The sequence below is a fragment of the Neocloeon triangulifer genome, unplaced genomic scaffold (genome assembly GCF_031216515.1).
Source record: "Neocloeon triangulifer isolate White Clay Creek 2 clone unplaced genomic scaffold, ASM3121651v1 ptg000006l, whole genome shotgun sequence".
In the NCBI taxonomy this organism is placed as follows: domain Eukaryota; kingdom Metazoa; phylum Arthropoda; class Insecta; order Ephemeroptera; family Baetidae; genus Neocloeon; species Neocloeon triangulifer.
Window position 1 is genome coordinate 1,087,844 of NW_026775549.1, and position 288,358 is coordinate 1,376,201.

At 37.7% G+C, this 288,358-nt stretch overlaps 16 protein-coding genes and 2 long non-coding RNA genes across 30 annotated transcripts in view; 10 read left to right on the forward strand and 8 right to left on the reverse strand.

The window, feature by feature from the left end:
- Window positions 1-1,230: 1,230 nt before the first annotated feature.
- On the forward strand, window positions 1,231-52,329 carry LOC132194096 (transcription factor SOX-8). The gene is made up of 4 exons (XM_059615174.1): window positions 1,231-1,547; window positions 11,705-12,186; window positions 48,604-49,494; window positions 50,311-52,329. Coding segments are annotated over exons 1-4 (1,779 nt in total). The 5' UTR covers window positions 1,231-1,545; the 3' UTR covers window positions 50,715-52,329.
- Window positions 52,330-56,080: 3,751 nt separating this feature from the next.
- LOC132194285 (uncharacterized) lies at window positions 56,081-58,066 on the forward strand. The gene is made up of 4 exons (XR_009441526.1): window positions 56,081-56,095; window positions 57,002-57,187; window positions 57,657-57,802; window positions 57,890-58,066. It is a non-coding gene; the product is annotated as an uncharacterized LOC132194285 (long non-coding RNA).
- A 240-nt stretch (window positions 58,067-58,306) lies between these two features.
- LOC132194091 (microtubule-associated protein futsch) lies at window positions 58,307-67,035 on the forward strand. The gene is made up of 10 exons (XM_059615165.1): window positions 58,307-58,419; window positions 59,465-59,526; window positions 59,596-59,723; window positions 59,812-59,978; window positions 60,121-62,461; window positions 62,732-64,296; window positions 64,430-65,084; window positions 65,148-65,304; window positions 65,426-65,775; window positions 65,834-67,035. Exons 3-10 carry the CDS (start codon window positions 59,597-59,599, stop codon window positions 65,839-65,841), a joined length of 5,370 nt encoding a protein of 1,789 aa, XP_059471148.1. The 5' UTR covers window positions 58,307-58,419; window positions 59,465-59,526; window position 59,596; the 3' UTR covers window positions 65,842-67,035.
- Window positions 67,036-67,288: 253 nt separating this feature from the next.
- LOC132194105 (nuclear envelope phosphatase-regulatory subunit 1 homolog) lies at window positions 67,289-68,278 on the reverse strand. Its single transcript, XM_059615190.1, has 3 exons — window positions 68,123-68,278; window positions 67,890-68,064; window positions 67,289-67,811 (listed from the first exon to the last, which is right to left on the reverse strand). The coding sequence occupies exon 3, from the start codon at window positions 67,802-67,804 to the stop codon at window positions 67,427-67,429; it is 378 nt and encodes a 125-aa protein (XP_059471173.1). The 5' UTR covers window positions 67,805-67,811; window positions 67,890-68,064; window positions 68,123-68,278; the 3' UTR covers window positions 67,289-67,426.
- Window positions 68,279-68,326: 48 nt separating this feature from the next.
- LOC132194102 (large ribosomal subunit protein mL40) lies at window positions 68,327-69,448 on the forward strand. Its single transcript, XM_059615186.1, has 5 exons — window positions 68,327-68,566; window positions 68,627-68,722; window positions 68,789-68,959; window positions 69,011-69,209; window positions 69,268-69,448. Exons 1-5 carry the CDS (start codon window positions 68,544-68,546, stop codon window positions 69,394-69,396), a joined length of 618 nt encoding a protein of 205 aa, XP_059471169.1. The 5' UTR covers window positions 68,327-68,543; the 3' UTR covers window positions 69,397-69,448.
- Window positions 69,433-77,850, reverse strand: LOC132194098 (E3 ubiquitin-protein ligase RNF139-like). The gene is made up of 7 exons (XM_059615177.1): window positions 77,689-77,850; window positions 75,759-75,879; window positions 74,026-74,202; window positions 71,212-71,330; window positions 70,690-71,037; window positions 69,972-70,234; window positions 69,433-69,918 (listed from the first exon to the last, which is right to left on the reverse strand). The coding sequence occupies exons 2-7, from the start codon at window positions 75,865-75,867 to the stop codon at window positions 69,741-69,743; spliced, it is 1,194 nt and encodes a 397-aa protein (XP_059471160.1). The 5' UTR covers window positions 75,868-75,879; window positions 77,689-77,850; the 3' UTR covers window positions 69,433-69,740.
- On the forward strand, window positions 73,310-81,113 carry LOC132194103 (neuroparsin-A-like). 3 transcript variants are annotated; one of them, XM_059615187.1, is made up of 5 exons: window positions 73,310-73,379; window positions 79,184-79,303; window positions 79,808-79,922; window positions 80,080-80,151; window positions 80,543-81,113. In XM_059615187.1, the coding sequence occupies exons 2-5, from the start codon at window positions 79,209-79,211 to the stop codon at window positions 80,678-80,680; spliced, it is 420 nt and encodes a 139-aa protein (XP_059471170.1). In that variant the 5' UTR covers window positions 73,310-73,379; window positions 79,184-79,208; the 3' UTR covers window positions 80,681-81,113. The 3 variants fall into 3 exon arrangements, with proteins under 3 accessions (XP_059471170.1, XP_059471172.1, XP_059471171.1); XM_059615188.1 differs by lacking the exon at window positions 73,310-73,379 and adding an exon at window positions 78,168-78,226; XM_059615189.1 differs by lacking the exon at window positions 80,080-80,151.
- Window positions 81,114-81,911: 798 nt separating this feature from the next.
- Window positions 81,912-96,283, reverse strand: LOC132194092 (calponin homology domain-containing protein DDB_G0272472-like). Of its 2 annotated transcripts, XM_059615166.1 has the most exons (4): window positions 96,214-96,283; window positions 94,931-95,098; window positions 84,439-88,103; window positions 81,912-83,517 (listed from the first exon to the last, which is right to left on the reverse strand). In XM_059615166.1, the coding sequence occupies exons 1-4, from the start codon at window positions 96,266-96,268 to the stop codon at window positions 82,336-82,338; spliced, it is 5,070 nt and encodes a 1,689-aa protein (XP_059471149.1). In that variant the 5' UTR covers window positions 96,269-96,283; the 3' UTR covers window positions 81,912-82,335. The 2 variants fall into 2 exon arrangements, with proteins under 2 accessions (XP_059471149.1, XP_059471150.1); XM_059615167.1 differs by lacking the exons at window positions 94,931-95,098; window positions 96,214-96,283 and adding an exon at window positions 92,128-92,374 and having other exon boundaries at window positions 81,913-83,517.
- A 289-nt stretch (window positions 96,284-96,572) lies between these two features.
- Window positions 96,573-100,203, reverse strand: LOC132194099 (zinc transporter 7). Of its 2 annotated transcripts, none has more exons than XM_059615179.1 (4): window positions 100,045-100,203; window positions 99,311-99,696; window positions 98,311-98,820; window positions 96,573-97,847 (listed from the first exon to the last, which is right to left on the reverse strand). In XM_059615179.1, the coding sequence occupies exons 2-4, from the start codon at window positions 99,617-99,619 to the stop codon at window positions 97,590-97,592; spliced, it is 1,077 nt and encodes a 358-aa protein (XP_059471162.1). In that variant the 5' UTR covers window positions 99,620-99,696; window positions 100,045-100,203; the 3' UTR covers window positions 96,573-97,589. The 2 variants fall into 2 exon arrangements, with proteins under 2 accessions (XP_059471162.1, XP_059471161.1); XM_059615178.1 differs by lacking the exon at window positions 100,045-100,203 and adding an exon at window positions 99,755-99,888.
- A 189-nt stretch (window positions 100,204-100,392) lies between these two features.
- Window positions 100,393-101,521, forward strand: LOC132194106 (small ribosomal subunit protein eS25). The gene is made up of 4 exons (XM_059615191.1): window positions 100,393-100,454; window positions 100,880-100,978; window positions 101,124-101,307; window positions 101,374-101,521. The coding sequence occupies exons 1-4, from the start codon at window positions 100,452-100,454 to the stop codon at window positions 101,451-101,453; spliced, it is 366 nt and encodes a 121-aa protein (XP_059471174.1). The 5' UTR covers window positions 100,393-100,451; the 3' UTR covers window positions 101,454-101,521.
- A 298-nt stretch (window positions 101,522-101,819) lies between these two features.
- On the reverse strand, window positions 101,820-192,042 carry LOC132194094 (neurexin-1). Of its 4 annotated transcripts, none has more exons than XM_059615169.1 (25): window positions 191,975-192,042; window positions 177,069-177,987; window positions 172,775-172,831; window positions 155,402-155,537; window positions 130,856-131,005; window positions 129,895-130,055; window positions 127,028-127,054; window positions 125,489-125,647; window positions 121,321-121,473; window positions 116,055-116,162; window positions 112,734-112,926; window positions 109,886-110,077; window positions 109,450-109,593; window positions 108,781-109,001; window positions 108,500-108,608; window positions 107,325-107,515; window positions 106,858-107,272; window positions 106,638-106,796; window positions 106,463-106,582; window positions 106,224-106,402; window positions 105,996-106,167; window positions 105,499-105,876; window positions 105,203-105,370; window positions 104,734-105,153; window positions 101,820-104,375 (listed from the first exon to the last, which is right to left on the reverse strand). In XM_059615169.1, the coding sequence occupies exons 2-25, from the start codon at window positions 177,663-177,665 to the stop codon at window positions 104,098-104,100; spliced, it is 4,887 nt and encodes a 1,628-aa protein (XP_059471152.1). In that variant the 5' UTR covers window positions 177,666-177,987; window positions 191,975-192,042; the 3' UTR covers window positions 101,820-104,097. The 4 variants fall into 4 exon arrangements, with proteins under 4 accessions (XP_059471152.1, XP_059471153.1, XP_059471151.1 ...); XM_059615170.1 differs by lacking the exon at window positions 191,975-192,042 and adding an exon at window positions 188,640-188,864 and having other exon boundaries at window positions 105,505-105,876; XM_059615168.1 differs by lacking the exon at window positions 191,975-192,042 and adding an exon at window positions 188,640-188,864.
- LOC132194107 (uncharacterized) lies at window positions 139,875-140,600 on the forward strand. Its single transcript, XM_059615192.1, has 3 exons — window positions 139,875-140,022; window positions 140,184-140,288; window positions 140,359-140,600. Exons 1-3 carry the CDS (start codon window positions 139,891-139,893, stop codon window positions 140,440-140,442), a joined length of 321 nt encoding a protein of 106 aa, XP_059471175.1. The 5' UTR covers window positions 139,875-139,890; the 3' UTR covers window positions 140,443-140,600.
- Window positions 140,631-141,281, forward strand: LOC132194108 (uncharacterized). Its single transcript, XR_009441515.1, has 3 exons — window positions 140,631-140,839; window positions 140,974-141,054; window positions 141,118-141,281. It is a non-coding gene; the product is annotated as an uncharacterized LOC132194108 (long non-coding RNA).
- Window positions 179,220-188,823, forward strand: LOC132194090 (uncharacterized). 4 transcript variants are annotated; one of them, XM_059615164.1, is made up of 12 exons: window positions 179,850-179,991; window positions 180,531-180,656; window positions 180,714-180,780; window positions 180,829-181,040; window positions 181,195-181,370; window positions 181,900-182,035; window positions 182,098-182,299; window positions 182,366-182,646; window positions 182,706-182,926; window positions 183,294-183,363; window positions 183,419-187,954; window positions 188,012-188,823. In XM_059615164.1, exons 2-11 carry the CDS (start codon window positions 180,587-180,589, stop codon window positions 187,933-187,935), a joined length of 5,952 nt encoding a protein of 1,983 aa, XP_059471147.1. In that variant the 5' UTR covers window positions 179,850-179,991; window positions 180,531-180,586; the 3' UTR covers window positions 187,936-187,954; window positions 188,012-188,823. The 4 variants fall into 4 exon arrangements, with proteins under 4 accessions (XP_059471145.1, XP_059471147.1, XP_059471144.1 ...); XM_059615162.1 differs by lacking the exon at window positions 179,850-179,991 and adding an exon at window positions 179,220-179,331 and having other exon boundaries at window positions 183,419-188,822; XM_059615161.1 differs by having other exon boundaries at window positions 183,419-188,822.
- Window positions 192,043-204,070: 12,028 nt separating the features above from the next.
- LOC132194276 (uncharacterized) lies at window positions 204,071-280,397 on the forward strand. The gene is made up of 7 exons (XM_059615447.1): window positions 204,071-204,257; window positions 218,850-218,894; window positions 249,900-250,173; window positions 251,243-251,270; window positions 269,054-269,162; window positions 272,386-274,586; window positions 279,009-280,397. The coding sequence occupies exons 2-6, from the start codon at window positions 218,852-218,854 to the stop codon at window positions 272,742-272,744; spliced, it is 813 nt and encodes a 270-aa protein (XP_059471430.1). The 5' UTR covers window positions 204,071-204,257; window positions 218,850-218,851; the 3' UTR covers window positions 272,745-274,586; window positions 279,009-280,397.
- A 446-nt stretch (window positions 280,398-280,843) lies between these two features.
- Window positions 280,844-282,221, reverse strand: LOC132194277 (uncharacterized). The gene is made up of 5 exons (XM_059615448.1): window positions 282,021-282,221; window positions 281,683-281,902; window positions 281,480-281,612; window positions 281,180-281,426; window positions 280,844-281,052 (listed from the first exon to the last, which is right to left on the reverse strand). The coding sequence occupies exons 2-5, from the start codon at window positions 281,874-281,876 to the stop codon at window positions 280,895-280,897; spliced, it is 732 nt and encodes a 243-aa protein (XP_059471431.1). The 5' UTR covers window positions 281,877-281,902; window positions 282,021-282,221; the 3' UTR covers window positions 280,844-280,894.
- Window positions 282,222-282,701: 480 nt separating this feature from the next.
- On the reverse strand, window positions 282,702-283,456 carry LOC132194410 (odorant receptor coreceptor-like). Its single transcript, XM_059615666.1, has 4 exons — window positions 283,330-283,456; window positions 283,162-283,264; window positions 282,988-283,098; window positions 282,702-282,919 (listed from the first exon to the last, which is right to left on the reverse strand). Exons 1-4 carry the CDS (start codon window positions 283,449-283,451, stop codon window positions 282,704-282,706), a joined length of 552 nt encoding a protein of 183 aa, XP_059471649.1. The 5' UTR covers window positions 283,452-283,456; the 3' UTR covers window positions 282,702-282,703.
- Window positions 283,457-288,179: 4,723 nt separating this feature from the next.
- LOC132194259 (uncharacterized) overlaps window positions 288,180-288,358 on the reverse strand; it is an 8,404-nt gene continuing 8,225 nt past the window's right edge. For all 3 annotated transcript variants that reach the window (XM_059615427.1, XM_059615426.1, XM_059615428.1), the window contains exon 23: window positions 288,180-288,358. This exon is cut by the window's right edge and continues 238 nt beyond it. The gene's annotated coding sequence lies outside the window, so the exon portion shown is untranslated.

Here is a 288,358-nt window from a genome sequence, read left to right on the forward strand (position 1 = left end):
TCTATCACGTCTACTAAACACAAAGAAAAATTTAATTTTTTTTTTAAATCTATGTAAACTTCTCTTATAGATCAAACCCTTAAATTGGTGTACACTAGCAAAGACATATATTGTAAATTGTAAGACGCAAACCCACAGTATTCTACACACAATTTACAAAACATTTTTGGTGAGTTTATTTCTACATTAATTTATGTACACTAAAGTAAGTGGAGGCAAAATACTAACAATTTTTCAATTTCAGTGGACAAATAATAAAAATATGATTATTATTATTATTGATCATTTATCTAAAATTATTATATCACATTGTTTCCGTTTCATGAATAAAGATGGTATCATTCTTGCAAATTTACAATTAAATTAATTTAGTTTGTGGCATTTAAAAAAAATATATTCAATACAAAATTATGCAATAATTTCATTTAAAACAAAAGTAAAAAATAAAATTAAACACCATGGCAAGCAATTTATTTGGGTATTGTTCAAAAAATATAAATTACTCTAAAAGGAATAGAAATAAAATTTAAAAATAAATATAATATATTATTAAATTTTAATTAAAATGTAATTAAAATTCTATTAATTTTAAAATTAATTATTATAGTTAATTTTATATTTAAATCTGTTTTTATTTCTACAATACACATTTTTTTTGTTAGGCTTATGCTTTGTTGTTCAATAAAGTTTGTGTACACATTTTACTATTTTGTTTTAATTGTATCATAATATTGAGTTCTGTGTTAAAATTACATTCAACGCTTAGTAACTTTTTTAAAATATCCATAGTAGCATAGTACACTAATCTTCTTCTCTTAAGCAGCAAACCAACAAAATATGATCAAAAAATTATCAAAAATCATTTGTTTAGTTAAAGAATATTTTAATAATTATTTTTGCTGACATTTATTTTCCTTATCCTAGTGTTGGTTTTGGTCTCTGTCCGTATAATTGCGGCAGCAACCCAATCTCGCCTCTCTCGCGTGCGATTTGCATATACGGTCTAATGCACCTGTTGAGAGATCGGCGGCGGCGACCAATGGGTGCAGCGCGGCGCAGCATCGCAGCCGGTCATTTTCTCCGGCGAGATTCGCGTCGTAATGAACTGGCCATGCATATCAAATAATCCAATCATCATCCACAAAACTGGGCGGAGCGAGCTGCCGTAATCTACATGGAAAAGACAGAAAACGCTCAGCTAATTTACAGGTAGGGGGGACCGAGCAGGTGGGGCTCAGTCTTTTCTCGGGCCGAGGAGGAGGCGCGGAGATGCACCGCACACCAGTCAAGTGTGCGCCGCCTCAGACACCTACCGTTCGCCGCTCCGAGGAGAGTCATCGTCGCTCGCTGTCCGTCTTTTCTTCACCAAGCCAACCACAGTGTCCAGAGTGCACCAGTGTCCCGGACAATCATGAGGAACTGAACACTCGCAAAAACTCAAATCTCGATTTTCTGGATTTTCGAAAAGTGCTCTGTGTTGTTTTTGGGAAACACTGACTGACTGACTGAAGTTGGTCTGACATACCCACACTGGATCTGGCTCAGATGTAAGTAGTTTTAAATAATTATTTTATATTAATTAGAATATTATTTTATTTCTAATCACACATCGGATGATGTTCCGATTCGTAGCTCTCGAGAGTATAATATTTTGTTCGGGTTTTTATCAGCAGAATTGTGTCGAGGTTTATCGGGACCAGGAGTCAGGGATGCGTCCACCGGGGTCAAGGGTCACAGCCGGCAGCGTGACGTTGAAATTATGTTTTTTTCTCTTGGAGGATCTGACGTATCGGCAGCGCGTCATTAGAGCAAAGATGAAGCGGAGCGCGTGCACTTTTCTTTCTTCGGCTCTTTCCGAGCCCGATTGATGTGTCGGCTCGACCGAGGAGAAATTGAGCGCTGAAATTATCCAGTCGTTACTTTATTATTATGATTACGTGCGGTGCTGTTTGCGGTCTCGGCGGCTCGATCGGCCACGACTCTGTAGCTTTTTATCCCAAAAACGAGCGCGCATCTGTGTAGCTTTTTATAGACTCGGGCTTTCAGGTAAAAGAGCGGAAAATTTGAGCAGCGTAACCAACGAGGTGATTGCTTCTGCTCTCGAACCGCAAAAAATGCCACTTTTTGGAATTCGTCTATATATTGGAGAGTAATTTCTCCGGCAGTCATGATGAGATTTATATGTTATGCTAAACAGTGCTGATAAGAAGGACGATTAATGGCGAAAGAAGTTCAGTGCATTTCCCGAGTGAGAGCAAATGAAAAGAAAATTATGGTGCAATAAATCAAGAGCAAACTAATCAAGATAAAGTGCAGTGCTGAAACATTCCGCGCACTTTGCATTGAATTAAAAATTATTTCCTCGCGCAACTTCGTGTTTCTCTGCGGCATGAAATAATTTGAAAACCGTAGCAGACGAGAGGTGAGAGAAAGAGATGTCTCAACTTCAAACACCTGACACACCAGAGATGCACCTTGTTGCAATTGTTTGCACCCATTGTTTGGAGTCGGCAAGGTGCGAAAAAGTTTTTAATGCGATCATAATTGAAAACTCCAGACTCTTCTAGTATCTTGAATAAAGTTTTAATTTCATAATCTTGTCATTGAATTAAAATCAATGAAATTCGGATGGTACAAAGTATCAATTGAAAACAACTATACTTTGAAGATTATTTCAAGATTGTAATTATTTAAAAACAAATTTCATAAAATTATAATAAATATATTTTTATTCCAATATCTCAAAATATCTCTATCCTTTCAAGTTCGTCATAGTTTGTTTATTAGATTTCTTGAATGTTATTCCTAAGTACAATGACGTTTTCCTTTTCAATTCATTCAAACTTCAAAGTCTTACAGTAAAAAGTATAATTTAAACAATTACACGATAATGTGGCAAATACTAAGAATTTCAACTGTTTCTTTTCCGTCCCCTTAGTTGGTGTTGAAATTGTGATTCAGTGTCGGAAATGGTTTATTTCCTGTTGATATGTTTGACATTTTGACTTTTTTTGAGGGTGTGTGAATGACACTTTGCCAGCGTCGCGAAAATGAAAAAAAAATCCAACACATATCGCGCTGACAGTCGTTATCTTTTAACTGCCTCATTTTTCCACCGAGGTTTTCACGTTGAAAAACTTTCTTTCGTATATACATGTGCGCGAGTGATTTCGAGCACGCATGTCACACACACGGCACGAAGACGAGAGGAGAAAAGTAAAACTTTTGACAATAAAGCTCCCATGCATCACGCTCCTCCAAACGGCAAGAGAGATGAGACGATGAGAAAGTCGCATCTCGCGGAATCGCAGCCGAGAAACGCTAGTAGCTTGTTACTGAAAATTTTATCTAATCTGCAGAGAGAATATATAAATGAGGAGCTCGCCACAAGGACCAGAGCGAAGTTGAATCTCAGCAAAACGATAAATTGTTTTTGTAAACTTTTGCTGAATTCTCCAAATATTTTTATTTAATTGTTACAAAAATGCTCAAAAATCTAAATTCAGCATTTTTTTTTTTTTTTTAATTTGGATTATTTAAAATTCAGCAAAAATAAAATGGTTGCATAACTGTTTCAAAGGTTTTATTTTTCCAATGGGCCATTGAAATTAATTTCAAAGTAATTTATTAAGTTCCAATGTTATTTAAAATATGTTTTTGTATTGCACATTTATATGAGAGAAAAATTATTAAAAATGTGATTTCCATCAATGGATATGTATTTATTTTTTTAACTTGATCTCAATTAAAGAGATCATGAATTAAAAGGTTATCATATACGGAAGCTACATATTTCAGTCGCTGATGGAAGAAAAATACATTTCCACTTTTTTGTAATATGGTCAGCTATCTTGACTATCGAAAAAACTTGAAAAATACATTTTAACATAAAAATCAAAATCTTAATCCAACCTACAGTATTTTATAGCAAACGACCTTTAGCTAGAGACAGATTTAGTTTTGAATAAAAACAATTTTCGCAACGAGGAAAAGCCCGATTTCTTCATTTCCATGAAAATAAAATTTAAAAATTTAAAATAATAAAATTTTATTTTATATTTTGCTTAACATGTTGGAACACCTTAATTTTGTTATTATTAATTTTTTTCACTTCAAATAAACCATTCAGCAATACTTTTGATACCTTTGTTCGGCTGTTGGTTATTTTGAATGAATAGGTTTTAATCCTTTCATAGAGCATTATAAGACCTCATTTTTCACAATCCTAGTTAAATGGTTCATGGGTGGGCACGTCTCAAACTTTGTGGGGGCCGCGAAAACAATTAAACGGGGGTTCGGGGGCCGAATCAATCAGCGCCCACCACAAACCGTTTTCGCGACCGGAGCGTAATTACGCCAAGAATCAATCAGAGCTGGTGGCTCCAGAGGTGTGAGTCGCGACGCCAGGCCTCGTAAATCAATGTGACGTGCTCCTCATCTCTCTCGGCGCGCACGGCCAGCCAGGCAGACACGCAGCAAAGTAAACACAGCACCTTGTTAGCTCACTTGTTAAATGTTTTCAAACCACTGAGCACCGATTTTAGTTAGGCTGAATTTTGATCGCTAAAAGCATGAAGCGAAGCTGCTACCTGCTTTCGCAGCTGACAGCCCCGGCCAGCGTGTCCATCATTATTTTTCAAATAAATTTATTCCGCTGTCGTTTGTTTCCATTTCGCTTCTTCTCGATTTGGTCCGAGAGCGAGGGAGAAAGAAAAATAAATAGAAATAAAATTTCATCTCTGGCCGACGAAAGAAAGAAAAGATGCTGAGCTGCGGCTGGTCAGATCAATCAATCACGGTGATTAATTGATTTTGACACTTGTGGCAATCAAGGGAACGCGTGCTGCTGCCGGGCATAGACGTTTAATGGTCTTCTTTGTTCTTCAAATGATTTGCCAAACGAGCATTTTTTTTATTTATTTAAATAATTTATGGAAAATTCTCGAATTGAAACAGGGCTTTGAATGTCCCCTTAATTTTTTTGGCGACGGGTGTAAAAAAAAAACACAAAAATAGTTTTGTAAATTTTTATATTATATATTTTTTTATTTAACATTTTAAGTTTCTTTGGAAGTGAGGAGAAAAGGCTTTGTCCTTGTTGAAATTTTGTGTTAAGAAGCAAACGTCTTTACCAGCTTTGGTCATGGTCATGAGCAAGACTTAATATCATTCAAAATTGAAAAAAAAATGTATACTTCAAAATTTCCTTGCTCGTGAAATAGAAAATAGCAATTTATTTAATATTTTTCAATCAAAAATATATTTATCCAAGAGGAAAAATCCATTTTTTCACTTCAGAAACGTCTCTCCTCCCCTTAAAAAAAATTGAAATTTATTATTAATCTTTAAAATTCTAGTCGAATCTTCACAGGCATAGCAAGTATAAGCCAGGAGTTTATTTATGTGCGAATAAATGTATAAGCAAACGTCACGGGTCTTCTATCTACTTTACTACCGTGCGTCTGGGCATATATAGATAATAATTCTGCCGAGGTCCACAATTCCGAGAAGGTTGCGTAAGTTCCTTCCTGCTCTTTTGGCGAGAAACGTACACCGACACGGCAAAGTGTACAGAAATTATACAAAACACACGCGCGCAGCCAAATAGGCAGGCCGAAGTGGCGTATTATAAAATAATAAGTGGCAGAGGAGGAGAACGAGCAGCATCAAGAAGCGAAGAATAAAAAAAAAAAAGAAAATAGAGCTGTTGCAGAGCAGAGCATAAGGTGCGCGCCTCGCTCGCTCGAACCATGTTATCAGAATTATAAAAAGGGTACGGTCGGGCAGGCATGACATGCATTAAACCTTGCATATCAAGGCAAGGGGCAGAATGCATGATGATGAGAAGGTTAGGTCACCGGAAACTCAAAAGCACACGGGTGTGGTACGAGATGTGATTTTTAAAAGCAGCACCATGCGCGCACTCGTCGCGTCCAACGAAACGAAAACTCACTCGCCCACCTCTCGAGCTCGACTATTAGCTTTGCCCGCAATAGTTTCTCTACACGAAAGCTTTGTTAATGCCCGCGATACGTATGAAATATTAATTCAAAGTCGTAAATCACACGCAATTTTATCTACGACTGTCCAGCTCTAGGAGGAAAATGAGAGTATTTTTACTATTTCTCACGAACAGAGCTATAGGCAGAGATGCACGGTTTTGCCAAGAAAGTGACGAAAATCGTTCTTGTGAAACCTGAAACATTTGCAACGGTGGGCACAAAATTTTTCAGGGGGAACTGATTGAGGGTCATTTTATATTGCTATTATAAACCAGACCTTTGTCTGGGTGAAGAATATGGAAAATATTTAATTCCTCAATTTTGTTTTGTCATAAATGTTTGAATATTAATTGACTTAAAATCACTTACACCACAATCACAGCTGAGAAGTTCAATTTTTTTCTGTTTACTGTACGTTAGATTGATTTGGGCCAAAACTTATTATTTAAACGATAAAAAATATAAACATTAAAATTTCTTTAGGTATTAAATTATCTTGTATGTTTTTTAATAATCTATTAAATTATAAAAAAATATTTTTATAATTCTAAATTTAAAATTTTGTTAAAAAAAAAATAAATTCTGAAAGTAAATGTGGATAGCATAAATTAATATATTTTTTAAATTTGTCTGTTTTACTTTTATACTTCTTCTAGCTCCTTAAAATCTTGAAAATTCATTTTATGATCTGAAATTCGACAATTTGGATCAGTTCGCTTGGTTTTAGCACATTTTTTTTATTTTAAATAATTATTATATTTTTCAAATAACTAACGATTTTCTGCAAATGGAAATTTTGTAACAAAATTCGTTTGGAGATTTTTTATATATCCGCGCCTCAAATTTTACTGTTTCACTTCTCGTCAACTGCTATCTAGTGTCTCCATTAATGAAGATTAACTCCAAGGCGCTCACCACCCGCTAGTCAAAGAGATCGTGGCAGACTCGTGGCTGCTTTCGGTGGTTACGTATGATTAGGAACGTCGTCGCACCGGCAGCTCTGCGTTTTATCTGCGCGAATAGAGCGCCTATTAATGTGGAAAGCCCCTAACACAACGAGGAGCACATCTCTCTCCTCGACCGCTAATACAATATACACGCGATAACAGAGGCAAACAAAAAAGCATTTAACACCCAACTTGCTACGCTCCAAAATTAAAACAAAAAAATATCACCCCAAGTATGAGGCAGGTATATAAAAATTCCTTTTTATCGCTCGCCAAGATAAAACACATCTCTTTATCGCTGCCGGTGATTTACACGCGTTTAATTGCGCCGCCGGCAGATAAACCCTTTTCTCAGGTGCCACCCTGAAAATAACGCGGTGCGTGCGACAGGGATTAACTTTGTTCTTATACTCTTCTCTCTCGCCTACCTGTTTTGTTTGTCTGGTTTTATATATGTGTGGGGGAGAAAAATGAAATAATAATTATATGAAGAAGCAAGGAGCAGTTAATCCCACGGAATGCGTGTCTCGTTTCCTTTGGTTAAGGGGTTGCTACGTGAAGCACGACAGGTTCTTTATTGTGACAGTTGGTCGAGCTGTTGCGGCCTAATTGATCAGCCAACAACCCTTTAATAGTACCTGTCTTATTTCCTCCCCTGCGTGGCCGCGAATGCGTGACAGGTGCGCATCTCATTTTGTCCGTTGGCCTCTCTCTCACCTGCGCACAGGTGAAATGTATACAAACTTTGGAAATCCTCCTACTATAATATACGCGAGAAGAGGAAATAATTAAAATACGCCCGCGAGCTCTCGGTTTTACTGCCGGCGAGCAAACGTTTTGTGTAAAAACTAATTGGAAAGCTGATTGACTGATGGTGGCAAATCATTTTTCGCGGCCGCATTAGCTTCTACGGGGCGGCGGCTCACGTGGAACTTTGAAAATTTATTGTTTACCATAGCACGAAAGTGAAAGGATCCGTTAATTATCACTTTCAGTTTAAAGTAAAAATGGAACGTTTTTTTCCTTATAAAATTTAAATTAATTCAGGATCATGGAATTTAATTAATAAATCCGGTATCAGAGATTTAGTAAAATGTTGTAAATTGTAAGAGTGCATAAAAATTGAATTATAACAAAAAAATATGTGATGAAATTTAAAATTTTGATAATTTACAAGGTCAATTGATGATCAAGCCTTTTGCAATTAGACGAGAAATCTATCACAGCCATATTGTGTGTCAATTTGTCTAAATTAAGAAATTTTAAATTTTGATTTTCTGAGAGTGGAATATCTGGCAAAAGATTATTATTGCAATCAAATTTTCTTTTTTAATTTTTTCCTATGAAGTAAAAATCAATCTATTTTGCTGGAAAAAGAAAAGTTTTTATTATAAATTAAATTGCACTTCAATACCTGCAATTAATTTTCCTCTAACAAAGCAATTAATTAAGTGCACGGAAAGGTTCAATCTATAGTCCATTGCGAATTGCATCAGGTTTTTTTCATCCGACCTGCAATAACTTTCTAATGGGACCTCTCCCTGGAACAGTTCTATCTTTTTGCATATCCACACTCCTCGCTGCTGCTGCCTGGCTTTATGTTGTGTTACGGCACACATAAAAAGTTTGCGTTGGTGCATAGGAAACTGTGCTCGACGTAATTAGCATGCACACTATACTTTCACTGGGTCACCATTAAGAGCCGCCACCTTTGTGTTTCTCCGAATTCCCATGGGTACCGTGGGATGTTGATTTAGCTATGTTGCGCTGCACTCAATTAATTTATATAGCACCCTCCTTATCTTCCGGAACATTTTTTCTCTGCAAATCTATTTTTTAACATACATCCGCAAATTGCAATTTTCTGCAACTAAACGGTATGAAATGAGTTGCGGATCCGGTGGAGGGCGACGGCGGATGCTGCGGTTATTTAAATCAAATCGAGAGTTGGCCGTGCACCAGAGTTACGGACCCCATGCTGAGGAGAGCGACAGATGCTGCCCCATTTGCTCATCTTAGCTCTCTAAAGTAAAAACCGTTTCGGATTAATTTGTTTGGCAACGGCGGAAAAACGTGGCGAATATATTGAAATGCTCTTAATATGCTTTTGCGGTCAGTGATTTTTGAATAAATATATTCCGGGGAGAGTATTTGCAAGAATTAAACCAATCTCCCAACGGAAACAGAGATTTCACACCAATCTTGTACTGGTAGAAAAAGTCTTTTTGTATATAATTCAGCTTAAAGTTCCTCTCTTAACTTTTATTTATTATTTATTTATAAATGCATCAAAGCATTTAGATTCGAATTAACTTTGAGACCTTTTTGTTGAAAGTGGTTCTTTCATATTTCAAGTCCTGATCAATTTTTGAGCTATTTAATGTAAACAGGATACAATAATAATGACGAAATAATTCATAAAGCAAAAGATATTGCTTTTCTGAAGAATAAGAAATCTGGGAACAAATTTTCATTAAAAGTTTGAATTTCTTAAAATTATTAACATTTTAAAAGCATCTTGCATAATTTTTTTCTTTGCAATCCTAGGCTAAATTACATGGTGAGTTTGAAAGCCCTTAAATTTTTACAAGTCTTTTAAGTGGAAATAAATTTACAGACCTGACGAAATTTGCAACTGTATTTTTATCAAAATGTATAAAGTGAATTTACAGGGGCGGATGAGACGCTCCCATCTCACGTGCAGTGCCTCTCTCTGCAAATCAAAACCTTCTCTCTCTCGGCGACTTCTTTTCCTCGAAGCGAGATTTTGAGCCGAGGCTTTTTTTGCACTCAGAAATGGCGTTGTTGGACAAGAAAATAACCGGCCAGGGCAGCCAGCGCAGCAGCAGTAGCGAGTGACGCACGCGACTCGATCTGGCCGGCTCACAATAAATCTGCCGGTGAAATGCATCACTGGCCGAATGCAGGGTCGGACGTGATCTGCATTGGATTTATTGGCTGCCAGCAGCGTGAGATGCAGTCCATTTGACGTCCGCTGTCACTGGATTCCACTCATTTACTTGACCTGTCCATAAATTAGCTGGCCAAAGTGCGCTCTGATAAATTATTCATTCAGCTCCATCAATCATCGCACTTTCAATACCCACTGTTTATATAATATTCCGAGTTGGCGCGAGCGCCCACAAAAAAAGGCTCAGCCTGGATTATTATATTGATTCCATAGCAAAGCATTTGCAACTTCAAGTTCTTATATATAAAATATATTCCGACAAATGTATTCAACAGGTTTGCAGATTTTGCTGTTAAAGAGCAATGATATAATTTATTTCATTGCCACCGACCGCAACAAAGAGCTGCACGTGGTTTGATGCATTATGCCAATTATGTAGCCTGATAAATCTTTTCCAACAAGTGCAGCAGAATTGAAATATTAATGTATAAATCATATAAGAAAAAAGGTGAATGGCGCAAAAAGCTTATATATGAATGATCGAATGAAGTTGCTTTTAATAATCTCATCGAGCGTATCAACGCGATCGGTCGGTTTAATTGCACACGGATTTTTTTCTCAATCGAAGACGCACACAAAAGAAATCCGTTTTCCAATCTTGAATGTGCTCGAACACTTTTGTCCGAACACTCGCGCTGATTATTATGATGTTTGAAATTCATTCATCGCGATAGCTGCAGGAGAATAATATTGTTAGGCCAGCGTCTCGTTGCCTCGCAGCTTATTTCTTCCTGGCCGCTCTCTCGCGCAGCCAGCCTGGGTACTAACTGTATTTAGAGATGAAACTCGACGTGATGCAATTGTGTATATCGTAAACGATGAATACTGTAAATCAATTACCAATGATGACAAGAAGTGTGCTAGTCGTTTGTTTGAAGGTCTCGCTTCGAGGCGGACTTCCCAAAGACTTCTCAAGAATAATTACATAAAATCACTTTGGCCAAAGTTCAATTCATACAAGATTAAAAAAAGAATATGAACATTTTAAATTGCATGAACAGTTTTACCAATTTTATAATTCATTTTTTCCTGTTCAGTAATCACGATATTTTAAAAATTTCCTGAACATTATTAATTTAGCTCTATAGCAATTGAATTATATTATATAATTACATTCATTGACTTCTGTGAAGAATTTGGTAATTTAAAATATTTAATAAAAAAAGATATATTATTTATAATCCTTTTCTCTCAGACAGGATTATTTCATTATATTTTAAATTTATAATGTGGCCGCATTTTCGCTAGTGGTGGTTAATGATATATGAATATTTCTAATAATCAATTACTAACTATAAATGGAGTATTTGTAGTCTTTCTCGAAATCTGTTGTGTAAATGCAAGCGATATTTGTTTCCTCAATTTGCTGTAGTACACAATTGTACCAAATTTTATTTATTCTTAATAATGTGTACAAAATTAAGCAAAAATTAACTTTGAGGAAGTCTGTAACCCAGAAATCGATGGAAAATTATTTTGATTAATTTACCAATTTAGTTATATAATTATATTTATAGAGATTAAATAAATAAAAAACTTGAAATTGGTAGAATAAAATAATATCTTAAATCTTTTTTAAAATATTTTTAAGATAAATATGGTTTTAATTTATTTTAAACTCAATTTAAGTTTATATCACACTTTTATTACTTAACTGCAGTGTCTTGATTGAAAACAGTAAACAAACAAGTTGGCCACTCGCGCATGTACACTGCAGAAAATGAGTCGTGCTTCGATTTCTCACTGAGGCGATTTATTCATTCCACTCCACTTTTTGTTCGCAGGATGATGGACGAGTACAAACCAGACCTGCTGCTCGGCCACTCGGGCTACCCCCAGCTGCACCTGCCCCCGGCCCCGGAGGGGCCGCAGACGATGAGCGGCAACTCGTTCCACGACTTCGCCGCCTCGCCCTCGGCCTACTACATGCGCTACGCCGACGACCCGAGCGGCCACCTGTTGCAGGGGGTGGTGCGGGGGTCGCCGGCCGCCTCCGAGGAGGCCACCAGCACGTGGATGCCCGGCTTCGGCACGGCGTCGCCGAGTCGCGGCGACGACCGCCAGCAGCACATGATGCAGCCCATGCAGCAGATGCCGCTGGGCGGCGGCGGCCCCGCCGGCCCCAAGGGCCAAATCGGCGCACAGAAGAAGGAGCAGCGCATCCGGCGGCCCATGAACGCCTTCATGGTGTGGGCCAAGGTTGAGAGGAAGAAGCTGGCCGACGAGAACCCGGACCTCCACAACGCAGATCTCAGCAAAATGCTTGGTGAGTGCCAATTTTTATTTTTTCTTCTGCAAATATTTTCATGATAGTTGAGGGCCTGCTTGAAATTTAGGTCATTTTTTATTGAGAGGAAAAAAAATTATTCTGCACAATTAAAAATTAAATTTATTTACCATATAAATCTTTATGTCTGTTTGTATACATTCGATGAAAAATATAATTTATATCTTTTTAATCAAACACATCCCAACTGTTTTTCGTATTACTTTCTGAATAAAAAATAAAATACAATATAATTCTTTAGGCGCGCTACAATCTAACTATTTATTAGTGATTTTGATCTCCAACAGTTACCAACGTATGTTTATCCAGCTTTTTATTAAATATTTTCTAACCCTTTTTTTAATTTTTAATTTTCGCATTAATAAATAAGGAATGCAAATTCAACTTCCTAATTCAACCTTCTGATTGCTTTAAAAAAAAAAAAGAAAAAAATAGTATTCAAAAAGCTTAACTGAGCTTTTGCCAATTTAAAAAAAAGCAGATTTGTTCAGTGTTTTTCTTATAAATTATAAATAATTGCCTGCAAATTTGAAACCGAGACTTTCAGACGCTATAAAAAATTCTGATGAATCCTCCAGCATTCTTATCCTTATCAGTTAAAATCCTCTTATGTTTTTTTGATAAGCAAATTCTCGATTAGCCACAGTGATAATAATTCGTTTAAAGCGTCACGTGTATTTGTCTCTATGCGAGAAGAATTCGCTGAATTCTCCGTTGCATTTAATTTAATCTCTGCAGAAATTTGGCGCGGGTGTTCGTCATATGCATCGCATCGTCTCTTTCTCGCTTTTTGCAAGTGGACGAGCTTACACAATGAAGCGCGGCGGAGAGCCCGTGCGCGCGCGGTGCCACTTTCACTTTTAGCCGATTATATTGTTTTTATTATTATTCAATCGGTGTGCAGTTGAGCAAGTATATTAGCCACTGGTGGACTCTTAAAAGCGCGCGGCAGACGGACCGCGGCATCGCACGCACGCTAATATTCGCTCCGCCAAGGACCCCGAACGCGTCACTGATACGAATTAACGAGGGGAGCCTTTTTAGGCGTGCACATCCTTCGCTCCAATGATAAATATGGTTCCAGTTGCACGCCAAGCTTGTCAGAAATCGCGTTACAAAATTTTATTAGAGATTAAAATATTATAAGTGGCAGATCTTAAAAAAATGTATATGATCTACCACTATCTACTGATTTTTATGAATTATTTGCTATTTTTATAAATCATAATTTATTATTTATTTCTTTTTATTTGGAATAAAGCTTTCTTTATAAAACTTTGTGCCATTTTGAAAAATTTTAATCAAATTTAAACGTTTCAATCTCCTTGTAAATAAAATACTACATACTACAAAGCAAAGTTGCAGGAAAATTTGCTTATTTACGCTAGCTTTTGTATAATATTGTTTTTTAATATTTATTTTTTTTAATTTAATATGAATTATTAATAATTAATAATTGCTCCACTTATTACACACAAATTCTACTTTGAATTTGTTTTCATTTGAAAGAATTTAATTGAAATTCAAAATTTTTTACTGATTTTTGGAGTAAATTATTTCATACAAAATTGATTCAAAAAATGGTAGGATTTTATGGAAATTTTAAGAATTAATAAAACCAAGAATTTGTCCTCCAATCGCTACTTTATAGACTCTGCCATCTCTCTCTATTTAACTTCGCGATATTTTTTTTTTGCGCCGGTTACCTGTTGTTCTTGGACCATTAGACAAGGCCGTAAATTACTTCAAACGGAATGCGCGCCGTGGAATATAGTACTCGTCGATGGTTCCGAGAAAAACACGGCAGTCTCTCTCTCTCTCCTTGCCGAGTTCCAATAATGAGAGAGATAAAATTCGCCGGCGCGATGATAGATTCTTGGCTGATATACGCGTTGTCTGCTAACTCATCTCTCTGCGGCCGATCCACCTGTTGTTCGCGGAGGCCACAGGTGATATAAAATGTAAAGTAAATACAAACGCACGAGCCGCCGCATACATTTGATATAAATTGAATAAAGGAGAGTTCCTCGCCACCTGCTCCACCCCCTACAGCTCTCGGCAGGCTTCGCATCTGCCCTTTAAATAAAAATTCACGTTAATTTACATGCAGAAGTTGTGAAATTCGGCTGCTTCTCTCTCTCTCTCTCTCTCTCTCTCGAAGCGTGAAAAATAATTGCTTGAGTTTTTCGCGTGATTTGGCCTGCTGCTCGGGCTAACTGCTCCTCCGATTAAAACGCAAACTTCGCCACCGCCCCGGATGTTATTGCTCGACACAGCGACGCAGCCGAGCAGAAAGTCAAGAGGAATCAGGGTAGTTTGCGCGCTTTGATGCAACAAAAACGCTCGCGCGCAACGGCTTATTCGTCCTCCGCGAGCAAAAACTGGTGAACTGAGAAAAAAATGCAAACAAAAGAGCAGAGTGAGGCAGCGTCGAACTGTTGTCGCACATGGCTTGAAAAATTGGTAATTGCTTTCGGAGTGAATAAGAAAGCAGCTTAACATATCCACTTGAATACTTTTTTCAATCGAAAAAAATTTTAATTCACAACCGCAATTTTGAAATTACTAAGGAACGGTTTAAGTTTTTGTTACCGTAAAAGCTTTTAATATTTTTGTAATTAAAATCATCCTGAATAAAGATCATCCTGAATAAAGAAGGTTGTACAAAATTTCAAATTAAATGGATTATGTTCAATGCAGCCTTTTGGAGTGGAAAATTAATTCAAAAGTGATTTCCATTATGAGGTTTTTTTTCATAAAATTATAAATTTTAATCTTTGATTTTTTTATTGATTTAAAAATCCGAAATATGTAAGAAAATTAGAAGTATATTCTTTTGCCTAATAATTTAATAGTCATCATAAAATTAAATGATCATTTATGAATGCATTTTTTTATGTATTAAAAGTAACGACGAAATCTAGAATACACAAATTATAAGTAATTTATTAGTACAGAGATATTAATTTCTTGATTTTTGTCTTATTTAAACCCTGTGATTCTTCTTATTTATTTTCCACTTTGTTTTCTCATTGGACTTGCATGTTCCAAAAAAATTTTGAACACAAAATCTTCTTTGAAATTCCTGAAGCGACCCCAATTAAAATGACAATCTCTATTCATGCCGACTGACCAGTTTGTCAAGAGGCGAATCAAAGACTAAAGAGGCTGCCATTCACAATTAAACGGCGCATGTACTTTTGCGTGTAGACTTTTGTGATTGCGAGAGACACATACGTTCATTCCAAATGATAAAGTGCTCGGCATTTTTCATCGAAATTCCACTCGAAAAGCTCTCGGCATAGAAGATTTATGTGACATCGGCGGGCAGTGCATTGAGCAAAATAAATGTGATGATGGATAAAGCGGCGCGCAGGTAAATTTCGCGTCATTTGCATAGACTGCACATAAATATAAGAGCGAAAGAAAGAGCACACACACTCCACACAGGTGCTCTATATCTCAAAATCTCGACTGCCTCATGCCGCGACTCCGGCCTGAATTTTAAAACTAGCTGCAGCTGATTTTCAACTCGGAGAAATACATAAATATATCTCAAGAGAGAAGGAAAATGTTCCGCTGGCTGCATAACAATCAGTAGCCGATATGGAAATTCGTTTGAAAAATTAAGAATAAAATCCGTTGGCCAGTCTTGTGCGGCAGGTGCAATTATTATTCGAGGGGCCATCTTCTCGCTCCTCTCTGGCTGCGTGTTTGTATAATCGCCCGACTGGTGGGTGGAAGAAGACCGGAAGTCATTTGGTCTGCGATGTGCGTGCTGGCCCTTTCCTCTTCGGAAACACTCCGAGAATTTCTTCACTTGAACGCTCCGTGTGTGTGTTTTTTTCCACTTTTTATATCGACCTTCCAACTACAACGGTGGAAAATTAAATAAAGAGGCGCGCAATTGTTAGTCTGGTAAAAAAAAAGGTTTTCTTTCTTAGTTCGCTCGCTCCAAGACACATTCCGAAAATGGATGGAATTAATTTTTTTTTCAATCTATGGTTCAAAATGTGTGATTCTAGACGCCTTTTTGGGCCTTTTGCTTTTTCATTTTTTTCTCAAATATTGTTACAAATAGAAACTTATGGTGATTTTTTTTTTTAAATTGACATTTGAATAATTCAAAAAAATCTATGCCTTCATTAATTTAAAACTAACATACAATTTTTCATATTTCCAATCTTCTATCTTTTCGAATTGGAAAAAAAATGAATTGAAAAAAATAATGTATGGGGCTTAATTAAAAATTGCTCTATGAGAGAATTATTAACCATTTTTGTTTTTTAAATAAAGAGACGCGCAATTACTTAATTGCGTTTAATTTAAATTTTTCCGGCGCGTTTGACTCGGCTTTGTGTCACAGATATACGAAAGCCCTGACCTGGTTATTACGGTGCAACAATCCGATTCGAGTCGATTGTTGGCGCGCGCACCCTCCTCTCTCGTCACAGAGAGATGCGTCATTAATCACGGCTTTGAATTCATAATCACACGCAGCACACATTCCCAATCCGTATAGCTTTGTTTCGTCCGTTTCAACCAACACGTTCTTCTCAATAAATCAAAATCTCCACAATGCCGGATGATAAATTTAGAAATTTTACTCCTCTACGCGAGCGCGCGCGCGCCCAGATTAATTAATATTCACAGTCGAGAGCGTCGTAAAAAGAATTAACCGTCGGTGACAACTGCGGACACATAATGCATCCTAGAAATCTTTCTCCTCTCATAATATTCTTAACGAGCCCACCGCTCTAATTAATGACGAATCTCTTTCTTTCATTTTTTAACCCAGCATCGTCCACCGACTGCATCTGTGGAATGAAAATAATGCGCGCGACTTTTTTACCCACGGACAGCGTGTCTCACTCTGTTAAATTCAATTATTAATTGCGTCGAGTGCTCGGCGAAAATAAGTACACGCCGGTGACGATAATTGTTTCCAGAGTGAGCAGTTCCTTACTTTTTTTCTCTTTCTCTCGCGGGAGGAGTGAAGTATAAAAAGTGCAATAATAAAATGAGACAGCACTTCTCGCTAAATGCAAGAGGTGTGCGAAACTCACCCAATTAGTGTGGCCGTTCATTCAGCGGGAGACTAAATAAGGAGAAGTGCACAAAAATTTCACTGCCAGAGAGGAAACACCGTTCTCGCTTAATTCTGAATGCACAGTTATAAATCTGGAACGCGAAAAAATGAAGTACAAAAACTTGCTATTAGGGCCACTTAAAGTTTTTAAAGTAAGTTAGTTATTATTAAAATTTTATTAAATTTATATTTCTTTTTTTATTATTTATTTTTAAATTATTTTAAATATTTATTAAATTTTAATTTTAATTTTCATACAATGTAAGTTTTTAAGTATTAATAATACTTGATGCAAACTTAAAATTTTGATATAATGGATTTAAAATAAATTCAGAAATTAATTTATTTAAATATATTTAAAATAGCAATTTCTCTTGATGGGTGTGAAAAATACTCAACGGTAGCTTCAAATGTTCCATTATTTGCGGCCAAAACTTTAACTTAAGAATTATGGCTTCACTTTAATCTTATTATTGAGTCTCATTAATCAAAAGATGAGTTTTTGAAATTCACAATTTTAATACTTTATTTTCGTTAATTATAAGAGGCCCTTTTATCCTTGATTTGTTTTCCTTGAATCGAGTATTTAAGTTGTCCCATTAGCAATGTGCTTTACATCATATTATCCAGTGCACACGTGTCCACCCATTACATTACGGACGAGAGGCGCAACAGGTGTTTGCGCCTTTTGACCCGTGGCTGCTGCGGTGATAGCGCCAAAAATAAATCGTAAATAAAATAACCAGAGTCGCCGCGTGTGTCTCTCATTTTGAGAGACACACTCGCCTTGTATGACTAAAACCGTTCATGCATTTTAATTAAAAAAATTAAAACTCTTCCTTCCGTCCTTCTTCCTTTTCCTGCTGGATGCTTCTCGATTAAAACACGCGACTTGTGTGTCCTCCGCGCGAATTTAAAAAAAAAAAAGAAAAAGCCGAGAGGGAGCGAAGTAATATCAACTTCCGTCCATCAAGCTCGACTCCCTCCACGGTTTATTGCATTAATGGCGTGATTCTCTTTCTCTCTCCGCCGACTTTAATTGCGCAACGGCCGCCGTCCATTAATAAATTATTCAGAATTCCAACGCGTATTTTATACAGCCATGCCTCTCTGATCGATCGTCCGCGCCGCCGTGATCAACTGTTGTGTGTATATAAAACTTTGTGTCTCTCTGCAGTTGTAAAAATGTCGCAAGATTTCGCTTGCTTAAGGTGACCCCGAGACGTCTGGAAACACTTTTGCCAACTTGCACGCATGTATGCACGAAAAAATTAATATTATTTCAAGCCGCCGAAAGTTTAAGAGGAAGTCAAACAAAAAATTGTTGCAAAATTTTTGTGTGCTCGTCTCTCGCGGCAGACGAATATTGTTATCTCTATTCGATATACTCAGCCCACGAAAAAAATTTATCAACTATTAGATTTTAGAGTTCATTAACTTGATAGTGACAATGGCCGCTAAAACGCGGTGAAAACACAGAGAGAAAAGATAAAAAAAAAAGAAGGAAAACGCCGCCGAGTGAGAGAGAAAGAGAGCAGGAGATGGTGCAATGTTGGATTAAAAGGAGGCGCGTCACGCGAGCAAGTAGAACCTCCAAATCAAAGTGCGAGCGAGTTACATAATAATTTGTATTATTTATTTGCGCCGAGGACAATAGCCCCATAAGGTGCAGGCAGAGAGAGAAATTAAGGGTCACGTTCGGCGGCCGACGCGATTGCGAGTCGCGACACGTCGCTCTCGCGAGGATGCTTTTAGTAATGGCTCATCCATTGCGCCACTCTTGCGCCCGGTGCATCTGCATGCTAATGAGAGACTTCTTTTTTTTTCATATTGCATCTTTCTTTCTCGGCGGGTGAATAAATAAAAATGCAGGTGCATCGAAACTGCTGCTGAGGACGCGTGCACCACGCCCGCGTGCCGCCACTTTTTGTCGTCGATCGCGTTGTGACTCAACGATTCTCTATATCAATCTAGAGCAAAAAGGGACACGGGAAAAATTGGACTACATATCCGCGCATTGTTTTCGCCTCTGTTATTGACGCCGCGTGATTTCGGTAAACACAAAAAGCTAATAGTAAAAGGCCGAGACCGAATTGGGAGCATTGCATAAAAATCATCCATCGGAGCACCTAGAGGTGTGTGCACTGTTTTGCAACTCTCTTTTGAGGACACTGCACACTTTAAGCGGGAAATATGATCGACGTTGATTCACTCCTTATTATTTTCGAAGAAGTTACTTAAGTAGAAGAGTTAAAAATGGAAAAAAAATAATAAAAAATATAATTATGTATATGATTATATTATTTACATTATAATATTTAAAAGCAAATTAAATTATTGTTTAAATGAAGTTAAATAACAATTCTTCTTTAGTGAATTATAAATCAACGCATTTTTCATAATGTTAATATATTTTATTTAAATATTTTATTTTTAACTGAATAAAATCTCTAATGTGATGCTATTAATATTTTTTTTTAGTTTTGTAATTTGATTTTAGAGTCATTTTTTTACTATAACTATATTTATGTTTCACTGATTTAAGAGTTTATTGAATGCTCTTGATTAATATCTTGTAAGATGCTCGTGGTATACGTTTCACTGAAATTTCATACATTCATGAGATTATAGTTATTTATTCTTCTGTTTTTGAACAATACGGAAATTCTACATTGGAAATAAAAGACATCAACTACCAGATGTCTGCTAAAACGCCCAAAATCGAAAGAGACTCAGCCGTTGCAGTAATCCCATTAAGAATATTAAGTAAAATTTATAATTTCTTCAATGTTTCAACCATCTTAAGTTAATATTAGGAGCTTTGTTATAGTTAATGAAACAATTATATGAAGATTCTAGATCATTTATTGCTTATAAGAAACATTCCTATAATTAATTAATTTAAAAAATAAAAATAAAAAATCTACATAATTAATCCATTTAAAAACAAATTAAAGAAAAACCGCCTTTTTCTGTATATAGTTAATTTATTTCAATATTGCTCTACTATTTCAAATAGAGCCGGACAAATTTAAATACTTGTTTAAAACTTGAAAATTTTCAAGATTAATTTCTTTTTTCTCTTTTTACATCTATCTATAAACTTTCCTTCTGCAAGAGTACTAAAAATAGTTTCTGATTTGGTTTATGGTTCCTCCGAGTATTGATTTAATGTCATGTCGAGCTGATTTTAAACATTTTATGACGCACGATCAACTTTGCTCTAGAAAAACGGAGACGTGTGCTGCGATGTGCTCGCCCCGAGTCAATAATCTTATCTGCGTAGGCGTATCGGTCCTAATATTTATAATACATGAGGCACAGGACTAATTATCATGAGCTCGTCTTATCTGTCGAGATCGTCTTTGACGCGGGGCCAGGGTCAAGGACTTCCTGCGATGATGCGTCGGATTGATCGAATTATTTGGTGAAGCGAGGAAAAAAACGAGCGACGTGCACGCTCCTCTTTTAATGAACAGAAAATCGTTCAGCCCGCAGATTGGTTGCACCCTTTTTTGTGATGGCTGCAGAATAAAAAATGTATGCCTCGAAATATGAAGTGGAAATTAAAGCGGCCCGCTGCTTTTTTCATCTGGAAAGAGTGCAGCATCATGCTCGCTGGAAATCGGACGGTCGCCAAAGGGGGCAGCAGAACTAACTCGGCATCATTAAAGGCAGGCAGCGTGTCCGAAAATTTTCTGCTTTAAATCGGATTGCACGATTCGGACTGGAGAATGCCTCTCTATTTATTTGCTCTCTTGCGTAATTTTGCGCCTCTTTTCTTATCAGTTAGTCACCTGAACGCTCGCGCTTGGTGGTGGCTCGCGAGCGTGCGCCTTTATCAGCCAGAAAGGCCGCAATCAATTAGTCTCCCGCCTGCATGCGCTGCTCGATTTCTTGTGAAATTTGCCTTTTCCCGTGCGAATTTTATATACATTCAACTGCGCTTTAATTTGTCCTAATTAAGACGTGTCTCTTGCAACAACTTTATTACTCTTTGTAAATTAAAAAGTAGGATGGAAAAATCTTATCAAGACGCGATACATAAGTTGATTGTTGTATACAAATTTCAAAACTTTTATAAATGAAGCAATTCGAAATTTCTGCAAAACCAATCAGACGTTTGATAAAGAAATTCTCGGCAGTTAATTATGTCGGCGTTTGGAAAAGAGAAATTTCAAATTTCCGACTAGATAATTATATACGCCTTTGAAATTCGAGCACCTGTCCGTCCACGCCGCTCCAGAGCGATTTGCATTCAATTTTCGGCACACAATGCAGACTTCATTGAGCCACGCCGCTATATCTAGAGAGAAGTAAAGCAAAGGTGACGAGAGAAAACACAAAGTATATATCTAACTGGGACGGTGAACTCTTGACGAGAGGAGAGAGACGCATGCAGCCTCCTCTGGACCGTAATTTGGCGTTGCAGCAGTGGTTTACCTGTGCAGGAAAAAGAACCAACAGAGCGGAGAGAAGCGCTTGCTGACCATCTCATGCACTCGACAAAATGATCCGTGAGCATTATTGGAAAAGGAAATGAATATAAATGCAAAGCTTGACTTGATTAATGGTGCATTGTGGCCCAGGAAATGAGCTACGGCCACTTCTTGGAAAATCTGCAGTACCGCACCTGACAGGTGAAGATAATTAATGGATTTTTGCGAGCAAATAAAACGAATTTAGGAGAGACCAATCTTCAATTGGTTTTTGCTCAACTTGCAATTCTAATTTTGCTAGATCGATTTGCAAAGCACATTATCAGGTGAATCAGGTTAAGTTCGTGGAATAATTTTACAGAATTTAATTTGTAAAATTTCGGGATAATTTGCAATTCAATTGAAATAGCAGAAAACATAATTAAATCCATACAAACTTGTAGATATCAAGAAGACCTTCTTTGCTAATACATTATATTAATTATTTTTTTAATTGAATCTTAAATTTGTTATTATTTAAATTTAATTCTTAAATTAAATCGCAAAATTTTAAAACTGGATACAAGTTTTGTTAGTTTTATCCATATCCATCTTTCAAAGTTTTTCTTTTTATTCGGATTGATCAAAGCAACAAAAAAACTGTTTTGCGATTATCTTAAAATTTTTCTTCATCATGGAAACAATAATTGCGTGCTTCTCTTTTGAGTTTGATTATTTGGGCTTTTTGGACGAAAACGAGTCCATCGAGCGCTTTCTTTCTTTCTTTCTTCCTCGTGCCTTGACCCGCAGACAGTCTAACCATTTTTCAGCGCCGCTCTCCTTTGCGGGCCGGACTAGCTCTGTCGAGAGCCGCGGAAAAATAAATGAATGGTCAGGCCGATCACGACATACGCGAGAAGTGAAGAAACAGAGCGGGATCCAAAAGTCCGCGGATTGTGTTTAGTCACCGTGATCAACCTTGAGGTTCCACTAATTGCTATCTAATGCAATAAGTGGGCCGTGTTTTGCTGAAAGATGATGCCCTCCCGCTGGGGGAGAGTCCTGCAGCTGGACCAACGCGACGTGCACTCGAGCAAAACGCCGCCGCAATTAGGAAAGCAGCGGCGAGTAGCTGTTTTATTCTCATTAGAGCTATTCAATTTTTCAGCCTTTCTCAGCGTAAAAAAGCTCTCTGCGCGCTCTCGAGTAAACAGATACATTAGGAGGGCGCACCGAGGGAGATTAATTCCACTGTAAAAAGCACAGAGAGCTGTAATGACAAAACCTCCTTTCAAACTAAATTTTCCTCAATTCACCTTGTTTAAAAGTCGAACGGGAGCAGCTTCTTTTTTTTTTTAATAAAAATCCAGCATTCAAGTCTCCGAGACAAACACAAAGAGGGGAGGGGTGTTTTATTTTTATATAAACAAAAAAATTTACATTTTAATTTAATTCACCTGCAGCTTCTGCTTTATCTGTTGGTGCGATCTCGGCGCTCGGAGATAATCCAGCGAATCCGAAATTACAAATCAGCATCGCGTTGTTAATTAATCTGTTTGTTTATCGGGCGTGCTGTTGTATAAAAAAAAGCTGCACGCCGGTGTCGTTTGCTCAATTTTTGCCGTCGCTGATTTTGTCGCGCTGCTTTTTTCTCTCGTCGGCCAATTAAGATCTCTCTCTTCGGCTTAATGAAATTAATTTCAGTAAAAAGTAAACAATTTCGTGACTCCTTTAATGAGTCGTGACTGCGGGGAATGAAGAAAGAAGACCATTTATCTCTGATTGTTGATCCCAATGTTGCAAGCGACCGTTCCACATTTCACTGCACAGCAGCAGCGTGATATCCACGTTTTCGCAGTCTGCACTTTTCTCTCTCTTCCGCGGGCTTTCAATTAAAAAAGTTGCAAAATATTTCAGGCGATTAATATTGCAGCGCTCGCTAACGACGCCTACAATCAATCATAAACTTCAGAAAAGAGCAATTATAAATCTTGTGGAAATTAATCTATTTTCCCCTTTTTAAAACGTAATTCGGTAATTTTACCAGAGCTAATCAAACGCACCGTGGAACAATTTTTATCCACTTTGGAAGTAGTGGCTGCGTCCGATTCGTTTCGCTCCTCCCACTTTAATCAACACCTTCAGTTACACACGTCAACCCATCAAATTTTTCAGCTCGTGAGGAAGGAATTTTTAAAACGGTGGGAAAATCCCCAAGCATAGCATACAAATACGAAGCAGGGACTTTTTAATTTTTATAGCTCCTATAATAATTCTGACAATCGTTGCTCAACAAATACAACACACAGACACTTTGATCAGATCGACAAAATCCGAGATAAAATCAGCTGCCAAATTCAATTACCTCGCAATTGGCAAAATGAATCGATAGTGCGGTTTTGAAATTGGGCCACGAGGTATTTTGATCTCCGTCATGAATTTAGGAAGAGCTTGGCGCGAGATTCTTTATCGCGGGTGCACCATTAATATGTGTATAGAGAGTTGGCTACAGCCCGAGGAGATCGGGGATAAGCCCCAAATTATTACCTTGCACAAGTTTGTTTACTTTTACCCAACCAATAGTGCACTCTCGCCAAACCGGCGGGTTTAGATATATTAAAATATTATTAATTCACGAAGGGAGATTTGGTTTTTTTTTTCATATACACTCATTTTATGGTTGATGTGCGAGATAAATCACAGACCGTGCCTGCCTATTATTAAACGATCATTATTAAATTATTATACGCGCCGAACCCCACATATTTATGAAGATATGATGAGCTCTCATCTCTCTCTCGTCCTCTCCTCTCGCAATTGATTTTTTCCACCCGCGTGAAAAATAAACATATCAAAACGAAACGAGTTCTCTCTTGAGAGAGTTGAAGGAGAGATTAGAAAAAAAAATATGAGAGCGCAGGTACACATTCGTGGAAAACGTGATCGAGGCGCGGTGTAAAAAATCTGCTCATGAGAGCTCTCGGATGCGGAATACAGCGAGTTTGTGAAAAGCATGAAATGCTTGTAATGTGCTATTAATTAAGTTAACGAAGAGTAAATTTCAATTAGTGACGAGGAAACTCCAATTATTGATTTTATGAGATGAAAACTTCATAAATATCAAAATTCTTCAAAAGTTAAATTTTGTTAAACATTTCTATGATAAAAAAAATACAGACTATAAATATAACATTATTATTTATATATATTGTATGGATTAAAAATGTACACAATTATAATTACAAATTTTAAAACTTAATATTATTATTTTTTTTATAATATAAAATATATGATTTTTGTTTATTTTTTTAAAAGATTTCTAATAAACACCAATGTGAAAAAACAAGACATATTTTTATAAACAAAATAATATAATAAAGTTGATTACAACAGCATCACTTATCATGAGAGGTCACAAAGATAAATTATTATTTGGTATGGTATGGTATAGTAGTTTTTCATTTATAATTTTTGAATATTTGGATGATGTATCTCGAGAGGCAGAGATTGCCTTGTGGCACACCAATAAACTTAATTTGCAACTAATATGTCGTTTGTTGTATAGTGATCCTAGTAATGTTTATGATAAATATATTTTTCAACAAGTGGAGAATACTTATATTTAATTCTATAGCTAGTCAAAAATCGAATTGTGTGACTTGACGAGACGGTGAATAATCTCACACCTCAAAGAAAATGAGAACCGCATATTACAATTGTCTGTGGCGCGGTGTCGGAGGTGTCATTCTCGCGCAAAATGATAAATTGACCTCGCACCACCTGAGAGCCGCGCGCGTTGTGCGCCCACGACAATTCGCGAATTATAAAACACCTCGATTAGATCGTTTTGAAATATGAATGGCGCTGAGAAATGAATAAAGAGCTGCATCTCCTCAGACACAGAGATGCGATGATTTGAAATTCGTAAGCAATATGTATGAAGGCGAAATAATACACATAATTTAATAAGCCCCTCGCGCCGTTTAATTTTGATAAATCACTCTGTCTAGCGCCGCGCGCTGTCAGGAGGCATTATTTCATTCAACATTTCAATCAAGTGCGTGGGCACCGCGTGTTGCTTGTCATTTCACTCTGACGAATACACCATGCACCTCTCGACGCCTCGCTCCAGGTCACCACTTTTCTCCCAAATATGACCTATTGTGCCCACGCCCCATTATTTCTCATCTCCCTCTACGTGTCATTATTCTGCCGCATCTCTTTCTCTCGCAGCTAATTTCAGATTGAAAATTATATTATTTCTCATATCTGCTGCGGTGACACTCGACTCTGTCATTAGCCACGGGTGGAGTCTCTGCTCCGGCATTATCATATATATATTTTATTTTTTCGTAATTTTGTACCATTTTGGTTGTCGACCGAGAAGATGTGTGCTCGGGATGCAACGCCCTTAAAGTAAATAGGAAACATTATTATTTTCGGCGTATGGTAATCCGTGGCGCGTGAGTAACATGATTCGATCGCCAGGGCTGCTTGTTGTTTCGTTTGTTTGTTTTCCTTTATTCGAACACGGAACATTTGCTCTGATTGAGTTACATGCTGCATTACACACCTCACTCACTCACAGAGTCGCAGGGAAAACCTTTAGCCTTGACCTTTCTACTGATTGTGCGCCACTGAACGAAAATTGGGATCTTGATCTTTGATAAAATGTAGCTCAAAAGAGAGAAAATTGTTTATGAATATTCGGGGCGGTCCTTCGAGTACAAAGAAATTGAATCCGACGAGTGAGAAGTTTCTCTTTTTTCACACTGACGAATAAAAAGCAGAACTAATTTGAAAGAGGATTTAAATTTCGGAGAAGTCGATGAGCATTAAAAATAATTTCTGAAAATTTCTATATTCGCTTGTGGGATGCAAAAAAAAAACGACTGGTTCTTCTCCGAGTTTTTTTCTGTACATTTCAAAAGGCGTTCTGCGAATCGTCGGAATGTGTCAGCGTCGTCATCAGAGAGCTGAGACGAAAAGCTGCAAGGTGCGAAAGCACGTTTATTCCAAAGGTGCATCTCTCTTCGGCGAGATGGAAGAGGAGAGAGAGAAGACACGGCGGCGGCTCACAAACTCTCTCCTTGCGGCGCATTGATTGCCTGAAATTGGTATTTCTGATGCCCAAAAAATAACAACAACGAAGCATGCCTAATTAACGTACCGTAAAGGGGAGAAAAATAACGTGAGAGGTGTTAAAGTGTTGAATGATTTTAATAGCATAAAATTATAAGCATGAGGCGGCAAAAGTGCATAGAGAGAGAGAGCGCGCGCGGCAAAACTTGAAAAGTGTCAGAGGAGTTATTACACGGCACCGTTACTTTTAATACGATGTTATTGTTGTGGAGAAGGAGGCGCGCGATCGGTGTGTCATTCCACTTTGGCCGAATCATTGTTTCTCGCGTCGATTAATTGCTAAATTAATTAGCGGCCCCTCTAAGAGGGATCGACGCGCGCGATTTCGGACCGGACACTTCTCTTCTTCTCCGACCGATGGACCGAAAAAGTGCACAGTCACGTATCTTGATCGTTTAACACCTCCGAAATGAATTTTACGCCACGATTTATAATTCGGTATTTGGCATGCCCTTCATATATAATTTTAATGGAATTAAAATCGAGACGAACGGCTTTTCGTTTTGTGTGTGAGCAGCAGCTGTGAAAGATTGGCCCGTCAATTTTCTTTTCACGCCAGATCGAAAGAGAGCTGAAGGGTTCGAAAAATTATATATTAATGTGCCCTATCATGTGAGAATGTGAAGCGTGTTTTCTCATTAAAAAAAGAGCAGAAGATTCATGCAGTTTGATATATTTTGTACAAAGTGTTTCCTTTTTCAAATCAATACAAATTAACACGCCCTTTGTCAAATTCTGTCGGGAGAATGTCTTTTTATTACAATATTGAGAAGACAAAAGGCGCAATTTATGTCGGAGAGGCAACATTTTATGCACGAAAGAGACGCTTTTGCAAAAATATGAATCACCGGTACATAAAGTTCTTTGTAAATAAACGCGGCGATAATGAAAAAAAATTATTATGCTGGCCGTAAAACTGCGAATTCGTATTGTTAGCTCATTAAACCTCTGTGGCGGATGATTCGGGTTTTCTTTCGCACTTTGCAGCACAAGAAGGAGGTTATAAATGTCACTGTAAATCATACTCATGTTTTTAATGAGTTTCTGAATATTTAATAAGATAGAGAGCCTGTTTGCTTGTTATGCGCGCACTCGGCGCGAGATTGATTGTGTGTCACCCAAGGTGTGTCTGCCGAGAGCTGCTGAAGGACAACTCGCTCGCTCCCAGTTTCGCTCTCGCTTTAATACAATCGTACATATTCAGCTCCTTATTTCCAACACGCTCGAAAAAATGTGACCCGCCAAAGATTCATCAGAGCAGATTTTATATAATCTATTATTATGACACTTTTCTTCGCGAGAGCACGGCGCTCATGTGATCTGAAAGGTGCGAATTCTCGCACGGCTTATTATGACTAATGTGAATTAAATTTAAGCCTCGTGAGCTGAAAGAATCATTAATTTTAAATTACATAATCAAAATTTAAAAATGGAACAATGTATTTGATACAACAAAAATTAGAGAAAAATAAATTAAACCGCTGATTCATTTTTCAACAGTCTGAGAATTTTGCAGTAATTTCAATTTTATTTTATATTTAAAGAATCGAAACTCAATTGTTTAACAAGGTGTGAGGATCACAAAAGTATTTTGCAGTTCATTAAAAAATTCATTTATTCCAAGTATGTTTGCTTCATATACAAGTTTGTAAAACAATTTTAAGAAATTGAGACACACACAGCTGCATTGCTCTGGGTTTGCTGTTTAAAAAGTTTGATTGACTTCGGAGATTTTTAAAATTTTGTTATTAAATTAAAGGAAAAATTCAAGCAGTTCTTAAATAATTCTGATTTTTTTATACATTTAAGACAAATTATCTGAAATTTTAATAATTCATCTTCCACTGCAAATTACACACTTCACTTTTTCAATTTGCACAAATTATATCTCAAATTGTGTATTATTTACGGCCAGAGTTGATCGTCCGTGCTGAATCGCGGTGAGCAAATAACCCGGGGGTCTATCATTAACGAAATACATAAAGGTTCTGTTTCACTCCTCACCGCACACACAGACCGGCCGGGCAGTTTTACTCGGAAGAGTAAAATGATTTCACAGGCGAGCGGCGCGATTACTCAATTCGCGACGCATCCTTAAAAATTCATAATAATAATAAGAGATGCAATTTTGCATCTCCGGCCAAGTGATCTGTTCCCATGCATGCGACCTAATGGCCATGTAATTGCACGCGGCGGCGACGGCGACGCTCACACGCAGGGGACACAACGCGCGGCTCAAATTCGGCGTGACCTCCGGCAGGTCCACCCTGCCATTAGAGCACCACCTTCATGTAGGTCTTAATCCTGATTTTCACGCACTATCCCATCGGCGCGCCGCGACCAGAAGAGTTTCTCACGCCACCTCTCATTCAAACAATCGACATTTCCTCACAAGTCGGAGCACACATGAATTATTTTTCGACCTGGACGCTCTGATTCCACAAAATGAGTGGTAAAATTTACATAGCTTGAACCTTTTACAAGCTCTTTTAAATGTTTTAAAATAATATACAATTATTATATTTTTATTCTCTACGTTAACAATTTAAATAATTTTTTAAATTTATTTATTAATGCTATTATTAAAATTTTTATTTTATTATTATGTTTCTTATATTTATTGAATTTTGAGTATTGTATTAAAAAACAAGGATGTAAAATATTGACGGAAATAACCTATATACAGAAAATTTTTATTTTTGTATCAATCGCCACTATTTAATTACTTGTATGAAATATATTATTGATTGTAATTTTGTGGATGAATTTAACTGCTTACTTGAAAATTGGATCAAATTGAAATGTTAATTATAAACTATATCAACCACACTTTGCACGGAGAGTGTTGAATGCCAAAATAAAAACTATTCACTTGCGTTGAAATGAAGGTGTTGTTCTGCGAGCACACGCCACAACATAAATTCTCAATTTCGATGCTCGGCAGCTCTGCCCGCTCTCCCAAAATGATGAGTGACTCCGATTGTTTCTCTTCTCAACAAACAAAAACGATTATTTTTTGCGAAGCCGAAAACCGATCTGAACCGCCAACGCACACCTTGTGCAAAAAAAAAAATAAGTGTGGGCATCTGCGAGAGAAACGCAATAATTAAGCGCCGACAGCAATTAGGCATTTGACCCTGCGTGTCAGGTGGTGACGAAAAGAGGCCCGCGCGCAGTCAGGTGCCTGTGCAAGGATGGTGACTTGACACGTAGCTTACCCTGGCGGCGAACGCCGAGCGAGCGCCGCCGCCCACCGAGGAAGGGTGGAGTAGTGGTGAACGCCTGTCGCGCGCATTATGCAGCCTACCTGCCGCGAGATCTCGTCGTTTTCAGGTCACCCCACTATTATATATGCTCACTCGCAGACGACTTCTCTCTCACTCGGTGCGAGATCGGGCCCCGGCAATTACGCAGAAAATAATTACGCATGCAAGCAAATGGTAATTATCCCCAGCGAACTTTGCCTGCCTCGTCTCGTGCGGTTATTAATTATGCCTATGAGAGAAGAACAAGTGGAAATGGAGGTGAAAAGTTTCTTTATCTCGAGGCGGCGAAATTCACGCCTCTGCGCCAACGACTCATTAATAATAAAATTAAAAATGAATATCACTCGCCTCTTTAATTAGGTACATACACTGTTAAAAGAGGCAGCGAATTAAACGTGGTTTTGCACATAATTAGTTTAATTCCTGATTTCCTCTTTACCGCTTGAGTGGGAATATTTATAATTCAATTTAAATTAAAATTTAAAACTGTCTTTATATTCTTGAGATAGAAATTGACACTACATTTTATTTTTTGAGCATTCACAGTAAAGTTATAATAATATACATTTAATGAAGTGACATTAAAAAACCATGTATTAAGAGCTGTCATTCTAATATATATAATAGTTCGAAATTTAAAATGGAGATATGAAGTAAAAAAAAGCATTTTTTTTTGTTATTGTTTTGTATGCAATTTTCGGTACTACTTAAAAATCTTACTACTGCAAATGTTTATCAAAAATAAATTAATAAAAAATATAATATAACATAAGTTAAAACTAGATAATATATAGTAAACTTTAAACAAAAATTACAATCAATTATTATAATAAAATATGGAATATTTATGTACTTTTGTTTTTAAGTAATATTTTTAAATTATTAAGTTTTATATTTATTTCTATTTTTTGCTTTTAAATAGAACTAAAAATCAGACACAGATTTAGATATTCAATTAATATGGATTGTGGTACAAAACGAAAAAATTTATATTGACATGAACATCATTAGACAGTATAATAGTGATTGAAATTAAATTCGTTTGGGCTTGAGTTTGGTTTTATTGTAATAACTAATGTCAATTGATGAGAATTATTACTATTATCTATTCTTCTTACTTAGACGACATAAAAGGTTTCGTAAAAATTTGTAAATTAAAGCTATAAAATATATTTATATTTTAGTCCCAAATCCTGCCCTGAACACCGCTAAATACTATTAATTATTATTTTGTGTGTGGAACAAACCCCATAGCTTTAAATTTTATTATAATAAAATACAATATGATTTTTAAATACATAAAGACTGAAATCTAAAAATATAAATTAAAATTAACCAATCCTTTTCACTTGCGGGTCTTTCAAAACGGCTCAATACAATTGCAGATTGAACATGCAGTCCCATCCAGATTGCGGGCAGCGTTTTATTTGAAACAATTTCCGATTAAATCTGCAAAGGCAGCTAATTATCGCAGCAAGTCTTGGCGCTGTGTTCAATTCTCTCCTCTTTTGGCGATCTCGGTGCTCGCCTGCAAGGAGCCGAATCAAAGGGTCCCGGTCGTGCCTGCCGGGGTCAGGTCTGCCTTGGGAATGCTCTCTCGGGCTGGACGAGACACAATCACCCGGCCATTGTCTGGCGCAATTAGCCGCCGACGTGTATGTGTCATCCGAGCGAGGCTGATTCAGCCAAAAATCAGCCGCAAATCAGCTGCTGCCGATCATGCAAACATTGTTCGCAGCGCAATTACACAGTTTCTCATCCAAAATAAAAGCGCCCTTTTATGATTTATATATTGATTGGAAAGTCGGAACTTTTTGCTGCACTTTGCTGATTGACAGACCGCGTGCTGGTTCGTTAGCTCTGTTCGCGGAAATTTTATGATATTGATGTTTCAACTAACTGCTGAATTCAGAGACCGAGTTATAGTAGTTGTTCCTATGCGACAAAAAGTGCAGATCTGATGGTCGTGCCGATAAGATAAAATTAGATTAGAAACACGTTATGCTAATTTTTCCTCACTATAAGATTGAATTCCAGAAGGAACGATCGGCGTTCACGTTTTCAGTCGCAAAAGCGTTTAACAAGACAATTTTCCAGTTAGACAACTGTGTAGGCTAATGCATTTTTCATGTGCATAATTAATAGTGCGGCACTTTTTGCTCTCGATAAGGACACACGACTGAGAGCGAATAAGTTTCTGTTAGCCTTGCAATCATTCACTTCTTTTGCAATAAATATTTAGGACTAATCAAACAAATACATTAAGTAGGCCGGGGTCAATTAATAACGTTTTATTGATTAGTGATTTTATAATGAATTAATTCAATTGAAATTCGACTTATATGTAGATTACAGTGAGGAATGAAAACGAAGGAATTGTTAATTCTCTAATAATTATAAAATAACTTACTCCTGCGGAATTTATTTCTATAAAATTTAAACCAAATAAAACCTAAAAAATATTTGTGCAGTTATCAATCAAAGCTGACTTTTGAAAACATATTACCAGAATATTTAATTAATTGTAATAATTTACATTTTTTTTTAAATAACTGCTAAAATTGAAAATTATTTACAAAAGTAAGCAAAAATTTTATTTTTAAAATTTATGATTTACATAAATAATTATTATTTTTTTTTAAATATTCCTTAATTCTCTGTGTAACCCTTTCCAAATAATATGTCATTTATTTAAAATTTTATTTGAAGTTTCTATTATAATCCTTTTGAATATAAAGTAGCTTAAAATTACTGCGAAAATTTTAGACTTTTCACAAATGTCTAGACGGCGAGCTCCGATTCTATTTTTTACGCGGGCTCCTCTCAGGTTCCAAAACGAGTGATGTAAGAATCTGGTTGCTGGTCATTTGGAGCACATGCAGGAACAAAGTCCGGGGGAAAAGCAGTGGGAGACACAAGAATAGCCTCTAATGAGATGTCAAACAGCAAAGGAGCATGATGCCAACTGACACGGGCACCGCAGAGACCACCAACCTCTCTCTTTATGCTCCTTTTGGCTTCTTTCCTGCCAGACCGCGCAGACTCATTTGCATTTCCCTTTTGTACTGCATCGCCGATGGTCACTTAGGCAACTTTGAAAAAAGTGTCTAATCATTTTCACATAATGACTCAACTGCTGTTTATTATTTCAATCTCGATTTTGTATTTTTTTCTCCTTCTCTTATATTAACAATCCGACCGCGTTTCCTCCCATCCTGCACCCGGTGAGTTATTTTGCACAAGGACACACGAGGCCTTAAACGCTCTCGCGTGTGTTATTTATCTCAGCGCGTCGATTATCAGATTGCGTTTTAATCGTCGTTCCATCTTCGGGTATTTTATTCAAAGCGCGGCGACTTTTCACTTTCCGTCGAGTTTATTTTATACATTTTCGCCGAGGACTTTTGCGAAATGTGTCCGTGCGTGTCTCTCTCTCTCTCTGTTTGGCCGTTCTCCAAACATGGTCATGCGGACGGGAAAATGAGCAGCATGTGCGTCGGCCGTTCTTTTTTTGCGGCGCAAATTCAAGTTCACGCTAAATTCAATAAAAAACGAAAGCAGGGTGATCAGTATTCCGACTTCAATGTAGCCGGTTCTTGTGCTACTCGAAATGGCAGCAGCTTAAAGAATCGGCCGGTGGTTATCTTTAGCCAATATTTTATTATAGGACAAGATTGCCTGGCTGCACATTCCTGCCGCCGACTTTTTTCTCCTCTGCGTCCTCAAGTGCCGCCGCCGCGCCGAGTGCTTTTGCTTTTGTACTTGTGTATTTATGTGTCGAGCGCCTGGGACACGCTCTCGATTTATGATCCCTCCATTTTGCTGCCATTGAATTTTTAATTTCAAACGCGACCCGTGACCCGCGGTGAACACCAAAGCCGGAAAATATCAATACGAAATGCGACCGCGACAATCACGAATATTTTCTCCCGCTGGGAATAAATTTTTCAATTTCGATGACAGCAAAAAATAATAGTTTCATTCAAATTGAAAAAAAAAAAATAATAAAATCATAAACAAATTTCTAATCTTCAGACGACTAAATATGTAAGTATGCAACCGTTGTGTCTCTCACGAAAGAGGGTTGCATACCCTTTTTTTCCATATGACTCATGACATACTAAGCAAACTTTTGATAGAGAATCTTATTTATTTATTTATTCTTCATTCAAATTCACTGAAACTCGCAATACAAGTCAATACACAAAAATCAAGTAATACAACACTAAAAATACATTTTGATACATTTTGATAGAGAAAGTTTTGATAAAAATCATTCCATATATGTATAGATTTTTATTTCTACTCTAAAATTCAAATGAAAAAATCCATTTCTGACAATGAGATGGAAATCGTAAACCAAAAATTCGCACTCCTTTTAGTTTTTCAACCTTCCAAATGCATTGAATTGTGAGAAAAGTTGATTTCAATGACTGAACCTTACTTATTTGGTTGAATTTAGTGTTTTAGCAACCAAAACAGCTCCAAAAGGTGAAATTTCAATTTAAATCTTTTGGAGTGCAGATTCTTAAATCTCTATTTTGATTTCAATCATCGAATTTTGTGGTTTATCTCAAATCAAGAAAACTCAATAGTAGAGAGGATCTTTAACATTTCTTAATAGCTTGCAATCCTTTTTTACGAATTAACAACCAGTTTGCATCGTCGTGGGTCTTCCCACTATTTGAAGCCAGCCTTGAATGCGTTTTTTCCATTAAAAAAACATTCAGGTATACATTTGACGTGTCAAGAAAGAGACGATCCACTAACGTCCAATAAAGGCGTAATGTAATAATGTGCGAGGAGAATGCATCAGCTGAACGTGTCCAATTTCGGACAATTACTTCTGCGAGTACGTTGATCGCTAAACGTGTATTCAACAAACAGATGCGAGCGAGGTGGTGTTCAAATATAATAGATGAGGATATTGTGGTCCACTAGAAATCAATAGAAGACGGGCACAAAAGAGATGAGCCAAAACCAACCGAGTGATGCTGAGAAAAAAGAAAGAAATATCCAAACAAACGATGGTAAAAAATAAAAAGGAGAATTTCGCAACCCAATTTAGCGTCTTTACGACTATTCATATACCGATCAAAAAGGATAATCCGTTGGTTTTTATTTGAAAATATATTTGCACCGTCGTAAAATTCGGCATTCGCGGTAATAGAAAGGCGTGGAAAGTTAGAAGGTTTCACCCACGAGTACTTTTTTTTTCCATCGGTCATTTGAAACAAAAGATTCGCAAAAGGGACCACGGGCGATTTGGATTTGTGGAATTCCTCTTCGGGAGAAAGAATCGCTTTTTAACGAGAGCGGCAGCTAGCAGGGGGCAATCGCACGAAGAAAATAATCACACACGTACATAAGAAAAAAAAATATAATAATTGGTTTAGAGAGTAGTGGCGGCAACAGTGGCGGATCTTTTGCAATATTCTGTTATAATTAATATTAAGATATCAACAGGAAGCTGTTTTACTGTTGGAGAAAGAAGGCGCACGTTCCCATCCATTGTTTTCTCGGCTGGGATATGGAGAGCGCGGGAAAAAAGCAGCCGCGGCGGCACAGGAAAATATTTTAGCATAATAAAAAGTTGCAGCGGGTGCCACAAGTGTGTGCGGCTCTAATGAGCGCCGCGGGTCAAACGGGTTCACTGGCCCAAAGAGTGCACGCAGATTCGCCCCATTTGCATATCGGTCGGCTCGGATTTTCTTCGTCTTTGAAAATCGAATGCTTTTTCTGCTGCTTATTCGGGGAGGCGTGTTCTCGGCGAGAGCAGGCGGTGCAGGAGGCGGATCTTGAATATACACATTTGAATTTCCATGTGAAATGAGATGCCTGCCTGCTTCGGAGCAGCATCCCGCGGCCAGGACCGGTTTCTCGCGCGCCGCGCACTCTCTGCAGAGAGGCTCCTCCGTGCGTGCATATTAATTCTGCAATGGCCACGGCTGCACCGCGCTTTCCGAGAAAACGCCAGCCACACACACGCCGGTCCTGATTAATATTTCCTTGCGCCGCTCGCGATCGAAATGCTGTCGCTGCGTGAAGGACACACATTCTCATAACGATTTATTGGCATTTCATCGTCAACTTAAAAGCAAACCTCAATCCAAATGTACTTTTTGTGGAGAGAGAGACTATAAAATTTCATTGCAAATTCTATACTTCCAGAGTAAAATTTTTGTTTATTATTATACAACTTTTTTTGGAATTGCGTCTACACTACATTTATTTTCTTAGGTACTTATGACGAAGCGAATTTTAAACTATAAACACTGTATTGTTAATACAAATAATATTAATTAAATATAATTAATTATTCATATTATTAGATATATAAATATTTTCATATTTAAAAAAAAATTTAATTATGATTTTTATTTTAGATTAATATTTGTTTTTTTAAGATTTTTTAAACATTCTGATAAAGATTATGTTGCTAATATTTTTCCAACCAAATTTTATAATTTGAGATAAAACAATTTCAAATATATTTATTTATTGTTGAAAGCCTCTAATTACCTAACTATGTTGGTGTAAATATCACAATGAATGAGTTATTGTCTTCTCTATTGTCTTATTTTACTTTATTGATATTAATTATAGTCAATTACCAAAAAATATGAAAAGTCAGTAACATATGTAATGGAGAGATCTCAAACTGATGGAATAATTACAGAAGTGTAAATAGACACAAAATTTTTAACTTCTAAAATTTGTTGAGAAATTTAAATTGATTGTGATTTGTGTTTGATAAACGATTTGAAGAATTTCAACATTAAATAATTTAAGCAACCCAAAAAGTAAATTCCTTGTACGCTAGCAGTTCAAAACTTTCTCCTTTCAAGCGGCAAAATCTTGTAGTTTATGACAATTCTATTAATTGTTATGGTCATGGCAAAGTAGAACGCGGACGACAGATTAAGAGTATATTATTTTTATTCGAGAGCCACAAAGAATTTAAGCACGCCTGCCAAATAAGCAAATGATAATGAACTCCTAGTCCTTGTATATCAAAAAAGAAAGACAAACAAGAACAACTGCTCGCGTTGCAAATCGCGAAATTTTCCTTCTGGAAGAGCCACACTCGCAGCGAGCAGTCCATAAATATTGTGCTTTTTTCGAGTGCAGCAGCAGCAGCGAGTGAGATGAAGCATGAAGGCACGCATTGCTCATTGTTCTCTTGGCTCTGTTGACAAATGTATAAATACGCGGCACGGACCTCTCCTGCGCCAACAACAGTTATTCTTTTCACAGATGCCTCGTCGTCTCGCGGCTGTCAAAATGCGATTTGATTGCAATAAGGCGGCGAATCGTGCGCTGCATCATTTCGCGAAAGCAAAAGAATCGAGAGCAAACACCGCGATCATTTTTCACCGGAATCTCATTCTCGCGCCCCCCGGCTCGAAATAAATCCTTTTTTTCGGTCGTGCTGCCCAAGTGCATGAGTATGTAAAAGTCATTGCGATTCACAGAAACGGTCTTTGGTGGGCACCGCGTGTGTCACGTGCTCATTTTTTCCTCCACTTTTTGGCACACAACCATGTGTGATGCCTGCCAAAGGAGACGAATTTTATCGACAATACAGAGACGCAACTGACGCACTTGGAAATTTGCTAATTTTTTAATTTGAGAGCTTCAATTTCCTTCGTTATTCCCACAGTAAGCATTTCCTTGTAATTAAAAATTCAAGACAGAATGCGATGCTATAGAATGTACAAAAATTAACAAAAAGCAATCCCATCTATATGAAAACTTATGAAATATACACCATGTAACTTTCTGAATTGGCTATTGAACTTAATTTAATTTACATGTATATAAAAAGTGGTAAGAATTAGGCAAAGAAAAATGGTTTTTCCATGTAAAATTTTGCCCACTTATTTTCACTTCTCCTGCATATTAAATTAAGATTTAAAAATAAGTTTTATTTTAATTGATGGAGAAAATATTTTAGCCGCTTCAACGCAGGAATAAGTCGGAAAATTAATGTCTGAAAACAGATTTTTATCATTTTTGGAGATAGTTCGCCTCTGATATATCAATAAATATTATTTGCAACTAATTTAGTCGAACATTTCATTTTTAAATCTGAAATGTCTGAAAATTTAGCAATTAAATTTGTTTCCTCGCTCAGTTTAAAAATTCCAGCACATTAAATTTCTCTTTGAAAACTTTCTTCAAAAGCATATAATTATTAAAACTTAAAAGTTTCAGACGAAATTCACCTCTTTGGTAAAAAGAGGCTCTCAATATCGCACACCACCGATCGTTTTTAGTAATTTTGTGAAAACTGATCCCGCCCTGTAAGTGCTTTTGGAGCAGCAATTGACCTGCATAACCCTTGGCTTAGGCGATGGGCATGGAAATATTATTTTGTGCACGGATCATTTCTCGACGAGCCAAGCTTGTGTGTGCGCTGCGCCATGCTCTCTTGGCCGATAAAATCTCTGATGTGTTTCCTTTGGCTCGTCAGAAGGAGAATAATTACATGTTTATAGAGTCACGGCCTTCCGCTTCTTAATTCTAGTGTCCAAAAATGCAGACGGCGGAAATTTTAACGCCTGCACATGGAAATCAGAGAGTATTCTTCTGAGAGAGAGAAAATTGTTTTCGCCGCTCCACCCCCGCGAATTAATTTCAGTTGCCTTTCGTCAAGTTCCTAGCTCAGTAAACACCACACAAATTTATAAAAATAAAAAAAAATTTTAAAAAGTTTGGACAGTTTTTATTTTGTAATCGCTGAAATTTTCTGGTCTGGTGCCTGACATAATGTGAAAATTTTTTAAAGGAGCTGTCAGGAAAATGTGATGCATTGCGCTCTTTTAGATTTATCTCGGATTTCCTTCGTCCATAATCATCAGTGTAGGTATTCACACCTGCTCTCCAGACATTTTGCTTTTTCACTTTTTGTGAAAATTTTCAAAATTCTTCTTCTGATGGGACCAATTAAATTATATTTTTAACCGGTGGAGACGCTTTTTAATTAAAAAAACGCAAGCCGTCGTGCCGGCGGTTGATATATCAGAGAAAATCCAAGCTGTTAGCAACTTCCTCGCCGGCTGAGCACCTTGCCTTGAAAATATTTTTAATAGTTAGCGGAAGTACGTCACCCTTGTTCCCATCCGTACGTGTGCATTCTCCTTCGTTGTGACCTCCAGTCAGACCTGCGCTGGCTTTCATAAATTATATCTTTTATACGACGACTTTTGCGTGTGTGCAGCGCTCAATTCGTTTTATTTTTATCTCTCTCGCTATTTGCGAAATTAAGCCGCCTGCTGCGCTTTTTGCTTCGTAATTATTCTTCCACCGCGCGATTGCCAACGGAAAACTTCTTCATATTTTGATTTGACCCTTTGAATACTTTTCTGTGTTTGGTCGCGCTCGGATAGCATCTCGTGTTTGTTATTATTTTCGCCTCCCGCCGTCGCGCATTATCTTGTTACACATCTGAGTCATTACATACACGAGTGAAGTTATTTGCATTGAATGCAACACTTCGCTCTCTGATACAGTTTTGCAAGACACCGCACTCGGTGCGGCAATTTAACTGTAAAATTAGGCAATTCATGCATGCACAAACAGCACATTTCTCTCTCTCCGGCGCGAGGAGCAACAGAAACGCACCGTTTAATCTGAGAGACCTTTCTGAATTAATATAAGCTTTTCTTATCAGGCAATAGTTTACAGAAAATTTAAAAAGCTCTTGCTACAACTTGTAATCAGAATCAATGTATATTTAAAACATAAAGAATTATTTTAAATTTATTATTTATTTGTTAATTTTTTTCTATAAGTTATTATTTTTTTTCATAATTAAACATGTATTATTATAAATTATTTGTTAATTTTATGGTAAAAACCTCAGACCTTTAGAAAATGAGTAAAGTTTTAAAATTATAATTTACAGTTTTTTTATGTACATAATTTTAAAAATATATTTTATCTTGCATCTCAAGCTTAATACTTAAATTATGACTTAAGAGTACACCACAAAAAATTTTAGGGGTTTGGTTATAATTTTATTAATATTATAATGTTGAATGCTTAATTGAAAATAATAATAATTCTTGATAATTGACAAGATATTCAATAAAAACCAGATGTACTAATTATTTCAAATTATTTTAACTAAAGAATTCATCAAGCCCCGATTATTAAAATAACAATTGTGGCGCCTGAGCAGTACCCACTCTATTCTTACAAGTCATAAACATGCCGTCAACTACGCAAAATAATACCAATGGATACAAATGAAGTGAAAAAGTTGTCACCGCTGAAAGTGGCTCTCTGTGTAAAGGCTAAACTCCCCCAACGACAACTACATAATATAATACCGCTTGACGCAGCTCTTTTTTATTATTACATGTTTATAAATATTGAGAGTAAAAAAAGTATTGTATAATAATTTAAGCGCACGCTACTCCACCTATAAAAGCTGATACTAAAGGGCGGATGCTCAATTATAAAGGAGTTACAGACCACCAAGACAAGTGTGCGCTGCATGAAAATTATATTCGCGCAGCGATACGTCCTGTTATTATATATTGGATTTTGCGCTGCGCTCTCGCTACTTCTTGCACCGCGAGGAAATCGCGAAACGAGAGACTCCCAAAATCGAAGTGGGATCAAAAGGACCACCCAGGGCAAATCGCGCTCCTTCACTTCGCTTGATCGCGGCGCAGGAGGAACAGGAAAGAGAGATACGGACAGACCACCCTCTTGTAAGCTATCGGCTCAAAGACTTAGAGTCCGTTCGAAATCGGTTTGGAAATCAGAAACCGCTGCACGGAAGCTACTTTGACTAACAGAGATTAGAAGGGAGATTTGAAAGTTGGGAGTCAAAATATCAGCCTAGCCAGTCAGGAAAAGAAAGAGGACAGAGAAATGTTTTTTTCTTCTAACAAAAACGTTGTAATTAAATCTTGATTTCTGAAAACAGAAAATAATGAAGAGCTTTCATGTTTGGTTTTCAGCAGCGTAAAATTCAAAAATTAATTTAAAAAAGTTTTAAATTGTTTTGATATTTACTGAAAAAAAAACTTATTTCAAGAAACGTTGCGTTAAATCAGATATCTGTTTTATGGGAAAATAAGGAATTTTCTCCTTAGGTTTTCATTGCAAGTCAGTGGAGTTGAGCAGAAAAGCTGTCAGAGTGCAACTTTCGAAGTGTGCGCCTCATATAGATATTACGACGGCTGTGGGAAAATTTGCTGCTGATGATCATACGCATGGGAATCGTAGAAAATGGCTGTTTGACGAGTTTCACTCGAATTGGGGCAAAGTTTGCGTGTAACTGGCCGAGGTGTCCGGGACTGTGCGGGCACGCGGCTCTTCTTGGTTAATGATGTGCTCGCTCGCTGCTCACCGGTCGGCGTGCGTGGGAGTGCATTTGAGAATCGGCCAGCTCTTTAATATAATCATGCTCGGCTCGTTCGTTCGTTCGTTCGGTGGGTTTGGTTTTTTAAGGCTCAACTGATTTGCTGATATGACCGCTATAATAATAATAACAATATCTGAAAGACTCTCTCACATAATGAATGTGTAGAAATAAATAATATTTGTGCCGCTCGGGGCTGTGCATGTGATATGGGAGGAATATAAAATACAGACGAAACGAAGGAAAGAAAAGCTTTTTATTCGTGCAGCAGCGGACCTCACAGCAGCATCGCCTCTGATTCAATTATGGCCAGCAGAGATTGTGATAATATGCGCTCGGTTAATATTTAAAATAAATAATAATACTGCACGTTATTTCTATTTGCGCTCTGAGATCAAGTTTCGACTTTGTGCTGAAACAAAAGTTGGCCTCCCCCGTTGAAAACTATACACACACAAATTTACATGTCTTCATTTTTCTCTCCTTGGCCGAGCAAGGCCCAGCCTTAAGCTAATTTCATAGCAGCAGGATAATGACTCGTGTAATTTGAGAGATCTCGTTGTGATATTTTAATTCGGCTCGCGGAGACTCCCATTTATTCACCAAGCAGTACTTATACTTCTTAACTTGACCGAAGAATAAATTTCCAAAGTGCATCCGACTGTGGCAATTATATTCAAATCGCTTTTTGCATAAAACCACTCCGAGGTCCCGTTAGAGACTCTCTTTGCTGCTGCTCGGAGAAGCACTACTTTAATTTCGACCTAGACGGGCCGATGATTTATGAGCCGGGGAAGTGCACCGCACTCCTCTCACACAAAAAGAAGTTTCGCCACACACCGTGCATAATTTTAATTTAATCAACTGCTCGTCAGCCACCGCGGCTCTCTGCTCAACTGAGTAAATCGGCGTTTTGCGAAATTCTGTATGCCATGCAACCGGCACCTCTCATTTGCAAATAATATATATTTATTGCTCAAATAATGATCTTTCATTTATGCTAATTCCAATCGTGTGGCGCTCGTCGCGAATCGAGGAAATAATAACATTTATTTGCTTGGCAACTCGAGCCGGCAGCTCAATCACCCCCGCAAAATTTCACAACGTTCCGTGTATTTATAAGGCTGAATAATTTTTATTGCAGAGAGTGTAAGAAGTGCGCCGTTCTCATTTGCCTGCATATCAAGTATCAACTATTTATATCCATCACTTGTCAAAGCTCAACATGGGAGGAATGGAATTTTGTTCTGTTGTGTGCTTGCTATGAGATCAGCGAAGGAAAAAGTAAATTTGTTTTGGGATTTTCCTGTAAAGAAATGTTTTTCCTGAATAAAACCACACACACGGACTGTGACCTGGCCCATGAATCAAGAAGCTTGTTATTCAAAAGCCTCTGAATTTTCAACAAAACTTCAATTAGGAAACAAAATTTAAAGTCATAATTAAGTTTATCCAAAAAGAAATCCTGTTATACATTTTTCTTTTATTTCTACAGCAAGATATATGTATATAGAATGGGCATCTCGGCTTATTTGTTTAACTTGGAAATTTGACAGCTCTAAATTTTTTGGAATAGCAGGTTAAAAAAAGCCAATAAATAATTCATAAATTGCAGCGTTACAATTAAAATTAAACGAATGAATTTAGGCTGTGGTAGTGTTTTCCTTTTTATGTTTCTCAACAAGTGAAATTACAAGGATGACAAGCAATTTTCTCTATTTTCTCCATAATCATTTTTATGATTATCTACATAAAAAAGTGGATTAATGTCAATTTTGCAAGATATAAATTTGGTTTTAAAAGAAAATACAATTTTTTTTTTAATTTTTCCTTTTTATTTATATTGCTTTTTACCCATATATAATCATACTTTCATTTAAATTTTATTAATTCCTTAATGCAAAAGTAAAAAGTCTTTTTATTTTATATACAGACTCCTGTTCTGGCAAATTACCTTGCCTCGAGTGTTATCCCGAGGTGTTAGAAAGGTGATCTGCAAGCGCCGCGGCAGCGCAACAGCAGCACCGCGGATAATTAGCCCCGGTGTCAGAAGCAGCAGGTGTTCCGTCACCTCAATCATCAGTCAGCATGTGCGAGCGATTTCTTATTTGCAGCCCTCGTCTCGTGTCTGTATATATACATGTGTGTGTGTTCGTATATACAATAACCATTAAGCCAACACACGGCGGGCAGATCCGCCAAAAGATCATTACTATCAAATTCGTTTGTTTACCCACGGTGTAATTAAGCCTCCGACTTGGAGGAAAATCTTTTTCCATGCAGCTCTCGTCGGCTAAAAGTTAATAAAAAAAAATCGGAGATAGATATATATTCGCCATCTAGCAAATTCGCTCGCGGGCTCGAAACTTATTTTCATGTTAGTTAGCGGTGGGTGTAGATCGTGATTAACCGATTATGCCGCGCATATACATTCGACGTGTGTGTGTGCGCGCCCGATAAATTATTATTGCAATGTGCCCATGATTTATCAGACGTCGTGCAAATATCGCAATGCATGTAATGAGAGCTGCGGAGAGTGAAAAGGGTCGGGGATCATTATGAGCAGAGAGAACTAGCCCGGCAATTACTGCAGCTCTGACGGCGGCAGGTGATTGTCCAGAGCGAAAAGTGCACTTTGATAAGCAGTCAGTTTTCAACGGCACAAAGACTTTCTAGTTATACTCTTACTTCTCAGGTCAGGAAGATTTAAACTAAAGATTTAATTTGCTAGAGAAAAAGGAAATACATAAAGTTAATCTGTGATAATCATTTATATTAATTTAAGCAAAAGAAGGCACAAGAGATGAACAAAAGAATTTTTTTTCTATATTTACATCTCATATATGTGTATACACAATTTATTCTAACACTTATAAATATATAAAATATCTTACTTTATGCGCGTTAACTCCATCAACAAAAATATAGTAACATTATTCATGTTTTAATTTTGTTAAGAAATATACAAATAATTAGTTTTATTATTAATTAGTTAAAAAAAAAGAAAAAATATAAAATTTAATTTTAACTCCTTTTTAGAATGTAAAATTATAATTAACATTATTAATATAATACAATTCATGATAAAACTTTAAAGACAATATTTCTTGCATAAAAAAACATTCATGTTAAAAAAATCAGCCCGTATGAAGTCTGTCGGCGGCGTTTGTGGTGATTACAGAGAAAAAAGTTTGCGGGGTGGATGCTTCTTTCTTAGCCTGCATACTAATCAGCCGACAGACTGAAGCGTCTCTTCATAGAGAGAGAAAATAAGGATTACAGCAATCATTAGCGGCGACAATGAAGCCTGTTGGAGGGTGTGTTCGTTTTTTTCTTTTCGGACGATCGGTTAGGCTTTGAAATCGCCTTCAACACCTAAATTTCGGCCGCGGCTGACTAGTTAACAATGATGGAATAACGGCAGCAGTGAAAAGAGAAGATGAAAAAGAAGTTGATGGGCGCGAACAATAATAAATATCAAACGGCGTTCGCGAAACGAGTGGGTGGAAGGTGGAAGAGCTTTGTAAGTGTGCGGCGTCGTTATGAAGTTTTCACTTTTATTATGTATAGAGTTTTCCAAACGTAGAAATCGAAAATAAATATCAGAGGTTCAAAGTAAAAAAGTTAATTTATAATTTCTAGCATTTCAATTATCTAAATTAAATTAATTTCACATTATTTGAAGAACGAAAATCTTTTAAATCCAGCATCATAAGGATGTATCAAAAATTAATTTTTGGCAATTCATTCTCTAAAATAATAAAAAAAAAAATTTGAAAACGATTGAAGAAATTGGCACTCGAGGATCATGAAAGTGAAGAAATATCTTATGAATAATAGTTTAGTATTAAATTTAAAATTGGGACATCAAACCATCAATTCTAATCTCCATGCAAAGGTTAATTATTTACACACATGAATCACTTTGTTATATATTAATTTAATTTCGTTTTTTGTTTAAATATCTAAAGACACCACAAATCCAAGGTTGGAACACTCTATAATGTCTATAATGACGTATTGGCTCGGTTTATTTACTGAGTCGAGTGGAGCTTCTGTCGCTCTTTTGCGAAATTTCATTTCTCCGCCGCAGCTATTAAGTCTGTGCACTTAAAAAGGCGTGATAAAAAGCTCCGAGGGGAACAATTACTAGCCGGAGCGTAATCAGCGCGAACCACTCAATTCAGTGGAAAAGCACCTAACCGTAAAATTGCACGCAGTAACGACGCGACCATAAAGCTCTCGTGTCCACGCACGGCAGAAGACAAAAGGTGCGCGCGGCGTTTAGTTGTTTGCGGAGGCTCCTCTCTCCCCGCAACAGCATCTTTCTTCGCGGCGGCGGCGGCGGCCGGGGGACATCCAGTTTGCTTTGCACCGAGAGAGATGATTCCACGAATCGCGCTGGAACAGGATTTGATCTTTTGACTTTTAAATGCTCTGCTGCTGTGTGCAGTAGCGAAATTGCGCGCGGCACATTACATAAATAAAGAGAGAGAGAGAAAGAAAGACCGGCCGGCCGGCGGCCGAGTGAGAGAGAGAACGAGATTTATAAAATTTATTTTATATATATCTGTTTAATAACAACCGAGAAGAGCTCCCACGCCGCACATATTATTTCAATAAAGAGCAGACCACCCTCCACGAGAGTTGGGTTCGACCTATTAGAAAATCATTTATGCGCGCACCGATCTCATCATAATTTAATATCGCACCAAATATTAAAATATGAGAGAGAAAAAATCGGCGGTGTGTGCACCGATTGGGCGTGTGTAGACGTGTGTGGCGTGTATAGAGAAAACAAATAATCATCGTTCTCACCACACACCCTCGCCTCCCTGGGTGAGAGATTAGAACATCAGGCCGCCCCTGCACACTGCCCTGGCGAACAATGGAGAACGCGCGAGACAATGCGTGAATGCGTGGGCGGAGGTGAGGATTAGAGGTTTGTCTCCTCCGAGAAGAGCAGCGTGTGACTCACAGCTGCACTTCTTCATGGGATTCACCTCCTGCGTACGTACGAGACGGTGAAGGTCCTCTTCACACGTGCTCGGCCAAATTTGGCCCGCCTGCGGCTGCCACCAAATTCAAATCGGAAAACCCACTCGCTATTTTTGAAACTGTGTCATTTTTCGGCTTTGTTTGTTTGCCGACGTAAATGGTCAGCGTGCAATAAATCTGTCACACGCCGACTTTTGTTTTTGCGCGGCCTTATCGGGCTCTTCCGAACGACAAGGTCCGCGAGTTAAATTATTTATAATACAATTTCGAAACAGCCGCGAGTACGTGATAAGACACGATTAAACCAGAAGCTTTTATTTATCCTTCTGCCGAGTCGGTGTAAATGCGTGAATTTTTTTGCTTTCAAATGCCGAACCCTTTCCAATCTCTAACAATGTACACAAACAGGTGCGCTTTTTGTGTTGTTTTTAAAAATGATCACTCTCCCGAGCGGTCCGACGCACCACAAAACACTTCTTTATTCACGTGATTAATCGCTTTTCTAATGAATTCCGTTTTCCGTTCCACTTGCCGGCTGATGATGATGATGAGGCATTTCAGATTTTCTGCCTTAATGAACTAATTTAGGCGCGAGAACGAGAACGTGCTCCTGTAACGAGAAGCGCCAGGATTGAAAAATTTAATTTCAGATTTCCCTCGGTGTGATTTCTATAGCGTTCTGGGCCTGCCCGTTTTTTTCATAACTCGCCTGTCTGCCTTATTAATGATAGTTTAAACCCACACCTCTTCTCTCTGCCGCGGTACGAAAATATTGTTCGGCGAGCACCGGCCGCAGGGACCGCAAGGCGTCTCTTTTAATTTGAATTATCCGTCCAACGCACACCGACGCCAGCAGCTTTTTCGCTCATTTCGGTCTCTTCTCTCATTTCGCGACGGCTACCGGGCTTGCCGTTTATCAGTTAATTGAAATTGCGCACCAGACATCAGATATATATATAATAATATGTGGTGCGAATCAGCCTTCGGCTCTCGCGCACCCATACCCACCAGAGGGGCCACACCTAATTTAATATATTTCACGTTTTGCTCCATTATGTCGCCAAAACTGCCCTTCTTAATGATGACAACGTGAAAAAGGTCTCTTGGGTGCGGTCATTGTTGCTCCGAGTAGCGCATAAATAGATCACCCGGCTGTGATTTTGGCCAACCTTTCAATCATTCGTCGTCCGCTACAACTGCCAGCCGAAAATGTTTTATTAATAAAATAAGACGCTCTCAATAATCCGTATCAACCAACATCCAGTTTGAGCGTGTCAGCTCAAATGTCTATGCTGATGTTCAAATCGCCCGGTTCGGTGTGAGCGACACTCCAAAAAAGAACTAACATCTCGCTGCGCGGTGAAAAGAAATCCTTGTGGTCTATCGAAACAGGACCAGCAACAACAAGGATTGTTCATGCTTGATGCCACTCAATTATATTGCTCGCTCCTGAATTATATTAAAAGTGTGAAAAAGCTACACGTGCACAATTTATGTAATTTATTTAATTTTACTAAATTTTGCTAGTTAAGCTTGAAATTAAGCAATTTAACATAAGAATAAGTAAAAATTGAAACCAAAATTTTTAAACAAATAATACCCTTAGACGTATTCTTAAAAATTAATTTAAAAAAAAATCATTGCTCAGCTAATTTAGGTTAACACCTGCAGACTTATCCCATCGTCCCATGGAAGGATAAAATTTAACAAAAAACAATTTTCAACAAGGATCTTCTTTCTTCGTGATTAACTCTTAAATTCTCTTAAATGATAAAATCGGATAAAATATTAAAATCAGAACAAAAAAAGCAAGGTTAGGCATTCCTGCGCCCTCGCGGGCTCAACCTGCAACCAAAATTATCGCATAGTAGCGCAATTACAATTTAAATGCCAAGACCTCTCTCTTTAATTCGCCGCGCGCAATAATCAAGCAGGCCCTTAATGATTTCATTCCTTTTCCGCGCAAACAGTGATGAATCACTTGCGCGGCGTCATTAAATCCACTGCCCTCTCTCGCGCAGCAATCCCGCTGCAAAAATCCAAAAAATCCTTCATCAGCCACGCTCATTAATCACGTGCGTCGTTTTTTTTTCTGATTCGCAGGCAAAAAGTGGAAGAGCCTCACTCCGCAGGACCGTCGCCCGTACGTTGAAGAGGCCGAGCATCTGCGCGTCATCCACATGCAGGAACACCCAGACTACAAGTACCGACCGCGGCGCCGCAAGCACAACAAGCGCGGCGCCGCAGCCGGCAATGCAGTCGGAAACGGCGCTGCCACGCCGAACAACCGCGGCCGCTCCGAGTCGACGCGTTCGCCGGGCGGATCTCTGCTGCACCAGCACTTGTACCAACAACCGCGGGTGGCGGCGTCGCCGGCGGCGCCGACGTCTCCGTTCCGCCACCTCAGCAACTACGCCAGCTCGTCCAGCCCGGCCAGTTATTACAACTCGTCGCCGATGCTGCACACTCCGGACTCATCGCCGACCGGCAGTCCCGAGCCTGGCGCCGACTCGATGCGGACAATGCCCAAGAGGACTTCGCCCGAGTCGCGCGAGGTCAGCACACTGCCCACACCCGAGATGTCGCCCATGGAGCAGGACAAGGACACGTTCCAGTTCCAGCAGCAGGAGCAGGACAAGTTCAAGGCCTTCAGACAGCAGCAGCAGCGATTCTTCAACGGTGGCGGCGCCGCCCCGGCGCACCACTTCCAGCTGCCGACCGGCGGCGCCATCGTGATGGGCCGCGGCGCCACCAGTCAGCCCTATCAGGGCCGAACGCACTTTGAAAGTGTCACCAGCACGTTCTACCCGCCGGTGGTGATTCCTCCCTCCTCGGCGGCCAACAGCGCCGCCACGGCCAGTCCACCCCCGGCAGCCTCGGTGCACTCGATGTACAACGGCGCCGCCAACGCTTCTTCCTACCTCGGATACAGCATGCATTGCTCGCCCTCGGGCTATCAGCAGCCTCTGCCAGGAGCCAGGGACGCGTGTCAAGGTGAGAGAGAAAAATTATTTCCTACCAACACACTCCGTTGATGAGCAATTAAAAAGCTCGCGTTTGATTAGTTCTTTGGATTAAGTTTGGGGTTTGATGATGTCGATTAGCTTTAGCAATCAAAGGTGTTTCAGAATTCCTATGATAATTAATCTGATAGGGTCATTAGCCTCCTTAAATTTTCTTACCTAAAGGGGTTTTTGGGAATTTTTCATTCATTTTTATTCCTAAATCTAGTTAGAAGGAAACTTTAATAAAAATTTGGAGTAAAAAACATTATTAAAATATATTTCAATATATTAATTTACATTAATTAATCAATTTAATTGGATAAAATTTGTCTTTAAATGTGTTGTAGATTTACTTTTTTTTAATTAATTATTTGATAATAAGTAAATTAAATTCAAGCAATATTATTTTAGGAGTCATAGCTTATGACGTGAAAAAAGCAGTGTCAGATTAAATTATATTGAAATTTATACTAGACAAAGATGGTTAATATTGTTAATCTTTCATTTAAAAATTATTTGATAACCGAATTAAGGTAGTGTTAATTTTTTGTTTAATTTTTTTATAATTATTTTCATTTAAGTAATGTAATACATGCATTATATAGATAAAATTCAATTCTATTCACTTAAAACAAGTCAAATAATGGAAATACATAGAGAGAGAATTGGCAGCCAGTTCTAGAAAACAACTTTTACTAAAACCATCATTATGTTAATATTAAATTACATTTAAAAATCAAGCATGAAAACAAAAGAAGATTTAATTATTTTTTACTGACGCGTATTTCCCGTCGTATTTTTCCAGGTTCTTCAAACATGTCAGAGGACTTATCGGGCGCCTCCGGCACGTGCCGCTCTAGCTATGCGGGCGGCCACCACCACCATCAGTTCCAAGTGTCCGCCTCTGATGAACTGCTGATGGACGCGGGCCAGCTGGACACGCACGAATTCGACCGTTACCTCAACAAGAGCCAGCAACACGACCTGGACTCGAACCACAATTATCAGCACCAAATCCAGCAGCAGCACCACCACCAGGCCATCCACATGGGCTACTACCAGCAGCACCAGGCGACGGCCGCGGAGGCGCTGAAAGGTGAGGCCGAGTACGGCGCCGCCGACCTGCCGATGGAGCAGCAGATTAAGAGCGAGGACGACTTCAGCCTCATTTTGGCGGACGTGCGCAAAACCTGCTACAACAGCTCGTAGTGAAATTTAATTTAAATAAAATGAAAAAAGATTTGTGAAACAACAGTCTGTGAGAGAGGAGTGCCTTTTGAGATTTTGATTCGGAGATGGACCGAGTTTAAAATGCTTTATGAATGTAGCAGTGTTTGTTGGCTTTGTTTGTAACGTGTAAATAAGACATACGCACAATAAGCCTCGTTTTTGAGGCAGTTATCATTTTATTTGATCGCTGTTTGAACGACGAACATTCCTCAAGAGCAGTACTTAAGGACTTTAAACTTGTAGCTTCCTTCGTTGATTCTGTCTTTTAATTAATTTGACTCTCTTGGCCAGAGTGGCCAGGGTTGCCCTTGTGAAAATAATTTCCCGCAAGTGCTGCAGATTTTAAACCTATTTAAGTATAGTTTAGTAAAATTCTAAATTAGAAAAAAATATTTAACCGAAAACTCAGGTTGAACTCCCAGCAGAGTCATTTATTTTCCCGTTCAAATTGGAGCCCATTTTATGCCACGCAGCCAATGACAATAAAGAGCGGCTGATTAATGGTAATTTATTCCGGTCATTAATATTCAAAACATCTCGTCCAATATTTATACATTTCATCAACCCCGCGATTTATTTATGCGTGCGCGGCGGCTGGGTGGGAAGTATATAAAAGTGCTCAAGCCTTTGTCCTTTGGAAAATATATGAATTCGCCGCCGCCGTCGCTGTATTTAAAAAATCCACGACGCAGGTGTGATGGAATTCTACTACCTTTCATATCAAGATTCTAACTTCCAACAATAATTATAATTCACGGTGTCTTCATAAAAATTTTCATTTAAATGGAAGAAAATTATAATTTTTAAATTTTAAACTTTTCGGAAACCAAGCGAACAATAAACAATGTGCCTTTGGAGATTTTGAAACTTTTTATATAAAATAAGAAACGCCGACACGCCAGAGGTAAATTACTGCTTTGAGCAGTCTGGAGGTCATGCTTATTGATAATTAGCATTTTCGCCTCTCGAGGACAATTGACCTTCCCACTACTCTCCGTCTAGTGCATCTCTCTTATGTGTGCCTTACATTTATTTTTTTTTCTACAAGCAGCACGCGCTGGTCGTCCTGTGGCGAGAGGCGAAACGGTTCCACGCACAAAAACACACACAATAATTACGTGAGATAATAACGATGTAGGAGACGCAAAAATTTCATAACTCACCGCTCCTTCTTCCTCCATGCAGCATCCACACAAACAACAACTTTTTTTATAATCGTCCAACTTCTCTTTTTATACACCGAGAGCTAGTGCGTTATTATGTAATGTGGTAATAATTTTGTACGGCAAATATTTCTAGTTGTTAAGGCAGCAGTATATAAATAATAACGTAATTTTTTTTTTTACTATTTCAATGTTGGCTATTTTCTATTGAACTTATTTTAGTTATTTTATCGATAATTATTTTTTTTGTACAGAAAATTGAATGTCAATTTGACGACGAGTATCTCATCATGCAATGTTGGAATATTTTTTTGTGAAATTAAAATAATAAAAACACGATAACGACATTACAAGAGAAAATTTGTAGATATTGGAATTTTTGTCAATATGTTAAAAAGCAATCAATAAATTGTTTTAATCCTATATGCAATAAAAAAGTTTGTTTCAATTCTCTGTGTTAACCCTGTGAGAAGGTATGCAGCGACATTTTTATATTAATTGGCTCATTCACTTAGCTGTCGCACGCTTTTCTATCAGAAAAGTATACACCAGCGCACGGTTTGAATATCTCGCACGTCCAAGACTCTCGAACGGTGTGACACTCAGACAAAAGGGTCAATTTCCTCGAGGATCGAGAGGCATGCGAGTTATTTAAAAGAGTGTCAGTGAGCGAGATAATCAAAAATGAAATCAGCCCCTTCGCAGCTTGACCGTGCGCACATGAAAAGAGCCGCTCTCTTCTGATGCCTCTCGTATCTCGGACGCAGCATCAACCGCCTATTCGCTCGCCGGTAATGAGCCGGGCCGCGTTTCTTCTCTTGCTCGCCTCCAGTGTGAATCCGCAGAGAAAATTATGATTTCCACTCACAAATAAATTGACTAAGTGCCTAATCAGCTACATTTAGATTTGATTTAAGATGTATAACATATAAAATAAGACCAAATTATATATAAATTAATTTGTGGTGACCTAAATATACATACTATAATAATTTTATGTTCAGATAATGAACCAATTTTGCCGTAATAAGCTCTCCGTATTTGATAAGCCCTGGAGATTAAATTTCTGAATGGCAAACAACCCGCCCATTGTTTGGGTTCTGTTTATTAACGGAGTTTGTAATAGCCAATAAAAGTAATTAAAAGGCAGCTTTGTATGGGCCATCACTGCCGTGTTACACACCTTAGCTGATTATGGTCTGGCTTGTGACGCGCCATCCTCGTCAGGAGCAAAAGCACAACTTGGAATGCCTCATTTATTAACGTCGCTCGGCCAAAAATTCACCTCGGGCGATTTCTGAAATAAATGTTCTTTGCTGTAACAGGAGGAGAGCACTGAAGCATAAAATATAGAAAATTATATCAGGAAATTTTCATGTTTTATTTGGCTTATTTGAATTCCAGGTAAATCAAGAGCGAGCGAAGGGAATAAATAACAAATGGTGGTGCAGATTATCGTGGGGCATTATGTCACTGAGAGGCAATATGAGAGGCGAGCCTTGTAATTAAAAATACCGCCCCTCAATAAATTACCGGCGAGGAGGATGCACGATCTCTCTGTGAGCGCCGTGTGATCGTATCACCGCAATATTTTGATTTAGGACCACTCTCGCGGCTCACCGACTGATTCCAAAAGGACGACAAACAACTCTATTCTGGAATCAAATACAATTTATTCAAAGAGCATCGCCAGAGAGAAGTTTAGACATATTTTGGATATTTATACGCTCCTGCCTGTGAGGAAAATTGTGGTTCTCGTAAATTCACATATTCTTTTTATGTCGAATATAGTTTAATAAATTTAAAATCTTTTGAAAAAAGAAACTTTAATCTTAACTCGTTAAATTTTGTAACAGTATCGAAGGTTTAATCATTAAAACATTTGCATAGTTCTGTGATTTTCTCACTAGACGATTAATTGCCTTTCACAGCCTCTCGCGATGATTGTGTGATTCCCTGGCGAGAATCCTTGGCCCTTCTTTTATAATACGCCGAGAGAGACGTGCATAAGTACAACTTCTCTGCTAATGGCAAAAATTTATTTATTCGCTCGCAGTACATTAAAGAGAGTGGATTGCATTTAATTTGGTTTCAGGTGCGCGACATAAACGGAGCAGCTTCTGGATATATTGCCTTTGGATGATTCTTGGAAGTATCAGCGTTAATAGCCTGCTTTGTGGCTGTGAAATGCATTAAGGCGGTCGATTAATTCAGTGTAGGATAATTTACAAACTGCGTCGATCGTAATTTAACATTAATTTGTTATTTGTTACGATTTTTTTAAAGAGAAATTTAAGTTAACTGTGAGGTGAAGTGAAGGTAAAATACAAAATCAAACTCAATATTTGTATGCATCTTTGTCTCAATTAATTATTGAACTGTTATAAATTAGTATGATTAAATTTTTTTATATAAAGATTCATTTCAGATCATGGGAATATAACTTTTTATGTTGTCCAAAGTTTAAAAAATTTAAAAAATTTTAGTGAAAATTTAAAATTAAACACTTGATCAATATTTTCTATTCAAAATTTCAAACGTGCTGCAGATTTTGTAAAAAAATTATAGATTCATGAAAAGTAAATTATAAAAAAAATTTTAATATTCATGCAAACTCTATCAAATCGCGCATAAAATGTTTTTCTAACTAGAAACTACATAAATAGATTTAATTAATTACTTTTTATTTAAAGATATACGCAAAAGCTTTTTTTGCGCTGTAAAAAAATCTTCTTGCTTTTTATGATTACTGGGACTTCCCTCCTCTGCACCTTTTTTCATCGCAGTGACATCAACGCGCCGTTTCGCTCTCTGTTCATAAGTCGCTATATGATTATATAGCTTCTTGGCTGATTGGTTTTTCATCTAATCGCTTTGCTCCGAGATGATGAAACTGCAGCACCTCACAGGAGAGACGAAGTGTGAGTCAGGAAAATATATAACTTGACGATTGCTTTTATTATTTTTGCAGAGCGTGCACGCAGGCGAGCGGTAATCAGCGGCAAAAATGGAGAAAAGAAAAGCGACGAGAAAGACGGCCGGTGCAAATTTTGATTTATGATCCGCTTGAATTACATGCTGATACGGCGGCGTGACAGGATTATTTTCCATCATAAAAGCCGGCAATAACAAGAGTCGAATTTGAATAATGAAATTATGACAGCTGCTTACACTCTTGAGAGATACACACGCCGAGAGATCTGGGCGTGATAATTTTCGCGCAGTCGACAAGCAGGGCCGTTCTTGCCTTTCTGATAAAGATAATGCCAATTGCTGTGACTTTTGATAGGATAAGTGGCCGTTCAACGCGCTCATAGAAATCTATCTTATTCAATTAAACGTGAAGATATAACGGAACAATCAAATGAAAATTAAACATGGAATCCTGGAAATCTGCGAATGAATGTGAAATTATTAAATCTAATCTAAATTTTTATTAGAAATCTGAATTAGTCTATAAAAGGACATTTTCGTGTTGATTTTTTTTTTAATTGAAAATAAAGAAATTATATTAAGTTTGTTCTACAACACGGGTTATTCTTTCTAAATTTTAAATCTTTGTGCATTTTTTTTATTTTTGAAAAGGAAAACTGAAAAAAAATAATGCGATTAATTGAAAAAAAAAATTATTGATTTGGAATTTTGGAATAGTGGGAATAATTTAACTTTTTATAATAGTAAAAACACATCTAAATTTGATACATTCAATTAATTTCAAATGCTTTGTTTAAATTTTTATCTTATAGTCATATGTTTGAAAATTTTCCTCATGAGGTAAAACCAGGTAAAACGATGTTTTTCAAAGCTCCGAGTGCTATGCGTTTTCCGGCTAATTAAATTGTCAACCTTTGTTGAGCCCCCCTAGTCTCATCTTGATTACACGATTTTTATTAAACCTGACCTTGCAGTGCGGGGTATACCAAGGGAGATGCAAAGCATAGGATATATTTATTTCCCTTATGTAAGAAAGGAAGTGTTGATTCGCGCTTCACGAAACACATGCAGCAAAGAAGAGAAGTAGAAGCGACTTGCGCTTTTTTTCTCGGCTGCCTTTCTGATGAATTACTCGCACACGTCCAGACACCACCAGACCTCGAGACTGCCTAATCACTATTCACGAGCCTCGTATCCGAGCGCACCATTAGAGGAATGAGGAAGGAAACATTGCAGTGCGCCCATCACAAATTGTGTCAACCCGTCAGTACCTCTTGAGTATACTTACAATTAGTAATACATGATTAGGGGCTCAGAGAGTGAAAGAAATTTAATCGTTTTGTGGATGACAAAAATACAATTATTGCTTCATTACCTTTCCTAAATTATTATGCAAAAATTTATCAAATATTTTTTTTAAATTTAAATTTAAAAAAGTTCCTCCTTCAAGTATAAATTAAATAAAATTATTTATCCATATCATTTCTTAATTAATCTTGCTATTTAATTTAGGCCAAAGAAAAAAAAGAAACAAAATATAACGCAATATAGTCTAGGCTTAAATCTTTGGCCCTATATAATCCCTAATCTTCTACAATTTTAAAATAAAGCAAGGGCTAATCATTTTAAATTGACCCAAAGAGAAAATTAATTTACACTGTTTAATCTGATTTAATGTTAAACCGTGTTATAGGTGGTTCTAAAATACTTTTTACATAATTAATCTTGTAAGCTTGTAAAAATTATAAAGAAGAATTTTAATTATAAATTGATGCGTCTTCAAATTACGATTTTTATTTTCATCTGTAAAATTGAAAGGACCAAAATTATGGCTATAAGTGCGTAATCGCATCCGAACATCATCTATTTTAGCGATCTTTATGGTCTAATGTCTAATCACTCCAAATTTAATCTCTAATCTATTCTGCTATTGCGACTAATTTAATAGTATAACAATCAGAAGATGCATCAAAATCACGCAATCTACAGATTGAAGAAATAAACTTGTTTTGATTTGATAAGCACTTCTCTTGAAATTATGCATGTCTTGGAGAACCATCTCTCATCTCCCTCCACTATTATTAATTTACGCGTTCATATATCCACGCTCATTTAGCGCCGTTTAGTTATGCAACGTGTACAGATTTTGATTGCTACCTTCGCCGACAGGTCGCAGCACGCATCAGCTTGCGAAAAACGAGGAGTGCCGCAAGGAGCTCTGTGCTGTAGCAAGGAGCTTTTTTCGAGTTTCGAGGTGACCCGCCGATCGATGTCGGTAAAAGTCGGCAACACCCGAAGCTGAGGCCATCTTGACCATACGAAACCTCAACAAGAACTGAAGAGAACATCAAATTTGTAAGTTTTACACTTTTTCTTGCTCAGAAAGTCAAAATCACAGTCAGAAAGGGGTACCTTAGACTTTTTGTCGCATCTTTCTCTGTAGACTTGAACCTTTTGTTGATGTTTTCGAAGAAAAGAAACGATATGTAAGCAGAAGATTTGCTTTGCATTTAAACACCTGATTCGATCTTTGCCGAATTAAATTTTTTTTGTTTTTCTGCACAATAATTAGAGCTTTTCAAGTACTGCTATTATATTCTCAATATTTACACACGATTGATAGAGCTTATTAAAAATAATGCGAATTCATGAAAGATGATAAATTTGATACATAGAGAATTTATTTTCAAAAAATTAAATTACGGCTATTTATGTATGTAAATAATATCAATAGAATTTTTTCTTAGTGATGAAAATCTTAAGTTGTATCCTAATTTTTTATTCAAATGTACGGAAAGGTTTCCTAATAATTTATCTTTTGCAGAAAATGGCCCCTGTTATGAGGAGGTTGCTTCAAACCAACATCAAGAAACATCTGGTCATCGCCAGTGTTCTCTGCGGCATTTCCGTCGTCGTCACCGAGAATGTCCTGAACAAGCCTAGGAAAGCGAAATACGCTGAATTCTATAAGTATGTTTAAATTTAAAATAAAGAGCTAAAGTCTATAAATCAATTTTAAATACATAGTTATTACATCTTTTTTTTTTATTTCCGAAGGACCTACGATGCCGAGCAAGACTTCCAGAGGATGGTTAAATGCGGAGTTTTCCAGTCTGTGAAGCCCTGAACTTGCAGCCAATAGTTCCAGCAAATAGATAAAAAAAATGTCATTATTCAATTAAAAAGATATGTAAATAAATGTAATAGACTCCTGTCAAGTTGTTTTTCCAAAAATGTATTTCATCGACAAAGTCCTATTTTTAAATCACTTTAAATTTCATCGCACAGGAACTTAATATTTAAATTTATCAACAAGTTTGAATTGGTTTTAATTACTCGAAAGCCAGGTCGGTTTTTTTAAGTCTTATGCAAATTAGTTCCTGTGAATCCCAATTAGCAAGTCGACCAATGGGAGGGCCGGATTTCAAATGCTGGCTTCCAACATGGCTGTGGCGGGAAGCATACAAGCAATCGTCCTGATTGATTTGCGCATGTCAGTTGGGAACTTTGCAAATGGCGTCACTTGTTATTGTTCCATGGCGTTTGTGAAATCGTCCAAATTATGACAGTTTTTCCCTTGTACAAAGGTAAGCGGTGACCCGCGAGTGATCTATTTGCGGTCTTTAGCGCACCTCGGACGACTTGGAGTGTCGCGACACCGGCTGGACAGTGTTTTAGTGTGAGAAATATCGCGACGAAAAGCTGCAAGAAATTAATTTTCTCGTTCACGGGTTCACTTTTGGCCGCACTCGGCGTCACCTTTGTGCAGTGCGCGCTCGCACGGTGGCCGGACTGGCCGATTCGGACATCAGCCCAGCCGGATTGGCGGTCGGGACGCGACCGAGTGCCACTTTGGGCTTCGAAGGGTGCACTTTGGAGTGCGAGTTTGAAGCATGCCTTTGCCGTGTTCCACTCCCCCAAGTCACAAAATGGAGGTCGGAATCCTCTTGAATATTTTCATTTGGAAGGCCAAGAAAGCGGCCGCCGCCACCCTTTCCACGACCTTTGACCCTGAAAACGGTTTTATCCGCCGCCTGCGGCGTGACGGCGCCGCTCTGGCCGCACTCGACGCCGCGGGCGTGTCTGCGGCGCCCAAATTGGGCCAAGAAAACAAGCCCATTGCCACCATTGACGGTGTCCATAACAAGCCGAGGCCACCCTACGGCCAAATGACAAGCCGTATTTATTTTGATGTCCCGTGGCCTCCGAAGTGGGCTCTCCGTGCCCCCGTGACTTCCCCACGCGTTTTCGGCGCCTAAGACCACGTTTCCGCGACACATTTTGCCGTTTCGCTTTGTTTTCGGCAAGTTCAACAATCGCGTGAAATTCACGTTCTCCGCCAATAATAATCGAAAGTAAATCGGCGGCCGTCTCCACGAACGCTCCAACGTCGATCTGCCTGAACCCTTTTCTCTCGCGCGTCAATGAACTTTTGAAGTTTAATCTCGCGATTCCATCCATTTACTTCGTTAATTGAATTTAAATTACTTTTACTCTTATCAAATCAATTATTTTCACTCTCCGAAATCAGGTCCGTGGTGCGTTGAAACCGTTTGTTACTTCAAATTGTTGTTAAAATGTTGTTGATTAATTTGTTGAATTTTTCATCATCTGTACATTTATTTGTTTCAGGCAGTTCAACTGTTCATAAGGGTAACACATTGGTGTGATTTTTCATGCATTCGTTAGAGCTTGTAAGTTTTTTTTTTTAATTTGTTAACTTTGAATATTGATTGTCTAAAATTACATTTGTTTTTTTTTAGAATGGCCGCAGATAGTGATGGCGATGTCATTGAAACTGTGGTCACTTGCAAAGGAAATTTAGAAGATCCTGACTTTCAAGAAAAGTTCGACGGGTTTATCTCCAATCTTGGAGATCTGCTATGTTCCAGTGAGTTTTTAATTCTAAACAAATAATTCTGTTATTATTTTCTACTGCAGTCATTAAATTTTATAAAGTAATTTTTTTTTTAATTTAGGTGAGAGTGGTTCTCTAAAAGTCAATAAAGTGGAGCCATGGAATTCTGTGCGTGTAACACTTTCCATCCCCCGTGATGCTGCTCACCGGCTGCGTCTCTTGGCTCAACAAGGTCATCAGGCCCTTCGCTCTCTGGGAATTCTCTCTGTGCAAGTGGAAGGTGATCAGGTATGTGAAGATAAATATATTCTCACTATTTTAATTCATTAAGAATCTTTGAAAAAATTTCTTTTCAATCTGGTTTGTACAAATCAAATCAATACTGCACATATCATTTTATAGAACAAAATCTAAACTTAATCTTTTTCAGATCATTTCTCTCACCATCGTGGGTCGAAATGACGAGCCCCAAGAGATCAGTCTGCAGCCAGCAACACCCGTGGCTTCGGTGCCTGCGGCCAACGAGTTGCCTGCTCCAGTCAGTTCCGTGGTCAACCATCGACCAGCAGCATTTCCAGCGGCTGAAGCTGCACCACCGCCCACCCAGGTCACAGCAACAGCAACACCCAGCGTGCCTGTTGCCACCTTCACAGCAGCTGTGACCAACAATGTTGCTCCGAACGTGGTTGCTCCTGTCAACGAGCCAATCCCGTTCTCCCCTAAAACGGCCGCCCGACCGCCAGGCAGCTACGGCCCATTTCCCTTTGCCAGCATGACGCATGCGGCGACGGCCATGCAGAATCGAGAGTCTCAGCACGGAACGGCCACTCGCTTCCCGTTCAACCCACCTCCGCCCTACCCTGGCAGCAACGCGCAGCCCCCGGTGCCGGCAGTCCAACCGGCCGCCGTCCCAGCGTCTTCTCAGCCTTCACCGGTGGTCAACCACTTCCAACAGAATGCGCAAAAGGTTGCTTCAAGCATTGCCAACCACGTGGCCAAGGCCGCTTCGGCCACCAACAACTGTGTTGCTTCATCGGCAAGTGCCGCCAACGTAGCCCTTTCTAGCCCCCTGCTGGTAAACCTTTTGCAAAACGACGCCCCGACGCCTTCGAAAATGCTTCCGCCACAGGCAGACAAGAAGAAGGCGGCCGCCACCAAGAAGGTGAAGAGAAAAGAGGGCGACGGTGCTTCGCCGCCAGCGTCTCCCTTGCAGCAGCCACCTGACCAGCCACAGTTCAGTATTTCAATGCCTTCACTACCAAACATCCCCAACCTGAATTTATCTCCGCCCCCTGCGGCGGCGGCGACTGTGTCCGAGACGCGTCAGGCCGCTCCTCTCCGACCGTCACCTCCACCCCCATACGCGGCCCCAAGCCGCCGAGTCCCAGCCCCTGTTGTAAATCAAGTTGTGCCTTCATCCCCCACGTCAGATTCCTCATCGACCTGGACTCCTAGTCAGAAGGAAGCGAGTCCGCCGCCCATCACCTCCCGCGGCAAGCGGCGTCAGTTTCTGATAAACCCGCTCACTGGACATCTCGAGCCCATGCCCAGTGACAGCAGCTCCGAGAGCGAGCACGACGAGCCGCCCTTGGAGCCCTTCTCGTTTGTCGACCGCTCCAACTCGGGTTTCTCGGATGAGGACGAGTCCAACGTGAGCACAGTGTCACGCAAGGAAACGGACCAGTCTGACTCGGAGGCCAAGTCGAACGCCAGCACCGACTCAACGAGCAAGAAACTGCTTCGGGACACGCTGCAGGCGTTGCCTGAGTTTGGCGAGAAGATCAAACTGCGCCTCAAGTTGGAGAAGAGCGAGCCCGTGACGCCAGCTTACAAAGTAGACGTGTCTTATGTAAATGTTCCCCCCGTGAAAAAGGTCGTTGAGAGACCCCTGCCCCAAAATAGCAGACTGTTCGCTGGTCTTACGGCCACGGCCGGCGCCCCTGCGGCCCCCAACCCACCCAGTTCGCCACTTGGCGAGCAGCCCCGCGTACCTCCGCTGCACATATCGCTGCGAGGACGAAACGCGGCCGTCGTCGTCAACAGTCGCAGTGATAGCAAAGAACAATCGTCGCCGTCGCCCAAGAAGTTGGGCAGTGGTGGTGGTGTTAGTGGTGCCGCCGTGGGCGGATTGACTGCGAGTGAAGCTGAAAGGACAGCCAAGCGCAAGGTGAACCGCACCAAAGTGAAAGACGGTGAAATCAGAAGTCTGTCGACCAACCTGCTGACGGCGGCGGTTGGTCAAGAAATACAACCAATTGTGGTCAAGAAAAAACAGTCGAGAACGAACAGCAAAAGTGGCGTCGACGCGGAAAAGGTCGGTGTCGCGCTCACGGTGCCTCCTAAGGGCCCCGGAAGGCCCGACGTCAAGTTGGAGCAGAACGAAACTCCTGCTTTGGAGGTGCCCGAGGCAAAGGTTGAGGAAATCAAAGAGGCTGACAAGCAGGCCAAGATCAAAAAGGTCAGGCGGAAGTCGTCGTGTGGCGGCGAGCAGCGTGAGCAGAACCTGCTTTCCGGCGGCGGAATTGTCGGCGATGAGCCCATTGACGAGGAGACCAGGGCTAAGATGCTGCTGGCGCGAAAATCGAGACGCTCGGCTGACGGCAAGTTGATCAGCAGCAGCCCCAAGGAAAGTAATGCTCCAGCGCCGCCAGAGCCTTCTGTGGAGAATGGTGTCGCAAGAAGCAAAGGGTTTCTCGAGGGCGACTCTCACCTGGAAAGGAGGGATAGCCTAGAGGAGGAAAAACCTATTGTTAAGGATCTCAGATTAACAGGTAAATAGCCTGCAGTTTGATTTTTATTGTCTATGTAGTGAAAAACTAATTTAATCTTATTCAAGTGGTTTTCCATTAAAATTTATCTTGAAAAATTTTTTTGTTTAAAAAAAATAGTTTACCCTACACAAATTAATAAAGCAAATGCACAGAAAGTGCAGGTTGAATTAAAAAAAAAACATTTTAAAGTCCCTTATATTTGTATATTTGGTAAACGAATATCCGTTCTTAGTAAGATTTTAATTATAATATTTTCCTTATTTGTTGCAGCTCCAATTTCTGTGAAAGTTTTGTCACGGAGTAACCCCCAAGAATCGGGCCTAAGCCTTTCGTCCTCTCTCACTCAGGAACTCGACCCCGGCCTCCTACCCCTGTCGCCCTCTTCCTCCTACAATCTAAAGCATAGCGACACTTCTGTGATATTAACCGAAAAGAGCCAGCCGCCAAAGGGTGGCAAGGAAGAAAAACCCATGAAACACCACTTAAACCTACCCAACACAATCACAGCCATCGCAAAGCCCTCTCCGAACTGCAACAAGGTGAAGCAGAGTGGCGTCAGCGGTGGCGAACCGTCGGCCAAGTACAGGAAGGTTGACGCGCACCCCTTGGACACGGACCTAGTGGTCAATGACAGAAAAGTCTCCCTGGCAAATTTGAAGAAGATGGCGTCAAAACCTCAGAACGCCTCGGAAAGCAGCTACTCAAAGTTGACGAGAATCGCGGAAAGCCTTAAGGACAACAAGGAATCAAGCGGCGTGACCCTTCCACTCCCATCTATTGACATATCCGTCATGAATTCGAAGATCTCGGCCGCTGTGAAAGATGAGAAGTATTTAATCAAGAGGGAAACGCCTGTCACTAGTCTAGAGGCTGATAAGCCTGCACCTCAGCAGGCTAAGACTTCGGAGCGCGTTGAGAGTCCCAGCAATGGAGGCAACGGCGCTCATGAGTCTGGAAACACTCAGGGCGAGGATTCTGGGATTGAGTCGATGGACGCGCTGTCAGAGAAAAGTCCAAACCAAGGGGAGAGTCCGCTACGTAAAGAGGAGAAGGACGAGCCTCCTGTTGCCGAGGAGAAAAGCAGCAGCGAAACCACGGTGCCTTCAGTCGAAGAAGCCAAACCTGAGCCCAAATGCCCAGAACCCAAGGCTGTGACCAAGGAAGGGCCTGAGCCGGCAGAGGTCAAACCGGAAGCCAAGGATCTTCGTTCTTTGGCCGCCAACTCAAAGCTGGCGGCCGCTCTAAGTGACATGCCGGCTGTGTTTTTGCAGTCTGCGCCTCGAACGGCAGAAGGGGCGGCTGCCTTCAACATGAGGTCGCCCAAGTTGATGCCCATCAAACTCGTGAAGCTGCCTTCTAACGCCACTTCCGGTCAAGCCTTACTGGAGCTAAGCATCCCCAAGTCAGAAGCCTCCTCGTCGACGGCCAGTCCGGTCAAAATCTTGGTGCCCAAGATGTCTCCCATGAAGACACCGACGATGACCGCGGTTGTGGTCAAATCTGTAGTGGTGACCTCGGCGTCCAACATGATCAACATGGTGCGCACGGCCTCGGTACAGAACGAGTCCAAGGATGACGGGCAAATAAGGTGGATCCCCACAAGCACCGTCAGCAGCGTCCTCCCTCCACCCCCACCTCCAACCACCTCATCAGCCTCTTCAATGTTGACACCACTAGCTGATGATTCACTAGAAGATGATCTTCAACCCTTCAGAGTCACTCCTGCCCTTTACACATACTCAAATACAGAGAAGCACAGAGATAGCCCTTCCCCACCTGCTGATGAGATGAGCAAAGCAGACGAGTCAACTGTTTCCGAGTCTACCCTTGAGGAGGTTTGTTATAAGTCAAGATATATTCTAACAAAAACTAGTGACAAACCTATTTTAATTTAAACTTAAATTAATTTGGCTATTTTATGTTTTGAAAACATTGAATTTCAACATCTAATGTTATTTTCCTTTCCAGGAGAAAAAGTCACCTGTGCCACCCAAGGAAAGTATTCTCAAAGCAGAGCTAACTGGTGAAGATCTGTCCACCCTCCACCCAAACTACCACCATTCAAAAGATGCATCTGATGAACACAACTATGTAGCACGGAGCAAAGTGAAAGACAAACGACTCGGAGAGCAGCTGAGGATAGAAATTCCGATGGAGCCCCACGAATCTGAAGACAAGAAGCCAGTAAGGAACACGAGATCCTCATCACGACTGATCAGCCCAGACCTGGCCAAGTTAGAGCAGCGGACGCCGGCAGTCAGTCCTGCTGACGACGACATGATCAAGGGCCCGTTGTCCTCAAGTTCGTCAACATCCTCCAAACTCAGCCCAAACACAATCACCCCCAGGGCTGGCTTGAAGAGAAGGAGACAGGAGTCTGAAAGCAGTGCCGCCTCTAGCATAAGAGACGACCAGGACGAAAGCAGTCCACCCTTGTCGGACAGACCTGGGAAAAGAAAATGCTCTGAAAACGCTGCAGAACTGATAAAGGCTTGCATGGGAGTGGATGACACGCCCATCAAGAAGCTGCTTACAACGGCACATTCTGTTAAAGAGGAGAAAAGGAGTCCTTCATCTTGTAGTGATGCTAGTGAGAAGAGGGCAGCTATGAGAACCAGACGAGGTACTTTTTTTATTCATTTTGAATCAATTTAAACATACTAATGAAATATTATCGTTGAATCAGGTGGCTCGTTGGCAGCAGGAGAGTCATCGGATGACGACCAATACTTACCAGATGTGCCAAACAAGGGTAGGCAAAGCAGGCAGATAAACAAAGAAGACAGGACAGGTGCCAAAACGCCCCTAAGAACTCCCAGATCAGCAAGTAGAGACGAGGAAAAGTAAGAGCTCATTTTTTAATTACCAATTAAATATAGCTATGTGGACTATTTGTTCAATATCTATAATCTGTTATTCAATTTGTGTACTCTTTCTTTTTTAATAAGTCATGACCGTTTGCAGAGTTGGAAGATTGAATCACAGAACAGCTGCAGTCAAGGTGGTCAGCGTATCAGGCACCACCGCACAAGGAACCTTACTCACCACTCAGCCACCTGAAAAGCGATCCAGGGTCGATACACCTCCGCCTGGGTCATCTGAAACTCCAACCAGACGATCCAACAGACAGCAAGCAGCCGCAGCGACCACAGTCAAAGCAGTGATACAACAGCAGCAAGTAGAGCCCTTGGCCAAGTCTAGGGAAACGAGGGGTGCCTTAAGAACAGTGCGGGATGAAAAAACAACAGCGCCCAGCCCAACCCCAACAGAGTCTGCAAACACGAGAAGGAAAACGCGGAGTGCTAAGGCTGCAGGTATGGTTTTTGACCCAATGTGTTTACTTGAGTCATTAATTGTATGCTAATTGATTAGGTTACTGAAAGTCTCTTGTTGAGTGGAGCAGTGCAACACATTCCATCTAAACGAAAAAGAGGAGCTCTACACGAAGCAAGTAGAATGAGCTGAAGGGATTTCACTTCATTTTCTTTTCAAAAGTACAAATCAGTCCACAGTATGTTAAATTTGTGGGTAGGAGGGAGCGCTGTATAGAGAGAATTGAATGACTTTTTGTTATGTAATTTATATTTGATTAACAACTTCATTTTTGTGTACAGCTTTGATAATTTATACGTGGTCCATAGAAGAGTATGTAAAAATAATGGTCGTGTGAATATCAGAAACAAAGTGGATAAGAAGAAGAAAACAGATGTAATAACACAAGAGAGACAGAAAAATACCTAGTGGCGGTAGAAAAATTTAATACAGTTGTTCTTTTACATTGTAACAATAATACAGGGGAGGCGTTTTTTTTTCATTTGGAGTCTGTTATTAGTTGATGGCTTCAGTGTTTCTGCTATAAATGAAAATTGAGAAATCTCATTCGAGAGATATTTTGCCTTTCTACCTTGCCATTTACGAAATGAGGGAAAGCTGCTCTGTTAATATAAAAATTGGCTTTTTAAGTGTAAGTTGTTACCAACATGCATAATAACACATAGTTAATGTCCAGTTGTTATCATAAATATATTCTATTAAATACGAAACACGACTCAGTGTTGGTCGGCAAGTGTGCGTGTGGTGGTGAGATCCAAGTTCCGGCCCTTATTGCCCTCACTCACGGGTCTCGCAAAACAAAAGTCATTCAAACGCATGTTTAGTTTTCGACAAGTGCAATCAAATTGCTCTTTTGGTTTTCTTTTTTGTTCGTGTAAGCGAGTCGACAGAGTCCCTTTGGAGGGCTGCTGGGGACAGGGCCTGGCTTTTATTTTGAATGATGGGCACACTCAACAAAATTCGAGTGGCTGCTGAACAACTGATGAGAATGGACATCGTCTTGGAAATGAATCCACTATTTTATGTTTGTGCAAAACATACACACTACATGGCAAACTGATATGTAGTAGAGTGATTGTGTCTTTTGAGTGGAAAAAATACACACACGCATTGTTGTTTTTAATTAGTGGGTTATTATACTTCATGCGTAAAAAAATTATAAATACGAATTATTATCATCACTGTTGTCCTAATTATGTAAATAATTAATATGATATGTAAATATATCTCATTTTTCTAGATTCACGGCTCTTCTTTGATTCTTTTACCCTACTTTTTATGATGTTGATTGAACTTTCTTTTAAAACGAAAGTATCAAACAAAAGATTATTTTATTAAATTGAAGAATATTAAATCTTCAAAATTATTATTGAAGAAATTAATTTCACTTATTCTTGGGTTTTATATTCCTACAAATTTTGAAACCTCAGAGCTCTTCATTATTTTTGAAATATATTTCTCCATGAGCCCTAAAACTTAGCAAATAAAGCGTAATTGAATGTAATCAAATTTTTATTTAATGCCAACAAAAGTTCATTTTAGTTTGCTTAAAATAAAACAGAACTTTACATTTCATCAAATGATATATAAAATAATGACAAAATTTACAAAAAAGATATGCACACAAATTGCTTAGGTCACTGAACGAGGTCTGAGGATAAGTTTCCCAGTGTCATCACAGGACATGTGATAGTCAGACAAGACCTCTCTAGTCCGAGACATAAGAACCGAAGGGGCGACCATCTTCCGGTGCGCCCCACTCAGCATTAGAATGATAATTGCGAGGCTGGAAAGGGTGAAGAACGGGTGGTTGCAGAGAGACTGGTAGAGGGGCACCATATTGGTCAGCGGGTCGGAGAGCCAGTAGTAAGCGGTCACGGCTAGGCAAACGGAGACGATGGCCAAAATAACACGCCACCGATAAGCGCCAGGCTGCGAGCAGGCCACGATTTCTGTTAGTCGTCGCTCAAACGCCTTCAAATCCTCACACGCGTTTCTCTCCAGAGACATTATATTTCTAAAAATTTAAATACACAAATTAAATTGAAAAATATCTGAAAAAAAAAACTAAAAATATTAGTTTTTAGCCCATTACTTTAAAATTATTCCTTGAAACGGCAATATATGAGTTACGGCTAAATCGTCTCGTTATAATCTTGCTCTGTTTGAAAATTTAAATAGTGAATTTTTAGAATCGGCTCAATCGGCTGAAAACCCCGTCAATCCGTTTTCTGCGGCCAGTGCCCTTTCTCCGGTTTCCTCTCCAAGCTCTGTAGGAGAAAAAATTATTTTTTTAGCAGAAAGGCTTAACATAAACAAGCTTTTTACCTTCAGGTTTTCAGGGTCAGGGTCCAGCAGTGGTCATCCAGACGGCTTGGAGAGAATTTCATTTGGCAGAATTCTCTATGTACAGCAAATTCAAGCTCAAAAAGACTCCTTGAACTCCTTCAGCTCAAAGCAGCTCAAAGAAAAGAAGAACAATAAAAACAAAACAGGAGTTGCCAAAACTTGCTCCAGGTGGCACTGCTGTCAATAACATCTGATTGAAAAAAGCAGATCTTGTTGGTGTTGGTGTGGGCCTGGGGGCTGGAAAAATTTGGATTTTCTTGATCCCTTGTGATTAATTTTGAGTATTTTTAAATTCCAATAACGCCATAAATAATTTCGTGTCTCTTTTATCATTCCTGATACAAAAACACCGCCATAGATAATTGATATCTCCTAAAATTGTATCTCGAACTCCGGCACAATGTTGTGCGCCGCCCTAGCAAGGTTTGCCGAGATGAATGAAAAAACTTTTATCAAGTTGTTAAATAATGTTTCTTTTTGCAGACTCCAGCTCAATCCTGCAGGGCTGATGACTCTTCAAAGCAGGACTATTTTTGTCCAGAGCAACCCAAACTTATTCAGAATCACACCGTGCCTTTTGTATGTTTGCTATTATATTTTGGAAAGATTTTTAACACAGCTAATTTTTTTTTATTATTCAAACAGGGCTGAGCCGATGAAGAAGAAGAAAAGGATCGATCCAGCTGTTACCCGAGCAAGAGAGGAAAGGAGAAAAAAGAAGATCGAGAAAGCTATTCGGAAACTGGAGAAAAACGCACGGCAGCTGAAACCTATTGACGAGTTGGAAATTCCCCCAGAAGTTTATGACACCTTGAAGTAATATTTAAAAATTTTCTTATGTAAATATTTTCTAATCCATTTCAACAGGCAGCGCATTCGAAAGCGAGGAGTTTTGAGTCACGAAGAAATGGAGGAGAGAGCACTTCTCCTAAAAGAATGGTCTAAATACAAAATGAAACTAAAATTGCTGGACATTCAACTTTTGGACAGAGCAATAATGTCCCAACAAAAAGCACTAGACGAGCTCAGACTGGAATCAGAAGAACTTTATCAAGAAGCTGTTCAAGTGAAACAAAATTTAATTTGAAATATTCCTTTCTAAAGCAATGAAAATAATTTTACAGATGGATTTGAATGTCATGCCATTCACAATTAAGGGCCCAACTCACACCCCTGCAATCAAAGACTACGATTCTCCAGACGGTGAATACACTGATATTTCGAAAGATTGGTATCAGTCATTTTTGGTGTAAAACAAAGAGGGTCTGTAGCAAAATAAAATTTCAACGTTTCATTACAACTAATTTTATTGTTTTGAAAGCTCTTTAATCTTTTGATCAATTAATTCACTCCAGGGATAGATTGCAAAGCAAATTTTGAAAAATTTATAAATATATACAATACTGACCATTTAAAATTAATAAGCCGATGGAAAAATCACAAGATACTTTTTTAGCCTAGGTACTACAAGCGTACATAAAAATAGACAACAACAAGTGTATTTTGTGAACATATGACAATATTTACAGCTGCTGAAATCATAAATGCAGAGTCATTGAGTAGGAGATAAGCTCTTTTGTATGTTTTTTCTTTTTTGTCAGTCGAATCTGATTTCTTTCTTACAAATCGCGCAGTTGTCGGAGTATTTCAGACACATTCGCAAACAATCTCCGTGGAAAATGTGGTGGCAGGGTGTGATCCTGGCCTTCTTGATCGGGCTAAGACAAATTGCACAAACGTCGTCCCACTCTCCAATTTCTTCCTTGGTGGCCGACCTGAAGATTCGTGTAAAGTTTTTTCAAAAATTTTAAATCTGTCCATTTGTTACCTGAATTTTTTGAGCACATTTCGTTCCTTGAGAAGCGGCCTGAGACAGTTTTCTGACATTTCTCTGCATCGTAGATAAACATTGAAGTACATTGCGACGAAAAATAATTTGTAGTGGCCCCAGATAAGCAGTGGAATTGCCATGATAAAAGACATAGAGGCCGCAAACGCTTTGAGGATAACAGGAGCGTACAGAAGCTCGAGTGAATCAAGTCGTTCAATCTGCAGTCGCAGCAGAAGTCCAGGGAACAAATCTGTGAAAACCTGCAAATATTCAAATTAAATTTTTTAAATCAATTTATATAATTTAATCAAACATAGTTAAAAAAGAGGTTCAAGTCTCCCATTGGGAGTAAATAAAATTTTAATGAAAAAAAGGTACGAACTTATACGAAATATATTTTCAAGTTTGTGTGGTTGCAAAATAAATATTTAAGAAAAAAAAGTAGAAGTTAAAATAAATATCAATTAAATTTGGGAATGTAAATCCATAACAAATTAAGCCGCCCTCTTTAATTTTCGACACATTTTTAAGCGAATTTCATAATATGAATGAATTAAAAGGCTCCTAGAAGTTTTTGTATTATAACAAATTAATAAGAAAAATCTTGATTTCCTATGTATGCAATCCGATACACTGATAAGTCGTGCAAGTTGCCTATGTACTACAAAGAGGTGGGGGGAGTAGATTTATATTTTCTCGTTCCGGATTAGCAAACCTTTTCTGTCGCCATGTAATAAAGCCAGGTGATAATTGTGTACACGACGGTGGGCTGATAGTGCTGCAGTCCCTGTTCCAATCCGAACAGCAACAACATGAAGACGACCGTGATGATGAAGGTGACCGCTTTGGTCCACTCCAGGACGACTTTGGTCGTTGACATGGCCAAGTGGTGGATGTTGGAGGTCTTGGTGATGTTGATCCACGGCGACCAGTCTTCCTTTTCGATCAACTCGTGCAGGTAGGAGACACAGTAGGCGATCACATTGTAGAACATGACCGAGTACAACGCGGTGACCCTCTGCTTTTCCACGAGAACGCGGTCGCACAGCATGAAGAATAGAACCTGCGTTAAAAATAAAGTTAAATTAAAAAACGACAAAGTCTGAAATCTCTTACTTTGAAGCCATTATTATTATATTTATTATCTTTGAATAAAAAAAAGAGACTGACTAATGAGTCGCAGTGCAAAAGAGGCACTAAAAATGCAGCCTTACAAAAATCGTTTCGAAAGGCTCACCTGGCTCATTAAAGCTGCAATGTTTGTCATTTTAATGTACGCTTGCTCAGCACGGTCAACTGGGCGGTACATGCCGCGCACAATGTAGACAAACGGGCTGGCGACTGCCATGATGCATTCTGTAAATTTAAAATTCCAAACAATCAAATATTATTATTTATTTAAATAACAATATATCAAATAGAGGCACTCTATTTTTATTAGTGGAGTGGACAAGAAAAATGGTCAAATAATTATCACAAAATTAACGTGTTTAAGCTTTTCTTATTTGTTGAAAGTCAGTATTATGATGTTTTCTTCTAGAGTCTCTCAAAATAATCGGAAAAATAAAATATTGTAGAAGGATAAAGATTTCATTCATCGCCTGACATCAAAAGAGACGGCTGCAGAGTTTTTCTCAGGAGGATAGTTTTATAGAATTTGGCTGATTCACTATATATGAATCTATTACGCTGCGAAAAAATCTTTGAATCCGGTCTAGCAAACAGTTTTCTAGATAAGCAACAAAAATGTGAGTTTTTTACATGCTTCCATGATTTAGTAATAATGAACTGATAACGCAATATTACAAGTAAATAGCTGCTGATATTAATTATTTATCAATTTAATTTTAAAAAAAATCAACTATTCATCCAGATTTGTTATGTTAAAGCGTTAATACTTACATTGCAGATTTTTTTTTTTAAATATTTTAAATTATTTTGAAAATAAAAATTAGGGATTTGTTATGTGCTGCGTTGTGCTTGGAATGAATTGCTTTGGTTGACGGTTTCTAGAAACTTCCCCTTAAAACCTAAAACCTATTATGGCTATTAGGCTATTATATAACCTGAAGACAATTAACTGAACTTTACTCTGGCCGACAATTTGTATTTGAGTATACGTGAGTGAGAGGGACGCCAACAATGGCTACCCTTGTTGTGGTCACGAATGAAATATGCCACTCGCATCAATATTTTCTTAAGAAAATAGAATCAATAGTAAATAACGCTTGCTTGTGAACCTTGGTACTTGACAAGAATAGAGATCAATTAATCGTTAGTTATGCGGTTATATTCTTTCTCAAATTATCGGAGGCAAGTGCTCTGCTGGAATTCATTTTCCAGTTATATATCTTTAGTTTACTTCAGAAATAATTATCTCATTATACTTATACTTCTATTAAAAAGGATTGTGCTGAACACTTTTCTTCATTCTCCATGTTATAATAAGAACCCATGCTAATTAATAATAAGAAAAAATGTTAAAAAAAATATCGAAACCTCGGAAAACTCTTGAATTTAATTCTAGAACACATCAGGAGGCCAGAAGGGACAAGCTTATTTACGCAAATAAGCTAACAACAACAGAAAATTCAATTTTTATTAGTTTGAGATTGTGTATGGGTTCTGCTTTACTTGAACCCGACCAACAATCTCAAGACGAAATTTAAGACTCATTTGTTGTTGAAAATATGTGATGGGTGTAAATTTTGAATAAGTTCAGGAGCAAAGTTAAAGTAAGTTTGTGGCTATTTTGTTATAAATAATATTCATAGACAGAGTCTATTATGTATTATGTATTTTTTTGAGAAAATCTTCAAGTAGAGTGGAATTTGAAGCTGGTTTGGAAAAAAATACTTGTCAATTGTTGGAAATAAGATTTAGAATGAATCCTCAATTCCAGAAAACAAAAAAATTGGCCTCAAATTTATTAAAACTTGAAGCAGTAGAAAAAAATATATTTATCAAGACTATTTATTTAAAATATCAATTATTTACGGCTTCATAACTCTTTTTGGAAAAAGTGGCGCAATGTCAACGAAATGGAAATCAGTTTTGCAGAATACAAATTAATTAAAAGCGGCCTTTTTGCCCAACGGGCCGGAAAGTTTGTCAGCACGAATCGATCAGCGATTCTTTGGCGAAAATTAGTGATTAACGCGAATACTGCGAGAGGCGGCTGTTTTTCTGCGGCGAGCGTGTTTTGTCTGAGAGCGTGTCTCATTAACATTTTTCCAATAAAAAAATTGTCTTCGCCGATTAAGCTCAACGGGCAGAGTCGCGGTTGACAAATATGACGTCAGGATTCGCCTCCCTATATTAACCCTTGAGGGCCTGGAGAAGGCCTCGCTTTTTACCAGCAGCACTCGCCCTTGCAGCACCGTCGAGCACCGCATAGTACCACAGGTAAAAAAACCACATACCTTTTCTTTATTGAGAATTACAAAATAATCTAAATTTTTGTATCAGATACAGCAGGAAAATATTTTAGACTTTTGTTGGCCTACTTTAATTTTGAGGAAAACAAATTATTCCATATTTGGCCAAATTTTATATTATTTTTTCGTGACAGTAGACAGATTTCTTATTTTTAAGTGTATAACAGTTAATACTTGACAAAATTTTCTGAAATATTGAACTTTATTTTAGCCAAATATTCTTAACATTTTTTTTTTAATGTAATTTTTTTAATCCAAATTATTTTTTAATAATTATGCATTTTCAATCATTTTTTTTAGTCAATCTAAGAAAGCTCATCATGATTAATCTGAGAAAAAATAATTATGTTCATTAAGCAGATTTAGTAATTTTGTATAAAGTATATAACAAATTAAGCGAATGCAGCCAAAACTCCAATATTTGTGTTTCCAAAATTAAAAAAAAAATCTAATCCTGTTCCAAATAGGAAATAATATTCTTCAAAAATAAGAAGCCCGTCTGCCTTAAATCAACTTTTTTCAGCTTCTTCAGTTATATTTTTAAACCCTTTTCCTAGCCGTAATTAAATTTTTTTATTTAATATATATAAATTAAAGTTTGATTTTTAACAAACCTTTGATGGTTCCAAAAACCGATCCAAGTCCGCTAAGGGGGTATTTGTAATGAGCCGAGACGACGATGGGTAGAACGAGGCACGAGTAAACTAAATTGGTCGCTGTGCTGACCAGCAGGGAGGAAGCGTGGCTCCGGACCAAATACGGAAGCAGCAGAATCACAGAGAGCAAACAGACTGAAACAGGATTAACACAAAAGGGTTACACAGTTCAACTCTCAAAAAAGGTCCATAAAAAACATTTTTTCTTTATTTTCAACATAAGTTCCGTATGATAACCAGAACAAACTAGCTTGTTCATCTTGTTTGCCTGAACTTCTGTCTCTCTTTCAATAATAATAACTCAAGGAAGCTTATTTAGATCTCATATGCTAGACAAAGCAAACAGGAGTTGTGCTTCCAAAAGTCGTGTTTTTGATCTCATTATAAGAACATCCTTTGGAAGTTGTACACGCGTATGGAACAGAGTTAGAGAAAAAGTTATTTGCGATCGGTCTCACTGGGACAGCACGTGGGTGGCTAATTATTGTAAAAATTGGACCTCGCACCGCTTTTCTTGTTTTCGCAGACTTGTTGACTCTACAGTAGTAAGCGCAGGGGTCCGCGAGCGCAGAACAAGGGGTCACTCGATGGGAGGTTGAGGGCGCGAGAAGGGGTGCCCTTTAACCCCAACGACCGAGACATCTTGTAAACAACCACGCGTCTCTCGTTAATTGCCACAAAAACACGCACTACTCGCCTGCTATTCACTCAATGATTGCATTTTTGCAACGAGGCTCTCCCCTTACTTAAAATGAAAAATTAAATCCATTGAATTTCCCGTACTGATAATTTATATTCAATTGGATGATTAATATGGATGTAAGAAGTTATTAAGTTCAAATAGGATAAGGCGCGCGAAATACATTTTAATGTCAAGGTTAGAGGAAAGTGAACTGTCAAACTGTCAAAGCTTAATCAGCGAACTATAGCCTTAGGAAGACGAAAAAAATATATAGACCAAGGTGATTATTTGTGTTATGTCAAAGGATCTAAAAAAAGGATGCAATAAGCAATATACTGATTGGCTTTCGACTTCTTTTAATCTGGGGGAATTAATCAATCGTATATTCTTATTTATTTGCTGACAATTTTTGCGATGGTAAACTGTAGAGGTAAATTTTTAAGGAAGATCCATGCAAAAAAAGTCTGCAAAATAGACAAATTTAGAGGTAAATTGTAAAATATAATTATGTATTTTAAATTTTTAGTTTCCTAAATAATTTCTAATTGCGTGAAAATATAATTACGTTATTAATAATAAAATATTGCGTAACTGGGAACATAAATAATCACTCTAATTTATTCTTAATCACAAAAGGTCAAATTATTGAGCTGATTAAAACCCCCAGAAATTTCGATGAACTTGTTCACCTCAACCATTCAATTCAAATGCCCATTTATAAAGGGGGGTTTCTTTGCTTGCAAGCGAGCAGACATTATATTTGTTTGACCCACGCCGCACTGTCATGCAAATATGAATAAGAGCTCGCTCACAACAAAGGCATCCAAACACACCGATCAAAATTATCGCCGTTGTATGTCTCGCCAAGTTTGTCGCGTCTGGGAATTTATTTACGCGTTTCATCGCGCTTGCAAACGGGGAAAACAGATGATGAATGGAGCTAAAAGATGATAAATGAGTAAAATGAGAACGATTCAAAATAAAAACGACGCTTACGAAATTGACTCACCACTTTGCGCATTTCGCTCATCTCGAAGGCGCGCGTCGTCTTTGCCGTTGCACGAGTTGACAGCGCTCAAGCTCCGCAAGCGGGCCCGAACCCTACTGATCATTCCCATCAAAAAGTTCAACTGAAAAAAAAAGAATTAAATTTCATTATGGGTAACAACAATTTTTAAATAAAATTTTTATCCTTAGAAGTCACGATTAAATTAGTAAAAAAAAAGATGATGTAAATAAATAATGAGTGATTTTTTAAAATATTTTCTCAAATTTTGTATTTTTCTCATATGGGGCTATATTAAATTTATTGAAAATAAAATATTTTTATTGAAGATTATAAACGGTTGATTGGAAAGTCTAAATTTGAACCGCAAACTGCGCACCAGCAGCTCCTCTCTTAAGCTGAAGTGCGCTGGCCAGTCCGCTTTTAGCCCTCGTTATCCCATCTCAGCTGCAAAAATATTTCCAAGAGACATGTGCAAACAAACTTGGAAACTGCAACGACGTCTTTGCTTTATGGGGTTTGCCGAGAGCAATGTCCGACCAAACGTGTCGCCAAAAAGAGCAACGCTCTATTTAGAAAATCTTCCGGGAAGCTCGAAGGCCGCCAGGGCTAATATGTGGCGAACAAAATAAACGAAAGTAGTTCCTAATTGCAGGATCGTTATTTCACCAAAGGCCCTTGAAGTGTAATAAACATCGTTCCGTGGTCATTGAGAACACAAACTGCGCCTCCTGGCAACACGTCCAATGTCAAGACGGCGTGTCCCGATGACGCGCTCGTCTTGAGGCTCGTCTGACCGAAATTCAGCCAAGTGAGAAGCGCAATTCCGCCTCCTCTGCTTTTTTAATTCAAATTAAATAGTAAACGTCAAAGGCCTCCATCTCGTGCATGATTTCAAAGGAAGAGAAAATTTGGAAGGGTTCTATTTTTGTCATTCGCGCAAATGCTTATTTTAATTCGTAAAATTGAAGCGTTCCTAAAACTGAGAAGCCGCTCTTCAGCTTAATTTCCTCAATTATTTTTAACTGCCGCACGAAAGCCCTCAAATTAATTCCTTGAAAAGCTCGCCACTGAAGCATTAATAATAAATTTAACAAAATTAATGTATTACAAAAAAAAAAAAATATCGTCATTTAAACCTATGCACAATTTTTGAAATTTTGTTACTTTTGAAGTGGAAATGCAATAAATTTATCTGTAAATTAAAGAGCAAACATTAATTACGCCTCGCTTGCTATTTCTCTAGACAATTTGTGCAAATTTGCTTGTTTTTGTGCCAAATCTCGTAACTTTCGACACGCTTTTGAGATGATTTTTGGCCGTGTCTCTGTGCGTTTCGTCAGAGGAAGTGGCGGATGCGAGTTGATGAGCGTGTGTCGTTGGTTTTGTTTGTGTCGTAAAATTATTTTGGGTCCTGGACCAAACTCTTAAGGTCAGATGTGGGTGACGGCCACACACGTTTCACTAGCATTCCTAAAAATCAAGTTTATCCTTTTGGTAGAATGAATGAAAAGCAAAAACTCTATCTGGAATTTTGCAAGAGATTATCGGACTATTTTTGACGGAAGCGCGATAAAATCTTGCAAGAGTCAAAGTGCAATGCATTTATCTCTTTCCCAAATGATCTGTATTCGCCCTTGAGGAGGAAATTCCTACGCACATTTTGCAACAAATAAGATAAAAATTAATTTAATTAATTATAATTTTTAGTGCAATATTAAATAAAATTTTCAGAATTTTCAAAAGTCAATTAATATCTTGAAAAACATTCGAACTTTGACTCGTAGATCATTAGAAATTAAGTCACACGTTACAAAGCATCTTGTGCAACCGCAGCCGTACTTATGCGATCAAAGCAGTTTATAAATAGCCGCGCCGAAAATTTTGCATCCGGGGGAAACGTTAGATTTGCTGTGACTGATGAAAATCTCACCTGTTTCGCAGCGAGCGGAAGACGATGAACCGCAATTAAAATATCCGGTGGTAGCGTCGACGTATCTCGAAAATCCGAGAAAAACAAGTAGCAGGGTGGTGTGTTTTGTACCGAGTCCAAAGTGCGAATGAGCTTTGTGGATGTGTCTCGCTCGGGATGAGCACCGACCGCGCTTCGTCGTCCACTCGCCCGCTCGCTCTCAGGGTAGGCACGCTGCCAATTTCGGCCGGCAAGGGTCACGCGCACCGCCTGCGTCCACCGTCGCAAGCAAAACGAATGCGATGCAAATTTAGCGAATTATGATTCACGGCGCTAATTGCCTATTTGTGATGCACTCTGCGCTAAAAGTTGTGAGATTTGCTTGCACACCAAACTGCTGCACGCGCCAGATCGCGTTACGGAAATATCAAGTTATTTTTTCTGCTTTTCGATTGTATTTTTTCCCTCTAGGATTGAGGTTATGGGGAATATGAGTTTGCTTGCTTCTTTTCTTCGGCGGCTAGCTTGGTGACACATTCTTCTTCACCGTTCACACGTGGTGAGAAGTTAAAATTTTCAATTTAAAGAGGTATTTTATTATTTTTATTGATTGATATTCATTCATCCATTATTATTTATTTGTCGTAAATATACTCTTAAGCACCTGCTACTGGTTGTTGTTAATTCAATAACTCCGTTAGGATAGGGGGAGCAAACAAACTCTTGTTTCAATCAGTCCTTTGTTACACAACCGTTATACAATCGTTTTTCAAATGTTTGAACATTGTGATGAGATTCAAGCAAGGAAATCTAAACAAAGACGCGTGCCTTCAACTCTTAATTTAGACCTCTGAACTAACAGTATACACTATAACACCGTCAAGGAAGCATAATAAATTTGAATTTGTGTATCAGTTTCCATTCATTCAGTTCATTTAGATGAACTTAATTCCATGATAACGAGATGAGTACTCAATGGGGTATTTAGAGCTACAGAGTAGAATCTTCAATGATCTTTAAAATATAAATAGAATTTTGATACAAATTTTTAGTGAAAGGAAAAGCTGAAACCTAGCCAATCGTGTAATATTTGTGGCTAATTCCTAAATTTTATTACATACAGGACAAAAAAAATTACATTTAATTTTTTTTGTCATTCCTAACGCTTTTATTTGGCTGAACTAAATAAAAATTTTTATTTTTCTCTGACAAAATTGTCTTCTCTTGCCTGACGACTCAGCTGCATTGTGTTTGATCGGGTGACTGTAAGTCCATAGATCTCCAAACTACCCGGCGTTTGTCGCGGCTCTGATAAAAGTTGGCGGCGGGAGGGGGGCCGCGGTCTTAATAAAAGGCAGAGATTTATAATTTTCCGGATACCCACGATGCGTTCCTTGCATGGAGCATCGTGCATGGCCCTGTTAAGAAGACTTGCCCGATTTTTTCTTTAAAAACGCAGCTCTCAGTCTCAACTTGTTGTTCAACCCGTTGGCGGTGTTTGTATCTTGTGTTGCAGTTAACAAAGACTACTTGTCGACGCAATGCAAGTCTCTCTGTACAAATACTCTGCCATCAGCCTGGCCTCTACTTTACTAGGACTTATTGTGATTGCATCAATCATCACTACTGCACACAGGTAGGACGCCCTCTGATTACTTTGTTTTTCTGTCCACTTTATCTTCGGAGGTGCCCTGCTGACCACTAAAGCTGATAATAATGGCTGGTGTAACTTAAAAAAAAAACTAATTTTATTTTTTTTTTCCAAAAAGAAAGTTTTGAGAGAAATAAGAAAAATTTATTAAAACATAGTCCCCCAAGAGCGCATGCTTAATAAAAAAAAAAGAAAATTAAAAACAGTTTAAAATTTAATAAATGGATATTACCAATATAGTATAATTTTTGTAATTTTAATAGCTTGGATTTATTAATATTATTGCCATTTACCATTAAATAACGATTAAATTAATAATCGCTTATTTTCTCTCTTTAATCTCGTCTTACTTTTATCATATTGGAATGAGATAAAGAGCCGACCTTTTGATAAAAAGACATAAGTTCATTGCCAGAGTTGTTATTGATAAATTATTCCGACCACTTAATCTGTAAAATATTCTAATAAAAAAATTAATTATGCTTTCAGCGGTTCTCCTTTCCCTCGCTGTGGTCCCTGTTTGCAGGGAATGTGTGTTAATTCACCTGATGAGTGTCGCTATGGCTACTTCCACGATAGCTGCGGTCGCATTGTCTGCACCAAGGTAAAAACTTCAAAACTTTTGCTTTGTTCACTCCTTCGCTACTTCCCTCATTTATTAATTATTTTATTTAGGGTGGAAATTTCATATCTCATTTCAAATTTTGGATATCGTTGCTATTCTTCACCTTGAAAACTATTTTTTGAAACTCTTATTTTAGGTTGTCTATGATTTCTTTGGTATTGATGCCTTGTCCAAGAGACCACGGTCGAGGAAAATTCGTGCCTTTAAAGTAAAAAATCTTTCCTCATTTCAAGCAAACTAAACCAGAGCAAAATAACAGAACTAAAGCAAACAACAACTTTAATTAAAAACAAACTGTTAGACTTTGTCACTCTCTTACTGTGAGATTGATGCAGCTGGCGTGGCACCAAAGATGCACTGGTTGCATACATCTTCTCCTCCCACAGATCAGCAATCATTTCACTTAATTGTTTTATTATTAAAATATTTATTTTAATTTTATTCTTCCCTCTCCTTTGTTCGAATTAATTCAAACTTAAACAAATGTCTAACTTTTATCCTTTTCTACTTGATCAATTTTTAATTTTGCTTTTCTCTTTATCCGAAAAATTAAAATTTCATCTCCAAGTTCTAAATTTTTTTTCTTTCTTCTGCTGCAGGGTCCCGATGAAAAGTGCGGAGGTCCCTACGAGTTCTACGGTCGGTGCGGCCACGGTCTGGTGTGCAAATGCAATCTGTGCGTCGGTTGCTCGACAGAGAACATGGAGTGCTCGGCCAACAACAACCCGCAGTGCTAATCGGCCGTGGACGTTGCTCGCACGACCAGATCTCACAAGAGAGGCTTGTCCGTAGCCAAAATCAGTATTAGCCACCGGACACATCTCACCTTTTCCAGCAAGCCTCCAACACGACCTCCAACGACTCATTATTTGCATTTGTTTTTCTCATTCACTACTCCTCTCTTTCATATAATTAATTGCACATAATACATTTTCGGTGCTGTATACTTGTGTACATGTTAAGCCTAAAAGCGCAAACTTTGTTGATATAAATTATTATTGTTAAAACATACAATTTACATTCTGAGGTGTAGAACTTCCAAATATTATTTGCAACACAAACGCAGTTATAAATATACAGATATGTGTTCAATTCTTTTCTGTGATGTTCACTATAATTTATACCCCACAACATGTGAGATGGCATTTAATAAAGACAGATCAAAAACAACATGAGTGGGCCAGTTTATTTCTCCTTATTTGTTTTCTCTCTGAGGGTTAAAATTCTGCGTAGAAGATCAATATATTATATATTGATTTTCAGCGAAATAAGAAACCATTTCCTTCAACATCCGAGGCCGCCACAGCACCTGGCTGCTTTTTGGGTAAATTTAGAACACATATTCTCTACACGCCAGCACACACGTCACTCAAGTGAGGGTGTTGCTTCACTCGCCGCACGAGTAAAAAGCCGAGATGGGCTTAGCAAACTTGTCAATATTCTATCTAATGTCCCGCTGCGGGCGATATATGCGGCTTTCAACACACGTCAAACCAGATAAAAGCAAAAAGAGTTGTTGTGCAAAAATAAGTTTGGGCGAAAACAATCCCCGGCACAATCTTGAATGCACGACGAACTGCAAACAAACTGAAAGGATTTTATTTATAGGATGGGCCGTGGCAGAGCCAGTGGCAGTCGTTTTGTGCCAGAATTAAACTCATCGCTTCATTTCCAACCTCAACATGCGCCCCTGTCAAAATCTTCGGCTGAAATTATGAATGCGGCCGCTGCTGAAACGCCCAATGTGATGTCTGTTGAGATGCGGAGAGCCAAATAATTCAAAGGAGAGGCGAGACTAAACAAAGCAAATCGCTGGAATAAAAAAATGGCCTTTTTTATAAAGACATGCCAAATTTGCTCTCCCTTTCATTTCTAATGATTGGCATCTGGTACGGATGCTCAAGTGCTTGTTAACACCGAGCGCTGCCTTGTTCCAATAAGCGAAAGAGGTTCGCGCGTCACAAACTTGCTCAATGATAAATCATTCTGGCGAATTCCTTTAGACTTAAGTTATTTATTGGTGACCTCATTTTCATTCAGATACATATTTACACGTATTAAATATTATCCATTTAATAATTAGCGTAAAATATAGAGTCTAGCAATTTTTATATATCCATTAAAAATTCGTATATATGCAGAACGACGTAGAATTGTGTGCGTATATAATAATGCATAGTAAAGTTAAAAAAAACCGAGAGCGCGGCGAGTTATTGCGTTTTACAATTAACGAGAACGAAACAAAAACACGTACATTCTAAATTATAAATGGGGCAGCGCGCGCTCCGGATAAAAAAAGAAGAGATTAAAATTGGAAGCGAGACCATTAAAATAATAAAATTCGACTTGGGTCCGTTTTTTCTCTCACTCACCCTGGAGCACACTTTTTCACTTATTTGTTCGCGCTGCGAATGTTTTTCACCTCCTGCCTCGCCTTGAAGCCGCGAAAGCCAGCCTGGATTTTGACCACAGCGTCGTTGATCTCGTCCGAGATGCTCGGCTGCGGCTCCAGTGGCGGCTGCGGCGCCGCCTTATCCTTCTTCAGTCGCTGCCTCGTGAGGAAGCCGCGGACGCCAGCCTGGATTTTGACGGCGCTCTGCTCCTCCTCGTCCGTGGCCGGACTGGCCGCGGCCGGAGGCGACTTGGCCTCCTTCATCTCCTTGCGCACCTTGAAGCCGCGGAAGCCCGCCTGGATCTTGGAGGCGGCCGCATGGTCCTCCTTCGAGGGGGCCGCGGGTTCTTCCTCCTTGCCCTGCTTCTTGCTCAGGTCACTGCGCGTCTTGAAACCGCGGAACGTGGCCTGGATCTTGGTGGCTGCCTTGTCGAGGAAATCCATTTCGTTGTCGGAGAAAGCTGTGGGCATTCCCTCGGGGTCGACTAGCGGCTGCTTGTCATCTTGCTGGTCGGCCGCTTCTGTTCGCTCTGAGCTTGGCGAGTGGCCAGCAGCTTGGAGCAGCAGGCCGGTGGCGAGCGCCGGTGGCAACACCAAACTGTCGTGGAACTCGCCCGAGTGACGCAAATCGGCCGCAGGTGCGTCAGCACTGCTCCCCGCCGTGCACGCGTCCTCGCGCCGCAACAGACTCTGGCGTGCGCGGTGGCCGCGGAAGTGCGCCTGGATCTTCGTGGCCGCCTCCGTTTCCTCCTCGGAAGGGGCTGCGATCGGGTCAAGGGTCTCTGTCAGACTGGCACTGACGTCGCCACACTCGCCCGAGGAGCAGCTCAGGTTTTGCGAACGGTTGATTTGGGCCGCGGCGGCCTCGATTTCCTCCCTCGTCAGCACCGATTCCTCCCCCAATTCTTGCTCTTCAGGAAGGAACGCGATCGGGGCGGCGGCCGTGTGCGTCGACGAGAAGAAAAGTTCTTCGACGGCCGAGGCAGGGATGGTCTGCTCGGCGGGCGCCTCGGGGGTGGGGGTTTGGTCTGAAAAGTGCGGACGCACGTCGCTCAGGGTGCCGTCGGAGCGGGGCGTGCTGTTCTCGCCCTCGGCGGGTGGCTCGGAGGGGTGCGATTCGGGATCGTGCTCGTTTGCGATTTCAGTGATTTGAGTGTGATTTTCTTCAATAATTAATGGCATCTGTAACACGAAAATGAAAAAAAATGAGTGTGATAGAGATGATAAATTAAAATTATTGGAAATATTGGGTGCATTTAGTATGTTGTTAAAACAGCATGCTAGGTTATTTTAAATTTAAAACAATACATTGCTCTACTAAAAAATTATTTTTATTAAAGTTATTTGCAATTTTAAAAAAAAAAACTTGCTGTTCATGCATATAAATTTTTGTGCCATTTTTATGAATTCATATGGTTTAAATTTTACTAAATGTGGTTGGCTATTATTTGGATAAACTAACCATTAAAATACCCAAACTAAACCAATGGAGTGCAATATATATTATGATTTTATGAAAATAATACGGTGCAACTTTATTTCATGCCCTGTTGATGCATAGGTTATTGTTTCAACGACATTCATTTTATTAAATTATAATTTTTTTGTTTGTTAAATATCGAATTTGAGTTTGTTAGTTCAATTTCCGTCACCATTAGAATCACCGCATGCGTACTTTTTAAACTAACTTAACCTTTTTATATCAATTCGGATCCTTTTAAGTCTGCGGCTAAACTATAATTTTTGATATGTTGGCTACTCATTCATTCCACCTGGGCAAAAAATTAAAAATGTCAATTACATATACTTTTTATTTTTCTCTCCTCAGCATTTATCTTTTTTCTATAAAATACATATTTAATTTATAACGATTGTGCTAAAATTAAAATAAAAGTGCAGTAAAAAACTACTTTGTACTATAATATACTTTATATACTTTAATTTTATATCACTAAAGAGAAATTTGTTTAAAATATTTCTTTTTATAATGTGCTATTGAAAAGACTTTTAAAATTAAATTCCAAGTCCTACTTTAAAATAATCAGTGCTTTTTGATTTTAATAAATTTTTCTTTCAATATAATTTTAGAATTTACTCGCTTACAGGATTTTTATCTGCGGTCACATCATCCGTCTTATCATTAAGCGCCTTTCTTGTTTTGTAGCCTCGGAAGGAGGCTTGGATTTTGGTCGCAGCAACCTCTTCTTGGTCCTTTGACTCAGGGACACCGTCCTCTTTGGCGGAAACCTCAAAGCTGCTCTCCTCCTTGATTTGCTGAAGCCCTTCCTGCACCACTTTCAGCTCGATGGCGTCTACGATGATCGCTTCTCTTTTCAAGTCATCCAACTCCAATGATGGGATGTCCTTACTGCTGGCCGTTTGCTCGGAAATGACCTCTACGGGTTCGGACGCCGTCGCCTGTCCCTCACTTGCCTCATCTGGAGAACTCTCATATGAATTCCTGACTGCGGAGATGAGAGTGTCGGCGATTTCCTTGTCCTCCTGCACCAAACTTTCTTCAGCCTTCTTAGTCACGCTCTCTGCACCATCCTCCTCCTCGCCCTGAGCACCGACGGCGCCATCGGAGATGGAATAGCGAATGACGACACTGCTGACGGCACCGAGCCCCTCATTCCCAATTGGGGCACTGCTCTGGCTCTCCGAGGCCTCTTCCTCCTCCTCTTGTCTGATCAGGACGGCAGCTGAGTCAATCAAGATGGTCTTGTCTCCATTGTCGTCGGTCGTCACAACAATCAACTCCTCGTCTAGAGACTCAATTTTGACACCACTACTCTCATTATTATTAAGAGCGTTTTGCGTGTTTTCAATCAAAGCCTCGGCATCGAAATTGACTTTGTCAAAAATTCCTTCTTCCTGGGAGGGAGAAGGGAGAGGTGTTGCGGGCGTGATGTCAATTGTGGCAACTGTTGGGATGAGGAGAGAGGTGGGTTTAGGTGACTTTGGAGACTCAATTTCCGGCTCCAGAGAGTCGTACTCGGCGTCGATGGCCTCGTTTTCTTCTTCAAAGGGAGAGCGCAAAACTCTGTCAGTGTCCTCCACCTCCGATTCCTTTTCAATAATATCAGGGGTTGCGGAGAGGATTATTGCAGCTGGAATCTCCTGGGCAACAACCTCTTCGTCGTTAAGGACGGCCGTGCTGATTTCATCACATGTAGATGGCTGTTCGGGACTCTGAATGGCGGCGATTATTGGAGAAGCGATTTCCTCGATGGCTGCTGAGGTCGCGTTTTCTGACTGCTCAAAAATTTCGTCTATTTTTGAAATAACTTGTTCAGCCTCTTCAATAAGAGCGCTGTCAGGTTTCTCGTTGGCGGCGCCAATTAAATCAGATGCGCCTTCAGAGGTGGCAGATGCAACCCTTTCAATCGTTTCCTCCACCACACTTTGCGCTTCGTCCTTGACCTTAGAGGAAATTTCCAAAATTTCATCTTTCTTTTCATCGGCAGTGCTTTGAAGACTTTCGAGTGCAATATCGGCTTTTTCCTGCAGATCAGCGACGTTTGAGTTGATTTCCTCAGCTACATTTTTCGCTTCCTCTGCCACTTGGTCGGCCAGCGTTTCCTCTGCAGTTTGGAGCTCAGTAACGGTCTCCTCGGCTTCTGTGATAATTTCAGCTTGCAGATTTTCAGCACCAGTTGTTGCAGTTTCAATTGAGTTTAATGATTCAGCAGCTGCCGCCTCCAATTTGCTCTCAGCTTCCGCAATTACGTTTTCAATTACGGCCAGAGCACTTTTCTGCACGCTTTCAAGCTCGTCGGCTAATTCTTTTTCTTTCTCTTCTTTGGTGGTTTCGATTTGTTCCTCGACTGCAGCTGCTGTTTCAGTGACAAAAGTTTCAACTTCCGAATTAGCAGTTTCAGTCAGTTCGGCTATTTTTTCATCAAAAGAAACGGAGAGTTTTTCTGGTTTTATTTGTTCTGCAACTTCTGAAATTTGCGTCTCGCCCTCGTTTACAATTTCTTGCGCGTCATTTACAAGATCGTTAGCTGCTTTTTCTTGGCTCTCAAGTTCTGTGCTGATTTCGTCCTTTATTTCAATGACCGACTTTTGAAGACCTTCTGTGGCACTATTTATGGTCTCTCCTACTGTTGCTGCAACTTCAGTAGCTGCATTTTCAGCCTTTTCTGTTTGGCTCTGGATCTCGCTCTCAGCTTCCGCAGCAAAATCTTCGGCCTTGTTAATAACCGAAGTAAATTCGTTCTCAACGACGCTCACTTTTTCAACAATTTCGCTTTCAACCTCTTCCTGTAGTTCAACAATTTTGTTCTCAGCCTGTGACGCAGATCTCTGTATTTCAGATGTAACCTCAGCAACTTTTTCTTCGGCCTCCGTTTTAACTTCATTTACTTTTTCTTCCACTTCATTTTTCAGCTCTGCTGCTTTTTCTTCAATTTCGCTCTTTACATTCTCAGCTTCTGCAATTTTTTCCTCCATTTTGGATTCAACGTTTGATTTAATTTGTTCTACCTCATTTTCAGCCTGAGATTTAATTTCAGTGATTTGGCTCTCAGCTTGAGTAACTGCAGAGTCAGCCTCGGATTTTATTTCAATAATCGTACTTTCAACATCAGATTTGACCTCCTCGATTTTATTTTCAGCAGCAGATTTGCATTCCTCGATTTTTGCTTCAGCCTCTGTCAGCAAAACTTGCGCTTCAGATTTGACCTCCTCGACTTTGCTCTCCACCTCAGACACTTTGCTTGAAACTTCAGTTTGCACCTCCTCCACTTTGCTCTGTGCCTCCGAGACTGCACTTTCGGCTTCGGACTTGACCTCGTCAATTTTGCTGGAAATTTCAGACTGAACCTCTTCAATTTTATTTTGGACATCAGTCACGGTGTCCTTTACTTCAGTTTCAACTTCCACAATTTTATTTTCTGCCTCGGATTTTACTTCTTCCAATTTTGATTCAGCTGCAGAAATAGTGCTGTCCAATTCAGAGAGCGCCCTTTCTTCCGCTTCGGCCACTTTGCTTTCAACGTCGCTCTTGACTTCCACCGCTTTCGATTCAACCTCAGCTGCAAATTCATTCAGTTTTTCCTGCGCCTCTTCAACTTTATCTTTTGCTTCAGAAGCAAAGCTTTCAGCTTGGGATTTCACTTCTTCGACTTTGCTTTCAGCCTCACTGACCTTACTGTCGATTTCACTCTTGGCCGAGCTAATTCTGCTTTCTGCCTGAGATTGCGCAGACTCAGCCGTCTTCTTTGCCTCATTTTCAAGCTCTTCAACTTTAGAAGTGGCAGAGTTTAGTCCAGAACTGACAGATTTCGATCCTTCTGAAAGCAAATCTTTAACTGGCGAACTGAAATTTTTCAAATTGTTAAATCCAAAGCTCTTCTCAGTGTTGCTGCTCATGGGCGAGGCAACCACATCTCTCCCCAGAATTTTATCCTCGGAAGAAGTGGCGCCGGACTGAATAGGCGAGCCACTCGAAACCGGTGACTTTGACGATTCCTCGTCAGAAAATAATGCCTTGGTGATGGCCTGCTGCAGAATTGGACTCGGAAGTTTCTCCCCCGTAGTAGTGAGTTTTGTTTTCACAGCTTGGGCTTGCGGCGTTCTTGATGGTGAAACTGGAGAACTGGTGCCGCTCGCTTTGCCGGAGTCGGTGGTTGGGGAGCGCGGTGGTCGGACTGGCGGAACATCATTGATGGGGGCTTCGGCGAGGACGGCGGGCTTCTCATTTTGCGCTACCTCCTGAGTCTCGGCTTTGACGGTCGTCACACCAGAAAGAGCGGCGGTTTGAGCTGTGGAAAAAAATTTAAATTATTTTTAAAATTTAAAAAGAAAAATAGAATAATTATCAAATGCATAAGTAATAATTAAATAAATAGAATTGAATAGAATTTTAATCTTAGGTACAGTGTTAAAAGTTAAAATCAAATAAAGCCTTAAAAAAAACAGTTTAACGGTTTAAATTGTATTTAGGCAATAGGCAACGCAGTCGTGTTGAGCGAGTTGCATATGTTTCTCCCATTTAAAATTGGAATGGCAGGCTAAAAAGAGCTCTAACGTTTTAGCTACTCTCTGTTTTAATCTGTCACTTTCTTTTTATTGTTCTCTTGAGGAATGATATTAAGTCTCATAAACCCTTTTTGTTTTTCTCTTCAGAATGAAAACAATTATACACTGATAATTCAATTTAAAACTCAACATGCATTAATCTGTTCTGGTTTGTTTATGTTTTAACTTATGCCTTCTAATTTAAGCACTGCTGCGATGACTAATAGCTCCTTTTGAATATTCATCACCGTCCGCACATGAAACGCGCGCCGCTCAATTGCGCACTGGCTGATTAAAAATTAAAGAAGCATAATCGGCCGCCCGCGCCTCGAAATACCATTTAGACCTTAAAATTTTCATCTCACTTTCCGCATGCCTTCACGCTTAATGACCGCTTTGTTTGTCGCACATGGCCATAAATTTGAAAATAACTTTTATGAGAATAGCAGCGCGAGTGTTTGCCGCTCTCGGCGCCCTGTCAAAGACGATTCGTATGCAATTTCACACTCTTGTTGCATCACAGCTGCTCGGCTGAATTGCATTCTGAGAGAGGCGAGCGAATGTGTGTTTTTTCTGCAATTCCCTGCAATGTCAGAGGCCAAGTGTTGCACAACGAAACGCGACACTCTGCAGGTGACAATGAAATTACACCTGTTTTTCTACCGGAGGCATCGATTCGCTGAGACACTCGACTGCAGATCTCGCTCATCCTTTCTCCTTGTTATTTTGCTCGTCCGTCTCGCCGCAAAACTTCAAAGCCGATTATCTTTCATTTAATGATCAGTGCATTTATTCATCACTCCATTCATTGCCATTCATGAGACTGTAACGTGACGTCAGCTGCACTTGGTCTGAATTCAACGCGTAATTTATTGCGTCTGTGATTTCGTCTTGATCAAATAAGAGCGTGGGTGATTTATTTTTTTGCTTGATGACGCAGAAAAATTTTGTAATTGACGCATTCGAAGACCAGCGACGATAAATTTGAGTGGGAGTTTGAATATTTCAATTCGTTTACTGCTGTTGATACAAATTTTGTAATTTTACATCCTCTATTTCTATAGCTGATTCAAAAGAGTATTCAGATAAATAATTGTACAAACTAATAACTTTACACAGAGATATAATTTATATTTAGTGGATTAAGTAAAATATAAATTAAAAAACATTTTTGTACATTTTTAATTAAAATATATGTTCCCCTTGGCTTCAACTGTTTTTTTTTTTTTTTTTTTTTTTTTTTAAATAGCTGAAGAATAGTGGAAATCATCATTTATTAATAAAAGGTTTGAAAAAAATTGAAATAATAATTAAAAATTTTTTAATCTTGAATACTGATTTTAATAATTTCCAATTATTTTAAATTAACGACAATAATTACGTCTTGTATAATTGTCTTTAATATTTTTATATTAAGTACAATAGAAAAAGATTTTGTTAATTATTACAATTTTTTTAGTTTTAAATTTTTGGTAAGAAATTTAAAATATATACTTTTCTTTTAAAGATTGCGGATTGCTCAAGGAGGCTAATTAAAAATTACTTCCTTCCTGCGCATACAGATTCAGCACCTTTTTACTGTTCAAGAGTGAAACACTGATTCAACATCACACCTATCTTGCTGATAAGACCCTCTTGTTTTATTATTTTGCATTCCACGCGGTGCTGCTCGACAGACCTATAAAATTGTTCATCGAGCACTAATTGCAAGCGCGAATTTTGCGCCTTGCGGCTGAACGAACTCTATTCTCTTTGTGGTCCAATTAGCAGGGACGGAATCGCCGAGAATGCCACGTGCTTACTCGCCCCTGACTCGATCGCCCGCACCCTACATCCCGTCCGTCCCGCCGCGAATAAAATCAACACGCGAACCACGTGGTGTGAAATCAGTGCGTGCCATTTGTGCTTCGTCTATTTTCACACAAATGGATCAAACGCGCGCGCTAATGTAAATCGAAAAGGAAGCCTCTCGCCGCGCCTCACTCTCTGCTAAAAACCAAAAAGCCGTGAAGAGCAGCGCAGGCTCGTTATAACAGATTAGCCTCGATGCTTTTCAATTAAGCAACCGTTTTCAATTTTAATTGCTCGGATTTCTCCTTTTTTTAAATTAATTTTTATGACTTTTTTAAACAATAATCACTCGTCTTTTTTTTACTAATTAAAGGTGATTAAATAATTCAGCGGCTCCTTTGATTAATTTAATTCTCTTGAAAGTATCTCTCTGCTCTCACAGACAGGCTTGTTATGCCCACAAATCTGCAGTCAATTTGGGCCAATCAACGGCTGGCAGCCATGAACCTAGATTATCATGACCCGCCTTGGCAGAAAATAAAATTGCAAATCATATATATTGCGAGCTGAGATGATTCAGTTATGTAAGACAATGATAGTCCTTGTGGGCTCGAATTGCAGTACGATTCGCGCGCGATGGTATTTTTATAACCGGCTGCTGTTGCAAATGTGAGAAAAAAAACTATACGCTGGAGAACGGGTTTAAATTTGCACGCAGGAAGTCTCGAGCTGCATTTGGCTCTGTTGGCTGCGCCTTTCGTTTGCCGATTTTCGTACTTAATGGTGTTTCTATGCCAATTAACGAGCGGCCGATGAGATAAATTTAATTGGAGTATGGAATGCTTTTATCTGGCGAGTGCTTTTCTCATTTCTCTTCATTTAATTGCGGCGGCGGAAGAGGTAAGAAATTTATCGCGATAAAGAGGAGAAAGATTGAAATAATGAAAGCTAATGAAATAATTTTTGAATTCCTGAATATAATAATGATACAAAAAGCTTGAGGGAAATAACATTCCAGGTTTCAAGTTGACTTATCGTGTAAATATTTGTTCCTTCCGGCGGCTCAAACTGATAATATCGAAGTTTATTTTTAGATTATTCCTCGTTTTAGCAGCTTGGCGGCCGCTCTAAATATTAATTGCTTCTGAACGGCGAACGTTTAACGTCCAATGTGATTTTACAAGATTTCATTAAGGTTCAGTGACTTGAGTGAATTTTCTGCTGCGATAACTTTTGACATTAGACTGACGCGAGACGTGACTTTAGTGTGTCAGCGGGCACGAAAAATCGAAATAAAAAACATGAGTGCGTCTTTATGGTGCGCGGGTTTCAGCAAAAGAGTCTCTATCTTACTCACATGTTTCGAGACTTGTTCTTTTTGCAAGTACTAATGAAAGACGCGGCGGCGGCGTCGGATGTTTAGTTCGGAGAGCCGTAAATTGCCAAATTTATGTCCAGCGCGCCATGCTTATCAAGTTTTCTAGAGAGTGCTCTTTTGCCACGAAATATCAAAATACGACGTGCGCTATTTCGGGCCGCCGGCCGCATGCACAATTATTCAAGCTGGCCGCCTCCCAAAAAAGTAGAAGCCCGCTGTCCTCTTTTAATGCAGGCGGCGCGCACTTGAATTAATCGGCGTGCACCCAATTAAAGTGCGCACACACGACTTGTTTACACTCGACGGCCCAAAATCCGCCCGTCAATAATCTGCCCAATTATTGTCACTTCAAGAAGAGCAAAGGTCATTAATTGGCGCCGCGATTTCATCTCGGAATGCGGGCGGTTTAAAATTAAAAACGCTTGACCCAAATTTCTTAGGTTAACCAAAACAACCCACTTAAAAGTGAAAATAAAGAAAATTCGCCCAATTTTAAATGAAAATTTTTAAATTTTGCCAAATTGCAAAAATTTTTGCAAACTCATTTGAACTGTTGCTAAATTTTAAAGAATGGGAATGAAAATGAAAAATTAACGAACCCTTTTTAAAGTACGACTGTAAACACCCCATGGTTGCTGGTCAGGGTGGCGAAGCTACCATCAGGTAGGGTGCGTTGGGTGACGTCACTGGTCACTTTTCGGTGTGCGCTGGGTGTGTGTGTGGTGTTCGCACGACTATTGAGTAGGGACTGAAGCGCTATTTTCATCCGCCAGCATTTGCCTTCGAGGGAGAGAGAGGAATAGGTGCTACTCGCACACACACTGTTCTCTCTCGCGCTGGGTATGCAACTCTCTCGCGGCGGCAGCATGGCCCCACAAAGACCGATAGAGAGAGAGAGAAAGAGAGAGGCGCGCAAACATTCCCCCCTTAATCATAATCTGTACATGTGATTAAATTTTTTAACACTTTGCTTCCTCTTGTGTGGGGAATTTTTAATAATAATTATGTGTTCAGTTTAAAACAAAAAATTATTTTGTTTTGTTCCAATATTTCTTCAGACCTAGTTTCGCCTTTGTTTAAACAGGTTTGAAGAAGAATAGAGATACAGTCGGCGTTGTTAAACGCTGAGATAAGCAAGTCCGGCACTTTAATCCGAGAAGATCCCAAGGCTGCGCAAGAAATTCTCATCTCCGAGAGTTTGTTTTTTATTATCGAAAACTGCTCTCATGTGATTATTTTAAATCCACACTTACTTGTGTAATTTTTTTGTCTTTATATTTCTGCGGATTAACCTGTTCCTTGCTCGTAAAATTCTCAGACCCTTTTTAAATTCGTAGACTTTATATTTCATCTTTATAGTTGCAGCAGGCGTGTGTGCGTCCTCGCCCTGTTGCTTCTCTACTTTATACGACTGCGCGCGAGTATAAAACGTAATAACGCGTCTGCTGCTGGATGCTGCTTTTTTATTTTTCTCTCTCTGCATTTCTTTTTTGTATGACATCATTTGAAAAAATATTTGCCAAGAGACGAGTGTGCAGCGTTCTCGTCACCAATTTATTTTTTGTCTTGACGTATCATCGCACACGGCTGGCGGAATCTCCTTTCAACGTGCTTCTGAATAAAACGTTGATTAAGTTAATTATCTTTCCTTGTCGCAGAAAGAAGTTTTCGGTCTGCGAATTCTGCACAATTTTAAGTTGAAACGGAATCAACCTATTATAATTCACTCTAAAAAGTAAAACATATTTATCTTGAAAATTTTTATGCACAGTAATATTTTTATTTTTATAGAAGTCAATATAAACACCTAACAAAAAATGGGATTTAGAATTAAATAAAAGTGATTATTTTAAATGCTTTGCTAAAGAAAAAGAAATTTATTTTTTAATAATTTATATTTATCTACTTAAATGCAATCATTCATTTTTATTAATCAATCGTAAAAAAAAAGAATTTCACCAAGAATAATTTTCTCAATTAATCAACTGACATTAAAGCTGGAAATTTCCCTCAACTTCTGCAGCGCTTAAAAGCCTTTTATTGCTTTTTATAATGACCAGGCAAAAAATTTGAAAAGGAATCCAGGATAACAACTGGTCAAATAAAGTAATGCGTATAATTTTTGCTGAATTTATCAAATCGTTAACCCAGATTAAAAATAAAAACCGAAAAATTGAGATAACTGTCGCTTGTCATTCTCATTCAGCACCTGTATATTATCATCCCATGCAGCGCCAGATGACACCGGGCCAACAATAAAGCAGCAGACCGACCAGTACTTGCTATTTTTTTTTTTTTTTTACTTTTCGCCGCGAGAGTTGCTCATTGTGCTGTCGGTGCTGCTTGCTGTGATATTTAACTACTAACATGGTTTTCACACTCTGATGCTCCTCTCAATTACGTTTTGCAGCAGGAGAGAGAGAGAGGAGCAGGGCAATAATAATTCGTGATACACACACAGAAGGCACACATTTTTATATAAGCTGTTTGCGGCGGCGTGTCTGCATTACGTGTGCGTCGACACGCATCAATAAGAAGTACGCGTTTCCTGCTGGATGACCAAAATAAGCCGCGATTCCACAACAGGAGCGTCTCCGCCAAAAGTTAATTGAGCGCTTCTCGTTAGCTCTCGATTATTACGAGACCACAATATCTGGGTGATTTACTCATTCAATTGCAGCTGCGGGCGTAATTAACAATTAACTGGACTGGAGCCTCCAGGAATGATAAAAATATACACTCAACTTGTCCCTCTTTGAAAGTCGTAAATTTCTTTTTAATTGCGAACGGATGAAAAATTGCGTATTAAGTTTTTTTTATATAGCGCGTGCCACTTTGCTTCGGTTGGCTCGCACAAAGTTTAGCCCGAAATAATTAGATCTGACTTTTGAAATCTTTTTTAATTACTTAAGAGTGGCCTTGGATTAAAAGTTTTATAAATTAATTTAATTTAATCTCTTTTTTATAAGCTCAGGATGCTAATTTTGAATGAAAATTAATGGTCTGGTCGTTTGACTTAATCAAATTAAAACCTCTTCCTTTCAATGAAGCAGCCTCCGAGCTCCAGCAGATAAAAAGCGATCTCTTGATGCGCTCCTCGCGGAATATTATTTCCGGCGGCCTGACGTCACATTTATTTATGTGACGTAATAAAACCATCCTGCCACCCATGAGTGTGAGCGGTCGCCCCAGTTGCAACCATAGAGCACAGCAATTTGATACATAAAAATACTCACGCTCTGATGAGCACCTCAATACACACTCTGTTCATTCATTAGTGACCGCGCGCACGCTCGAATCCCCCGAGCCTTGATACTTTTTGCGCATCATTTGCCAATTTTTCAGAAAAAATTGTTTTATAAGCAGGCTTTGGTAAATATTTAGGTCGAAAATGTCTCTCACCAGACTCCCTTTGGAGCAGCAGCCCCTCAAAGTGGATGGCGGCGAACTTGTAGATGTCCTTGGGCTGGTGGCGCAAGACCTCTCTGGCGAGGCCCTCGAGCAGCTCTTCCATCCCATTGGGCACCCCAAGTCGTAGAAACAGGGGCCCAGAAGTCATTACTATAGCCTCTGAAAATTGAAAAGATTTTAAAGATTTATTCTTTTTCATTGAAGATAAAAAAAAAAACAATTTCAAATTAATTAAAAATTTTAATTCAAGTAGTAAACATAAAAAATAATGTTATTTTCTTTAATATTTAGTTAAAAAAGATACAGAAGAACTCCGTACATATTTATGTAGAGATTTTATTCAATGATAATAATTTTTTATAATTAAATAAATGCAATTTAATATTTAAAAATACAATTTTTTTCAATCAATAACATTTAAATTTGTTGTAATCATTGTAGGTTAGGAGTGAAAAATGATAGTGTTTTTAAAATTTATCACAATATCGCAATCAAAAATTAAAACATAATATATTATCATGTTATAATTACATGCAATAATACCATGTTAGTATAATTAATAATTAAAAAGTGCTACTTAAATGTTTGGAGGGGGAAATAATGTTTCCTTCTGACAAATTTGAGAATAATTCATGTTGTGACGCGTTGTTCAAGAAATAGAACAAAAAACATTACAAATGACCTCGGTGGCTATAGGCGTGATAAAATATTCACAGGTCAAGATGATCGTTTTCCTCCCTTGCGTGCTCCTATAGAGAGAGTGGAATACGCCAGACGGAGAAATCGATTTTTAATGTAATAAAAGATCATTTGCATAAGAAGTTTTGTGTGTTTTTGGCTCGAGAAGAAAAATCAATGAGAGCATGAACACATTTTTGTGTTTCAAAATAACACAATATCTTTTAAAGATTTATACAAAATGAAAGGAAAAAAGTCAAAGGATTGGCGTCTGAGTATTCAAAAAAGCATTGCCAGTGCTCAGCTTGAAGTGTGTATTATTTCGGGAAAAAAAGCTTAGTTATTTAGTTAACAAACATTCTGATAAAGAAGCTCATTAAATTTTGCTGGTAACAAGAGACGGCAAAAAAACTTGTTTCAAAAATCAATGAACACGTAATTTAATTATATAAATTTTTTGAACTTTCAAAAATTATTATTGCTTTACATCAAAGTGTTTAAAATGTATGGATATGTTTGAATGGCCAAAATAGATAGCTATACAGCTATACAGAATACTTCTGGTAAGTTGTGGATGTTCGAGTGTATATTTTTACCTGTTTGATAATTTGCCTGTGTGACCTCAAACGGCTTGGTGCGGAATGACGGCATTTCAGCATGCGGCGGGTGAACAACACAAGAGGCCGACCGGCGTATGTGTTTGTGTCCTTCGCAACCCTATTGATCAAACCCTTCGTAGCGTGCGGCGTCGGCTGTGGAGAGGAATTGTTCACTCTGATATGAGAGCCAACCTCATTACCCCTGCCCGCATAGGCAACCAGCTTGAATTCTTTGCGCGCGGCCACCGCGCTTTCATATTTTTTCTCGTACCCAAATCCACCCTCATAAGATCATTTAAATTTTTATAATTTAAAAAAATTTATTTAGCTATATTTTTTTTTAATGTGCTTTATATTATTAAAACTACAAAAGCTTATTTTAAGCGATTTTTTATATTAATAATTATGATTTTTTTAAGTTTTGAATTTTTCATTGTGTGTAACATTACAGACAATTCACAAATAACAGCAGTTGACACATTTTCCAGTGGACACGTCTATAATGAATAATTGCAAATTGGGAGGAAAATGATTTGTTCTCAACTTATTAAAGACCAGTGATGTAAATTCCATTTACACATATACGAATAGTACAAATAATGAATGATAGTCATGGGCACACATTTCGCTCTTCACAGATAAGCAATTGACATTTAAATAAACGGAATGCACATTTTTTTATATCAAACAAATTGATTCCTGGATGGTCATATAACAATAAAAGCATGGAACAACATTTTTAACATGCACACAAAATATAATATGAATAATTAAGAAGAAAATCATCATGTGTGGAAGTACCTGTATCACAATTAAATGCACCAATTAAGGAGCACACAATTTCAGCGCTTTGAATTCTCGCTCATTGAAAGTTACGATCACAAATCTCGTACTTTTCAAAATTGCACTCTCGCATCAGAAAACAACAAGCATTGCCGGCCATTCAGCAGGTTTTAAATTGAATACTTCTCACGTCTACAACATTAAAGCTCCGTCGTTGCAAGTTAAGTTGCAGCTTGCACTAATCTGTTCTCTAATTTAGCAAAGGAAAAGTATGCATACATAATTATGGAATACGAAAAGATATAAATGCTCGACAGGGTAGGGGCAATTTGGGAATTCAGAAAAGTAAATCAAAACTTTTTGCTAATCTTTCTATGAGCAAGATTAATTCTCAAAGAAGATGACTTCAGTAAAAACAGCTGAATGCATTTTCAAATCTAAATTCTTTCTCATTTTACGAAATATTCAACAATAGAAAAATATAAAAAAAGATTGAAAAATTCAACAGGAATGAACTGTTAGTCGTGGAATGCAACCTAAGAAATAAGGAAGCACCCTGCTTTGGCCGAGGTTGGTGGCTCCGAGGCCTCTCACATTGCGGCAAAGTCCAACTGAACGTAGAGCTGCCGAACGCCGGCTGCGTTGAAGATGTTGTGCGTGTGGGTAAGAATGTATTTGGGGTCGGCGTTTCGGGCGACCTCGACCTTGAGCGCACCAACAAACATGTCACTGCACAGAGTCCAGAAGTGTGGCTCCTGCACGCTCAGCACTCCTTCCAACTGGTTCACTTTGGAGTAACAGCCTGGCAAGATGTGGTCCAGTGACGATGGCTGACGCTGCATCAGCACCTGAAAATGAGTTTTTTTTTGCATTATTATATACAACTCATGAAAAGGATAAAATTTTAAATTAAATGATGGGCTAAAAATTAGATTTGTTTAAAGCAAGAAAAACGAAATTAATTAACAAGGAATGGCCTAAAAAAATAATAATGGTGAATTTCATTGGGTTGGTTATTTTCATTCTCTTTTTCTTAAAAAATTTAACTCCACTTGTTACCCCAACGGTAGAATTCAATCACTTTTATATTAAATTTATTATTTTTATTAAAATTAGTTTTATCAGTTAGAAGATTATAGAGACATAATCACTTAAAAAAAATAATTAAGTTGATAAAATTAACTTGTAAAATAAATATAAAAGTTTATTTAAAAATATATTATAATTATAAAACATTACATTACTAATTAAATAAAATATTTTCTTCGCCAATTTAAAACTTTTGCTTTTAATGAAATTAAAATACCTTACCTGTACTGATTCCTTAATAAGTGCAAGCACACTGAGAGCGATGAGAATTGCAATGCACATGGAGCAGATGGGGTCTGCAATCATCCACCCGAACATTTGCATCAGGATTGCCGAAACGATAACCCCCACGCTGCCCAGGGTGTCGGCCAGGATGTGAAGGAAAACACCCTTCATGATTTGCGAGTTTGCGCCCGAAACGGGGAGGTCGTGCGAGTGACCATGTTGATTGTGACTGTGGCCATTTGGTTCTCCATGGGAGTGGCCGTGGTGTGCGTCATGTGTGTGGCCACCTCCGTGCGAGTGGCCGTGGCCGCCACCCCCGTGACTGTGGCCGTGACCATGTTGGAAGGCGTAAATGCCGATCAGGTTAACGATAAAGCCGAGCACCGAAACCACCAAGAGTCTCTCGTGTTTGACCTCGGGAGGCTCGATCAGTCTTTCGACAGCTTCGGACATGATGAAGAAAGCAATGAACAGCAGAAAGAGGCCGTTCACAAATCCAGCAAGGACCTAAAAATATAATATAATATTGCCTTAATGGCTTGCTGAGGCAGATGGGGTGTTGCTGATCTTGGAAGCTTTTGCACTTTTTTGTGCAAAACTTAACGTTTCTCTAACACAAATTATTTTACAATTTGTAAAAAGTTTTTTTTTTAACAAATCAAATTGAACAAAAATAAAAATAATAATGAGAGTACTTAAGAATCCTTATTGGTATAGTTAAAGTGTCCACACAACAATGGGAATTAAAATTTTCAATAAAATCTAAAAATTTGTTATTTTTCTTATAAGGAATAGATTCATCTATGAGAATTAAATTTGTGATTAAGTAATATTATTTTCTATAAAATGAACTTGAAAACTTATATTAAATTTACCAAAAAATATGGAAATTATTTCAGGAGAGAATTTATATATTTCATTAAAAGCGATTCATTATTTACTTAGAGCAGAAGAAAATAATTAAATTGATTGATTGTCTGTCGGCAATTTTTCTCACCTCTGCTCTAACATATCCAAAGGAATACTTCTCGTTGGCCCTCCACTTTGTGATGACCGAAGCCACAAGGCCAGCCAGCAGGCCAGTGCAGTCGAAGAACATGTGGAAGGAGTCCGAAATAAGTCCCAGCGAGTTTGTCCAAACGCCGTAAGTGAGCTCCACGAAGGCAAACGACAGGTTGAGCATGAGAAAGAGGAACAGATTGCGCGAGTTTTTGTCTGCGAAGATGAGTCGAATCCATCCTTTGACCTTCTGCTGCAGCCGGGAGGACAACGATTGAGGGGCATCTTTGTGGGAAAGTGGTAACATTTTGGAGAAGACGGATTTTTGGAGGTCGTTGGTCTCGGATGATGAGTGCAGGTGCTGCACTCCGTTCTGTTTGCAACCTGAAAACGAAAGTTTTTAATTAAAAAATAAATAAAAACTTAAAATTAACAATTGTACCCATTTTTGAAAATTTTTTAAATTAGATTTTAGAACGAGTCGGATTAATTATGCCACGATTTTTCTGGCAAAGATGGTATCAACTCTGAGGAAGTAGTGAGCATTGTGACAAAATTAAAAGTGCTTGATCGGCTAAAATTTAGCCGTGACATAAATTACAACGGTAAGCACAATTATAAAAGATAAATAAACTATAAAAAATTAAACAGGAAAATATTTTTGACAAAAGGGTGTGATCGACATTTTTCCTAGTTTTGACAGATTTTACACCAATAGAGACGGAAACTTACTAAAGAGGCAGAGATGAAATTAAATTAGAATTTTTCCAGCTGCCCAGGAAGGTCATTGAGGTGGGGTTTTAATTTAATTCTTGATAAAAACTTAAAAAATATTTAGGTTGAATGAAAACTTCATCGTTGTCAGCTGGAATAATAACACGCTGTCCACGCTTGCCAAGTTGTGCACATGAATTTGAATTCTTTCAGATTTTTTTTATAATTTTAATAATTTTAACACAATTTGAATAAATAAATAAATTTGCAACATTAATCTATCAAAAACGTTTAATGTTTGTTGAATTTAATGCAAATAAAGAGGGCTAATGAAACTTTGAGCGTCGCGAGCTTCGAGCTGGCAACAGCGCATCGCTCGTGTGTTGACCGGCCACGCTTTCCGGTTCCGTTCTCACGAAGCCATCATGGTAGGTTCACCTTATTGACATGTGGCAAAGATTTTCTTTAATTATTGCTTAAATTCGGGCCGTTTTCAACTTTTTTTGCTCATTAACTAATCAAGCAGTTGTTTTTGGAAATTTTTGGCGATAAATTAAGATCGGCCCATCTCTTTTCGTTTAAAAACTCGATCTCAAACTCGCGTCTCCCGGGCCGAGGCCATGTGTGTATTGACAACACACACGGGCTCCCATGCCGCTTTATTTTTCAAAAGCTTCTCTTTTTGCGAACGCATCAACATGATGTCAAAACCGAGACCGGAATGTCTGTGACGGTTAACCAAAAGCTGATTTAATGAGACTGATTGATGCGTTCGCAAAAAATTTGAAGGAAATCAGACTGCTTTCGCCGACTTTTGATTTCTGAGCCAAGTCTCATTGACTTTATTTTGCAGGCGCCCAAGAAGGATGCGAAGTCGGCTTCTTCAAAACAGCCCCAGAAGACACAAAAGAAGAAGGAAGGAGGAAGTTCTGGTGGAAAGGCCAAGAAGAAGGCAAGTTAAAGTTGAAGTTCGAACATGAACAATTATATTGGACAGGAATTGCCCATATTTTTTAAAATTTTATTTTATTCATGATTTTTTTTGTATGTTAATTTTATTTATATACTTTCTAATTTTTGTTTACCGAAATTTACAGAAGTGGTCCAAGGGAAAGGTCCGTGACAAGTTGAACAACCAGGTGCTTTTCGACAAGCCCACCTACGAAAAGCTTCTCAAGGAAGTGCCCTCATACAAGCTGATCACCCCCTCTGTTGTAAGCGAACGTCTCAAGGTCCGAGGCTCTCTTGCCAGGAAGGCCCTCGAGGAACTTCTGCAGAAGGGTAAGTTCGGCATTTCTTCAATTACCTTCCTCGGACAGGACTTAGATTTTTCCAATCACGTTGCAGGACTGATTAAGCAAGTTGTTAAGCACCACGCTCAGATCATCTACACAAGAGCAACCAAGGGTGAAGACCAGCCTGCGTAACCTTTCCATCTTAATTTTAAGTTGACTTCCTGTGAAAAATGCGGAGACGATAAAAATTGAAAATCGAATTATCTGCTTTTCAGTTCTGCAATGAAAACCCTTGGTCTAAAGTTATTGATAAAATAAATCTAAGATTTTTAAAATTTTACAATTGAAATTCAATCTAATCAAAGCAATTTAAATAGGAATTTTATCTTTGTTAAAAGAATTCGACAAATTTAAATCATCCAGAAAATTTAACAGAAAGTACTTAAATATTTTTTGCAAAATTAACAGTTTAGATCTTTTATTATTTAATTATTATTAGAGTAATTGCTGAGCCTTATGTTGGGAGAAGGATGGAACCATATGAATGAAAGATTTTTTTCATACTTGTCATTCATGAAATGAAATCTTGTTTTTATTGCATACACATTTTCTTGTTCACAAATTATCATGTACAAAAACTAACGCAAAAAATCGCCTACCACAATCATCGAGTATGCGTTCTTGTTGTGACTTTAATAATTATGCACACGTACTTATGCGTAGGTTTTCAAATGAAATAATAGGTTCGATAATCAGTGCAAGGGGTCAAGGGTAGCCATTTAAACCAACTTAAATCATAAGTATCGGTCGAACAACTGAAACGGAGCTACGAGTTAACGTCTTTCATACTTATTCAGTCTTTTCATATGTATAGCAATTTGAAAATGCAATTTCCTTCGCCCCTCAGCCGTCAATATATGGTAAATGATATACATTTCGCAAAATGAGAATTCTCAGTGATGAAAACGGTGCAGATTGAAATGATAATTTGAAAGGTATCAGGATGAGTGCATTAGAATGAATCAGTAAATGCGCAGCAAATCAACCAGCTATAAATCTGAATGCAGATCGTCTTCACCAACTACACATTTAAAATGGAAAACAATTTTTCACAACTGATATCGGAAATATTTTACTGGTACATCTTGCACGCCATGATAATTTACTTTTTAATGCTGAAAAGTTGCGACTTCAGTGTCCACATTTAGTTGCATAAATTTTAACAGTGAAACAACATTCCTCCATTTTTTGTTTTCTTTTTTTATAAGTATTTTTAGTGTAATGTATTCGTGGTTGGATATAATAATGCTGATTGACATTGATTTTGGATAACATAACGAGTTGACAAGGTGGAAAATTTTGAGTAGTTTTATAAGCACTATTTTTCATAATCACGAATTTTAAACTTTCTTCGATAACAACAATGATGAGATCATGGATTCTAAGTGGAAATTCTTCAATTACAAGACGCGGGAGAGTGGCTTTATTTCTGATAATTTCTTCCGGTTCTTCCACACAAAGGCCCACTCTTTATTTAATATATTAAGATCTGAACCAACCCTGCAAAAAATACGTCACAAATTTGTGCTCCTTCAAACAGCTTCTTCCTGTAGCCCCATCTTTTGCTGTCACAAAAAGAGCAAACTTTTGAAACAATCCAGCAAAAATGTCCTAAACATCGGCATTTTAAAATTTTTTAAGAGTTCTAAAACACCAGATTTGCTCAAAATTGCCAACTTTGAAAGCTGCTTTGGCACACCTGTAAAGCACTTGCTGTATAGAGTTATGCAAGAGACGAATTTTAGAATCGACAAAAACATCAATATGATGTTTCAGTTTCCAATTTGCTGAATCGTATATATTTATCCCGCCACTAGCTTTTCCAGTCAAAACAAAAATTATTTCATTCTTAAGTGAGTAGTGCAGGATAAAATATTAATGTTCCGCACAATCCTGTAAATGAGGCTCATAGCCTCGCACATTTTATTTTCATGGGGGGCGCATTGTTTTTTTTCTTTGATCGTTTTCTTATTATATTGCTATTCAATTGCTGGTTGATATTAATTTCTTCGTTTCGCTCTACTCGTTTTTTTACGAAATGGAGAACCCTGTTGGCGATTTTAAATGTATGTCGAAGGTTCGTTGATATTCATGTTAGATTTTCGCGCTTTTCCATTAGCAGCATCACACTTTTCCGTTTAAAAAATTTAATTCTGCTATCATATTTTGTGCTTTCAACAACGCATATTTTAATATTCAATATGTAATTTATACATATTATTTTTTACATTCTCCGTTCAAACAAAAAATTCCACAACAATTATTCTTAAATATCAATCATGTTCATTATATAATTTAAGTTAATGATTCTCTCACAGTTAGCGTATGACCATTTTCACCGGTTTTTCTACAGCACCTTGAGATAAAACTCCATATACTCGCACAGGAGAGGATGATTAGCGCCAAACTCGGCAAGCAAAATAATATATTTTCTTTGCAATTTTTTACATGTACAATTCCAAAATCGACAATTTTTATACACATTGGCACTATCATCCTCACAAAATAATTTATCTAAGCATCATCACGTCGCAATATAATCTTTCATATCTATATTTTTTTTTATTCAACAGTTTTTCTTCTTCTTTCAATCAGCGCACTCGTCACTGTCATCCTTCGGCTAAAAATACACGCACACACTCGGTGAACCGCGAATAATCATCTCTCTTGTCTGGAGGGCTTTCTTTTCGCATATTCTTTCGACTAGAAATTTATTCTTGCTTCTTTTTAATCAGGCTGGCGCGAGAGCTAGTCCTTTGTCACGCGTGTCTCTTTCTTATACGTACCACTCTTTCACGTCTTTGTTGTTTTGTTTCTTGACGACTTTGACTGGTCCCACGGCCGGATTGAGAGGCGGCATGCCCACCCCGTAGGCACCCTTCTCGCTGTGCATTCCGTTGGGCTGGCTGCCGTTGAGCAGAGCCGCCTGTGCGCCGTAGCCTTGGTGGTAGTTTTTGCTCTCGTCCACTTTGTACGAGGCGTCCGACCGCCCCTTGAACTTGAGTATGATCAATATGACCAGAATGATGATGATCATTGTTGCTGCTATCACCCCTGCGAAAATAATTCGGTTCAAATTTAAAAATTGAATCAATACAGATTAAATTATTATTATAAAAGTTTCAAAATCCAAAATTAATGCTTGATTTTGATCTTCATTGTTAAACTTGTTTGTGTGTATGGAATATATGGAAATTAATCATGCTAGATTTTTTTTTCATTCACTAAAAATATAATAATATAATCTGATTTTTCGTCAGTTATTAATTCAATCAAAATAATTTTTTTCTTTAAATAATAAAATAAAAATAAGTTAATTGAAATTATTAAGCTTGCTGGGGGGGGGGGGGGGCTTGGTAGTATAGATTTGAAAAAGAGACTAAGAAAATAAGATCACTTTTATTACATTTACCTATAACAAGTGCTGTATATTCAGCAGCTTCGGAGGAAATTCGCTCCCTCTCCTTGGCATTCAACCGAGGTCTTGCGGGAGTTGGATGGGGGTGTGGAGGCGGCGGAGGTGGAGGAGGCGGCGCCTCTGTTGTGCTAGTGGTGCTTGTGCTGGTGCTCGAAGATGAGGATGAGGAGGTGGACGAGGGAGAGCTGCTGCTGCTTGTACTGCTGGTGCCCACCGAGGACGAGGGGAAGCTCGAGCTGCTTCCGCCGCTGCTGGAGCTTGTTTGGTCAAGGTCAGGGCTGAATGGAATTTCTGAAGTGATGATCGACGTGACTTGGTGCACCCCTGTGCTGCCAGAAGAACCTCCGCTGCTGCCGTAAGTGTGGCTGATGTGGGGAGGAGATGATTCTGGCAAGGAAATTCCTGTTGTTGGTCCTGAACAGAAATTTAGTTTTTTTTTTAATTACTATTAAAAATCACAAACCTCTGCTAGAGGAAATGATGGTATCTTCAGTAGCAGGACCAAAGCCAGAGCCTGGGAAACAATCCTCGTCATCGCACGGTTTGTCACCGCCCTTGATTTTCTTGCCGTATATTTTGGTCGGAGGAGGTCTGGTTGGCGGGACGTACACAGGTGTAATCAAATCATCGCCTGAATGAAATTAAAAACTCGTTATATCATTGATTGGCCAATAGCGTGCTGATGTGAGCACAAATTAATTTGTAATAAAATAAGAAAAATTGCGAAAAAAGCGAGAATCGTGTGTAACTAAAGCTGACCTGAACCTGTATCAAATATTGGTGTGCACTCGTCCTCGTCGTCGGCGTTGCACCCTGAGCCAGCGCCAGAAAAGATGAGGTCGTCCATCACTCCTGGGAAGCTGGACGCAGGCGCCCTTTGCATTCCGTGGAGCATTTCCACGTTAGGGATGGTTGGCTTTTCCTTTATGTGGGCCGGCAGGGAGGGAATGGGCTGAACTTCGCCCCTGATGTTGATCCTGGGGTCCTTGTCAGCGGCCAAGTCCAAAATTCGAATTTCATTGAAGACGAGTCCGGCCATCACGCCCACGAAGGGCCTCTCCATTCTGTGTTTCGAACGGTGCCACTTTCCGCCAATTTGAATTTGCGAAGGGCTGTTGAAAACGCCTAGCTGGTTGCCTGAAATTAGGATTTTTTATTTAATTGCTATATTTCAAAAGCGCCTGAAATTTTATGATTTATGCAATCTGCCATACATTGAAGAACAGCAGTTTGCCTATTTTAATAAACCAACATACCTCCGGGATTGAGTGTTTGGACGCTGTAGTCATCAATTTGCAAGGTTGAGTTGGCGCCAGATCTCGTGAATCTGACAACGTGATACTGATTATCATTCACTTTGACTCCAACTTCGCCAATAGGGTGGTCGTTTGTGCCCATGTTGTATACCATGAATACATTTCCTTCAACCTAAAAGTAATTTTATTTTTAACTTTTTATACCGTTTTTTTTCTTCAAATACTTACAATTTCCAACTCCATGTAATCATTAGAAGAGCCAGAATCAACCCTAAATAAAACAGCATCCTCCTTGGTTGTTATAAAACCCAGCGCCAAAACGTCACTTCGCATGTCGGGTCTGTGATCCTCCGGGAAAGTGAAGGTTATCATGCCAGACCCCGGCCCGAACTCAAAGGCGATCGATTCTACATTTTGCATGTTAGGTCAATAAAAAAGTGTACAGTAAAATTTCCTCTCAATAATACCCTCTGAGCAAGTGGGTCCCGTGAATGAGGTCATGTCACAGTCACAGGTCTGAGAGTTCCACTGTTGCATGCACATTCCTCTGTTGGCACACACGTTGTGGCTGCACTTTGTAGACGTGGCTGATGAATTTATACATCAGTCAAGAGTGAAAAAATAAAATAAAATGTTATTTACTTTCACATCCAGAAAGGACCATTGTGCTTGGAATTTCCGCGTCGACGACCAGATTTGGTGACTCGCCGTTGAGGTCGAGACTGGCCAAACAACCCTCGTAACCATGCCTACTCTGTATTTGCTTGGGCAGCTGCGAGTACATGTCCTTTCTGACACCACCTAACAAAAAACATACAAAGAAATGGTAAATGTCACCACTCGAAAAACGCAGAAAAATTACCAATATAAAGAATTCCGGCCAAATCGAGGTTTTCATTCAATCCGAGTCCGGTGACAATAGAAAAATTGTCATCGACCAGCAGCGTGTGCTGCCTGGAGGTGGGCCTTCCAATGGTCACCGCGTGCCACTTGTTGTCGTTGAGGGCCGCCCTTCCGCTGTCCCTGACCCTGACGGGGCCGTCGCCCAGATTGAAAATGTAGTGGACGTGGCCGTGGACGAGTTCGATCGCAACGAAGTCCTGCTCCTTGCCGGCGTTGAAAAGAAGCAGACCGTTTGGCTCCTGAGTTTTGAACTGGAAATAGATGTTGGTCGAGGAATAGGCTTTCAGCATTGGCAGCCCAACGAAGGCATGTTTCGACTTAAAGGTCACAGGATGGTGCACGATCTGCTCCCTCTTTCCAAATTTGGCAGTCACCTGAGGAGAGAGTCATTAATTTTTGAATAAATTTTTTAATGATATAATTCACCTTGATATTAGCGGGGCCTCCGTGATGGTGTCCCGTTCTGGCTTGTTCGAAGAATTGCTGATTGTTGAAATAGAGTTGCTGCATTTGACCGACAAAACTGCTTGAGATGATCTCATCGCCCTGTCCAGTAGCGACGCCGCCTATGTGGAGGCGCCGAAACTCGAGGGTAATTTGCCGGCTGGGAGTTTCCCCTGAAACGGAAATTTTTTGTTTAACTTTTCAGCACAGATCAAATAAACAAAAACATCAAGCATTATTTTTCCTACGGCTTTCATGTTTGCCCTTTCTGGTACGGGCAAAATAAACAACAGTTTCTGATTTCAAAGCAAAACAAATTTCAAAAGCGGAGAGTGGGTTTTCCGGACTGTTTATTTTTTTGTATGTTTTAAGCAGATTGATGAACGAGAGTAAAAAATCGCTCTTTCTTTTGCATCAAAGCGGGCGGCGAATTTCCTCGAGCACCTACACACAAGCCGAGGATTTGCGAAAGCAATTGAAAAGTTTACGCAAAAGTGGATGCGAGGAGAGTTGTTGCCTTTGTTTTTCTTTTTTCCATTATACACGCAGGGAAGGAAATTCGACTCATTGAAATTCGGAGCGCGCCCGCCGCAGCGTTTGTCAAGTGCTTGCGGCTTTGAGTGCGCGCGCGAAAAAGTTAGCCGTCCCAACTAAAAATTCATTCCGCGCGTATTTGCATGCACATATACCGCCCAAATGGCAATTTTAATGAGACCGCGCAATGATAATAAGGAGGGGCGCCACTCGGAGCGGTTTGCTTTGCGTGATTCTCTGTAAACTCGCGGCGGCGGCGGTTCCTTGCGATTCCGCCGTGTTTCGTCATTATCGCCACTCGCGCCTGCAAACTTTTAATGACGCCACTCAAAAATCCCGAGGCGGAAGAGATCAGTTTTAATTTCGGCGCTTTATTGATTTGCCGGTGTGGGGTGGAGGCGTTTGTAATTAGAGGCCGTGATGATAATTCTTGCATGAGTGCTCGGATCTTGCATATTCATGAGCAGCGCACTCGTATAAAATGAAATTCGGTTCAGTCTGCTGACAAAAGCAGGGCGTCACATTTTCTGCAGAATCGATCTGACGCGCACGTGGTGACGTGCCACGGCCAATTTGCGATCAATCAGAAATAAAGCATCTGCAATTAGCGCCAATCGACTTACCGCTCGCTGGAGTGTCGTTGTCAACTCGCAGCTCCAAATGTGTGCCCTTTCTTGAGTACCTCACTGTGTGCCATTGATTGTCGTTCAGGCCTTGACCGGCTTGGATGGTCTGAAATTATTGTATATGTTGGATGAGCGAGCGAGCAATTTCATTAGTGCAAGTGGCGCACAACTGCTCAATTGCTACTTGACCGACTGATTTTCACTCTCTGATATATAAACGATGAAACTTTTCACGGGACACGTATGTGTGCGCTCACAAGTGCTTTTGTTCCATTTACCTTCTCTCGTTCGCCGATTCTCAGCGTCATCCGAACTTTTCCACTCGCCAGCGACAATTCCAGCCTCTCAGAGGGGTGCGACGACCCCGCGGTCACAAGCAAGAGGCCCACGGGTCTGGAGGTGCGAAATCGAAGGCTGATTTCTTCTGACTGCGTTCGCGTCTCGTCAGGGTACGAGGCCAGGAGATACTGGGTGCCGTTGAAACTCAGGGTGGCCGCATCTGAAGAAATTTTTTATTTTATTTCTGGTTTAGTATTTGAGCTGAGGAAATGGTTCCGAATAAAGGCAAAAGTTTGCTCACATCATTTTTATTTTCAAGTGTGATATAGAACCAAACCGTTAACTGAGTTTTATAAACAAACTTTTACATTTTGAAATAAATTAATTCAGGGAATTGTTGCGTGAAAAAGATTAAAATGAGTACAAATAAGGCTATTAGTGGGTTAAGGAAAAATGCGTGACTTGAGGCAATTTAAGAACCATTTGACACATAAAAAAGAAGTTTAATTGAGGTTGTAAAATAATTAGACTTTAAAAAGAAAATAAGTGTAGGTTATAACCCTAATAATTGCAATGTATATTTAAAAAGATTTTATAAGAGTTTAAAGATAATTAAATAAACCGCACACTAAAATTTAAATAAAAAAGGGCAAAAGAATTCTTTTTACCTTTGGCACATCGTGGACCAGTGAAACTGGTGCCCGAGCAATCGCAGATGAACCGATTCCAACCTTCAGTGCAGGCTCCGTTGTTCATGCAAGGCTCTGATTCGCACTGTTTAGGCTGGGAACGACATGAAGGGCGGATTGCACCTGAAATTGGAAATTTTGGTGTTCGTTTAATATTAGTTGTAAGAGAGATCCGGAATTAAGATTAGTTTTTAAGCCACCAGAAAATTTAATTATAAACAGAATAATTTGTTTAATTATAAGTTAAAAGATTTGAAATATATTCCACAAAATTTAAAATGCATTAAAAATGTAACAAGACAATTTCTGCCACGTCTCTAAGATATAGATAAAAGTTTATCCGGTGGCTTTGTCTATTAGTTTGGAGCAGCTATTTTGTCTGAGACAAATAAGTCTAATTATCTGTGCCGTTTACCTGAGTCTTGTCTCCTGGCGTAACCGGCGACATCGACCGCATTTCCATTGATCACCAAATCGCGCAGACAACCGACGTATCCGTGCTTCAAAGCGGCTGACCAAATCGAGGGAGGAACCGAAACCACTCTATTTAGTGGTCCCAGACCGCCGACGTAGAGTGCTCCTTCAAGGTCCAGTTGGTTCGACTCGCCTGCAGCACAGAAAAAAAGTGAGAATTGCTTTTTAAATGAATTTCCTGCGCGCGCGCCTCAAAGGCATGCATGCGGTCTTTAAAGATCTCGATAATGGAATTTCCACCAGTGCATAATTTTTCTTCTTCAAGGGGGTGCAAAAAGCAGATAGAGCCACTGAGCTCGCTCGTTACCAATTTGCCCAGCACTTTTTGCCGGCGGCATTTCAAATTTACGCGGCCCCATTTTGCACCAAAGACGGAAACAACACACAAAAAATTTGCCTCCACCCGAAAGTAAATAAGAGCCTTATTTGCGCGCGCTCGGCGAAAGTGGCTGCAAAAAATATGTGTGTTCTTGCAAAATGGGGAATAAAGTGTTGGAAGGCGCCGCACGAGAGGTTAGCACGCAGCTCACCTCATAACCGCGCGCCAGAAATATGAAAACGATGAGGAGAAAAGCGGCGGCTCCAATAATGCCATTTTGATAAGGAGCGTCGCCTTTTCCTCGTGTAATGTATTCCATCAAATATCACTTCTTTTTTGCCGGCGTTAGCAGCCAGAACGAGTCGTTAGTCAATTCAGCCGCAAAGTCGTAAATCATAGCGCACGCGCTTTTTCCCCATTTTCTCCCAGGGTATGTCGTTGGGCCACATGTGCTGTTTGCGAACCCTGGGGCATGAAATGCGTGCAAAAAAGCGCGACAAAACGCCGTGGGAGGACGACAGACACGGCCTGCTTATCGTTATCTGACCCAAAACTACCCTACCCGTTTATGGCACAACCATCATTTGTTCCGACACGACACGGTCTGGTGTATATTCAAAACGGTGCCCAAATTCACCCGACAAGCAAAGGAAGAAAAATTGCGATGCAGTAAATACAATTGGCATAGAATTTGTATTTATGGTTATGTTGGAAGAAAATTGCCTTGTGACGTTGTGACCTTTTGTTTTGATGGAGCCAATTATGAGAGCTAAAAATAAAATTGACTAAACCAGGAAAGCAAAAGCGACGTATAAAAAAGCAGAGAGTTCAAGAATTTTAAATTGTAAATTATTTGATGGAAAGTATTTGTATTAAAACAATTAGTTAATTTAAATAATATGAATAGTTATCAGCCATTAGCCAATACAGACATTTGCAATAAGCGATAGTAATTTCCTCCAAATAAGTGCATGAAATGTACTGAGAAATGTAAAATAAATAATGTTAAGTTAAACAATAAACAATAATATTTATGTTAAATGCATAAAATTAATGAAAAATATAAAATAATCTAAAACTGCATTAAAAACTTATTATTACTTTAAAACGTATAAATTCACAAATAAGTCATACCAAAATAGACTTTTTGTATAATTAAATTATTATTTTAATAATAAATTTTAAAATTTGGCAACTTTAAAATGTAAAAGAGAAATGTGAAAATGGCGATATTGGAAAACTACCACTTTTTCCACTAGCGCAGCTGATTTCATTTTTATTTCCGTCAGTGTTCAAAACGCTAGCTGCAAAAGTGCCAGCGTGTGCGTTTGTGATTGAATGATCAGAAGTCGTGCGTCAAAAGCGGCCCGAGATATTATTGTTATCCGAGTGACACAGCAAATAGAGAGAGAAGAGCGGCCGTCGCGTGGCTGCTGCGGCAAATGGTGCGACGGATGGAACGAGAGAGCGAGTCGCACGCCCAAATGCATCATGACACACGCAGACGGAAATAACAGCAGAAAACCCATTTCCTCGCCGGCGCGCATTTGCATTTGAACCTTTTCCTGAATTATTGGAGATTAGACTCTGTGGTCGGAACGTTCAAACCGGTTCAATTTATCAGGGTGGAAAATTATGTACGTGCGGCTGTGGAACGTTTTGCTCTCTGCAAATGACACTTTTTGCTCTCGGGTGTGTTTCCGGAAACACAGCGTTTGACTCTCTCATCTGTGGGATGCAGCACGACTGCTGAACGTTATTCGATGAACAAATTGCAGCTGCAAGAAACGGAGCGAAAATCGTACTCATGCGTGACGTTTCTGCCATGTTAATTCAGTTGAACTATCGTCCATGTTGATTGCAAAGTAAATTGCATGATAAATTATGAAAAAAGAAAAAAAAACCGATAAAAAATTTTTCAAAAAATTTACAAAATATCATCAATATTTGGTGAAACTTCAACTCAAAAATCTTTAGAATTTCTTCTCTGCAGTTAAAGTCGTTTTCAAAGACCGACCATATATAGCCTTCAAATCTCATTAAAAATAACCGGCATAAAAAGAAACCTAGCTTCGTTATAATCTGAAGGTTATTTAATTAAAAACATCATCAAACTGTAGTTATCAATCAAATTCACCTGATTTCAACTTATTTGAAGAAAAATTGTTCCCGACCCACAAATTTTTTTTATTAAATTTATCAGATTTTTTCAGCAGCCCAAAGCATTAAAAAGACAAAAATTCAAAGAGTTCCACTAACCAAAGGGGAAATGATCGAAGTAATTTTTACAGAATATGATATAAATGAGAACCAAGGCTTAACCTCCTTAAAATTGAGGCTTTCTATAATTAAGATTATTTTAATTTTTATTAAATCAAATATAGCCCCTTTAAATTATAGTGAGCTCGGATCTTGTTTCATCATTAACTAAAACTAAATAAATATCAGAAGGATTGCAAAAATTTTGTACCTGGAGTTTTGAAGTCTGCTGCCGATCCGTCTACGGTGACTCTGCCCTCGCGGCCATTCCTCCTGAGGGTGATTTCGTGCCAGCCGCCGTCGTCGATGCGACGCGGCGACGCCTGCACTCTGGTGGTGCCTGAACCCAGGTCCAGGTGCAGATAGACGTGGCCCGATAGCATCTCGAAGGCGAAGAAGTCAGCCTGTATGTGCAGACGCAAACAGCCACGGTGAATTTCATTAATAATTCAGCGCGAGTAGGGCTCGAGATAAAAACGCGCGCGCAGAAATGGAGGTCAGAATTTATGATGTAAAAGTACAAAAGCGTATCACGTACGAAATTGGCTTTTGTGTTGAGCCTATTTAGCCCCCCTTTTGTATATAATAAGCGCGCGCACGGTATATAAAAAGACACACATCGCTTAATCGCGCAAAGGGAGTGGAAAAAACGGACGCAAAAGGTGCGACTTTTCCCTCTTCCATTTCTCTTTTCCTTTCTTTCTTTCTTTCTCTCTCGGCTTTTTCGCCCTAGCCCGCTCTTGATTACTGCACTCGCGCTCCGTACGCGGCGCCGACCTAATTCGCACAAATTCAAGTCACGACTGCCCAAGATGCCTGCAGCTCTGCTGCTTTTCCCACTCTTTTCCCTTAAGGGCACTCTTCCGCCGTTTTCATTTATACACACACCGGCAACACACAATATTTGTACCGGAGGGCGGCCTGGGCCACCCCCTTTCTCCTTTTTGCTAACTCGGCCGAATTAGATCTCGCCGAACCGCAGTGCTTTGGCTCTGCGGCGAAACGCTCTTCTGAAAAAAAAAACCAAAACACCGATTGAAGAAATAAAAAACGTTTGCTAAATAAACCTTTTTTAAATTAATATATTTGATTATGTCTTTGTAATACAATAAAACTTTTTTATTTTACTTTTAACAATTATTTTATTGTTTATTTTACTGTTTATTATATTTTTTTATTGTACTTTTATATTTAATTAAAAATATTTAAATAAAATTAGCTTTAAAAATTACTCATGAAATAAATATTCATGTATATCTACATTGGAGTACAATAAAGCAGATAATATTTAACAATAATACTGTTAATATATTTTGAGCATTCCAAACTCTTAGTCATGAACGGAAAAAATTTCAAATGACGATCTATTCCTCTCCAATGCGTCCTGCGTGGCATATTATATCGCAAATATTTTAGAAAATATTGTTTGCTTGAGGATTTGATATTAATTAATTATTTCATACTGTTTCAAACAATAAGACGAATAATTTTCTTGATCATGGAAAATATTTTAACCATTTTAACTGAAGTCCATTTTTAATGGGCACTAAAAAATTAACATGTAAATAGCATAAATAATAAATAACATAGAACGTTGATTGAAATGATACACAAAGAGTTGGATTTATTTTTGCCAGGTTGACTTTGAATAATTTAAAACCTGTTCGTTGTAAATGAATTTAAACAACGTTATTGAAAGTTAAGCTACGATTTTTGTATCTTACTTGATTACTTTTTACTAATTAAAGTAAACAAAAAATTTTAAAAGTAAGAAAGTTAATGTACTAATCATTCTGTTGTTATCAAAAATAATTTTTCAAAAAATTTACACATCATGAATTATGGCTTCAGCCTGCAGACGAAACATATAGAGCAGGATATTGTTTTTTCTATGAATCAACAAATGACTCCGAAAATCCGTAGAGGAAAGTCGAATTTAATTTCTAAACCATGTAGTAATTCTAAAATGACGAGATCTATTAGTTTGGCGAGGAATTCAATTAAATCACAACTTACAGCACGATACTATGGAGGAAACTTTCACCAAGAAAACAAAAGGAAGCTGAGATGAATGGAGTTGTGTTCGGCAGCGGGTTCATAAAGCGGGCGTGAGAGTTTATGGGGCGAAATTTCCGTGCATATACACGCGCTCAACGGATTGCATAACTTGCCAAACTGGTTACATAACTCGACAAACCTCATTGAAAGCCGCGCGTAATATACATCGCAGCGAGAGAGAACTTTGCGCGAAAACTTTTTGGCATTTCTCGAGGCCGGTGCCAAAGTGAGGCATATAAAACGTAATGCGTGCTGGATGTGAACGGTGTCGGAAAAGAGAATTGCGAATCGATTTTCTCATCACGTATAAATAAATTCACTTTATTCAGCCAAAGTAATTTTTGCCTTTTGAGAGAGACGCGCATGTAGAGTTCTCGCATCAAGCGTAATCAAAGTGAATATAATAAAACGTCAATCCAGCCTGCGAGTTTTCTCATAAATGTATCTTTTCGAGCAACAGAAAAGGGGCTTTGAGGCGCGGTCGGAGCATAAGAGCTACCGGCAATATAGCTCGAGTGCGCACTCACATTTGTATTTGGGCTGCGCGCAAGACGGCTGAAAAAAGGTACAATGTTGATTTATTATCGGAGCGAGCCACCGTATTCAAGCGAATACATTTTCAAGGATATATTGAATGCAGTGAGTACGTACTCGGGCGGCTATCCGTGATATTTCCTGCCACCGACATTGATTTCGCCTTGTTTGGCTTCGGAATACTTGATCGAGTCTATTGTGTTTGTTCTCTCGAGGAGGCATTCAATCTCAGATGTGCCGCGCTCCAGAGAGTGCCCCCGCATGCTCAAATATGGAGTGAAAGAACGCTCGATCCCACCGCTCTGTTTATCCTTCGCGTTTTTCCATTTTCTCATTTAAAATACCATAAGTGAGAGCGAACGCTGCAAATGTCAAAGGTGAATGGGCGACGAGGAGAGAAGGAGAAAGAAAGAAAAAAAGAAGAAGAAAACATCACGACTCGTGACATACTGCGTGTCATTGTCATTGTTGGTAATGAATCCCACACCTGCGGCTGGATCAATATTCCATGCAAAAGAGGCAGACATTTTAAACGAAAGAAACTGTTCTTATTTTATATGCATCATATGCATTATATTATTAAAAAAAAATTAGATATTCCATTAAATAACTATACTAAAAAAATTCAAATTTGGTATAAAAACCATTTAAAAAAATTATTTAGTGATTCTTTCATCCTAGAGGCACGGTTAAATAAAAGGAAAATCTCCTTGGTTAGATTTTGAGAGCAGTGAAAGCCGTTTGATGTCAACCTTCTGGGCAGTTGACAAAAATTTATAAAAAAAAAAGAATGATGTTCTCTATGGTTTAGCCCGGTTTAGCCGATACTTTCTCCAATTCGAAACTTGTGCATTAAGCGGGAGAATTTCGCACGAATTCGCAGCCCACGTCGTGTGTTTATACGTCCACTTAAAATATCAAAGAACGGTGTTCTACTTACGTGTGCTGAAGTGGTGCCCGCGCTGTACATGAGTAGTCCATTTGGCTCGTTGGTGCGGATCTTGAATGATATGGATCCGGTGCGAGGCGCGTCCCACGAGGGCAGAACCTGCACAGACACAAACACGCACGTCACTCACTTTGGTACACACATACACATCAACTAGCCTCTACTTTATATATACAGCAACCAGACACGTGTACATCTAGCGAATCAACTGACAATCTAGCGGCCTGCGGGGATGTATCTTATCTTTGCGCGTATGTTAAAGCAAAACCCAGTGGCCAGGCTGGCCGGCGTAGCTTTCTATCTCTCTGTACACTGTACTGTGTATATAGATGCGCGAATCGCTGCGAGCGGGAACCAACAAAGTGGAAACGGGTTAGTTGAGCGGACAATCAGACGAGCCGGCTTTGGCGCGCAGTGTTTCGGCACAATTTATTAGATCTCGGTGTATAGGCGGAATTGCGTCTCGGCAGCTCGGCAGGAAAATTTGCGAGAAAGATAAGTAACGCGCCGGTGGGTTTTGCAAAGCTTTGGCAACGCCGATCTGACCTTTCCGCCACTTGCTGAACCCGTTCGGAAATATCCGCTTTCAAATTCGCTACTTGAAAAGCAGCGAGTTTGCCAAACAAAACTTTCCCAACTTTTCAGCGCGCGCGGGCGGAATGGGAGAGACGCTTAAAATATTCAGCCTGAAAACACGAAGCTAATCGACTCTGATTATACTCTGGCAGTCATTTAAAAGCAGTCCGTCTCTCAGTCTCACCACGTAGGAGTTTTCGGTGGCAAAACTGATAACTCTGTCACCGTCTGGAATGGCAGTCGTCGCCGCTTCTTCAACCTGCAAAAAATAAAAGAACGGCGCGCGCGCGTTTTTTTACCGCCGATAAGAGCAGACTCAACAATTGGGCTCATCAGAGGGAATTTCAAATTAGTAAATGTAATTTGTCCCAAGATATTCAAGGGCGATAGTAAGCGGCTGGGTCTTCTGTGAATGAAGAGGTTGTTATAATCAGAGGCCCTTCGCACACGGCCCGGCCTCTTTCAAGAGATAAAAAAGCTTCCTCTGAAAACCGCCCTCCCAGCTTTTCCCAACTCGCTTCCTTTTCTTCCTATCTTAATAGAACGACGGAACTGATTGCAGCTCAAGGCGTGCCGATAAGAGCCGCCGGTTGCATAACTACATATTAGCTGTTGTATCGTCGCTCTCTCCTGTGAGTGAAATTCCGGCGTTTTCCCTCTTGATCGACTGCCACGCGTGGAATCTCCAGGGTACGATGACATCCTCTCATTCAACCCGAGGCAATTTTTTGCTCCGAACGTTGACCCGTTGAGTTGAAAAAAGTTACTTTCGTAAAATTTTAATGTGCATCCTATGAGAAATTGAAGCAAAAAACTTCTTTCACTTTTCCTTTGAACTCTTGTTTTTTGAGGTTTCATAATCTACCTTTTCAGGAGCCCAAGAGGACTCTTATACTTTTATAAAATATTAACGGCGCGCCCTTTCCTCTGAAATTGTGTATTGGAATAACGTTCGTTCCATGCAGCCTTCTAAGAAAAGTCATCAAAATTCTGTCCGTCATAGTGGCTTGTTTTGTTTATTCCTGGAAATGAATGGCGTGACTTATCGTGAGAGACAAAGTTGCTATTATGGGCACTAGAGTCGAATCAAATCATGAAAGGAAGGAAAGAAAGAATGACTGGCACGCCCGAATTCATATCCATTAATTCAAAATGATTGAGGTGAAAATGAACTCTGTCATAAATATTCACAGCAGTTTCATTTTAACGGTCCGTTTGCGCTGAGATTTTATGAATTACTAAACACATTTGTGCTCATTTTCCAGCTGCTTGCGCTAAATATATTTTTAAATTATTCAGCGCTGCAGAGCTAGGGGTAAAAAAAGTAATGAAATGCAAAACCCCCCGTTGGAAGTGTCGCGTTAAAATTAAGTTGGGCGGAGAACGCAGATTATTTTTCCAGCACTACTAAAGGCACTTCTATTTCTATCCTTGGTATAGAGTCTCTCGTGCGCCGTGCCTGGCTAATTAAGCTCAACAACATTAAAGCCGTTCACGTCCTCATCTGCAGCTATCTCGAGCAAAAAACAAGATGTCGCTGGAGAGATGACTCTTTTTTGCGGCACTAGACCGCTAAAGTGCGCATAGTGAGTAAACAGCGTTCATATTACAGGGTCTTGACTACAGTTAATCGCCTCTTTGGTGTGCCCATTATTCATGATCCGAGGCTATTTATTGCAAAAAAATGGTGGAGGCTCTTTTTTATTATAATGACTGCTTAAAATTTATGTACATTATGGCCGCTCGGAAAAAAAAACACTAAAATACAACAATAAAAACTTATGCACAAAGTGTGAAGAGCACCAAAGCACGCATTTAATTTTTCGTTTTAAGACGAGGCAACTTTCTTAAAATTGAATTTCCAAAGCTTAAGTTTGGTATTGAAAATATTATTTAGATAAATGTTTTCTTTTAATAGTTTCTAACGATACACACCAGATATAATAAACTTAACATTCAATGGCAACTTTTTTTAGGAAAATATGCAGTAAAATATTTTTTGTTTCAGACCCATTAAATTAGGATATAAAAGCATTTCAAAGAATATTCAAAACAAAACCCAAACTAATTGCCCTCCAGAGGACGATTGCCAAATTTCGCGTCCTCAACTTAAGTCCGAGTTAATTGGAGCGCACCAACCAAACACAAAAACAGCCCTTTCGGAGCTTAGTCAGGCCAGAAGTCGGCCATTAAAAGCAAACCCTCTCTCGATTCCATACTGCGGGAAATTCTCTTATTCATTTGATAACTGACCGAAGCGCAAAGAGACTTTTTTATTTTGACAAACTCGGCCCAGCGACGAGATGTACGAGTGATTTAATCAAGTCACTTTGTGCGAAATCGAGATGAAAACATTTCGGGCGGAAAAGTTGTACGTACACGAGAGATTGCGGCTTGGCGAGCTGTCGAGGCGGTTGTTGCCTTTTGGCTGCCAGCCAAGCATATTTTCCCACACTCTGACATAAAATGAACACAACTGCTCCGAATGGCCGCCGCCAGGCTGCAGTTGGATGTGACAGATTTGATCGAGTACGTGAGGTATGCATGCGTGATTTGGCCCCGACGCACATTCCCTGTGTAAATCATCCCGCGGGTGAATAAATGTAACGCTTTTTCCGACCACGCGTGGGCGCCCGCCTCGATTTGCATTTTATTTCTCTCTGTCTACTTATTCGCACGCGCCACTCACCCATGATGGCGCGCACACGAACCACACACGCTAGTGGTTCATCCATTTTTCGTTTGGGCCAGAGTGGATTTTGCGCCGGGATTTATAGCGGAAGCAACCAAATTGCAGGAAGCTGTTGGTGTGCCTCCAGAAAAATTATTATACGTGCTCAGAGAAAATGGGACCACGGGATACTCGCAGTGATAGTATTTGACCATCGGTCAAAAGTAGGTCGCCAGTTCTGACAAAAATAGCGGTTTAATCATTTAATTTCTATCATAAACATCAGCAAAGTTGAAAAAAAAACTTTGCAAAAATTGTTTGCTTAGAAAAATTTGAAATAATAAATTTCCACGAATTATGAACTGTTCTAAGGAAAAATTAAATTAAACAGTTACAAAAGATTTTCAAATAGAAATATTTGATTTTTAATTTATTATTTACTTTTTTATCAATTTGATTGTTAAAAATCCATTTAAGAAGATCAAAAGTTACATACCATTGATGGTTTTCATTTTTCATTTCAAGTTTGAAGTGCTTCAATATAATATTTCCTCTAAAAAACTGAAAACTTCAAGTTTTATGAAAAGTTCTGCTCCACTTAGTTTTTAATTTTGATAGAAACCTTGGCGTCATTATTGCCAAGATGAATTTTGTTTACATTTGAATCAGAACCAATGCGAATATTTCACTTTTTACCACTTAAAACCATTACTTAACAATTACAAAGTACATAAATTAAAAATTATCATAATTTCATTTAGTAAAAAATCTCATCTAGCAACAGCAGAGCCGTCTATTAATTTATGGAGTACAATATCCTTATCTCAATGCAACGCCAAAAGAAATATATAGCTGCAATTTAACCGTCATAATTCTTGTTGCCAACGACCTGGACTGAACAAACGGCACATATAAAATAAACAATTAAGTCTATAACGGGCGTGCGGCGTGTACCGAGTGAATAATTGCCGCGGTTTGTAAGTCTGCGCCATTTCCGAATAAGCGACTGATGCACGGAACGAGCGGCAATTTATGCGCATTATTATTATTTCCTCGCAGAGGGCAGTCGGCGAAGAGGCTGTAAATTTGAGACGGCTCTCCATAAATAAAATCTGTTTTAATAAAGCTAGTCGCGGCGGCGGCGGCACCACGACTAGGCAGTTTTAAGTGATTACCCCCCGAGTTATTATTACCAACGACGGCCGTTATTCAATATGGTTTCCTCGGCGGTGAATGGATAAAATAACTTTTTACGACTCAAGCACCAACTCTGTGCCATAATTCGCATCCTTTCGCGAGACTCATTGTTCTCCGTGCCAGGTAATAAAATAACAATCTTGCCCGTTGCTGTAGGCGGCAGAAAAGTTTGGGGAAAATTTCGCTAATAATTTTGCACCACGGACGATGAAATTTGTTGAATTTGACACGCGAGAGAGGACGGGGCTGTCGTCGAGAAAGAGTTGTAAAATTCACAACAATAAATCTTTTATGTTGCCTCGGAGGAGGGAGCGAGTGACGCGCCTAAATTATTTATGAACACACACACCGTCGCTGACTTGCAGAACATCTTGCACGCTTTTTCGTTGCTAAAAATGTTTCCGTCAAAGGAAATTATTTTGAGGAATGTCAAAATTACAAGAATATTAGTCAGCAACCGATTTTTAGATTTTTATCAAAAATAATTAAAAAATTGCTTCGAATAAACTTTGAAGATTTTTACTTAATGAAATCCACTCTAAATGATTGGAGGAGGGGAAATTTAATCGGTATGTTATTTAAAATCTTTAAAATTCGTTAGCGAGCACAATTAAATTTAAAGTTATTGCTATATTAATCTTTAATTGAAGCGTAAAATTTACAAAAATTATTTCTATTGGAAAATTCTTGTACATTTGGTTGATAATATTTTTATATTGTTAATTTATGCGTAATTATTATATAGAATGAGATGAGGAAACGTTGAAAAAGTAATTCCTGGAAGATGAAGAAGAGGCTAGAAAATGATCTTACCAGGTGGGAGTCCTTTGTGGTGAAGGTAACGGGGTCGGCCGCCTCCACCTCCTGACACATGAAGTCCAACGAGCCCGCCATCGTGAGCAATTTGCTGCCGGTCCGACCCAGATCAATCATATTTAGGCGCAGAGTGTCGGCCGAAAACTCCACCTGGGAACACGGGAGAACAGAACGAGGTGAGCAGGTATATGCAACCCGCGAGACGCTCCTGCCGGGCAAATTGCATAGCGCGCCAAACGCAAGGGGCCCTGGGGAAGATGAATGATGCGGGAAATATTATTGTGGCGTTTCGTGGCTCTCTCGCGCGTCATGGCTTTGAGCAACGGCTGCGCTTCGCAGAGGCTAACCGCCACGCGCCGTGGGTTATTCACCCTGCACCGGCTCATGATTAACAGCGTCTCAGATATATTTATTAATAAAGAGAACGATCATTAATGTGAAGGAGCATTCTTACAATAAGTATCCTAAATATAGGAAATTTGCAAAGATTAAACATTAAATTATTTGATAAAAATAAAATGTATAGCATTTAAAATATTACTCTTATTGTATATCTTATAGTAATTTTTAGTATTTTTTGTTATGTACTTATTAAAATTGATATAAATATATATTTTCATTTTGTATATTCATTTATAGAGTTTATAGAAAAAAATTAAATCTTTTCTTCAGCTTTATGGTAATAATATTATTAAAATATATATGTTTTAAAAATAATTAGCAAGTTTTTTTAATAGACAAATACTAATGAATTCTAATATAACAGTTGTTTAACATCGTTTTACTTCTTAATTGTGTTACATTAATAATTTTGAACATTTGTGTGTTTCATTGTATTGAATGGAGAATAAATAAATTCTTCTGCAGTAAGTACGATTGCGCAATTATAGTATATATATAACATTAAATTAAAAAAAATTATAAACTTGATTATTCGAGTTATAATTAATTTGAGATTTATAAATAAACTGAGCTAATTTTTAATTCGAAATGGTAAAACAGTGCGACTCATATCTAGAATTCAGCGGTGACGTGATGCTGGCCATAAAATATGCAAAAGCTGCGAGCTAAATTCGCGCAGAGTCGATGGATGGCATCATGGCATGGTAAATTGAGAATACAATAATAACGAAGATACCCGGGGCAAGCGAACAGGGTAAACGTTTCAATCCGTCCGTGCAGTCAGGCTACTGAGTGACTCGTCGGAATTGATTTGCAATTGCTGGAAAGCGAGCCTTCGCAGAAACAAACACCGGAATGATCGATTGCTGCAAGTGGCAGCAGATGTGATTGATTCCGCGCCATTACATTACTCTCAGGGTGGGCGGCCGGCGATGATGATGACGAAACAGGCGGCGTGGGTGTCTCGCGAATTGCAGCGGGCTCATTAACAATTCAGTTCGATAAACGCGTGGGTGCTCAGTCTAGCATCAAACGCTCAACCATTTGACGAGAGCAAAACAACACTCACGTATAAATAATACATCAACCTCCATTTCATCAAAGATAAATGTCGGAGGGCGATTCATATTTACGAAACAACACAACTCCTGGCTTACAATAAATTGATATCCAATCAATTTGAATTGGAAAAAAATAGAAAAAATTCCATATTTACTCATTCCTGTAACTTAAATTTTGATTCTTGCTAAAAATAGGGCGTTGGAGAATATCAGATTTTTTTTCATGGTCATGACTAATGTGATTAGATTATTAAAAAAATTATTGGAATCGTAAAATGGCTTCTAATTGATTTTCCGACATTAAATTATAACATTTTCCCTCTATATTGTGCTTTTTAATATGGATTTAAAAAATATATCCATTGTTCGCAAAAAATGCACTTATGCAGTAAAGCAATATATTAATTCATTCATGGTCAAGCTTACATTTCATAATTTTTGCAACATACAGAATTATTTCTCTGCTATTTCTAACAAGATCAGGTACTGAATGGGAGTTAATCATATGGTGAAGAAATACAATAAAACATGTTTCATAATTATTATTATAGTGCAGTATATTGATCGTGATTCGTGATATAATTAGAATCAATTAGATAATGGAAAAAGTTCCAAAAACACCAAAAGAATGAAGTGAATTTATAAAATCATGTTATTCCAATAATTTTGCTCTGATACAAATATTTAATTTGAAAAAAATTAGAGATGAATGTAAAAAAAATTAAAAGAAATTACTGTATTAACATATTTTATAATTTACATTAAAAGTATGTTTAAAAATATTAATAAGCAATATATTTTAAATTATAAAGTAAAGTAAGTGTTTATGTTTAATTATAAAAAATATACAATTTTTATTAATTATAATAGTAAATTAGCGATGTGTTGTAACCTACACAATTTTCAATTATTATTTTATAATATAATATACAATACATGTGTGTTTTGGCATATAATTAATAGAAGCAGTTGCATAATATTTTTTCAATAAGGAACGTCAACATTTTCCAATTATGATAAAGATTTTCACTAGCAAGAGTTGAATGAGACGTTTGAATCGCCCTTGATATGAGCATGTATGTGTGCTCTGCCCAATTATTCCGTCAGGGGTTGAATAAGCAACAACCTACCCTCAGCCGATCCGCGTTTTCGGCGCAGAGGAAAACTAACGAATCGACCTCGACAAAGAAACTCGCGGTGAATTTAATCAAACGCGAATGCTCTCCCCGGACGAGAGAGGCTCTTTCAATATATACGGGTGCGGTGCGCCGCATTATAATGGAATTTTCCTTTTGAAGCAGCGGCTTGTTTACATACATGTACGTCTAATGTACGTACGTACGTAATTTCAAGAGAGAGCAAAATACGCCCACGTTCGCTCGGCTTGCTTAATTAAGGTCCGCTTCCCTCCCCGCGCATGCACCGCGCCCAGGTATACATTCCGCTTGAATTAAAAACCCACACAACCCGCAGAAGTCGGCTGAATGAAAAATGGGGGAGAAATTTCGGTGCTGAAATAACACACGCACGAATTAGCAGACCCGCTTTTAGCGTAGTTGTGTCTCGCAAATGAAAACAAGAGCAATTATTCATGGCCTTGTCACGACGGGGCCCACGCGAGTGGTATTCTTTATGTGTACAAAATTGCGGGCAATTATAGATTCATCATTTTATTGACACCAAAGTTTCGTCAATGGAATAGGATTCATTGAAGTGCGCTTAAGGGCAAGGGTTGTGTGACGCTCGTAAATTAGCGTGCAAAGGCTCGTTTTGATGACGTCAGTGAAATTCGCATTAATGGACCTTTTGGGGAATCAAATTACTGAAGTTAATTCTAGCACAATGCAGATGAGTACAATAGATGATTTCATAATACATATTTGTAGTAGGAAACAAATCCCCCATACAAATATAATATGTATATTTCCAATGACAAGTTGACTCTAATAATTCATCATTAAACAACTTTTCTATTGATTAGAGTAGATTTAACAAGATAAAATTAATTGATTTAATAAAATCAATAACTATGAAAATATGAAAAGACTTAAAAATTAAAAATGTGAAATATGTAAATTGTTGAAAATACACCTAACCTGGTATTATTTTTAGTGACTCTTCAATTCATTAAAAAATAGCATAAAACATTTAGATTTTTTTAACCCAGAACAGTTAAACTTTTCATCTAAATGTTACCGTTTAAATTTTGGAGTTCTATATTGGTTGACTTTTAAGTAAGCAAAAAAATCATCTCTGCTCATCTTTTGCTGTCTACTTTTTACCACTTGTGCGTTTAGATGGAAATTTCCCTTGTGAATTTGGACAAAAGTTAATTCCAGAGCCCTCCAGAGTCGCGCGATTCTCATGTAGTTCGTCAGAGTAATTGTTAAAAATTTGATATTCGATCACTTTTTAAGAATTAAAATAATTTTTTAACAAATCAATTACTAAAAGTTTCATTAAAATATTAATTATAATTAATGATTTTTTATTTATACACTCGTTGAGAAAAATAACAAATTATATTTTTTTTAAGAAACTGCGTCAGGCGGGGAACTTTTTCTGACAGTTAATTATAATCTTTCGTAAGAAGAAAATTGCCTATTAAATTGAAACAAAAGAAAATAATAACAAAGTCGCGTAATGGGAATTTTTCGAAACAAAACGAAAAAATTGAGAGAGTGAATAAAAGAGTTGCTCACCTTTCTGAGGCACCCGATGAAATTGTTGTGAATTTTGGACCCGGGCAGCGCGTGGGTGTTTTCGCTTCCGCCCACGTAGACTTTGCTCGACGAAAGCACGCCGAACGTTCCGGCCGTGTTGGCATGTTCCGCATACACTCCGTCCACCACGGCCGAGAGCTGAAATTTCCGTTGATGAGATTTAGCAGGGGTGCGCGTGGGCGAATTCATTGATGGAACAGAAGCGACTGTGTGTATGTGTGTGTGCGTGAACTATATGCAACCCACGCAACAACCAAGGCTATCAGAGATTTTTTTATCCTGGATTCGCGGCGAGCGGATATTTACCGATTGGTGTTTGCGATCGGGATTGAATTGCACTTTTATATAGAGGAGAATATAATTTTCCGTCTGGCTTCCAATCTGGCCGGGTGAAAGTGAATATTTTATGTGGACTTTTGAATCTGCAAAACTGCGGCAAATCAAATGTGAAGCTTTAAAAATGTAGCAGAAAAGGTTGTTTGTCGGAACAGAAATCAGAAATATGACGATTTTGTAAAAAACACTGATTGAAATTGTTTACCAATATTTTTTTTAGTCTTATCGCATTATTGACTATTTATTTAATATCATATCTATTTTAACGCTTGAAATACATGTTATCTTTTTTAAATTGAAGTAAATTTCTATACTTTTTTTTATTAGCTGAAATTACTTGCTTCTTCTATAAAACTACTTCACTTTTTACATTATCAGAACTATTACTTCCACAGATTGGATTGCCATGGGCACCTCTTTTCTTGCATTTAGAATTTTATTCCATTAGATCCTAGTCGACGAGAAAAATGTTTTGCAATTTATCTCCGTCGAAAAGAGCATCAGCAGCAGTTTGCTCACTTAGGTAAAACATTTAAAAGGAAATATACTCACGGCGCGTGTTATTAAGATAAGAAACAAACTTTTTACCTTCTGTACATTCGGAATAAATAATATTACACACAGAGCTTCAACGATAAAAGCACAAGGCGATGTGTGTGTATATATTACGAAAATAACAAGCAAGGGAGCTCTGTGACGCGCATCAAAAGAAAATTGCTTTATCTTGTTTGAATGCGCGAGCGAGAGAGACGGGATTTTTTCTCCGTGCGAAATGCATTCAGCGCCTGCCCATATTATCGCAGAAAGGAGAGTCGACGGCGTTAAATTTTTAAGGTATTACAGCAATAAAGGCCAAGTGCATGAAAGGCTGAATGTGTGTCAGTCGCGTCTCTATGCAGATGGGATGCATTTCTCCCTCGCCCGCCACGATCAAAATGCCGCATTGAAAACTAGGTCGTTTGCGTATCTATTATCCTGTGTGCATAGAAAACTTTGCGCGGTAACGGATAATGAGACGAGTTTTTTTTATTATCTAGCTCCGCGCTTTCAATGGACGCGTCTGTCAAAGGAGGGCTTAATTGCGGCCTCTTCATTAGTGGTGTGTTGCAGCAGGTTGCATGTGGGACACGTGACAACAGAGTGGAAAAATGTGATGCGGCTTTCTTGCGAAGAAATACTTACTCGGCAAAAGCTGGTGACTTCGGCGATCTGGAAAAGAAAAAGCAAAACATTGTATGAGAAATTGTTTACGTCAAACATGTACGTGTCACCCTTGATGTCAAAATATATGGTCGTTTGACATTTTGAAGTGATAAAGAGAGAGACTATAATATTATTACAAGTTGTTGCACATCAAATATTATTTTGCTGCCGAAGCACTCTTTTATACCACCGACGTTCATCAATCAATAACTTTTGACCTTTTCGGAATATTATAAACATTATTGTGCCCCCAAAAATTTTATCAAACGTTGCCCTAATTTAACAGCTATTTTTTATTTGGTACAAAATATTTTTAAAGGCCAATTTTCTATATGTACGTAAAAAAATTGAATTTGGTATGTATTAAATACCTTTTATCACAACAGTTTAATATAAAGACTTGAATTAATTTTCTTTCTGAATTTAAAACACATTTCAATTATTACGAATTATTTAAAAAAAACGCGGCGTTATTTGAAAAAATTTATTAAAAATTTTTCTTATTAAAAACTTCAAGTAGAATCCATAATTTGGCGAATAAAATTAAACTTTTCAATTCTGCAATAGAACAGTCTCCATATTTATATTAAAAAATCAAGTAAAAAATAAAAAAAAGCCTGTAGAGAAATTGTATTTTTTTTTACCCCACTATTTGCAACGCAAAACGACTCTTTTTTTACTCAAGGAGATAAGTTTTTGAGAGCTATAGAAAAAAACCGAAACCCACAATAACCCAATCACTGTCAATAAATTTGTGAAGCAAAACAGAGGCGGCTTACTTTTTATTTTATACCCTTTTTTATATTTTCTTCCGCGCTAGTGAGAGAATTTCGGGCTGGTGCAAAAACTAGCAGTCGGTTCGTCAGCACTTCTTCTTGCCGTGTAGGCGGCGGTTGGAAAATGGCGCAATATAAATTTAGCTGATGTGCATGGAAAAGGAATTGGCTCGCCGGCTGTTGGCGTTATTGAGCCGAGAGACGCGCCAGGCACGGCAAATTGCGAATGCAGATGCTGTTTGTTTGGCGAACTCGGCGCCGGATACTCCATATAAGACGCTGCAATCCCCCCGAGGTGCTATTAATGCAGTAAAGTTGCAGATCGGCATGATAAAGCACCTCCGCGAGAGAACGGATAAAGGGCGTAATGATCGGCACCACCGGGCAGGACGAGACACTCGACTTCCTCGTTGAAATCAGCGACGGCAAGGAAAAATCCATCTCAATTTTTTCCTCGGGAAAAAAACTGCCTATTTTTTCTTGTTATGCGCGCGACTGAGAAAAATGGCGACTTTTGATTCTGGAGGGAAAGGAAAATTCGGAAGTTGCCGGCGGACCCCTCGGGAGCGATATCTCAATGCAAGTTTTATGTCTGACTTCTTTATTACTCGCCGTCTTTGCCTTGAATGATTAATGCCTTTCGTTCCGCGAAATTTATCACCGGATTTGTTTTGTCTTTCGCAGAAGTGCCAGAAGAAGTATCAGATATCACGGGAAGGACAGTCATGCCGTTTGAAGTTGGTGTTCACTGATCGATCCTCTCCGCGTGAAAAATGTCCAGCCAGTGAAGGTGACACGAAGTACAAATCGCATTCATATTTCCTCTGAAGAGTGCTTTAAAACATTCTGTAGAACTAGAATAAATGTGGCTCAAAATTCTTGATGAAAATGAATTTACACGAAAACAGAAAATATTGGGATTGACCATACCTTTCAAAATTTTAGATTGTTATGTACTTATAATGTGTTCCTGCATTTGTAAAATCTGACAATAATTATTGATTTGATAACCAAAGATCTATCAGGAAATATTCAGACAATTCCTTTTTTATCATAAATTAATTTAACCACAAAATCGTTAGAGTTTTGACAATTAAAATTGTTCGTTTGGGCCAAAAGCTGTCACTTTTTAAAGGATAGCACTGCATTATTTAGAAAAAAAACATTATCGAACCAGGTTTTAAGCTAAAATGGGAATTTTAAGGAATAAGTGGCGAATAGAAATATTATTTGAATCTTCAATATTCTACAAATCAGAAATGTTTTGCATAGCCATATTGTTTGCATAACATGATTTGAACTGGGCCGCCACCTCAAAGTTCACCCTGAAAGTTCCCCAAGCGAAATAAATGATCTCTCTCCGATAAAACTGATAAAATAAATATAAATGTAAAACTGGTTCGGGATTTGGCTGAAAGGGAAACAGGAATGCCGTGTATCGCAGTCTGGCTCCCAATGAAAGCGATTTCAAGGAAAAAGGAAAAAGGCTTCTGGGCATGGAACAGCAATTTGATTTAAACTCGGGTCGGCATTCTCGCAGATCACTCGACGGTCTCTTGACGTGGGTTCGCTTTCGTAGTTTTTTTTTCGCCTCGGCGCATATAATGCGAGCCCGCGCCGTCTTGCAAGTTACAGCCGAACTTTTTCCCAGGCAAGGAAATAAAGGGCTGGGAAAAGTAGTACATTGGGTCCTAATCCAATGATCCACTGCAGTTGAGGCTAAGTAGCAGATAAACTCGGCCAACTTTTCCATAATCCGCGCGTTCTATTCGGCTGGAAAGAAAGTTTTGCCTAAACTTTGTTTTGCTCTTTTTCGCGTGCAAAGATTGCGCGCTGTTTCCCGCCGGGCTGATTATTGGCTGCAAGCATTTTGCTCCATCAACTTTATCTCCTCTTTTCTTTTTAAAGCACGCATTTTAATTTTGAGGAAGTATATTATGAAAAAAGTTTGCTCAATTTGGCAACGCAAAAAAAAAAACTTTAGGGAAAATGTTGTGGAGAGAAATTGCGGCGTTGGGACTGCTGGGAGACCCGCTTATTGAAGCGTATTAGAAAAAATCTGAGACTCACCTCCTGAACTTTCCGATGGACCGTGACCTTGTGCCACTGGTTGTCGTCGAAACGCACTCTGTGCGGCTTGATCTGGAACTCGAGCTTTCCGTTGCCCAAGCTCATGGTGAGGACGACGCCTCCGTCTCGAAGGGCCAGATTAAGGTAATCAGTACCATCACCTTAGAGAATACAAGTTATGATTTTTTATTATCAGCAAAATTAATATTAACAATAAAACTATAATTAATGAAACATAAATTAATTTTATAACTACCTACCTACATAAATAAATTTATTTTAGCACTGCAATATAAAAATATTTTTATTTATATTATTTATAAAATTCAATAATTAAAGCATAGTTTTGTATAAATATTTTTAATTTCAACTAAAATGTTCAACTTTTTTATTATTGAAAATCTAGTAAATTATTTATAAATTTTCTATCGGTTCTGTAAAGGTAATGTCCTCAACCGTGAGTTAAGCATGAGCATCTTTAGTTGAATAGTTAAATTGATGAATAAGATATTAATAATCTAAATTTATCATTCCTTATCTTTGTCAATATGGCTTAAGTGCACATATTTATTTATATGAAAAATGAACATATAAACACCATAGCAAAAAATAAATAGTAAATACATATGAAAGTCTTGCTTAAATGTACGATGAACAAAATTTGGAGAAATATGTAGGGGGCTATTAAATTTCGTCATGAAGTCAAATTATATTCAAATTTTATATAAATCTCTTCTAAAATTTTGAAAATTTCTTCATGAGCTAGAACCTTTCCATCCAGTTTTTTTTATTTATTTTTATTTTTTATTTTTTGTATGTTAAATTGACATTGTTAATGTACCTCATATAATAAGAATCGATAACTTGTAATAAATTTAGAACACAATTGAAATTAAATACAAAACTTAACGTTCCACTTTGATTAGGATGAATTTAAAGACGCTAATGTAACTTTTCCTACCTGTGTAGAATAAAAGTCCGTTGGGTTGGCGCGTCTTGAAGCTCAGCGAAATAGAGTCCTGTGTGCTGACGATTGGCTCAGCCCCCGTCTTTGAAAGGTCGTAGGACAAAAACTCCTTGCCTCGGAACGTCGCCTCCGCCGGGGCCTTGTCTGCAAAAGTGACAGAAAGCAAACGTGAGAGAGAGATTCGAGGAACACGCGGTTGAATGCCGCGTCTGGAGTTTCAGCCGGCGAAATATAGTAAGCTCTGCGCTAATTCTAACGTGAAAGACACATGAGGGTGCGCGGTTAAATTCCCATTATCAGATTGCTCCATGCAGTAATCCCTGAAGCGACACAGACCGTCTCGCTTTTCTTCCCATGTATTACTTAATAGGCGCGCTAATTATCCAATTTCCCGATGAGAAAGGAGCTCTCGATTGAGAATCCATTACGGAGCCGGGAGGAAATTAGCTCGTAGTGGAAAATGGCGATGGACTAGATAATCGCGAATTAAATTGCATCCGACGTCGGAGATAAAAAAAAAATGTAATAACAATACACGCGTGGACAAAAAGAAGTGAATTGAGATACGCAGACAGGCTGGCCGGACCTTTCAAATTGCGTTCGCTCCTTGCGTCGCCATGGCAACCAATTCGCCACCATCTCATCTCGGCGCCCGCTATTGCTCTGCCAGGCTGACGTCACGCTCCATATTACATTACATTACGATTATAACGCTGCGTTATGGATCATTTACCTAAAGTAGCGTTTTTCGGCACGCGCGCCTCCCTATTTGACGATTTCGCAGCCCCCGCAGGGTCGGACTGATCGTTTAGGGACAACGGGGAGCTTTTAGCGCGCTTAGCCAAGGCCAAAGTTTGCACACTGGAGCCAAAAGCAAAGATCCCTCGTCTTCTTTGATGATGGGGCTTCAAAGGCCACGGGATAATGGCCAAATCCTATCTTTATATTCTGTAAAATTAAATAGATTGCCTGCAAATTTTTTTTAATTTTTTTAAATATTTTTTTTTTTTTTTACCAATCTGTATTAATAAACACAATTGCAACTAATAATTTAGTAAAATCATCAAAACTCTTATTTCTTTGGTTTGAGTATCAACATCGACAAAATGGAATAGCTGCAAAAAGCAGCTGTATGGTTATTTTTTAATTAAATAAAAGGCCGCTGTGCGTTCTAGAACAATATTGAGTAAAAAATTCAATTTTATCAAAATTGACCAATTTCAATATTTTTTATTATTAACTTTTCTTTCAATGCGCTGTTTTGTCAAAAATTTTTCTAGCAATGGTGTATTTTTTGTGAATTTTCCGTCCTAGCATTAATCGTTTTTTAATGATAAATTAATAACAAGTGAGCAAATCAACAAAAACCATTAATTATTTTTCATTTCTTTAATAATTTGTTACTAAACCGGTTACTACTTTGTCTTTTCAAATAAGGTTACGTAAAATAGTTTCCAGATAAGTTAAATAGCTAAATTGTTAAATTATTTTCATATGGAAAAATTCAAACAAGCCCCGTTACTTTTAAACATAATGCTCCTGTGCTGATTTCTCCCAAATAGTCTTCAGTTTTTATTTTATATCTTTCTGTATTTCTGTATATTTTTCATTAAAAATGTTACTGATTTTATTTTCAGACCAGTCCGTACCTGGATTGGTGAAAATTTTGGTGCTTTTCCATCCACCAAGGCGCTCCGTCGACTTTTCGGAAGGGCGAATTTAAAGAAGGTCGTCGCACCATATAGTGGATTAATGAAAATTACTGCGGATACCATTGAGCTCATGCCACGGGTGGAAGCTATTTTTTCACACACGAGGTAGGTACGGCGTACGTTCGCTTTTCAATAGTAAAAGAGGGCCAGAGTAGGGGAAAATAATTACCTGTTCCTTTCGCGTTCTGCCCTCTACTTTATTGCGTGCGGTCACGAATGGGCAAAACAAGAAAGCCAGAGAGCAAAGTCGGCACGCATGCACTCTCTCCGTTCGCTTGAATTTGTCACACAACAAAAACACAACTAACTGCGGCTTTTCCAGCGACTCATTATTACTGGTTATATTCTAATTTCGACGACTGTAAAGTAATTTATTCGAAAAAACAGCTCGAATCACGATCGCCTTTCTTTTTATTAAGTTTGACAAAAGTTTCCGCGTAAAGACCTAATAGACTTTAAAACAATTTGAGAAGAAGAGAAGTGCTGGATGGAGAGATAAAAACTTTTCTCTCTCCCTCGAATAAAATTGGAATCGAGCTGCGGGCAAATAAAGCGCGAAAAAGAGCAGGGCGAATTTAATTTGGTCGGCTCTTATTATATAGCAAGAAAGTCAGTGGCATTTACGGCCCTTTCGTTTATTAATTAATAATTCAGCGGCGGCGGCAGTAAAAGCGTTTATTATTAAATCACCAGGGAGCGAATGTGCTGACGCAAAAATTTGCAGTCGGCCTGGCGCAGAGGAAATTGTATCTCTCGTTTCACCATCAAACGCTTTGAGAGCGTCTGTATGTGTGTGCGAACACCAATTTCCCTTCCCCGCAGGCCGAAAAGAGGAAACTTTTTTCGAAAAAAAAAAAAAAAAAAAAAAATCTACACGTATTAGACATTATCAGAGCGCGCGTGCTTTGATGTTTCCCGCGAAAAATGTATTCCGACGCAGAATTCGAAATGCGAACTGCTTTTAATTGCGGCTGGGAGAATTTTCACAAATTAGAAAAGCTCCAGGCTTTTGCGGCAATTGTTTCATTTGGCGAGTTTCAGGAAAATGACGCAAAGCACCAAGTTGAAAGGGAGGCTGGAAAATGGAAAGAGAGAGGAGTTTCTAACTCGTTATTTTTTGTGTATAAGAGAGGATGCGCAGGCATTTTACACCGGTAATAAAACGGCGGCGCAAGAAAAAGAGCAGCTTTTGGCGTGTGCGCTGGCGAGTTTTGTATTCCTGAAAAGATCCAGGGGAGAAAGCAGCGAATCTCACGCCTGCTCTGCATTCTCGCAATCTCAGCCTTTTCTTTGTCTCTCATGGGAGATTTTCCGAGCGTGCCGAAGATGTGTCTGTGTGTATCGAAAATAGTGAAGGCGTGATCATTCTCAGGGAAAAAAGTACATCCTTTAAGAGATTCCTAGAGGGAAAACGTAGTGTTTAAAAAAAAATAAGCATGTCTCTTAAAAAATTTTACAAGACGAATACGTTAATGGGCAAAAGTCTACGTTTATTAAGCAGAAATTTAGTTAAACATATTATATTATGCAACCTACAAAACAATGTCTTTAAAGCTGTCCTAATCTCAATTCTGGACTTGCTAATTTCAGTAATTTTTGACAAATAACTATCTTTTCCCTAAATATTAACAGACGAGGAGTACAAAATCCTGCAATTTTGGACATCAAAAGGAAAAAACCCAATTTTAATTACTAATGTAGCAGACGAAAATTACCCATAGCGACTCCTTTACTAAAAATGCACCTAAAATATAGACTAATTTAGGCCAAATTATTTTAGTTTACTATAAGGAAATCTTAAACTCATTATTGAATTGTCCAATTTTGCTTTTTAGATTTTTCGATTATCTTAAATTTTATCTGGATGAAATTCCTATTATTTATTTTTCTCAGTCAATGAATTGAAATAATATATTATTTAAATTATGTTGTACTATTATTCCTTGTTAATTTTGGTTAATTTTTTAAAATTCAATTAACGCTTGATGAGTGTAGTAAACTGATTTAAATCAACTTTTTTTATCCAATATTCTGATGGCGTTGTAATTTGATGGTACATAATCGATTTTCAATAAAAAGTAATTTTTAGGCAGCTTTTTTCGGCTCCAATTTAAAGTTTGCAGAGCTCGCAAAAAAATGCTCCCTCTACACACGATAATGCAGGCAGGGCTTTTCGCAGCCCCATCTCGTCAGACGAAACAAAAGAGGCGCACATGGCCTTTCAGCGCCATTAGCTGATTGCTGCTCTTGTTCAGAGCTCAGCATCCCTGCCTATACAGATAAGATGGCATCTGCCAGTTGCAATTGGGCTCGTCGTCTTGAATTGCCTGTTGGCACACCACGGTCGTTTCGTGCGCTCAAAAGTACAAGTTGGTAACAACGAGGCTGTGCACAAATTGCGTTCGCATGCATGCATACGTATACGCGTGACCAGAGGACCAGAGTGACGCTCATTGTTCCATTTTAGCCGGTGGGGCGCGTCAGTGGAAAGGCATGTATATTTTGGAGTGTTCATGTACATACGGCAAGTGGTTTCATTCATGCTTCATTGAGATTTGCACGCTTTTTCTGCAGACGCGAATTCACACTGGCAATGAGCGCGTCCAGAGCAATCCTGCCACTTTTTCATTCAGGAGCTTTTGAACAAAAAGCGCGAAAAAGGTAACTTAGAATTTCATCCAGTGGCAATTTTTGTTCAAAGAAGCATATAACTCTTTTATAATAATCAAAAGTAGACCACGAATAAAAAAATCTCATGCTAATATATTTAATATAAATTCTTAAATTTTTAATTTTTTCTGTATATAATGGTAATTTAAAATATAATAAAATATTTTAACCCAAATTTACAGATATATTTTTTTTAATTTTGTTATTAAATAATGAAGAACATAAATAATCATAATATTTAAAGCGTCAATCTTGTTGTACCTTGTGCATCAAAATAAATGTAAACTTTACATTATTAATAAATTTAGGTCTTCTTGAAAAGTGTAATGTTTATAATTACAACTTATAAAGTTATTCTCAAGCTAGTTGAAATAAGTTTCTCAATTCAATGCCTAGATTATTATAATTTAAAATAAAAATATAACGTCAACGTCAAATTGGAATTAATTTAATAATTTGCCTTTTTATATATGTATACAAAAAATGCTACTTGTGCTACTTGAAGCTAAGCAAATCAAATTTTAATTTTTTAAATTTAATGAGGCCAATTACACTTTTATAATATTTGTGTTCGCCCATTTTACTTGTTTTTGTTTCCAAGTTTATACATTAAACTGAAGCAAAACAAAGCAGTTCCCTGGGTTAAAAAGCCTTTTGACTTTGAGCTCACCCGAACACTGCTCTGTTTACATTTCCATCTCGCCCCAAGCGGCATCCGAATCAAATGAAATTAATTTTCATTCAATTTGCATATAAACGCCGATTCCTAGCTGTTTACAAATCCGCGCGCGGGTGAACAAACAATTCTTTGAAGTCAAACAAAGCAGGGCCGGATGGAATTTGTAAAGCAAACCGAGCGCAAGATTGTTGCTCTTGGATAAATATTTCACGACTTGATCTCAAGCTGCAAACCAACGTGTCGCCACAAGGAAATAAGGGTAGGGCTGTAAAGGTGTCCGGCCGAAAACCAACGAGAAGTTGCGCCCCTGGCATATAAATACAAGCGAGACATTCAGAGGCACACAAAAGGGCTGAGTTCGCACAACTCTTGGCATCAATTGTCTGATACATAAGCGAGCGAACGAGGAGAGTGCAGCAGCAATTCACCCCAGCACTTTGAAAAGCGGATTTCAACATGCGAGACGCGGAATGAAAGGGATGTTTTTTATTCCTAAGTGCTTCACTTTCGCGGCACAATTGCTCTTTTGCCGTGAAATTATATTCCGCATTTTGATTCGATTTGATTGAAAAGGAGCCCCCATTGCGTCTAAACTCACTTGCCGTCAAAAGCAGTAAAAATAAGTTGTCCTTAAATATTAAGAACAATATAAAAAAGAAAGAAAAAAAAAATTAACTCAATTTCAAATAATATAGTGAGCAGAAGCTTTTTCACAATAAGGAGTTCAACTAGATTTCCACTTCATAAAGCCACATTGAATGAAACTCAAAAGTAAAAGTGTATCTGAATAAAAAATAAATTAATGAACGCTTTATAAACACTTTTTTAGCTCACCATTGTTCCTATCAACAAATTCAAGTAGATACTTGGTATTAAATAATCATTGTAATTTATAATATTGAATGTATGGATGATGTATTTGGGCAGAGAATGCCCGGTGGTACATTAATAAACACAATTGTAACTAAATAATGTAACTTACTAAAAACTCCAACCAAAACCTTTACCTAATTTTACTGATTTTATCCATATTTTTTTTTGAACTTTTGTTCCTCTAGTTTTATCAACAAAAATCACCTTAAGCAAAACATTTAATATTTGAAATTTTTTTTGATTTAATTAAAAATTCACTTCAATTTTTGATCTGAATATCTTAAGTGATTAAGTAATGATAAATTTCTTTTAGAGCATTCCACTTTAGATCAAATAAGGGCCACCCGATTCAGAGACGATGGAACCATTTTGAAAGAAGCTTATGAAATTGGATATTTTACTCGACGATGCCAACGAATGGCCGCGAATGGCAATAAAATAACAAGGTTTGCAATCGATACCGCTCCGGGTGTCTTATTTTTCCTATTTTATTTCCAGTTCGACAATAAAAATAAAATGGAGCGTAACTTTGCCGTAAATACGAACAAACTTTTCTCAGAAGTCTTAATTCAACTATATTTAAATATACAGACGGAACCAACTTTCCTCTTTGCAGAAATATTGTCAGCAGTCGTGATTTTGAGAGGAACAAACTTTGCCGTCCGAACGAAGGCAGCCACGCAGGTAAACAAGCAACTTGGCCGCTCATAAAATAGGAGCGAGCAAGTTTCTCGGCCAATTGGCTGCTCTTTGCAAAACACGCCCGTCTAGACGTTAATACGCCGTGTTATCGGCGTTGCTGCCGAGTAGCAAATTTCACGCCTCGCAGGCAGTTTGTTTTTATTAGCCAGGCACATTTTCATTTGGCGTTGTGTTTCGTGTTTACCTCTCTCGCCGCTAATTTCGACTGCAGCTCTCGATTTGCAGATCGATACTCGCTTGGCGAGAGCAGACTTGACTCGTGTTGCTGTCATTAAGGTTCAGCTTCGCGGTCATCACGGCGTTGTGCGCGCCTCATTTGCAAGTCAAATTCGCCGCCACCGCCGCGAGAATCATCGTCGTGTTGTCTTTGCACGACCGACCAAATTCTCGGGGATTCATTTTGCGCTAATGAATGGAGCGGGCTTAGCCCCGCAGTGTCGGCCAGACTGCTGTGTGTGTGGTTTTATTTTACATGCATCCATGTCTTCATACGTTGTCGGCAGCCTTGCTTAAATGTCACCCTTTAGAGGTTTAAAGTGATGGATTAGGACGCTGTTTTAATATTAATTAATGTTTCCAGCTTTACGCTCTGTTTTTCTTATAATTTTTTATTTTTTTTTGGAAAACGGGATGGAGCGGAAATCTTGCTGTATAGAAGTGACAATTTTTTTAAGTTACGGTTTTTGCCAAATAGCGTTAAATCTCCTTTTATTGGATAAATTTGTTGGATTTATAGCCCATGCCAATTTACTTAAATTTTTAAATTAAGGTAATTATATAATTTTATAACCATTTCAAAATTAGAGCAGTTTTCAAAACTGTCCAGCTATGCAAATCTGGTTCTGCTCTTTCAACGTTGTTTCTGCTAGATTAAGCGAGATATCAAAATTAACAAATTATGTATCATTATGCAATAAAATATAAATAGTAATACAAAATCTACAAAACTAAAGCAACATTTTTATATATTTTTAATTAATATTTATTTAATTTTAATTATCCATATTTATAAGCATTTTAAGACATTACAATACTCCTTTGAGAGTGTTTCATTAAGTTTCCAAAAATTCATGCTGAAGTAAATTTATTAAAACTTCCTGCTCTCTGATGGCGTTTTAAATCTTACCAAAAAGTTATTAAAGTTGGTTGCAGCTAGTGGTTATCAAAGTAATGAATGTGAGCATAATCATTTTACAATATTTGATGATAATTAAATTTTAATATAGAATATATAATTATTTGATATTTTAAAACGATTTTAGATATTATGTAAATAAATATTCCTATAGGGTTTTTAAATAACAAATTTCAATTTCAGAACTAATGCTCTTACAAGCCTCTTTTTTCTCTTGTTGAAGATAAATTTTCTCCAAAAGGTAATAGTATAGAAAGGCCGTGTATATATCATTGCCGCGAAAAAGACTGTGTAATAGGCAAATCCATCACTTTTTGAGTCTCCGCGTGTCGTTCGGCTCCAATAAAGTAGGAAGCCCTTGTATCGGAAGTGGGCTTTTCTGCTAACCGCGAAACGACGGGCGGAGAACAAAGTGCGTGGCGAGAGGAAAGTGCCATCTCCTGCAACTTCACATGGGCAGGCAGGCCCATTAGTGGTGCTTTTTCAGCCGTGAGAGAGCTGCTGATACGCGTCGGTCGGGAGCAACATATGTGAAGAGAAGAAGCTCCAATCCAAGTTTCGACAGCCGCGGCTAATGTATCACCGGCCTAATGCCGGAGAGTGGATGTGATGGCATTATGACGCGCCACGTATATGAGAAGTTTTCGGGTCACTAAAGTCGCAGCCAAGTGGAACACACGCAGCTGGAAACCCGCGCCGAGCACAAATAATAAAATTGATCACCCACACACGCACTCCCCGTTGGATATTGGGCTAATGTTGTTGATGGCCTGCTCGCCACCAACAGGCGCAAAAAAGCAGCGAAAACTTCGGATAAATTGTGTAGCGAAAATCTGAACCACCGGGGATTGGGCTCGATCAATCCTATGGTCGGCCAGGCGGATATAGATTCCGGCCTATGTGAACGACCTACATTGTTTGCTTCGGTAAAATTCTCACGTTTTGCACTAGTTTCGCTCAAATCAGAGCCCTCTTTTCCTGTCAATTATGTGCTCCTGCTCCCGGGTTTTTGCGGTTTGGCAAATTATTTCTTTGTGGATTTGTTGGAGCGCATTTTTTATTTTATCTACATGGGAAGTGGGTGATATTTTGCGAAAATAAATTACATCATTCTCAGCATTTCGGTTAAATATTACGCAGTTCCTGTTTCTTTCGCAAATCGCAACAAGGCAAAGTGATAAGAGCCGAGTGAGGTTTCCTACTTTATATTTTATCACACTTTCACTTTCCGCACAGAGCTGAAAAGATTCACGCTACGATGGAACTGCCAAGAAGAGTCATAATTGAAAAACCAAAATGGACAATTTCAAAGAAATCAGTTTTCATCACTGTTTTGTGCTGTTTTGCCCTATTACATTTTGCCCTGAACTTCTACTTTCACCAGAGGACGGTGAGGAAGTTGGAAAAAATTAAATCCCTATAATATTTTTATTTTATTTGAAACACTTTTAATCAATAATTCTATAAAATGTATTAATAATTTGTAAGCTAAAACCATTTTTTTAATGATTAATCATAATTATTATTATTATTATTATTTTTTTTTTTTAGTTCAGTAATGTGGAAAAGATATCACAATTCCTGGAGAAGAACGATGAACTGCTGCTGCTGGATAAGCTTCTAAAGGTTGGGAAGCTATTTGCCAAATTCAAGAAGGTTAGTAATACACAATTATAATACTTCTGCACTTCAAGCTTATAATGAAAATTCCAATATTGCTTTCAAGCTGAAACAAAATAAACCTTCTCAGTCGGATGAAGAAGATGTGGACGAAATCAATGGATATGAAGCTGACGAACAAACTACTTAATTTGAAATTTTTACTCAAATAAATGTATTTCTCCAAGTTTTCCACTTGGAAAAAATACCCAAACAAATATCACTGATCAAATTCTGTTTATTCTTCACAACTTCCTGACTGTTATCTTCATTTGCTTGTAAAATATCACAGGAAGCACAAGTGATAAGCTGAGTGTGATTTGACTTATTTCACAACTAAAATATATAACCTCAAGCTCTCCATATTTCACTCATACATACGAAGCGCTAGACTTTTGCACAACGTGATGGGATCTCCAGAAAGTTTCCGCATTTTAATGCAAAAGAGGAAAAATTCCAAAGAGATCTCAATTTCTACTCTCTGCCTCGTTATTGTTTTATGTGTAGTTTCCGTTATCTCGGTGAACTTTTACATGCACCAGACAACGGTAAGGAAATGGGAAACTATTTTTCTTTTATAATTCATTTTTTAATATTTGCTTACAAAGTACATAATTTTTGTTCAAAAATATTATTGAAAACTTTTTCACACCAAAGTATTTTTTTTCAACGAATTCAACAGTTCATGAAAGTGGAGGAGGCGATGAAAGTACTGGCAAACCTTGCAAACAATGAGAAGGTGTACAGAGATCTTTTAATCAAGGTAATAATGTCACAATTAAAAGTAACATCATCAAGCTTATGCAATTAAAAATGATGTTTTAAGTGTTCATTGAAAAATCCTGATAGCCATGTGGACGAAGAAGATGGTGACGAGGGATCAGGTTTTATTTTTTAATTCTTTTTACGAGATAACCCCATCCTCATTGGTAATTTTAAATTAGTTTTGTACCTTTTGAGATGAATAAATAAATACGAATATTCTGTGTGTGTGTGTGGTTTTTTTTTTCATTTCTACCAGTTCTATAGAATTTTGGAACGTCACACTTCCTTGGTCCGCGAAACACGGAAGGCCTGCAATTTACTACGCGATCATAAATTTCGACGTCTTTTTTTATTCGCCCCATGTGTGTGCGGCGGATATAAATCAAGACGGCTGACCATATTTCCTCAGAACAAACTCAATTTGACAAGAGTTGACTGGGTGGTAAATTATTTTCAGAGGGAGCGAACGCGCGGGCGTTGCGCCTCCAGTATGTGTAGCGCAATAATAAAGTGAGGGAGTCAAAAAGGAGCGGCCCGTGTGCAATAATTCGAGAGCGCAGGAAGTGCCGACATGATTTGTGAGTCGCCGGGTCACGAATGTCGTCAGAGACGCTCTTTCTCTACTTTTCGCCACACTTTTAACTTTTCCGTCCTTCTTATTATTGGATTTGCTAGACACGGTGTGGAGTGAGAGAGCAGCACGTTCCGCACCTGAAAAGTAAAGGGCTGCACCCCTTTCGAAAAATTCTCTCTCGTCGTCGCTTTTTCCCATTAATCCGTTCGATTAACTGCCAATTCAGCCCTCTTGATGTTTGCCAATGCGGATTGCATTATTGATTTCATCAAAGCGGGCCGAGTGGTGTGGAGAGAGTGATGCTCGCGTAGATTGAATCGGCCCTCTCAGCACACGGTGGCGGCGGAAGAGAGAGCGCGCGGCGAGCACACCAATTAGGCGGGCCGTCCCCATGCCAAATAAGCGGCGGCTCGAAAGCTTCCAGGCACCTGCCGCCTGTCTAAACAATTTGTCGCGCGCCCACCTTTCTTATATACTCTCTCTTTCCTGGCACAGCTGCTGCAGGAAATGGGGCGCGTTTGCCGAAGCTTTTCATTATTATTTGATCTTAATTACTGAGGGAGGGATTCGGGAATTTCCTTAATGGAAATGCGACGCCGACTGCGGATCAATTTCATTCAATTATCAGCGATTTATTTATTTATTTATTTTTTTTTTACAATTTTTGGAATTTTGCAATGTTTTTTTAAAGTTATAGAAAAAATATTTTATGCTGAAAACTATTCTAGCACATGCAATACACTTGAAAATTATTTAATACATCTTTTCGCATTAATATGTAACATTTAAAAAACTAAACACTTTAGTTTTTATTACATTCTTTAAATATATAAATATAAATTAAAATTACATACTAAAATTATTTTTAATTAAATTTTATCTTTTTGATATTTTTTACTGCACAATAAAAGCTATTTTATATTAATATTATCCTTTAAATAATTGGTTATAAATTTAATACTACATTCACCCTCAATATTTTTATTTTATAATTATGATTCAGTGTTTACACTGTTAATGCATAAATTAAGATATTTAATTCTGGACTTGATGCCCATAGGCTGTTTTGCTGGTTGATAGAAAATATGTATTGCAGCTTCATTAATCAGGTTTTAGCTATCAAATTCTATACGATTGGAAAACAAATTATTAATAAAATAAAGTTAAATTAAATTAATTATGGACTATCAATAAGAAATTATTCTTAACTCCGTGTTCCATTCGTAACTTGATATTGAATATTGAATTGGATTTTATATTTTAAGAAATAAGCCAAATGTGTAATGTAAAATTCCTTCCCGAAATGTAAAACAAAAATCCTAATCTATAAATTTCAAATTGATACAGAGACTTCCTCTGAAATCTACGGTATTTTTTTTTGTTCAATTTTTTTTTTTTAATATTGTAATAAATGGAGCGAAATGGAGAAAAACTATGTATGTTTGTATCTAATAAAATTGTTCTTCCCTATTCACAAAGATATTCGAGTTTGCCCTATTTTGACTCCCGTATAAGTCAATAATCATTATTTTCTAACCTTATTGTAGAGGCGTATCATTTACTCCAACGATCTATACAATATATTCATGGCAAAATGAGAAAATTGAATCAACCTCAATGCGTTGGGCAATCAAAGCTCTCTGGCTGGGAAAGCCTTCTTGAGCCTAATTAATTCCGAGCCAGGTGCCGCGCTCGAGAGTTGACGTGCACAAAACAGGCTCGGATTTCCGTTCCGAGAAGTCTCATTGGCGGGGGTCGTTTGTCGTTCGTTGCACCCCGAATTCGAAAGCCCATTGTCCGGCGGCGTCATTTCCATTCGGTGTTATTAGAATCGATGGCGTTTTTCTTTGCTGCAAGAAGAAGCACGCGAGAAGGATGGCCTTTGTTTCGGCGAGAGTTAAAATCCAGCCACGTCCCCTCGTGGCATGACCCCATCAAACCCTTATGGGCTCCTATGGCGGAGGAAGGATATTGGCTTTTGTTCACGCCACTCTCACGACCTCCGATATGTCATCAAACGTCGACGGCCCGATGAAATTTTTATTTCGGGAACGTAAACGGAAGGCTTCTTTCTCTTGTGATTTATTTGATACACCCTCATGAAAAAAAAACGTACACACAGTTCTGATTTCGCTTGGACTGATAACAAAAACAGAAGAAGAGCCGAGCCGCCCCCACTGGAATAATTAATTGGCTCGGTCTTAAATAGAGGTCAATGAGTTGCGTGTTTTTTTTATTTTGGCGTCTTGCAACATTCGCCTCATTTCACTTCCTTGTTGTGTAACGTGCTCATGGGCGATCATCAATCTCGGACAAATTTTCTCAGTCGCTCGTGCGCTGAATAAACATGCTCGCGGGGCTTTTGAGCAACAAGAATAATCCGGCGCGAAATTGTCAAACGGCAGGGGATGTGAAAAATGAGAGGAAAGTCTGTTGCCGACTGTGAAACGAGCCCTGGGTAATTTGCTCCCAGCTCTCCGTCAGATGAAAATTTTCCTTTTCTCTGCATTGAAGTTGTTTCCATGCTAAAGAGAGCAGAAATTTATGCAAAGAAAGAAAAAAAAAGGAAAGAGACTTCATGTTTTCATATGTTAGAGAAAATATATTAAAGTTTGCAGTGAAGATTTTGAGTCGTTTCCAAATGAGCTTAACGTTTTGTCAAAATGGATCGATATCATTATGACAATGCAAACTGTCTACATCAAAGCGAAACGTCTGCAGGCTATGAAATCGATTTTGCGCTAGAGCTTTATAGTTTGTCAAAAGAGGCGGCTCGAATATAATGACGTGCTCCAATTTACTTGTCAACGTTTGAATGGCTGCCTTGAAATAATTGATAACTTAAAGTGAAGGACATGTGCATTATTTTGATAAGAGTCTCTACTTCAACGACAATGGCGTGGGTTAGCAAATTGATAAAAACCGTAATTAAATGCCGCAAACAGAGTCGAGTATATCTCTGTGCAAACAGACCGGAGCCTGCGATTGCTCCACAAAGTTGCAGCGCCGAGAGAATCCCAAGCAGACGAATTTACGGTGCATTCGTTCGCTCGGTTGAATGGCCAACATAAATATACGAGGTCAGCAGCTCCACTCTGCTGCATCCGCGCGCGCTTCATGACCTACAAAACCCGTGTTTTTCCGCTCTGTGCAAATAGACTTTACGTATTCTGCACGAGCATCTCTTAAGGTCGCCGTGCTCTCTTCAGCTGCACGACAAAGCGTCGCTGAATTTAATTTCTCCGGGTAGAGAGAGTAACAAGCTTTTTGCATTTTCGCCGGGAATTGCTTTCGCTATTTTTGAAAGCGCCGGTTTTTGCGACTCTGAAAGTGTCTAGACTACGATGGCGGGTCTTGAGAGTAGTTGCGAAAGCAAAGAAATTAGCAATGCCACGACTACTCTTCTTTTTCAGACATACATTATATATGAAAGTTTCCAGCCCAGTAATGGTTTGAAATGTCTGCCAGAAGATGAATTCTCCGCAAGCTATAGGGCCATTGTTGTTGACGCCAAAAGAAATATTTCGGAAGTTCTTTCACGAAATGATACTTAAAATATGTATGATATTCTCATTTTGTTAATAGTTTTGCTGTTTGATTAGATTTAATACAAGCAAAGAGTTTAAAAAAATTAAACTACTTTAAAAAAGCTACTATTATTGTACTTACTATTGTAGACAAAAGATTATTTTATATAGATTTTTGAATTTAAATTATTTCCTTGATTTTGGTTGATTATAGAATTTATTAATTTACAATATTCAGCATTTCTGTTTTGTCTTATTTTTAACTTTTTTTGTTATTTAATAATATTTTTACTGAACAAATTCAGCATCATGTTCATAGTATTCATAAAATATTTTTAGTATCACAAATTGAAAATTCAGTCTACCTGGGAATGTCAAATAGTTGATTGAATAAATTTAATGTCATTTTATCAAAATATTATCCTCGAATACAAATTTAGAATTAAAAAGTTATGTTTCCAAACCAAAATTTCATTCAAATACAATTTTCTAGTGTTAAACGTCCTTGTGCAGAATAAACGAGACATGCAGGGGTGCTATTTTTGCACACAAGTATGTGTGTGCAGTGATCTTACGAAGCGGCGCCACCGACCTTCCCGACAGTGTATGGGACGAGTGCGACAATAAAAAATTGTATATTTGTCTCGGCGAGAGCCAGACGTCTGCGAGTAGAGCGGCTCAAATTCTATTTCTGCAGAATACAAATGAAGTAAACGCATGGAAAATGTTTCGTGCCAAAAGCAGCAGCTTTCGCTGCGGACATTATTAAAAAGAAGCAACGTTCCGCCGCAACGTCCAAAATGTGTACGGCTGCAATTTCATATTATTTGACGCTTTTTCTGCAGCGCAGTAGCTCTCAATTTAACTCCCGAGTTATGAATCCTGCAGAGGTTCAAAGAGAAAGAATATGTGGCCGGGGGCGCGTTCCACGTAAATCCCATTTCGGTGCCGTGTAATAAAATTTCGCCAAAAGGGGAAAACCGCGCGTCGGTTTGGCGGAGCACAAGGAGTAGTCAGTCAGTTTGCTGTCAGCAATTATTTAATTAAAACCGTCTCCTTCATGCAGCGAAAGTTGAACAAAGTAAACAGCCCGGATAAAAAGAGAAGGCACAACTTTTCGAGTGCTTCCTCCTCGGAGCAGCGGAGGCAGGTATGAGCGGCCCGAAAATTGAGTTATCAACTCTGCTCTTTCATCTTGTGTGCTTTTGTTACGCGACCAGCTTTGATGGCGTACATACGAAAATTATACAAACAAAAACGTCAATTAGATTTCAACTCTCGGCGAGGCAATTAAAACCGGAATGAAATTCCTCAATCAAAATTCACATTGAATTATTTCCTCGAGAGGAAAATCAGAGAAATTTGCCATTAAATATTTGCACTCGTCAAAGTTCATGGCTGCGAAAAGCCAGAGAGCACTCGATGCCTTTTCTCCCTACTTTTGAAAAGTCTCTCTCACCATTCCTGTGTGCTCAAACATTAATTAGTCTGCAAGAAGGTGCAAGCATTATTTCTCAGAAAGGTATAATAATCCTCTTGTGCGCAAAACTGCTTTGTGAAGTGGAAAAAAATTGCAAAGAGAGAAAGAGAATAACCTTTCCTCTCTCACCGTCTTTCTTTGCTGCAACTAATTATTGCTCTGCAGTTCCTGCGAACGCGCAAAAAGTCGCTTCATTATAATTTCTAAATTAGTGCAAGTTTTTGTTCCGGCGTGCGGCGCCTCCAAGGTCGGATCTCATTTGCATATCGCCTGCCCATTAACATCTGACCTCCGCCGCCACGACTACTTTCGTATGCAGCAAAATTTAAATTTGTATCATATTTGCCTCGCTCTGTGCTTCAATTGTACCAAGAGAGAAGAGTTTCGTATACAGAAACATTCACGTGTAATAAAATATATAAACTCGAGTACTCGCAATGCTTGTTGAATTACAAGTAGTAGGAATTACCCCGTGCGCTGCATGTGTTGCTTTTCTGGAACAAGGGTCTGCTGCAAATCCACTGGAGCGAATTCGCGCAGCTATTACGACTTGTGTGTAGAAAAGCTATGTGGCTTTTTATCTGCTGGCAAAAGCAGCCTTTTTCGCGTGATATATTATATTGTTTCTCGGTGCCGCTCGTGCGACACGCCGTTGAAAAACAGATGCGACACTTTCTTCTCGAGCCAGCGCGAGATAATTAAAAATAACAGAAAGGAGAAAAAACATTTTGCGCGTGCGACGACGGTGAATAATGCCGTGCAGTTGTTTCTCGTCTTACAAAACCAAATTGTTCTCCAGGAGAAACTAATTATAACGCGCACTTGGAGATTGCAATTTGCGAGGGAGGAAACTAGATACATGCGACACGGCGGCCTAGTTACATAATTATATAAATGCTTCGGTGAATCCTGCTGCGCAATTTGAATTCAGCTACGCTTTTGCTCAAAATCAAGGTTAAATTCTGGGGTGAATGCGAATTTCAGCTTCAAAATGAGAGAAATATGACATGCAATCTAAATTTACATAAATAAATAACATATATTGATAATAATTATCAAAAGGTTTTTCTTTTCAGGTTAAATCATATTTTTATTTAATATTAAATTGTGTCTGTAATAAAAAAACTTATCATTTATTAAATTCATGAAAGCATAAAAAAATTGTTTTTATAATTTATTATATCTTTTATTATCTTTTTACCATATTTAATTAAAAAAAAAACAAATATAACATAATTGCTTTTTATTATAAATATTATAATATTCAATTTGTTGAAGTATTCCTAAAAAAACTGGCGTTTAATTTCATGAAAACATAAATTTTTAATCAACACTGCTTAGTGCATCAAAGATATTTTTATAAGCTAGAAATTTCACCTAGTTAGAATGGCCTTATTATTAACGATTATTGAATCAAAGTATTTATAATGATATTAGTAACGAAAATATTGAAAAACATAAATTATGTAATTTGTATTATTAATTGATAAGAGTTTCAACGTTTTTTGAAGTCTTTTAAAAGATGCTACAGCTCTTCATCATTCATCAATCACCATTTAATTTGAAATTTGAAACCTAAATCTTGTCACTGAAAATTTTGAATCTAACAACTGGTTCTGTGATGCAATATAATTTAATTTGGAGAAAATTAACAATTTCATGGTAATAGATATCTTATAATTTTCCACTGGCGCAATTTACATCAAATATATCACTTGAAAATATATTGCAGGAGATTTGCGAAATTCGTGGCGTGCTGTGCTCGTTTTAATTAAATTGGGCTTCAAACAGGAAGCGGCTGCGGAAAGTGCGAAGCGCCGGGCGAAACTAGTTAGGCCGGCTCAATTAAATTGGACACAGATGTGCGTGTTCACCATCCGGCGCGCCGTAGCACCGCTGGCTTTGATGTCGGCGCAATCCACACTCACTGCAGGCAATCAGGGCGCGATCCGGCGGGCGCCGCGCTACACGACTCAAACACCGCGTTGTTCTTCTTTGGAACAAGCGGCGTGACGTCAGCCCTTGATTTACGGCACCAAGATTAAGCGAAGCAGCAGAAATGTATGGAAGTACATCAGGGTTGGTGTTTGTGCGTCGTGGTGAACGCACCAAACATCGCTAACCCCATTGATTTCACCTCCGTTGTTTTGTTTGGCGATAAATTATTAAGGCTGCTCGAAACTAAACCAAACGTCGGGGTCGAGAGTCTCTCGCTGGCTAATTTAGATAAATGCACTCTTGAATAGTTTGCCTTCCGCGGTTAATTGTTGATAATTGAGTGGCCTGCTTGCTTGCACGGGTCCGAGGGTGATTTATCGGTGACGATAATTATGCCGGACGGCCTCTACCTTAATGAAACTTTGCACTAACGATCCGCCCGTGATGTAATGGACCTGAATAATTCGTGGCTTTGACCCGAGTACGCAAGGCAGAACCTCGTTATTTCCGCTAAAATTATATCACCTTCGCTCGCAGAATAAGCAAAATCGTACGGGAAATTGTTTTATTTATGTTTAAATTTGTCACAATCTTTGAAAATCTATCATTACGTCAGTATTGTGTTGGCTTGAAAAAGTTGAGAGTTCAATTCGCTTATAAGAATTATTAAAATTATACTGGCCCATGTAAGATAGATAACTATTCCCTTCTTAGGTCTTCATCATGCTCAACAAACTCAATTCTGGAATATTTATTGGTTTTTTACGGTTGATAATTTTGTACATGTATTTAAAGAAAACATTGTCAACAAATAAAATTAATAGTAAAGCTTATAAAACAAAATTATTGTAATATCATTACGATATAAGTTATTAAATATCAAAATTAATATTAAAAACATTACTATAAAAAAATATAAATGAAATAATATTTATTATTTAATTTTATAATTTTTGCACATCTTTTTTATTATCAAAATATTAAAATTTTTAAGTGACCAGTGCTTTGTATCCGTAGCATCACAGCATCCTGAGCATCCAGATGATTTTTGCTCAATAAATTCAAGAGAATATTTACTCTGCATAAAAGTTTTAATTTTAACATAGCAGTGAACAAAATTTATTGATTATCCTGGCGAATGAAGCGGTGAAAAGCCGCAGCGGAGTCTACCCTGGCCCAATCAAAGATAATAGTCCGCCAACAATAACGGGTTTTAGTATTTTTTTTTTGCCCCAGCCCGACGGCATATGAACTTGTTGCAATAAAATTTTACGGCCGTCCCAAAAATAACACTTTCCCATCCAAACAGAAGGCAGAATCGGACGAAAAAACGTGACAAAATCTCATTCGTCCACTTTTGTCATTTCACCGTCGATTTTGAATATGCATGACGGGCACGCCTGAAAAAATCGTGAATATGCAACGTGCCACTCTGGGCGGCTGCATCGGTTGCCTACTTGCCACAAAGCAGCACCGAGAGTGCGTAACAATAAAATTTGAAAATAATAATTCCCTCGGCAGTGCGGATTTTTTGTCCGCGGCATGTTTCGCATGACAAAAGCATGGCGCTCTCTATTATGCGCGGGCGCTCATTTCCATTCCGAAATATGAACAGACGTGTATATATGCATGGGGCTGGGAAAGAGCGGGCGAGAACAAAGCGCACTGCAGAATAATGGCCATCTCGAGCCGCCGGAGAACACGCATTTTCGGCAACGCGATACATACAGAGTGGGTCTTTGTTTTTTATCTCGGCGACACGATGACCGCCCCGCCGCTGGTAATTTTTGTGAATGAAAACGCGGTGCTTTGTGTTTTTGGGGCGGAGGGAAAATAAAAATACGGTATTGCCTGCTGGGAAATAATTCGCGGGCGCACCTCAGTGGCCGTGCAAGAATTTAAAGAGAACGTTTGTTTCACTCTGAGAAATTTTACAGTTATTGTCCCGTATAAATTTCAGCTGCGTGCACACTGTTGGTCTTTTTATGTGTTTTATTGCGTGGCAGTGGTGCGAGGAAACGCTTTTTTCTGATTCTTTGTGTCGCAAATAGGCTTGGCATTCCCTTCTTTCTCTCTCAGACATTTAATTTACTCATCAACTCTACATCCCCTTGCTTCCTTTTCCCCTTTCCTTCACATTCCTGGCTGATTTTTTCCAATGTTCTCTTCCCCCCTCTTTCCACTCCCTCAAAACTCCTTTTTTACGTTCAAAATTTCTTGAAGAGTGTTTTTTTTTATAACATTTAATTAAGACCTTTTACAGACTTAAATTTTCATTCAGTTTGCACTTTACTTGATTAATTCTCGTCACTCTCTTTTCCGACTTTTGGCAGAGGAGAAAAGAGGTCCATCCAGACGTGCCTTAAGTTTGCTAAAAGGATTGCCATTTTCTTTCTCTATTTTCCTCTCTTTCTCGCGCGTCCTCGTCAATGGAAAGAGTTCTTTCGACTTGATTTTTATTGGTGAAAACAAGCTCGGCTGGCAGCAAAACTGAGCGCGCGACTTATTTATGGAGGTGTGTAGTGAAGCAATAAAATTAAGATAAATATCTGGTAGGGCCGCAGTTACTTGGCACAAAAGTTTCCCAGGAGCTGCTGGATAGCCGCGGCACGCAAACTCGTTTTGATTGGTTCAGCCATCGATTTTCCTCTCAGCTCTTTCCGTGGTGAATTGACGATGACTTTGCACACTCGAGAAATTACCGGGACGATTTGTTTCTCGTGATTCAGTGGGACGGATTGTTTCTGGAGCAATTGACTTTTAAATTTATTGCTTCATCAGCTGTATGATCAATAAGGGGAATATAATGTAACACTATTTAGATTTTGATAGAAAAAACTTAACTTCAATTTTAGTTTAGCATTAATGCAGGTGGGTGGTTTTAGGAAATATCACAGGTTCTATTTAAAGTTATTGGTTTTACATTATTCTGCAGTGCTTTGTCTTGAAAAATAGAAGTATTATTGATGAAGGTTCTATTTACTTCATTAATCAAATTGCAGACAATAAATATTTATATCAAAAAGAAGAGCAATTGGTACGAAAATCAATTTAATGACACTTTCAATTATACATCCTAATTGCCTGATTGCTATGAATTAAAAAATATGAAATTATATATTTTAATAGAAACTTGACCAAATTTTTCCAGATAGACTATGCCAAATGTAACTATAAAAATATAAAATTTGATCAGCTAAATTAAATTAAATTATTAATTATGCTAATATTGAATTGAAGAATTTTAAAAATCAAATTATATAAAATTATCGCATAAATAATGTGGTTAATATTATTTTCTAAGCTAGTGTTTATTACACTTTTGTTGTTTGTAATATTTAAACAATAGTTCTAACTAAAAGTCTGAAAGAAAACTTCGCTAAATAGAATTAATTTTACATAAAAAAAAGTTCACATGGGAGGTGAAGGTGAAATAAAAGTGTTACAAACAAATAATAAAAAATAACTCTCCCTTCTCATAATTTTCAATTTAGTCCATCAAACCAAATTGAACCCTTTTATGACACTACTCTATAGCGATTGTTTCGCAGCATGTTGATTTTATTACTGCATTAGAGCCGTGGCGGTTTATTTGATATTTCACACCGTGCGCGCACCACGGAGACACAATGTTGTGAAACAAAAAAAGCACTCTCATCTCCCCAAGGAGAGCCTCACTCTCGCTGCAAAACGCAGCGGCTTATTTTCCAACCCTTTCTGCGCGATTCGAGCGAAAGGCAAAGCAATAATCGTAATAATAACAGTAATAATGCGCCCTTTATGATGGCGGCGCGCGCGCGAGAGAGAAAGCCGATCCATTTATCTCGATTGGCCTAAGAGCGACACACACCGACTCTTTGATGTGCGGAGAAGCAGCTGCCAGAGCCTCGCCAAATTGTTTTCCGCAACGCGCAAATTAGTCGTCTAGACTAACGACGTTCATCACCATCAGACGATAACGTGATTGGAAGGAGGGCAGCAGGCGTGCCGCTGAGAATTACAAAGAGCTGCACGCCGGAAATGTTTTTCACTCTAGCACACGAAAGATAGAACGCAAGATAGCCGCCCTGTATGTTTTGATTGCGAGATGAACCGCGGATCGATCTTGAAATTTGCAACTCAAAATGCAAGAGTGGTGTAGGAAAGCTGAAATTAAGGCAGCCATGCGCTTGTTAGAGGCAAAAATGTAGACTGCTATTAATTTATTGTCAATTTAATTTATAATTTTTATGATTCGTCTCAAGTTGGGCAGAGATTGCAATGAACTTAATTTTCAACTAAAAATTAATTTATGAAATAAAAATATCCGAAAAGTAGAATAAAATTCAAAATTCATTCTTTGAGTCTCAATACAAGATTATTTTTTCACACACGTTTTCTATGAAATTAAAAATCAATAAAAAATATGTTAAATTTATCAGTCAAAGTTATAAATAATCAATCAAATTCATCTTGTTCAGGAAACCCTTCAATCCAGTACTTCAGATGATTCAACCTATGAATTGCTAAATTTTCCAGAAGCCCATAACTTTCATTGGCCAATCAGAAACTGACCATCTTTGGCCTCCGATTGTGATTTGAATTAGCTTAACCCTACGATGCTCACCACTTTCTTTATCAATCAATTCATTATTTTTTGCAATTTTGTAAATAAACAGCTGCATTAAAATACTGCATGTTGATGGCTTCTTATCCAGAAACTTGGAAAAAATAGATTCTTGTCGACAAAAAACATAACAAAATATCAAAGATTAAATCAAACATTTTTTTAATGAAAATTTTGATATGAGGAAATAATCCTGCTGGTTCTTGGAAATTTCTAAATGTTCTTCAATTTTTTCCCTTCCGCTTTTCTACTTTTCTTGCTCCACAAAAGGAATCAAGTTCCCTGCGAACCAAAACCTCAAAGGAAAAATTATGGCATGTTTTCAAAGCAGTGCAGCTCTCAACTCGCAATTCCCGTTTCTCATAAATTGGCCCTCCTCTTTGTGCCCCAGGGTTCCCTATCATGGCCTGCTCCACTTATAGTTACTCACAAACGACCAAGTTTTGCACTCACATGGAGCTCCCGCCGCTCTGCGTCGGCAATAATTAATTCTCGCGGCGTGCGCAGCAATAACTCGTCTTTTATGCAACCTGCGTTACGGACGAGGCAATCGGGTCAGCCTGGCTGCAGCCGCGCGAGAGGTAATGCAATAAAAACGGAAACTTTGTGCACATCTCCTGCAGCCGGTGAGAAATATAGGGGTGTATAAAACCCGGTGAGCAATCTAGGCTATACGGCTGTATGTACTTCTCAGAGCCAACTGCACGTCTTTTTTATGCACCTTATTACATTAATCTCGGAAATGAAGTCGCGCCACAGCACGTATTGAAAATCCAATAAGTCAGGATGTGGAAAATGCGGTATAAAATTATGGAGATTCGATGCCATAAATAAGACAATGGAAGACGGAAAGTTGGCTTGATTTAGAATTCCTGATGCGGTTGACTTTGCAAACAACTTTGATCTCGGCCATAAAATTTGCAAGCTTGCAAGCTTCAATGGAGAAAATTTGTATTTAATGGGGAATGAAATTTCCAACTTAACGCTGCAATATAATTCCCTTACTTAAGTAAAATGAAATATCAATAAAAAAATTTGTAACACTGACAATGAGAGATTTCTTTGTCAAGTATTCATTCTGATTTCTTTCACTTCTTATAATTAATTACCTTATTTGTTTATAAGGCTTGAAATTAGAATAAAAATTATGAATTTTCTAAAATGCAAGGCTCGAGTTACAGGCTACTTTCTTGTATAAAAAATTATTGAATGTTTTTCATTTTTAAAACAATTTTTATAATAAACATAACAAAAAATAATATTAAATTGTTTTACTTAAAAAAAATATATATCTTCATATTATTAAATGTAATTTTAAATTTAAACGTTTAACTTTTTTGATAAAAATAATTATATAGAAGTATTTTGCAATAATTTATCTTGAATGTATAAACAATGCATCTCTGAAAAATTATAACATTTAGATCTAAAATGAAGTTTTTTGAATGTGTGTTATTATTTCAATTAAATTATCAGAATAATATAAAAAGAATTATAAAATGTAGCTTACACATAACCTGTAATCTCACATATTAAATTTCAAAACGTTCGTTCTTTCTTCAGTCTTGTTAGCTTAATTCTTACTTTACTGTGACGACGCAATATTTTCCAGGAAAAGTTGATTGCAGCAACGATTACTGTAGAAAGGGGAACCGAGTTCTCTCGCAATCATTCTCATTGCGGCACTTCTTTTTGAATTGAGCACGCCACGAGCACGCGTGCAGGCGAAAACTTTGAGAAATTACTGAAAACAAAAAGCAATCCGCTCGGAAATTGAATGCCGACGACACGCTCTGCTAAACTAACTCGTGGGCACACGTGCAAAAAATTAGCGGCGCGCGAGAATTTTTCCACGTGACTTGGTAACGCGCCGCAGAATAAATTGCTGCAGCAAACACACGTTTGCGCAAAGTGGTGAGTAAAAAAATTAAAACAATACTATACAGGCGCAAGTTTGCGTTGGTGAATCATAAATTAAAGCGCGGTTTCACAAATAAATTGCGTTTCAGTGCTTTGAGGGCGCTGCTCGCTGTTGCACGCTTTCATCATCCGTTCGTGGGACGCTGGAAAAAATAATAATGTCGCCTCAACCTGGCACGCGATTTCATAATTAGCCAATTACCCACTTTGAGTGCCGGCGCAATATTATTCGACGTGAGTGGCTTTGACGAGATTTCCGCGCCTGATTCGACTAACGACCAATATAATTCCTTTTCTTACCTTTCTCGCAGAAGGCGCCCTCGTAGTCCAGGTTGCGGCACTCGCAGATCGGACCGCTGTCCGTGCTGATGCAGATGCCACCGTGCTGACAAGGGTCGTGGTCTTCGCAGGCGTCGCTCGAGTTGCCACGAACTCCCTGAAACAACACGAATAAAGATTTGTAGAGCAAACGTCAACTGATTCTGATGATAGGAATTCGCAGATCAGATAAATAGTCAAATTGAAAATAAATCGCATTCAAGATTTTAGCAAATTTACATTTCAATCTTATTTTTATTAATTTATAAAACTGTTTTAAGTTTAATTCAAATAAAAAAGGCCAAAAAAATTGTTTAAAGATATTGACACTCACGGACATGATCATGGAAGAGGAGAACAGGCTTTTCCTCATTGTAAAATTGTTTTTATTATAAAAAAATTTGTCAAATCAAAGCATTTAAACAGGGACAATTCTCATGTTTGAATTATTTATTATTTGATTTTAAACATTACTTTAATCAATTTTAATCAGATTGATGCATAAATAATTTTATAGAATTTTACATCTAAAACCCAAACAATAGCTACAAAAAACACAATGAATTAAATAAATACGTTTTTAAATCATTTGAAGTCTTTATAAGCAATATTTATTAAAATACTATGTCCTACCTGAATTGATAAATGAATTTTTAAAATTAAGAAACCACAAATGTAGTGTTTTAAAAATAACTAAAAATATTCTGCTTCAAAACTAGGTTTTTTTTTCAATTCTCTGCTGTCTAATGGCTTCAGATTACATAATTTATACAACTAGATAAGTTAAAGCTCTTAATCTGTTCAACTGTTCGCGTAAGTTTTTATTTCATAAAATATAAAAATTTCACCTTCGCATTTGTTTTGATTTAAATTTTCTCCGTGAATTTCCTTTTAAGTATGATAAGTGCTATACATAAAAAATCCACACCATATATTAGCTTAGTGTATACGTACTTTCCTTATCCACGTGTGGATGTCAATTTGGAATAATATCTCGATCAACAATCTGAGACCGGCCTTGAACCCGCAGTTCAGACGGCGAGATAGCGGACACGCAAAATTTGCATCCGGCGCACTAAATTTAACCGCGACTCAGCGATAATGAATACGTTGGGCGATTCTTTTTCACGTGCAACACGATTCATCCCGCTTATTTTTTCTCCACCCGGCCATTAATTCATCGCGGTATCCCCAGCCTTCGATGTGAATAATTATATCAGACGGCGCGGGGCGTGTTCACAAAAGCTGCTCTTCGGGCCAGAGCCGATGGGAAAATATTTGTTTGTGCGATGCAAGGTGCGTGCTTTATCGCCGCACTCACCATCAATCTGTTGTTTTAGCGGTTAATCACACGGCGCGCACCTTCATACATATAATTAGCATGACAGAGTTTATTTAAAGTCCGTTCTTCTTGTGAATATGAAAAGTGCGAGCGCGCGTCGAAGCCTCAACTTATTGTTTGCACCACGCATTTTAAATTTTCATCGATGTTAATTCATGCTCACTTATATTTTAGACAGAATTTTTTTTTAAAGGAAAAAATAGCAATTCTAGGCTAAAATTATTAAATTCAAGGAAAATTTTAATTTTCAGTGTTAAAAATGTATCACTTCTGTATTTTGAAAATATAATTGAGTTCTAGAAGAATATAATCTTTATAGCTGAAATCATATAAATTGTTTAATTAAGACAATGTGATAGTAGGAAATATTGAATAATAATTAGTAACTTAAATTTTTTTTAGCTATTGTAATAATCGTTGTAATATTATTCCTCCTCTGCCTTGATCTATCTCTGTTTGGATCTAATAATTAACCAATAAATATTTAAATCAAGCTGAACGCATTACCATAAACAGGGAACAAATTTTGTAACATTTTTGATAAATCTGTTGCTGAATGCAGGCATAAAACATTCATAGTAAAAATATGAGATTTATCAAACACAGTCATCAAACCATGCTCTATTAATTATTACTTTTTTTCCGGAGAAAGAAATTTTTATCTGGTAAATAAATTACTTCTCAAGAGACTGAAATTTTGATTCCTCGACTTTAACAATTGTATTTATTTATATTAGCATATTAATTTATACAAATATGTCTTAGCTTATATTCTGTACTTATTTCTCTTGGAATCTGTAGAATTACTAAAGCATCCTGGAATTATTTTGTAAGCGAAAATAACTTCCGTCGCAAATGGAATTCGGCGACGGAGCAGAGAATCCCGGTAATTTATCGGAAATAAATAAGATTACAGCAGGAGATTTGGCGCAAATCCTTCGCTCACGAATTTTATTTGAGCTGTCAGTGCTGATTCTGATTTAACTCGGGGCGCAAAGGGTTGCTCGCAGGCGCCGCCGTGCTGATAAAACAGCAACACTTAAGAGATTATCGCGCAGGGCGGGCGCTCACAAAGCGCGCACTCACGCTCTCTCATACATAACACCTTGGGCAATATTGGGTATGGATAGATAGGATAGAGCAGGGTATGTTCACTCAAACCCGGCGGGACTGAGCCCTAACACGGATTTAACAAAACGAACTGGCGAACGACATTTTAAGGGGGGCGGCGCACGCCTGCAATGATAAAGCGCCCTGGCCCATGTTGACAGCAACACCAGCCTTCGCTTTCTCTCTGGGCCACGGGATCACAGGTGCCATACGCGCCGATTTATAAATAAATAAAATATAGAGAAGGCACAACACAAGTCTCAAAGTCTCTTGTGTCACCTTAGAATGCAAGGGAGACGCATAAATTTTGCAAAAAGGTCTAAAAAAAATTGCTAAAACTTAAATTGCAATGTATATTTGGAATTTCATGATTTTAAAATCTAGTTTGTTGCATCAGATATTTAATTTTTAATACGTGACCAAATAAAAAGCAGCATTTCAAAATATTTTCTAGAAAAGGAAAAGAGGCGAATAAAAAAATATTTACACTTTGAAAGAACAATTATTCCTTTTTTGTTAATCATAAAACAATATTTCACGTAACAAAGGAGCATATTTTCCAATCAATTTTTTTTTTAACTTTTGAATAGCTTGATTTGTAGTTATTTGATTATATTTAATGATCAATAAGCAGCGATAAAAAACTCAATCGACTAGAATTTTAAAGTCTTTAAAGAATAAAAATACTATTATGCAAAAGCAGTATTTTTTCATTAAATGTCTCTTCATCTACTTTTCTTTTGAAATTTAATTAAAGAACGTGGTTTCGTTAGCAATTTTAATGAAATAATTAAAATTTCAGAGTTAAGCAAGGCCCGTAGGATTTAGTGCCGCTTAAGTTCAAAGGGCAAGAGTGGTAGGAAAAGAAAATTTTAAAGTAAAACTCCTCTCCAGAGAAGTGTGTTTTACTCTTCAAAGTCGAAAACTTGGCTCAAACAAAGCCACCACACCGCACACCGTGACGAACTTTGAGATTTAAACGAGCCGCCCCCGACGTCATTTATTTTTCTTTCAGCCCATCTCCGGTATCAGCGTATTAAAATCCACCGCCGCAGGCACAGGGGAGCGGATTAATTCAGCGGGGACGCAACACACGCGAAAAAGGTACCGGAGCGAGTTTTACGCGCAAACTTTCGAGCGGCTGCCACTTTCGCGCATACGCTGTAATTAAGGCAAATTCGTCGGTGTGCGTATATTCGTTTTAAGTAATTAGATATAGTACGTAGCAGCACACACGAAACAGCGGTGGGGGTCTTGCTTACACACATTAACTGGAGAGATGTTTATTGCGGCTTAACATTCGACCCGGCAGCCACCGTGTTGCAATGCAGAGCATCTGGCGCGCTACTTTGTCGACGGGCTCATTCAGCAGAATAAAGAGAGCGATGGAATAATTGCCAGCAGCCGCTGCTGCTGTGAGATGCATTCATACCCTTACATATCCGGCCTCTAATGTAGCACAAGAAAGGATTAGGTGAAGTCAAAGGAAGCTTGCAGAGGAATATTATGCTTCTCCTTTGCACAAATGGAAGATAAAATCCAAATGCGTCTTTACAGTTTTATTGATTATTATTATTAGTATCAAATAAAAACTTTTATTTTTGATTATTTTAAAACACGTTTAAATATTTTTGACAGTTTTTAATAAATTATATCTATTTAAAATTGTTTTGTGATTTGTATGTTATTATTAAAAATAGTCTTTTGATAATGTGATTCAAAAAAACAGCGATAGCAAAAATATTTTTTATACATTTTAAATTATACAAATAATGTGATGGTAGAAAGCAAGTCTCAATTATTATAATAAATAAAATTCCTAATTTTTGGAGACAGTTGCTAATTTTGTGGCAGAGATTGGAATTGGATTTTGATCATGTTGAGTCATAAATTTGTTATTTAAAATTTCAACTCCTTTGGTTTGCTTTATAGATTTTAGAAAATACTTAATATCTTTTGCTGACAATAAATATGAATTAATTATTAAATTGAAACAATTATTAAGTCTTAATTTCATATTTAGGTCGGGGCGTCGGTGATTTTTCGCAATAATGAGCGATTATATTTTTAGTCTCTTGAAGACGCTGTTATTTATTTTTCTTTTAAACTCCTTTGAATTTGTTTAGTGATTAGCATTCAAAATAAATTGACCTGCAGGTTACAAAAAAATTAAAATTTAGTATTTTTACTAAATCAATTAATGCCAAATATATGCAAAAGCAAAAATATTGCAATATTTTTTTATTTGATGGAACGTTGCGGCATAAGTTGAAAATAATGTAAAAATCCCCCCAAAGCACAAAGCCATTCCTCCACTTTGCTTATAATCCGAGCAGATTTTGTGCGTGTACGTCGTTATCAGGGGTTTTGTGCGGCGCGCGGGAAGGATGGGGCTTGAGAGTGCATAATGCGGCAGCGAAAGTGGCTGCCAACAAATGTGGGCCATTACTCGTGCTGCTGAACTACTTCCGACAGCCAGCGGTCCCACCGAGTGAAGAGTGGAGTATGCAACCTGCTCAGTCGGCGAGTCGAGCAGGTTGCATAACCCAGTTCACCGTTTTTCATTTTTCATCTTTGACGACGAAAGAGAGTTCAGTGGAAGGATTGATTAAATTCATTCGGCGATAATGAGTCACACTTGAAAAGAATAGTAGGTCAATGGTGAAAATGGAGGTCAACGATTCTTCGGTCAGAAATAATTACATGTGTAATTAAAGTTTTAACCCTTCATCATTTTTCTCTCCGGCACATTTTACAACTAAAAAGCAAGATGATGAAATGAAACAGGACGTTTACACGACGGACCAGTTTGCATGAATGTTTCCGAGCAAAACGTGCAACAATAAATCATGCCAATAATAATCCAGAACAGCAGCATATCCCTTTTATTAATTTGTTACGCGCGCGTTTTTCTCGCTCGGCGACTTTTTGCACGTGTGCCCGCCCGCGCTCCAGAGAGCTCGTTAATTACATCAGCATGCTTTTCCGCCCCTGCCTCCTCCTCTCTCGCTACTGCTTGTGGCTGCCCTGAGGCCTAAATATCTCACTCGCGTCCTTTCTTGCTCTCTGAATGGAAATCCAATTATGAGAGAACACACACCCCGTGTGCCTGCGCACAATAGTTCCGAGCAGGTACATTCTGCAGCGAGTAACTCGAGCTTGATCTTTATCCAGGCGAGGATAAAATTTCACTCAAATTTGTTCTCACCTTTCAGCCCTAGGCAGGCAATTTTTTTCATCACAACAAAGCTGCCACCAATAAGGTAATGAAAAAAGTATGACGGTATGAATTATATTACATTTGTTCCTTTTTTTCTGCTTTTTCCAAAGGGATGAAAGCGAGTCCATTTTCCAGTTTCCAATTATTATTGCTAAATTCGTATAATAGAAGAAAAATTAGAATATACGATTTTTAATTCCGTAAAACAACAAAAAATTTGTTGTTTAGAGAGAAAAATAGGCGAAAAATTATATTAATGAAAGTGAACCCCCTAACGTCTTGCAAGGAAAATGCACCTTTAAGATCTGAATTAATTAGGGGTTCTTAATTAAGCGAAATATATTAATTTTTTTAAATAGCTTCATAGCTTTTGACTAGTAAAATAATTTCATTTAAAATTGAAACGAATAATTAAGAATAATTCTAATGATTTTAATAAATTTATAATAAATGCGCATGTATAAAAATTTTTAATAATTAAAAAACTTTAAAAATTAAACTGAACAAAAAAGGTTGCAAAAATGTGAAGTTAAAATTTAAACAAATTAATAAAACATAACTTAAAAAATATTTTAAACACATAAAGGCAGTTAGGACTGATTCTGTGTGCTAGGAAGAAAAATATTTTATGAGAAATAATTTATTTCAAAATGTGAAAGATAGTATAGATTATTCTAACTTATTGCTAGGTGAGGTATAAGAATATAATAAAGAAGAGTACCAGAGATTAATGATGTATGTGAGTGACTTTAAAAACTATAAATAAATAATATAATGGCAAAAACTTTCCATGCTTATTAAAATAACAAAATCGTCTGATTGCCTGAATTTACTTCTTAATGATTTATTAAACCTAAACACCCTCATACTTCCGTAAAATCTTAATGGATTATGAAAAATATGAAATTTAATTTTAGAACATATACTTCTCGGGTCAATTGAAAAAATAAATATATTTTTCAAGTCCACCATCAATTTTTTGATTGCCTAAAAAAGGTTTTCACGGTGATGGAAAACTAAGCCTGACACCCAGTGAAAGATAACAGGGACAAAAATGAACATTTTGTTCGGCATCGCACAGGAGCAGTGTTTCATCGTCACACTGCCTGCGGGTGGGCAAAAGACACAATCACAGCTCGGTAATCTCGCCACGCTTCCAGAGCCGCGGGTATTGATTCGGAGATAATTACTACGGCAAATGATGCTCACTCCGCAATGCCGAATCAAAGCGCGCGCGATTCGCACCTTCGCTGACGACCGAATCAATAGAGACGCTGAATTCTCGCGTCTTTTATTATTTCCCGTCAATCCGAGGGCGCCGGAGTCATTCAAACGAACGAAGCCAAATAATATTCAGTGGAAAAAAAGAAAATATGAATCACTGCTGGTGAAAGGAAGTAATTTAGCGCACCATTGTGTGCCACTAAACATATAAACACGCCGCTTTTTATCTTTTAACGGCTTCAACGTTTTTGCAAATGCCTCCATCGCCTATGAAAACGGCGAGTGTTTATTATTAGCTTTTTTCACTTCTCTCATTCTCGCGTGATGTCTGTTGAACGCGGCCTTGGCAAAACTTTTCAGAAACCTTAGACGTATATATATGTACCGTGTCTGAAAATCTCATTATGCTAAATTATGAAATTAGATTGCGAGAGAGCGAGGTGCGCGCAAAAATCCTCATCAGCTTTCCGGAAATTAGAATAACGCAATTAATTTCGCCGCAGTGTACTTCATTTTTTTCGCATGAGGCAGGAGATCGTCCCTTGCTGGTTAAACATTCAAATGAGGTCAAACTGCATAGTCTGACCCGTTTAGCGCAGGCACGCCTCTCTCGCCATCCCCGGCGTCTCATAAAATATGCAGACAAAGCAGCCAATTTGCCGGCGATACACCTTTTGCTTGCACGTTCGCTCAGCTGCAGTTTGAACAAAAATTCATTGGGCGGACGCGGCAGGAATACCGGGGTCGGCCGCCGTGCACGCCGGGGGTGCAAATTTCAAGAGGGATGCACCCCGCGCGCGCTGCCGTGCTGCTGCACTCTCGCACCAAGTGAGCACCGAACGCGGTCAGATCGATACGGCGGGTGCGGAGGGCGTGGCCTCTTCCTCTCTCGCTCTCGCCGAAATGCCACCCCACTACTCTTTCGACCCTCTCCAAGCATGCAACCCATGGCACACATACATACACACACACACCCCATCTAAAATACACAAAAGGGAAAATATCATTCCATCCAGCGGGATCATCTTGGCGAGGAAGGAAAAAATGGTGAAAGATGCTTCTGCTCAACGGACATGTTTGCGTACCCGAAAAATTATGTTGCTTTTTTACGAGCTGGGAAATTTTGTGAGTGTTTTCATTCAGAGCAGGGCAAAGCTTGGTCTCGTTTGTAGATTATTAGTGCGACTCGGTAATGGGGCTTGCGTGAATGCGTTTTCGCTGTTGTTTTGCGTCCAATCGATATGTAAACGGGCTGAATTTAGAAATTAAAAGCTTTATTGCTTTTCAGCGTACGAATTGTTTAGGTTAAACACACGCTGCGAATTATTATACAGGCGTGTGTTCGTCACGAAATTGTTCAACGAAACTTTATGCCAACAGCAGTAAAAAATGGAAATTTGAACTTTTAACGAGTTCATTATATTTTTCTATACAACCTGAAGTCTGGTAACTATATAATTTAACAATTTTTTAAAATAATTTTAATGAGCAGAAGTAAATTAGTCTTGAAAATTACATATTGATAATTGCTGCCAAACTGGTGCAAAAATAACAAAGCAATAATAACTTTTTACATTAATAAACAACGTCCCGTTAAGAAAGATTAAGTAATTTTAAACTCCTTATTTTTTTGTAATGGTTTCCTTGTAAATTTCTGGGGGAAATTGTGAATTGACGTCATCAGCTAGCTCTGTTTGAAAAAAAACTTTATTTCAGTTTATGTATTATTAGCGTTACATTGAAATTTTACTTGAAGTTGTGGGGCAGAGTGATTTAATGATTAAACTTCGACTTTTTGCGAATCTATATAGGAGAAATTTTTAATTTAAAAATAATTGTAGAATTTTAAAATAATTTAAATCAAATTGACAAAAAAAATTATTTTCACACACTCCACTTTATGCTCTTATCAAATATTGTTTCAAAAATTAGTCACGTGAAGCTCTAAAAATTACTCCAGATAAAACGCAAACTTTAAATTACATTATGATGTGCTCATGAATTTTATCCTCTATTATGAAATTTCGTATGCAACACGCGCTGCGGATGGGCACATAAACGTCGACCTTGGCGTCAATATAACACAGAAAATCCCTTTAATTTAACGACACGATTTATCTTCATTAGGCTAAGTAATGAATTATCCTGATGGAACAGAGACGAGGAAAAGTTGGCCCGACCCCCAGGCTTTCGGAAAAAGGATCACCACGTGTGGCATTATTTTTCTCATCTCATGATTCTATTTGCCAAAGAGAAACTGCTGCTCTCTGCGAACTTTGTTGACCAACATACCTGGCCAAACACTGGCCAGGCGCATCTCTCGTCAAACCGATTCTCTCTGCTGCCACGTGTATACGGATATTTTTTTCAAAACAAACACTCTCTAAACTCGGAGAGAGGGTTGATTCAAATGGAAAATGGAAATTTTCCCCGGGAGCTTTTTTAATGAGCACGAGCATAATGCGGAGCATACACACCCTTGAGAAAATTACTTTCTTTTTTCTCCCTCTCGAAGCAGCCTGCAGCTTTCACTCTCGAATTGACAGCTTCCCCGGTGAGAGTGAATGCAAAGAGAGCGAATTTCAATTAAAAATGAATTACTGGGTCACAGTCACGTTTCTTTGCCGGCTGCTCATTTATTCAATTCATTCATTTTGCAATGGCACTGCCATTCATGTCAAACATACGACGCCGATCAATAATAAGCGCAGGCGAGAGAGACCTTCGCGTTTGTGGGTCGCGATTTTCTTTCTTTTTCCGCCGTAAATCAGACAGAGGAGTGCGTGCCGCGGGATGAACTTTTCCTTTTAATCACTCGCAACTCCCCGAATTTATTATACCGCAGCTCCTTAACATTTTTGTGTGTGATAAAAAAATCCCAAAATAAAGAAGAAACGGAAAGGAATTCCTCCAGCTTGCGTTTGTTAAGGACGTTAGAAGCGTCCGGAGTTGGCATGGCTTTTCACTTAATTAAATTCCTTCAAATTGGTCGTTCTGCCAATTAGGCATTCCTTAATAAATGAATTTAAGCATGCCTACTTATCGTTAAAATAACTCCTGCGAGAGAGAGAAAGTTACTGCAAAATAAAATTCCAAGGCAGTATAAATAAATTGTCCGCTTGGAAGAGCCTCCCCGGAACTAATGCCGGCAGAAGAACAATTTTCCTGCCAATATCATAAACAACCCCCAGCGCCCTTAATTGGCCTCTCAACTGCTGGAGAAATATCGACGGGTGGGCAGAGGTGGGGGAGGGAGAGCCAAATCCCCGCTGGATTTTCGCGTATTTTTATTTATATTTGGCGCTCGGTGCCGGAATATATAAAAAAAAAATGCCAATACGCGACCCAATTCCTCGCGCGTACAAACACGCTCTCCATGGAACGATGACGAGATTGACAGTTAGGGGACGTATAAGAGAATGACGAGGCGGAAAATTCTTTTTCGGTGATTATTCGTTCAAGGGAGGTGTGAAATTGGCCGATAATTCAACGTCCTTTTTTGTTTTAGATAGAGAGAAATAAACCGAAATAGAGCGAAAAAGCTTTTAATGTCGCTGATAAAGAGCCTCTTTCCGATAAATGGAGTTTATCCAGGAGTGACGTGACCTCGCAGTTCAGAGGCTTATCCGGCGCGCACATTAGCCTCTCTCGTGTGTGAGTGTCTGACTGACTCGTAATGCACCCGAAGCCCATCAACTTCACAAAATTTCGGCTTAAATCTTTAATAAGCCCTTTAACGCCAGCACACCCATTATTGGCCGACCCTCTCGAATCGGTGGCCGTTCCAATGAGCCCCCGAAGAGGCAGACTTTCACTCGAACCGGCCTCGAACGACCGGAAAGCGGCGCTGGAAATGAGTGGGACGAGACATTCGGCACGGATTCGGTCTTTCTTTGATGTCGGTTCGCGCAAAGAGGCAGACACGGCAATGCTTTGTTTTGCTCTTCTTTGGGCTCATGATATAGATGAGCAGGGAGAAAGGGACCAGCGTTTCCTTTCACGGAGGTAATTCTCAAAATGGACCGAGTCTTTGCGCTCTGTGCCGATTGAGAGACAAGATTATTCCAAGTTGATGAACAAAGACTTAAGACTTTTAAAGGAGATTAGAGACAAAGGGTTAATTCGCATGATATGTCTGGAATCACTTTCAAACAATGACAATTGTGACGAAAATTTGGTTGAGCAAATTTTTAGAGAATAATAGTATAGCTGAGAAGCAGAAACGTTATGTGTTGTGCAATTTAACTACATAAGTTATTTTTTTTCAATGAACTCAAAATTTTAGGTGCTCTTTTTGAAGGATTACTAACACCGCAATTATAATTCGTGATCGTTAATCGTATTAACTTATAAATATAACTTCATTAATCCATTTAAATATCTTCTGGGAGAATTATTATTTTTGTAATAAAAAAGATATATTTTTATATTTTTATACAAAATATTTTTAAATTTTCATTTTTAATATCTATCACTAATATCACTAAAAAGATATGTTTTGTAACATTAAATAAAAAAATTAAAATAAATTAAAAAAATAAACTTGTATATATACATTAAGATAAATTTCATTAAAAAAAACTTTTTTTTTTCTTATTATTATGTGTTTAACTGAAACTTTATTTAAAAGTTACTTATTTTATTAAATAATTCTTATTATTTTAACGCAAAAACCAACATTATTTTATTAAATTGTCAAATTTTGTCAACAAGAAGAGAAAAAGAATAAATTAAAAGATATATTTAATTTTTGCTTTTATATTATAGATAAGGGGAAAATGCTAGACACTCATTTGTTTGTTTAAAGTCCGCAATACCGTACTGTACTGTAGAGTTCAAATCAAACTTAAAAACAGACTGTAAACAAATAAAAATCGAATATATATCACATGAAAAATGGGCACACGCAGTCATTGCGGACAGGTTCGCATGCAGCGAGAGTGTCAAAGTTTAAAATAGAGACATGCCAGATGTGTGGCGCGCGCACCATTGTTATAAATTTATGCTATAATAATAATTTAATACTTCCTTTTTCGAATAAATGCGGTCACGCCAAATTTCTACGTTCAGAGCGGTGGCGTCCACCGGTGGAAAATATATTATGACAAATTATATATTATATCTGTCGACGCGGCGGCACGCTAGGATTAGGCAAATAAATCCGCCGGGGAATACGTTTTAAAACAGCAATAAAATTATTCAGTCCCTATATTGTGACATTTGAATGATACGAAATTTCAAAATTCATCAAGTGCGGAATAATTTTGTGGCGAGAATTTGCACGTCAAGTTCAAATCAAGCCCATCAAGTGATCAAACATTTGCTCGGGCGCAACCTTGTTGTTTGCGCGAATGTTTTTTTTTTATCCATGAATAATTAGCAAATGGACCGAATCACGGAAGGAACATGCCCAGCGCTGCAGCATCAAGCGCTCTCTCCCGCAAATTAATTAAGCACCAGGCTCAATTTGCGTCATCCAACTTTTTCATTTCCATACTTGATGCTACTCGTGTCACGACCTTTGGACAACAGTTAATGGCGCGCTCTAATCGCAGGGGAGAAATGAAAAATCAAGGCGGAACCAACTTTCACGCTGCTCCTCTGCAAAACGCCGTTTTTTTATAACACCCAAGTGCTCTTCTCTCTCCAGTAGTGTTACTCGTTTTTTAACTCGCCATGGCTCTAGGAATTATATAAAAATTTCGTCCTTCGACCAGCGAAAGTAAACAATAACAATTTCAGTTGAAATGATCGCTTTTTTAAATTTCAGGCAATCTGCTCGGCCGATACGTATAAAATTCGTTCAAAGTCAACACGCGCCGATTGGGAATTAAAATTCGTGACCAGCAGAGTGAAAAATTGATTCGGTGAAAATTCAGATTTATGGCCACGCGTTTGCTCTCACGGCGCAGCGGATTAATAATGAAAAAAAAATGGCGAGTGCTCTAGGGAAACACCAGCGCGATTTTTCGACTGAATAAGTTTCGGGCAAATAACGATAATGTCTAAATTCTCAGGCAGCTGGTTGGACGAGCTGAGAGTTGTTTTCAGTGGTAAAAAACTCTTTCAAATTATTTCACGCCTAGATTAATCTCCTCTCTCCACAACAAATAGCGCTACCTCATAATTTCTGAATTTCAGACTTTTGCTACTCCTCGCTCGCCTCCGCCGCCGCCTCTATCTAATCTGGTTTAATTAAAGCACTCGGCGGAAAATAAAAAGCGTTCTTTAAATTTCTGACGGTGGTTTCGTCCGCCTGCGGCCAGCATAAACCTGAGAGCTGATGAGGCTGCTTTGATTAATCTCCGTCATGGCCGCTTCGATTTAAGTGTACCTCAGGGGATGAACGCGCAATCAAGCTTTTCCTACTGACCAACAACTAAGACATTTTTTTTTTAATATATATGGTATTTTAAAAATTCATGCTCCGGGCGAGCTGAAAACTTGCCCAGTGGAACAGTTTCCCACCTTCTGTAAAGCCAACCTGTGACAAAATTTGTAGTGATAATTCAAAATATTAGTCAACCGAGGCTGCGGTGGATGCATGGAGTCTTTTTGATCTCGGAAGTTCATTCGGAACATTCATGCTAGTGGTGCTGCCATTTTTTCCAATAAATGATTTTTTTGTAAATAAATTTTTATCAACAATTGAATTAAACAATGTGTTGTAACGATGTGGAAAAATAAACAACAATAATAATTATTTTTGTAATATTACTTAAGAATAATAAAAAAAAGCAACTGTTTTTGTCCTCGAAATGAGAAAAAAAGTTCATTGAGCTTTCAAAATATTATTTAAAATATTTTATGGCAAATTATAGTTATTTTGATTATTTTTTATGGTGCTTATATAAATACCATTTTTATCTTTCCTTTTTTTAAACAAACTAAATAATATTTATGCTTCTTGTTTTTGTTTTTTTATTTGCTGAAAAAATAGTACTGCATAAAAGTTGTTTTTTAATCTAATCATCCCCAAAGGATATTTTTCTTTTGAATAAATCAAATCAGACGAATTTTTTTAATTGATGCCATGGAATTGAAAATGCTCCTTTGGATGGCTATAAAAGTAGTGAAATGAGGAACAAGCAAGCCCTCTTTGAACACCATCATAACTCTATTGTCCACATTATTTTTAGCAGTCAATCAAAAGCTAAATGAATGTTGATTAATCCACTCGGTATCAGAAGATTGTGTAAATTTTAGCATGTTTATTTGTGATTTCCCTCTGCTCTGCAGCCTCTGCTATTTTTAGTCCGAAATTCATTCACCCTGCAAAAAGTGAGTTATGAACTTGCTACTACCAGCCCTTAGTTTGCCTCGCCTTTGTCTGATAAATCGAGAGCCTCGACCCGCGCACACACACGCGACACAACACACAGACCGCATTTCGTAATCATATACTACACGTCATTATACAGAATAGAGGAGACTCAATAAAATATTACGCAACGGCCGCAGAACAAAGACAAAAGGCAAATCTGACCTGCTTTAATACATAAATAATATTTCTCCCGGTTCACTGAATTTATATATCAGATCCTGCGTGCCGAAGCAGCAATATTGCGGCCCAGCCAGAAAGGTTTGTTTGTCCTCTCTCTGCTTTGCTCGGAACACATATTTCCGTAATGTGTGCGCGTTTCGTATGGTCGTGCCCGCCACCGAACGATAGCGGGCAGTCATAAATTTTTACTGATTCCGCCGCCGCTCTTTGTGTAATCCGCGCGAAAGGATTTGTGTTGGAACGGACGAATTGCGGAACGGCTAATCTGTTTTTGATGGTCAAATTACGCATTTTGCGAATGCTGATATACGTGCGTGCTGCTTTTTGTTTTTTGCATTTGCATTTCACATAATACATATCCGTCTCTGTGCGCGTGTTTGTTCCGCCGCGCTCTTTTTAACAAAATCACTGACGCATTTTGATGAGTGCTGAGCGAGCTGATTCAAGGCTTTGATTCGCCAATCAAAGCAAATTAATTCAATACATACCATTTTTGCCACTCTAAATATCCCTCTGTGCATGCAAATCAAAATGTCAAATTAAACGTGATCCAAAATCTGTAACGATTAAAATTAAAAAAAAAATTTATTTATTATATTTTTATAAAACATTGTCGCCAATCTTAATTTTTTACTTCTTCTTTAATAATATTTAGTAATGTATTGTGTGGATTGATTGGATAGTCAGATAAATCTTAATACAACTTGTTTTAATTTGTGCGATAATTTAACAAAAGATTGCAACAATAACCATCTTCTCAATTTCTATGAGGGCAACGAACAGGTGCTGGTATTCTGCTAAGATTTAATCGTTATAATTTTGGTCTCAATAATTTAAAAATATGCTTTATAAAAAAAAAATTATTTTTCTAAATTTAATTGAAAAGCAAATTAATGCAGGTGTAAAGGCAGGGTAATAAATAATATAATTTTTATTTAATCTAACAAACATATTTGTAAATTATTTCAATGATAAGTATTTCAGAAAACAAAAATAATTTAATTATTTTTAAATTAGGTTAAGAATTAGCAGTAAAATTTTTGTTTATAAACATATTTTTTTACTTTTTTGAGAGGTGATTATGGAAATTATGTATTAATTTTTAATAGCTGCTATGCACTTTAATGTATCTAAAAAGAATGCCATGAGAAATGTTCTTATCTAGAAGTTTCTTTTTTATCCCTAATATCTGCAAATTCACTTTAAACATTAAAATAATCATTTTCTTTTGGTGTTTTCTCAAGCACCACAAATACAAGGTATGAAGAAATATAAATGATCAGGATTTATTTTAAGCAATGAAAAATTAGAGCACTAAAATTTTGCGAATTTTATTGTTGAAGAATTGATTCCAAATTGACTTTGAATTTGCAAAAAAGGGATTTTTAATGCATGAAAAATGATATTTAAAAAATTTAAAATATCATCTTCAGCTAGGATATTAATCGCTCCGTTTTTTTTCACTCATCACGGGCACCATGCTGCGCTTCGGAGATTACTTTTTTTGAGGTCATCCCTTCAGCAATCTTCCCCTTCAACAACAATGGACATAAGCCAGTCGGCTCCTCTTTTTGCCTCGTCGCTCCAGAAAGGGATTTGGCTGCGAATATATCATTCCTCTCGTCATTCAAACATATATCTCTGGGGCCAACTAAACACTGCCCTGAGAGACTTTGAGAGCCGTGGTCATTTTCAGAAGCGTCTCTTTCTGAATAGAAAGCAATTCGCAGCTAGGCGGAGACGCGGAAGAAAAAACGTTCCAGCACCGGCTGCACGTTTAATTTTCCCAGGCCAGACAAAACACACACACGAAAGGTGGTGCGGGTGATTAAGGATCATCCGGCGGGCCACACGGCGCGTCTCGTCGGTCAACAACAGCGAGCGGTCCAGATTTGTGACACTGCGGCTTTCACGCACTCGCAAACCGCTATTACTCTTTCCTCGGCGAATCCGCACGGACGCCAAATTGCCTCGAGGCCGGCGATTTATTGCGTTTCGTATCACTGCCCGGATAAAATTTAATAAGAAGCTGACGCGCGTCCGCCGAAAATGGCCTACTGATAGCCTCCTTGATATATGAAGTCGCTGCTGATGCGAATTTTTTTATCGGTCCGAAAACTATCGAACAACTGAGCCCATCTTTAGTTGATATGAATTGAGACAGAGAAAGTTACAGGGATGCGTTATTTTTACTTCACAAACTTTCTTTTGCAGGAAAGAACTGAAAAAGGAAAATATATATATATATATATATTTTTTTTTTATTAAAGGTAAATCAATTTTGTTTACATTAATTCTGGAATTCCACATTGATTTATAATTATTATTGGTTAAGATTATTTAATCTGCCGGTAAAAAGAAAAAAAAATCACTATTTATTTTACATTTTTTTTATCAAAAGTTTCAATCTATTAATGCAAAAAAATCTCAATTTCCACCCCACATCAAACTTTTAAAGGTATTAGCTGAATTATTAGAAAATGGTAACAACACAACTAATTAGGTTAATTTATTTTATAAATTCCAACGTGAACTAGTAAAAGCGCTCACTTTTATTCTTTTTTTTTTTAATTTAAAAAAATCGATTGCACCGTTCATGCAAAACCGCACATGCCACAAGATCAAAGTTATTTCCAGCATGCAATGCAGTTCGGTTGCGCCGGTTGCATAATTTACAAGCTAATGCTTCCGTGGCCTAATTGTGCCGGATTCGAGGCGAATCGTAAATTCGAATAAGAGAGCGGCCACTTTGTTTGTTGATCCGGCAAAGTGGGCTGCTCTTGCAAATAGTTGCTGGTCGGCACAAGAGTAGAAGAAGGAGAGAAGATCATGCACGTTAAAGGGCTCGAGTGTGTCTGTGTGCAGATGGGCGAGAGTGTGAGTGTGTGTGTGTGAGAGAGAATATGGTGTTGGTGTGCTTCGGTGTGATTTGAGACATTAGGAGGATCGGCTTACCCTGGTGCTCTTGCCCCTCTTGACCACCGAAATGCTGCTGCAACTCGGGGAGGCGCACTGTGGAAAAACACGCGGCTCAGATTATGTTAATTCGTTCGGCGCTGCTGAGAGCATTAAGTTTAATCTCTCTCGCTGTGTGTGAGTGTCGTGGAAGAGAGAAGAAGAGAGAAAGGGGGTGGTGGGCGGACTGCAGGGAGAAACAGCACAATGCTTTTAACTTCTCCGCAGCGAAAACAGCAAAATTGAAATAAACCGTTCCAGAAAAATAATGTTTGAAAAAAAAAAGAATGCACAGCTCTTGTGTCTGCGTGTTTGTGCCGGCAATCGTGATAATTATACGAAAGAGGTCCACGACGAATGTTAAAAAATGCTGTTTGCAGGGGTGTTTGCTTCACACACACACACACACAAAGAGACAAAGGCATGCAAAGGGGATGAGAGAATGAGCTAGAATCGCCGAAAGGCAAACAGAAAGGAAACAAAAAGATTGATGAGCTCCGTGCATTTTCCGAAAATCGTGATTTACTGAGTTTAATTACGTTGCGAGCGGCAATCAACAAAAAAGCTCTCCGGGATAAGAGTGGAAGTGGACGTCAGACGAGAGAGCACTGCAGGAAGTGGCCATTCCTCCGGCCGGGCAAAAAAAGCGTTTAGCCGCGATTTAATTTATGTATGGCCCTCGCCCAAAGAAGCGTGTCAGAGCTTTGGAAAATGTCCAAGGGAGCCGAGGATAACCTTTTTGGTGGTCAACTCGTCCTCCAAATGTGTGTTTTCCGATCCACAGGTTAAATATAGAGGGCCTAAATGAACACTCTAATTGAAATTGTTTTGATCAAGAGCGACTTTCCCTCTCGAATCAAGCAAGCGTTCAGCAAAATATAATAATCTTTCAGTTGGAAATTATGTAGAAAATTGGTATTTTTCTGTGAAAGGTGGAGAATAACAAACTTGAAAAATGTTTTGATTTCTAAATAATTTTCAAACTTTCTGATTTTTAACAAATCATGAAATTTTAAATTAAGGAATTTAGAAAGTCATTAATTGCTTTAAATTATTTCTTTTTTTGCTGTCTATTCTATTTTCAGGTTTTATATTATTTTATCCTTTGCAAGTTATTTTGTATGCTATGGAGGTGTTTATAATTCTATAATTTAGTACATAATTCATAGTCAACCAAGAATATCAGCTATTTCAATTTCTTTAAATTTTAGAGATTGCATCAGGAGACAAATCCTATATTCTATTGTTTGTGACGAAAGACAATAAATTACAATTTCTTTCATTACATTTAATATTTTAATAACATTAACTAATGAAAGAAAATGGTTATATAACAAAAGCGAAATTTCCTAAAATTTAAAAAATTTGTTTTAAAATCAATTATTAATTTTTATAACTTTAACAAACAAATAAAAATATTAAAACTATGAAAACAAAATTTAATTATTATTTTTATTGTATAAAAACTTTCAGAATACTGCTTTGTCAAAAAAATTAAAAAGGGAAAAATCTCTACATATCATGACAGAAATTTTCTCTATAAATCAATTTTTCGCATAAATCGACGAAAATATTTTTCTTCCGTTTCTATGCAAATGCAAGATCTTGGAATAAAGTTTATCTACGCGTGGCATCCTGCAAAAGCGTCTGCTTTTTAATCCGCTTACAGTTCTAAATAGAGGACTCGGTCGTCTCGCAACAAGTCCTGCGCTCGTTCACCACGCCGAGCTTTTCGCAAAAAAACACAATAAAAAGCGTCAGCACGGAATCTTTTTTGCTTCTAGCCGCGGCGCCTCTCTCAAAAAATTCTTTGAAACGCCCCTCGAAAAAATAATTAAAAGCCCGCCCTTTGACATCGGAAGCGCTGAATAAAAAAAGAAGAAGAAGAGCGTGGAAGGACACACAAAAGTGGGAACTAGGCTGACTGCCACTCAACCGCACTTTTCCAGTGGATATTTTTTTTATATATGCGCATTATGTGTGAGCGGCAGAGCCGCACAAAAGGAAGAGAAAAGCTCGACGCGGTGAAAAGGTTGGAAATACTTATCAAGCGGACGGGGGCGAAGGGTGGCTCAAGCAGCGGCGCCCTAAGTGCTCAGGTAAACAAAATAATACCCGCGGCAAACACCAGAGCTTTATGTCCATCCACAGAAAGAAATTCCACCCTGAGAGAGAGAAAGATTAGAATCTGCGATCCGTGAATTTTCTATTAGCCCCCCCGGCTCTTTATTAATTACCTCCCCGTTGAGTAAATTTCGCACTCGGGTGACAAACGACAAACAAATTATTTGTCCTTGATCTTTGAGGCGCGAAATGCCAGGGTCGGGCCCGAAAGTGTAGTGCCCCCCGCAAGAGAGTTGTGCATTGCCCTAGAAATAAAATCGATAAAGACAGAGAGCAGGCAAAAGGCTTCTCTCTTCTCGTCTTGGCCGCCGCACGGGCGCGTGTATATATGTTGTGGCCTGCAGAGACAACGGGATGCATTTTGCTCGGCTATAAAAATGGATTTCGCTCGGATTGCCAGCCGCCTCCCTATTGCCCTCATTTATTTTTTATCTCCGGACTGCTCTCGATGCGCTCCTTTTAAATAAATTGGAAACACGACCTCTTTTGCCGCCGCACAATATATGCTTATTTTTGTTTTGGATCCGAGCGAGTGATTCCGCTTGCGTCAAAGGAAAGTGATGCTCGAAATTGCTGCAAAAACGAGCACTCGTTCTTCACCCTTTTTTATACCACGGGTTGTACGGCCAGGTACATTTTCCCTAGTGAAAAAAGAAGGCATGAGAGACGGAGGAAATTCTCAGATATTGATTGGAGCACGCCAGAAAAGCACTTTGTGTGGGAAAAATGTGTTGTCTTTTCTCCTCTGATATTTCATATTCTCAATAAAATGTTGTGCATAATAATAATAAGAAGCAAGAAAGTCTCTCGTGTGTGTTTATTTTTAGAAGAGAGGCTACTTGAGACGGAATATATCAGCTTTATAAATAAACGATTTTATTGACAGAACTGCTGGAAAATTCTATATAAATATTTATTATGCAACAAATTATGTGCAGTGACCTTAGCCTATTTTTTCCTTTGAATTATAATAATTATGGAGAACAACATTTGATATTCAAATCTTGGTCGTTCACACCGCAATCGTGGTGTGCGTATAAGTAGGAGAGGATAAATAATTCAAAACGGAAGCGATAGGAAGGAAATCCGTCAAATTAATTTCCACGCGGCCGCCGCTCATCGTCCGCGATAATGAGGCATTCCGATGGAGGTATTGATTCCAGCTGCGGCGCTGGTGATCAATGGCCGCACATAAATCAGGTCTTTGTTAGTTCGGGGAGACGCGTGACCGATATTTTTTTATGCAGAGAGATTCGCACCCGTCGCAGTCTAGACCTCCGATTCTATTCAAAACACGGCACCTCTGGCATCCTTCCAAATATCATTACAAGACATTTATGTCGCTAACCTTTGACCGCGCGCCGGTCACCCGAGCAAGTTTTTGTCCCACTAGTCAGGGTGGCTGACATTTGTCGCACTAATTGTCAAAGGTCGCCGTTGGCTAGTCTCTTTTGGTCTTTTACGAATTTGTCAAATGTGGGTGTATTTTTTTTTATAATTTTATATAAATATCGTTTCGTCCGGTGTTGAGTGGTGTGCTTCGGGAACGCGCGTTTGGTGCCTGTTTTAATTAATGAGAAGCTGCCTGTTGGAAACCATAGAGTGTGCAGCGAGTCCGAAAAAAAGAGTCTATATTGTTACGTGGTGCGAGCTGCTGCTTCGGCAACACGTTATTGTGACACAAATAATATACAACACAAGAGACAAATTATATAAGTATACACGGCTGCTGATCGCTACATTGACGTTTATGTATGTAAAATTGTTTTCTGCATGCAGTGGATTGAGGTGATATTTAAATTTGCATAGTAAAAACACCGACAAGCAGTTTAATTTACACTTTTAGGTGCGTGTGAATTTCAATAACTAATTGCCGTTCTAAATTACTAAAGCTTCTTTAAACACACATAAAAATAGCTATTTACTCCAACAATATGATAAAATTAAACTTGTTAGTCTATTTTATATAAAAATTTTATGATTGCCATTTTAATTAATTTTATTTTGAAATGTTATGAGCTCTCAATTAATTATTTTTGAACCGGAAAAATAAAGTTTTTTTAATCTAAAACAAAAAATAAATCAATAATTTATATGTAATTTTTTATGTCTGAAAAAAAGGCAAACCTCTAAAAGCAATTTAAATATGAAGGAAACATGATAAAATTACCTTAAAATCCTTCATTTTCATCTCCTGTCGGCGTGGGACGCCGTCCTCACTGGCGTACACCAGGTTGCGGATGCTGCCGCCGAACCTGGGCTCGAAAATGACACTGGGCAGCGCCAGCAAGGTCAACCTGGTATTGTACCAGCTGGGCATGCCGCCAATGAAAACGTCCGAATTGGTGGCCAGGTTGCCGAAGTGGAACTCCTTGCCCCTGGAGGTCTTGCTCTGCGTGACCTGGTCGACGGTCAGGGAGGTCCGTTCGTGCCTCCTGCGCACGTGCACCTTGTGCCAGTGGCCGTCGTGGAGGTCCCTGCCGACGGTGAGCATCTGGGCGCCGCCGCCCAGGTTGTACCTGAGGCGGAGGGCGCCTTCCACCAGCTTGATCTCGAAGAAGTCGTAGGTGCCGCCGTCGTCGGTGTACAACAGCAGGCCGTTGGGGTTTTCGGTCTTGAACTCAAACTCGAGCGAGCCGTTGAGTCCGGCGTTCCATTTGTGGAATTGCGCGTACGACGACTGCGAGCCTTCCAGCACGAAGCACCTGATGCACGAGTAGGACAGCACCGCGAGCAGGTACACCAGGGTGGCGCGCGCCGCCGCCATCTTGCCCTCCCTGAACCCTGAGGTCTACCGCACCGCCTTCATTGGGAGATTTGCAGGAAAGTAACGCGTGCCGCGGCTGCTGCAAATGGAGTGTTGGCGCTCGCGAGGTCAAACTCACTACACCGAGTGGCGGCAGCTCGGCCTGCCAGCCACCCTCGGCACCCCCGCCGCACCCCTGCAGCTGCGCACTGCCGCGGTGGCGCGCGCGATCAACATCTACAGCTCGAATTTATTGCCGCCGAGGCGACTGCCTGTCTGCACAATTGTCTTTTTCTCTTTGCTCTCCCATTCCAGAGCGCCCCTGCAGCCTCCAATTTTGAACCTGAACATATTAAAAGAATTCTATTATAAATTGATATATAGTATAGAGTATAGAGAGTTATTTTAAACAAACATTGCATCTCATGTAAGCACTATGCTTAGTAAGCAGTATATCAAATACCTATTATAATTAAAAAAAAAAATGATTGTTAAGATGAGGAACGCTAAACGCTATATATATTAAATAGATTAGTCCTCCTTTAAAATTCAGAATGTGTGTGCTTTTAAAATGTCGAATGAAACACTGGTAAAAAGCTAGAACTTATGTGTCTAATGAGCTGTCAGATGATCTAATAAGTACAAATAAAGAAGATAAAAATTCGATAATAAAATAGCAAAGGTGTGAAAATTGAAAAATTTTGAAGCACACATATTATTTATAATCAGATCTTCTCAAGGTACGTGCCGCCATATAGTAGATAAATAATGTTATAAATTTGCCAGTATACTCTGAAAGTCAATAATTTGCTTTTGATTCTCTTATCTGCGCAGAGCATATTTGGTCAATCTAACAAATGCGCTCTCATTTTTATCAACTCCGAATCATCTTGTGGCTATAATTTTTAATCGAATTTCGTGGCATCTTTAAAGACGCCACGATTTTATAAAATTGTATAAACACGTGAATATATCATTATTTTAAATGATGTATTTTATACATAGATAGTAATTTCCTGATAGCATATCACAAATAATCATACTTTTTTACCTTGTGTAAATTTTGTATTTTTTGTTTTTTAAGCTGCACGAAGTGGTTGGTGAGGGCCTCATTTTGAAAATTGAACAATATTAGATGGTTGTTACAAAAATTTATTATCGCTTTTTTGCTTTTTAAATATAATTCAGAATCAAACAGTATCATTCCAATTCTTTCATTTCAGTGGTCATAATTTTGAATGAATTCTAGGTGCAAATGAAACCTCACAAAAAAATCACCGTGTCAAATCTTCATTTGTACATATTTACTCTATTAATTAGAAACTCCAGTTCAGCTCAAGTTTTTCTTTACTTTTTATAAATCAGCCTTTTTGCTAGTCAGTTAAGGTAGAGCGGTTTTTACTAGTTTGCAATCATTTTTTTCTGATGGGTCTGCACGTTTAGATAGAGTATTTAATTCTTTGATATAAGTACAAAGTACAAAAAAGATAAAAAAATAATAGGCCTGAAAAAGCAATAAAGAGATAATGAAATGCTTTAAGTACTCGTGGTTTGCTTATATTCACGCCAGATTCACGCATAAGGTAAAAGGAGGAGGTGCATTCATTAAAGACCGTATCAACCTTATTCACTGGATCACAAACTAAAAAAGAGAGCGGCGTCCAATTAATTAGGATTTTTGGATTTTGTGAGTATCAATATAATTAAAAAAATATATTCTATACTTTAAAAATAAAAAATGATAAAAAATATCATTTATTCAAAATCCATAACATATTCTTCCAAACGATATCACATTCAAATTGATGTGGAAATTTTGCACTGCAAATAACATCTCTCTTAGTCAATTTTTAATTTTTGAATAAGACTATAAACGAGAAAAGATCATTGAAATTTTATTGACAAGCATAATTATATAAGATCTTCAATTAAAATTTTGAAAAGAAGTCTGTTCCTTCTCCCATTGAATCCCAAAATCAGTTCAGCATGTTTTATAATTGAAAGATGAAAGATGAAAGTGATAGATATATGCTAGAATTTTTATCAAACTATAGGGAGAGCTAGGTAGAGACTAAGGCTACGCCCCCTTTGGACGCTACCGCAGCGCAGTTCTGGTGGAATTTCATTCGAAGCTTGTTTCCGCTCTATCATTTTATGTATTCGATCCTTGCAAGCCAGCTCGGAGGGGGAGTCTTATTGGAGGGGGACGTGGCCAAGACGTGGCTTTCGCCTTAAGTTCTCTCTACTTAAGCCCAAAAATCAGCTGATTTAGCGTATCGCACAACACATCATTATATTATAAGAATTTTTGAGTATATAGAACATATTACCAGGAATACGCTTCATGGTAAATATTATGTCCAACGAATAGCCCATTCACCATTCAATGATAGCAACCCAGACGGATGGTCAGATTGTCTTTGTAAACGATTATATAACTCGTGTTCACTCCTGGCCCCCTTATTGTACACGCACTCACAGCGTGCACAGCTTCCCACATCGGCCAACGCCGTACTCTCTGTTCTGCTATTTTGGTAAAAAAGAAATTAGCTCGGCGGTCAACCTAATTTTTTTCGCTCAAATCTCAATATGATAAGGTTAGAATTTTTTTAATTCACTTATCAATTTCACGTTGAATTATGATTTTAGCATATCCAGATAAAAAAATATATGTAATCATAAATTAATTTTTATTCTCAATTGAAATAAGATTGTTTGTAGCCATACATTTTTAAAGTATTTTTTTAATTAATTGTTAAAAGTAGCTTCAGATGCCATCATCCACATGTTATCCGCTGTTCATCTAGCTTACTAGATAAAAAACGGATAAAATATGTAGAAAAAATTATGTGTAAATTTATATTTATTGTGAATTTTCTCTTTTAGATTTGATAACGGGGATGGCCACCCAACTATCAGTATAGAATTAAGGGGTTTTAAAAATGGAAACAAACGACGTCTTGTCGTTGCAAACAGAATATGCTGAAGAGCAACGTCCCTCAACTCAAAAAGGTAGAGAAAGATATTTTAAATCTTTTATCAATCATGCACATTATAATTTTTTTTCAGATAGCAAACTGCACAAGGAGCATACCGTGGCAAATCTATGTTTTTATGAAAATGAAAAAAATAAAGAGTAAAACTATTTTATGAAGAAAATTTTAAATTGAAATTATTTTCACAGCGTTGAGGCCTGCATTCTAGTTGCTAGTTATGAGTTTAAATTTGATGATGTACTGCGCCGAGATGGGAATGAAATTGATATTGCCAAATTGAGGAATAGCTTCGAGGAAAATAGGAAATGTAAATTCAAATCACTGGTTTCCCCGACAGTTGAGGATCTACTGGCAATACTCTCAGACGAGGAAAAATTGAAAAGGGAGTTTAACATTGCAGGTAAGAGTACACTGCAACAATTTATTGTAATATAATATATTTTCATCTATCTTACATAAAATTTAAAATAACTGAATAGGCTATATGATGTATATTATTTAATTTCACTTAATATGTGAAAATAGAAATGAAATTATATGCGTTTCTTTTTTAGAAATTCCATCAGTTTTTTTTCTCTTTATCTTATCGCACGGAGAGGAAAACAATATCATTTTGACAGACCACAAGGATGAAAATGATGAATACATTTTATTTAAGACAACTCAGGTCACTGAAGCAATTAAACAGACACCAAACTTATGGAAGCAGCTCAATGTCATTTTCTTTGGTGTAAGAGTTTATTCATTACCATACTTGTCAGACATTTTGCGCTCGCGCTCAACGAGATTCTGCGCTCAGCGCTCGCGCTCGCGCTCAAGTTTTCAAAAAATGTGCGCTCGCGCTCAAGCCAAAAGTTTGCGCTCGCGCTCATTGTTATTTTTTTTTCGATGAATAATACCTACTAATTTTTTTGTTTGGGGATAGAAAAATAAACATAAATTAGTCTGAAAAACGCTTTTTGAGAAAGAAAAAAATAATTGTGTTAAATTTACACATTTTTGTGAAAATTCTTAAATTTTACATCAAAATTTGAATAATTTATTATAAATCATTGAGCGCAAAATGAGTGCAATTGAGCGCCGCGCTCACGCCATCTGCGCTCTGCGCTCGCGCTCGTTCTCATGCACTCAAAAATTTTGCGCTCGCGCTCTGCGCTCAAGCCGTGAGCGCAGAGCGCGGAGCGATTTGTGCGCTCTTGACAAGTATGTTCTTTACATTATCTTGAAATATAAAAATAATAAATAATCGTGTATAATAGGCTTGCCGTGGACAACTTAGTGACCATGAAAATCCCATGGAATCAAAGCCATACCCATACAATAACAAAGCATCTAGCAGGGTGACAAATATGCCTGGAGCACAGAATTTTGTACTAGTCTATTCCACAGTTGAAAGTATGTACTATAAAAAAATTGAAAACTAAATATCTCAAATAATATTCATATTATAATTTTAGCAATGATGTCTAACAGACATTCAGAGAATGGCACATGGATGGTTCAAAATATTTGCTTGCAATTGGACACACTTAGGGAGGATGAACCACTTGAGACATTTCTTAGCAAGTTCCAAAACTCCATTCATAGGAAGCTAGCAGGAAAAGATGGTCAAACGCCCGAGGTTAAATATACTTCGCACAAGAAACTTTTTCTGCGCAGGTACCAAACCATTAAACAAAACATTGGATATGCCTATAAATAATTTGGTTTCTTGAATTTATGAAGAGCCTTAAATTACGAAATAAGTGGGAAAAAAAGTGGAGATTCAAAATCCCGCACAGAAGAGGTGGTGTCTCTTGAACGGTTTTCGTACTTTCAATGGTGCAAAGAAAACACCGGATTAGACAGATTTTCAGAAATTCGAGGAAGATGGGCAGTTATTTTCAGCAATAAAACATTGTGCCCACTTGCTTTGCGTACAGAAGAAGCCCTGCGTGAAAATTTAAATTTTGAGACTGAAATTCTCGAATGTAGCACGCAAAATTTGCATGCTCTTCACGAAAAAAGTAAATTTTATATATTTCCATTTTCATATAATAGTTTATTTAAATTTATAACCTTGCAGTACAAGGTGAGCAGAGCTACGTTGGCTGCTTCTTAGCAGTCTATTTCGCGCCACTGACTATGGACAAAGATGACGAGGTTTGCGTTCGAATTGGGAACAAGCCTGTCAAAGTCGGAGACTTGGTCTACAAATTTTTTGGGCCTGCAAATTCAAAGTGGATTGCGAGGCCAAAATTATTTTTCTTTGTCAACCAAATGGATTTTTCTGACACGATTTTAACAGTGAGTAATGCAAAAATATAATGCCCACAATAATTTATGGAAACCTTAATAACGTCTACATCTTATACTATTAATAATTTTTCCACATTTTAAAATAATACCTTTATGAATATGTGAATTCTGAACACATCAACGGTGTTAATATCTCATTTTTAACTATCATCATCTAATTTAATTATTTAAATTTGCGTTATATTAAAGATATTCTAAGCTACTGAAAAGTTAACCCGATATTAAAAATTGATATAATGGGAAATTGAAATCTCTTAAATGTAAATAAAAACAAAACAAAAAATATTCCAATATATAAGCTTACATTGATTATCAAGTTGTATGATTTTCTAAAATTACAAATTCATATAAACAGGAAAACGCTCCACTCAAATTATCTGGAACAAATCATTCGGGCTCGCTTGTATGCATTCTCACAGCTGTTGGTATGATCCTTTATATTTTATTTTGTGTAAAATCTGTATTTTTACTAATTTGCAGAATCAGCGGCAAAACTTATTAAGCTTTTTGAAAACAAAGCTTTGCACGGTAAGGCAAACATTCTTGAATTGAGTTTGGAACTTCTCAGGGAAGATCAAGATTTGACTGGCTCAGTGATTCCGCAAATTTCAACCACCCTACAATATTTGCTCGACTTCCCAAAATGGCCTAGAATCTTCATCGAGCCATCATTTTCCGGAATAAAATACAATCAAGATGTAAGCGATGTTGAAAAAGACGGAGTGATGGTCACAAATACATACTGGAAACTCATTAACAGAGAGTCGCAAGAAGAGAGGGAAATAACATTTAAACAATTGAAAGACAAGTTTAAATTAAAACTTTTAAACGCTGTCAATGAGGAAAATGCCATTTGGATTTTATCCTCCCACCCTGGCACGGGAAAATCCAAGGTCCTTGAAGAACTGAAATTCTTCTTTACGTATACCCAGAAAGAAAAACATATTATCAGTATTCGACTCCCAGAACATTGTCTGTTTTTGAAGAAGACACAAGAGCCTACGGTTGAAGGGCTTTTGAAACAAGCAAGCGAGTTCAGTTTGCATGTGGATAAACTGTTGGAGAGCAAGAAACTAGTGGTTCTGATTGACGAGTTTGATGAAGTTTGTCCACTATTCCGAAGTAAAGTATTGAGATTGATTTTAAAACTAGTCGAGCTTAAAGTACCTCTAGTCGTTGCAACTCGACCACACGAGGAGGAATGCATCAAGAAAACTATTGGGAACATATATTACAAACTAGAAATTAACTCATTCAATGAAGAACAACAACTTGAATTACTGAGGCAAATGCGCATGATAGCAGATAAAGAACAGAATTTGAAGATTCTTCAAGAGATCAAAACATTTGGAACAGCCGAAATCATCAAAAATCCTCTACATTTGGTACTTTGTGTTCAGTTTATGAAGAACGACAAAGAAAAAAAAATTGCAAACTTATACCAGCTATACGAAGGTGTCATTATTGAAATGATTGAGAAAGCTGTGACCGAAAAGGGAGGAATTAAAGAAAAAGAAACAATTGCCTTCATGGAAATGTTTGATAAACTCGAATCATTGCTGCAAGATTATGCAATTCAAACAATGCTTAACAAAGAAGATCGAAAATGGAGCAATGATGATATTAGAAGCATTAATAAGACTGGCTTGGCTTATATACAAGAAAATTATTCAAGATTTGTGCACAAGACATTTGCCGAGTTTCTTGTGACCAAAAAGTTCATAACAGACTTAGATGAAAAATCAACCTTGGACATTCATATCTTTTCAAAAGAAGATTTCAGACAGTGCCGGTGGTTTTACGATTGCTTCGTTCCAACTGCAACTACAAATCATTTGTCTAGCCTCCAAAATTATTTAGAAAACGTTCCAAAAAAAAATATCCTCACAACGATTTTGGATGAAGGACTTTGGAATATACTAGAGTTGATAGAGCCACATGTCCTATTTGAAGAATCTAAAAGACACCAAGCGCAACCACAGTTTGAATCAGAGGAAGAGAAACTTTTATCCACTGACAGGCGAGAGCTAATAAATTATGTAAATCGCATGACTCGCCTCGGACCTCCAAAGTGGCAGGAAGAAACGTGCGAACCTAGCCAAGACGAAATGCAATACAGGATCTCATATTATGACATGTTAAAAATTCTTTGCAGAACTAACGAGGACATGGCCATTCGATTTCTGAGAAAGCATGCTAACCTGGTTAGACAAGAAGAGGATTGGTTTGATAAACTTTCCAATTTAATTGAAATAATGGCCTCTCAAAATTTCTCGAAATTATTCCGTCAACTACAAGAAACGTTCTCAGATGTAAACGAGGCTCTAAGGCTCACCAACAATTCAATGGCATTTTTGGAAGCAGCTAAGAGTAATAGCATCAACATGATTGAACTGCTTATAGAAAGTGGCATCAACGTTAACATTCAGGATGAAGTTGGAAAAACTGCTCTTCATTTAGCGATCAGTGAAAGACACTATGACTGCGTTTTGAAACTTCTCGAAAATCTTGCATCAGTCGATGTACAATGTCATAAAGGGTTGACTCCTCTCCATGCAGCTGCAAAACATGGACATGCCCAAATTATGAGGAAACTTCTGGATAGCGGTGCTAACCACCAAATAACGGATATAGATTCTTGGACGCCTTTGCACACTGCAGTGCGCTATGGAAAACTGGAATGTGTTAAAACTCTTGTCAGTTATTTCGAGGAAAAATGCAATCAAACGAATACAAATAATTTCATATCCGAAATGGACTCACGAACAAGATGTGGCATGAATTGCATTCATGTTGGAGCTCTCTATGGAAAATTAGAAATGTTCAAATTTTTGATTGAAAAAGCTCCATATTTACTTGATTCAAGAACAAATATGGATATGTCGATAGTTCATTTTGCAGCTCTCAATGAAAACTCGGAAATTTTGTCCTTCATAGTTCATCTAGGTGTAGACGTTAGATCTAGAGACAAAAAGGGCTGGACCGCACTTCACAAAGCTGCTCAAGACGGCACATTTGAGACATTAAAGATTTTGGTGGATTTTAATCCGGATGTCATGAGAGACTTAACAAATGAAAACGTCACTGCCCTTCACTTAGCGGTTCATCACGCAGACGTACGACTGTGCAAATATCTAATCGAAAATGGCATCAATGTTCGTGCGGTAGACGATTTGAGACGCAATCCTTTTCATTGGGCCTGTGAATATGGTAGATTGCCAACCATTCAATACCTATGGAGGCAAAAGTGCTATAATATGAATGAGAGGATTCATGATGGCAAAAGTGCACTGCATTTAGCAGTAAGAAGATTTGATGGAAAGAGCGTTATAGAATGGCTTATTAAAGAAGGCGCTGACTATAGATCAAAAGATATATTTGGGAGGACCCCAATCCACTATGCCGCTGGAGGAGGATTCTTTTGGACCTTGCAGTTTTTAGTAAATCTAGATAGTGCTGTCCTGAAAGATTTTTCAAACGATAAATCGAATGTCCTTCACTTCGCAGCTCGTCATCCAGATTCACGAAAGTGCAAATATCTCCTCGAAAAGGGCGCTGACTACAGATCAAAAAACATGGATGGTGTGGCACCACTTCATTTTGCCGCTAGATATGGAACATTTGAGACATTTAATTTGTTGTTGGATATGGATCCTACAGTTGTGCATGACTTGACAAAGGAAAACGATAGTATCATCCACTTTGCAGCGTGTAATGGAGATACGAAAATCTGCAAATTTCTTGTCACAAACGGAATTGACACGCTCTTGGTTCAAAAAAATGGTAATAACGCACTGCATAACGCAAGCAATTTTGGAATATTGGAGAATGTAATATACCTATTGAGCCTCAAATGCTACGATATCAACAGCAAGTCAATGAATGGTAAAACTGCACTCCACATAGCGGCCGAAAGGAACTACACACACATTGTTAAGTTGTTAGTAAAAGAAGGAGCCGATCATAGGTCAAAAGATAACAACGATTGGACCCCACTTCACTTTGCCGCTCGATTTGGAAGCATTGATATGTTGAGGTTTTTAGTTGATCATGATTCTGACGCCTGCAGAGATTTGACGAATTATAACGAAAATGCTCTTCACTTAGCAGCTTGTAACAAAGATGTGCAAATGTGCAAATACCTCAACATAAATGGAAGTTTTGATGCCTTCTCGGTTGATGCAAGACAATATACCGCTCTGAGCATAGCAATAAAGTTTGGAATCGTAGAAAACATTGAATATCTCACAAGTTTAAACAACGTAGACCCGCACGGAAACTTGTGTTTAACCGACAATGAAGACGATGATGCTACTTTTGCAACTTTGGGTGGACCAGCTGAGGTCTTGAAAAATTTGCTCCGTTCAAAACACTTTGACATTAACCGTAAAAACGAGAAGGGTTATACACCGCTGCACTACGTGGCAAAAATGGATCATTTAGAGGCCACACAGTTGCTGTTGGAAAATGGTGCTAATATTGACGAACTTGAATGGAACAAATCTACAGCTCTAATGCTCGCCGCTCGTTTTGCATCTGTAGAAATGTGCAAACTCCTTGTGGAAAGAGGAGCTGACCTAACTTTAATCAACGAAGAAGGCTATGACGCTCTCTGTTATGCATGCGTTGGACAAAAGAGGATAAACGTCGAGTATTTACTCAGTTTAGGAAAGTTTGATTTGGAAAGAAAAATAAAAAGATCATTCACGGCACTTTTTATACCAGTTTATAGCGGTAACGTGGGAATAGTAAAGTTGCTTTTGGACAAAGGAGCAAATGTTAACGCCAAGAACGATCACCAATCAACTCCATTGATGATTTCAGCTGAATTATCAACAGTAGAAATGTGTCAACTGCTAGTAAAAAATGGAGCTTTAATGTATGAGGTCGATAATGATGGTGATAGCGCCCTACATTGTGCTATTCTTGCTGGAAAATTAGAAAATGTCCAGTACTTGGTACAGTTAATTGAAGATAAAACTACGGATGCATATTAACTTTAAGAAAACTGGAAAGGTACAGCCCAAACACATAATGAAGGATATTACGATTTTACTAACTAATTTTTAAAAGCGATTTCCAACGTGTTAAGAAGACGGTAATGATATTTAAGAAATCGAGGGACGCTAAATAACTATATTAATAACAAAAAATTCATTGAGCCTACCAGGACGTGTGGACATCGGAATCGTTATAATTTATAATCTACTTTCCCCCCCTCAAATACCATTTTAGTTGTTTTTGATAAAAGGAAATATTATGCAAATGAAAATTGCACGCGAATTGTATCTTCTACTAACCAATATTCTGGAAATAAATTAACTAATATTAGACTTCATTGTTGTGCTTTTTGATAAAAATTGCATTATTATTTCAGTTATATTATATAAAGATGAACATATTCTGTAATAATAAAGATTTCCAATTATAATAAAATTTTTATGCAAATAAAGTTGAATGAATAAATACGGAATGAATCTTAATTTTGATATGTCAGTCATTGCCCTCACTGGGATTGTAATGAAAAACATTTTCTGTTTGATAATGACGAATATATCTGAACATATTTTATCTAAATATAAACGACTTAATTTTGTGTACAAAGAAATGAAAGCTATCACGGAACCGGAGGACAAGTCGGACATTTTGCCCATGGGCAAACGCTCGGATGTTCAAGGTTCAGGAGTGAGAAAAATGCTACCTTAAACTGCTGGCCACTCGTCCTGCATTCCCGAAGAAGCCATCGAAGGCACTGCGGCTTTCCTTCACGTTCTCGTCGTATTTACATTTCTATGCACTTAATTGTGAATGAATAATGTAAGAGGTCCCCACAACTCCGCGAAGACGTTTTCTGTCTAAATTCAACACAAAAACCTTCTAAAATGAGACTTTCCTTGATTCCCTGCACTCACCACACTTGCCGAAATCACAATGAATTTCTTTGTTTACGTCTTTACGTCTATTTATCTTTTATCTAATGATGATTCAGATGATTGATGACTCCGGCTTATCCCACGCAGCTGATTGGCCGACCTCCTGACTTGGGCAATTTTTGCATATTGATGGCGGGAAGGGCACGTTTGGCATTGTAATAAATCACAGAGATTATTTTGCAATCACTGCGATCATTGCAATCAAAGCAATTCTTGAAAATCATAGCAATCATTGCGATCATAGCAATTATTGTAATCATTTTAATCGTAACAATCATTGCAATTATAGCATTAAAAATTTTCGTCAAAAAATAATTTTTTCAGACATATTGCTCTATTTTATTCATTCGGACTCGCTGTACTGTGTTCATGCAGAAGGAAGGTAAAACAACGGATATATGGTAAAAGATAACTTTTTTCTGAAAATATTTTCCCCCCGATAAAAATCAATCTATTATCCTGCTCTTTAAAAAGGTGGTAAGCACCTCTATATATTGCTATTTTTTATGCTTCCGCACTCGCAGGACACGATGAATGCAGGTAATACAACGGTCGGATATTTATATTGTAGAAATATCAAAACTTTTTCGTCCGAAGATAATTTTTCTGGGTTAACAGCAATAAAGAATTATTGTTCATTTATAAAATTTGAGGAAATTATAAAAATTCCTCCTTTAGTTTTTCTTAATTTGTTCGTTTGAATATGAAAAATATTTTCGCAAAAAAATTTTAGCCAGCCGCTTGAGCCGCTGGCCCGCTGCTATAAATATCAAGTCTTTGCCGCCGATTAAAAAGATTAAAAAAGACAGCTCAGTTAAAGTCAGCTGCCACCTAAATTTAGCTCATCAAAGACCTGTATCTTAAAAGAAAAATTTAAATTTTTCACTTGATTTTAAATTTATGCTTTTTTATAGTTTTAATGTGATATTTATTTATTTTTATAAATATTTTTTATTTTTAAAGTATATAATTGCAAATTTTATTAAAATTGCTATTATTTTTCTACTAAAAATCACATATTTAGAATTATTATAATTTTTTTTTTATTGTTGCTTATTTGTCCACATTGTTACATATATGTTGTTTTCATTCTTCTTTTGAAAACGATATTACTTAAGAAAAAGAGATTGTTGGACAAAAATGCATTGCCACAAGCAAAAATTTTGCTAAAACTTACGAGATCAAAAATACCCCATCCGCCGCAGTAAATATATTTGTATTTAATATGCTTAGTGGTTTATTACCGTTTTGCGCTTCCCGCCGTTAATATGCAAAAATTTTCCCAGCTAGTCAGGAGGTCTCACCCCTGAACGTCCGAACGATTGCCCATATGGGCAAACCGGCCGTGCGGCGCATGGTCAAAATTCAAAATCTCTCACCTCCGGTTCTGTGTTAAAACATACGATTTATACTTATTCAGTTTAAATTTGGCTTTCACGGATACATCAAAATTTATCATGGTACATCATATAAATAGCAAGAGTAATAAAACTTCTTTTTAATTTTAATACAATTTAAAATAAGCAGCAAGGCATTCATAAATAAATTATTAATACATTCATTTCTTGATGGCTCTAGCGGCCGGAACGCTCTCTTTGGAAGGAGAGGGTCCTGTGCTTTTGCAAGTTGTTTGCTAGCGAAAAGCCATTTCTCCATTCACCGCCAATTAACAGTATGTGCGTCTTTTAAAATGTATTTTCAGCTTTTTCTGTACTATTGTGTATAGTTTTTTCCGCGTATTTATGGATCATGACTGTATTGAATGGAGAATAAATAAATAAAAATAATTAAATCAAATGGCATTCAATCTATTTCAATCAAGCAAAATATGCGGTCCGAGCGCAACTACTATTTAAACATTTTTGCGCATTAAATTAAACAAAAGAGTCTGGGAAAAAATATTGGAACGTGCTCATTTATAATTTCTGAAATTTATTTTTAATCATCAAGAGCCATATTTAGTGACTATTTGCTAAATCAAACACTCTTCATTTATTTATTTATGTATTCTCCATTCAGATACAATAAGAAATATATACAACATCTTACATCAATTCAATACACAAAATTTAAAACGCAGAAACTCATGGATAAATGTTTTAGAGTAGACCTATTTTTCTTTTTTACTACGAGATGGAAGAAAAAAAATTCTAAGTATTGAGTGATGGTGTACCAACATAAATAGGACACATGGAGGTAGCTTTATATTATTAAATCTATGTAGTACATAATAATGTAATATGTACCTGTGTACTTTTGCCGAGATCGATCACGCAAACCAAACAAACGTACGTGTAACGCCCGTGGGCAGGGCATGCAATAAAACGAGTTTTTTTGTTGCAATTTTTGATTATATAAGCATACTTCCGAGAGCATAAATACGCCGATAGCCGCGCTCTTCATTGCTGCATGTAATAGGCACGCTCCCCTGTTCATGTGCCGTGTGCCCTAATAAATTCAAAACACGGTACCCGAGTGACATTGACCCACTTTCCAGCGACATGCAATTACCCATTATTACAGCATTACACCACATCCCCCAGGTTTGCTGCATAAAAGCCGCACTCCCATCTAAAACTCCATCTCGCTTAAAATTTCATATCACAAACATGGCAGTTTTGAGGCTTGTCAGATTATAAATGATTTGTTTTGTTCCAAAAAATTCTTAATTGTCACGAGTGTTCTGAATTTATGAAAAAAAATATCGCTGCTTATTAAAATTAAGAAATTATGAATTTCACTGCAGATTAAAATTTTTAGAAATTCAAGACCAACGCTCTTGACAAATAGTCTCGAAGAAAATTCCATATTTTTTAAATCCTTTGATAGAACGTTCCAAAATAATTGATAATTATAACAAAACAAATGCGGCTTGTTTAAGACAAAGTAATTTTGTAAAATTTTATAAATACTATGTTTTTTTTTTAAGTAAAGTAATGCAAAATAGACATCGATTTTTTTTAAAGAAAATTTTGGAATGCTTTTATTTCAGATTGATCTCAAAAGTTTATATTCGTCAACCTTGGGTATGAAAATAAAAATTTTCTCTTCGTTCATACTCCACGTGCCGTTAATAGTTTATGGGGAATTGAGCTTCACTCACCTTCTATCAAAACAATGAGCGAGAGAGAGAACAATTATTATCGGAGTCGTGTGAAGCCTAGCGCACACTTTTGCTCTAGCCTGCTGCTTCATTAGCGCGAAACGTCAGAGAGGAACACAATCTTAAGTTGGGCGCGCACAACTAGTCGGCGAGCGTGCAGTAAATCACGGTGAACGTGTGTTTCAACCACACTCGATTGCATCACGGAGTCGCACTAATGAAGCTGTTAGTTTGCAAATGAGGAGTGCTCGCGCCGGAACAAATTTAAATGTGTCGCCGCCGCTCGGTTCAAACAACTCGTTTCTTAATTTGCCGCGCGAGAAGTGCGCGTCTGTTATTACGGTCGTTCAAGTGCAGCCATTCGGCGCAAATGGACGGTTTCGAAAGTATGCAACCTGCACGTCTTTGTTGCTTAACTAGTTGCATCGTCAGTTTTTAAGGCGTTTATATCATAAAATAGAGGAATTGAAGAAAATATGTGAATATATTTTAAACTAATAATTAAATGAAGAACTAGAATTTACTTACTTTCTCAGTTCATAAAAAAGTTTAAGCTTAAATTAAGATGGATTAAACGAAAATATCAAAATTAAGCATTACTGCTGATTATTATGCAATGCATTTACCACAGACATACAAATATATATATTTACATATTTTTTTTTCACATATAGTTGCAAATTGTGTTTATTAATGTACCACCGGGCATCCTCTTCCTAAATACATCATCCACACATTCAATATTATAAATTACATTTATATGGAACGTAAAAATTTTTTGTTAAACCCAGAAGTATTGTAAATTTACGTATTTAATTTATTTAATAAGCATTTTTGAATAATCTGTTAGATGGTTAAATTTGTATCTCACATTTCCTTTTCATACCACTTCAATTTAATTATTTTTCTTATCTTATTGCTTTCTACTCAATTCTTTATAAATTTATCAAACGAAACTGGCAACATAATTTGTCGTCTTTTTTTTTTGATAAATCTATTATATTTTTAATTACAAATAAATGCGGAAATCATAAGAAATTTTTCCCATCTCTTTGTGTGAAAAAGTGTGAATGTATCTCTACATTTCTTCAAAAATATTGCAAAGAAATGAAGAGTGGTTTTTATTTGTCGGCTGATCTCGGTGTTATAGCGATGATTATGAACGTAGGAGGCACAGAGGAATTTTCATTATTAAAAAGCAGCGAAATGTCTGATGGAACGAGGAGCACAATGGGTTTTGATTCTGCGGCCCGGCTGTCTCGGCGCCTTGAGGATTGTTTTGTGCGCTGCGGAATTCCTATTGAGCGTGTGGACGAAAACGCTGCTCAAATGAATTTCGGGCTCATTTTTCAAAAAGTGGCGTCGACCCGCTTTCTCTTTCTCTCGTGTCTTTTATGCGCCCTTTAATCCCCAAACGCCGCAACGCCTTTTGTGAATTGCGCTCGCGAATAAAAATTGCTGCCGCCGCCGCGAGACCTTGGATGAAAAAGAACCCGTTACGGAGCATCTTTGTGCGGCGGCGGGTATGTGCCAAGTGCAATTCTAGACCAGAAAGGAATCCCGTTTCGGGCGCAAAGACAAAAGTGCCGTATTCAAATTACATGCACGCGTCCGCCATTTTTTCTTCTTCCTTGAGACTCTACTCGATCTCTCTTTGCACGCCCACCTTTTGTCCCCTTTGTCACTTGACGCACACGCACCTTTCTTTCTTTTGTATCGTTTTTCTTTTTTCATGCAGATACGTATTGACGTGACATTTGATGGAGACATGTGTGATTACATGAATGTAGTCCTAGATGTATTCAGGAGAACCTAAAATGTACAAAAAGGAAAAAGCATAACAAAATCAATATCGTTTTATATGGTGCAATTTTTTTATTTTAAAAATATATTTAGAATTTAACCAAAATAATCAATTATATTTGCCAAAATTCATTTTACCTTGAATCGCACATTATTTGTAAATTAAATTTCATTTAGTATATAAAAATAGGAACAAATATGTTCCAATAAAATTTGTGTAATCCTTTTAAAAAAAAGTAGCGGATAGTTAAATTTATCAGTTATATTGGAGTAACCGGCTTGTTAAGTGATCACTTTACTAAAACTCACAGACTCCAATTTGAAAGCAAAAATGTTTCCAAATTAAAAATTAAACCTACCTTCCAAACTTAAGGGATGTATATACTATTCCCAGAGAATCAAAAACTCAAATTGTGAAAATAATTTAGATAAAGTAAGTAAAACTTAAAGACCAAGAAAAGAATTTAAGTGCTGGAAACGCTTCACTGTAGAGTGGGATGCCATCTGTGAGGGGTGCCAGCAATGGGGTGCCGACTCGGAAAAGTTCCACCCCTGACATCTCTGAGGCTTTTCCGCGGTTTCCATCTGCGAAAAGCACCGCGAGAGAGCGTGCCATGGGACTTGGACAAATTAAAGGAATAAGGCTTCTTTATTTAACTTAATTCTCGTCATTAATACTTAAAATTAAATTGAGCTCTTCTTGTGGATGAAAAAATCAAACTTTAAAAATTATATTAAATGATGAGCAGAAATGCAATGTATTATTTGATGAAAATTTAAATTAAATCACTTCTTATTGTTTCAATCATAGTATCAAAAATTATACAATAATTGCATCAATTTATTAACTTATATGTAATTTTCTAGTAAATATGATTCGACAAATTCCATCGCTTTGCTCCATTTCTGTTGTGCCTAAAACCAGTACTGACGTTAGGTGCGAATCGATGTGAGCCATACCGACCCTTGAGCGGGCGCATTTTAGGCTGTGCAGTGAAAAGCTTTGGCGCTGCTGATGAGCCGGTTGGAAGTCAAAAAGAGACCTCTTGTCAAACTGAAGAGGCCACGCGCAATGAAATCTGTTCGAGAGGCGGCCAATGTGTGAGGTGAAGTGCATAGCGAGCGACGGGAATAAAGTCGAGATTTCGCCGAGCTATCCCAAAAATAGCCGAGCGACTTGAATAATTCCTGGGCTCGGAATGAGAAATAATGGAGGAAGCGCGGTGGAGATAAAAAGTAATGCCGGGGATCCAGAAAAGAAACGCGGCGTGATAATTCAAGTTGGAAAAGAGTTTGCAAAACTTTTGAGTAATGTCGCCGGATTCCGTTTCATTTGTTTGCGGAATTGATATTTATCGCCGGCGTGGAATGAGAGAGAGAGGAAAAACATAAAAAGCGGGAAAAGTAGGTGGGGGGGGGGGAGAAAGAGCTGCATAATGAAGACTCATAGTTTTTGCTGGGAGCAATTGTTGCACCCATTTTAATTTCAATTAAGACGAAAACAGAAAATTTCTTCAGTCAGCTACAAGATGAATGAAAATTTTCCTTGCGAAACTAACCGTGGAAGGAAAAACAAGGCGTCTAGTTTATGATCCAGTGTCACTTTCAGCGTAAAAAGTTGGCCTCGCGCGCGCGTCGCCTGAATTATTTATATATCGCTCGCTGTACGTTGCGAAAAAGAGAGGCCCGATCTGTAGCTAGCGTCCGGCCAAAAACGTTATATGGAGCGTATTTTATAGTTTTTAACAACGTCTGCTTGCATAAACATCCGACGTTTGGTTTGTTACGCCGGCCAAAAGCCGTCTCTTTGTGTAAGCAACAATGTCTCTGGACATTCACAAGGGATGGAGAAAAAGTGCGCAGAGAAACATGAGAATCTCCTGAGTCGCTATATCAGTAGCAAATAATAATTTCTGTATTAATCTAAAGACCTTACATGTTACTTATTCTCAAAATAATACTCATTAAATTCATATACTAATTTTGAGATTAAAAGAAATAAGTAGCAGGTTTTACTGCACAGATTGCGAGCTTTCCTGAAAAAAAAATTAAAAATATAATAATTTATTTACATTTTTGATCATATTATATTTTTTTTCTCTTTTATTATTTTTTTAAACCAATAAATTTTTATCAAATCTTTATTGTTGGTTTATTTATATTTGTTTTTTAATAGCAGCATGAGAGGTTTTTAATTTATTGCAGCTGACCTAAGTAAGTAGGTGTGTCAAAATTAATCAAATAATCGAAGCTCATCTTAGTATTAATTTGATTTGCTCTTTTGAAATAAATATAATTGTGTTTTCAGTCTTGACTTTCTCGTATAATGTAAACATTTCCCACTTCAAATAAATAAAAAAATGTGTTGTATAAATACTGCCAGTATTTGTCTTATTGGTCATTATGGTGTATAAAATCACTGAATTCGAGTTTATGATTTTATAAAATAAACCCTCAAAAAGCAGAAGATAGAAAAACAATCATGATTTTAGATTTGTAGCAAATCAATGTCAACTTATTTGTTTTATAGAACTGATGTTAAAAAAATGTTATAATTTGTTAAAAGAAATCCATTGGAATTTATTGTATGTTTTCATTAAGTTTACAATTAGTTAGCCACACAAACGTTTCACATTATCGCACATTTCCTTAAAAAAAATTGATTTCAGAGAAGTTCATCTTATTCATTTGAACCTGAATTAAATTTTATTGAACTGCAATGAGAGCATTTGAATTTCCAATTGCGTAATCATGTAATCAATATTGTTAATACGCATTTCAACTGGGTCACACGCGCTTGTCGTCACTTTCAGTGAAATAATCAGAAAGGTGGCAAGTTTCTCACCATGAATATTGACGCAGCTTGTGAGCAAACAGCCTTGGCGACTCAATCACTCAGCACGACGACGATTCTCACGCCAAATTAATTTGCGTTGGGAAATGTTGGGCTCGTCTCTAAGGCAACGTGCGGAGGAAAAATCCTTTCCTTAATTGACCGTCGATGGACGTGTGTCATTTGTCTATGCACAGGCGTCCTTTCTGTCTCGGTGCCGCCGCGCGTCTCTGCGAAATTAAAATGGACCTTATTTGCATATCGCCTAGGAGTGATATTGATGAAACCCCCGTGGAGTCCTTTTCGAACAGTAAGTGAAATTTATTGGCAATGAGCAGCAGACGAGCAAGCATTTCTCGGGCCGGTAATGGTTTTTTCTTCCTCCTGCGCGCGCTCTTACATCCCCAAGTAATAACGCGTACGGCGCGCTCCAGTAATTGAAAAATTGAAAAATGCGTCTAGGAAGTGGCAGGAAGGAAAAGGAGCAAGGGTTGAGAGAATTCGCAAAAATAATGAGCCGAATGATACAGTCTCCGGAAAAACGTATAACAATAAATCTTTATATTTTTGTATTAGAATTTTCTTAATTTGTATTAATAATAAATGAATATCAGCCTCGTATTTAATTTTCACTTTTTCCCCTTTTATTCATTATATTATTTAGTGTTGCTTCATTTTTAGAGCATTATACCCTACCCTATTTTATGATTTTTAGGTTGTCCGTAATTATGTAGTCTGTAATCTAAACTAAACAGTATTTTTTGTGAGAAAAGAAATTTTAAATTTAAGCTTTTAAATTCTTGATCGCCAATCAAATCTATAAAATGCTAATGAATAATTATTCAAAAGTCTATAAAATTTTGGAAAATAAATAATTGGTTTGGATCATTAATGATTTATCAACTTTTTAATTAATTTTACAATTGTCACAGTTTTCTCTCAACGAAAAATTTAATTATAAAGATCAAGCGATTTATTCTTGTATGGCGCAAGATATGGCTAGATTATCAAGTCGTAAATCCAGCCCGACGCCTCACTTTTCTAATTCATTCACAAGCAAAAACTCGGTCTAGCTGTTTGAATGGCACGCAGAAGATAAGTTGCTGCTGGAAATGGGAGGACGCGGCTGTTTTTGCTCCATTCAGTCTGGCGCGAGCTCAGCAAAGTTTATCGAGAGCTCTCGAGGCGAGTTTGCGCTGCTGCAGCTGTCAAGTTTAATTTTCAAATGGAAATATTTTTAATTTCTCCAGAGCAACCAACACTGCGGGCCATAGAAATGGCGTTGAGAGAAAGGGAGGAGAAAAGCGCTCTTGAAACTCAAAAGGGATGAGAATTGCAATCGAAACCAACTTAACTTTGAGAGCAGCTTTTCTAATTAAAATTTCTCGTTTCTGATAACTAGATTCCCAAGAGGGATTGACAACAACAAGAATGCTAAAAATAAAATAATAGTCGTTGTTGATGATTTTTAATTTTTCTTCCTGGACTGTCATAAATCATCTTTTTTTTTTATTGATTAAAAATTATCATTTCAATTTATTTATTTTCTTGCAACAAGCCGCGACAAATTAATAAAAGCTGAGTTGGAGAAAATATCAAACATTCAACCACCATTTTTTGGGAATTAAATCTCTGCTCACTACGGCAGAAGGGTTGATCTAGAAAGTTTCGGCGAAATTCTTGCTAGTGGTGGTGCCGTTTTTTCTAATCAATTTTCTAACAATCACTTTTTAAACATAAATGGTTCTCAACAATTAAATGTAAACAATGTAGAAAAGTAAACAACAGTGTAATAATCTTTATTTTCAGCGATATGGTTTCATGAACACCAATCCTATTTAGAATTACTGGAATTATGTGGGTAAATTAAACCATGTAGTTATGCAGCTATTCTACTAAAGACACTTGAATATTAAGAAAAATGTAATATTTCTGAATTGAATTAAACGTCTACTTTAATTCAATGAGTTTTTTTATTTCTTCAAGATGAAGCCAGTTAAAATTCAATTCACTATGTACCAACCCTGAACATTTTATGCATATAAATGACAAAATTCTTACAGAAAAGATCATTTATCATTTACTTTCAGAGAAAATTTTAATAAATTTTTTTAGATCAAGTTAGTACCGAGATCTACCAAACAAGATTTTGACCTGAATACTTCTTATTTCATGAAAACAGTGTTTTTATTTTAATATAAATCGAAACCACTTTAATATGGCGGGGTTTAAGTTTCGCGTTGTGCAAGAGACAAGGCGAGGGAGTTGGTTGGTGCTCCTTGATCCCCTAAACACAGCAGCCCGAGGTCTCGTCTTAAAACGCAATTTTCCGCTTCACTGAGCTAAAATAAAACAGAAAATGCAGATTATTCGGTGGTGTGTGCGGCTCGGCGGCGCAGCCTGCGTTGGAATCAATCAATAGTCGGCAGATCACACAATCCAGCCGCGGCTCTTGAATGCAAATTTTGAATGCAAATTGGTCTCTGCAAGACACCGCTCGGCAAACAACACGTTTCCTCTTTCGTTGCTGCCGCGCGCTTAATTACCAAACTAAATGTTTGTGACACTTGTGCTGACGACATTTATTGAGAGATCCGCGTGACGCGTCACCAACAGCCTGCGCGAGCTGGTGCGTGTGTGGTGTTGGTATTGGGCAAAACACACGAGAACTCGCACGCGGCCAAAGTGCCTCTCGGAGCGCGACCCCGATTATTAATTATTCCCGAGCACTTTGTGTGACGAGCGAGCGTGTCAAAACCGTCTGTCCGCGGTGATGTACGCAATGTGCACATCACTATTCTGTATACAGTTGCCATATTTTTTTCTCCGGATTTCTTCCTTTTGATAATTTGCATACCTGGGTCAGAGGTTCAGAAATTTGCCAATTATTATTTATCCTTCTTGTTGTTCTGGAAGACGAGATGAAAAAGAATTTTTTTAGAATATTTCTAAATAATGTTTTTTATTGAATAAAAATCAATTTAACAAGCAAATTGAAAAATAGACATCGGTTTAAATATAAGATAAGAGCAAACGAATTCTACTTTCTCACATTTTTATAAAAAATTTATTTTAATTTTATACTGCCTTTCTGGCAAAATATTTATTACAAATGTTTTGTTATTCTTGTTTTTTCCCATATTATAAGATTAAATAATATATAATTATTTTATAAACCATGGTGACGAGGAACGTTTAGGCCTACGGAGAAGTTTTTCAATATAATTTGTATAATTATTTTAAATCTACAAAATGTTCCTAAAAATGTGTTAATATTGTCAGCTTATTTCATTATAAGAGTGGCAACTCTCAATTCACGCGAATATCGTGCAAAAACTATAATTTTTTTCCATCTAAACCAGGAAAGCCATATAAAATATTTGTAAGAAAAAAATAGTTTAAAAACCGCAATTTTACCCATTCATAGAAAAGTAAAGCTTCCCGCATACTGTCTTAAAAAATCCATATTCAAATGCGGTTCCAATGAATAAAACTAAACAAGCAGCGGGGGGTTTTGTGTGTTTGACGTGTTAACCGCTCCTCTTATGTGTTCGGCATCATTATGCAGGCGTAATGTGGTGGCATATAATCCTCGGGGGTGCCGTGAAATCGCAACAAGCCGTGTGTGTGTGAGTTGCTATTTGCTCAGTCTCATCTCAACAGGTGAGGCAACAATAAATTTATATATTTAAGTTTCGCGTGTTTGCACTCGGCGGGTCGTTCGTTACTTATAATATGCATACACTTTGTTGGGTGCGCGCACGTGGCGTGTCACACGCGTTCTGCTGGCAAGGCTTATCAGCCGAGCATTAAACCCGGAATGCAAATATATCACCGAGAGAGCGCACACACTCCGCCGAGCACATTCACTCCTCGAGACGTACGTGTATGAGATGAATCGAAATGGTGTGTGTTCGCCATTCAATTTCCAGAACACACACTCACGCGGTTACACCAATAATATATCAATCTTGCAAATTCGAGATGAGAGCTGACGATTGCGCCCGAGAGATATGATGCTCGGCGAACTGCGCAAAACGGATTGTTCGCGAAAACATTAATCAGCCTAATGTTCTCAACTTCTGCCGTCTCACGTTTAATAAGCTTTCACCAATTTGGATGATAGATTGATTCTTGTCCGTGATTTATAATTTCCGCCAAGCTCCAGCTTTTTTTATGAGCCTCTTATTATCAAAACTTTCAAAAATGAATGAAAGGAAGAAAAAACAATTAAACTGTTTTTCTTTTCCAGGCACTTTAATAATTTTTATAATATTAAATATTTCATTCTCTCAACTTTAAGTTACATTCTTTTATTTCAACTAAATCGTGCGGATTATTATTTTTTTCTTGTTATCAATTATTATTTTCATCACTACGTTATCTCATGAAATAGTGCAAAGGAGCATTTGCGAAACTGGTTAAACTGATATTTTTTAACAATTTCAAAATTTTTGCAAAATCTTTCCATTTTATATGGTAATATTATCTTATTAAAAAAGTAGCAATTAGTTCACCATTTTTTTCAATAATCAAATCTTTTGATCTGAATATATGATTTTCTTACTTTTGCAAAACGTGGTAATGTAATGAAAGGAAGCGAGGAGGCCTCCCATATAACTTGAATTGAATGAGCTCACGAGATCGCGGTGAAGTTGAGTGATAAATCATCCAGTTGGCGATTCGAGATATTGAAATGGAATGAGCGGATTAAACGGCGCGAGAATCAATATGAGTAAAATGGTTTCGCACAAAAGTGCGTGCCGTCTTCTTGATAGTGCGGCGGCCGTTCGGAAGACGAACTGCTCGGCGCTCCTCGGCACAAGCACTTCATTTAATTTAAAAAAGGCGGAAGGCGCGATCGCAGGGGCGAGACCGTGAAAAATGGCCTCGACAGAAAATAACGAGTCGAAAACGTGATAACGTAGATAAAGGAACCTATAAGTCGGAGGGGGTGAGAGAAAGGCCCATTTTTACTTATATTAATGTCATTTATTTCCCAGCTGCGGTATAGGAAATGGAAAATGGCTAAAATTAATTTTTTAAATGGAACGAAGATCAATTCAGAAGTCACGATTTACTTAAAACTTTTGGGGCGGATCTTCGTCATAGAAGGAGTTAGAAAGAAGGAAAGAAAGTTGGTCTCGCACAGGAAAAAGTTTTTGCCGAGTGTTTTTCCTTTCGGAATCGAATAATCTCACCGAGCATCTCCCTCGCGCCCCAGCAACAGTTTTCCCAAGGCGAAACTTAATCTTGCTTTGGCCCGGGCTAGAGAAGAAGTAGACAAGAGATTGCACAAAACACACTCAGCGGCAGACAGACTTATTTCCACACGAGTATATATAAGCAAGTTGAACTCAATTTCGCATTCTGACAGGCCGAGAGAATTTCGACGAGAGCGACGCGTTAATTAAAAAGTGCTTACCTTGCTTGCTTGCTCAAAAATGCTTTTCCGATGCTTGACAAGCAGGCAAGATTGCTTTCACATCAGCCGGTTTATTTGAACTTTAAGAGAGACGTGCCGGTGTAATTAAATGAAGGGGCGTAACGTAAATTAAATTCCGTCTATCAATGCGACGGAGCAGCAGCAGGTGAGCGAGACAGAGTGCCTCGCAAAGCCTCTTATTTTCTTCCAAACAGACTCTCAACGCGAGTGCAAATATTGTATGTACTTTGCCAGAGAGACACAATCAACTTGTTAATCAACGAAATTATTCAGAATTCGGACCCTTGTTACTTTCGAGTTCAATTCAATTACATGCCTTGCTCCACTTTCGTTGCGACGTCTTCTACACATAATATTCATTATAATTTTATTAAATTTAATTTAATTATTTAAATTAAATCACTAAAGAAATAGAAAACATTATCTGCTTGAGCAATTATTTATTTTTGTGTTTATGTAATTTATTCTCATGAAGGTGAAGTTAAGAATAAAAATATTTTTAACTTGCTATCTGAACTTTTTTTACGTCAACCCCTAGCAAATATTTAACAAACACCCCTTTGTGATTCCCACCGGAAAATTTATGTCCTGCCATTCTTTGATGTAATATGTTGGCAAAAAAGCAATTTTCTTGATTCGTCCCCAAACTGCAGGACAAACTTTTACGAAAACAACAAATAACAAATTTGACCAGATTTATCAAACGCAAACAGGCCGTATACAAAAAAGTTTGCAGTTTTCCTTCTGGACGGGAGTTGAATGAAGTGCGCCGGGGGCATTATTTCGCAGCTCACTCGCGATTTATCAGACGTGCTTTCATAATGCACCCGGTGTGTATTAAAGCATGATGGATTTGGCGATGCTTTCTCGTTCGGCGCCGCCCCCTCTTGGAAGAAAAGTGCAGGCAGTTTTGATAAATTGATTCTTTTCTGATATGCCGGCTTGCAGTTTAAAGGTTTTCAATCAGGGACGACAGCCTTGGAACGGAAAGATAGCCCAACGTATTGGCTCCGCTGCCCTTATCAAGACACGTGGCCGCCTCCTTAAAAAACGGGCAATCCATCAGAGGGATGCGATCGTTTTCACCTTAGCAGAATAAAATTAATGAGATTTTTTTAAATAACTAGCCTGATCGGTAAAATTATCCAACCTCCCAAAATTATTTGCAACAGTCCCAGGTATGAAATATTAATTTAAAACAATAATTCTAAAGAATTTGTCTTTCCTTTCTTTTATAATTTCCAAAGAAAAGTTCAAAAATTATAATAGAAACGTCTAGAAAATGGAAACATAATATACTCAATAACAACCCACGGGATTTCTCCTTTTTAATTGTAAAAGAGAAAAATAAGTCAATAATGATCTTAAAATTAGAATAATTAAAGTTTTAAACCATTTATGAATTAAATGAAAGCACCATTTTGTGATATGCCCCTTGATATGTTTGCATTATTTTTAAATAGCAATAACTTTTTTAATCTGAAAATTCGTCTTCTACAAAAGATTTAAAAACATTTTTATATTTACAATATTATTCAGAAAAAAAATCCGTTGAAAATTATTTAAAAATCAATAAAAACATTTTAAACGTAGTTTACTTATTGTTAGACATATGAAAATACCAATAGGAATTGATAAAATTTTCTTCAATATAATATTGAACAAATTTCATCATTTATTTATTTTTTCATCTATTTTGACCTCTGTAAAATACAAAAACGAGTGAGAAAATTGAAAAAGGCAAAAAATAAGCGTATCTGGAAGCCACAAAAAGCACTCTGTGTTTTTCGATTAAATTCGCTTTAGCCAAGTCGGAGGGGCCAAGTTGTTCTTAGCCGGTGAAGCCTAAGTGAAAGGTACATTGCCTCGTGTGAGGGGATTGGGCGATCGCTGGGCAGGGTGGAAGAGGGAGAGAGAGCGTGTGTGCGAAAACGCAAGCGCCGGGGCTGCCTTTTTGCAGGGCGCCGGCCCAGAAACGAGCTTAAGTTTTGCTGCCGGGCAGGATTCATGCTTGTCGGCCGGCAGACTTCGCCCAACCCAGTTGCCTCAACATCCACAGCGCTCGTCTCCTCGCACCCTCCTGGTCGACCACCAGGCTCTCTTAATTTTTCTCGGCCGACGAAAAAGACGAGCCAGCACCACGGCCCAGTCAACATTGAATCGCACTCTGTGCTGCTGGCGCCAGACCCCCAAGGACACAGGTGTGTACAACATCGATTTTGCTCTGTATATGAACCCGGTGTTTTCATTCATTCATTTCGGGGCGCGCCAACGGCGTAGTTAAAGATTTGACCATGCACGGTTGCCAAAACAGGAATTATTAAAGAGGGTTAAAAAAGTGAAAATCAAAATTTTTTACTGCAGTAATTGAGAGCTGTCCTAAAATTTATTTTTTAATTTGCAAAAGTGAACACAAAATTTCAGAAAAATGAATATTTGCAAGACATAAAAATTACATGAAAACTTTGGAATTAATCAGAATTAATAACCTATTAAGTGTAAATTCCATTATTTGGACTAAATTTCATTTTGAAATTCAATTTTCATTTTTATAAGATCCTATTTTGATAGCAATGCTTCTGATATAAAATTCTCAACTTCATTTTTGATCACATTGACTTTTGACAGATTCTATTGGATGGGACGCGCTCATAAATGGGTATATGTGTAGGCTTCACAGTGAAGAATATTTTTCTTTAAAATGCGCAATATATTAAACAAGACGAATGATCAAAATATTTATACATATATTATTTCATTCATTATATTTATTTTCAACGGAGAAATTATTTACTCTTCAAAATTTGTAGTGAAGAAGAAGCTGAATATAATAACCATAATTACAGTTTTCAACTGATTTTTTTTTTAATATTGCGAGTTTATTAGCCGAGGAAAATCATCAATGTTGAATTAAAGGAACTTATTGATTTATAAGTTTATTACAAGAAACTGATATTAAAAATATTAAACAGCCATAGATGAATTTTAGCCATTGGCAAGCCGAGGAATATTATCAAAGTTCCGTTTAAAATAACAGGAACTATTAATAAACTTCCACGATTTGCAAGACTTTATTTAATTTTTTTGATAGCCATAGATGAATTTTAGCCATTGCTAAGCCGAGGAATATTACCAAAGTTCAGTTTAAAATAACAGGAACTATTAATAAAATTCCAAGACTCGAAAGACTTATTTTTTTTTAAAAAAAATCACCAAAAATGCTTTAACATGGATGAACTTTGCCTGTTGCCAAGCCGAGGAATTTGATCAAAGTTCCGCTTGAAGAAACAGGAACTGTCAACCAACTTCCTCGACTTGCAAAAGCATCCAGCGAGCTACGTCAGCAATGCAAGGCAGAGCTAGCGACCAAAGACCAAGATATAGAAAAGGTCATTCAGAAACTAGCTCTGTGATGCAATCCCGACTGCTCGTGATGGGCCTTCCAAACTGGCTGGCCGCTACGAGGAGAATGATCCTCTGTGCTGGATGCCCCCCTTTTTATACCGAGCTGAGAGCGGAGGGGGCTTGTGATTGGTCGGAGCTGCGACGCGCTCGGCAGCGAACGCAGCGCCACCACCGAGCGAGCGATTTCTCTCCCTAATTAAAAATATTAATCCTTTGAGGCATTATTATTATAATTTATATACTGATTCTTAAAAATTCTTGTGCGTGCGAAATTTTATATATTAAATTTTAAAAACAAATTTTGGAGTAAAATAATAGTTATAAAAGAAAAATAAAGCGATCGTCAATAAAAATGCCAATGGAAGCGCCAATGATAGTTTCGAAAATGATATTTTAAAATTTTATTTGGTCTCATTATTTATAATTATAGTTCATTCTTAAGGGCGCAAAAATAACAATAAGGAAAATAAAATATTTCCATACATAATTTTTGATATTTTCTTAAAAAATAAGAAATATCTTTTTAAATAAGTCATTTTAAATTGTTTTATATTTTGTCTGTATCAATGTCGGAAAGCTTTCCGATGAAGTGTCAGTGTGTTTGAAATGCAGCATTTCTTGCTGACGTAAACGCCCCACTCACTGCTTTTTATGCGTGTGCAAAAACATTTGGCAGTGTCAACATTTGGCGTGTGTAACTGCGAACACACAGCCGTACCATATAAATCAGAGGCGAAGGAGCAGAAGCAATTTCTAGCATTTCGCGTGTACGCAAGCAGGGTTTTGTATGTGTGCGGGTGAGTGCCGAGCAAATTATAAAGTCAAATATTCCGCCGGCATCTAAGGTTGTCGCAAAGTGTGTGCAGCCGCCGGAGCTGCGAGCCGAACAACGCTGCTTGCCGGATTTGCATAATTACGTGTGGGAATACATTGGGGATTCAATAATACACTCCATAACTTGGAGTAACGATTATGCGATTATAATGCAAATTATCGCCCGGCAATTTGATAGCAGGGCAAAACAAATGGAGCGAGCCGAGAGCGCCACTCACTCGTTTCTTGCGAATTCCGCAACTTAATTGCTTCTTCTCGACTCGCAGAACTGCAGCTGTCGTTTACAAATGAGATTTGGAAGTTGCAAACTTACTTTTTGTGTGGAACTTTTGACGAATCGGAAAGAAAGAGCCCAGCCCGAGTATTGACTCTCCAGAGCGATCGTTAAATGTCGGGCCAGAATCTTGAATCTCAATCTCAAATTTGAAATTTGTTTGCATTATTTCAGCAAAATTCTGGATTGTGCGGAGTAGCTATTCTGTCCAACAATTCACTTTCTTTGAAACACAATTTATTTCAATAATTGAATTTAAACAATGGGATTACAACAATTTGATAAGAATACAACAAGCTCTAAATATAAATATTCTTGACATTGTTGCGAAGCTTTTAGGACTATTTTTTTTATGAATTGAATTTATTTATATTTTTTATTTCTGTATTACTATTCAGTTAAAAGTGACCATATCCACCATCACCAGCCAATTATTCTTTCATTTTTGGCAAACAAAAATAACGAGTCATTCCTAAATTTTTCGCAAATTGTAATTTAATGTGTTTAAATATTCAATTGAAATTAACTTTTTTTTTCTAAACAACAAGAAGTAATATATTTTTCTTTTCAGTTCTATCTCACATCAGATAAATAAAATACTTATTTCTGTTACTTACTGACTTTTTATGTTATTTTAAACGTGACCTCTTAAAGTGGTTGCAAGCGTGCGTGGTTTTAAGTCCCAGAAGAAATTTGCTCTTCGTTTCTCGCGTATAAACACACTTGGCTCTCGTCTCCAACCTTCTTTCATATAAAGACCGTAATTATAAAACCTCATTTGCATCCCGCCGTTGCGTGTTAATTGGACATTCTCAAAAAATATTATTTTCATTGCGTCTCCGCTCGCAAGAGTTTTCGGCTCGGAGAAAATTAAGTGACAACTTTTTGCAGCCAACTTTCTTTCGCCCGGGAGGAAAAGCCCCTAAGTAAGTTAGAACAAAGGCATTCCGAGACACAAAACGCAGCTTTTCATTTTTTGGAGAAAAACAGTTGTCGGGACGTGAAAATATTTACACGAGACTTATTGCGAAACTTTATTCATTATTAACAAACACACACTTGAAAAAGGAGCGAGCTTCATTAATTACGTAAAGAGTTAAGAGTCATTTGAATTTAATACAATTCCGTCCGTGGACAAAGCTAGTCCCATTGTGTGCACGTGGCAGATCTAAAAGATAAATTGCCAGGCCGCGTGTTTGGGCAAAAAATGAAAATTCTGCTTCCATCCTGCCGAGGGAATAATAAATTCTACCCGCTCGTGGAAAAGCGTGCGCTAATATTGCCCTCCATTAAAGTCACATTTGCTCTTTATTCGCGGCAAAGATCAAGCGGGCGGACCCTAGTTTTTTTCCCCGGCCATCAAAGGGGTCCAAAACTCGTCTCTTCGCCGCGTTATTACGATTATTGCTGGCTGGAACCATCTAAAGTGGAAAAATTTGGCAATTTTTCGGTTGTGCGTGTTCGAGAGGGGGTGCGTGTAATGAAATTATCTTTCAGCTTCGCTTAGCCCGAAAATGCATCTTACCCCTTCCAGATGGACGCGTTTGATGGATTGCAATATCGGAAGAGAGTCCAATGAATATGTGATGACTATCGGCGAAAACGTCTCTGCGCATCAAAAAGAAAAGAGACTGATGGCACGGAATATTATTTACGCTCTGAATGGCTCGCGCCGGATTATTGGAAAATGCGACACGTCTGCCATCCCCGACACTCCCGCGCATTTTAATGAAGGCAAATTTCTCGCTCTCTTTTTTTGTCGCTCACCAATGTCGCTGTCGGAAAGACCGGCAAAAGTGATTTGTGGCACTAATGCCGCGCACATCATGCACACACACAAAGCTAATCCCTCTGGCTTACGTTTGAGTTGTACAAAAAGGGCTAATGGAAAATTTTATTTGCTGCATGACATTTCATTAATTTGCGAAAGTCGCGCATGAGTTAATTTCAAAATTTAATCCCTACTCCCGGGACTGACAATTACGCGAGGCAAAATGCTTAAAAGCATTAAACTTTGCAAACTTAATTTCAAACAAAACTTGTCTTTAAATATATTTACTGAATTTTGCTTTTGCTTCCAAAATTGTAGCTGAATTCTTAACAATTGTCTAAACTAACACTAGAAATTTAGTTTAACGTTATTTAAAAGTTTTAATAATTATCATTTAATTTTTAAAGCATTTTTTATTAAGCTATGTATTTGATTATAATTTACAAGGTAATATTTTTGGTATTTATGTATTTGTTAGTAGTTAAAAATTTTCATTGCACTAGACTGAAAATTGAAAATTTATTTGACCAATAGTATAAATAATAGCATGCCAATAAAGTACTACATTAATTCCTGTAAGGAACTTCAAACCCTGACAAGATCGTTTTTAAAATTATGCTGTCCATGAAAGCTATAAATTTCGAAAACTAATTATCATCAATAAAATTTATTATATATGAATACAACCTGTTTCATAAAATTCCCAATAAAAATTTCTAATTGTAATTAATCATCGATCTCAATAGCCGCAATTAAAAAAATTTAAAAGTATTGAAAATAAACTTGTGCATAATAATAATTTAAAATTTTGACTTGAATAGATGTTTAAATAAAACCATGTAACCTTTACAGACTGATTTTAACTTTTCAATTTTAAAGGGCAAAAATGTCTTATTTTTCTTCTGAATCGATTCATGGGGCCAAACTGGATATTTGACGCAGCCTCTGATCGAAACTATATAAACATTTACTTAATCCTTTGTAGACCCAATTCGGTGACTCAAAATCTTATTTCATAACTTGTGCATTGTGCATTTGACGATAAATTCATTTAGAAAAATATTTATATTTATTGAAAGCGTTAAGAAATTGGCCAAATTATTCCACTGCCAGTTAAAAAGCCTATCAGAACTTTTTCATATGCTTCCAAAATAAATTCAGCTGAAGCTTTGAATTTAAAAAAATTTTCCAAGCAAGCCAGAAAATAATAATTCTAAGAAAGCGCGCTTTTTTCTATAAAATTTAAGTGAATAAGCATCAGAAAATTGAATTAAATTTCTGTCTGCAGAGCAAATTACTCTCATAAAATAAATCACGCACTTCAAGCAGCAAACTTTTGAGGAAAGCAATATATTCAAAAATCCGCGTTGAAAACTTTTGCCTCTCTCTTGCATACACCCGAGCTCAAAAACTTTCGCTCCGTGCGTATATTTCATGCCCTGCAGCTTATTAATTGAATGAAGAGCACCGAGACGAACGTCCCGAGGTGAATTTAAATTGGCAACTTGCTGCTGGTTTGTATTCACCTGCCGTCGGGTGCAAAATCAAAATCTATTTTATAGCTTTTTGTAGCATTGGCGCTTTGTTAGATGACGCCGTTTGTTTCAGTTTGAAGTGAACGTGATGGCGTTTAATTAAAAATTAATTAGAGTATAGCTGGGCAATTCGGGCCAAAATTAAACCAAGCGCAATGAATGTTATTATGCGAGCGCTCTCGCACCCGGCCGCGCTGACAAAAGGTTTAATCAAATCTCTGCACTGGTACGACTTGTGATGTTTAATGACTTTTGGTTCTGTTGCTCTTGAAAAAATAATGCTGCTCGCAGATTAGAAATTCTTTTTGCCAGCTCCCTCTAAAAGGGCACTCGAGTTTTCGCTGGATCAAACGGCGCAAAGGCTAATAAAATGTTTTTCCAGGGCAAATAACACACAGCAGAGTCCATCTGCGCTTTGAGCCATCTTGCGCCATGACATGTATGATTCACTGAGCCTTTTGTTTTTTATGGAAAAGCTTTGGGTTGAAGCCATGCGTTCTTTCAACATTAATCCCCTTTAAAATCAGAGAAAAATTTATTACTTTTTTCTTTTTTCACCATCAAATTCATTTATACAAATGTTCTATTGTCCTGATTAATAATATTTTTTTTTCAATCGAGAAAGTTCAAATAATGAGGAGGTTATGCAGGCATAATAAATAAATGAATGAATTAATATGATCAGTTGCTCCAATTTATTTGATACTGGAAGGAACCTTTATATAAATTCAACAATGAAACTTTTAACAAATTAATAATTTTAATTGAATGAACTAAGCGCTTAAAAAATTTAAATTATCTTATAAACGGTAATTTTAAATTTTTAAATAATATTATTTTTTTCCTTTAAAAATATCCTGTCCAAAAGAAAGTACGTTTGATTATAGCTGCCGTTCCTCTCGATCTATATTTGCAACTTCAATTTCCATTCTCACTTGAACTTTGCAGTCTGAATGGGTGTTGGAGGCAGCTGCTAATTTTCGCGCAGTTTAGCAAGAGTGCCGTGACTAGCAATATCGGGTCCATTTCCTGCGACACGTCAGCCTGTTCTGCAAACCAGGAAATGAGAGCGAATCAAGGCAAAGAGAGGAGAGAGTAATTAACTCGGGTGTCCTTCAACAGCTGCAGTTGAAAATATGTGTCGCAACTTCTCATTTTGCCAGTGAAAAGCAGCCGCACAGTATAATTATCAAAATGGAAACAACGCGTGCACACATCACAACCACGAGCTAGTTTGCGCGAAGAACAAAGTAAAACTGGTGACTGCGCTGATCGAATTTCGCATCCAGTTGGGCCGATGGGGAATGGGAATTTACACAGAATCAAAGTATCTTGGGAGATGAAATTCATTGACATGCAATACAAAAGTTGTATTGGATCTAAAAAAAGAGTACAAAAACAAATTTGATTAATTGTTTTTGGTTTTGACTTTGTTTTTATTTATTTTAAGTGAAGTGTTCCATCTCTTCTGAGCTGACCAAACTCCCAATCTGTCTTTTTATCTATTTTTTTTTTACGTTTTCTCAAGAGCAACGTTGACTAAGAGCCGCTGATAAAACTATAAAATGAAATTGTCACCTGCCACAATTTTTAAACTTTTTAAATTTTTTATACTTTTAACTAGATTGTTCACAGAATGTTCATATTCTTTACTGTTCATTATTCATGTTCACAAAATTAAAAGAGAATTATTTTTAGAGTTTATAATATCAGTTATTTTTGTTTCTTTATAAACATCATTATTATTTTGTTTTTTACAAATGCACCGTGATTTTGCTAAATATTTGGAGTAATTTTTGTTAGCTTTTTTTACTAACTTACAATAAAAACAAGAATTGGAAAAAGTTTTATATTAGATCATGCTTAAAAATATTACAGAACATTCATAAATGGTCATTTGGGCAAATGTTTAGAAATTTTTCAAAACGTTTATTCCTGGATAAAGCAAATAACATGCATTTGCAAACACCGAAATAAGAAATACTAGAGTTTGATTTTTCTGATAAAAGAAAGCAGAGAAAACGCAAAATGTGTATCCAATCATATCGAAACCAAAAGCTACTCTGGTAATAACGGTTGATGGTCCGTACTAATGTCCCGTCCTTCTGAAAAATTGATCTCTCTCGGTCATATAAATGTATGGCATGATCTAAATTTTTATATCTCTGTGCATTTGCATGCATATTCATTTGGCCGGGGAGCGAGAGAGATTGGGAGACAGGCTGGCAGGATAATAAAAATCCATTCGTGGAATTTGCAAATGGAAATGAAATATATTTCTTTCTGTGCTCGATTGCCGGCAGAGGAAAATCATTAAAAGCGACGAGGTATGAGAGGAGCTGCTGAGCGCTGGCGGCGCATAAATATATCAGAGATGTAGCAGACAAAGTCGGAAATCGCTTTTTTACGCAGCCGAGGATAACAATGGCATCAAATACGTTTTTCATATATAACTGAATGAATTCCATGCCGCGCGCGCGTCCTCATTGATTTCCAACGCTCCCTTCGTAATTTCATCCAGTGAATAGCGGCCGCAGGAAATAAAATCCAGAATGAATAGCCGTGTAATAATAATTGCGAAAAAAAGAAGGGTGTAATGGATGGATTTAATATTCGCGCACAGTCTTTCGCTTGATTCCCATTTTTTCGCTCACACAGAGCCCGCCCGCGCGCTTTTCATTAATTAAATCTGCTCTCTTATAAGCATATCACAACCACGGCTGCTTTTTTTTCGGCCGGCACTGGTTTTTGTCATTATTTTCGCTTCAGCGGAAAACCCATTAGCGCTCGGTATTAAAAGCTTGCGAAAAGAGAAGCGATTTTATGTTATATTGTTTGCTGCGAAAATTCTAGTTTTCGTGTAAAGGCTTATTGAGTGAATAAGGTGTGGTCCCTCCATTTCGTCCGGCCAATCTCGGTTGATATAGGAAAGACATAGGTGCGTCAAAACATAGGCAACCGGCCACAAATTGACAAACGCCCACCAACGACAGAGAATGGGTGAACCGGTAACCTTTTGCAGTAGGTGCGCAAAATGCAATTTTGGAGGAGATGAGACAAAACTCCGGCACTGCGTGGTGCGTCTCCAGTTCCTCTGTGTTGTTCCGCACAAAGCCCCACCGTTGCGAGGGGATTTGCTTAATGCTGTGGATTCGCAATCAACTAAATCAACCAGGTTTTTCTTGAAGATGGAAAATATGTTTTATTGATTCACAAAATGGTTTTTTCCTTGGGAATTTGGGAAAGCATATTGGAATTAAAATACAATTGAAACATTATAGCAAAAAGCAAATAGAAAAGGGAACAGAAAAATTAGATATAGAATAATCAAGTCTGCAAAAGTGTAAATTAAAAAAAAATATATATATGAATCATGGTTTTCCCAATCACAATTAAACACAAAATTATTTCAGTAGGAAATGAAAAATACAAAATTGGTGTTTACAATTGTAAAAAAAAATTAAATAAAAAATTATATTTTTAAATTCTTATATATTGAAAACAACCTTTCTCAAAGAAAATAATTCATAATTGATCAAACTATTTCAAGCAAGATCTTATATTTTTATATAAATAGCTGTTAATTGGGATGCTTGGAAATAAATTTTTGCTTTATATTTTTAATTTACCAGTCCTTTCTTCTAAGATGAGATTTTATAATTAAAAATAAAAAAAAGATAATTACAAAAAGTCTCTTGGGTCGTCGAAATTTGCCTCACCCAGTGTTAAATTATAGACGACACTGCCAAAACTTTTATCATTTCCTTCTCTTGGAGCGAAGAAACGAAATTTGCTAAAAACTTTTTGCAAACCCCAATCCGACGCACAAGAAGTTTGGCCGGGGTTGGATAAATTCCGCTAAACTTTGAGACCTCTGAAATTAAGCGCGGCTTTTTTGATCTCGCGCTCTTTGCTAATTGCAAATTACGTCACGCCAGCAACTAATTTGAAATCTATTAGAAAGCAATTAAGCAACAATATGGCAGCGAGAGCAGTATGGCAAGCTCGTTAATTCAGACCCTTGAGTCGATTTATACACATGTATATAGAGTCGTGATAAACTTTGGGCCAGACATAATTAACCGAGGCGGATGCAAAAACGTGTGCAGAAGAAACATCGGCGCTGCAGCTAAAAACTTGCTCTTGCGAGCGACGGATGATAAAGCGTGTGTGACACACAAGGAGCTGCTTGTGCGCGCCTTTGTTGCCTCCTCGACCATTTTTCATTTTAATATCTCGCCGCGCGCCTCGTTCATAATGCAGAATTAAAAGGGAGCACGACGCCCGGAGGTGTCGCGCCCGAGCACAAAACGCGCGGCTCAAGACGCCCTTTTCACGGCGAACAAGAAGAAGAAGGATTACACGCACGATCCATCACCCTGCGCCCTTGCGAGGAGCTATACACACACCATCAAAGTGTCCGCCTCTCATCTTGCCAAAATTGGTACCGTTCCTTAATTATGTTTTGCCAGTGACGGCAAAATGCTTTCAAAACCATAATAGACCCCTTAATATTGTATTGATCAGGAATTGCCTCATTCGCCTAAAAACAGTTAAAATCAAAGTTATAACTATCGTTTTTTATTCGTTTTCGTTATTTATTCGTGTTTATTTATTGGTACAAAATTTCTCTATAGAAACATTAAGAAAATGGATTTTTATTTTTAAATCTATTTTTGCCAAAAATAAGGTCCCAAACACCTTATTTTGAGGGAGTGGACTTTTTACTTACTTATTATTGTTCTATGTATTTTTTCCATTTTTATTTAAATATCGTATTTTAAAATAGATGAATTGCGCATTCCAAATCTGGGGTCAACGAACTCACAGGTATGTTGTGCTAAGCGGATGGCCTTGGTGGCGCCTTTTGTTATTGTTATCGATCTGTTGTTTCTGTGCCAAAAAATCACCACAAAGAGTGTTGTTGGTTTGGGAATTCTCAGTGGCTACTTTAGCAACAAGCGATGCTCAGACCATTAGATTAATTCGGATTGCCAAAAACTTAGATTATGTATTTCAAATGCGCTTGAAAATGCCCAAATTCACTAAAAATTGTTGAAATAAAATCAAGAAATTTTAATAGTCACTAAAATGAATTTATAAAATTAACATAAAAAGAAAATTCCAAAGCTTGGAATATCCAATGAGTTTTTATTTATTTGGTGACAGACTGAGAGATGAATAAAAGTATAATATCGCACATAAAAAATATTTCCCTTCCCATTAAAAATCAGCTGACTGAATATTTAAAATTTAAATTCCTTGAGACCATGAACTATAAATTTTAGGAACTTTATTATAAAAAAAAAACCATTTTTCACTTAATTTCCATTCACATTTAACAAAAGGAAATCTGAGCTACAATTTAATTTTTTAGGTTATCGTGGATTTTAATAATAATAAAAAAAATAATAATAATAATATTTACACCGAGAAAAAGTTACATCAATTTAAAGCTCTTGGTGGTGCGCACCCTCCTGGCGCTCAATTGGCGTTGAGCGAAATCGTGTTCAAATTCAGACATACCTGGTGCCGCGGCTGAAATAATTAAGGGTGGAAATGATTTTACTACAAAAATTACGGTTGTGCAAAGAAAGTTCATGCTTTCCTCTACAAAATCATATAAAAGTTTGTAATTTAATTTGCATTTAATAATTAATGTGAAAAATGGAACTTTTTCAAAACCTTAAACCTTAATTATTTCAAATATCCGAGAACAATTTTGAGAATTTGAGCTCCAATTTATATCATTGCATTGAGAGCTAAATTTAATTAGGGTACATATAAAATTTAAACAAATTTTCCAATAATATTTTTTTTCAAAGATGAAATTTTTTCGCGAGCGGCAAAAATTGGAAGCTCTGCCTTCCGCTAATCAGTGCATTACGCAATCGCGCCCTTTTTTGTTGCGTAAAAGGGGGAGGGAAAATGAGAGGGCGGAGTCAGAAATTGTTTACAAAGAGACAAGGTGAAAGGTGTGATGTAAGTGTCAGTTGTCAGTTCCGAAATGGGTCCCAAAATGTGTGTTTTCTTGAATAAACCCAGCCAAGTCAGAGCAGCAACAAGCCGTCCTCAATTTGATCATCGTTCCAGCCGCGGCACCAGGTATTTCTAAACTTGGACATGCTCTTCGCCAACTGGAAATTTGGTATCGCCAGTACCTTCAAATTGATATAAAAAACTTTTTCTCAGTGTAAAATTCAGAAGTCTTTTTCTGATTTTGAATCATTTGAAAATGACTTCGAATATAAAGGTTAAGCCCTGGTGCCCATTTGATCAAAGATTATGCAATACGAGGCCGAGACAGTTTGTCGTGCAGTTTCTCTCTTGAATTCGTGCGAATTTTCTGAGATGCTTGTTTCGGCATTTCCTGTCCCCAACGCCGGCTGGCGGAGATGATGTGATTATTAATGGTGCTGCCTCGGCTAATTAATATAATGAGACTGCGGCGAAGTTTAACACGGAATGTGATTCCAGAGCGGCAAGCTCTCCTCCAGATTAGCGCAGGGTCAGGTTTCAAGCTCAAGAAAATGCGGGGAGGAAAGTAGGCCGCCGCACCTCGACCGACGACGAGAGCAAAAGTTTATTCGAAATGCGCAGGGGAGCTTTGCAGCTATAGCGAAATGCGGGAGCGCTCTTTAATTATGCTGGGAATTGTAATTGGCAAAAGATGCAGGCTTGATAGGGTCTTCGCAGAAAGCCGCAGCCGCCTTTTGTTCTCCCTGGGGCGGATGCGTTATCTCGGTGGGAACCGAATTGTTTTTTAGTTGCTGGTGTTTGCTTTCATCGTCATTCTCGCCGCCATTTGCGGGCGGCCTCGCGAGTCTTTCTTTGATGCTGAAAAGCGATATCTTTTTCAAAATTAGATGGAGGCAATTTCAAACTCTGAAGTTAACTTCCCAATCTTGATGAAGCTTCTTTAATAATTATAAAATGCAAATTTTGATAAGAGGATATTGCTACGATTCCTAAGTTTTACTTTCTTCCATGAATCCCATCAAAATTGATTGCAGGAAAGTGCATTAAAGTTTCTAAAGGCAAATCCTGTTCTTCTTAGAAACAGGATTGTATAGAAGCAGAAAATTTTCATTCTTTTTGACAAAGAAATCATTTGCCACATTAAGATCTTAGGAGAATGAAGATGATGAGCAAAGAAAACTTAATTGTAAACATTCATATTTTATAAATACAGTTTGCTTAAAAATATTTGTGTATCCTTTCCATTGAGAAAATTTTGCAGATTTTAAATTAAAATAAATTGAATGATTTCTCCGTTTCCACTCTAATAAGGAGAAAGTATTTTTGATTGATTTTATCTTAAAAGAGTGAGAGAACTTTGCTAAAACAGGACTAAATATTGAATATATTTGCCTCTTCTCTTTGCATTATTAGAATGTTCTCCATGTTCCATCTCAACGTAAACACGTGCTTTTGTTAATAATCGTGGAAGTGCTGAAAGGCGTCTTAATTATAAAGGCAATGCGTGAAGCGCAGTTGGCGTCACCTCTCATCATCGTTCCTTGAGCGACGAAGCGAAGCCCAGGAATTTTCAATAGGCCGTCGTCAAAAAGTGGCGGAGGCCGCGATCAATAAAGTAATCTCGGCACACCGCGTGCACCAGGTACATATACATAAATTTATAGGGAAAAAATATAAAGATGTACTCCCGAGAGCAAAAACACCTATCTAGTGATCCAGTACCACAGAGAGCTCCTTTCTTTCTTTCTTTCTCTTTCCTTTAAATATTGGCCTCGCATTTTATGGGGGCTGCTGGCAGCAAAGCCAGAGAGGCGAAATTGCGTGCACGGCCGCATAAATCCCGGCATCATGGCCTGCCAAATAATTTACAACAACGTACGCTGGGAACAGCTTTTTTGAATCAGAACGCCATGCATAATAAAAGAGCCTCCGGATTCATTTGTCTTGTCTCTCTTTCGCTCTCTCCTGGTCAACACATAAACGCGAGCTAGAGGTGTTATTGGAATGGGATCAAAACGTCGAAGATGTATTTTTATATTTTGGCCACACACAAAACATTTCGCCGCCAACAGAAACAGCTAACACTGCATGCATAATATATTTTATTTTTACATCTCCGTCCGCAGATTTATGTCCGACGACAGAGAGGAATGTTAATAAATACATAAATTTGCCAGCGATGTCCTCATTTTATTACACAAATTCCTGACTTTGGAACCACCAGATTTACATTTCATCTTTCCCAATAACATTAATTTTATACGCGATTGTCTTATTTTAAATTCCAAATCGAGGCAGGGATTAATTCGCGCATCCGATAAAATTTTCACTGAATTATTGGTCTACTATAATATTAAGGAATTTATGCAAATTTCTCTGTAATTAATTCTGATGAAACAAAACGCGACGTCTCGTTACCGGATTCTCCGAATTTCCCAAACTCTCGAGTTCACCTGCCGGCAAATGAGAAAGTATGAAATGCGCGACACGCTTGACAACTTGACGAGCTCTCTTTGTGACGTCTTCTGCGAAATATGAGCCGACTTGGCAGCTCCATGCAAAAATACTCGCGAACAGGGGTAGAGATGGTGCCTTTGTCTTTTGGCGAGTATCTCTAATTAAATGAGTCTAATAGTTCTGGAATTCCACACCGGCAACGACTGCTGGATTATTATCGTCTTCGTAAATTTAATTAACGACGTATTGAGTTTCATTGTGAGTGTCCTTTTCAGCTTTTTTATTGGCCGGGGGAAAAGTTCTGAGAAAAAAACAAGGAGCTCGTTAGAAGAGAAATGGTATTGTTTTGGCGCGGGATATGAAAGGATCTTCCTTTTCGTCGGCGTTTATATCGAAAAGCCCTTACACGTATTTTTTTTCATCCACGCTATGGCAATTGGGCAAATATTGGAGTTGAGCTTATTATATTTTATTTTTGTTGTTTTAACTGATCCAGTGACAAAATGCTACAACGCTCTCTGTCTTGTTTGTTTTGCAGCGATGGTGAAGCAAGTAAAGGGCGGCTATCTCCTGCGCCACAAAAGTAAGTATGACCCTTTTTCGCTCTCTCCGCGCCGTTGTTCAACTTAATCTTTTTTGCCGTTTATATATAAAAGCGCGCGGCCGAGCTTATTTTCGGAACGCCGTAAAAACGAAGCACGCGCGCTCGCCATTTTTATCCGTGCAATTAGTGGCTTAAACCTAAAACTCTTTCCGCGAGTGGAGCTTAAAGCGGGATCAAGATTTACGACGAACGGGGAGAATTATTTATTTCCTTTCTTTTTGCTGTGAATAAATCATCTGCGAAAAAAGGCGGATAAAGTAAAGAAAAAAGTTTCCGTTTTCAAGTTGTAAATCAAGGTTTTCATTATGAGTATACCAGTGAGAATTTTGATTGTTTAGAGATTAAACTTTAAATGTTATGAATCTTTCTCAAAAAACATATTCACATATGAAAGCACCAGCTAAATACACTACAGAAGTTAGATTCAGATTTTCTCTGGTTAAACAAGAAGCGACTTTGAGGTAAATATTTAAAATTGAGTAGAATATATTAAAGATTACTGTAAGATCAATATTTTCTTTGGAAAATTAAGGCAAATTTGAATAAATTTCCACTCGAGGTGCTCCTCATGATGAAGAAATCGGTAAATAAAAAAGGTTTTTCCTCTTGCAATAAAAACTGTTTCAACAAGGAAAATCATAGTTTCGTCATAGCAAACGGAAAATAAATTGTGCAAATGGATGATCTGTAAATGAAAGAAAACACTTTTACATGCAATCAAGGATAATTAATTGAATATTAGTTGAAGACAAAAAAATCAAAGAAATATGTGAAGTCAAAATTATTATTATATTCTTCCCGTGCATGAATTAATCAATGCATTATTTTTTCACATCGTTCCATTGATGTGTCAGAACACTTTGCCTTGAAACTAAGCCTGGTGTTGCTTTAAAGGAGCCCTTTAATGTAGAGCGGCACCTCTTCACATGAATTTGCACAAAGGGCTGGTCTTGCTACCCGCATAAATTTCCTCCGCTTTGCTCTGGCCCAAGAGTAAACGGCGAAACTGCCGGCGGCGAGTAAAACGCACCTGGACGAAGCCACCAGGCAGCGCCGTTCTTACCTGGAAATGAATAATAATGACGTTTGTCCAGAAGGTCCGTTTTATTAGCTTCACGTCCTTTCTTCCACCAAGGCTGCGTATTTCCGAGAAGGGAAGGATACTGCGTGTGAGAGGCGTTTGAAATGCTCGGTCGTTTGTCGAAAGAACGTTCTTGAACTTGGTGTACACACATTTCGACCGGAATAGCAAAAGGCTTCTTCTTCCTTTTAGTTTTCTTTCTTTGCTCGGCGCGTTTTCACGCAGCGCCTCTGAATCGCCGAAAGTTTGCCGCGCACCGTCCGCTCCTTTTCCAACTGCTGCCATCCCTAATGGACCCAACAAAGATTATTCGCTACGTGCTGGTGACGTGTGCGTCCCAAAACTGTGCAACAACAACACGCATTAAAACCGGCATCAAAAGCGGCGAGGCCGCTTTTCTGCCCGAATGTATTTTATCTCTCGGATTTAATTTCATCCCTCTCGGTTGGCTGGCGCTATAATTTTGCAGAGATCATTAGTGCGTCGAGTGTGTGCCAGAAAAACTTGTACTTTTTTGCTCGAAATACGGCAAAGCGCATTTGTTCACTTTTTTGCCCCTTTTTGTTGACGGATTTCGAGTGATTTTGGTTTGGACGGATTTGCCAGTCGCAGCCTTTGTGGTTCCCTTGTCTCTAATGACATAGGACGGCTTGCAGAGGAGATGATCAACGAATAATTTTTTCCAAATTAAAATCTGACATGGCTTAATTCATTAAGCTTCAATATGTAATTTCAAATCAACTAATATAGATTTACAATAAACAATAATACTTAATTTTTATTCTAAATTTAAATAGAAATTGGAATTATATAATTTTCTTCGTTTTCTTCTTTATTAAATATTAAATTGTTTAAGATTTTAAAAATAAAATCATTTTGTTGAGAAACCTGGTAAGCCAGTATATAAAAAAATTTCAAGTAATATTTTTAGGTAAATATATAAGGTTAAAAATATATATATATATTAAGCGCTGCAAACTAATTACAGCTAAATAAGTGGTAAAGTGAATTTATCAAATTCAATGGATGATGAAAGTTGTTACTAATAAGAATCATAATATTATATGAAGATGCAAAATTTCAAAATTAATATTATTATGATTATATGTTATTCATATATAAATAATATTAGCTGCGTCGGTGTATTTATATTACAAAACCTTTTTTTATCACGACTGTCTCTTCTTTATCAAAACGTAGATTTTAACCAAGGATTAAATTAAAAGTCATAAAATTAAAAACTCAATAAATTCAGAATGCAAATAGTGCGCACCTAGGTCAAATCAAATAATGCAAAATTGCATATAGTTCTGCGGATAAATTAATCCTGCACATGATATTCCACGAACGAAGTTCCGCAGGACATGAATATTGATATAGCGATTAAAAATAGAAATTGCGAGAGCGAAAACTCTGGTCGGCGGCCGGGCTAATAAAGCCCGGGCCATTTGCTTAATCCGAAGGGCCGTGCGCTCGCCGCATTAATTCCGGTCCGCTGCTTAATTCTCCGTTTCCCAACTAAATTCAGTGACCGACCAATGGTCTCGCCCTGGGCTGTGCAGGCCCGATAAATGCGCGTCCGGTTTGTACACTTGCCCTCATGTAAAATACATGTACGTGATGCACACATAGCCGCAATTAATATCAACCCTATGGTGCCGCCGCACATATACAAAATTAAATTTGAGCTCCTCCGTGTTTTGTGTTTGATTTTCTGATTAACTCGTGAGGCAGATTAAAGACTCAAGCAACTCGATCCTCTCATTAGCCTCGCCTTTGTTGGCTCCGACCGAGCGGATTTTCAGCGCGCGCAAAACAAATCTCTCTGCTGCAGTAACGTGTACATTTTGCAAGAGTGTGTACCTTGCTCGCTTCTGTTGCGCGGAGAGAGCACGGAACCTAGCCATGTGCCATAACCGTTCTGTTGATTTGCGCTATTTGAATAAATACGGCCCTTCCGCAATGTGTAACAATGTGTGCGCTCTAGGGGAAATTCGTTAGGCGGATATTCTGCGCTGAATTTTACCACCGTCTACAATAATGAGCGAAATTTCCACACGCCGAAATTTTGGATAGTTTACACCGACACCGACACAGTTAGTTGGAAATTATTTTATTATTACAAAATTTAACATATATAGAGCCTCCGCTTAAAAAACTGTATTGCTTCTAAAACTGATAAAAAAAAATTTATATTTAGACAATGCATTAAGTTTTTCAAACTTAAAATTAGGATTCTGCACAATTTATCAATTCCATTCAATTTTTCTCGTAACTCAATTTTTAATCAATCTGATACTTGAAAATATATATGAATAAGTCGTTGATAAACATTAAGTATTTTTGCTACTAAAATTTAAGTCATCAAAAAATAAAAATTGAATTATATAGAATCCATTCTTTTTCTTCATTAGAGAAGCTATCTTTTTTTCTAATTTTACTTCATCTTTCTGATAGAACAAATGCATTTTATCTTTTTGTGTACATAATGTGTATATAATAATTACTTCTGAGTTACTTCAATTGATTGTGTTTGAATAGAGACTTATTTCAGTATTTTATTCCTGCAATATAACATTGTTGTTATATAAATGCAATGATAAATTTGAATGGGAAAAAAATGAGCAAATTAAATGCCTTTTTTTATTTCATCTGAATTCAATTTAAAATAAATTGAACATGTTTCAGTCCGTTCTCTTCTACTTTCAATTAAATGCCCCACGACCGGGAAAACACCGTCGGCCTGATTTATTTTACACATATATTCCGAAATGCTTGAGAAAACCGCGTACGTGCATGTGTGCGAGAGAGAAAAGGCCGTCGTGGTGCGTCTACGTTTTTGCAAGAGCGAGCGGCGAGTTGTGCTGACACAAGTAATCCACTTTTTGCTCGAGTTGTGGCGGCAGCGCCCTTATTTCGCGTGGTGCCTGGTTTATTATCACGGATGAAGAGACTGCAGACATCAAAATCCATTCAAAAGATGTCCGCGTAAGCAAATTGCGAGCCACTTTTTCCCCCCGCGCCGCCGCTTGCCAAATTCTTCGCTGCGAATGCGCTCGAGTGCGCCTCGGCCCCGATCCGATTCGAAAGCAATCGGGCAAAAACGCAAAGTCGCACGCGCGCCACCGGCAAAAAGCTTTTCACGAGAAATTTGGCTTTTTGTTTTATTTCCCTTTTATCTCGCCGCCAGCCGAGTGAAAAATATTTTTTTATTTTTTGGCAGCTCACGCGCGCGCGCCTCGTGAGAGTGCGGCGAACACGCGTTCGCATTTCACGTGTGTTTGCACAAGATCGGAAAAGCGCCGATCGCCGTTTGACGGATATGGATGGATTGTGGAAGCGGATCTGACTACGCGAGTTCCAACACATCCATCGCTCTGTCCATTTTTTTTCAGCCCAAACATGTTAAGGCAGAGATTTGTGGCACTCGCGGACTATTTTCCATTATTGCCGCACATCCATGGTTATTGACATTCTGGCTTTTTCGAAACATTTCAACATTTTCAACTGTGCTCTGTGACATATAAATTATATAAATTGTTTTTTTAGCTCACACAGTAAGTAATAAATAAAAATTGAAGCGTGCATAATACTTAAACGATTTTTTCTGTTACCGTCAAACAAAGGATTGGAAAATTAGAGTGGATTTTAAAATTTTAATAAGAGAATAAATAAATATCTTGAAGTTATATTAAGCAGGGCAGAATCAAGACATTTATTTGAAAATAATTTTGCTAATATGGGGATCTCCTTTAAAATTTAATTCAAAATAACAAACGTAAAATAAAAGTTTAAGAAGTAGCTGATTTTTTTTTATCATTTAACCACTTTTGTATATCAAGTAAAAGATTTTAGCAGTAAAATTTTCTTTAATCAGGATCAGGGTTATTTGTAAAGAGGAAACCTGATTCAAATATTTCCAATTCTAATTTTGCCACTTTAATTTCGTATTGAACTGTATCAAAATTTGATGGGAGAGTTAAAATATAGGCAAAATCTCTTAACAAAGGACGCTTTGTTGCCTTCTTTTACTATGTATGTGTCTAAATGAGAATCCCCTGTGAATTTGGGCAAAACTTAAAGCCGCTTCAGATACTCCTGAGAGGGTATTAAAAGTTGTGGACTAACTTTCAACGCGATCAAAATGTCCCTCTTCTAGCCTGTAGCTTATATGTAATGTAAACAATAAGGATTTTCAATACCGTGTTTAATTTCACAAAAAAAAAACTTATTTCAATAATTAATAATAAAAAGATCCACTACTTTTATGTATTCCATTTAATTCAGATTTTCTTCAGCATAAATGAGAGAAACGTTTGGACGAAGTCCAAATTGAGGCAATTTCAGACGAATTGCGGCGACCCAAATGAAGCAGACCGTGGAAACGCTTGAGGATTTTCGGTCTCCGAGAGGGAGAAAGAGAAAAATTGACGGAAAAGGAGCAGGAAAATCGTAAAAAGGCGAGCTGGTTTTATTATTTCGAAGCACAGCACCGTGACCTACTTTTTCTACTTATGAATGTATTATTACGACCGTATTCTTTTTGTTTCTCGAATGGAAACATGCATGACAAGAGCGGTCTGCATTTCATTCATCCACTTGAGCGCTCATTCATTGCCCGGGCGACGCCCTCCGGCGCAAGAAGAGGGAATGCATAGCATTTCCTTCAACTCATCTGCAATCGACCGCTTTTCTGCTGCCCCATAGAAATTATTACATTCTGTGTGCATTCGATGATGCAAGATTTAAGTTCCGAGAACTGACAAAGAGCGGCTTGTCAGTCAGCTCCGGATAATGACAGTGAAACTGATATCATGTGAAAGGCAGGATAAAAGCAAACACGCAGAGACAGAGACGTGCACGCCTCTGTATTGCTGTCATTGACACGCAACAGTTTTTCCAGAAACGCTGCATTTTTTATTACAGCTGGAAATTATCCATATATGCCATTTTTCTATATATGTTGCGAAAGCACGCAAAAGTGAAATAAATGAGGTCAGAATGAAGATTATATACAACTTTCCCAATTTATTTCCGCGGTATAATCATTTTTTTTCTGTTTCACATTCGGAAAAGATTGGCTTAAAAATTTATGTTATTAACCAAATGGAGCGCGGCGGAAAGCAATTTGGCTAAAAATACATCAACTGATCGCGACGGAGTTTGGAGATATTCGTCAGCAGAAGCACCTGATAAATGATAAATTAGCGAGAGCATCTTGAAAATGATGGAGAAGAGGCCGGATTTCGGGCAGCGTCAGCGAAAAAATTCTGTCTCGAGAGAGAGACACGAGTGCTTTTTTCTTGCCGGGGTTGACACGAACTTCTTGCCACTCTCATCTGCTGCAATTTCTCCCCCGAAATTGATGATCCTTTCTTTAATTAATGAAGCGTGTTGTGTGTATATATTTAAACAAGTCAATTTAAAAAGCGGCGAATCGATTACTATGGTGCGAGGCAATTACTCTCTGTAATTCTAATTAGCCGCGCACCGCCACCGGGGCGGCCTTTCATTCGGCAAATCGATCGCGCAGCGCACCGTCACCCACCGCCGCGTGCAATATAACTTCGAGAGCGCGTTTTCTCTTTCCGTTTGCCGCCCTGTTACACATATATTTTTTATTTGCACAAAAATATTGCCGTTTCGCATATTCACGACAGACACCTTGACATACCCTGTGCTCAACCAGTTAATTTAAGTTAAATGTGAAAGTTACCTGAAAATAAGTATAAACGAATAACAAATAAATACAAGTATAAAATTATAAAATCTTTTCGTTAATCAAGAGGTAACAAATTTACATAATTTTGTTATTTTTAAAATTTTATTTGATATTATTTAATTTTAAAATTTTAATTTATGTTCTATACTAGCTGATGAAAATTAATTGTACATCGACTGAATTTTATTTTAAATATATAAATTATATTTTTACCCCATATAGTATATTATTAACATCAACTTCAGTTCATGGCATGAAAATTAACTATTAAATCATATTCAATTCTTTGGGTTTTTTTATGATATAATATTATGATCATGAAAAGTTTATTATTTTAATATCAAATAATGAATAAAAATTGCAGGGAAATTAATTGCATTAGCCATTTTATATCCACAGCCAAGAGATTCGTTTAATATTTCCTTAAAAAACATTTTACAATTGTTACGGTCAAAAGTTATATTATAATTAAATTTTTAAAAAAAATTGTATAATTTTTCAAACCTTGGGAATTATAAAATGGTACTGAAAATCTGAAGTTTAAATAGCATAGGAAAAGTATGGTATGTAAAGAACGAGTTGAAACATATTTCAATTTAGAAACTGAAGTATTTTAATTATTGCTAATGATTAATTTAATTTCCAGGGCATATTCTTATATTATATTTCCTGGGGCAATGTCACGCCTCGATCCGTTTGACAGGAATGAGAAACATCTTTGTAAGAAAGGGTTGGGCCGCGCTTTTTATGCTGAAGGTGCGATCTGCGCAAAGTTTCAGCACACACGAGCAGCACGATTCGAGTGCTGATAAAGCGATGATGTGATTTGCAGGAGGTTCGCAGATGAATAAATTTTCTTGCAGTAAGCAAGACGAAGGAGAAGAAGTACGTCGTCATCGGCGGCGGCGGCGATATAATTTCGAGCTGGAGAGTTTGTGTTGCTGATTCGCCGAATTATTAATGAAGTTATATCTCGATCCTCTCCGCCTCTGGTGCTTTTCTTTGCAAACTCAATTTATATTCGTCTGGTGCCGGTGCCGGCGGAGCAAGCAAGCAAGCGAGACGCCGAGAGATGTTTTTGCATATTTCACAGTGCGGTGTTCGTTCATCGTCAAGTTTCGCTATTGCATTGTCATTCTAATTCAATTCACCTCGCCGTGTGCTCGCTCTGCCGGAATAATGCCGGAGAGCTTCTCTCTCTCTCTCTCTTTCCACCCCCTTCTCCCCGCGGATTCATAAATCTGACTCGATCTACACGCTCGGCCGTGATAATTACAATTTCGTTCCTAAGGCAGGTGTGATAACCCCGTTACGACAGGATAATTTGCGCGTTTGTTAACAACTCGCACTTGCACGTCGAAAGCAGAGTTCATTAGCACCACCAACATTCATCACTGTGGCAGCCAGTTTTATGCTACGATTTCTTTGTAATTTGCCGATAATTGCAGTGTTCTACCCTGATTCTCATTGTTTGATAATTGTAATATATTTCTGTTAACATTGTTGGCAAGGTTATGAGTTGTTATGAATCAATTTTAAAAAGAAACGTTTAACAATTATTTGCTTAAATTTTATTTTGTCTTTAAAAATTTTTGTGGAACTATTTATTTTATTTATTCTTATTATAATTAAAAATTAAATAAATTTCATGTCAATGGGCTTGAGAAAATATTTTATGAAGATAGTTAAATGCTTTTGAATGAAAGAATTTTTTAAATATTTAAATCTTATATTATTTTATATTTGTCATATTCTACTTATATATATATCTGTTTATTAATATAAATATAATGGCTTCTTGCTCAAACACAACTTAAATGGTTTAGCTAATACTGCAAAAATTTGTAAACACAATGTGAAATGATTGGTAGCAATAATTGTCAAATCAGAAGGGAAAAAAAGGAGAAAATTAAATTAACTCCAATATTTTATCTGCACTCTGCAATATTATTGAATTCAAAAGAAAATTAATTTCTCATGTTTTTTCAGCAGCAACAATAAAATGGCATAGTATTATTTTTTTCTTTAAATATAAATCCGTAAGCTGAAAATATTAAATAATTTTGCAATAAAATTCACAAATTTTTCAAGTCTGAGGCATTTTTGACATGAAGAACTTCTTAGTTTTAATAATTATATATTTTTTCAAAATGCGTAACTAGTCTTGTAAATTAAAGAAAAGATAGAAAGCAGTGGTGCTTTCACAACTTGCAATGTAGAAAATAAAAGTGGCAAAAAAAGCTTTGCAACGGAACTTTGAGAAAAAACTCAATTTCATCAAGACAAACAGGAAGCTTCAAAACAGAGCAGCTTCCTGATTAACAACAGGGTGGCTCGGCGCTCATAATATTGACTTTTCCGATCGATGAACGCGTCAGAAAAATGTAATAAAAACGAAAAAAAATGTCTCCGTCAACGGTATGCCCACTCTAAAAAAAATATAAACAGAGAGACGCCGAATGCCATCCGAACTTTTTTGGCGCTCTTTACTGTGCAAAAAATTGTTCTCTGTGATTGCAGATTCCATCGTGTCTTGTATTCTCTTTCATATTTCGTCGTCTTTCACCTTTTCTGTGAGAGAAAAAGTCTGAAGAGCGTTTCCCGAGCACACCTCTAATCTGCGCCCCGCGAGCGGTACAAATTTTGCCGTCTTTTGTGCGGCGCAAATGGAAGAAATTCGGCCCCGGGCACAATAGAGGCTCGACTCATTCGGCGAAAATGTTGCATGCAGGCCGATTGTTCTTGGCAAGCATTGTCTGGCCGACCAACTTCTCTCGCGGAAGCAAGCCTTCCTTCGTTCTGTGCAAAAAGGATATATATTTGCGTCGGCACCCCATTCTTTTATATACATTTTTTCTTGCGCGCAAATCCAACGAATGCACTCCACAGGATTTGAGCGTGACGTGTGTGGGAAGAGCACGAGATGTTGTTATGGCTGTTTGTGCAAGCCATCAGAGCCAGCATGAAATATCTCATCGCGCTCCCCGGGGAAATAAAAAGGTGCGTGTGCTGCTGCCTCGATATGAATATGGAAAACTATGCGTTTGCCTGCTTCATGCCTAATGAAACTTTCATTCCAGACGACGGAGCGCGCGTTTTCAAGAGCGAAAATAGCGAAATAAAAATTTGACGCTAAGTTGAGGTTGCCATTTGAACAACTCCAAGAAACATTGAAAATTTTTAAAAGTGCTGATAAAGCCTTTTCAAATTTTCATAATAGTCACACAGATCATTTTCAATCTGAACTATATTTTAATTTAATTCAACTAGTTTATTTAATTTCAAGATCTGTAGTTATTCATAGTTAATTAATATCGTCAATATAGCCATCAATAATTTAACTGAATCTTTTTTCCAAAAGTGTTAGTTTCTTTCGATCATCAAGTCCTAAGTTTGAAATCGTGAAACCCTCCATTTAAATTATTAAATTATTTTTTAAGTTAAAAGCATGCATGCTAGAAATTGTTATTAATTTCAAAATGATAAACCGCTTTTTACTAAGTTAATAATAAATTTTCACAGTTATTGTGAAAACATTCTGCTATTACTTTTAAATTCAATCGCAACCGAGGAAATTGAAACAACAAAAGTAAAAATACTACTTTTACCACGCCAAACGCGGAACAATAAAATTAATGTTATTTAAAACTTGTATTTTCAGTTGGTATTTTTGAAGTATTCAAAGCATGTGCTCCAGAATCTTATATTTTATAAGCAACTTGTAAACTAAATTTCATAATCAGATTGGAATATAACCTGTTTCAGAAATAAAATATTAAAAAATTTGTGTTGAGTAAGAATTATATCGTATCAATTATTAAACATAATTTTTTTAGTAACTTTTTTAAAATATTTGTAAATTTTATTATATTCAATGTAATTAAAAAATTTTTTAATTACTTTATTTATTGTGTTTTTATATTGCGTCAAGATAAAAAAAAATATGGTTATCTTAGTTCAATAATCTCCATTATCAGTATTTATTATTATTTTCTATAGAAAAAATATTTTGTACTTGTCGTCATGTATATTAAATTGTATAAACGTTCCTTTTCATCCTTTGAACCTGTGTTGGTATTATAGATGATAATTTGCCAAATTATTTTTGAGGCATCTACTTTAATTTTATTTAATCCACCTTCAAATAAATCAAACTGAGAAGTGATGAAATTGTAAATTGTATTTAAAACAAGGTTTACTTAGTTTATTGGCATGAAAGTAAAATTAGCGTAATGTTTTCGTTTCTGGGGTGGCCTCCCTAGTCCCTCTCTGCATAAGAGATGAAAAGAGAAAACTCGCGAAGGGTTGATTTTTCCGGTTCTGAAGGAAGCGCGGCTGCTTTTTTGGCGTACACGCCGCAAAATTTCCACTGCTCTCTGATTAAAGGATGAAACTTTTCGATTCGGTAATTGATTTTGGCCGGCAACGCGAGTTGTGGTGCTGCTGTGTCGGAGAGCGAGGGTGGAAAATTAACTTTTTTCCAGCACAGCGCACACGAATTTAGTTACACTTCCAGCAGCAGGCATATCTCTGCCGGCACGAATTTACTGCTTGTTTTCCGTCATTTAATAACGCGCAGTAAAGTTTCCCGGAGCGAAAATTTCCCACTTTAGAATTAAACAGAAAAAAAACTGGCCTCTTGAAATCGAAATCGCACGTTTTTGCGACTTATTTCTGTGCAACTTTTTACGGTGGACGCGTTAAAAGGGTCTCGTCGGTGATGAAACAAACTTTCGTCCAAAAAGAGAAAGGAAAAAAAGCAGGTCTATTGTCGAGAAAGGGACGAGCCGTGTAAAAAAGCTATTGTTGCACGGCACCTATTTTCCAACTAGCAAAAAATAAATTCAACTTTTCTTATTCGTTTTGTCCCCGCTGCGAAATTAGTTTCGCATGCACAGTGAGGGAATGTTTGGTCCTCTCGTCCAAATAATCTTTCTTTCTCCCTTTTTTGCAATTGACAAATTGACTCGCGCACGTTTTGTTTTTGTGGGTCGCCGGTCGCTCTGCACACACTTGACCTATTTCCCATCGCGCCATTCAATTATTCGATCGCCGCGGGCATCAATAAAAAACGGAAAGGAAATCTGAGTCCTGAGAAAATGCCATTCTGCGCTTTCCAATCGGACACACGTTGTTTTCCTGGCCTACTTTGAAGCCGCTGCAAACTTCTCTCTTACGGATACTTTCAAAGGAGCTCTGCAGCATTGATGTAAAACAATGCTGGAACAGAAAAAAAAATAAAGTCGCTTCGATGGAAATTGGAGTGCATTTGTGCATACCAACACAACTTTTCTCATCGATTTAATGATTGAGTTATAACTCCATGGAGTATTAAAAAATAAATGTGTGCATGTATGTTCACTTGACAGCTTCTATGTTTCTAGAAATTGCTTATACAATCAATCAAAAGTGGAGCTAAATCAGGAGAAATTAATAAGATAGGAGAAAACTTAGTTAATAATATTTGTTTACATATGTTATAATGGTAAGAATGAAAAATAATAATAATGTTTTGTGGTGATCTTAAAGCTATATTCAGAAACCTAATTATTCAGCAAATTATTCGGATTTTTAATTCCGGCAAAATAATTGTTTATTTTTTATCAGAATATAGTCGGTTTTCTCCACTGTTTCTTGGTCTAGCAAAATGAGAATGAAATATTAAAGTTAAAGAGGAAATACAAAGAGGAGAAGAGCTCGGAACCTTATGAATGGATCATGAGTTTAGTTTCAAATATTATCATTGAAATATCACTGAAATTTCTCTGCCCATATATACATAAAAATTATATAATATACATTTGATAACTACAAGATAGAGAATTACAGAATGAATAAAAAATGCACCGTATTTTTCAATTAGGTATAAATGGTTGAAAAATTAGTTAATTTTAACCTTTTTTTTTTCATAAAAATAACGTTCCAACGTTATTTTAATCTACAGCATTAAAAGAAAATGAGACTAAATTTCAAGTCTGTTGCTTTCTATTGATTATACGATCCTAGAAAAATGTTTTAAATTTATTATATTGCACTCGAGCCTTTGATAAATTTCAAAAAGTTGCCTCTGATAATTTTCTCTAATTATACAATTTGTTTAATCTTATTCTTACCATTAGCGCCTATAATTTGTATAGATTAAGAAAAATTTCCGCATGGTTCCAAAAGAGAGAGTTAAATAAATCTTTTCCTTGGGCCAAAAGAACAAGTGCGTCCAATAAGCCATCAATCAAACTTGATGTGTTGCCGCTCATTAAGGAAAATCCGAAAAGTAGCCGAGCGCAATTCATCGAGGGCGAGAGTCATTAGTTAGTTTTGGCAATATTTCTCTCCTCGGATTGGATCATTAGTGCGAGCTCGGACCGGGCACCGAGAGATGAGGCATTCCTCCCTCCGAGCGACAGCACTACTTTTCTCTTTCTCGGCGGCGCGAGTTTTGCGCGCCGTTGAAAGAATGCGAAATCAATAAAGGCATGACTGACCGCTCAGGTGCACAAAGGATTATTTGAGCCGGCGGAGGGAGGGGGTGGGTGGGGCGGGGCGGGGATGGAACCGCTGCAGGGGCGCAGAGATTGAATGTGATCCGAGTCGGATCCGATTGCGATTCAATTATTGAGCGCATTTCCATGGAATAAGAAGCCGCTGAAGGACTTGCACAAGGAATAATGACTCAAACGAACTCCGCCCTGGCCAAAGTCGATGAGCCGACGACCGCCTTTTAAAACGAGGAGGTTGTTATCGAAGCGGAACCGATCGCTTTCAGCCCACTGCAAATTTGTCGCGATTGAATTGAAATGATACGACTCATGAAAATTTAAAATAGTTTTTTTGATAAAAAAAAGGTAAAATTTGGAAGCTATTGTGTTTGCTGTTTGATCAGCTCACATATCCAAATGGTGAACGGTTATTTGAACCCTTCATAATTTCTAATTTTTTAGTATTATTTAGTTATGAATGGAGTAGAATATCAATAAATAGAAACTAAAAATTTTCAACAAAGGATTATTATCACCTTTATGTTAAAATTTAAAAAAAAAATATATTACCTTGCCTCAATTCAGAGAACAGTGCAGATTCATGATTATAAGTAGAAAATTTTACATTTAAATAAGAGCAAAAATTTATTCCCGGTTAAAGAGTTTAAATTTAATGCGTTGGATCTATTTAAAATTCATTAAAATTAATAATTTTTTTTATTTTCAAGTAAAATGAATTTTTGGATATCAAGGAATTATTTATGTTGAAGAATAAAATTCTCAAACTTAATGATGTCTGATGAGTGATTAAAATCATTACGTTTTCGATTTATTATATTTTCGCGCCGGGACATTTCAAATCTTGGAAATGAAGATCAGCTTTAGATTTCACCGTGGATTACAGAATTATTGTAATTTATTCAACTGTTGTTTGCCAGCGTAGGAACATATTTCTGACTCAAACGTCTACGCAGTTCCTGTTTTTTTTTTTTGCATTGACGATGGCGACTTTTCTGCCGTTGCCAAAACGGCGCCCCTGACAATCGTTCGCAGAACTCGGTGGCCTCACTTGGAGCCAATTTTTTTTAGACTCATTGCGGTAAAAAGCAAATATTTGCGTCGTCATGTCGTGCTGGTGGTAATTCCTGCGGTTGTGAGCAGAGACGAGTGCAGGCCGGATTTCCAGGAATCAGCGAGCGTTTTGCAAGGGAAATTCGCTTTCCGCGTGAATCAACAGTTTCGGCCGGCTGAATTTTTTATTTGAAGCGCGCACGTTTCGCCCATTCATAATCAATCACTCGCTACAGAATTCTATCTGGATTAATAAATCATTTCGCACAGAGAGAGAGCGAGACGTGTCCGTCCGATGGCGGCGTTAGTTTCTCTCGCCAACTCGCTTTTTATTAATATTATTTTTTTGTTGCTCGAGGTACCGGCTGAATTTCATTTCCCGGCGGTTAAAATTTCATTTCCTCGGCGAAATCTGCTAAATGAGTGTAAAAAGCAGCAGCGGCTTACAGAGAAGGAGAGAGAGAAGGGCCAGTGTCGCCGGCTGGCTCTTTTTATATGCGGCAGAAATAATCCTTTATGTCTATCGTTGGCCCTCTGAGATCGACTGCGAACAACAGGCCTACCCCTCCAGGGACAGATTCGCGCTTTTCCACGACCTTGTTTTTTCCCTCTGTATTAACTGAACCCGGAAAAGTTTTCCGTGATAAATTTGTATCATTTAAAAAAAACTCGTGCAAGCGAATTCTCCGGTTCCTTTTTCTTTGAAAAATTGATGAGCGCCGCCGTCGCTCTGTTTTCACGCAAAGGTCTCTGGCCCGGCGCGAGCGAGCGAGTCTCCGAGGGAGATGCTGAAACGACCAATTTGATTGCGAAGGCAAATGTTTTGTTTGCCCCATCAGAACAAATTGGCTGCATTTTCGCGCTGCAGAGCCGAGCCTTTTTTGCAGATAAGGGTTTTACTGCTGTGCAAACTTTATCTTTTAAGGTTTTCCCTTCCTAGAAGGGACAAATATTGGTCTTGTTGAAATGTACTTTTTATTGCCGGCGGAAAACAGCAGTGCGTTAGATAAATGGCGATGCTGTATGATTGTGAGGCTTCTATTTAAAATGGAATTTATTCCTAACGGTAATTGCAAGATTGGTGAATCTGAAAACTGATTCAAATTAGTAATTCTATTAGAATATTTTACTATTGTTTTTGTAATATCTCAAAGAAGCTACAAGGTTTTTTTTTCTTTTTCTATATTTCACCCACTTTTTAACTCAACTACATAATATTTATGACCATATTGTTGTAAATAATATCAATATTCTAGAACTTTTAACATAAAATTTCATTATATCCTTGGTAATAATTAAATATTCACGATGCTATGAATAATGGCTGCGAATATGAAAAGTGCGGATTAAAACTGTATTTTTCATTTATTTGAATGCAGAGTGCAAGTAATCTGTTTTTCAAGATAGTAAATTTCTGATGATTAATTTCGCCATCAATTTTTCTCGATGTATTTAAAATTTTGCAAAAAGAAAAGCTCAAACAGAATGATTTCAATGTCAAACTTTTTAATAGACTTTTCGGATGTTTGTTTCAAACTTTTTTAGCGAATCTGCTGAAAATATTCGTCAAGGCATTGCAAATATGTATGAGTTAGGTTTATTTTTATTATCATATTTCAATGGCTTTATTCTACAGTTTTGGAATACATTTTGACCTGAAAAAGGAAAGGCCTAAAGAGGGAGCACAGATATGCGGAAAAGGGAAAATCTCTCGCGTCAGCGTGCAATGGAGATGAAATTTCAGTTTGGGGCGATACCCCAGAAAAAAAAATGGTAAAAAGTCTCGACGAGCGCGAATCTCGCGGCGTAATTTCCTCTTTTCTGACAAGGCACGTGTGCGAACCTAACACTAATGACGGCCAGACGGACGGCGACTCTAACAAGAAGTAACGCGCGCGGCGAGCAGTGCCATAAACAAACATAATAACAACACAGCACAGCGGCCAGGCCGAGTGAGAGGCCAAACGTGCCGGCTTACGTTGCCAATAATAAATATCACGCGCACTCCTTTGCCGGCGATCTTTTTGTGTGCGACAGACGCGTCAAGTAGCAAATTGTGACACGCCGAGGATTTCGGGGCTTATTGTGCTCGGGAAAGCGGAAATCACGCGCCATCGCCAAAACCTCTCGAAGCAAGAGCCTCCCATTGGTCGATCAATGCTTGCTCAGCGCCCGGTTCGCGCCCCGAATTTGCTTGTTTCTACTCTTTCTCTCGCACACACCCTTCTTTCGCCGAATCGATAGAGACGACACACGCATTATTTATTTTTCTATGTGCGAACAGTCTTGGTGAACTCCTCAATTTGCATTAGGTATGCAAAAAATAGGTGATCACATTTTTTGGAAATGAACTAAAGGCAATTTAATTTTTTTCTAGTAAAATATTACGTTTATCTGTGTAATTGACGAAAAATCAATAATTTTACAATTTTTAACTAAAAATAACAATAATTAGAACAAAAAATATTTAGGTTTAAAAAATTCCCATTTTGGCTTTTTTCCAAGTTAAATCACCTAAATTCACGCCTATTTTGCTCTTATAAATAACCTTTTGATCTCAATCTCGTTTCCATCGTTGTGAAATATTTATTTTTTGCACGCTTATGTAGTTGCACGCCTGCGGCTCTCTGCAATATTCCATTTGCATTTTAATATGAAAAAAACGCCGTCTTGCACATTGTAGGTTAATTGTGTTATTGTCAGACGGGCTTTGTCCTGCGCTCGCTGTTGCACACCCAGGGACGGAAAGCGTTCTTTCTTTTGAATAAACTGTGTAAATAATATATACAAGAGCGTAAACATACGTACGTAAAACGGCACTTTTTCCTTTAGCAGTTGAAATGGTTACGAGATTGCCGTGAGATTGAATGGTATAGCTGCTGGCTTGATTGAACTAGGTGATGGCTCAATTAACCTATTTGCGTTTCAGTCACGACTCACGGAGAGGTGATTAAGGGGGAATTAAGTTCTTTATTAGCAGTTTAATAGGTTACAATTGCTCAAAGCTCATATATAATTTAAAGAGTAAATAATAAAAAAAGGTAAAAATTCTTGAAAAAAAAATGTTCTAATTAATTAAATAATAGCAAAACCAAACAAACAAGAATATTGTTGAATTTCCAGCTGGGCGTAATTCTATCCTAATTTTTCCAATTATAACCAAATTATCCTGAATCCAACATAAGTGTTCAATGTCTTATTACAAGTAAATTGTTTTAAACAATTATTGTTTTTTTTTAAGTAATATAGCTAAAAACTAAAAAGGCAATTAAGCTACATTAAAAATTTTCAAAAAAGGAAATATATCGCCATAAATATGTTTTAAATATAATTGATTTAAATTGAATTACACTAATAACTAAATATAATACGTTTTTTTTTAAAGTCTGCTAAATTGTTGAGAAGTATTCAAATTAAATATACTTTAAAAATACTTAAAATCTTACATAAAAATCAAAATTTTTATAGAAAAATTATTATTGATGTTTACAGCTCCCAACGTTTTCACGAGGAAGGTTATAATTAAATCTCTAATGATCAATTAATTTGGATATTTTTACATCTCTAAAGAAAGAGAGATATGATTTTTTTTTTAAACTATAGGAAGTTTTGGGTTTTGTTACCATTAAAACGCCAAATTCACCATTTCGAAATTAGACCTTTACACGTTGCAAAAGTTTTTGCACTCGTTTTCGAATAAAAAAGCTACACTTTTCCGTTTCACGGTCGTGCTTGGGAAATTGAGCCATTAAAATAATGCTGACCATTGCAGGGGCGCGCGCATTAATAACTATGCAACCTGCACGACCGGCGTGCTCGGCAAATTGCCTGCTTTCAACTCGGCGGCGCGAATTATGTGCAAAGTGGAGATAAAAATGCGGGTCGCGTCGGTGAATGCGGCCAATTTATTCGAATGGCGAGCGAGAGAGAGAAAGAGAGGGGGGCTGTTAAATAATTGACGGCCGCGTGACACTCGCGGATGCTAAAATGCAAAAAAATTGACTCGGCTGACAATTGGAATGGCTGCACTTGATTTATCGTGTCGGCTGCCAGGCAACTCGGTGACTCGGAAAGTTGGTCGCTCGCGCATTATTCAAGCTGCACTCTGCATGCCAGCGCGCGTGTTTATCCGTCCGGGGCGAACCACAATGGCAGGTGCAAAGACCACTCCACCGGTTGTTGATTGTCATTTGACATAATTACACGCACGCCTAACAAGTCTCTGGTTGTGCGCATTAAATACAACCCATTGTGAAACGGGAGACTACTAATCATCTAATTAAGCTTTCGTGTGTGACATAGTAACAGGGAAAAATACAATCATTAGAGATTTTGTTTTCTAAATTGTATAAAGCAAGGTGCTATCAGATTGTTGCATATTAAATTGTTTTTGATAAAAAAAAATATTAGCTTTTATAAAATACATACAAGAGAAATAATTATATAATAAAAATGTAAACAATACAATATAACTTTATTGGTTAAATTTATTTAAAATCTAAATAAATACTTATGTTATATAAAAAATAATAATATTGCAAATAATGCGAAGTTTTAATATAAGCATTTTATTTAATGATTTTATTAATTAAATGAAATTAAAGAATTTAAAATATTCTCCTGATAATACTGATTGAAAACAGAAAATTTTGGTAGGTGCTAACATGTTTTTGGTGGTTTGTTTGGTAGGCGGTCGGTTACAATACTTACCGATTCGTCATCACCAAATTTACTCTTCTTGTGAAAAAATTATTTTCTTTAAATTTTAAAATAAAAGCCACATTCGCTCTTCCTATTCTTTTACTTCCGTTTAAGGCCTGCTTATTGACATCTACAACTCCTGTTTGCGGCAAATCGGCCCGAAATTTTTGGACCCAGATTTTTTTATAGATTCCTACCTATCAGTAGAGTTGATTGCACAAAGAAAAATGGGGGGTAGCGCCGATTATTCTTGAAATATGATTTTTTGAATTTTTACATTGCGTCTTATGGAAATTTTTGTTTTTGGTGATTAAAAAAAAACTGCCCGAAATTTTTTGCTCAAAATTTCACAAAATGATAAGCGAATGACCCTAAACAGATTAGCAGAAAAAAATTTGAGGGTTCATGGGGCAAGAAAATAACATTGGGCATATGTGCGATCAAAAAAAACCTCCTTGGTACTCTTAGCATTGCAATAAGGAGTCCTTAATACTCATGGTGTAAAAGAGACTCTCACTGTAATATATTATTTTCGCTCTCCCACAACTTTTTCTAAAAATACAAATCCTCGCAAATCCAGTATATAAAATATTTCAAGTGCCATGAAAAAAACTTTAAAACCCTAATTTTCTCCATCATAGCGCTGTTTTTTTTGTTCAAGATCCTCCTCTTCTACGACGCAGAAATCCCACATTCTTACCGCGGTATGATAATTCTGAGAGAAAAATCCCGACCTAAAGCCGCATAGCTAAGTTATAGGAGCGGCGAGAAATTTTCCACTAACTTTGCTTCCGCGCGCAGCATTTTTAATAAACATTATTTCTCGGTGAAATGCCGCTATTTTGAGACGCGCGAATGGGGAAATTTCTGGAGGCACATAATTTGGACGAAATCCTTTCTCTCGAGAAAGAGTGTCTCGAGCAGCCCGGGACGAAAAATGCGAAGAGCATATTTTTTCAATTAAGCCGGGAGCCGCGTAAAAATAATAGCACTTGTCAGTTGGCCAGCTCGGCCGCAATATGTTGGCTGCTTTTTATGTGTTCGCCAGTCGAAAAACCCTTGCGCGAACAAAGATGGGCCGCCGCTGCTTTCTCCCATTGTTCGCATCCTCTCTCTCTCTCTTTCTGCCGTCGCAATTTTTTCCTTTCACGCACCACCAGTGAATAACGCGCAGAATGCGCGCCTTTTGAAACACAAGCCTGGCGAATATTTTTCATTGAACTCGAACGTGGGGGATAAAACCGAGCGGAACGTGGCGCTGCAGCCTCTCGTTTGTTTGCTGTCAGGCAAACTTTTTTTTAGGTCTTATTAGTTTATTTCTGTTTTGGCTGCAAATGAGACCGCGCATTTCTCAACAAAGCCCTTCTCTTTGGACAGCGTTTTAAATCAGATTCAATGAGATATAAATAAATTGTTTTCTATTTTATTAAAAAAAAAAAAAAAAAAAAAATCATCAGAATAATTAGTAAAATATGCTACTTAAAGTTATGATAAATATTATTTTATTGTTAATTTTTCTTCATAGGATTTAAAAAGAAGTCATTCAGAAGCTTATTTATTGATATTAAGAGTTGAATTTAGAGTTGGCTTTTTCTAGATATGTTTTCGCGAGTTGTGTTTTCTTTTTATGTAGTGTGCTAGATTAGAGAAATTTCATCAACGAAGATTTTTCTCTTCACAAATTAATATTTGATTAAAGACCAAGGAACTATAATTCAATGAAAATTTGTGAAAATTTGTAATAAAAATGTAATTCCTCGTGAAATAATAAAATGAGATAAAGTGACAAAATAAGAAATTTGTTCGTGTTGAAAACACAGTTTGAAATTCCAGAAGGCAGGAAGAGTAAACATAAATGACGAGGCAAAACATTTTTCCCCGTCTCACCGTTATTGCATTCCCAAATTTATTCAACTGTCGTCGAGGCCCAACGGAATATCGTTCAAACAGAGAGACAAAGAAGGGAGAAGGAAAAAAGAGAGGAGCGCACTCGCACATACACAATCTGTTGTTTGCACGCCTTGCAAATTTGTATTCGACGGCGCGTGCGAGGAGGGGGCGCGCGTGTTTTCTCTCTCAAATTATAAACTCGTAAATACGTCCGGGCCGAGCTTGAGAAAACACACATTAACGTGGACCCGAGCAAAGCCCATTTCACACACGGCACACGTCAACTTTTGATGGAGTTTTTATTTTCCTCTTGGTGCGAATGTCGCTGCAGCCAGCACACATTTTTCACGTGACAATGCGTATAAACCGCAGCTTCTTTTCACGCTTTATGGCGTGAGAGCGGCGGGCGGAAGAATAAAATTTATCTTGGCCTAATACTGGCCTCGCACGCAGCACCCCGAAAGAAGTAGGTGAGAGTGGCTGAAAATTTAATTCAGCGAGTTGGCCGCGCAGACACATTTTCATTTGGAAATTTCCGACGGCAAAATTATATATTACACACGCCGGTTCGTTTTGTCGCAGAATTTGACTCGAAAGTTGGCAGCTGATTAACTGCGCGGCGCTCAGCTGCGTTACTCTCTTTGACATTTGGACAGAGAACTTTGCGACCTTCTTCGCTAATGAGAACTCGAGCCATTCCTGCTGAATTTGAATATTTGGGCGTGGCCCGAGTGGAAATTGTCAAATTAAGTTTGCAATAGACTTGGAAATGCGGGAGATTCCATAAAACCTTTTGAGCAAATATTTTCTATAAAGAATGTTTTTCAAAACGGTAATGAAAATTTTTAACATGCTTTTCATAAACACTAATGAAAATATCAAGAATTTTTACGCTTAAGTTTACGATTTCAAAAAAATTATTTTCGTTCCCCCAGCTCTTTATTTCTATTTTTTGTATGTTAAACAAAAAAGTTCATCGTGCACTCAATTCACGACCAAAAAAGAATGAGTGGATCCCAACATGCAGTAGTAGCAGCACATGTTTTCGAATATTGTGAGCTCTCTTTTGCCGTTAGTTTTTGGAACGAATTTTCTGGAGGGCCCTTGTCGCCCTTATTTTCCACCTTCACAAAGGGGAAACACGCACTCGTGGTGCTGCTGGTGCCCGGGCAAAGGGAAAGAATGAGAGAGATGAGAGAGTGCTGCCGGGGAAAATGTTTGAAGAGTGGAATTACGCCAAAAAAAGAATAATATTTTTTTTCAGGAGCTCTTTTCAAAAGTGCGAATAATTTTGGTCGTTGTGCAAATAGTTGTTTCTTTATATGATATCCCTCCCCTCGCCCCCGCGCGTGTCTTTCCTTTTTTTTCCTCCATTTCATTTTTTTCTGAAGAAATAACGAGAAGCCCCGCGTGCATGTGTATTTTCTTCATGAATATTTATTCGCGAATAAAAGCACTCGTATGTAAATTCGGAGAACGTCTTTTCTCACAGCCGACTCGGGAAAATTGTCCATGCACACTCTCGATTTCGCCGACCCTTCCTTTTCATTTAACATTGTTGCAAAATATGCGCACGAGAGAAATTGCTTCTCTGCAGATGTTTCCTGCAGCAAGCGAGGCCTCAAAATACATACTTTTCATTTCCTTTTGAATGTTATTTCACTCGTTGACTGAGAGAAAAATCTTTACAATAACACAGTAGCAGCAAAAGGAATTTTGAATTCCAGTCAAATGAATATGAAATGAAAGAAAATTGGCAGCTTTCCACAAACACTGCGAAAAATCTTCATAAAAGGACGTTATTAAAATAACAGAATGCTTTCTGCTTTCATTTTTATTTGTTCAAAATAGCCACTTAATTATTGCAAATATTGTTCTACATTTGGCATTTTCAAGTATCCATTTTTTTTGTCTGTATATGAAAGATCGGTAATGTCTATTCTTTTGCAGTAAAATGTTTTAGATTGGAAGTCTTAAAATTTAGTCAGAAAGTTCATAAGGGCAAAAATGTAAAAGATTTATTTTTGTACTAATTTTTGTCAAAATGTTTTCGCAGCTCATGAATTATGGCTGCAGCCCGCAGCCGAAACATGTAGAGCAGGATATTGTTTTTCAGAAACAATTAACAACTCACAAAAACCCATCGAAGAAAAGCCGATTTTAAATTCAAATCACCAAGGCAAAAATGTATTTTATAAATAAAATAACTTAAAGTTCAATATGTAAACTAAACATTCTCTAAAACCGTGGCAATTTAGACCCGAACATTCCTTACAGGATCTTACTTTAACCCTTTATACACGTGTATTACTAGCGCACTTTGCGAGTAAATTATCGTCGGCGGCGGCGGCGGCGCGTGTTTGTGCGAATAATGCACGCAGCCCGGCTGCGACCGGGTCTGGCCTACCTGTTCCAAACTAAGTCGCCAGCCGCTCTCGGGGCGTAATAACACATGAAAGGGGTAGGTAATGGATGAGGGAAAACCAATATTACGGGACGGGAGAGCGAGCGGGCGGGCGAGGGGCTGCTCGGCTCCGTCGTGACGTCAGCCGGCGGGCGCGCAATACTCGGCGGAATTGTTATTGACCCCGGCGCTCGCGCGTTTGCCGACGCGCGAATTTTAATTGCCAGCAGTTTAATTATACTTTCATTCAGCGCCGCCATTGAGCACTTGTTGTCGCAAGGAATGCTGCTTTTCGATTAGGCCGGGTGGCGCCGGCTCTCCTGCAACCACCGCCAACTTTCGCCCTATTTCACCAAAGTTTTGCGTGGCGAGCGCACATATTGTGAATAAATTGTGACGAGAGGGCGGCATAAAAGCGTGGGCGCCAAAGATGCCGTATTATACCGACGTGCCGGCTCACCGGGGTAAACTGACTGCTCAACTGCCGCTCGCTGCCCTAATTAAATCATTCGCGTCGCGGAAAATCACGTTCGGTTTTAATTTAATTTAACGGTGCGCCTGCATTAACCATGTTTGCAGTTCATTTAATTTCCTGATAACCTGGTGAACTTTGGAATTTGCTCGCATTTGGAATTTTGATACATTTTTAAATTAAGCAAAGTGATGTTTATAAGGTAAAAATAAAAAAAGGAGGAGCAAAACACTTTAAACTTTGACAAAAACAAACAAATGGAATAAAATAATAAATAAATAACCTAAATAAGCAACTAAAAAAATCACAGGGACTATAAAAATATCAATTTAAATAAACAATTTTCTATCCAAGCCCTTGATTTTCACAATACGACTTGTTTTTCAAAACCTGTCAATTTTGTACACAGTTAAAAAATAAAAAACATAAAAATTGTTCATTCAATCTTTGGCGTACATAGGATTAAGATCTCATTAACTTTGTACAGTATTCAGCAGCGGCTCATTCAGAAATTGACTAACATAGACATAAATGCTAATTTTCATTTTTTTTCGACACCCTTCTTTTTTCAAGCTTGGTCTAAATGTTGTATGTAATGATAAAAGTGCATATTTCTACATAAATAAACCTGGTTCATTTTAATCATAAGAAGCTTTGAGATACTTAAATCCAGCAAGATCGCATTTGTTAGCCCTGGTTACTGATGGAAATTGTTTTAAAAGAAAACTCGAAACGCTCTCATCAATTTAACTTTTTCCAGCTCAAGAAGATTCTTAACCATTTTGCATGATCCGTTTTCGGCGCCAAAATCCTGCCAAGAAACTTAGCAGCTTTCATTTCCTCGTTTGCGAAATCCAGAATGAAAAAGCGGCCGAAATGGAAATAAATAATCTGCGGCCTCTTCCATTCTGCAGGCTTTGTGACTGAATTTATGCTACACTTAAATAAATTTACGATGAGAGGAAAAGTGTGCTGCAAAGTGTATATCTCCTCCCCCGCGGCATTCCACGCGACGACGACAGAGAAGAAAAAAAGGGAAAGGAAGAAGAGCTCTCGCAAATTTCGGTGTTGCCGCCGCCGGCGCTGCCTGCATATTATACTATCCATCGGGGCACAAAAAGTAGGCGACACGCGGCGCGGCTCAAAAAAACACAGCCGGGGATATTGAAAAACAGAATGAAACTCGAGCGAAATGCGCGCACACGTCGCACGCGCGCCGCCAAAATTTATACTGCGCCCAACTTTTTTCATCATCAATATATGATAATGCGAGACCCTCCCCCCTTTTCTACCCCCCGTGCACTTTTGCAAAGACGAAATCCCGGATTCAAGTCTCGCCATACATGCGAAACTTTCCATCGCGATTGATGCTATCGCTGGAAATTTATTTTGATTGTGTGGTTGCCGGTGCGCACAAAGTTTTCTCGCGATCTGATTTCACGAATTATGGATACGCAGGCACGAGCAGGATCGTAATCTAAATTGCAATAAGTTGGCAGAAGTTTCCAATGGAAACTCAGGACCAACTCCACCGAACCTTTTCTGCACATAATAGCAAAGGAAAATATTCTTCATGATTTTGAGAACATAATTATTTTAGGTACAGAAGGTATATGAAGAGACATTAAAATCTATTAAATTGTGGGTGCGTCCAGGAAAGATTTGAGGGTAAATGTTAAAAATTTTTCTTGAAAACATGCCAATCCAATTTTCAAGTATGTTGTTGGGGTGGTCAAGAGGCCTCGCTCACCAAATTTTCAAGTCAAAATAAGGGGTGCTTTTCCGGGAAATCAGATTTTTCCAAAAACAAAAAATATGGAATATCTTTGCTCCTATTGAGAAATTATTAATGATCTTTTCACTTCCAGACGTAACTTTTTACGCCCGACAACTTTTCTGTTGACAACTTTTGCGTAGGTCAAAGGTCAAGGTCACTAAATTGCAAATTTCACGTTATGACGCAATTTTCGCAAAGAAGCACCCCTCAGAAATTTTTCGCAGTATAGGAAAAAATGTAGCCCCAAGTGTGTAGAACAACATCCTTGATTTCCAGAATGGCATTATTTTTAGTTTTTTAATTAATTTTAAAATGAATATTAAAAAACAGTGAAAAATCGCTTTTCCGCAATAGAAAGTAATTTTCAAACAGCGATAACTCATTTTCTGTTAGAGATACGCAAAAATGTTATAGAACAAAAAGGATTTGTTTTGACTTTTTGCATCTAGTCATGTATTGTTTATACAGGTCAGGTCACTTGGGGTCATTGACCTCAGTGACCTGTGACCTTTAAGAGCAGTTTACTGAATATTTGGCACATAGTTAGGAAGAACTATTTTATGGAATGGTTTTAATAAGCTCATTTTCCACAAATTATTTTTTGAGGTCACAGGTCACCGAGGTCAATGACCCCAAGTGACCTGACCTGTATAAACAATACATGACTAGATGCAAAAAGTCAAAACAAATCCTTTTTGTTCTATAACATTTTTGCGTATCTCTAACAGAAAATGAGTTATCGCTGTTTGAAAATTACTTTCTATTGCGGAAAAGCGATTTTTCACTGTTTTTTAATATTCATTTAAAATTAATTAAAAAACTAAAAATAATGCCATTCTGGAAATCAAGGATGTTGTTCTACACACTTGGGGCTACATTTTTTCCTATACTGCGAAAAATTTCTGAGGGGTGCTTCTTTGCGAAAATTGCGTCATAACGTGAAATTTGCAATTTAGTGACCTTGACCTTTGACCTACGCAAAAGTTGTCAACAGAAAAGTTGTCGGGCGTAAAAAGTTACGTCTGGAAGTGAAAAGATCATTAATAATTTCTCAATAGGAGCAAAGATATTCCATATTTTTTGTTTTTGGAAAAATCTGATTTCCCGGAAAAGCACCCCTTATTTTGACTTGAAAATTTGGTGAGCGAGGCCTCATGACCACCCCAACAACATACTTAAAATTTGGAATGGCATGTTTTCAAGAAAAATTTTTAACATTTACCCTCAAATCTATCCTGGACGCACCCTTGTATTAAATATTATTTACATAAAAATTTGAATTTTTTCAAATTTATAACAAAAATTAGCAATTTAAGTCACGAATGTTAAAAAAAGTGGGACGAATCACCAAAATTAGGTACAGTTACAGAAGGAACTCCTTATCAAAAGAAAATAAATTGTTTGAATTAATTTTTCTTTTTCATTTTGACATTATGTATATAATAATTATCAAATTGCTTGAAAAACATTAATTTATTAATTTAAAAAAAAATATTAATTTCAAAGTTATTGTTTTAAAAAATAATTTTCAAAGTTGTTAGTGCATTTCATCTTACATTTGTTCACAGTAATAAAACTGATCTCTTTTAATTTCATTGAAATATGTATTTCAATGCATGATAGTAAACTTGCCAGTAAATAACGATTAAGTTCCCTGAAGATAATAATAAATAATTTTTTTTAACCATTTACTTATTAATTGTAAATCAAGGAAACGATTGAAATCAAAACCATATTAAAATAAACAAGCAAATTAAATAATTAAAAAGAAAAATGTAAGCAACATGATGTGTCCGATATTAGTTTACTTTTAAATGATTCATACAATGCCGCCAAATGTGACAAACTGTGATTGATTGCAAAACGTGATTTCATGGGTGTTTTGTAAATACGCAACTTTGTGAGTTGTAAAATATTTACAAGAAACGGAATTGCGCCGGCTGAACTAAAACAACGGTAAGGTGCGCGCTAACGAGGAGACGCTCCAACGACACGTCGGCAAAAATAAATAGTTCCTCAAGTAATCATCGCCTGAGCACATTACGCATGGGTGATTTAAGACTGCGCACCGACGCAAACTTCGCTCGTATTTTCATTAGCCTGAGTAGTCTTGCAGCCTCAGGAGCGAACCAGAGAGTTTGAATAGTTGAGCGCGACTGTGTGGACACTTGGAGGCGTCGCTCGATTAATCATGCCCGCGAGCAGGAGAGGAAAAAGAGCTCAAACAAAACGGGTCAACTTTCGTCAAATTTGGGCGCCCGATGGAAAAAAATCTCTGCGGCAATAATCGAGCTGAAATTAAAGTTTGAGTGAGTCGCTGTCAAATTTTTTGGCATAAAAATGATCCTCTCTGCTTTTACAAAAAGATGATTTTTATTCCTCTTCTTTTATATATTTCGCCCGCTTGACTTAAAGTGCTAAAACACGGTGGCTTGTCACTTTCAGGAGCAGCGAGGAAAAAATTCTTTCTTCTTTCTGGCAGCGCATTCAGCAGCTCCGTTTTAGAGGAAAAGTGGCGTGGTTGATTTGCATTTATCTGGAGGCGCTTTGACAAGCTTTTAGCGTGGCGGGCTGGAAAAGCCAAGCGAGCAAAAATATGATTACCTTGTGTTGTGACAACATTTACCTGTGCGCGCGCCAGCATGTGTGTTTGAGCAACGCACTCTGCCTCTGTCGTTTGCTCGAGAAAACGTTTGCAGGCAGGCGAAATTAGCCTTTGCTTTGACACACGAAAATTTAGCTAGCTTTCGAGCGACAAAAGACGATGGCAGGGTCGACAACGACGAATACATAATTGGAATCACGGTTCAGACTATATAATATTTGACATTAAAACTAACAATACCTTCTGTAGAATCTTTTACAATAAACACTTAATTTTTTTTTAAAAAATAGCTTTATTTATACTAGAAAACCATAAAAATTAATTTTTTTTATTTATTTATTATATTTTATTTTATTAAATTTAAATATTAACAGAATTGAAATTTTTTTTATTTACTTTCTTAATTTTTAACAATTTTAATTATACACAATAATTATTATTTATATATGTCACACCAACAAAATATAAATTAATACTCATGATCAATGAATTGTTTGAGCGCAGTTACCATCAAGATTTATTACTAGATTCATGGTCAAGCATTATAATATATTTATAAAATATTATATATTTATAAAAAAACAAATAGCTAGAACTAACAAGTAAAATGATGATTGGTGATGATTTTATTACTTTTTACAATAATGTAGATATGGAGAGATTGCATGATTCTCAATAGAAGTAAAAAAATTGGTTCTATATTAAAAAACATAAACTAAACGCAATTTCAATCACTGCTTCTTAAAATTAATGTAAACTTAATTTGAAATAATTTGCTTCAAACAATATCAAAGCATACCATTTTTCTGCAGGCTTTTCTTTAAATGCAACAGCACATGTACAGCCACCATCTCTCCAGAATAATAATGAAAAAGCGGTAACTTTTCAGGCTATGGAGGTTCACTTAATTTCAACCCTAATAAAACAATTCAGGGTCCCCTTATTTTTAAATTTTATTTCATTTAGAGAAAGGTAAAATTATTGCAAACGATTTATTTATTTCGTTTCAAAAAATTAGAAGCAGCTTCGCTTCCCCTTTTTTCCTTGCTGACTGGCCAACCCATAAATAGAGGAAGATAGTTGGCAGATGGAGAATTTCGTGTGCGGATGAGCACACTCGGCAAATTGGTGATGTCAATCCCAAGACGCTGCTGCGAACACGCCAAAAATGTTGGTGCCTCTCGCGCTAAAAGGTCCGGACTCAATTACGCGCGGATGCTTTTAGCCGGCCGAAATAATGCCAAATGCGTTGCACACGCCAAAAGATATTGTTTTGCTCGACGCGATTGGCGAACATCTTTTGCTGTCATGAAATATTGCGTTATGTGCGATCGTCGCCTGCAATTTGCTGAGTACGCAGGTTCCGCGTGTTGCCAATGTCGCCTACATCCGTTTGTTCTCATTCCGCATCCGCAAATGTTGTTGTCGTTAATCACGGCGCCGATCTCGGCTCTGGCGGCCTCCTTTAATCCTTCCTTAACATAATTCGGCTCGGATGTTTGTCGGCACGCTGCTTTTTGTGCTGACCCGATTTTGGCAGCAAAGAAAGCGCGATCAAATAAATCTGCTCGCCTCTCTTGGTAGAACATGTTTTTTTTTTCTTTTTATTCAAGCTTTTTTTAAAATTCAAAAAATAAAAAATAAATGGAGCTCAGATGGAACTATTAAAATTTTAAATTCTGGACACTTGCTTACTTCATAAATTATGTGATAACTAAATTCAAAATAATTCATTCAAGCAATGCTAAACTTGCGAAAAAATGTATTTTCACTATTGATTGAAAATGAGCTAAATATTTAAAATCATATGCATACATAGCATCGCATTAGGTTAAAATAATCAATTTGGAATGTGCTAGGTTAGATTCATTTTTCAGTGTCAAATCTAGGGCCAAGGATTTTTCCAACTATGAAAGAACTGGAAAGAACTTTAAAAATTGATTACCAAAATTGAGGAAAATAGTTTTATCTTCTAATAATTATTTAAAGTTAACAAACAAAAAATTACAGGCCGGTCCCTTCATAAATGGTTAAAATGAGTTGAAATCCATAAAAAATATGGTTTACAGCCTATAGAAAGTTAACAAAATTCTCTTTAAACCTAACAAGTAAAAGTGAAACCTAAATATTGAATGTAAAGTTGCTAATTTCTTAAAAAGGTATTAAATTTTGTCCAAATTTAAGCATAAAAGTCTGCAAAAGAGGCACCATTAAATTGCAATGAGGGATATTCACAGTCTAAGTTAGCACCAGTAATTTCCTAAAAGCTAACTTTGTAAGTGAATATCGCCAAATATTCATTCAATAAAAATTCCTTTCGTGAGATTGAAAATATGATTCAAATAAGTTATTTGACATTAAAAAAAAAATCTTGTCGATTTAATATAAATATGCCCCTTAACAAAATGTAATTACTCCAAATTCAATAATTTACCTGTCTTCAAATGAAAATAAGAAGTTTAAAATACATCTCTCTATATTTTTAAATAAGTGAGGCATCATCTAATTGAATCGTAAACAGCATGGTTATTTTCACGCTAAACTGACTAAAACGAGGAAACTTTTCAATTTTGCATCCGGCAGCGCAAAGTATACACTTTTTATCTAACAAGCTCCACTCAAGTGAGGAAAAGTTGGAAAATATAACTAACCCGGCACTCTCTTTTTTTATCAAGGGCTTTCCGCCTGACGAGTCTCGCTCGCTTGCTCGCTCGCCGAGAGATGACGAGCGCGCGATTATGTGCATGAAATGTAAACTTTTAATTGGACTTGATTGTGCCCACAGAGCGACTGTTCGGCAAGGCGTGGCGCGAGGAGTGGGTCGTCTTGTACGAGGACAGCACCCTGGCGTGGTTCAAGGAGAAGGACCGCGGCGAGCCCGAAGGCACCGTCCTTGTCAAGGAGGCGCCTGAACTGCTCGCCGTCAGCCACTGGACCCTGCGCATCCCGGTCAGACCCGACCTGCCAGGTCACTGCCACGTCACGCAGGTCATGGCCTTTGGCACCCGCAGGCGGGACAAAGTCTACTGGTTTTTGGCGCAGTCGGAGGATGAAGTCAAGTAAGTCACTTTTTGTGTAAAACCTTTTTGATATACGTATGGAAGAAAATTAGACCAGATAACAAGATTCGCTGTAATTAATGTTTATTTTTACTTAAAAAATTAACAACAAAATTTAATGTAATGTTATAAATTGTAAATTTTTAAATCATAATTTTATATAGAATTTTAAAATATTTAACATATTAATAGCAAATAAGCTAATATTTAAACATATATTGTAATTTTCAATATTGAATTTTGTTAAGTGTTAAAAAACTATTTGTTTTATAAACGGATTTTTCCAATTTCACTGAAACTTAAAAGATTTCAAATTATAAATCCAAATATAAATAATGCTGCGTACTTCAATTAATTATGGTTCTGTAAAGTGAGATATATTTTGGGTACCTTGTTCGTTATTTTCATTAAATTTCTTATTGGGGTATTATTGTAGTGAATAATAATAGTTTTGAATATAAATAAAAAATTAATCTATTTTTAATTGCTCAAGTGATTATCATAGGTAGAGCCAGAATGAAGAAGGAATTAACATATTATAGAAAATTCAGCTAATCAAAATTTAACTCTGATTTAATCTCTGGCTTCGATCATTTTTTTTTTTTAATTAATTAAATGCTCACTTATTATTTTCAATTGAATCATTGCTGTTTATGCTGAATAATAAACTTGATTTGATAAATCATAAAATTTTTCAAATTCCTTAACATTCAGATTAATTTGGAAATGTAAATTAAAATAAATTGTGCCCTTTATCATTCTAGTTTCAAACAGACAAAGACGATCATCTAGTTTTTTCCCAGCCTATAATCCACACATTTCTTCATCTTTTTCATAACTTCTTTTTTCTCCCAAAATTAAAATTTTATTTCAATTAGATGTTCTTCTCTAGTTTAATTATAACTAGAATTATAATCAACTATTTCCAATATCATCCTCATCAACCCCTGCGTAGCATTGAAGACCATCCTAATCCCCTTCTTCCCCCTTTGAAAGTTATGATGTTGACCCTGGCAGACAATTTCACGCGAGACCCGCAGTCTAACAATTTTCTTGGGCTCTGTTGCAGTGACTGGATGACGGCCATCAGCAACACGGTAAGAATCCATTTGCCATTTGGTGGGATTTGGCGCAATTGCCGCCGACGGCGAGATGGGTAATCGGCTTAGGGGCGCCGCCCCGCGCGTTCATTAGCCCCGCATTGTGTCTGCGACGAGATAGAGAGAGAGAGAGGATAGTGGGGTGCACTCGCGGAAAATAGGCCACCTCCGTTACACTAATACATACAACATTCTCTCCCGTGAGCAGTGTCGTAATTTTTACCTTAATTGCTTCGCGCCCAAGAGAGGAAAACGCTCTGCCAACTTGATTTCCAGCTTACTTACCAGGGGAACATCGCCTATCCTCAACAACCGATTTTAGTCTTACTATTAATCAGTAGTGAATAGCCAGAAAATAGGATAAAAAGATCACCCTCTTAGTTAGGGGTTAAAATCCCAATTCCAATAATTTCAAATTTTTTTTTTTTTAATAATTTAAGTAATTGCTTGACAATTTTGATTCTTCTTTATCATTAAAAACATGTTAATTAAGAAAATTATGTTTTGCCACTATTAAGATCAAAATTTCCTGATTGAAATGCAACAAAAAGATCTCAAAGTTTATGGATTTTTACTAATTTTAGGTAAAAAAGATTTTGGTGAAATTCAACTTGGATAAAACTGCAATAATTTTAAAGGTGTGCAGTTAATGGTAATGGTCACATTTTCACTATAACTTTAAAAACATGCGTTACTTAATTATTATTCCCACAAACGATTTTATGTCATTCTTGTCTTCATATGCTTTCATTAATTGAGACATTTTAGAGCTTTGACGAGTACCATGTAATTAAAATGGTGGTAGGAAAAATTGCAATCTTTCCTCATTCGGATCACTTCGTCCCCCTATTTATTTTTCCTTATTCGACCAATATTGGTAACTGAAGATTGCCAGTGTTCTCCTCTTGATGGTACATGGACGCCGATAGAAGATTATAACCGATTGTAAATCGGAATTTTCACAAATGGAAATAATGCCTTCTGTTTTCGTACATATAAATGAGCGAGCTCGACGCTTTGTGCACATTTTCCGTTATACCTGTGGGGCGTTCAAAATTTTTATATATACGAGAAGTATAAAAAATGCGACAGGTTGAGTAAAAATGACGAGAGGAGGATGAAAAAATTTTGTCCGTATGAAAAAACCAAATGATGATACGGTGCCAATAATTGTGTTTTCCCTCGAGCCGACAAAAATCGCAAACAAAAATAATGGAGTGAGAGCGAAATTTTGAGCAAACATATCGAGCGGCTGCTCGCACAGATAATTTTGAATCGGGTTGGAAAGTGGACGCGCGCGTCAATCAAATTACATCCGTTCCAAATCCAATTTGCAGATGATAATGGGTTGGAGGCAGCGCAGCATCCCGACGGCGACGTGCAATCAATTTGCGCTTTGATGTGATCTTGATCTGAATTTGTCACGTCCAGCAGCGTTATTGGTGATGGCCAAACACACAACTAGAGGTAGAACTAGCGCCGGGGTCTAATATGGATCGCAGCAGGTGCGGCGCCGCCACCTGAATTAAACCGAGCAGAATTCATCGCGTACAACAATTTATGGCCCTCGGGCCCCTTATGTATATGTATGCACGCTTGGATATATATCTAGTAATTCTCTGCGGCTGAAGGAACACTTGCGAGGCGATTCGCTAAATATGCACACGCACTTGGGGCGCTTGTGCAAATCTTTGAGATCGGCAAACTGCTCGCGCGCGCGGAGCTTGAGTAATTTATGAAGCGGCAAACTTTTGTTTCTGAATGAAAATTAATGTTAATGAGGCGCAAACTTTGGCCGTTAATTTCCAAAGAGACCGCGAAATTTACCTCTTCTACTTTGGTTTTAATTAAGCTCGCGTTTTAATTTCCCAGTTCATCATGTTTTCATTTTAGTTCAAAGTTTAAGCTCGGCTTAAAGTTTAACTAATATTAATTTAACACAGTTTGTTTAATTTTCCATAAGAGATGTCAAACCTTTTAGTTTTCCAATTAATTTTGTTTAACAAAAAAAACTATAAATTGCCCTGCAAATTAACTTTAAAGAAGTAAAACTCTATTTAAATTATGAACAAAGTTGGCACCCCTGAAGTATTTACTCTCAACTAAACAGGCAATTTAGGAATGGGGTGGTACATCTCGGTATTCTTGGTGGGCTAATCAGAATTTTTAAAAAGGGGAAAATATAATTTTGAATTCTGTGAGAAGATAATTGAATAAAAATTAATATAATATTTTGATAATAATTTTTCTTTTGGGCTGCATTTAGAATCTTACCTGATCTTGCCCATGATTAAATATTCTCCTTTTTTTAAGATAAAATTTTTAAAATTAAAACACCATAATGATTTTTTTTCCAAAATTTTATGAATGTATTTTACTGCACATCTTGAAGTTATTTCCACCTTATATAAGGAAGTGTTGAAATCCACATTAAATTTAAATTTATAGAGTAAGATGCACTGTGGCGCATCATATAATTTTTTTAAACCAACTTCAAAAATTGGAGCTTTCCTTCTGGCATGAAAAAAGCCATTAAGACTCGCCATTTTTCTTCAGAGATTCGCGAACCTAATCTACAAGAGATAAAAGTGGCCGTAAAAACAGCCCCTGGCCTCCCTGTTTTCGATTTAATGCGTTCTTCCAGCATAAAGCTGTGGCCAAGAGTTCGTGCGGAGAGGCTAAAGTGCTTCATTTCGTGTATCATTACGTAGTGGTGTCATTCGAGAGCGGCGTTGGGGTGCTCGAGGTCGAGTGGACCGCTCCTCGCAAATGTTCCTGGACGGCCGCTCTGAAATTGCTAATCAGGACCTGTCATTGTGATGCTCGTAATCCATTTATGCCCGCGCGCACGGTGCATGTGTTTTGATCCATTGGGCCCGCCAGCGTTACAACACAACAATAGTGACGCTCGTAGTTGGCCCGAATCAGGTTAATCATATGCACAACAGGCCCGTTGCATTAGCGTCAAGTTTCGCAACGGAATTTGGCACCTTTTTTAACTTCATGTATATTTGGTCACTTTAATGAGATTGAAGGAAGAAAATAAAATTTTGGGTTTTAATTGAAGCCAGATTTAAGCAATATAAATCAAAGTTTCATTTTTTTTTACAAAACTAATGAATTTACTCCCTTAACTTGATTTTCTTTAAAAATTTACAACAAAAAAATTTAATAATATTTGCCAGTTTTTAAGACAATTTATTTTAAAAGCCTTATCTTCACTTTACACGCCTTGTTGTATTATTCATGTTTATCAATCATACCTTATTTTTATTTCTCCAAAGAGCACTTGGGTCGTAGTCAGTTGTATTTCGTTGCACTTGTACTTTGTATTCACTTGTACTTAAGGCGGGGCGGACGTCCATATTTGAGGATGAGTTTTGTGCAGAAGGAAGGGCTTAATTCTTGATTCTGAGCGACTTGGGGAGCTAATGAATATGCAAAAATTGTTGCACTTCTACTTGGTTGCAGTTGTATTTTGGGTATAGCAAAACGTTGCAGTTGTACTTTAAACAAATTAAAGGTGTATTTTTTCTATGGTCGCAGTTGTACTTTTATAATTTTAAGGTGTTGCATTTGTATTTTTGCTATGGTTGCACTTGTACAGGGGTTTTAAAAGGTTGCAGTTAGTTGTATTTCAGGGCATTGAAAATGTCCTATTTGACGTCCCACTTGTACTGCCGTCCCATTTGTACGGCATGGCAATGTTGCAACGCAGGGGAGCAAGGATAATATGTAGGAAAGGTGCGCATAGGTGCTTGAGAGTTGCCGCCAAAGGAGAATATGAATTTAGCTGATGCAAAAAAGGAATCACTTTGCATTCATATTATTGAATTTCATTTTTCTGATGGGAATTTGAAATTTAAAAAAAAAAATAGATATTTTCAATTTAAAATTAGTATCATAATTTGTTTACTGTCAATTTGTGAAAACAGTTTGTTTTTACTTTTAATTAAATTGTTAGTTATCAGCAGTTATCAGTATGTAAGAAATTGTCTTCAAAGGAGCGTCTATTTCACTAGAAAATAAAATATATATACTTTTCGAATATTTTGTCAAAAACAGGAAGAATGGAAATAGGTCTGTAGTTTTCAAACTTGTCGTGGGCAGAGTCTTTGTAAATTGGGCGATGCAGATTAGATGCACAAGTGCACTACCTCCACTCAGAACATCACGGACGGAGATTTTATCAACTCCGGGGCCTTGTGTGAGAAGTTTGTTGAAGTTTATTAAGAATTAAATTAGTATGGTCTGCACTGGCCGAGCGCAGGCCGAGCGCAGGCCGAGCGCAGGGCGAGCAATTTTCAATTTAAAATTAGTATCATAATTTGTTTACTGTCAATTTGTGAAAACAGTTTGTTTTTACTTTTAATTAAATTGCGCAGGCCGAGCGCAGGCCGAGCAATTTTCAATTTAAAATTAGTATCATAATTTGTTTACTGTCAATTTGTGAAAACAGTTTGTGTTTACTTTTAATCAAATTGCGCAGGCCGAGCGCTGGCCGAGCGCAGGCCGAGCGCAGGCCGAGCGCAGGCCGAGCGCAGGCCGAGCGCAGGCCGAGCGCAGGCCGAGCGCAGGCCGAGCGCAGGCCGAGCGCAGGCCGTGCGCAGGCCGAGCGCAGGCCGAGCGCAGGGTGAGCAATTTTCAATTTAAAATTAGTATCATAATTTGTTTACTGTCAATTTGTGAAAACAGTTTGTTTTTACTTTTAATTAAATTGTTAGTTATCAGCAGTTATCAGTATGTAAGAAATTGTCTTCAAAGGAGCGTCTATTTCACTAGAAAATAAAATATATATACTTTTCGAATATTTTGTCAAAAACAGGAAGAATGGAAATAGGTCTGTAGTTTTCAAACTTGTCGTGGGCAGAGTCTTTGTAAATTGGGCGATGCAGATTAGATGCACAAGTGCACTACCTCCACTCAGAACATCACGGACGGAGATTTTATCAACTCCGGGGCCTTGTGTGAGAAGTTTGTTGAAGTTTATTAAGAATTAAATTAGTATGGTCTGCACTGGCCGAGCGCAGGCCGAGCGCAGGCCGAGCGCAGGGCGAGCAATTTTCAATTTAAAATTAGTATCATAATTTGTTTACTGTCAATTTGTGAAAACAGTTTGTTTTTACTTTTAATTAAATTGCGCAGGCCGAGCGCAGGCCGAGCAATTTTCAATTTAAAATTAGTATCATAATTTGTTTACTGTCAATTTGTGAAAACAGTTTGTGTTTACTTTTAATCAAATTGCGCAGGCCGAGCGCTGGCCGAGCGCAGGCCGAGCGCAGGCCGAGCGCAGGCCGACTGCAGGCCGAGCGCAGGCCGAGCGCAGGGCGAGCGCAGGCCGTGCGCAGGCCGAGCGCAGGCCGAGCGCAGGCCGTGCGCAGGCCGAGCGCAGGCCGAGCGCAGGCCGTGCGCAGGCCGAGCGCAGGCCGAGCGCAGGGTGAGCAATTTTCAATTTAAAATTAGTATCATAATTTGTTTACTGTCAATTTGTGAAAACAGTTTGTTTTTACTTTTAATTAAATTGCTCAGGCCGAGCGCAGGCCGAGCGCAGGCCGAGCGCAGGCCGAGCGCAGGCCGAGCGCAGGCCGAGCGCAGGCCGAGCGCAGGCCGAGCGCAGGCCGAGCGCAGGCTGAGCGCAGGGCGAGCAATTTTCAATTTAAAATTAGTATCATAATTTGTTTACTGTCAATTTGTGAAAACAGTTTGTTTTTACTTTTAATTAAATTGCGCAGACCGAGCGCAGGGCAAGCGCAGGGCGAGCGCAGCCCGAGCGCAGGCCGAGCGCAGGCCGAGCGCTAAAATGCATTTTAATTTTTCTCAAAGAAGCATACCTTGGATTTTTTCCGTGGTATAGGAAAAAATGTAGCCCATCAAATTTTATATCTGGTCAGTAAAAATCTCGATGGCCTATTTCTCAGTTTTAAAGATATTGTTATTATAATTTAAAAAGATGCGTTCTCGGCAAAACGCGTTATTTTGAATATTAACTGTTTTGATAAAAATAATGTGATTTTTTTGTGTGGCCATTTTTCTCAAAGAAGCATACCTCGGATTTTTTTGTGGTTAAGGAAAAATGTAGCCCATCAAATTCTACATCTGGTCTGAGAAATTCAGAATGGCCTTATTTTTAGTTTTAAAGATATGTAGAATTTGATGGGCTACATTTTTTCCTATACCACGAAAAATCTCGCCTGCGCTCGGACTGCGCTCGGCCTGCGCTTTCCCTGCGCTCGGCCTGCGCTCGGCCTGCGCTCGGCCTGCGCAATTTAATTAAAAGTAAAAACAAACTGTTTTCACCAATTGACAGTAAACAAATTATGATACTAATTTTAAATTGAAAATTGCTCGCCCTGCGCTCGCCCTGCGCTCGCCCTGCGCTCGCCCTGCGCTCGCCCTGCGCTCGCCCTGCGCTCGCCCTGCGCTCGCCCTGCGCTCGCCCTGCGCTCGCCCTGCGCTCGCCCTGCGCTCGCCCTGCGCTCGCCCTGCGCTCGCCCTGCGCTCGCCCTGCGCTCGCCCTGCGCTCGCCCTGCGCTCGCCCTGCGCTCGCCCTGCGCTCGCCCTGCGCTCGCCCTGCGCTCGCCCTGCGCTCGCCCTGCGCTCGCCCTGCGCTCGCCCTGCGCTCGCCCTGCGCTCGCCCTGCGCTCGCCCTGCGCTCGCCCTGCGCTCGCCCTGCGCTCGCCCTGCGCTCGCCCTGCGCTCGCCCTGCGCTCGCCCTGCGCTCGCCCTGCGCTCGCCCTGCGCTCGCCCTGCGCTCGCCCTGCGCTCGCCCTGCGCTCGCCCTGCGCTCGCCCTGCGCTCGCCCTGCGCTCGCCCTGCGCTCGCCCTGCGCTCGCCCTGCGCTCGCCCTGCGCTCGCCCTGCGCTCGCCCTGCGCTCGCCCTGCGCTCGCCCTGCGCTCGCCCTGCGCTCGCCCTGCGCTCGGCCTGAAATACAACTGCAACCTTTTAAAACCCCTGTACAAGTGCAACCATAGCAAAAATACAAATGCAACACCTTAAAATTATAAAAGTACAACTGCAACCATAGAAAAAATACACCTTTAATTTGTTTAAAGTACAACTGCAACGTTTTGCTATACCCAAAATACAACTGCAACCAAGTAGAAGTGCAACAATTTTTGCATATTCATTAGCTCCCCAAGTCGCTCAGAATCAAGAATTAAGCCCTTCCTTCTGCACAAAACTCATCCTCAAATATGGACGTCCGCCCCGCCTTAAGTACAAGTGAATACAAAGTACAAGTGCAACGAAATACGAGTGAGACTCTCCCGAGCACTTTAAGAAACAATACGGCGAAAACATGAATAATATTGAGTCCATTAAATAATAAAAAAAATATCAGTTTGTAAGATGTTCCCAGTCTTGGCATTAAATCATGTTTGTATTGTTACTAAATAAGTAAATAGTCTTATGTCAGAGAAAATAATCAGCCATAATAAATTATTTTCTAATATTAGTATTAATTCAAAGCATATTCATACGAGATTAATTATAAATTATAATCAATGTAGTGTTTATATGACTTTTTTCTTGATCAACTAAAGCAGTAGCTTTTTTTCTCCTGAAATTGATTTTTTACTATTCCAAATCACATTTTTAATTATTCGTTAATAAACTGGTTCAATTAAATCTTTGTATTGCACTCAATTTTTAGTTTTACTTTCGTGCGGGTGAGAAAATTGCACCGATTCAGAAACAGATAACAGCCGTTCGGTGATAGAATTCCTCGTTCTATTCAACCTCAAGCGAATCGATAAATGCGGCCTTTCAAATTTGTTGCAAAGTGCCACCCATAAAGGACTTAAGAGCGGCCGTCGTGATGAAAAGTTAGGCCCTCCCGCCCATTATGCACACACGGGCTGAAAGCAGCGCGCCCCTGGAATGTTTGTCCCATCAGAGGGCTGCGCACCGCTATTCCGCCTCGTCTACCGGCCAGCATTTCGCTCTTGCAAACTGATATTTTATGGCAAACAGCACACGCGAGAAAACTGCCGGCTTTCTTTTTATTCTCTCTCGACAGCCGGCGAGGGATGAAAATCGAGATGACGAGAGCGCAGCAGGCAGGGTGGCCTGTGCATGCCAACTCAAGCGGTGTGGACATTGCTGAGCGAATAAAAAATATCACGTTACCAAAAAATATAAGAAAACCGTATTCATAAAAAAACAGATGTCAGATTTGAAAGAATGAATGGAGATTGGGAATGAGCGTTCCCAGCCCAAAATTGACCTGATAGACCATTTTGCTGCGCAGTCAATATTGGAAGAAGCGGCCGCAGAGATAAAATGTTTTTGATAGATGTTTTCATGAGAACATATTCATTAGAATCAAATGTTTTGCGTGATTGAATAGTAGTTAAATTGCGTGGTAAAACATAATTTAGAAAAACGATGAAACTTTCACAAATTTCAACGCGTCTGGCAGCAAGCAATTATTTGGGAAACTAAATTAAGGCCAATTTGAGAGCAAAATTAACTCTTGTTACCTTCTCCTCTTTTTAGACATGTTAGAACTTAGAATCACTTATTTCCAGGTCCATGGTAAAATAAGTGAAATTTATTTTAAAATAATGATTCTAATTTTAGTGAAACACCTAAAATCGCTAATTTAATAATATTGCTACTTAAACTAGTCTAGAAAACATATTAAAAATGGTTTGAGGTACCTTAATTCAATCACAATCGTCACAATCATGAAACTTAGTAAATAATGACATAAAATGATAAAATAATAATAATTTTGCTCTGAAACTAAATTTTACTTAGATTACCCTCATAGTTCATTTTTTCCTGCCAACCGAGGTGAATCTATTGAAAGTTCCAGCATTACTAAATATGTATTATTAATATTACACCATTTTACGCGAATTTCCAAGTCGGGAGTATAATAAGTAAAAATTACCATACTCAGAAATTCCAAATATTCTCATCGTACTGTTTTGCACGCACTGCCATTTTTGTGTCTTTGCTTCTTGGTGTGATAGACGAATCAGTGTGTTGATATTGAAATATCTCGTTGACAGTGAAATACTAAAATGCGAATTGAAACATCACACTTTTGACACGTCGGAGCCATATTATTTTTAAACGGCAAACATTTGCAAATATTGCGAATCGATGCCGGTTGTCTGATTGACAGACACACGAAGAGAGAAATTGAGAAAATTCTGTTCGGTGTGGCATCCAGCAAACTGGTATATCGGTCTGCCGGCGTTATTATTAAAACATGCCTCGCCCTCGACTGCTCTCTGGATATATGAATTTTCATCTCGCTGGCAGGAAAAAATTATTTCCCGGCGTGAAAGGAAAAAGGTGCGCGACGGACTTGGCATGTGTGCAGGTCCACTTTTTCGACTTGGCCCTCACCAGAGCTTACGTCCCACAATTTCGCTGGATGGAGCAGCCTTTCCGAATAAGAAAAGCTGCACAACATTTTTACTTTAAGAACCCTTTTCATTGTTCATTATAATAGTAGGTGATCTTTTCTTACCAACTCTCGCTGAGATGCGAGTTCTATTTGAAATTTCTGCTGAGCTCTTATTTATTTTCTCTTGATGTAAGAAGAGCTTGAAAGGGTTTGTGATGTACCAGGAAATTATATTTTTCCTCCATCAAAGCATATAGAAGATCCAATATACGTTAGAGCAAATTTACCCATTACACCCATTTTGTTTGCCTTGCACTAGTCTGTCTATTGATGGATGGCCGTTTTGAAATCAAAACTCTCGGTCTAATGGGAATTGACTGATACATCAATTAATAACGCTTATTGACGTTTTGTGTTCCTCCCAAAGGTTGCCGCTACGTTTTCATGTAGTTTGCTAATTAACTAATCACATGTCGCCTTGTTTGTTCAAATCTCAAAATTCTGAATATATAAAGTTCATAAATCATATTTTGAAGGTGCCTGCCTGGTCGTTAATAATTAATAAATGATCTCGTTTTTATTAAGCGTATGGGAAAAAACCAAGCAGAAGAAGTAGCACATAAAAAGTGCAAAAGTTTTGGATAACATGAGAAGATTTTTCATCATTTTTGCTTTTAAAATGCCCTGTAGTACAGATTCTGGTGTTTGACATTAGAAAACGTACCATGAATGAAAATATTGTATGAAAACTAGTTTCAATAAAGGGACAAATTTGCATTTCTTGCCAAAGAAATTATTTTGAATAAAAATTTAACCAGCTTTTTACTATACACGCAATACTTTAAAATTTTTAAAAAATTCTTTTTTAATTTTACACTGATGTTTATTTTATTTTTATATTTTAAATTATTTCAATTGTTTACTTATATTTAATTATTTGTTTTAAAATATATCACATTAAATATGTTTCAATCAAATCAATAATTCATGTAGATATAACTGAAAGATATTAAATTTATAACTAAAAATATATAAACTTCCTCGCTTCACAATCTTTGAATATTAATATTATTAATAAATGTTACGTAAAACCCACTCTCAGGGGCCGTCAGCTATTTAATTTATATGAAACTGACTAATTTTTCAACACATAAATACTGATATTTTACAAAAAAAGGAATAATTAAATTGTGTGTATTAGAGATTATTGTATTCAATAAAGGTTGTAATCCTCTTATTCTCACACAGGCACCAAGGCAACGCCCAATATAAATCCCATATTTGAGAGGAATGGTGGACATCGCAAAGACAGCGTAGTAAAGTGGTCAGCACTAGTCCCCAGCCCATTATCCCCCAGTTTTACGGCTCAATGTGCGAGAAAAGGCCATTTCATGAGGCGGCTAATTTATTAGGGTGCGGCAGCGGTGGTGGTTCTTAATGAGCGCCACTGGCCGCTGCGGCCAGGGTGAATTTTTCTTTCATTCTCTCTTTGGGCGTCACACAATTTGCGAGCGGCTTCAAAAGTGTCCGTCCACTTGTCCGTATAATAGCTTTCTCTGTGTGAGACAATTAGGGTGGCCGCGTTGACGTCAGCCGGATTAAAATTGAGAGCAGTGGGACCGCACAATTGCTCTCGATATAGTGGCAGAATTTATTATTTTTTCATACACTGCCCTTTTTCCGGCTGGAATTTTTAATCACGCGCGCAATCGGCGCCCCGACGCCGGCGCTCTGATGGATTTTCGCTCGGCTGCCCGAGTGGAAAATTCGCGGCCCTTTATTTCTTGTTCGGCTCGCTGGCCCGCCTGCCGCGGGCCGCAAAGTTATCACTTCATTATTCACGACCGCATTTTATGAGCCAGGCACTCTTTTTATTCGTATGGAGAGAAAGAGATTGTTTCAAAATAGTTCTCTGCTGTCTCGGCTTGGAAATTGGTTGAGAGCAAACACTGTTCCGCAAGACTTTGTTTGATGGAACGGCAGGATTTGTTCTCTCAAAGGATATTCGCTTTTGTACAGCGCAATTTTCTTGAATTAGAGCGTAAAGCTGAACTTTTTGTGAAAACCATCTGGAAAGCAAACTCGTGCGTGTGCAGGAGAGTCAAGAGAGAAAATGTACATTTTTAGATGAGACAAAAATTCTTCCAAAATGTTAAGGTTACTCTGCTCTACTGTTATTGCTGCTGTTTTTTTGTTGAAAATTTTGGAGAAATATTTAAGTGATTCAACAATAATAAAACTATATTTTTTTATCATTTTTAATTGAAAATTTTCAACAACATTAAATTATTTTATAAATTGTCTTAAATAAAAATAAAATGAATGAAAGAAAAAAGTTCAACAGATATTTTGTTATCAGAATAAAAAAATCATCATGTTTTAAAAATATGACTTATCATCACAAATATCAAAGGGTTTTAGCTCAAATCTCAAACATGAAGAATATCCCCAAATCAAATTCTATTCAGGCATGAAAGCTGCCTAGGAAACGATTAGAGATGCTGAGATATTATATCTGCATCCACGAATTTGGCTCCAACAAAGCAAACAGGAATTTCCAATCCCGCAGCGGCTCGTCTTGAAAGCCCCTTTTTGCCACCTTTATAATCTCTCTCATTGATGCCGCAATAAAAATCCGTTCGAGCCCACGCTTTCTCGTCTCTCCGTCTCTCTGTGTGCGACGCTCTTGCTCTCTGCTGCCTATATATGAAAAAATTCTCAGTGAAACGTGTTCGGCAAAATAGGATTTGAAAAAGGCTCTTTCCGCAGCAGCCACTCCGGCGGTTGATAAAGGCGGATGAATCCACTCCTTGAGCTCTGCTTGTTGTCACAGCCGCCTTTGAGCTGCAAAAGAGCCGAAATCTCATATCGAAAGCGGCGGACCGGGGAGCGCTTTATCAAGTCTGCCTTCTGCTGCTTTGACGGCGCGCGCCAATAAACAGAAGGAGTTCAATTGTCAATCGGTGCCGTCCTCATAATCATTTCTGAGGTGCACCAGCCCGCTGATGGAGCTCGCGGAAAAGCCAATTTTCCTCTCAGAATTGTGGCCCCTCCTTTTGCTACGGAAAAAGTATCAAAGGGCCCGGCATTAGTTTTATCCTTCGCTTTAAATCTTGAGTGAACGCACAGCAGACACGGCAGCAGCATAAAAAGTCTGGCTAAATTTAATCCTGTGCATTCGAGAGATGGTATCGTCGCGAATGAAAAAAGGGTCTCGCCAAAGGAAACTCAGGATCGGATGATCGCAAAATGGAAAGTTCCATCGAAGAATATCGCTTTTAGGATCGACAGGCCTTTTTGCCTCTTTTAGACACCAGATGAGCACTTTGATGTTTGAGAACTCAAAGTTGGTGCATCAGAATTTATTTTTCCAACTTCAAATCTTTTGCAAAATAAAGGGCTTAGAAGCAGTTACGTAATTACGACAAGTGATCAAGTTTTTATTGTATTCCAAAGTTAAATTAGCATTTGTCGTCAGCAAAGTTAGATTGCGCGTTTCGCATACACTGACTGAGCAAGACTTAAATTTCCAAGAGTCCTCTTCTTTATGGTAATTTTCTTTGAGATCGTCTCGTCAGCTTCAATACTCCGTGACGTCAAGGCCTCTTTATTTAAAAACTCCCCTGTTATTTACTCATCAAGACTCGTTTGCAAAAATAGCCGAGCTGTTCTGCGCGTCTTTGAAACGATTATCACTTTCAAATCTGGCTTTTCTATTGCTTGAATAAATTTTTCAGCTGTTTCTGTTGTAAAATGATTAAAGCATACTATGAGATACTAAGAATGCAACTGGAAAACTAATCCTCATTTTTGGAGTTCGAAGAAGAAATATTTTTAATATTTAATTTTGTATGTCAGTTTATAATTTTCTATTTCTTGTAAGATGGTAACGAGATGTTGCATAAAAATTACTTTTAAACATTTTGCCGAATTAATCCATCAAAAATATGGTAAAAATGTTGATTGCTCAGATGAATGAATTTTAAAAAAAAAGTGAAAAAAAAAACAAGTTATGAACATTTTTCCATGAATTCAGAGTCTAAAATAAATGCAAATTAACTCACAATCAGTGTTCTTTCCTTTAATTTAAAAAAGGATTTTTTTATATTATTATATTTTCACAGATAAATTATTAACTTTGTAGTGAAGTTTTGTATGCAAAATGTTTTTGATGAAAAACTCCCCTTGTGCAATTAAAATAACTTTTGATCCGGAATGAAGCCCTGACGAGTTAAAATATAGCATTTTCCGGATTGCGGGTTGCTTTTTTCCGCTCTTTCGGCGTATTTGTTTAAGCGAGAGAGCTGCCGAGGGAAAATCGACCACACATTGCCCGGCCGTCGCACGCTGCCCAAAACAGGCCACCGCTTTTTAATCCATCGGAAGCAGAGTGGTGGCGGCGGACAAACCGCAAGATTAATGATATTGCAGCCGAGTGCTAAGCAGGTTGCATAGCCCTGGACAAAGTCGTTTATCTTTGGAACAAAACAAGCAGCGGGCAGGTGAATTAAGTGACCGCTCTGTGAAATATATGACACGCATCCCCGTGTGACGCGCCGCGTCCTGAGCAGGTGGCCTGACGGACGGGGGCACGCAACTGGGACTCGGGGCGCCGTCCCACGGGACGTGGCCTTGCGTGCCCGTTTCCTTCTTGGCGCAGTCCCACGGAACAAGAAGTGGAAAAGTCAGTCGATTAATACTAAGGTCCGCGGGGAGTTCTCACGAGCCCGGCCAAGGCCACATATTATGTTCGTTTAGACAAATAAAATTAACGAAATTATGTTTCCTCTTCTTCGTTTGTCTGCCCTCTGGGATGGTGCGGAACACGGTCGATTCTAGCAGGGAAACACGGAACGAATTATACACAAATATATATATTTTCACAAAAAGGCTCATTTGAATATTGCGTGCTTTCGCAGTAAATCCGTCCGTGACAAATTGCGTCGTTTTCACTGGGCCATGATATAATGGAGATTAAAATGGATTTGCGAGATTTTACCCGGGCTCAACAAAAGAAAAATCGAACACCGTCGGAAAAATAACGGGGTCGGCACAAAAACAACATTTGTTTGGCACAATGCGCCGGCAAAAGAGTGGGTCGCCGGTTCTTGCTCCGACTGACTGAGTTATTACTTGGGTGTGCACACTTTGCGATTCGCCATTTCCCAGAATCATACCTGCGGTGACATTGATTTTCGTCGGATTAAACCCATTTGAGGTTGTGTCAAAGTGACACATTCGCTCGTGGCAGAAGGTGTGGAATTCTTTAGAAACGTATCAATCAAGGCAAGAAGGTGGATGCAGGAAGTTGTACAAAATTAATTTAATTAATTCCTGTGGCGTTTGTCACGTGTCAGGAGCCACCCAGCGTTCCGGGAAAAACCATTATTCAAAAACTCTTTGAAAAGTTTTGCACTTTAAACTAGGCGTGAGCACGAGTTCTTATCTTTTCAATTTTGGCAAACTCCCGGAAAATTTCATCAAAAACTTTTGCCCCGGGGCACAATTTCCTTTGGTCCGTCCCTCGTTAGTCGTTTCTGCGAAAACCCAGGAGACTTTTCTTAACGCTAAAATGCATATGTTTGATATGGTTGTTAAAGGACGCCAGCAAAGGGAATATTTTACAGAGCTCAGCGCACTTGCAAGTAGTTCCACGTGAATAATGAATGATTCGAGTTGCAAAGGCAGACTGCAATAAATGCTAACTTTATTGGCAACGCTGTGCTTACGATCTCCAATGCAAATTTCTTTCCTCTTGACTCCACTTGACTTGAAGCTCACATAAGTGAATTCCGTTTCCTTTTTTCTCCTGAAATCTTCTATTTTGTCAAAGACGAATTCTGAAAATTAATTTGACAAAGTTTCCGGATTTTTCATTTTAAGTTTGTCTCTCTACCTCCCAAGAAGAGAGGAAACTTGCACGTTTAACAAAGTCTGCCAAGTTCTTCTCCAAGTCCATTTCGCATGCAAAGTCGAATTTGGCGCGCCCGACAAGAAAACCATCATCAAAGTTGCAAATCTTTTGATGGTGAAGCAACGACACTTTCCATCGCAGCCGGCGCGTCACAAATCTCTTGTGCGCAAGAGACGACGTGGTTTCATTTCGCCGGGGAGCCTCTGCTCCGAGGTAATGGCACCATAAGTGGATTAAGTGTAATTGCACTCACCTGCCTAATTCAATATTTCGCCTGCACGCCGGCGACCCATTTTTGCCTGCCGGCAAAAGCGAAGTCATCCAGCAGTGTCGTCTCACACGCCTTTTCTTACAAATGTCTCTTTCATCTGCGAAATCTTCCAACCAAATTTACATACATTTTACTTTCAAGGGCCTGGCAACCTTCAGGAAATCATCAAATCTAGATTTTAAATTGGAGAATCTGCTAGATCTTTCCAAAATGATTCAAAATTAAGTTCATTAAGTTGTCCAGAAAAATTTGTAGACCGAGTTGTAACCTTCCGAAGTTTTCCGAGCGGCTGCCATTATCTATTATCAAAAGAAATAATAAAATTGTCACCGTCACAAAAAATATAATTATTTACATTTTTTTTTATGTTCCTAGCCCATAAAATCTCTTAAGTTAAGTTCCAAAAATTAAAGTAGATTTAGAAAATAGTTTTTTTACATTTTATCTTATTTGTTAATTTTTAATATCAAATTTAGAGTAAGAGGAGCTCCCTTTTGGCAACAAATAGCCACGTTTATTGGCCGCAGGTTAGAAATTTTGCCAAACTTCAATAACACCTGGCGTGTTTGCGCCAGCCCCATTTGCCGAATTGGTCACAGACGAGCTGGGAGGCCAGCAGCAGATCCGAATGGTCAATCACACCAGTGGGGTCAATAAGCGTGTTCCTCTCAACGCAGGTTCCATTAGTGCAAACAGGCCGCCATCGAGTTGATGGTCGAAAAGAGACTCGACACTGCGTGAGAGAAGAGTGCTCGCCACGTACCGGCGTTTGAATCAATTTTTTCGATGCCGCCTTCCGCTGCCACGGGCTGATTGTTTTTGGAGCATTTTTATTTACTTTTGCGGACAGTTTGTGCGGTTGCTATGTGCGATTTGATTGCCTGTCAGTTGCGGCTGAGAGTGAATTTTGAGCTCCACTGCTCTTGAGGTTTATTACGTTTTTGCTAAAATAAAAAGGGTTGATGCCTCTGTGACAGAATGTAATAAAGTCTGACATAAGGATGGGTGAAAGCCAAATCCTCTCTCAGATTGAATTTTTACTTACACAAGGGGCAAAAAACGGCTGTCTAATTTTATTCAATATGGTGTAAAACGTTTCCCCTCCATTTTCTGCCATATATTTTGTGATTAATGGTGCTTCCTTTTTTGTAAAACAAACTAAGAAATGGTAAACAATTAGCTTAACAACTAAGTTTAGTATCTTTGCAAGAAAAATAAAATTAAAAAATTCCCATATATTTATCAATTTTATTGTGTTTAAATTTTTAATAGTTAGTATTGTATTTGCATTTTAATGACCTTTATTTTAAATCTGACATTTATTCAATTTTATTAATTTCATTTAAACTAAAACATATTTACTTATTTAATTGTTTAAAATTTAACTTTTCCATTCAATTATTATTATTACTATTTATTGTTCTCAGGGTTCTCTGTCAATACAAAAATTTGAAATTTGAACAATAACTCTTCTGGTGGATTGTAGAATTTTCCTATTTTGTGATTTAATATTATTAATATGTATTGAATTATTTACAATTAATGTTCATGTAACTAAATTGTTTATGAAAATTAATGTTCAAAGATGCAATCATTCAATGAAAACACTAAAGTGAAGATTTGATTAATTTTTCCAAATGAATAAATAGAGAAAAAACATGAGACGGAATTGCCTGAATTGTCTCTCTGTCCTCGAAAAAGGACGAAGCTGTACCAGCGAACTTGCTCAATCAAATGCAAATTCCCAGCTTAAGCTCGGCTCCAAAGTGTCTGCCTGATTGAAACGTCTGTTCGGAAAATTCAACCTCAAAGAGAAGGAGGGATAGGGACAGCGGGCGCCGGTTAGTTAATTGCAACACAGCCGGAAATGAGTTTCTCGGCCGCAGAGGACAATGGAGTTAGCGAAATCGCTTTCAATTACTTTCCAAACAAGCGCAGTACACGCGCGGAAAGGGCTCGCCCGTGTCGGCAGCAATCGAGTTTACCGCACCACGAATTCATTAGGGAAGCTGCTGGAAATCAACGGCAGAGAGAGAGAGAGAGAACTGCTGTGCTCGCTCTAATTTTTGCGCGGACCTTTTCGGCAGCGGCCAAACGCACCGAAAACCTCCGGCGGCTTTGTGCTAATACATTCTCTATTAGGGAGGGCGATGTTTAGTGTGTTGGATGTGGCACTGCAGGCGGAAAGCTAACCGCGTGTGTGTGATATTTCGTGTGCTCTCGTGTGTTTCAGTTGCCGCCACCGCCGCAGCCAGTAAAACTTCCTGATGAGAAGACTGGCGGTAAATCTTTAGACGAGGATCCAACTGAAGCCAGATTACCACCGACCATACCTTACTACAGTGAGCATTATTTTTTTTCCTCTGTGTGTGTCTGCCAGTAAATTATAGAGAAGAAATGTGCGGAGCCAAAAGCCTCTGCCTCTCTCGCGCCTCTCCAGAGGAGTTAATTTAACAAAAAAGCCACCACCACTTTTGCGCTCGAGCCACGTACACTGCACGAGAGCATGTATTTGTGTTAGCAAGTACATACTTTCCACAGAGCAGTCCCGTGGTGTGCCGGTCGTATTTTAATTTTTCTTCCTACGCGCCAGCCTGCACCGAAATGAGCTAGCCGGGCTACGGTGCTAAATAATATGCGGCTCTTTTTCTACTGAATAGAAAATTGCCCTCTCGACTAACAAGTTCAGCCAGCCAGCACGTCTAGTGTGCGGCCGATTTAATTTAGAACTTGCGGCAAGAAGAACTAAAGAGGCTTATCCGCAAATTAGATTTTCATCTCACATGATACATGATCACTAGTTTTTTTTATGTATAAAAAAAGTTATCAACCTGATATTCAAATTTTTGAATATCTAATTTTTAATTCCAAAATAAACTTTGATTTATATATTCATTAAAAATTTATTTTCTTTGGAGAAATAATAAAATTAATTATATATGTTACTTAATTTTTCATTCATAATTAAATGACAGCAGAATGGCAGAATTGATTTTTATGCTCTTCATTTGTGACAAGTGAATAATATTTTAAATTTAGTGCAAAATAAAACATTTTATTAATTTACAATTAATTTTTTATGCGTTTTAAACTATAATTTTATTCATTTATTTATAGATCGGTTTTTTTCTATTAATTCACACACATTAATTAACAAAATTAACAAAATTTTATATCAAGAGTAAATAATACTACCAAAATTTTTCTAAGATATAATAAATAAAATAAGGAAATTAAATTTTAAAAATTATAATTAGTTGGTACATCGAAAAAATTATTATCACTTCCAATTAAGTTTGACTCCTTCTCTCATATGAGTATCATACTATATTAGTATTATTACAAATAAAAATTAGTTATTTCATACATCATTTATCGCAGAATTAAAAATTTCCAAGTATGTAGATTAATGAGTAAGAATTATCCATTATCATTGCCTTAGTATTACCTTATTAAACTTAAAAAAACTGAGGCTCACTGCGGCGGACGGGATATTTTTTATCTTGAAGTTTAATTAAGTAAAATTCTTGCAAGGGGTGGTGCCGTTTTGTCGAACAATTAATTATTCTCAACCAAATTGTTTTCAAAAACTGAATGCAAGGTAGTTGTAAAAATGTGGAAAAAATTAGAAACAAAGGTATATCACGGTATATCATACTCTAAATTAGTAAATTGTTGTTAGTGTGCTTGTTTTTTTTCTAATTAGTGTAAATTAGTATCTTTACTGTTGTTCTAAAGAGTAATACAGTTTGTGGGGTTTTTTTTAGGTTTTTATGAGGTTTTACTGAAATTGTGCGAGAAAAACTTGGCTATAAAGAGCGGAATAGATACGAAATTTTTTATGAACTAAAATTTTTTTTTTTATTCAGTTTTTTATTTATAAAAAAAGATAAATTGATAAGAATTAATTTCTCAATTAAAATTCCAAATTTTGGTATGTGTCATCTTTTAAGTCAAGTTTGTCTCGCACAGTTCCAATAAAACCACATAAAAACCTCTTAAAAATGGTATAATAATAGTTACATTATTTTCAAGACACTTTAAAAACTTTATGCAACCTGCTTGACTTAAAAACCATGCACGTTGCATAGCCTGTAAAAACTCTGCATCTCTTTCTCGTCTGTTTTGTGTAAGTAACTTTATTTTATTTTTTAAACTTTTTCCGCACTTCTTCTTTTTTGATCTCGTTTTTCCGTGTCATCGGATTGAAACGATCCTGCTCGGCTTTTGAAAGACAAAAGACAGAATGGCGGACGGACGGTGGGTCTGTGTTCCTTTGCACAAGGAGATAATCCTGAATAAAAGAATTCCGGGTGTGGCACTTCAAAAGGATAACTGCGTGGTGCTTAACAACCGCAACATCGTCGGCCTGAGAAGAAGAAAAGTAAGGGAAGAAAAAAAATAAAAAGGGAGAGACGTTTGCAGGCTCGGCGCTCTTGATGGCATAACGAAGGAATATATACGTCATTAAAAACATCTCGCCACATTAAGTCGCTGATTTTACTTTTGCACACAAAACAAATAATTACACGAGCGGATGCGTACATTAATGGCGAGTCTCCATCTTTTTCGTCGCTTTTCATCCACTGTTTGATCAACTAACGATCCACCCCCTTTTTTATAATGCACTCTTTCTCGCTCACTCACAATTACCGGCCGGCGATAACAAGCGTGACAGAAGCATTAAACTCAAAAGGACAACTATTTTTTTTTTAATTTTTTTTAGAAAAAAAGCGTCCGCACTAGATGCGCTGGCTCGAATCATTCGCACCTGCCCGGGAGTGCTTCTTGCCTTTTGTTCAGCCACCGTGCAGTTGTGCGCTCCATGACATAAAAGGTGGCGCGTAACAACCGTGATTTTACTCTTTGTGGAATCCGAAAGCGAGAATGCTGCGGTTCATTGTGGGGTTCATGTTGAGGTTACCATCAACCCTGCTGGATTTCTTTGCAAATTGTATTTATCTTTTACAGAACCAAGTAAAATGTAGGTCAAGGTTTTCAAAACTGAACTTCAATTATTGGAAATTTACTTGATGTCCAAATATTTAAATATTCATTTTCTATACATTAATAAGAGTCAAGATCGGAATGGTCAAAGCAAGGATTTAAGTTTATTTAGTCTCCTTTCACGTTCTACTTAGAACATTAATTGGTTATATTTAAAAATCTAATTTTTATTTCAAAATAAATTAATTTATAATTGCTTCAATTAAATTAAAACAATAATTAGTGAAAATTGATTTTCAGTAATATTACTATTAAATAAAATTATTAGGTAAAAATTAAATTTAAATTGCAAAAAAATCAATATGGTAAGTAAAAGTGTTGCACATATAAATTAAAATTTGTAAATATAAAATTAGAAACAAGTAAAATTTCATGTTAAATAGGTTTATTAATAATTATCTTTTATATTGGTGATAATATATGAACATTCCAACAGGCCATAACTAATTTTTTTATTTCATATGTAGTGAAATAATAATTTCAGGAATAAATTTACATATTTTTTTTCAGAAATTTTATTTTTAGCCTCATGTTACATTTTCACTCTATTTGTTTCAGCGTCCATTCCTGGAGAGGTGCCGCCACCGTACACGATCGCTACCAACGGCCACGAATACGCTCAAATTGGGCCGCCGGCGGCGGCCAGAGTGGCCAACCATCAGCAGTCCGTCCCGGCCGCGCCTGTGGCGGCGGCCAAGTCGGGCATCGGCGACATGAGCACCGGCCTGATGATGGGCGCGGCCCTGACCAACTGGGGCCACGGCCTGGGGTGGGGCGGCGGCTGGGGCTGGGGCCACGAGGTGCACGGCGGCCAGTGTCTGTCGCACCACGACCTCGCGCACTACGTCGAGGACGACTTCAACGATTTCGACGACGCTGACTACGGCATGGACTGCAGTGGCGACTTCGCGTTCTAGATTGTGTGTAACTGAAGAAGGGTTGGATCGAAAGGGTTGGTTTTGCTCACTTGGCTCTCCTGGTTTTGCAAATCGCACGAGATTGGTTTGTTAGTAAAGAAGCGACGTCTATTATATAATTACTCTGTATCCGGAAATTCCGCACACACACTTTCTCGTCAATAATGTCCAAAAAATGAACAAGCTCTGAAAAAAATAATACGGAACGTTATTTTCAATGGTTACCGTGCACATTTGTATGTTTACGTAAGTCAAGGGAGAAAATCCATGAATGAATCTCACTGATGTCTTTGAAGGGAACTCATAAAGCGGGGCGCGTCAGCAGGCAAGGGAAAATCAAACAAATTTGTAAGACACCAGAAAGAGGTGTGCATTTGATAAACACCTTTTAGTATTTTTATATGAATAACAAACTGACAACAAAAAAGCAGACACGTGGAGATTTTTGGTCACGAACACACACACGCGCCAAATTATTAGCCTGCGCAATTATATAGTAAAAAATATTGTACATTAACCACGGTTAATTATTTTGTGTCTCTCACAAGCCGTATATATTACATGATGGAGACGTGTTTGATTTCAAAGGAACCTGTTAAAATCCGCGAACTTACTTGTTGAGCATGCTGGTGGTAATACGGATTAGTAATATTTGTCACCGCCACCACACACGCATTTAATAAAGAACACACACTCACTCTATACACAACAACAACAACACTGCTCCATTTAGGCCTATAAATTATAAAAAGTCTATTTTTAACAGACAAACAAAGATATGAAAATTTTCGAACCGAGCAAATATTAGAAGGGAGAATTTTTATGGACCAAGTGTATTGTAGACTGTAAGCATGTAAAAAAAAACCTTTCAATCTAGAAGTACGCATTTTTGTATTGATCCATTGTTAAGTGAATAATACATTTACGACATAGGGAACCTGTTTTCATAGCAGCTGTGTTCCTTCTTCTCATGCTGAAGGTGCTTGACACCATAAATATGTTACTTGGAAAGTGTATTTGCACTTCGCAAATACATTTCGCAGTCAGTATAAAACGTAGCCAGATCACTTCGAGTGTGCGTGAACGCAAATGAGATGAATAGGTGCGAGTCGTGGAAAAAGGATGTTTTTTAATCGTCTTTAACAAAAAATTGGCTTTTACGACAGCTTTTTAACACATGTGCTTGATATTATATTGATAGTATAATAATTGTAAAAATTTAATTATAAAACATAGACACTCTGTGATCCCCAGATTCGTTTATTATTCAGCAATGTCTGGCGAATTGATATGCATTGAAATTAAACCGCTACCGCACCCACCAGTATTGGTATGTGGAATGTAAATATTAATTATCTCGCAATTATTGTACGATTTAGGACACACACACACCTCTCTCGCAACTAATACTCTTAAGTGCGCATGTATTATTAAGTAATAAAAATTAATTGTAATTTTTATGATGACCCTACGCAGCAATTTGTGTACTGTATATTCAATGAGTGGTCAAATGGCGAGCAATGCAAAACTCTGTATCAATTATATAAAAAAAGTGAGTCAATGTGTTGCCAGAACAACAGCATGGAGTCACAATTAGAAGTAAAAACTCAGGAAGTCAAACTAGCAGACATGGAATTTTGTAAGAGCTGCTCCGATTCCATGGAGTTAGAATACTGATTGTCCATTTAACCAAAAAAAAACTTTGAATTTATTATGTTCCACCTCTAACAACGCACACAAAGCCGTGTTCTCTACAAAAACGATTCTGTTCCAGTTAATGTGTCAAAACTGATCAGCCTCTTCCAAAGTGGTGTGGCTTGGAACTGGCGTGCAAAATATAAGGTAAGTTTTATTTTTCCTTCTAATTTTTATTTCCTATTGTATAGTTTGGTGAAAAAATTAGTTTCTCAATTTGTTCCAAAATTGATTCTGGCAAAGAAATTTCCGTCATTAACTTTGGAACAGAGATATTTTTTTTTAAATAAAAGGTGTACAATTTGAATATCCAAAAATCATTAACTGACTTTTTTATGCAGAAAGTTGCAAACTTTCTAAAAAATTCCAGCGGTTAAAAAACTGCTAATTTAAAAAAAAAAACTTTTTCACCAATCTTACAATTTGATAAATTTTAAATTAAAAGCAAAAAATTTATGATTTTGAAACAGGCCTTTTTTGCGGTTATGCCACTCAAAAATTGTTGATGAACTTGGTGGCGCAGCGTCTTGGTGTCGGGTGCACACAAACACGCCAGAACATTTATTGCTATATTCGTTCGTACAAGCCAAGTTACATTATTTGCATCGGCGTCGCCGATGGAACAACTCCCTCTTGTTCGCAATGCTAGGCCGGGTGATTTCTCAAGAACTCCCAGCGCCCTTATTTGGCACGCCTCTCTCAGTCAAATATCACCCAAGTTTCTGCGTCCTGCTTTTAATGGCCCCGTCGTGCCCCTTTTTAAACAACAGCACCGACTGAGTGACTCGAATTGAAGCGTTTCATAAAAACCGTCTTTACGGCTCCACTCACTTGGCGGGCGGGCGAGTCTTGAACGTGAAATGATAAAGTTGCTCTCGAAATGGAATTGCCCAATCTAAACTAAAGGGTTTCAATTGCGAGCAATTTGCAGCAGATGAATGAGAAAGTAAACTTGCTTGAACTTTGCTTTCACTCTGCTCTGCACTTAATCGCTGCAGAGAAATTAGTTCTGTTCTACTTATTGAAAGTACTCAAAATTTATATAAAAAGCCACAAGCAGAGTTACAAGTTCTGAATTATCCAGTGGTAGACCATGGAAAATCTGAAATCTTGCTTGAACAGACACAAGTACTAATTACCATGCAAGTTTTGTAATTTATTTGCTTTGAATCGCTGATTGAATCCAACTACTACAAAACGAAAATTTTACACTATTTAACAGGAAAGTTCTTCCAGAAAAATTGTGGCTCCACAATCAATAAATTATTAATTAAATCGAACTAAATATTATTAATTTAATGTAAAATATTTCAATAGTATAATTATTATAAAATTTTATTAAAAACAAAATATAGGTTAAAGTAAATTTTGATAATTTAGTTGAACAAAAAAACAGTTTCTCAGGAAATTATTTTATTTTTGGTAAAATCTTTCCTCCGGAATCTTTTTGCCAACAGAAACCATACTTTTGCGGCACGTCAAGATTTTATCGCCAAAATTACACGCTGTGGCCACCAAGAATCCCATCCAATATTTTACATGACGTCAATGAAGCCCCTACCCAGTACCCACCTCATTAATTACATTTTTATGAAATTTCAAGGAAACTCTTGTGATCTTGTCTGCCCAGCTCATTTAAAAGCCACCCTTGCGACAAAAATAGAGCAAAAATTGACCGTGCAGTCTATAAATTGTTGCTCAGCCCTCTTGCTAGCTGGCAAAGAGAGCGGCAGGACGACGTAAAAAAGAGAGGGTGCACCGAAGACACATCTGCGGCCCGCCGTGAGTGTGACATAGATTGATAACCACTGCGGCCGCACGTGGAATAAGAACACGCGCGCGCCTTGTTATACTTTTAACGCCATTTCGCTGGAAAGAAAAAAAGAGAGATTAATGCGACAATAGAATAGCTGCACTCGATATCGCGAAATCCCACTCGAGATTAATTTCACTTCATCAGACCCGCCGGCAATTTCGACGAGAAAGAGAAGAACCTTTCTTGAGGAAAGATAACAAATTGGGGATTTCAAAGTCGCTCCACTTGGGCGAATTAATCCTTCCGAAAGAATAATGCGATTTCGTCTTTTCAATCTTACATATTTTACGGCCGCTCGTATAATTTTCCTAATACTCACTCGTTTCATTTTACAACGTGGAAACCAAAATATAAACGCCACCGCACACCAACGAGATGCACTCGCTTTACGGCACAACTTGAACGCCAATACAAATTGATCCGGAACCCATTTCAACTCAATCTCAACGCAGGAGAGCGCGAGATCCAGCTCAAAGCAAAAACTTTATCTTTCATAAAATTGCAGTTGACAAGAGTCGGCAAATATAATCCGTGGAGAGTGATGTAGTTTTTGCGCAATCCAATCGGCACCCTTGCTGCTCCATAACTCGTTACCACAACCTGAAGGGAAATTCAATTAAGCTGATCAACACTAACATGAGTGTTTTAATTTTTACAAAGCTCTAATTCAAATCCAAATAATAAAAAACAACCTAAGGGAAATTTCCGTTTAAAAATGAAGTGCTTTTAAAATGTATAAATATATTTGCATTGTCTGAGAATGAGTGACACGTAACTAGGCTGGAAAAAATGACACGGAAAACAACGGCACATTCTCTTTTTGAACTGCATATCCGTGCGTTCACCGAGGCTCCAAAGAGTATATTTAAAATTTCCGTTTCAAGTGAGCGAAGCAGCGCAAACACGAAAACATAAATCATTCCTTTCGGGGGCCTCTTGTGTGCGAATCCATTTGTGACAGCGTTTGTACGTGAGTCTTTGCCCATTTCCATATAGGTATGAGGGAGAGAGAGAAGGCCGGGACGCCTAATCCGAAATTTCACCTTGCACCGGCAAACGCGAGCTGAATATAGCATCAGCAGCACACCCGGCTAACGCACAGACGTTCGCATTTAATTATTAAAAGCGTCACCGACACGTCGGGGGATTTTTGCACCACTCGGCGCGGCGCGCGAGGGTCGGTGAGAGAAAAAGAGAGAGAGCGACGCTCTCCTGAACCCTTGCATAAATCGTGACGCCCCGTGTGTGTTTGTGCGTCTTTTGTTATTCACGTGCGTGCTCATGCAATTCTCATTGAGCTGACCTATTCAGAAGAATTAGTTTATTTTGAACCGATAATTTCATAACGCACACATTCATATGGATTAGTAGATTTGCAAACTCCAGTCTCAATTATATAAAAAAAAATTATAATATTTAATATTTTTTTTATTTTTTAAACTACCCCACAGATAAAATTATGCATTAAAATTTAAAATTCTTCAATTAACATTGCATAAAAAGAAATTATAAGCTATCAACTGAACCAAACTATGCTACTTATTTGTGAAAAGTATCTTTCAATTTTCTGTGAAATAAGAAATAAGTTAGGCCTGTTCAGTTTTAAAGGGGTTGAATTAACAGTAAAATTTTTACACTTTTTTTAAGTAATGACAAAATTATTAAATATTAAATCATAATAATAACCACTTTGGGGATTTTAAACCTGTAGGGAGAAAATCATTAAATTTTTTACCAAGATTTTGAAACAATTATCCATTTAAAGACTCAGGAATAAAAGAGATGAAATGAAAAATATTGTTATGGGTTTATAAAAAATTGTAAAATTTTTACTTCCATTTCCTAGAAGTTGAAAAGAATTCCATTTAAAGTTTCCGCAGACCCAAATTATCATTTAAAATTAATTGCATTTTTTTCTCGATCCCTTTTGCTCACGAGTAGCAATCATAAAAAAAATGCGATAATTTAATTCCCACTTTTCCGCCATAATAATAGATCGAGGACGGATGTCGGCAAACGTGACCAAAAGTGCAACGGAAGCACACACGTACACAACGAGGGCAATAAATCTCTCGTCGGAGAGCAAAACAAATCAAAACTGTGCACCCGCAGGCACAGTAGCATTCATATTTCCTGCGGCTCAATTACGCCGCGTCCAATGTTAATTAATCCGCGCGCAGTGATGAATGGGTTCTCCGGCTGCAAGCGTTACAAAAATTCGCCAATGAAACATGCACGCCGACATCTAAATCGGATGTGACCCAATTCCTTTGGTACAGAAAATTCCTCCCCGAGCTGGGTCGGTTGTTACACACATAGGCACGTGTGTATGCACAGCACGTGAAACGCTGATGCAGGGAGCTCTCCATAGAGATCAAAAGTAAACACAATTTCGCAAAAAAGGCAAACACAGATTGAGAGAGTGGAGAGCAGAAATATGCATGCATCAAAGTGGCCTGATCTAATTAAAAAGCGGTGCATTAATTTCTCATGCATGACGATTAATAATTTTTCCGGGTAATATCAAACGCAAACAGACCCCTTTTGATTGCACTTTGCTATCGATGATGGATTGTTGTTTCAACGCTCAGAAATGAGATGAGTGCGCACGTCCCATCACTGCAAAGAGCAAAGTTATACAACCCGCCTCGCGGTTGCATGAATCGTTTGCCTGTTTTTTTTTCTTTTTCATTTTTTAAATTAATCCCTGCTCTACTTTGCAACGAGTAAAATTCTTTCCTTCCTTGTTTCAGATTGTGGGCCGCCGAGAAAAGGATTACCGAGCTGCCACATCTTACAGATTTAGTTGGACGAAGATTAGAATATATTTCTTTATGTAATTTTTCATGATGTTAAAAAAAATCTCACCACTTGCTATAGATTTTGTTTCATAATAACGTGTGTAACTCGTAAAGCTCACCGTTTAGAAGAGGAAAACTTGCTGTATTTTACGTCTTACAGAAAACAGCATTATTTGATATAATGTTGAAGAGGTTTTAATCCCGCCGCTACGTCCCCAACTATATACTAAACTGCAATATTAATATCATGGATTGCTGTTTCTATTTGCAGTCAGAAACATCTTGTACATAATGCGCCCCCCCACATTTATCGACAATGTTAGAAGCCATTTATGTAAGAATGAATTTAAAAAAAAAAAAAACATTATAAAAACTGCAAGCTCGGATCATTTCTTTCCCTAAAGCCAGCCAGCCATGGGGAATGAAACAATCCAAGTTGTGGCAAGAAGTGAAAAAAGTCAGAGAAAATGGATTAAAATGAATGTTGTGAGCATCTCAGTAACTGTATAGTTGCCTGTTTGTTGTTGCAATTGATCTTTGAATGTTAGCGCTCAAAATTCACAAGAGTTTGCAAAATACGAGAGTGGCCAGAGTTAAATTAAAATTTATTTCTCTAAGAATGAATTGAGCATAAATTTGTTTGCAAAATGAATCATTTGTTACATTGGGTTTCTTTGCTTAAAGGTTGCAGCAAGATTATATTGGAAACGGACCTAATTGGATGTGTAAAGTAAATCGATGTCGCATATTATCTCAATGTTGGTTGGGTAGAATTGTATGTGGAAGAGTTGAATTAAATTGCGTCTTCATGACAATCCAATGTTATGAAAATTACACACCCAAAACATGTGCACTTAAATGTGCACAATGTACAACTTGAGTTTCTTGAGTTCTTATCAAGGCCATCAACACAAAAAGGCAAATACACAAAGCTAAAAGTATGAAAATTCAGTCGTTAGTCGTTCGAATCATTGCCTTTCATGTTCCATAATCCATTTTAATAGAAATTTCGGATCGGTTTTTGTTTAGGAACTAGAAAATTGCCGTTTTGGTCAAACACAAACACGGAAAAACTTGTTTAGCTGTCCTGGTGCTAGAGAAGTGGGCCGGAAGAAGCCCACTTTGGAGAAAACATTCCCAATTTGCTGTGCGCCTCATTAGGCCCTAGCGCAAAACTGTATTCTGTGGAAAAAATTTAAAATTGAATGTTGCCTCCACTGCTAAAACTATATTAATATAAACCATTTAAAATGATAGATTGTAAAATGCTTGAATTTGAAGAGATCAATATGAAATGTAAGTCGTGAGGAGGAAAATAAAAAAATAATATTTGTTATAGCTATGTAACATTTTGAACTTTTATTTATGAACACAAAATGATGATCTGCATGAGTGGGGTATAAAGGCACGACAAAATTGATCATACAGTTCAAAATACCCAGAAATCTAATTTCATTTATGCAGAATAAACTGGTCAGCAATCAACACTTCTATGGTAACTTCGCATTGTACTTCAGATAAAAAGGACCATATTTTTAAGATTTTGATTATTATGGCCACAAGGATAATCTATCTATTGCAGGTCGGTCTACAAAAACTTGGATCAACAAAATTTGTGCTTTACTGCGATTTAGTTTCTTGAGCATCCGTCTTAAGGTCATTCGGAGGACCTTTCTCTTTATTAAAACTATTATCTTTTCTCAATTGAGCAAACCTTAAATGCTACAACTAAAAGGCACTTGTCTGAAACGGCAGGGGTGCCTCGGACAGGAAGTAGGTTTGCTTGGAAAAAAAACTAGAGCATCAGTCATGGATGAGGGCCTTCTTGAGAGTAGACCTTAAATACTAGCACCTGCCTGTTTGTTCTGAAGGAGACTCTGGGTGGTGGCCAAGTGCAGCTTCAAGTTGTCTCGTCTCTTCTCTAACGTCACAATGTATTCATCAATGCTTTTATTTACTTCCCTTTGCTTCTCCAGCTCGTCTAGCAAATTACCAACTAAAAATTTTTAAATTCAATTAGTTCGTTACAATAAGAAGTAATAAAAATAATTCAAGTTTCATCATATCTTTTCTATAGAAATAAAAGTGTCCTTTTTTTATTTTGACAATTAAAAGTCACTTACTTTCAGTTCCTTTCACAGCCTCTTTAACAGCATTGCGTAGGAAGCCATTGTTGAGTGATAGGAAAGCTTCCATGGAACGAGCATCTAACTGCTTATTTTTAGCTTCCTCTTGAGCTTTCGGAGCTTCAGCCTTGCTTTGAGATCGGGTCACTCTCTGTGGCACTAATTCTACTTCATCACACTTTGGTTGCTCTTCTTGTTCACTTATGCCCGAGTCGGCAGAATCACGGTCAGATTGAAAATCACGCTGTAGATAAAAATAAGTTAATAACGATTCAATATCATTTTGAACTGACTAACCTTCTCGTCCAAAAATGAGCAACAGACATCAAAGGCAATTTGCAACATTCTGTCCCTCTCAAACACCAATTGTTCAATGTCTTGTGTTTCAACTTCAGAGACTTGTATGTTGTTAGGATTTTTTTCTTTTGAGCTGGATTTCAAAAAATATATTATTAAAGGTTCTTAAGTAATTTGAGAATTTTTCTAATTTAATTACACACCTTCTCTTAAGGCAATAATCATGATCAAGCTCATTTTTAAAAGTAGACTCTTCTACTCCTTGCTGACCGTCTAATTTCCATATTTCCATGGAGGGATTAGCTTCTTTTTTTCCCTCAAATTTCAGGCAGCCATGAGTTGCCACCTTTTCTTCCAGTTTGATCTGCACTTTTAATTTCTCCTTGTTGCAATCCATAATCTCAAACGTCAGTCCAGCCCCGCCTTTGAATTTTATATTATGAAACACAAATATTGAAATATTTAAAATAATTTTAATTAGAAAACGCCGGCTCAAAGCGATTTTGCCTTTTGCCACACTGAATAAAACATACATGCATACCTTGTAATTTTCAAATGATTTGATCGGGAAGGAAGATGATTGTGCAAAATTCTACTCGCAACTTTAGCAGCACATTGTTTCTTTTGCAATCTGCGCTTTCCAGGGGCCACGCTCGCAGAATTGTCGCAATAATTGCTACTGCGAAACGAAACGAAAGAGAACAAAAAGCACGCGCGGGATTTCCCTCGGCGACCAGCTGCTAAAATGTGTAGTAGTAAACATAAGTGGCGGTCGTGATTGGCCTTCATTCCCGCGGCCAATGGTTGTACTTTGACGTCATCGGTGCGCTACATCTTCGAAGATTATTGGCGCTAAAGCCACGTTCATACAAGTCGAATCTCCATCTCTGCACTGAAAACCAGATTCAATTGGAGGACACTAATTTTATTGTTATTACCAGCTACCACCAACGAAATAATATTTGCCTGGAGCTTTCCATGAATTATTAGAGGTGACACATACTTAAATTAAATTAATTAAATTAGAGTTATGTTGACATCATCTGAAAATGTCGAAAATGTATCAAAATTCCAGCATGAAGAATTTTGAATATTATTGGGAAAAAATTAACAAAATTATTTTACTTATTATTTTATTGAAACATTCAAATGTGTATTTTCAAAAGTTTTAGAAATATACTTAATAAATTAATTGAGTTTAAAAAATTTACATTTCAACCGATATCAATTATTTTTCTTCATTTGGGCCAACACTATAAAGTATGTGACAACAGCACCGATAATTGTGCCAAAAAATTCCATCGACAATTCAAAAAAAGAGCCCACATGCACTACAAACGTTTTCGAAAATCTAGCCTCCAGCATTTGTGCGCAAAGTAGTTTTTCCTCCGAAAGATCGGTCCACGGACCCTGGAACACAGCATCTCCCAACCGGTGAGCCTAGAATTTTGTGAGCACAAATAAATTTATTAATTTGGAGGTGAAATAAAATATTTTGATTTAATTACATTGTTTCGTAATCGTTGACCTGTTTCACAAAATATGTACGTTTGCAGGAGAGTGATGCTTGTAAAAAATATTCCGCTCAACAGATAATAACTATTTTGGGATCCATAACTCTGCAAAAAAATTGTAAAAAATAAAAAATATATTGCAAGTAAGAAAAAAAATTTAAAAGTTACAGTATTGGTGAGCATGTATGTTTCAAGGCAGGCAGCACAAGCACTGTGTAAAACAATGGCTAGAATAAATGGTGCGAGGACTTTGTCAATTGAGTGGTGAATGCTGAAATTAGAATGAGAGATTAGATATGCAATTTTTTTTAACCTCAATAAAAAGAAACTGTTTACCGTTCCAACAAATTAGAGTATGATGTCCAAGTTTTAAGATCCAAGGATAGAAAACTGTTCTGGAGTTTAAGAAATTTTACTTCCATTTTAAATAATGATTCTGGAAACTCTTGTATCAACATATTCAATTCTTCACTCACAATATATATTAAATACACCGAAAATGCAAATTGACCAGAGATGCGAAAAATAGCAAAAAAATTGCCGATTTTCGGTATAATATGGAAAAATGCAAAATTGAATGTGTTGCTTCTGTCCTTAGAAGCTTTTTGGATGACGCTTTCATTTTTAAAAATATCAAAAGTTTCAATATCTTTTTCATTTACTTCATTTGTTCGATCAAAATTAAGTAAAGTTAATTCTATGATGGCATCTAAATTGTTAAAAACAATAGGCCCAGCGGTTATTAAAAGGATGATGTTTGAAATGTTCTTCTGAATTCTTTTCTGCTGGTTTTGGATTCCAGGTAGTTGCGTGTACTTTTGCAACTCACGCAAAATTTTTGTAATGTTACAGCGATTTTTTTGAAAAATTGCCGTCCCAATTAATGATAGAATCAAATTCTGATTGGATCGAATCACTTGAATTGACTTTGACATAAAATCTGAGTTGAAGGTTCTGTCAGTCAGAAGTATATAAATGGTTATAGTTACTTGCACCATGTGATAAAAGTTAAGAAAAAGTTCATAAAAAACAGCTGCAAATCGCGGTACCCTAGTCTGAAAGTCCAGTTCTCCGTGTGGTATCCAAATTCCAGAGATCAACAGAATAATCAGAAGCGGCTTAAATGTGAAACTGCTGCTTCTCATTTTGTACGTCTTAAGCTTGGGAGATTAAAACTAAACTTGTATTATGAAAAACCGTGAAGAACAAAAACTGATAATTTAGCTTAGATGTGGTCATAGGAAATTGCAGGTGATGACGATGACATGCTTGTCAAAGGAAAATTATTGATTTCAATAGCAGGTCAATATTTATTAATCACAAAGTAGGTTGAATTATTAAAGAAAATATTCAACTACTTTGCTAGCCGCTCATATGCATAAATTACATAAATACCCATTAAAAATTAATCATTAATGATCAATACACAACTTCGGAACTCAATATTTCCCACAATAAAGAAATATTTTAAAAGATTAAACTTTGCCGAAATAGATATGGAGGTATCTTTAAATTTTTATCTTGCCTGAACAAGTACAATGTAATAGGTAATAATTGTTCCAACTGCTGTTGCGAAAAACTGTGAAGACAACACAAAGAAATTCCCCCCTCGGAGAACAAGTAATTTCTCGCATTTCCCTGCTATTAAATTAAAGCAATGAAGTTGATGGGAATCTAGGTCCAACCACGGTCCTTTTTGTATTTCATCAGGAATGCTTGCTGACTAAAAAAAAAAATGGGACAAACTTTTACAGCAGAAAAAAATTAATTACTTAATTACCAATGTTTTCAAGCTCTGTCCGAAGGCGCAGTAAATGTAAATTCTAAGCAATACCAATAAAGCATTCAGTACACCAACAAAAATATGCGTTGCATCGTCTTGAGCATGCTGGGAAAATTAGAATATTTCTTTCAAAAATGATGATGAAGTTAAATGGGTAAAAAAAATTATATTACCAAGTCCATGTTAGAATAAAAATATGCAGAAACGCAGAGTGTTGCTATGTCCCGTGATATTGTGGCTATAATACATGGCGATAATATATCAGAGCACCTTGTATGAAGCCTGTAATTCAATAAATAAAAATTAGCTTTAGAGTTGCATTTAAAATAAATTTATCAATACCCAATCAATTTGTCCATGTTGGCAACCCATGCTTTAAAGTATTTAGAGCCAATTTTTTCTTTCTTAGAGTTGCAGTGCTTGAGAGTGAGTTGTTGATGCGAATAAAATACACTGCCAAGTTTTCTCTTCAGTATTCGCAATTCTGCGTGTGTTACGATAAAGAAACAGGCAATACACGCATCAAAGCACAAACCATTAAGATTTGCTAGCCCATAGTTTGCGTGAGGACAAGCAATCATTAAAAACTTGTTTGAAAGAACTATTTGCAAAATTGTATCGTTCAAATTACTTTCAGGACTGGGATTATTGGGAGTGACTAAAATTATGTACATGATGTATGCACCGCTACCTACTATGTATAAAAACGAAACTGTTGTAAAAGAAATGATCGACTGAAACAAATATTTTTCAATTCGAGACCTATTAGAGCGAAACAAGGGCAAATATGTAAAGTCGTTAAAATCTTTGATGACGGACGTGATTTTTTGACGATGCAATTGGAACATTATTGAAATAAAAAGCGAACAAGCTAACGTCTGCACAGCACCCACTAAGTGAACACTTTTGTCTACAGAATTTCTAGCAGACTTAAGTAAAAGGAAACAAGCGACAGTGATGTGCGTTAATTGAGAGAAGCGTAGCACATGTTCGTAGAGTTTCGCTCCAAAGCAAAGTAATTTACTTTTAAATTGCAGGAAACTCATTGGCAGCCAAAATCCAGACAAAAATTGCAAAAATAAGACAAAACGAAATCCAAGGACGTAGAAATATTTGCACGACATGCTGAATGTTTGGCAATGAGGACAAACTAATAATGCAAATTTTGTGTTGATTTGAAAGTGCACGTTGTCACTTAAGCATGCATATCAAAAGAAAATTTATTGATTTCAAACTGCTCAAATATTTATATTTTAGTCATTGAGTGAAGCGATTACTACAATACAAATCAACAATGAAAGATCGAAACGTTTTTCATCTAATTACATAATTTTTGTAGTAATAATCACATGATCCATATTAATATATGCATTGTTTTAAAATATGATAAAAGAGAAAATTGTAATTATACACATGCAAAATTTAACTCGCTAGTTTTTCAATAAAAACGGAGCAATATATTTTTAATTAAAAAGTAAATTTAACTTGAAAAATATATTAAGTTTGACATATTTATTTTTATCTTGCCTGAGCAAGTACAATGTAATAGGTAATCACCGTCCCAACTGCTGTCGCAAAAAATTGAGAAGATAATACAAAGTAATGTCCCCCTCTAAAAACAAATAATTTTTCACATCTAACTGACAATAAATTGATGCACTGCAGTTGATGGGAATCCAGGTCCAGCCACGGTCCTTTTTGAATTTCATCAGTAATGCTTCCAGACTGGAAAACGCAGAGCTTTACTCTAGCTAATTTCAAGAGGGGTCAATTAACAATAAGTACCAGTGTTTTCAAGCGCTGTCCTAGAGAGCAGTAATTGTAAACTCTATACAATACTAAGCAAGCGCCAATCAAACCAGCAACGTAGCTAGACATTAGAATTGCATTTCCACGAGGCTAATAAATAAAATCAAGCACAATTTATTTTGAAACATAAGTAATAAAAATTGACTATGATTACCCATGCTATATTGGAGTAAAAATACGCAGTGATGCAGAGCGTTGAAATATCTCTTGCTACGCTGGCTATGAGACAAGGTGACAATATATCAGAGCACCTTGAGTGAAGCCTTTTATATTATAAATGATTAATTTTTTACAAATAGCTGTAAAATAATTTATACTCAGCCAATTTTTCCATATCGTGCACCCACGATTTCAAATCAATTTTTTCTTTCTTCAAAGAGCAGAACTGCAATTTGCGAGTGGGGTGGCCAGAAAAAAATACTATGGCCAATTTTTTCTTCAGTATTTCTAATTCTTTGAGTGCAACAATGACGAAGCAAACAGCGTATATATCAAAGCACAAGGCTTCAAGATTTGCAAGAAATTGATGTAGGTTCGGATATATTCTCAAAAGAAATTTGCTTGAAAGTATTGTATCCAGTACAAAATTGGTCTCATTTGGATTCAAATTATTCCTAGGAATTGGATTCAGAGAAACTAAGTATATATTTAGCATATTGCTACCCACTGTAAATAAAAATGCAACTGCCACATAAGAAATGATCGAATGAAACAAATGTTTCTCCAATCGGGACCTATTAGAGCAAAATAAGGGTGAAAATGTTAAGTCATTATAATGTTTGATAACATTAGTTATTTTTTGACGGCGCAATTGAAAAATTGCTGAAATAAAAGTTGAATAAGCTAATGTCTGCACGGCACCCACCAAGTAGACAGTTTTATCGACAGAGCTTTCAGAAGCAGACAGTTTCATTAAAACGAAAGACGAGATAATACTGAGTGTCAATCGAAGAAAGTGTAATACAAGTTCGTAGAGCTTCGCTCCAAAGCAAAGAAATTTACTTTTAAATTGGAGGACACTTACTGGCAACCAAAATCCTGACACAAGCGTCAAATACAAGACAAAACGAAAACTAAAAATGTACAGCAAATTGCGTTCCATGCTGGAAGATCTTATCACCAGGCGCAAACTATTTATAATGATTTCACCTGTCGTTCAAAATAATTATTATAAAGGGCTCTCCGGTGTGTGGGCCAAAGGGGTATAAAAATCAATGAACTTTGTATGCTAAACATAAACATTGCTGGTGATATTAAATTACCTGATGACGTTATTCAAAACTAAAAAATTTTGCTTCTGATGAAAGTTATTAAAACATACAAGAATGAACGAAGAAGTGAAAAATTTTTGTAAATTAATCTCATCCACAGCAATGTTTAATTTCTACAAAATACAGACCAAACTGCTTTGCCATTTGTGTTTTTTTTAAACATATTATCTTTTTTTTATCCTTATGCATTTTTTTTCCAAATTTAAAGTTCATGTTTTGATGGAAAAAATATGGAAGCGTCTGCTACAGAATAAAAAAAATCAAAACATAAATATTTAAAAGTCTATTTTGGGTAATAGTTATTAAAAGGCATTTATATTTGAAATGATTCAATGTAATCTTACAATTTATTGTTCCATAAAACAGCACAGTAGTAATGCATTTTTGTCAATATCATATAATTTTATGGTGGTTTGTTTATTTATTTTATTTCATGGCCAAGTTAGCCAAGATTAATCATTAAATTAAAAGCAGATCACGATAAAGGAAATTCATTGAAATC

Excerpts from the sequence above, each read along its gene's own strand:
- LOC132194094 (XM_059615169.1), bottom strand. The coding sequence starts at position 177,665 with ATGGCGGCGGCGCGCGCCACCCTGGTGTACCTGCTCGCGGTGCTGTCC. Across the intron at positions 130,056-130,855 it reads CGGACTTTTATTCTACACAG|GTGATGGTACTGATTACCTT; the intron begins GTAGGAAAAGTT and ends GTATTCTCTAAG. Across the intron at positions 109,594-109,885 it reads CGCCAGGAGACAAGACTCAG|GTGCAATCCGCCCTTCATGT; the intron begins GTAAACGGCACA and ends TTCCAATTTCAG.
- LOC132194277 (XM_059615448.1), bottom strand. The coding sequence starts at position 281,876 with ATGGATTGCAACAAGGAGAAATTAAAAGTGCAGATCAAACTGGAAGAA. Across the intron at positions 281,613-281,682 it reads GATTATTGCCTTAAGAGAAG|CTCAAAAGAAAAAAATCCTA; the intron begins GTGTGTAATTAA and ends TTTGAAATCCAG. Across the intron at positions 281,053-281,179 it reads GGCTGTGAAAGGAACTGAAA|TTGGTAATTTGCTAGACGAG; the intron begins GTAAGTGACTTT and ends AAAAATTTTTAG.
- LOC132194098 (XM_059615177.1), bottom strand. The coding sequence starts at position 75,867 with ATGGGAATGATCAGTAGGGTTCGGGCCCGCTTGCGGAGCTTGAGCGCT. Across the intron at positions 71,331-74,025 it reads GGTTTTTGGAACCATCAAAG|AATGCATCATGGCAGTCGCC; the intron begins GTTTGTTAAAAA and ends TTAAATTTACAG. Across the intron at positions 69,919-69,971 it reads AATGTGCTCAAAAAATTCAG|GTCGGCCACCAAGGAAGAAA; the intron begins GTAACAAATGGA and ends ACGAATCTTCAG.
- LOC132194105 (XM_059615190.1), bottom strand. The coding sequence starts at position 67,804 with ATGTCTCTGGAGAGAAACGCGTGTGAGGATTTGAAGGCGTTTGAGCGA.
- LOC132194276 (XM_059615447.1), top strand. The coding sequence starts at position 218,852 with ATGGTGAAGCAAGTAAAGGGCGGCTATCTCCTGCGCCACAAAA. Across the intron at positions 251,271-269,053 it reads TGACGGCCATCAGCAACACG|TTGCCGCCACCGCCGCAGCC; the intron begins GTAAGAATCCAT and ends CGTGTGTTTCAG. Across the intron at positions 269,163-272,385 it reads ACCGACCATACCTTACTACA|CGTCCATTCCTGGAGAGGTG; the intron begins GTGAGCATTATT and ends TATTTGTTTCAG.
- LOC132194106 (XM_059615191.1), top strand. Across the intron at positions 100,979-101,123 it reads GTGGAAAGGCCAAGAAGAAG|AAGTGGTCCAAGGGAAAGGT; the intron begins GCAAGTTAAAGT and ends CGAAATTTACAG. Across the intron at positions 101,308-101,373 it reads CGAGGAACTTCTGCAGAAGG|GACTGATTAAGCAAGTTGTT; the intron begins GTAAGTTCGGCA and ends ATCACGTTGCAG.
- LOC132194107 (XM_059615192.1), top strand. The coding sequence starts at position 139,891 with ATGGAACTGCCAAGAAGAGTCATAATTGAAAAACCAAAATGGACAATT. Across the intron at positions 140,023-140,183 it reads TCTACTTTCACCAGAGGACG|TTCAGTAATGTGGAAAAGAT; the intron begins GTGAGGAAGTTG and ends TTTTTTTTTTAG. Across the intron at positions 140,289-140,358 it reads TATTTGCCAAATTCAAGAAG|CTGAAACAAAATAAACCTTC; the intron begins GTTAGTAATACA and ends ATTGCTTTCAAG.
- LOC132194102 (XM_059615186.1), top strand. The coding sequence starts at position 68,544 with ATGTTGTGCGCCGCCCTAGCAAG. Across the intron at positions 68,723-68,788 it reads AGAATCACACCGTGCCTTTT|GGCTGAGCCGATGAAGAAGA; the intron begins GTATGTTTGCTA and ends TTATTCAAACAG. Across the intron at positions 69,210-69,267 it reads TTTATCAAGAAGCTGTTCAA|ATGGATTTGAATGTCATGCC; the intron begins GTGAAACAAAAT and ends ATAATTTTACAG.
- LOC132194091 (XM_059615165.1), top strand. The coding sequence starts at position 59,597 with ATGGCCGCAGATAGTGATGGCGATGTCATTGAAACTGTGGTCACTTGC. Across the intron at positions 59,724-59,811 it reads TGGAGATCTGCTATGTTCCA|GTGAGAGTGGTTCTCTAAAA; the intron begins GTGAGTTTTTAA and ends TTTTTAATTTAG. Across the intron at positions 64,297-64,429 it reads CCGAGTCTACCCTTGAGGAG|GAGAAAAAGTCACCTGTGCC; the intron begins GTTTGTTATAAG and ends TTTCCTTTCCAG.
- LOC132194092 (XM_059615166.1), bottom strand. The coding sequence starts at position 96,268 with ATGCCGTCATTCCGCACCAAGCCGTTTGAGGTCACACAGGCAAATTAT. Across the intron at positions 88,104-94,930 it reads GCTGCTCCAAAGGGAGTCTG|CTCAAACCGCCGCTCTTTCT; the intron begins GTGAGAGACATT and ends TTTTTTCCACAG. Across the intron at positions 83,518-84,438 it reads TGACCGCAGATAAAAATCCT|ATGCCATTAATTATTGAAGA; the intron begins GTAAGCGAGTAA and ends TTCGTGTTACAG.
- LOC132194410 (XM_059615666.1), bottom strand. The coding sequence starts at position 283,451 with ATGTTGATACAAGAGTTTCCAGAATCATTATTTAAAATGGAAGTAAAA. Across the intron at positions 283,265-283,329 it reads TACTCTAATTTGTTGGAACG|CATTCACCACTCAATTGACA; the intron begins GTAAACAGTTTC and ends TTCTAATTTCAG. Across the intron at positions 283,099-283,161 it reads CATACATGCTCACCAATACT|AGTTATGGATCCCAAAATAG; the intron begins GTAACTTTTAAA and ends ATTTTTTTGCAG.
- LOC132194096 (XM_059615174.1), top strand. Across the intron at positions 12,187-48,603 it reads AGATCTCAGCAAAATGCTTG|GCAAAAAGTGGAAGAGCCTC; the intron begins GTGAGTGCCAAT and ends TCTGATTCGCAG. Across the intron at positions 49,495-50,310 it reads AGCCAGGGACGCGTGTCAAG|GTTCTTCAAACATGTCAGAG; the intron begins GTGAGAGAGAAA and ends GTATTTTTCCAG.
- LOC132194099 (XM_059615178.1), bottom strand. Across the intron at positions 98,821-99,310 it reads TTGGATATGTTAGAGCAGAG|GTCCTTGCTGGATTTGTGAA; the intron begins GTGAGAAAAATT and ends TTATATTTTTAG. Across the intron at positions 97,848-98,310 it reads TTATTAAGGAATCAGTACAG|GTGCTGATGCAGCGTCAGCC; the intron begins GTAAGGTATTTT and ends ACTCATTTTCAG.
- LOC132194090 (XM_059615162.1), top strand. The coding sequence starts at position 180,587 with ATGGAAACAAACGACGTCTTGTCGTTGCAAACAGAATATGCTGAAGAG. Across the intron at positions 182,036-182,097 it reads AGTCTATTCCACAGTTGAAA|CAATGATGTCTAACAGACAT; the intron begins GTATGTACTATA and ends TTATAATTTTAG. Across the intron at positions 182,647-182,705 it reads GCATGCTCTTCACGAAAAAA|TACAAGGTGAGCAGAGCTAC; the intron begins GTAAATTTTATA and ends ATAACCTTGCAG.
- LOC132194103 (XM_059615187.1), top strand. The coding sequence starts at position 79,209 with ATGCAAGTCTCTCTGTACAAATACTCTGCCATCAGCCTGGCCTCTACT. Across the intron at positions 79,304-79,807 it reads ATCATCACTACTGCACACAG|CGGTTCTCCTTTCCCTCGCT; the intron begins GTAGGACGCCCT and ends TTATGCTTTCAG. Across the intron at positions 80,152-80,542 it reads GGAAAATTCGTGCCTTTAAA|GGTCCCGATGAAAAGTGCGG; the intron begins GTAAAAAATCTT and ends CTTCTGCTGCAG.